The sequence below is a fragment of the Bos mutus genome, chromosome 5 (genome assembly GCF_027580195.1).
Source record: "Bos mutus isolate GX-2022 chromosome 5, NWIPB_WYAK_1.1, whole genome shotgun sequence".
NCBI classification, from domain to species: Eukaryota; Metazoa; Chordata; class Mammalia; order Artiodactyla; family Bovidae; genus Bos; species Bos mutus.
The window spans coordinates 30,472,944-30,761,301 of record NC_091621.1 but is presented as its reverse complement, the minus strand read 5'-3'; the positions used below and the strand labels follow the sequence as shown (position 1 = coordinate 30,761,301).

Here is a 288,358-nt window from a genome sequence, read left to right as displayed (position 1 = left end):
CAAAATCAAATAAGGAATAGGCTATGTGTCTCAGCTCAGGTATTGGTTGTTGGCAGCCTTTTTTTTTTTCTTTTCCCTAAGTTACCCGGACTCCTCTATCAAACCTCATTGGACGAAATGTAGCACGTGACTACTCTCCGACGAATTTCACCTGAGACATAATAATGATACAGCTCTGGCTGTTGTTGTTTGTTGTATGCTTGTCAGTCTTGCCTGACAGAGTTTTCAGGATGCTTGTATGACTTTAGAGGAGAGTGAAAAAGTTGGCTTAAAGCTCAACATTCAGAAAACGAAGATCATGGCATCTGGTCCCATCACTTCATGGCAAATAGACGGGGAAACCGTAGAAATAGTGGCTGACTTTATTTTGTGGGACCCCAAAATAACTGCAGATGGTGACTGCAGCCATGAAATTAAAAGATGCTCACTCCTTGGAAGGAAAGTTATGACCAACCTAGATAGCATATGAAAAAGCGGACATTACTTTGCCAACAAAGGTCCGTCTAGTCAAGCCTATGGTTTTTCCAGTGGTCATATATGGATGTGAGAGTTGGACTGTGAAGAAGGCTGAGTGTCGAAGAACTGATGCTTTTGAACTGTGGTGTTGGAGAAGACTCTTGAGAGTCCCTTGGACTGCAAGCAGATCCAACCAGTCCATCCTAAAGGAGATCAGTCCTGGTTGTTCATTGGAAGGACTGATGTTGAAGCTGAAACTCCAATACTTTGGCCACCTCATGAGAAGGGTTCACTCATTAGAAAAGACTCTGATGCTGGGAGGGATTGGGGGCAGGAGGAGAAGGGGACAGCAGAGAATGAGATGGCTGGATGGCATCACCGACTCAACGGACATGAGTTTGGGTAAACTCCGGGAGTTGGTGATGGACAGGGAGGCCTGGCGTGCTGAGATTCATGGGGTTGCAAAGAGTCAGACACGACTGAGCGACTGAACTGAACTGAACTGTGTGACTTTTTCTTGAATTTTGCATGTGATAGTTCCAGTATAATGTCCATAAAATCTTGTTTAAAACTATAAATATGCTATATGTCAAACTACATATTACAGCCATTACAAAACGAGGAATTTATCTAATTTAGTTTTAAATAATGTCTTGGAAAGTTGTTCATTAAACTAAAAAATCTTGGAAGAGCAATTTTCATGTGAAGAAAAAAAAAATTTTCTTGGAAGTAGATATAAAATTCGTGACTATCCAAAGTCATATTTTTTTTCTTATTGAAGTATAGTTGGCTTGCAATGTTACCTTAATTTTAGGTGTACAACACAGTAATTTGACATTAAAATACATTACATAATATCAATAACCTCAGATATGCAGATGACACCACTCTTATGGCAGAAAGTGAAGAGGAACTAAAAAGCCTCTTGATGAAAGTGGAGAGTGAAAAAGTTGGCTTAAAGCTCAACATTCAGAAAATGAAGATCATGGCATCTGGTCCCATCATTTCACGGCAAATAGATGTGGAAACAGTGTCAGACTTTATTTTTGGGGGCTCCAAAATCACTGCAGATGGTGACTGCAGCCATGAAATTAAAAGACGCTTACTCCTTGGAAGAAAAGTTATGACCAACCTAGATAGAATATTCAAAAGCAAAGACATTACTTTGCCAACTAAGGCCCGTCTAGTCAAGGCTATGGTTTTTCCAGTGGTCATGTATGGATGTGAGAGTTGGACTGTGAAGAAGGCTGAGCATCGAAGAATTGATGCTTTTGAACTGTGGTGTTGGAGAAGACTCTTGAGAGTCCCTTGGACTGCAAGGAGATCCAACCAGTCCATTCTGAAGGAGATCAGCCCTGGGATTTCTTTGGAAGGAATGATGCTAAAGCTGAAAGTCCAGTACTTTGGCCACCTCATGTGATGAGTTGACTCATTGGAAAAGACTCTGATGCTGGGAGCGATTGGGGCAGGAGGAGAAGGAGACGCCAGAGGATGAGATGGCTGGATGGCATCACTGACTCGATGGACGTGAGTCTGAGTGAACTCCGGGAGTTGGTGATGGACAGGGAGGCCTGGCATGCTGCGATTCATGGGGTCGCAAAGAGTCGGACAGGACTGAGCGACTGAACTGAACTGAACTGAACTGAATGTTGTTGTTGCTCAGTTGCTCAGTTGTGTCTGACTCTTTGCAACCCTATGGACTGCAGCATGCCAGTCTTCCCTGTCCTCCACCATCTCCAGGAGTTTGCTCAGACTCATGTCCGTTGAGTCGGTGATGCCATCCAACCATCTCATCCTCTGTTGTCCCCTTCTCCTCCTGCCTTCAATCTTTGCCAGCATCAGAGTCTTTTTCAATGACTCATTTCTTTGCATCAGGTGTCCAAAGTATTGGAGCTTCAGCTTTGGCATCAGTCCTTCCGATGAATATTCATGGCTTTTTCCTTTAGGATTGACTGGTTTGATCTCCTTGCATAATGATGCCCATAATAAGTCTAGCAAACATCTGTTACCATAAAAAGTTATTAATCCCTGTGACATTATAACTAGAAGGTTGCACCTCTTAATTCCCTTCACCCATTTTTCCCAAACCCTAACACCCTTCCCTCTGGCAATCACCTATTTGTTCCTTGTCTCCATGAGTATGTTTCTGACTTGTTTGATTTGTTTCCTAGGTTCCACAAATAAGAGAAATAATATGGTGTTTTTCTTTGACTTATTTCAGTTCGGTTCAATTTAGTCACTCAGCCATGTCCAACTCTTTGCAACCCCATGGACTGCAGCATGCCAGGCCTCCCTGTCCATCACCAACTCCCAGAGCTTTCTCAAACTCATGTCCTTTGAGTCGGAGATGCCATCCAACCATCTCATCTTCTGTTGTCCCCTTCTCCTCTCGCCTTCAGTCTTTTCCAGCATCAGGGTCTTTTCAAATGAGTCAGCTCTTCACATCAGGTAGCCAAAGTATTGGAGTTTCAGCTTCAGCATCAGTCCTTCCAATGAACACCCAGGAATGATCTCCTTTAGGATGGACTGGTTGGACCTCCTTGCAGTCCAAGGGACTCTCAAGAGTCTTCTCCAACACCACAGTTCAAAAGCATCAATTCTTTGGTGCTCAGCTTTCTTCACAGTCCAACTCTCACATCCAGGCAAGACCACTGGAAAAACCCTAACCTTGACTATATGGACCTTTGTTGGCAAAGTAATGTCTGTGCTTTTTAATATGCTGTCTAGGTTGGTCATAATTTCCTTCCAAGGAATAACCATCTTTTATTTTCATTAACTTAGCATAATACTCTTTTGGTCCATCCATGTTGCTGAATATGACAAGATTTCAAACTTTTATGACTTACTGATATTCCATTGTATATACATATATACACATCTTCTTTTTCCATTCATATATCAGTAGCCACTTAGGTTGATACCATATTTTGGTCTTTATAAATAGTGCTGCAATGAACACAATGGTACATTTATCCTTTCTATTTACTGTTTTTGCTTTCTTCAGAAGCAGATTTTCTGGATTATATGATAGTATAGTTCTATTTTTCAGTTTTTGAGGAAACTCCATACTGATTGCCATCATGGCTGTACCAATTAACATTCCCACCAACAGTACTCAATGGTTCCTTTTTCTCCATGTCTTCATCATTCCTGTTATTTTTTGTCTTTTTGATGACAGCCATTCTGACAGGGATGGGTGGTATCTCACTGTGGTTTTCACTTGAACTTCCTTGAAAATTGATTAGTGATGTGAGCTTCTTTTTGTGTGTCTGTTATACAACTGTATGTCTCCTGGAAAAATGTCTACTCAGGCCTTTCACCAGTCTTTAATTGAATTGTTTGTTTGATTGATTTTGAGTTGTATAAATGTTTAAAATAAATTTTAGATATTATTCCTTAACAGATATATCATTTACAAATATCTTCTCCTATTCAGTAGGCTACTTTTTTATTATATTCATGGTTTCCTTCACTGTGTAAAAGCTTTTAAGTTTTTATCATAAGTGGATGTAAGCTTTATAAATACTTCTGTATATCGAGATGATCATGCAATTTGTTATCTTTCATTTTAATGTGGTATATCACAGTGATTGATTCGCATATATTGAACCATCCTTGTGCCACTGGCAGAAATCCCACTTTACCATGGTGTATGCTATCTCTGAAATATTTTTGAGTTTGGTTTGCTATCATTTTCTTGAGAATTTTTGCATCTGTGTTCATCAAGGATCAGTTCAGTTCAGTCGCTCAGTTGTGTCCTGCTCTTTGTGACTCCGTGAATATTAGCCTATAATTTTCCTTTTTCCTTTTGGATTTTGGATTCTGTATTATCTGTATCTACTTTAGATATTATGGGATATTGGCCTCATGGTATTCCCTTATCTTTAACCTAAAAAAAAACCAAAACACTTTTTATTTCACATTGGGGTATAGCTGGTTAACAAAAAAGTTGTGTACAGCAGGTGTACAGCAAAAGGATTCAGGTGTACAGCAAAAGAATTCAGTCATACATATACATGTATTCATTCTCCCCCCAAATCCCGTCTCATTCAAGATACCACATAACATTGAGCAGAGTTCCATGCATTATGCAGTATATCCTTACAGGCTATCCATATTAAATACAGCACCATGTATATGTCTATCCCAAACTCCAAAATTATCCTTTTTCCTATCCTTCTCCTCAGCAATCATAAATTCATTCTCTAAATCTGTGAGTCTTTTTACTTTGTAAATTCATTTGCATCACTTCCTTTGAATTACATATATAAGAGATATCATATGATATTTCTTCTCTATCTGACTTACTTCACACGGTATGACAATATCTAGGTCCATCCATGTCGCTGCAAATGGAATTATTTCATTCTCTTTAATGGCTGAGTAATATATCATTGTACATATGTACTGTTTCTTCTTTATCCATTCCCTTGTCAATGGACATTTAGGTTGCTTCTATGTCTTGGCTATTGTAAACAGTGCTGTAGTGAATATTGGGTGTATGTAAACTTTTGGATCATGCTTTTCTCCAAATATATGACCAGGAGTTGGATCGCAGGGTCATAAAGTAACTCTATTTTTAGCTTTTTAAAGAGCCTCTATACTGTTCACCATAGAGGCTATACCAATTTACATTCCCAATAACAGTGTAGAAGGGTTCTCTTCTCTCCACACCCTCTCCAGCATTTATTGATTGTGAATTCTACAATGATAGCCATTCTGGCTTGTGTGAAGTGATATCTGATTGCAGGTTTGATTTGCATTTCTATAATAATTAGTGAATGGTCTGGTGGTTTTCCTTACTTTCTTCAATTTAAATTTGAATTTTGCAATAAGGAGTTCACGATCTGAGCCACAGTCAGCTCCTGGTCTTGTTTTTGCTGACAGTATAGTTTCTGCATCTTCGGCTGCAAATAATATAATCAATCTGATTTTGTATTGACCATCTGGTGATATCCATGTGTAGAGTTGTATCTTGTGTTGTTGGAAGAGAGTGTTTGCTATGATCAGTGCATTCTTTTGGCAAAACTCTGTTAGCCTTTGCCCTGTTTCATTTTGTACTCCAAGGCCAAATTTACCTGTTACTCCAGGTATCTCTTGACTTCCTACTTTTGGATTCCAGTCCCCTATGATGAAAAGGACACCTTTTTTTTTTTTTTGGTGTTAGTTCTGAAGTCCTTGTAGGTCCTCATAGCATGGTTAAACTTCAGCTTATTTGGCATTAGTGGTTGGGGCATAGACTTGGACTACTGTGATACTGAAAGATTTGCCTTGGAAACAAATGCAGTCAAGTACTGCATTCAGGCTCTTTTGTTGACTATGAGGGCTACTCCATTTCTTCTAATGGATTCTTGCCCACAGTACTAGATATAGAGGAAAACAATAGAATGGGAATGACTAGAGATCTCTTCAAGAAAATTAGAGACCAAGGGAGTATTTCATGCAAAGATGGGCACAATAAAGGACAGAAATGGTATGGACCTAACAGAAGCAGAAGATATTAAGAAGAGGTGGCAAGAATACACAGAAAAACTGTACAAAAAAGATCTTCAAGACTCAGATAATCACGATGGTGTGATCACCCACCTACAACCAGACATCCTCATATGTGAAGTCAAGTGGGCCGTAGGAAGCATCACTATGAACAAAACTAGTGGAGGTGATGGAATACCAGTTGAGCTATTTCAAATCCTGAAAGATGATGCTGTGAAAGTGCTGTACTCAATCCACTAGCAAATTTGGAAAACTCAGCAGCGGCCACAGGACTGGAAAGGTCAGTATTCATTCCAACCCCAAAGAAAGGCAATGCCAAAGAATGCTCAAACTACTGCACAAGTGCACTCATCTCACACGCTAGTAAAGTAATGATCAAAATTCTCCAAGCCAGGCTTCAGCAATACTTAAACTGTGAACTTCCAGATGTTCAAGCTGGTTTTAGAAAAGGCAGAGGAACCAGAGATCAAATTGCCAACATCCACTGGATCATGGAAGAAGCAAGAGAGTTCCAGAAAAAATCTACTTCTTCTTTATTGACTATGCCAAAGCCTTTGACTGTGTGGATGACAATAAACTGTGGCAAATTCTGAAAGAGATGGGAATACTAGACTACCTGACCTGCCTCTTGATAAACCTGTATGCAGGTCAGGAAGCAACAGTTAGAACTGGACGTGGAACAACAGATTGGTTCCAAATAGGAAAAGGATTACGTCAAGGCTGTATCTTGTCACCCTGCTTATTTAACTTATATGCAGAGTACATCATGAGAAACGCTGGGCTGGAAGAAGTACAAGCTGGAATCAAGATTGCCAGGAGAAATATCAATAACCTCAGATATGCAGATGACACGACCCTTATGGCAGAAAGTGAAGAACTAAAGAGCCTTTTGATGAAAGTGAAAGAGGAGAGTGAAAAACTCAACATTCAGTAAACTAAGATCATGGCATCTGGTCCCATCACTTCATGGAAAATAGATGGGAAAACAGTGGAAACAGTGGCTGACTTTATTTTGGGGGGCTCCAAAATCACTGCAGATGGTGATTTCAGCCATGAAATTAAAAGATACTTACTCCTTAGAAGGAAAGTTATGACCAGCCTAGACAACATATTAAAAAGCAGAGACATTACTTTGTCAACAAAGGTCCATCTAGTCAAGGCTATGGTTTTTCCAGTGATCATGTATGGATGTGAGAGTTGGGCCATAAAGAAAGCTGAGCACCAAAGAATTGATGCTTTTGAACTGTGGTGTTGGAGAAGACTCTTGAGAGTCCCTTGGACTGCAAGGAGATCCAACCAGTCCATTCTAAAGGAGATCAGTCCTGGGTGTTTATTGGAGGGACTGATGCTGAAGCTGAAACTCCAATACTTTGGCCACTTGATGCAAAGAGCTGACTCATTTGAAAAGACCCTAATGCTGGGAAAGATTGAGAGCAGGAGGAGAAGGGGACAACAGAGGATAAGATGGTTGCATGGCATCACTGACTCGATGGACATGGGTTTGGGTGAACTCCAGGAGTTGATGATGGACAGGGAGGCCTGACATGCTGTGGTTCATGGGGTAGCAAAGAGTCGGACACGACTGAGTGACTGAACTCAACTGAGTTAAATTCGCCCATTCCAGACCATCTTAGTTCACTGATTCCTAAAATTGTCAATATTCACTCTCGCTATCTCCTGTTTGACCACTTCCAATTTAGCCTGATTCATAGACCAAACATTCCAAGTTCCTATGCAATGATGTTCTTTACAGCATCAGACTTTACTTCCATCATCAGTCACATCCACTCCTGGGTGTTGTTTTCGCTTTCGCTCCATCTCTTCAATGTTTCTGGAGTTATTTTCCACTCTTCTCTAGTAGCATATTGGGCACCTACTGACCTGGGGAGTTCCTCTTTCAGTGTCATATCTTTTTGCCTTTTCATATTGTTCATGGGGTTCCCAAGGCAAGAATACTGAAGTGGTTTGCCATTCCCTTTTCCAATGGAAAACATGTTGTCAGAATTCTCTACCATGCCCCATCCATCTTGAGTTGTTCTACATGGCATGGCTCATAGTTTCATTGAGTTAGACAAGACTGTGGTTCATCATGTTCATGATGAACATGTGGTTCATCAGTGTTTTTCATTCTGTATGCCTTCTGATGAATAAGTATAAGAGGCTTATAGAAGTTTCCTAATGGAAGAGCCTGACTGAGGGGGGGAATTGGCTCTTGTTCTGATGGGCGGGGCCATGTTCAGTAAATCTTTAGTTCAATTTTCTGTTTATGGGTGGGGCTGTGTTCCCTCCCTGTTGTTTGCCCTGAGGCCAAACTGTGGAGGCTCCTGGACACTCACTGGCAAGTCTGACTCAGTCTCTTATGGGGACAATGCTCCTTTCTCCTGGTTTCTGGTGCGCAGAAAGTTTTGTTTGTGACCTCCAAGAGTCTGTTTTCCCAGTCCTGTGGAAGTTCTGTAATCAAATCCCACTGGCCTCCAAAGTCAAATTCCCTAGGGGTTCTCAGTCCCTTTGCTGGGTCTCCAGATTGGGAAATCAGTTGTGGGTCCTAGAACTTTCTTAACAGTGTGAGAACTTCTTTGGTATAATTGTTTTGCAGTTTGTGGGTCATCTGCTCAGTGGTTCTATGGTGGGTAATGCTCCATGACCCAGGTGTGCTGCAACCTGAGCCTCTGTCCCTACAGCAAGCCACTGCTGACCCATGCCTCCACAGGAGACATTCAAACTCTTAAAGGCAGGTCTGTCAGTCTCTGTGGGGCCTCTGGTTCCTGGTAAGCACAAGGCTTTGATTGAGCCCTCCAAGCATCTTTGGTGGGTATGGGGTTGTTTTCTAAATGCCATTTAGAAAAAACCACTAGACAATTAGGGAAAACCTCTAGACCATTCCAGTATGAGCTAAATCTAATCTCTTATGATTATACAGTGGAAGTGACAAATATATTCAAGGGATTCAATCTGATAGACATATTGCCTGAAGAACTATGGACAGAGGTTGGTGACTGTACAGGAGGCAATGATCAAGACCATTACCAAGAAAAAGAAATGCAAAAAGGCAAAATGGTTATCTAAAGAGGCCTTACAAATAGTTGAGAAAAGAAGAGAAGCTAAAGACAAAGGAGAAAAAGAAAGATATACCCATCTAAATGCAGAGTTCCAAAGAACAGCAAGGAGAGACAAGAAATACTTTCTTGGTGATCAATGCAAAGATATTGAGAAAAACACGCAGATCTTCCTGACCCAGGAATCAAACCAGGGTCTCCTGCATTGCTGGTGGATTCTTGAACAACTGAGCTATCAGGGAAGCCCCAGAGGAAAACAACAAAATGGGAAAAATTAGAGATCTCTTCAAGAGGTTATAGTTACTAAAGGAATATTTCATGCAAAGGTGGGCACAATAAAGGACAGAAACAGTATGGACCTAACAGAAACAGAAGACATTAAGAAAAGGTTGCAAGAATACACTGAACTATACAGAAAAGATTTAATGACTCAGATAAACATGAGGTTATGATCACTTACCTAGAGCCAGAGATCTTGGAGTCTGAAGTCAAGTGGGTCTTAGGAAGCATCACTATGAACAAAGCTAGTGGAGGTGATAGAATTCTAGATGAGCTATTTCAAGTCCTAAAGGATGATACTGTTAAAGTGCCATACTCAATATGCCAGCAAACTTAGGAAAGTCAGCAGTGGCCACAAGAGTGGAAAAGGTCAGTTTTCATTCCAATCCCAAAGACGGGCAATGCCAAAGAATTTTCCAACTGCCGCACAATTGCTGCTGCGCCTTCTAGGGGACCTGCATCCCTGTCTGGGATTCGTTTGGCTGCGACAAGGACTGTCTGATTTTCATTCCCTTTAAGCTGCCACAGATCAGCTGCTTCACTCTCAACCTTAAATGTTTCACCTCTGACCCAGACAATTGCCAGATATGGGAATCGGACCCCTGCTTTAGTTCCCTCACCCGCTGAGGGCAGGTCCAGTCCTACTAACACTCCTGTTTTCCCCCTACTCCTGTTTTCCCTTTGTCCTATGGTTTCATCTGGTTCTATATATTCTTTTCCCATGATCAGGTACTCCTGTCTGCTCTCAGCTGGTGCTATGCAAGCATTTCTGTGTCTGAAGGTGTATTCCTGATGTATCCGTTAAGAGAGATGTACTTCACATCCACCTACTCCTCTGCCATCTTGTCCCACCACCCCATTTCCTTTTAGTTAGCAAACCCCTTATCTTTAATTTTTTGAAATAGTTGGAGAAGATAAATAGTAACTTTTACAAATGTTTGGTATATTTCACCTATCTAGCTGTCTGGTCCTGGACTTTTGTTGTTGATAAATTTTAATTACTGATTCAATTTCATTACTAATGATTGGTCTGTTCAGATTTTTTCTTTCTTTCTGATTCAGTCTTCAAAGATTGTATGCTTCTAGGAATTTACCCATTTCTTCAATTTGTTTACATTTGATTATTCATAGCAATCCCTCATTACCTGTTATATTTCTGTGCTGTCAGTTGCAACTTCTCTTTCATTTCTGAATTTATTCATTTGGGCCCTCTCTTTTTTCTTAATGAACATAGCTAAAGGTTTCACAATATAGTTTATATTTTCAAAGAACCAGATCTTAGTTTTATTGATCCTTTCTTTTTTTTAATCTTCCTTATTTCACTCATTTTTAATAATTTCCTTTCTTCTACAAATGTTTAATTTTTAAAAAATTCCTTTATATCTAAGTTTATATTGTTATTGGAGGTGTTTCCTATTTTCTATGTTAGTCCCGTATTACATCAGTTTCTTTCTAGAAAACTAGAAGTAGTGCTTTTGTTACATCCATAGCTTTGGGAACATGGTGTTTCCATTTTAATTTGTCTCAAAGTATTTTTTATTTCCCCAATGATGTGTTTAGTGGCCTATTGGTTGTTTACTAGCAAGTTGTTTATACTCCACATGATTATATTTTATCCTTTCCCCCCTGTATTTGATTTCTAATCTCATACTGTAGTGGTCAGATAAGGTGATTGATATTATTTCAGGTTTTCCAAATGTATTAAGACTAGTTTTGTGACCTAATTTGTGATCTATTCTGAAGAAGGTTCCATATGCACTTGAAAAGAATGTGTATCTTTCTGCTTAGGGATAGAATGTTCTATACATTTAAATTAAGTCCATATGCTCCAATGTGTTATAAAGGCCAATGTTACCTTGTTGATTTTCTGTCTGAATAACCTTTAAATTGATGTAAGTGAGGTGCTAAAGTCTCCTACTATTATTTTATTACTGTCCATTTCTTCCTTATGTCTGTTAGTATTCACTTTATGTATTTAGGTGCTCTTAAGATGGGTGCATATGTATTTATAAGTATTATATCTTACCATTGAATTGATCCTTTTATCATTGGAAAAGGAAAGGACAACCCACTCCAGTATTCTTGCCTGGAGAATTCCATGAACAGAGGAGCTGGCTCAGGATGGGGAACACGTGTATACCTGTGGTGGATTCATGTTGATATATGGCAAAACCAATACAATATTGTAAAGTTAAAAAAAAAAAAAAAACATGTTAGTAGTCTGGAAGACATGGTAATAGAAATTTACTTTTCTCCTAATCTAGCTTGAATTGATTTTTCAAGTGCAACCAAAAGAATCTTCACATAACAGTTGAAGGCATGGAAATACAAAAGATCAAGTATTAGTAGCTTACTATTCATCAACTCATAGTGAAAAGTGAGGAGGAGCAAGGAATTAAGTTGGAAAGGTAGTTAGGCTCCAAATCCTGGTGGTTCTCATATATCTTTTTGTTCATCTCCTCATACATAGCAACCTCAAGTTATAGGAATGCATATGTACATGCTAAACTGCTTCAGTCATGTCCGACTCTTTGCAACTCTATGGACTGCAGCCCGTGAGGCTCCTCTGTCCATGGGATTCTCCAGACAAGAATACTGGAGTTGGTTGCCATGCCCTCCTCCAGGGGATCTTCCTGACCCAGGGATCAAACCCTTGTCTCTTAAGTCTCTTGCATTGTCAGGTGGGTTCTTTACCACTAGCGCCACCTGGAAAGCCCTTTTAGTAATAATGAATGCAAATCATCTTTCCTGTTATACAATTGGGCTTCCCAGGCGACGCTAGTAGTAAAGAACCCACCTGCCAATATAGGAGACATAAGAGTCATGGCTTTGATTCCTGGATCGGGAAGATCCTCTGGAGGAGGGCATGGCAACCCACTCCAGTGTTCTTGCCTGGAGAGTCCCATAGACAGAGGAGCCTGGAAGGCTACAAACCACAGGGTCACCAAGAGTCAGGTTCAACTGAAGAAACTTGGCACACACACACACTGTACAATTATCTTAGGAAGAAGCCTCTAGAGGCTTATGTTATAGCACAAGAAATTGTTTTGAATATAGGAAGTATTTTCAACTGAAAATTTTGAGTCTAATCTGGATTAAGTGGTAGTAGAGTTGTTGTGTTAACTTGTTATTAATTAATGCTTCTATGATCAGTATCAACTTTTAAATTTATTAACACAATTAATCTTTTATTTGACATCTAGAAGAAAGTGACAGCAAGCTCAGTAGAAATATTTAAAACATTTAGAGACTTATAGAATAAAAATATGCCATCCAATTTATGTAAACCTCCAGGGAATAAGAAGTAACGTCTGTTTAGCACCACCGAATCAATGGACATGAGTTTAGGCAAACTCTGGGAGATTGTGAAGGACAGGGAGGCCTGGCACACTGTAGTCCTTGGAAACACAAAGAGCTGGACACAACTTAGCAACTGAAAAAAAACAAGAACCATAATCTACCTCCAACAATGTTTAAATGAAGGATTTCTTCTCATCACTAAAACGTAACACTCTGTAAAATCTGTACATTCCCACATAGAATCCTGCAGTTATAAATAATCCCTCAGTGTATCAGAGAAACCTATTTTTTATCTTTAAAGTAGTAGACAGATTCAACTAACTGTGACAGTGATTTTTAGCCCATTTTATTGCAAAATATAATGCTTTCAAGAGACTTTATAGAAAATCACAGATGTTGCCATCATACAGGTTAGGAAATAGAACAACGCTGACAACTTACAAGCCCACACACATATGCTTTCTAGAGTACATTCTCTTCCCTCTGCCATAGACATAATCATTATTATGAGTTTATAATAATCACTTTCTTATTTTGCTATAGTTGTTTTTACCACCTATGTTTGCATCCCTCTTTCTGAACTTTATATAAATGGTATCTTAAATCTTTTGTTCAATGTTACAGGTTTTATCCATATCTCCCTATTTTTGTGTATCTATAATTAATTCATTTTCATTGGTGGGTGATATTCCAGTGTAAAAACATCAGATTTTTTGTTTTTGTTCTGTTTCTAATAGACAAAAAGTATACATCTTAAGACCTAAGAGAAAATAAAGCTGGTTGTGAATCTAATAATTTTATCCAAAACTCTATTTGAAACTGTATTTTTATAAACTAAGAATCTCTCCAGAGCAATATTGTTCAATAGAACTTTCCATGATGCTTGAAATGGCTCTCTCTGTTTTTCTTTCCATTTTCCTGTAAATTTTTTTTTTCATTCTATAAGATCTTTTATAAGTTATCCTATCTTTGGAAATCAGCTACACTTTATTGCTTTCCACAAATTAAAGACGAAAGATAGGAAAGAATTTCTCTCAGAAAAATTCATAGAGGATATTGTTAGCCTGATTTTTTTTTTGCATATGAATTCTTAAAACAGCCGAGTATTTGCACCTCATGTTGAAGAAATAACTACTGAGCATACTCCTTGAGTGCTTTGTCCCTGTTAGGCTGTCACCACAGCTGTGCAACAGGTATAGAGACTTTTTTTCTTTTTTAAAAGCAATTTCAAATAGCCTTACTGTCTTCAGCCAGTCTGTAGGTGGTCTTGAGCCTTAAACAAAACAAGGAACTGAGCAAATAGTCTTCCTGTCACTGACTTCTACTTATTAGGTAGGAATGATTACTTGCCAGAATGATAGAAATGGTTATAGCCAAATTATTCTATCAATAATATATAGCCAAATTATAGCTATTTTCTATCATTGCAGAGTTGAAGCACATGATCTACCACTTGGCAAAAGTCAATGAATAAATGCTCAAAACTTGGAAAATACTTGCGTATGTGTTATTGAGAGCATTAATCAAACAGTGGAGCAGGAAAACCATACACACTTAGTAGCAGTAAAATAAAGCATGTTGGTTACCTAAAAATGTTAAATCCCATATTAATGTATGGTGGAAATGTAACAATAAGCTACTCTCTAGCTTTTTACGTAAGGAGTAATTTTGTCATCAGTATATTAAAACACTAAATAATAAATGATCACAGTAAGTTCCCAAATTAGTGAATGTATCTAATAAACAAATACCTCCTTATACAAGGTCCCTTTCCTGATTAAATTAGAAAAATCTTAGGTAAATCTTGCTTGTTAGCCTGATTTGGTCCAATCACTACAACTAGAGGTGACTGAGTAGTAATTTCCAACTCCTACCACAAAAGGTGGACAGGGGAAATTTTCTACAGAAAAATATGGTATATTTACTAAAGGAAAGGAGGTTAGAGTGTTGGGTGTACAAAGTAATTTATATAGGAAAATTTGAGAGTAAATAAAATTTACATCAATTACTTAGCTTTTAAAAAACAGATTATACGGAAAACATAATGGGGAAAATGGGTTACTGACTAAAATATAACTTCCAAAACTTTGTGCCTCTATCCTATAACTATAAAATTTTGTTTCATCTTACTGGAAGAGAGTTCATGATTAATAGCATGAATTAAAATTTAAATTCAAAGTCAAAAGTCTTTTGGTATTAAGATACAAAGTATGAAAAAAGTAAAAGAACACAGAACATAAAAATGAAGAGTATCAATTGATAGAAGACTGAAAACTTTTATATTTAGGTATCTAGTGAGTCTTACATCCTAAGCTTCAATTGCACTGAAATATTTGGAAGTCATTCTCACTGAGCTAGCCAATTCCCCTTGTAGAGGATGAATAGAACCATCTCAGCTCTGATTGACTGGGCACAGTGATTTCCAAAACAGCAAACAATCTGCCTGGGACATAACAACCTCTGAAACAGCAATTTCCTTTTCTGAATGCATGTATTTATATTAAACTGGAAAACGTTTCTGAGCATGGCTTACAAGCTAGAAAATCATGCTCTTGGTAAAGTCTCATATAGCATTAAATGAGAGCACATGTAAGTTTTTCAAAATTCTATTTCAGAACAACTTGTGGACACAGTGAGGGAAGGAGAAGGTAGGACAAACTGAAAAAATAGCATTGACGTATACACACTATCATGAGTAAAATAGATAACTAGTGGGAAACTGCTATGTAACACAGGGAACCCAGCCTGGTTATAGGGGTAGGATGGGAGAGGCGAGGGAGCCTCAAGAGGCAGGGGATATACATGTAATTATGACTGTTGTACAGCAGAATTCAACGTAACATTGTAAAGCAATTAAAAAGAAACTCTATCTCAACTAAATCCTTTTTTCTCACTCTCAATATTTATGAATACTCAAGAAAAATGTTTATAATACAATCTATCTTAAATTTTATCACAAAGAATAAAGAGCCACAGGAACTTAGCATATTTGTTGTTAAATATGTATCAATATATGTTCATTGGAAGGACTGATGTTGAAGCTGAAACTCCAATACTTTGGCCACCTGATGCGAAGAGCTGACTCATTTGAAAAGACCCTAATGCTGGAAAAGACTGAGGGCAGAAGGAGAAGGGGACGACAGAGGATAAGATGGTTGGATGGCATCACCGACTCAATGGGCATGGGTTTGGGTGGACTCCAGGAATTGGTGATGAACAGGGAGGGCTGGTGTGCTGTGGTTCATGGGGTCACAAAGAGTCAGACACGATTGAGCGACTGAACTGAACTGAATATTATGAACTGAAATTGATTCTCTATTAGAATAGGTAATTCAGAATCTCCAAATCATTGAGCATGATTTTGAACTGGGCTATTTTCAGATTAAATTTCCTTATTCCAAACCTGAAGATAAACATTTTAAAATGATTGACAAATCATATAAAGCAAAAGTGTTCATCAAGCTGAAGATTTGAGGTAATAAATAGTGCTGGTTGAACAGTACAATCTTTGGTTTATTTTTATATTTATTTCCTCCATTTAAAAAGTACATACTTAACAATAACTGAGTTTATACTGGGATAGAAAATATTTTTGATTATTGAGGAGCCCAGATTCTGAACACCAAGAAAAGGATTTGTCAGTATTGTGTCTTCATAAGCAGTCTATATCATAGTATTAAATTTTGCTTTAATTCAAAATTTACCTCAACAGTATACCTCAACAGTGTATTTTACATACACACACTTAGGTAATAATTATATGTTATATAAATATTACATTTGATAGTTTTGATAATTTTTCTCTATTCTTTCTTTATTACTCCAACTAAATACTTTCAATTATTAAAATATTAAATTCATAATTTTATAGAGTATTTATAAAGAATAATTCATTCTGGGCTTTGGCACAAAACTGTTTTATAAAAGTGAATCATATAAGCAATAATTATTTAAAGGGTATTTTTTTTCTTCCTTTCAACATTCGTGAGGAAACAACAACAAAAAATCACTAAGTACTGAAGATTATGGAAATATTTCTGTTTATGTGCCAAGGGGAAATATATTGAAGTTAGAGCCAGATTATTTATTATGCTGATGATCTTGAAAATTAGACAAAATTACCTTAATTTTGCAATAAAACTAAATTGTAAAAAATAAAACTAAATTGGATTTGATAAATACTAGATAGTTATTTCCAAGCAGAAAAACCCACACCATAAATATTCGGTGGTTAAGTAATATAGACAAAGTGCTATTGCTATAGGAAAGCTAGGAGTAAGTGCAATTTTTCATTAGATTGATTTGCCATTCTTAAGTAGAGTGCATGACTTCCTTTTTCTGCAGTTAAAGTCAATTCAGAATTGTCTGTGAGTGTACAGATGCATCATATCAAAGTACAGGAAGGTGCTCCTGTCTCTAGGCAGTTTCTCACTAAGGTATTGTTGAAACCCCACTGAAGAAGAAATTAGTCAATGGAAGTATTTTTTCAGTGTCACACAGACATGTTACTCTAACTTGTTGGCATCCACATCCAGATTTGCCACAGATTTGCCACTAAAACAGCTCTCAGTTGGGAAATTTAAAATAAAGGCAGCTTTGGTGCAGAAATGGTATCAGGGTTTGTTTGTTTCTGTTTTTTTTTCTAATTGAAATATAGTTGATTTGGGGCTTCCCAGGTGGCAGTAGTGGTAAAGAACCTGCCTGCCAATGCAGGAGACAAGAGATCTGGGTTCGATCCTTGGGTTGGGAAGTCTCCTAGAGGAGGGCATGGCAACCCACTCCAGTATTCTTGCCTGGAAAATCCCATGGATGGAGGAGCCTGGCAGGCTATAGTCCATGAGGTCACTAAGAGTTGGACATGACTGAAGTGACTTAGCAGCAATAGCAAGTAGTCTGCAACTGTTAATCCCCTTTTACTTATTTCACCCAAAGTAAATGGACAGACATCAGTTGCATTTTTATACAGTAATAACTATGAGAAAGAGAAATTAAGAAAAAAAATCCACTTACAATTGCATCAAGAAGAATAAAATACCTAAGGATAGATTCAAACAAGAAGGTGAGAGACCCATATCTTGAAAACTATAAGACATGTATGAGAGAAATTGCAGATGATACAAATAAATGGAAAGATATCCTGTGTTCTTGGATTGTAAGAATTAATATTGGGTAGATAATTTAATTTCTTAATTTTCCAAAGGAATTTACAGATTCATTGCCACTCCTCTCAAAATACCCTTTGGCATTTTCCACAGAACTAGAATAAGCAATTATAAAATTTGTAATGGAACCACAAAATACCTCAAAAGCAATCATGAGAAAGAAGAAAAAAGCTGGAGGTGTCACAATCCCTGACTTCAAGCTATATCACAAAGCTATAGTCATCAGAATAGTATGGTCGTGGCACATAGACCAATGAAAAAGCTCAGAAATAAACCCAAGCCCACATTGTCAATTAATTTATGACAAAGGAAGTAAGTTTAACTAATCTTCTGAAAAAGCTCCAAAATTCTTGGCTAAGGGAAGTGGCTAAGGGAAAAGTACATAGTTTAGGATTTTGGTCTTATAGAGAGAGAAAGCATTAGGCTAAAAACTCTTACCATAATGAGCACATGCCAGAAATGGGATACCTAAGTTTACATACAGAAATTTTAAAAAAGATAAAGTAGCCTAGAAAAAAGTATTGAGAAAATTGAAGAAAAAATAGTTGAGAAAATATGGCCACCTAATTATGATCACATTAGTTTTGGGTCATTTGAAATGTGAGGATCCTTAAGTGCTTCCTTGGTGGCTCAGATGGTAAAGAACCCGCCTGCAGTGTGGGAGGCCTAAGTTCAATCCCTGGGTTGAGAAGATCTCCTGGAGAAGGGAATGGCTACCCAACTCCATTATTCTTGCCTGGAGAATTCCATGGACAGAGGAGCCTGGTGGCATATAGTCCGTAGGTTCACAAAGAGTTGGACACGACTGAGGGACTAAACACTTAAGTAGCTGAAGATTTAGAGTCAGTGATGACTTGTTGTATAAAGGGCAATGATATAAGTAGTACCACTTATTCAGAACTAACTATATTTTAGACATTTTCTGGAGGCAGATAATACATATTACTGTATGTACATACACTCTGAACGGTAGGCATTATTGTCTTCTAAACACATTAGTAAACTGTGGCATTGAAAAATTCCTTAATTTTCTAACAGTGACATAGCTATTTTAAGTGACAAAGTCCACATTTAAACACAGGGCTGTTCTGACTCTGAACCCTAGAGTCATTACTCTGGGTTAAATGGGGTTGATGAAGTCTGGGTCTTGATACTGTTCTAAGAATAGGACATTTTGATAATGATAATAAAGAAAACAAAAATTCCCTGGGTGCTTTAGCCAGTGAGATTTTTGTCTCTTGAGTTAGGACTCAGACACTTTCATAAGGGAAAAGCCCTACGGAATTCTGAGAGAAATAGAGTCATTTCAGGGTCTGTGCTTCCTAATGCAGTTAACAGCATATGACCCTCATGAATTTCATTCTATGAGAGTCACATGGAAAATATTTGACTCTATATGAACAATCTTAAGAATTTTAATGGCTAAGTCTTCACAGACCTGATAAGAGAAATGAAATTATAATCTCAAATTATATTTACATTGCTAGTATAGTCACTGGAAAAGAATGGGGTGTTAGATTACTACACAATGAAATGGTTACGTGCGATGTTGTAAAAACATAGATATTCATCCATGTGCATATGTTTTACGCCTATTGTTGCTGTTCAGTCACTAAGTCACGTCCAACTCTTGGCAACACCATGGACTGCAACACGCCAGGCTCTTCTGTCCTCCACTATCTCCTGGTTGTTGCTGTTGTTCAGTCACTAAGCTGTGTCTGACTCTGCAACCCCGTGAACTACAGCATGCCAGGTTTCTCTGTTCATCACTATCTCCCTGAGTTTGCACAGACTCATGTCCATCGAGTCAGTGATACCATGCAACCATCTCATCCTCTGTCGTCCCCTTCTCCTCCTGCCTTCAGTCTTTCCCAGCATCAGGGTCTTTTCACATGAATCGGCTCTTCACATCAGGTGGTCAAAGTATTGGAGTTTCAGCTTCAGTCCTTCTAATGAATATTCAGGATTGATTTCCTTTAGGATTTACTCATTTGATCTTCTTGCTGTCCAAGGGACTCTCAAGAGTCTTCTCCAACACCACAGTTCAAAAGCGGCAATTCACGCTGCTCAGCCTCCTTAATGGTCCAACACATCCGTGTGTGACTACTGGAAAAACCATAGCTGTGACTTTGGCTGGCAAACCGATGTCTCTGCTTTTTAAAACACTGTCTAGGTTTGACATAGCTATTCTTCCAATAAGGAAATGTCTTTTAATTTCATTGCTGCAGTCACCTCCACAGTGATTTTGGAGCCTAAGTTTTATGCTTAAGTCTTGCTTTAAAATTTGGATCCTAGGCTTCATTCCCCAAACCAATAACTGACATTTCACTGAGTGGCACCATTTTGACTTAGTTTTTGTACTTAAAAAATACTTACATGTAGTAAAATTTTCGGAGAAGGCAATGGCAACCCACTCCAGTACTCTTGCCTGGAAAATCCCATGGACGGAGAAGCCTGGTAGGCTGCAGTCCATGGGGGTCGCTAAGAGTTGGATATAACTAAGAGACTTCACTTTCATGCATTGGAGAAGGAAATGGCAACCCATTCCAGTGTTCTTGCCTGGAGAATCCCAGGAACGAGGGAGCCTGGTCGGCTGCCCCACAACTGAAGCGACTTAGCAGCAGCAGCAGCAATAAATTTTTATCAAATGACAACTTATCTAAAAGAGAAAAATTCTACTATTTTACGTATTTTTAAAACTGAATAGATACTATAACATCAGAATATAAATATGAAATTGAACTTTTCATGTGAAAGCAATTGCTTGAAAAATACATCCCTAATTACTTCACAGAAGGAAAAGAAGTTCCTTATTTATTTAAGGTAAATAAACTCATGTATTTTTATATTAAATAAATAAGAATCAGTATCAGTCCAGTTCTTCCACAAACTAGACCCTGGATAAGTTTCAAACACAAGATGGTTGAATTTGGTGATCTCAAATGTTTTGTGCAACTCAAAGAGTCAATGTATCTCAATTTCCTAAGACCAAGATGAGTAGCTTACAAAATATTTTCTCAGGTAAGAGTAGAATCATTACTACTTGAGTCATTGAAACAAGCTACTCCTGGAGGTACTATCTGGGAAGATCCTTTCTTGGCTCACAGTGTACAGCATGATGTAATGTTTTAACAGGCCCCACCTTAGTCTGGTAGAATCACTTTATCAGTTGAGTTCTGGGTTGACAGCTCTAAGATAAGCTCAAAGTGGACTATATATGAGATTTAAAATTCTTTCATTATGCTTCATAAGGAATTTAGGAAAATCAGTATTCGAATTGTACTGAGAAGTTTAAAATATCACTATTCCCACTTATGACACTGAGTTTGTGCTGTGTAACACATGCAATTGTGCGGCTAAAGGTTTATTTGGCAAGGAGTTAACAATCAGTGAGTGGAGAAGAAGTTCTAATGAAGCTATAACTCTTATTATCATGCATTTACACAGTGAGTTTCTTAAGCTTTTCTTAAGAAAAGCTTTGTGAAACTTCTTCCAAGTAATGTGGAAAGATTGGCATCTAGCCATGGTGAAAGAATCACCATGTGACAGTTTTCTAGGTGGATGGGGAAAGTTGCTTTGCTACAAGGACACCTGGAATATTCCTTCAATGTAATATAGGGTGAAATAAAATAAGTAAATACATTTCTCTAGCACTTCTTCCTCTCTCTTCCTGATCGTCTCTTACTTTATCTTTATTACTTTTAAAATGAGGAAAAAAACATATCTAGACAGGCAAGTATCCTTGCTTGGCTTTTGCTCAAATTTAAGTTTTTTTACTTTGAAATTATAAGCCAATTTCCCCAATTTTAAAGAGTTTGGAATTTAACTTTTAGTTTAGAAATATAGATCAAGTAATAGATTTCAATAGACCAAGTGTATTGTTTCCTCCCTACAGTCCCCCATCTAAGAGATCAGGAAAAATGAAGAGTATTTATTCTCTATATTTCTCTCTGTAGATCATAGACACAGCTCAGTTCAATAAACATGTACCAAAAACTATGCTAGTATGAGGTTGAAAAAATAATGATTGTTGTTATCATGGTGTTTATAGTTAACTAGATATATAATTATAATAGTAGTAATGATAATGTCTAACGTTTATTGAGTGGTTCCTATAGTGTCAAGTTAGACTAAATATTTTAGATGAATTATCTCATTTATCACCCCTTATAGCCTCTGGGATATAAATTACTGTTATCCCCATTTTATAGATGAGAAAGTTAAACATTGGGAGAGGTTTAGTAACATGCTCAAAGTCACACTTGAGGTGAATGAAAAGCTGCCTGCAAACTTTCTTCTATCAACTTTGGAACCTCATCCCCTTAATCAGTAGCTTAAAGCCCTCTAGGAGCACATCTAACAAGAAGGGGAAGAGAAGCAAAGACATTTCACAGAGGGACCCTGCAGTAATCCATGGCTCTGAAGATGTTAAGTTAATTCTATAGAAGAGGTGATGAAAGAAAGTTAAAGGTAGATTATGAATTCTAGGCCTTCACAGAGAATCAGACTGAGTTTTGACCAAAATATAATATGTTCTTTTCCTTCACTTCAATTTCTAATTTAGATATTTACAGAGCTCTGGATGAAATGCTAGAAATTCAACAGGGAAGAATATTTACCCCATCCTCACAGATCTTAATTCTAGCAATTCATACATAATCCAGAAACTTCAGATTTCCAAAATTTGTAAAAGCAAAAACAGACCAACAAAATCCTGTAAATATCCAGGCAAAATAATCACTTTTTAGTGTATACTTTATTTTCTTATTTGAAGTATAATTGATTTATTGAGTTGGGGCTTTTTCTGTATATCATTCATTATTATTATTTTCTGTAACATTATTATTCATTTGGGTTTTTCTATAGCATCTTATATATATTAATATCTTATTTATCTTCTTCAGATTCTTTTCCATTACAGGTTATTACAAAATATTGAGTCTAGTTCCCTGAGCTATACAGTAATTCCTTGTTAGTTATCCATTTTTATTCACAGAATATTATATATATGTTAATCCTAATCTCTTAATTTATTCCCCTCTGCCTTTCTCTTTTGGTTTTCTATGTGTATGGATCTTTGTTTTCTATGTGTACGGATCTATCTCTGTTTTATAAATGAGTTTATCTGTATTTTTATTAGATTCCATATATGTTGGATCATATGAGATTTGTCTTTCTTTGACTTATTTCACTTAGCATGATAATTTTTATGTCCATCCATGTTGCTGTAAATGGCATTATTTAATTGTTTTTTATGGTTAAATAATATTTCATTACATATATATGTGTGTGTGTGTGTGTGTGTGTGTGTGTATTCCACATCTTCTTTATCCTTTCATCTGTTGATGTACACTTAGGTTGCTTCTATGTCTTGGCTATTGTAAATTGTGCTGCAATAAATATTGTGGTGTATATATCTTTTTGAATTATAATTTTCTCCAGATATACACCTGGAGAGTGGGATTGCAGGATCATATGGTAGGTCTATTTTTAGTTTTTGAAGGACCATCTATAATGTTCTCCATAATGGTTATGCCAATGTATGTTCCCACTAAGAGTGTAGGAAGATTTCTTTTTCACTACAACCTCTCCAGTGTTTATTATTTGTAGACTTCTTGATTATGCCCATTCTGACTGGTGTGAGGTGATACCTCATTGTAATTTTCTATTTCTCTAATAATTAGCAATGTTGAGTATTTTTTTCATGCATGGAGGCATAATAATTCTTGTTGCTATCTTTATTGGAGTGTTCAAGCTCTTTGGAGGAAAAAAAAAACAGAGAATGTGGCTACATAGTGAGATGAAGATGTGAATTGCTATGTCTTAATACATCTTAACAGTTTCTATAGCATTTAAAAATAATATGTAATTAAGGTAGGCCTACTGGAATTTAGCCAAAGAATACATATTTTCAAAATTTTTATAGACTATAATTTTAAAAAAAATCTACTTTCTACAAGATTTTAAAGATGTATTAATATTTTACTCAGAAGAATCTATTTTATGGGGAAAATTGATTGAAAAATTGTATTTTTTTATATGAGACACTAACAGGTGTGATAATTCAAGGAAGGATAATTAAAGTTAAGAACCAAAAACAAAGAAAAGACCTATGAAAAATTTTTTTCATTATTGTTTGCAACAGAATAGATAGTTTTATTTTTATGGTAACTGCCAGTTAATTAGTGTTTCATAAAGACTAGAGAAGAAAATTCAATTTTAACTATAGTTGTGAAGTTCACTAAAATATTCTTTAATATTTGCTTTGAATTCAATTTGCTTTAATTTTTTATTATGCCCATAACCAAGTCTAACAGATCAACTGTTCTTTATTGTACACAGACCACTTTGGGATGTATAAACAGAATGCATATTCTTTTAAAATCTGAAAATAATGAGGTATGGCTATAAGGTTGATTTTTTTTAATGACCCTATCAAAACAGAAACATTCTAGGCATCACTGACTCGATGGATGTGAGTCTGAGTGAACTCCGGGAGTTGGTGATGGACAGGGAGGCCTGGCGTGCTGCGATTCATGGGGTCGCAAAGAGTCGGACACGACTGAGTGACTGAACTGAACTGATGATCACTGTATATTATCAAGATTGATTACTTGATCTATTGAGTTTGCTGTGACAAATAATTTTTAGAAATTCTCATTTGAAAACAGCCTTCCAAATCTGAATTGCATTTTTCAAAATTTATTAGTTGTCAAACTTCATATTTTGAAGGTGGGTTTAATTTTGGAGTAAAGCTAAAATCATTGAGCCAAGTCTTATAAACAAGAAGGATTATTTGTAATCCAAAATGAATTACATCTATCTTTAAAGTAATAAGACTAATTCTGATACGAGGCTATGGAAAGAGGAGGAGGATATGGAAAGATAGGAGAAGAATGTCTCAACAATGATTTGCTTGGTTAACAATGTTAAGTCATTGATAAACTAGATTATCAACCAAGAGTATAAGAGATTTGAATAACATGTTCATGGTGAACTCAGCAGAACAAATAGAATACATAGTCGAGCTTTTATTTGAGGATATACTCACCTAGGTGGAGTAATCACTGCTTGTCTGGGCTGGACCAACCAAAATGACAAGTTTTATAGTGGAACAAAGAACAAAGAGAAGTGTAAGGGATTATGATAGTGAAGAGGAAAGTTCTTTGCATTTTTGATTAATGAATACGGTAAATTTCATTGCTGACAAGTATGAGACCAAAAGCTTCCTATTAAAATTTAAATAGACAATTTACTCAACTATATATGTTAAATGATGAGGAGAAGTAAAGGATGGCACTGTTCTTCCTACTCCCTTTTTAACCTTGCCCATTATATTGAAAGTCACAAAATAAGGATCTAAAATAATTGTTCCTAAGCATCATTCTTCTATTTCCCTCATCTTCTCTTTTGAAACTGGAATTTCTGTCCAAAGTACTATTTACAGTGACCTTGACAAGAATTTTAAAGAAATATATATTTTTCATTCATCTATTTAAAATACATATTTGAGATACATTTGGAGTGATAACACCTTGAGTTGGCATAATCATTTTCCTAATTCTGTGGCATATTACCAGAAAAGGTGTATCAGTCAGGGTTCTCCAGAGAAACAGACTAATATAGGGTAGATAGATAGATAGATTTTAAAGACTTGACTTCCACAATTATGGGCATTGTCAAGATTGAAATTTGTAGGACTGGCTTTTCATGTCTTGAGATAAAATTCTTTCTTTTCAAGGAAACCTGGATTTTCACTCTTAAGACTTCTAATTTAAGATTGGATCAGGTCCACCCACATCAATAATGATATCTCCTTTATTTCGGAGAAGGCAATGGCACCCCACTCCAGTACCCTTGCTTGGAAAATCCCATGGACAGAGGAGCCTGGTGGGCTGCAATCCATGGGGTCGCTAAGAGTCAGACACAACTGAGCGACTTCACTTTCACCTTTCACTTTCATGCATGGGAGAAGGAAATGGCAACCCACTCCAGTGTTCTTGCCTGGAGAATCCCAGGGATGGCTGAGCCTGGCGGGCTGCTGTCTATGGGGTCGCACAGAGTCGGACACAACTGAAGCGACTTAGCATTTAAAGACTAATAATTGTAAATGCTGATCACATCTACAAAATACCCTCTTGGGCTTTTTACTCATTTGTTATGTGAGGAAACCAAGGTTTGGTGAAGTTAAGTAACCTGAGTAAATCATACAGGTATTGAGAGAAGCCACATTAGATTTCACGTTCCACCTCCTAGATTAGGATTTCACCACTCCACTCTATTCTGTTCATTCTCTCAGTTGTGTCCGACTCTTACCAGCATACCAGGCCTCCCTGGCCATCACCAACTCCCGGAGTTTACCCAAACTCATGTCCTTTGAGTCAGTGATGCCATCCAGCCACCTCATCCTCTGTTGTCCCCTTCTCCTCCCACCTTAAATCTTTCCCAGCATCAAGGTCTTTTCAAATGAGTCAGTTCTTTGCATCAGGTGGACAAAGTATTGGAGTTTCAGCTTCAGCATCAGTCCTTCCAATGAATATTCAGGACTGATTTCCTTTAGGATGGACTGGTTGGATCTCCTTGCAGTCCAAGGGACTCTCAAGAGTCTTCTCCAAGACCACAGTTCAAAAGCATCAATTCTTCAGCACTCAGCTTTCTTTATATTGCAACTCCCACATCCATATATGACTACTGGAAAAACCATATCCTTGACTAGTCAAGCCTTGACTAGTTTTTCCCGTGGTTATGTATAGATGTGAGAGTTGGACTATAAAGAGGGCTGAGCAAAGAAAAACTGATGCTTTTGAACTGTGGTGTTGGAGAAGTCCCTTGGACTGCAAGGAGATCCAACCAGTCCATCCTAAGGGAAATTGGTTCTGGGTATTCATTGGAAGGACTGATGTTAAAGCTGAAACTCCAGTGTTTTGGCCACCTGATGTGAAGAGCTGACTCATTGGAAAAGACCCCGATGCTGGGAAAGATTGAAGGCAGGAGGAGAAAGGGATGACAGAAGATGACATGGTTAGATGGCATCACCGAGTCAATAGACATGAGTTTGGGTAAACTCTGGAAGTTGGTGATGGACAGGGAGGCCTGGCGTGCTGCAGTTCATGGGATCACAAAGAATAGGACATGACTGAGCAACTGAACTGAACTGAACTGACTAGATGGACCTTTATTGGCAAAGTAATGTCTCTGCTTTTTAATACACTGATAGGTTGTTCATACTTTTCTTCCAAGGAGTAAGTGTCTTTTAATTTCATGGCTGCAGTCACCATCTGCAGTAATTTTGGAGCCCCCCCCCAAAAAGTCTGTCACTGTTTCCACTCTTTTCCCTTCTATTTGCCATGAAGTGATGGGACCAGATGCCATGATCTTAGTTTTCTGAATGTTGAGCTTTATGCCAACTTTTTCACTCTCCTCTTTCACTTTCATCAAGAGGCTCTTTAGTTCTTCTTCGCTTTCTGCCATAAGGGTAGTGTCATCTGCATATCTGAGGTTATTGATATTTCTCCCGGCAATCTTGATTCCAGCATGAGCTTCATACCGCCCAGTGTTTCTCATGATGTACTCTGCATATAAGTTAAATAAGCAGGGTGACAATATACAGCCTTTCCCTATTTGGAACCAGTCTGTTGTTCCATGTCCATTTCTAACTGTTGCTTCTTGACCTGCATACAGATTTCTCAAGAGGCAGGTCAGGTGGTCTGGCATTCCCATCTTTTGAAGAATTTCCCACAGTTTGTTGTGGTCCACACAGTCAAAGGCTTTGGCATAGTCAATAAGCAGAAATAGATGTTTTTTGGAACTCTTTCTTGTTTGATGATCCAACAGATGTTGCCAATTTGATTTCCAGTTTCTCTGCCTTTTCTAAATCCAGCTTGAACATCTGGAAGTTCATGGTTCACATACTGTTGAAGTCTGGCTTGGATAATTTTGAGCATTGCTTTACTAGCATGTGAGATGAGTTCAATTGTGCAGTAGTTTGAGCATTCTTTGGCATTGCTTTTCTTTGGCATTGGGATGAAAACTGACCTTTTCCAGTACTGTGGCCACTTCTGAGTTTTCCAAATTTGCTGGTATATTGAGTGCAGCACTTTCACAGCATCATCTTTTAGGATTTGAAATAGATCAGCTTGAATTCCATCACCTCCACTAGCTTTGTTCATAGTGATACTTCCTAAGGCCCACCTGACTTGCATTCCGGGATGTCTGGCTCTAGGTGAGTGATCACACCATTGTGATTATCTGGGTCAAGAAGATCTTTTTTATATAGTTCTGTGTATTCTTGCCACTTCGTCTTAATATCTTCTGCTTCTGTTAGGTCCATACCATTTCTGTGCTTTACTGTGCCCATTTTTGTATGAAATGTTCCATTGGTATCTCTCACTGTCTTAAAGAGAACTCTAGTCTTTCTCATTCTATTGTTTTCCTCTATTTCTTTGCATTGATCCACTCTATTGCCTCACTTGAATGCCTTCAGCAAAGCTCATATCTAGTATCTAGGAAGGAACTTATTTCCTCCATCACAATGATTTTTTTTTAATTGAAGTGTAGTTGATTTTCAAGGTTGCCTTCATTTCACGTGTACAATTAAGTGATTCAGTCATACTTATTTTTTTTTTCAGATCCTTTTCCTTTACAAATTATTACAAAGTATTGAATATAGTTCCTATGCTATATAGCAAGTTCTTGTTCATTATTTGTTGTATATATAGTAATGTATTTATGTTAATCTGAAACTCCTAAATTATCCCATCCCCCACTTCCGCTTTGGTAATCATAAATTCATTTTCCTAGTCTGTGGGTCTACTTCTGTTTTTTATTTAAGTTCATTTGTATCAGTTTTTTTAGATTCCACATATAAGTGATATCATATGATATTTGTCTTTCGCTGGCTTACTTCACTTGGTGTAGTAAACTTTAGGTCCATCATTTTGGTGTAATGGCATTATTTCTGTCTTTTTATAGCTAAATAATATTCCATTGTGTATATATACCACATCTTCTTTATCTATTCATCTGTCAATGGGTACTTAGGTTGCTTCCATGTCTTGGCTATTATAAAAAAGTGCTACAACAAATATGCACATATCTTTTTGAATTATGGCTTTCTCCAGTTATATTCTCAGGAACAGGATTGAAGAATCATTGTAGCTATATATTTAGCTTTTGAAGGACCTGCTCTACTTTTCTCCACAGTAGTTGTACAAATGTATATTCCCACCAATGTTTAGGAGGGTTCTTTTTCTCCACACCCTCTCCAGCATTCATTATTTGTAAACTTTTTGATGATGGCCATTCTGACTGGTGTGAGGTACCTCACTGTAGTTTTGTTTTGCATTTTTCTGATAATTAGCAATATTCAGCATCTTCTTATGTGCCTTCTGGCCATGTCTATATCCTCTTTGGAGAAACGTCTATTTAGAACTACTACCCACTTTTTTTATTGAGTTGTTTGATTTTTTTGATATTGAGCTGTATAAGCTCTTCATATATTTTGGAGATTAATCCCTCACCAGTTGCATCATCTGCAAATATTTTCTATGATTGTGTAGGCTGTTTTTTCATTCAACTTATAGGCCTTTTTGCTGTACAAAAGCTTTTAAGTTAATTAACTGTCATTTGTTTACTTTTGTTTTTATTTCAATTACTCTAGAAGATGAATTTGTAAAGATATTGCTGCAATTTACGTCAAAGAGAGTTCTGCCTGTATCTTCTTCCAGGAGTTTTATAGTATCCAGTTATACATTTATGTCTTTAACCCATTTCATAAAGATCATCTAAGAGAAATCCATAGCTAACATCATTCTGGATGATGAAAACCTGAAAGCATTTCCTCTAAGATCAGGAACAAAATAAGGATGTTCACTTTCACCACTATTATCCAACACAGTTTTATAAGTCCTAGCTATAGCAATTAGGCTTCCCAGGTGACTCAGTGGGTGAAGAATCTGCCCACAATGTGGGAGACAGTGGAGACATGTGTTCAACTCCTGGGTTGGGAAGACCCCCTGGAGGAGGGCATGGCAACCCACTCCAGTATTCTTGCCTGGAAAATCCCATAGACAGAGGAGCCTGGTAGGCTACAGTCCATAGGATTACAAACAGTTGGACACATATGAGTGACTGAGTATATGCACACACACAGCCACAACAATCAGAAAAGAAAAAGAAATAAAAAGAGTCCAACTTGGAAAGAAAGAAGTAAAACTGTCATGGTTTGTAGGTGACATGATGCTATACATAGAAACATTCTAAAAATGCTGCCTGAAAATAACTGGAGCTCATTGATGAATTTAAAACACAGAATTCTGTTGCACTTTTATACTCTAACAGTGGAAGATCAGAAAGAGAAATTAAGGAGACAATTCCATTTACCATTGTATGAAAAAGGAGAAAATATCTAGGAATAAACTTACTGAAGAAAATAAAAGACATATACACCAAAAACTTTAAGACAGTGATGAAAGAAGTCAAATATGACCCAAATTGATGGAAAGATATCCTTCATTCTTAAATTGATGAAATCAATATTGTCCAAATGACTGTGTTACCCAAGACAGTTACAGATTCAATGCAATACCCATCAAATTGCCAATGGCATTTTTCACAGAATTATAACAAAAAAGTTTTCTAATTTGTATGGAAACACAAAGGACCTCAAAGAGCAAAAGCAGTGTTGAGGGGAAAAAAGAAACAAGCTGGAGGAATCAAGCTTCCTGACTTCCTACTATACTACAAAGCTATAGTAATCAAAACAGTATGGTACTGGCACAAAAACAGAAATAAAGATTAATGGAACAGGGTATAATGGTCAGAAATAAACCCACAATCTCTGACAAAGGAGGCAAGAATGTACAATGGAGAAAAGACAATCTCTTCAATAAGTAGTGCCAGGAAAATTGAACAGCTACACATAAAATAATGAAATTAGAGCATTCCCTAACATCATACACAGTGACTTTTATTTAAAATTTCATGAATATTTAACTAACATAAATGTTTTGTTCTTAATTGAAAAGATTATCTTCTTGGCTCATATATTTCCTCATTTACTCACTTCACCTGAAAAATGTAATCCCAAAGAATCCTGTAGAACCTACAATCTTATTTGTCACAGAGGAACTTGTTGTTGTTGTTCAGTTAATACAGTGAAAGTGAAAACCACTCAGTCATGTCCAACTCTTTGCATCCCCATGGACTATACAGTCCATGGAATTCTCCAGGCTAAAATACTGGAGTGGGTAGCCTTTACCTTCTCCAGGGGATCTTCCCAATCCAGGGGTTGAACCCAGGTCTCCTGCATCGCAGGTGGATTCTTTACTAGCTGAGCCACAAGGGAAGCCCCAATCAATCACTAACTCATGTCCAATTCTTTGTGACCCCATGGACTGCAACATGCCAGGCTTCCCTGTCCTTCACTATCTCATGGAGTTTACTCAAATTCATGTCCATTTAGTTGGTGATGCCATCCAACCATCTCATCCTCTGATGCCCCATTCTACTCCTGTCCTCAGTTTCCCCAGCATCAAAGTATTTTCCAATGAGTTGCTTCTTCACATCAAGTGGTCAAAGTATTGGAGCTTCAGTTTCAGCATCAGTCAGTCCTTCCAATGAATATTCAGGGTTGATTTCCTTTAGAACTGACTGGTTTGATCTCCTAGCTGTCTGAGAGAACTCTCAAGAGTCTTGCCCAGCACCACAACTTGGAAGCATTAATTCTTTAGTGCTCATTCAACAGTGCTGCTGCTGCTAAGTTGCTTCAGTCATGTCCAACTCTGTGCGACCCCATAGACAGAAGCCCACCAGGCTTCCCCGTCCCTGGGATTCTCCAGGCAAGAACACTGGAGTGGGTTGCCATTTCCTTAGCTCCCAAGTATACTACCAGACAAGCTATCTCAGTATTCAGGAGGACCCCTGTGTCCCAGGGAAGAGAAAGAGTCTTAGAAAAAAATAAGAAATAAGTTCAAGTTAAATTTAATTAAATAATTTTAAACTATTAGTGTGAAACCAGATAAAAGAGATGGACTAGATTAGCACACTTAGAAAATGTTACAAGCGGGAATATCACACTACATGAATCCCTTTTGCAGAGTTCTTATGTCTGCTCTCTCTCTCTTTGCTGCAGCATGTCTCCCAGCTTAAGATACAATTATGAGAATCATAGCTGAGGTTTGAATAAAGAGACCCACAGATGAGAAATGTCTGGGGTAATGATACACACTTGCTGTATCAGAAAATGAAGGTCAATTAGCCTGATGAGTCACTACAGTTTTTATTTGTGTTTCTTGGGTTGAGAAGAAAAACAACTTGGGACCAGAATGGGACCATACTGTGTGCTATCATTGCCCAGAGCAGTCATGTTCATTAATTGGTTTTTACACTTATTTCTATCTTTAAGTAACAATTTTTCCATCATCATATTCTCTATTGATTCTACCCATTTTTGGCATGACCTAGATTATTAATTTACTCTTCATAATTCATCTATATATGAGTTTGCCTATATCAACATGCTCTATTTAACATATCCTATACCATACTATCTGAATCTTTTATGCAATCCCTAGGTTCACATTATGTGAGCTTCAACTATATACTGTAAACTAATAATTTATTTACTACCTATGCTTGGCACTTTTCATGAATTTCACCATTTTTCTTATCTTTTATAGAATAATTGCATGTTCTTAAATAGTTTGCACATTATTAGGAGAAATAATCACAACTTTTATAAACCCAAAGATCACGAAGAGCCTTAAAAAAATATTGCTGTAAGAGTGGAGCTTTAATGTTCTCATCATAAAAACAACAACAAAATGGTAATTATATGGGGTGAAGGATATGTTAGGCTGCCCTGGTGACTCAGTGGTAAAGGACCCACCTGTTAATACAGGAGATATGGGTTCAATTCCTGGGCTGGAAAGATGCTCTGGAGAAGGAAATGGCAACCCACTCTAATATTCTTGCTTGGGAAATCCCATGGATAGAGGAGCCTCTCAGGCTATAGTCCATGGGGTTGCCAAACAGTAGGACCCTAAGTGGCTAAACAACAACAACAACAAAAGATGTAACTAACCTGATTGTGGTAAACATTTCACAATATATGTGTATCAATTCATCACATTGTACACATAAAAGTTCTGATGATTCTAACACCCAGTTCCAATGTCTGGGAGGAGGGATCCCACACACCAAATAATTCTTAAACAGCTGGGTGTCCTACAATTTAATGAAATTCAAACACTGTATAGCGTCAGATTCTACAGGTTAAGGGCTCAATCCTTCAACATTTCTCATCCCCTCTTCAAGAATCAGTTGCAAGTCCAGGTTGTCACCTGTGCTTCTGACTAACTAGCTGTAAGATCTGAGGTTCCAAAAACTCCTTCCTTGGGTTTGATTAATTTGTTAGGCTGGTTCACAGAACTCAGAGAAACATTTCAGTTAGCAGACCACCAGTTTATTATAAACAAAGGTTACAACTAAGGAACAGCTAGATGGACGACATGCATACGGCAAAGTATGTGGGAAGAGGTTGTGCCACTTTCCCCAAACATCCACATGTTCATCATTACAAAAACTCTCTGAATTCCATCCTTTCCAGTTTTTCTGGAGGTTTCATTACACAGGCATAATTGATTAAATCATCAGGCCATTGGCTGTTGATTCAACTTCCAGTTCCTCTCCCCTCCCTGAAGTCGGTGGGGTGGGACAGAATGTTCCAGTCCTCTAATTGCAGAGTTGGTTTCCTAACAGTGAGTCTCAATTTTTAACTGTGTTCTGAATTTACCTCATCAACATAACAAATGACGTTTTTATATTCTCGTTGCTTAGACAGTTCCAAGGATTTTATGAACTCTGTTAGAAACATAGACAGAGACCAAATATATATTTCTTATTATAACTCACAATGTCACAAATTCTTAAACATATACAATGCTATATATCAATTATAACTCAATAAAATTTGAACATAGAATAAATACTATAATTCCATTTTAGAATTTTGCCTTTAACATCACATCAAGTTAGATTGTTATATTGAGGAGGGCTTGTACCATTAGACTAGAAGAAGACAGTAGGTCCTGCCTTTGAGACTTACCTTAGGAGAATCCAAGTTATAAATACAGCTTCTCATGGATCCAATTTCTCTGATATTTGTTTTTTTAAAGGGGAATATTATAACTACTAATACAGAGCTCTTTCTAGCATATGACTTGGATCCAAAATCTATACAAATACAAACATGAATATGATGTGGTCTCTGAGTTTGAGTAGCTCTAAGTACATGGGGAGGAAGGTCCATAAAAAGTAATTACTGGGACTTTCAGGGCTTTCTGGAATAATAATCCACTTTGCAATGCAGGGGACACCAGTTCAATCCCTGGTGTGGGAAGATCCCACATGCCTCAGGGAAACTAAGCCTTTGTGCCATGATACTGAGCGCGTTCACTACAGTCCACTAGTTGAAACTACCAAGCCCGGGGGAGGAGGAGTTAAGATGGCGGAGGAGTAGGATGGGGAGAACACTTTCTCCCCCACAAATTCATCAAAAGAACATTTAAACGCCAAGTAGATTCCACAAAACAACTTCTGAATGCCGGCAGAGGACATCAGGCACCCAGAAAAGCAACCCAAGTCTCCGAAAGGAGGTAGGAAAAAATATAAAAGACAAAAAAAGGGACAAAAGAGGGAGGGATGGAGTTCCGTCCTCGGAAGGGAGTCTTAAAAAGAGAGAAGTTTCCAAACACCAGGAAACCTCACTGCCGAATCTGTGCCAAGCCTTGGAAGCACAGAGGGCAACATAACAGGGAGGAAAAATAAATAATTAAAACACGCACATTGCGAGCCCTACGGTAACTCCCCCAGTGGAGAAGCAGCACAGACGCCTGCACCCGCCATTAGCAAGCAGGGGCTGGGCAGGGAGGCGCGGCGCAGGCTGCATCACAAGAATCTGGCCTGAATACCCTGAGCGCTATCTGAGCGAAATAATTTGGGCTAGCAAACCAGACTGTGGGATATCTACCACGCGAAAAGCCAGCCCTAACCTATGACACTGCCAGGCCCGCGCACAGAACAAAAGACTGAACAGAGATAGCCGACGACAGACCATCCCCCTCCGGTGATAGGCAGCCAGAGCCGGAAGGGGGCAATCGCAGCCCCAGAGAGACATTATCTATAAAACTGTAAGCAGGCTTCTTTGCTAACTAAAACTTCTTGGGGGTTTGGACGGTCAACATCTACCTGAGAAGGTGTGCTGGTGCACAACTAGATAACCGAGCGGTGGGGAGACGATAAGTCGCAGCAATCGCGCGCACAAAACATCTCATCACCTGAGCTGCTCGGATCTGGGAAGGGCACAAAACGCAGGCCGAACCGAGAATCTGCGCCTCTGAGAACTACCTGAGTGCCTGAACCTGAGCGGCTTGGACCTGGGAAGTACAGGCAGTCCAGGGCCAGCCGCGGATGGTTCCCGGCGGAGCAACCTAGAGCCTGAGCAGCGTGGGCAGAGAGGCTACACACGCCGTGAATGGGGAGGCAGACCCAATGTGGCTGAGGCACTGCAAGCACACGCCAGTGTTATTTGTTTGCAGCATCCCTCCCTACCTCCCCTCAGCGCGACTGAACAAGTGAGCCCCCCCCCCAAAAAAAAGGGTCCTCCACCGTCCCCTTTGTCTCAGGGCGGAAACCAGACACTGAAGAGACCAGCAAACAGAAGAAGCTATAACAGAGGGAACCGCCTTGGAAGCTACAGGCAATAGATTAAGACCCTGTGGTTACTACCATCTACATAGGAAGGGGCCTATAGATCTTGAGAAATAGAAGTTGGACCAAGGAACTAGCCAAAAATGAATTGAACCCACAATACTCACAACAAAACAGGAGAAAGTCCTAGATATATTTTTACTATTTGTACGATCATTCTTTCTTATTTTTTTAATTAAAAAGATTTTTTAAGTCCTCTATTATTCCTTTAATTTCCACTTTTATAATCGATTACTTTGCAAAAAAAAAAAAAGAAGACCCTATTTTTTAAAGCAAACTTCATATATATATTTTTTTTTTTAATAATTTTTGACCTTTTTTTTCCTTCTTTTCTTTAACATTGTATTTTTGAAATTCCAAACTCTACTCTAGATTTTTAATTTTAGCTTTTTGGTATTTGTTATCAATTTTGTACCTATAGTTTTTTTTTTTTTTTTTTATATAATTTCTGTGACCCTTTTTTTTTTTTTCTTTTTCTCTGTTTCTTTCTTTTCTTCTTTTTTAAATAACATTGTATAGCTGAAATTCCAAACTCTACTCTAGATTTTTAATTTATGCTTTTTGGTATTTGTTATCAATTTTGTACCTGTATTTTTTTTTTTATATAATTTATGCGACTTTGTATGTTCTTGTTTGTTTTTTTTTCTCTCTCTTTCTTTTTCTTCTTCTTTTTTTTAACAGTGTATTTTTGAAATTCCAAACTCTACTCTAGATTTTTTACTTTTGCTTTTTGGTATTAGTTATCAATTTTGCACCTATATTTTCTTTATAATTTTTATGACCTTGTTTGTTTTTTGTTTGTTCGTTTTTCTCTCTTTTTTTCCTTCTTCTTTTTTTAACATAGTATTTTTGAAATTCCAAACTCTACTCTAGATTTTTAATTTTTGCTTTTATGTATTTGTTACCAATTTTGTACCTTTAAGAACCCAATCTTCTGTACCCATTTTTCACTAGGGAGTGAGATTACTGGCTTAACTGCTCTCTCTCCCTTTGGACTCTCCTTTTTCTCCACTAGGTCGCCTGTGTCTCCTCCCTAACCCCTCTCTACTCTACCCAACTCTGTGAATCTCGGTGTGTTCCAGATGGTGGAGAACACTTAGAACTGATTACTGGCTGGATCTGTCTCCCTCCTTTTCATTCCCCCCATTTATCCTCCTGGCCACCTCTGCCACTTTCCTCCTTCTTCTCTTCTCTGTATAACTCTGTGAACAACTCTGAGCAATCCAGTTGTGGAGTGCACATAAGGAAGAGATTACTGAATAGCCCACTCTCTCCTCTATTGATTCCACCTCATCTCATTCGGGTCACCTCTAACTCCCTCCTCACTCTTCTCTTCTCCATATAACGCTGTAAACCTCTCTGGGTGAAACAAGTTTCAGGGCAAGACATACCAAGCAAATTCTCCAGCAGCAAGGAACACAGCCCTGAGCTCCAAGATACAGGCAGCCCAAAGTCACCCCAAAACCATAGACATCCCATAACTCATTACTGGACATTTCATTGCACTCCAGAGAGAAGAAATACAGCTCCACCCACCAGAACACCGACACAAGCTTCCCTAATCAGGAAACCTTGACAAGCCACCTGTACAAACCCACACAGAGCGAGGAAACGCCACAATAAAGAGAGCACCACAAACTGCCAGAATACAGAAAGGACACCCCAAACTCAGCAATTTAAACAAGATGAAGGACAGAGGAATACCCAGCAGATAAAGGAACAGGAAAAATGCCCACCAAACCAAACAAAAGAGGAAGAGTTGGGAATCCACCTGATAAAGAATTCCAAATAATGATAGTGAAATTGATCCAAAATCTTGAAATCAAAATGGAATCACAGATAAATAGCTTGGAGACAAAGATTGAGAAGATGCAAGAAAGGTTTAACAAAGACCTAGAAGAAATAAAAGAGAGTCAATATAAAATGAATAATGCAATAAATGAAATCAAAAACACTCTGGAGGCAACAAATAGTAGAATAACAGAGGCAGAAGATAGGATTAGTGAATTAGAAGATAGAATGGTAGAAATACATGAATCAGAGAGGGTAAAAGAAAAATGAATTAAAAGAAATGAGGACAATCTCAGAGACCTCCAGGACAATATTAAACGCTACAACATTCGAATCATAGGGGTCCCAGAAGAAGAAGACAAAAAGAAAGACCATGAGAAAATACTTGAGGAGATAATAGTTGAAAACTTCCCTAAAATGAGGAAGGAAATAATCACTCAAGTCCAAGAAACCCAGAGAGTCCCAAACAGGATAAACCCAAGGCGAAACACCCCAAGACACATATTAATCAAATTAACAAAGATCAAACACAAAGAACAAATATTAAAAGCAGCAAGGGAAAAACAACAAATAACACACAAGGGAATTCCCATAAGGAAAACAGCTGATCTTTCAATAGAAACTCTTCAAGCCAGGAGGGAATGGCAAGACATACTTAAAGTGATGAAAGAAAATAACCTACAGCCCAGATTATTGTACCCAGCAAGGATCTCATTCAAATATGAAGGAGAAATCAAAAGCTTCTCAGACAAGTAAAAGCTGAGAGAATTCAGCACCACCAAACCAGCTCTCCAACAAATACAAAAGGATATTCTCTAGACAGGAAACACAAAAACGGTGTATAAACTTGAACCCAAAACAATAAAGTAAATGGCAACGGGATCATACTTATCAGTAATTACCTTAAACGTAAATGGGTTGAATGCCCCAAACAAAAGACAAAGACTGGCCGAATTCATACAAAAACAAGACCCCTCCAAATGTTGTCTACAAAAGACCCACCTCAAAACAGGGGACACATACAGACTGAAAGTGAAGGCCCAGAAAAAGATTTTCCATGCAAATAGGGACCAAAAGAAAGCAGGAATAGCAATACTTATATCAGATAAAATAGACTTTAAAACAAAGGCTGTGAAAAGAGACAAAGATGGTCACTACATAATGATCAAAGGATCAATCCAAGAAGAAGATATAACAATTATAAATATATATGCACCCAACATGGGAGCACCGCAATATGTAAGACAAATGCTAACAAGTATGAAAGGAGAAATTAACAATAACAGAATAATAGTGGGAGACTTTAATACCCCACTCACACCTATGGATAGATCAACTAAACAGAAAATTAACAAGGAAACACAAACGTTAAAGGATACAATAGACCAGTTAGACCTAATTGATATCTGTAGGACATTTCATCCCAAAACAATGAATTTCACCTTTTTCTCAAGCGCACATGGAACCTTCTCCAGGATAGATCACATCCTGGGCCATAAAGCTAGCCTTGGTAAATTCAAAAAAATTGAAATCATTCCAAGCATCTTTTCTGACCACAATGCAGTAAGATTAGATCTCAATTACAGGAGAAAAACTATTAAAAATTCCAACATATGGAGGCTGAACAACATGCTGCTGAATAACCAAGAAATCACAGAAGAAATCAAAAAAGAAATCAAAATTTGCATAGAAACTAATGAAAATGAAAACACAACAACTCAAAACCTGTGGGACACTGTAAAAGCAGTGCTAAGGGAAAGTTCATAGCAATACAGGCATACCTCAAGAAACAAGAAAAAAAGTCAAATAAATAACCTAACTCTACACCTAAAGCAACTAGAAAAGGAAGAAATGAAGAACCCCAGGGTTAGTAGAAGGAAAGAAATCTTAAAAATTAGGGCAGAAATAAATGCAAAAGAAACAAAAGAGACCATAGCAAAAATCAACAAAGACAAAAGCTGGTTCTTTGAAAGGATAAATAAAATCGACAAACCATTAGCCAGACTCATCAAGAAACAAAGGGAGAAAAACCAAATCAATAAAATTAGAAATGAAAATGGAGAGATCACAACAGACAACACAGAAATACAAAGGCTCATAAGAGACTACTATCAACAATTATATGCCAATAAATTGGACAACGTGGAAGAAATGAACAAATTCTTAGAAAAGTACAACTTTCCAAAACTGGACCAGGAAGAAACAGAAAATCTTAACAGACCCATCACAAGCATGGAAATTGAAACTGTAATCAAGAATCTTCGAGCAAACAAAAGCCCGGGTCCAGATGGCTTCACAGCTGAATTCTACCAAAAATTTAGCGAAGAGCTAACACCTATCCTGCTCAAACTCTTCCAGAAAATTGCAGAGGAAGGTAAACTTCCAAACGCATTCTATGAGGCCACCATCACCCTAATACCAAAACCTGACAAAGATCCCACAAAAAAAGAAAACTACAGGCCAGTATCACTGATGAACATAGATGCAAAAATCCTTAACAAAATTCTAGCAATCAGAATCCAACAACACATTAAAAAAGATCATACACCATGACCAAGTGGGCTTTATCCCAGGGATGCAAGGATTCTTCAATATCCGCAAATCAATCAATGTTATACACCACATTAACAAATTGAAAAATAAAAAACCATATGATTATCTCAATAGATGCAGAGAAAGCCTTTGACAAAATTCAACATCCATTTCCGATAAAAACTCTCCAGAAAGCAGTAATAGAAGGAACATACCTCAACATACTAAAAGCTATATATGACAAACCCACAGCAAACATTATCCTCAATGGTGAAAAATTGAAAGCATTTCCTCTAAAGTCAGGAACAAGACAAGGGTGCCCACTTTCACCATTACTATTCAACATAGTTTTGGAAGTTTTGGCCACAGCAATCAGAGCAGAAAAAGAAATGAATCCAAATTGGAAAAGAAGAAGTAAAACTCTCACTGTTTGCAGATGACATGATCCTCTACATAGAAAACCCTAAAGACTCCACCAGAAAATTACTAGAAATAATCAATGATTATAGTAAAGTTGCAGGATATAAAATCAACACACAGAAATCCCTTGCATTCCTATACGCAAATAATGAGAAAACAGAAAGAGAAATTAAGGAAACAATTCCATTCACCATTGCAACGGAAAGAATAAAATACTTAGGAATATATCTACCTAAAGAAACTAAAGACCTATATATAGAAAACTATAAAACACTGGTGAAAGAAATCAAAGAGGACACTAATAGATGGAAAAATATACCATGTTCATGGATTAGAAGAATCAATATAGTGAAAATGAGTATACTACCGAAAGCAATTTATAGATTCAATGCAATCCCTATCAAGCTACCAACGGTATTCTTCACAGAGCTAGAACAAATAATTTCACAATTTGTATGGAAATACAAAAAACCTCGAATAGCCAAAGCTATCTTGAGAAAGAAGAATGGAACTGGAGGAATCAACCTACCTGACTTCAGGCTCTATTACAAAGCCACAGTTATCAAGACAGTATGGTATTGGCACAAAGACAGAAATATTGATCAATGGAACAAAACAGAAAGCCCAGAGATAAATCCACGCACATATGGACACCTTATCTTTGACAAAGGAGGCAAGAATATACAATGGATTAAAGACAATCTCTTTAACAAGTGGTGCTGGGAAAACTGGTCAACCACTTGTAAAAGAATGAAACTAGAACACTTTCTAACACCATACACAAAAATAAACTCAAAATGGATTAAAGATCTCAACATAAGACCAGAAACTATAAAACTCCTAGAGGAGAACATAGGCAAAACACTCTCTGACATACATCACAGCAGGATCCTCTATGACCCACCTCCCAGAATATTGGAAATAAAAGCAAAAATAAACAAATGGGACCTAATTAAACTTAAAAGCTTCTGCACAACAAAGGAAACTATTAGCAAGGTGAAAAGGCAGCCTTCAGAATGGGAGAAAAAATAATAGCAAATGAAGCAACCGACAAACAACTAATCTCAAAAATATACAAGCAACTCCTACAGCTCAACTCCAGAAAATAAAATGACCCAATCAAAAAATGGGCCAAAGAACTAAATAGACATTTCTCCAAAGAAGACATACAGATGGCTAACAAACACATGAAAAGATGCTCAACATCACTCATTATCAGAGAAATGCAAATCAAAACCACTATGAGGTACCATTTCACGCCAGTCAGAATGGCTGCGATCCAAAAGTCTACAAGCAATAAATGCTGGAGAGGGTGTGGAGAAAAGGGAACTCTCTTACACTGTTGGTGGGAATGCAAACTAGTACAGCCACTATGGAGAACAGTATGGAGATTCCTTAAAAAACTGGAAATAGAACTGCCTTATGATCCAGCAATCCCACTGCTGGGCATACACACTGAGGAAACCAGAAAGGAAAGAGACACATGTACCCCAATGTTCATCGCAGCACTGTTTATAATAGCCAGGACATGGAAGCAACCTAGATGGCCATCAGCAGATGAATGGATAAGAAAGCTGTGGTACATATACACAATGGAGTATTACTCAGCCATTAAAAAGAATACATTTGAATCAGTTCTAATGAGATGGATGAAACTGGAACCTATTATACAGAGTGAAGTAAGCCAGAAAGAAAAACACCAATACAGTATACTAACGCATATATATGGAATTTAGAAAGATGGTAACAATAACCCTGTGTATGAGACAGCAAAAGAGACACTGATGTATAGATCAGTCTTATGGACTCTGTGGGAGAGGGAGAGGGTGGGGAGATTTGGGAGAACAGCATTGAAACATGTATAATATTATGTATGAAACGAGTCGCCAGTCCAGGTACTGGCATGATACTGGATGCTTGGAACTGGTGCACAGGGACGACCCAGAGGGAGGGTATGGGGAGGGAGGAGGGAGGAGGGTTCAGGATGGGGAACACAGGTATACCTGTGGTGGATTCATTTCGATATTTGGCAAAACTAATACAATATTGTAAAGTTTAAAAAAAATAAAATTTAAAAAAAAAAAAAAAGAAGAAGAAACTACCAAGCCCATGTGCCACAACTACTTAAGTCCACATGCCTGGAGCCTGTACTCTACAATAAAAGAAGCCACTGCATTGAGAAGTTCATGCACCACAATGGAGTGTAGCTTGTACTCACCACAACTAGAGAAAGCCTGCATGCAGCAAGAAGATCTAGGGTAGCCAAAAATAAATGTAAAAAATTTTTAAAAGCATTATTACCAGAATGAACACTGTTACAACATAATGGAAGAGGAAATGCTATCATAATAGCATAAACCTTCTAAGAGGAGCCATTAATGTTGGATTTGATGAATAGAAGGTTGCAAAAATTGCCAAGATAAAAGCAGACATACAAACTATGCAGGAAAAACATGGGGGAATAAAAGAATATAGCATGGACAAGGCATGGAGCAAATATGGAATGAATGGACTACAGGTTTTCTTAGGATTAGAAGATAAATATAGTAAGGTTACTTGTATCCATAGTATGAAGGACCTCATAGGACCTTTTCATGGAGTTTCGAATTCATTATCAGACAGTAAGGAGTTATAAGAGAAGTTTAAACTTGGGTGTGATATAATTGGATTTGTCTTCCCAGATACCATCCAATTTGGGTCAGACAGCTCAGATTCTGATTTTGGTTTTCACTTCAGGGCTTTGAGTAACCACTCTTTGCCTCCAGCCTCTGTAGTTAGGCCTAAGAAAACCTGTACTCCATTCATTCCATATTTGCTCCATGCCTTGTCCATGCTATATTCTTTTATTCCCCCATGTTTTTCCTGCATAGTTTGTATGTCTGCTTTTATCTTGGCAATTTTTGCAACCTTCTGTTCATCAAATCCAACATTAATGGCTCCTCTTAGAAGGTTTATGCTATTATGATAGCGTTTCCTCTTCCATTATGTTGTAACAGTGTTCATTCTGCCAACACCCTCATGTAATCCTTTCAGCCTTCTTCCTCCAAACACACAGAGAAGCACACTTTGTACTTTTTGGTTGTACATTGAACTGAAGCTTTCTCTTGTAGTTTTCCGTGTGTGTAAGTTTCAAGAATCCCTTTACCTATGCTAAATTCTGTTTTTCTATAAACCCTTCTTTTCTGTGCTGGCAGACCTGTGGGATCTTCCCTGACCAGGAATCAATCCTGAACCCCCTGCGGTGGAAGCACGGAGTCTTCCACTTGCCAGGGAAATCCCTATAAAACTCTCTTGAATTAAAAAAAAATTGTACAGCATCAGATTAGAGATCATTCAGTTCAACCTCCTCATTCCATTCTATACTGATTTACTATAAAAAATTTGAAACTGTTTTGCCCTATTTAGCTCTTAGTTGTATAACCCATTATTATGCACAGTTCCTTTATAGATTCATTTCCAAGTCTTATTGCCATGAAGATTTTTTTATAACTATATGTCTTTAATACAGTTATTTAATTTTAGAAGCAAAACTCTGAAAATTGGTATCACTAACTGCCTATGGAGTTTGAAATGGCATTATTAATAACCGAAAGTCAAACTGTATTTTTGTAAGAGTAATTCCAGGGTTTTGGATATATGATTAAGAGTACAGAAAAATGGCTGTTGTTATTTGTGACACAACTTTGCAGATATAAAAGTAAGTCACTCATGTCCAACTTTTTGTGACCCCATGGAATATACAGTCCATTGAATTCTCCTGGCCAGAATCCTGAAGTGGGTAGCCATTCCCTTCTTCCCAATCCAAGGGTTGAACCCAGGTCTTCCACTTGGCAGGTGGATTCTTTTCCAGCTGAGCCACTAGGGAAACCTGCTGTAACAAAAAACAGGAAAGAGACTTAGTACAGTTCCAGTAATAGTTAAATTAATTGAACTCCAAATTGAAGACACTTCTGTTCATTACTAAAAAGTTCTCCAGTTAATTTCTTGCCTGAACATAATGAAACTCTCTTTTTGCTGTGAATGATATATATTCAGGTTTCACTCATTTTTAGGAGACACCCTTTTGACTGATGCCTAGGAACCTTTAAGGACTTCTGGAACTAAAGAGTTCTCTCCAAATATGAAGGTTCAAATGTCTATTGCTAACTCACAGCTGAGTTAAAGAGCCAAAGAATTGATGCTTTTGAACTGTGGTGTTGGAGAAGACCCTTGAGAGTCTCTTGGACTGCAAGGAGATCCAACCAATCAATCTTAAAGGAAATCAGTCCTGAATATTCATTAGAAGGACTGAAGCTGAAGTTCCAATCTACCTCATGTGAAGAGTCGATTCATGCGAAGAGACTCTGATGCTGGAAAGGATTGACGGCAGTAGGAGAAAGGGAGGACAGAGGATGAGATGGTTCAGTGGCATCACTGACTCAATGGACATGAGTTTGAGCAAGCTCTGGGAGTTGGTGATGGACAGGGAATCCCGGCATGCTGCAGTCAATGGGGTCGCAAAGAGCAGGACATGAGAGAGCGACTGAACTGAATTGATACATCAGATCAGATCAATCGCTCAGTCGTGTCCGACTCTTTGTGACCCCATGAATCGCAGCACGCCAGGCCTCCCGGTCCATCACCAACTCCCGGAGTTCACTGAGACTCACGTCCATCGAGTCAGTGATGCTATATATCACCAGAGATAATTTGGTAGTACTTCTCGACATTTTAAGTGCAAACACTCTTTAAGCCAACACTCCTATAATTAGAAATACATTACATGTACACATATGTATATAATAATATACACATTTTTAGGAATGTTTGCTCTAGTGGCAATAAGTTGCAAAAAACTAAAAGTCCATCAATGAAGAAATTGTTAATTACAGCCATAAAATGATAATCGGAAGTCATTAAAAATATATAATATAGGTAAAGAGATAGAGATGACAGAGAGGTAGAGAGATATGAAAAGATGCCCAAGAATTATGGAGACATAATGAGTTGAAGAATTATGAGTATACTATGGTTTTACTTGTGTGGTCTTTTTTTAAAGATAGTGCAAGCAATGAAAGAAAAAAATACAGACACAGAACTTCATCAAAATGAAGATATTTTTGGATCCAAAGGACATCCTAAAGAAAGTAAAAAGGCAACACATAGAATGGGAGAAAAGATGTGAAAACTATCTATATAATAAGGGATTGGCATTCAAAACATTTAAAGAACTCTTACATCAATAATAAAGGCAACCAATTAAAAATGGGCAAAGGATCTAAATAGACATTTCTCCAAAGAAGATACATAAATGTCCAATTAGCACACGAAAAGACATTCAACATCATTAGTCATCAGAGAAATGCAAATAAAAATCATAATGAGATACTATTTTGCCCCCAGTAGAATGCCAAAAATAAAAGATGAACAACAAATATTTGGGAGAATGTGGAGAATTGGAATTCTCAAACACTGCTGATGAGGTTGTAAAATTATGCAGTCACATGAATTGTTAAAAATAGTTTACCATATGTTACAGTAATTCCACTCTTAGGTACATACCAAAGAGTATTAAAAGTAGATGTTCACACAAAACCTTATGAATTGTTGATCATAGTGGCATTATTCATAATGGCCAAAAAGTGGAAACAGAAATGTCTATCAACAATAACTGCATAAGGTATAGCTATACAATGGTATCCTATATAGCCAGAGAAAGGATAAAACATGATGTATATTCTATAACATAGATGAACCTTGAAAACACCTTGCTAAGTAAAAGAAGCTAGACACACAAGGCTGCATATTCCATGATTCCATTTATATGAAATGTTCAGAATAGACATTTTCCATAGAAACAGAATTTTCCATAGAAATAGAAAATAGATTAGTGGTTGTCACAGGTGGAATTGATAATTTTATAATGTCTTTTTTGAGGGTAAGAAAATATTCTGGAATTAGATAATGATTATGACTTTACAACCTTGTGAATGTATTAAAAACCACTGATCTTTTTATACTTTAAAAATTGAATATTAAATTATGTGAATCCTATCTCAGTAAAGCTATTATTTTAATAGGTAATGTGGTAGTGATTTATGTATTATCCAAATATGTTAGTTTATTGAACTTGGTAAAGTGCAAGAAGGAAACAAATTTATTTACTCTCCCCACTAGAATGGCACCCCACTCCAGTACTCTTGCCTGGAAAATCCCATGGACAGAGGAGCCCAGTAGGCTGCAGTCCATGGGGTCACTAAGAGTCAGACATGACTGAGCAACTTCACTTTCACTTTTCACTTTCATGCATTGGAGAAGGAAATGGCAACCCACTCCAGTATTCTTGCCTGGAGAATCCCAGGGATGGGGGAGCCTGGTGGGCTGCCATCTGTGGGGTCGCACAGAGTCGGACACGACTGAAGCAACTTAGCAGCAGCAGCAGCAGCAAACTTCAAACAAGCACTGCAAGATCTTCCATTTTGGACAATATCTCAGACAAAGCCCCTTAACTTTTCCCTGTCATTAGCTTGAATTACCAAAAAGCCTCACTTGTAAGCATCATAAAGTCCAGGCCAATCTAATATCAAGAATAATCTTATCCAGTTCAAAGCTTCTCTCTTCTGACTTCAATTCTTTACTCTTCTGCCTTATGCTTCTACCTTCATCTCTTCTCTCTTTGCTACCTCTGCCACCTGCTTTTGTGATGCAGTTATCGTCTGGCAGAAGTTCAGATGCCACTCTTCTCTCTTGGGCTGTCTTTGTGAGCTCTCTGGGCACCTCTTCCTATTCCCACTGCCTGGTGCCCTCATTACATTGTCTTCCCTCAGACAGGCTACAGCTTCTCAGATCCTACCCACGCACCCTCTTTCTGTTGGGGTTCCCTCACCTAGCATGGCTGTCCTGTTGGGTAGGGTTCTTTCAGGATAATTCAGTCTTCTTTGGCACAGGCTTAACTCACAGAAAAGTTCTGGAAGTACAGATTTCTACTTAACTTCAAGGACCCTCTGTTCAGGGTCAACCTCTCTCTTTTAACCTTTTTTAAAATTGAAAAGTATAACATACTGTGAAATACCATATATAATGTATATTCATAGTTCAGAGAACAGTAATAGTACTAATAAAATTGACAACCGTATATACAACTCCCAGATGCTCTCTTAAGAAACAAAATATTGCTACAAGTTTTCACCACAAGGAAAAAAAATTCTTTTTTCCCCCTTTTTTTGGTATCTGTAAGAGATGATGTGTGTTAACCAAACTTATTGTGGTAATCATTTAAGTAACAAGTCAAGTGATTATACTGTATATCTTAAACATGTTACACTATATATGTTAAACATATTAAACAGTATTATGTCAATTGTACCTCAATAAAACTAGAGGGAGAAAAGGAAAGAGAATATTGACAATTTCCTTGACTCTCTTAATGTTTTGTGTTAATCTTTCTTTTAACATTTTGAAATAGTTATATATATATATATATATATATATATACACACACACATATGTATATATTGTATATATACAATACTCTATTTAGCTGTACCTGCTTTTGAATTTTACATGAATGAAATGATACTCTAGACCCTGGAACCACATTGCCCATTCCCATGACTAGATATGTGCCATTGAATAGTTACTTAACCTTTCTATGCCTCAGTTTCAGCATCTGTAAACTGAAGCCAACAATAAAGGTTATATTGTTGAATTGTTTAGAGGATTAAATGAATCAATCATCATAAAATGCCTAGTCTAACATGGTAATTACATGTTAAAATGTTTGTTAAATAAAATAAAATTGCTTATATTCCACTATATTTAAAAATTTTAATTTGGCATCTTTGCATTGAAACATTTACGTTATATCCAAGGTAAAGGTTAATTTTTATATTTCCCTGTTTAACATCCTAGGGTACCACAATTTATCTATTGTACTCTTCATTGATATTTGAAATGTTTCCAAACTAAGACTATTTCAGACATTCAAATCTTTTGATCATCTTTATATTTACCATGTTCTGGCTTAATATGCCAGCAAATTTGGAAAACCCAGCAGTGGCCACAGGACTGGGAAGGTCAGTTTTCATTCCAAGCCCAAAGAAAGACAATGCCAAAGAATGCTCAAACTACCGCACAGTTGCACTCATCACACACGCTAGTCAAGTAACGCTCAAAATTCTCCAAGCCAGACTTCAGCAATACGTGAACCGTGAACATTCAGATGTTCAAAATGGCTTTAGAAAAGGCAAAGGAACCAGAGATCAAATTGCCAACATCTGTTAGATCATTGAAAAAGCAAGAGAGTTTCAGAAAAACATCTACTTCTGCTTTATTGACTATGCCAAAGCCTTTGACTGTGTGGATCACCACAAACTACGGAAAATTCTTCAAGAGATGGGAATACCAAACCACCTTACTTGCCTCTAGAGAAATCTGTATTCGGATCAAGAAGCAACAGTTAGAACTGGACATGGAACAACAAACTGGTTCCATTTTGGAAAAGGAGTACGTTAAGGCTGTATATTGTCACGCTGCTTATTTAACTTACATTCAGAGTACATCATGAGAAACACTGGGCTGGATGAAGCACACACTGGAATCAAGATTCCCCTGGAGAAATATCAATAACCTCAGATATGCAGATGACACCACCCTTATGGCAGAAAGTGAAGAGGAACTAAAAGCCTCTTGATGAAAGTGAAAGTGGAGAGTGAAAAAGTTGGCTTAAAGCTCAACATTAAGAAAATGAAGATCATGGCATCTGGTCCCATCACTTCATGGGAAATAGATGGGGAAACAGTGGAAACAGTGGCTGACTTTATTTTGGGGGGCTCCAAAATCACTGCAGATGGTGACTGCAGCCATGAAATTAAAAGACGCTTACTCCTTGGAAGGAAAGTTATGACCAACCTAGATAGCATATTGAAAAGCAGAGACATTATTTTGCCAACAAAGTTCCATCTAGTCAAGGCTATGGTTTTTCCTGTGGTCATGTATGGATGTGAGAGTTGGACTGTGAAGACGGCTGAGCGCCGAAGAATTGATGCTTTTGAACTGTGGTGTTGGAGAAGACTCTTGAGAGTCCCTTGGACTGCAAGGAGATCCAACCAGTCCATTCTGAAGGAGATCAGCCCTGGGATTTCTTTGGAAGGAATGATGCTAAAGCTGAAACTCCAGTACTTTGGCCACCTCATGCGAAGAGTTGACTCATTGGAAAAGACTCTGATGCTGGGAGGGATTGGGGGCAGGAGGAGAAGGGGATGACAGAGGATGAGATGGCTGGATGGCATCACTGACTCGATGGCCGTGAGTCTCAGTGAACTCCGGAGTTGGTGATGGACAGGGAGGCCTGGTGTGCTGCGATTCATGGGATCACAAAGAGTCGGACACAACTGAGCGAGTGAACTGAACTGAACTGAATTGTGGGATTTTCTCTGAAATTGGTAATCAAATCATTCTTTCTCTTTAATAAAACTTTATCTGTTACTGGTATGTGGAGATGTGATTGACTTCTCAATGATGATTTCTAGCTGACAGTCATGTTAATACTAATAATTTTTCCAAAGATTATTTTGTTTTCAATAGTGACAGTCATTTTCAAATAATAACATTTTTATTTCTTTCTTGCAAACTTTGATACATTTTATTTATTTTTCTGGCCAGATTGCAGCTGCTAGGATCTTTAGGACAATGTTGAAAAGAAGAATCATTGGGAGAAATGGCCAAGATGGTGGAGTGTGAAGACCCCTTCCATGGGCACACCAAAATTTCACCTCCAGAGCAACTACTGATGAGAAAAACTGGAATACTAGTAGAAAAGGCTTTCTTCAAGTAAAGATTTTTAAAAAGGAACCACAACAAGATGGTAGGAGGTGTGGAGGCATGGTATGGTTAAGATGTATACACTCAAGTGGGCAACGCACAAATAAGAGGATAATTACAACTGCAGAGATTCTCCCCAAAGAGTGAGGAGTTCAAGCCCTATACTGGGCTCCCCAGCCATGGAGTCTTGCGCTGAGGAGATGAAAACCCAGAATGTTTGTCTTTTAAGGCCAGTGGGACTTATTTTTAGAAGAGCCAGAGAGCTTTGGGAAATACAGACTTGGCTCTTAAAGGACACACACAAAATCTCACACACTCCAGGACCCAGGGCAGAAGAAGTAATTTGAAAGAAGTCTGGATCAGACCCACTGCTGATCTTGGAAAGCCTTCTGGAGAGGTAAGAGGCAAAGGATACTGGCAGCAGCCATTTTGGGGAGCTTGTTCTACCACATGAACATTGGTGCTGCCAAGTGCCATTTGTGGAATTATTCCTCTAGTTTACTAGTGCCGGACCCTCTCACTTGCCTGTGGGGCATGAGTGCTGGGACATCTCAGGCTCACCTACCAGACCTGGTACTTTTAAGAGCTGTATTGAGACCCAGCCCTGCATACCAGTGACCTGACACTAGCCCCAAGACCATATTCATCCACCAGTGACCTGGCACTAACCTGTAGACCCTTGGGACTCAGCTCCACCCACCAGTGGGCTAACACCAGTTCTAGGACTCACCAACTCTGGGACACCTGGGGACCCTCAGTCAGCCATGCCAGAATCTAGCCTTATCCACTGGTTGGCTGACACCAGCTCCAGAACTCCCAGAGCCCTGCAGCAAGAGACCCTGGAACAGGGCTCCAATCACCAATGAGCTTACATTGGCTCCAGGACCTGCCAGAACCCAGCCCCACCAAAGAGCAGGCCAACACAAGGGTCAGGACCTTCTGGAGCTCCAGGTCCACCCACCAACAGTCCAACCCCAGCTCTGAGACACCCTGGGTTCTCAGCACCACCCCAGTGTTCAATTTCAAAGGCCAACACCAGCTCTGGGACATAATAGACACCATAACCATAACCAGTGGCCTCAGGAACTAGCCCTAAGCACAAGCAGGCAGACACTATATCTGGGACCCCCAGCATTGCAACCACACCAGAACCTGGGTCTGCCCACCAGTGGGCCAGCAATAACCCTGGGACCCCTGAAACTTCTAAACTAGCAGTCTTGGGATCCTGCCCAACACATCAGTAACCAGCAGCTTTTACACAAGGCAGGGCCTGGCAACCAAAGGGACAAAGCCAGCCATACCTAATGAACTGCCTACAGTAGTCAACTTGCCACGACAGACTCATGCAGCCCCAGTAGGGAGTACCTTTAGAGGTTATAGCTCTGGTGACCAAAAGGGAGTATGCTGTTGGGACACATAGGATGCCTCCTGCAAAAAGCCACTTCCCCAAGGTCAGGAAACATAACCAACCTACCAAATATATAGGGGGAAAACCCAATAAATTAGGCAGAAGGAGGTGACAGAGGAATGTGTCTCAAACGAAGGAACAAGATAAAACCCCAGAAAAAGAACTAATGACATGAAGTTAGGCAGTCTAGAAACCTCGATAGACCAAGGTGGTGATTGTGACGATATTAAAAAAAAAAAATGGCAGAAAATTATAACAGAGTAAGAAATTAGAAACTTTTAACAAAGAGTAAGAAAATATAAAGAACAAACAGATAAAAATACAATAACTGAAGTGGAAAATACAGTAGAAGGAATAAACAGTAGATTAGATGAAACAAAGGATCAAATCAGCCTGGTGGAAGAGAGAGAAGTGAAAATCACTGAAGCTGAAAAGAAAAATGAATAAACAGGGAATATTACTCAAAAAATTAAAAATAGAACTACGTATGATCCAGCATTGCCTTTCTTTGGGATTGGAATGAAAACTGACCTTTTCCAGTTCTGAGGCCACTGCTGAGTTTTCCAAATTTGCTGGCATATTGAGTGCAGCACTTTCACAGCATCATCTTTCAGGATTTGGAATAGCTGAACTGGAATTCTATCACCTCCACTAGCTTTGTTCCTAGTGATGCTTTCTAAGGCCCACTTGACATCACATTCCAGGGTGTCTGGCTCTAGGTCAGTGATCACATCATTGTGATGATCTGGGTCATGAAGATTTTTTGTACAGTTCTTCTGTGTATTCTTGCCATCTCTTCTTAATATCTTCTGCTTCTGTTAGGTCCATACCATTTCTGTCCTTTATCCAGCCCATCTTTGCATGAAATGTTCCTTTGGTATCTCTTATTTTCTTGAAGAGATCTCTAGTCTTTCCCATTCTGTTGTTTTCCTCTATTTCTTTGCATTGATCACTGAAGAAGGCTTTCTTATCTCTTCTTGTTATTCTTTGAAACTCTGCATTCAGATGTTTATATCTTTCCTTTTCTCCTTTGCTTTTCGCTTCTCTTCTTTTCACAGCTATTTGTAAGGCCTCCCCAGACAGCCATTTCGCTTTTTTGCATTTCTTTTCTATGGGAATGGTCTTGATCCCTGTCTCCTGTACAATGTCACGAACCTCATTCCATAGTTCATCAAGCACTCTATCAGATCTAGGCCCTTAAATCTATTTCTCACTTCCACTATATAATCATAAGGAATTTTACTTAGGTCATACCTGAATGGTCTAGTGATTTTCCCTACTGTCTTCAATTTAAGTCTGAATGCTCAAACTACCGCACAATTGCATTCATCTCATACGCTAGTAAAGTAATGCTCAAAATTCTCCAAGCCAGGCTTCAGCAATATGTGAACTATGAACTTCCTGATGTTCAAGCTGGTTTTAGAAAAGGAAGAGGAACCAGAGATCAAATTGCCAACATCCTCAGGATCATAGAAAAAGCAAGAGAGTTCCAGAAAAACATTTATTTCTGCTTTATTGACTATGCCAAAGCCTTTGACTGTGTGGATCACAACAAACTGTGGAAAATTCTGAAAGAGATGGGAATACCAGACCACCTGATCTGCCTCTTGAGAAATTTATATGCAGGTCAGGAAGCAATAGTTAGAACTGGACATGGAACAACAGACTGGTTCCAAATAGGAAAAGGAGTATGTCAAGGCTGTATATTGTCACTCTGTTTAACTTATATGAAGAGTACATCATGAGAAACGCTGGACTGGAAGTAACACAAGCTGGAATCAAGATTGCCAGGAGAAATACCAATAACCTCAGATATTCGGATGACACCACCCTTATGGCAGAAAGTGAAGAAGAACAAAAAGCCTCTTGATGAAAGTGAAAGTGGAGAGTGAAAAAGTTGGCTTAAGCTCAACATTCAGAAAATGAAGATCATGGCATCCAGTCCCATCACTTAATGGGAAATAGATGGGGAAACAGTGGAAACAGTGTCAGACTTTATTTTTCTGGGCTCCAAAATCACTGCAGATGGTGACTGCAGCCATGAAATTAAAAGACGCTTACTCCTTGGAAGGAAAGTTATGACCAACCTAGATAGCATATTCAAAAGCAGAGACATTACTTTGCCAACAAAGGTTCATCTAGTCAAGGCTATGGTTTTTCCTGTGGTCATGTATGGATGTGAGAGGTGGACTGTGAAGAAGGCTGAGCGCCAAAGAACTGATGCTTTTGAACTGTGGTATTGGAGAAGACTCTTGAGAGTCCCTTGGACTGCAAGGAGATCCAACCAGTCCATTCTGAAGGAGATCAGCCCTGGGATTTCTTTGGAAGGAATGATGCTAAAGCTGAAACTCCAGTACTTTGGCTACCTCATGCGAAGAGTTGACTCATTGGAAAAGACTCTGATGCTGGGAGGGATTGGGGGCAGGAGGAGAAGGGGATGACAGAGGATGAGATGGCTGGATGGCATCACTGACTCGATGGCCGTGAGTCTCAGTGAACTCCGGGAGTTGGTGATGGACAGGGAGGCCTGGTGTGCTGCGATTCATGGGATCACAAAGAGTTGGACACGACTGAGCGACTGATCTGATCTGATGTTCCTTCTATTCCTGCTTTCTGGAGAGTTTTTATCGTAAATGGATGCTGAATTTTGTCAAGGATTTCTCTGCATCTATTTAGATAATCATATTGTTTTTATTTTTCAATTTGTTAATGTCGTGTATTGCATTGATTTGCAGATATCGAAGAATCCTTGCATCCCTGGGATAAAGCCCACTTGGTCATGGTGTATGATCTTTTTAATGCGTTGTTGGATTCTGATTGCTAGAATTTGGTTAAGGATTTTTGCATCTATGTTCATCAGTGATATTGGCCTGTAGTTTTCTTTTTTTGTGGGATCTTTGTCAGGTTTTAGTATTAGGGTGGTGGTGGCCTCATAGAATGAGTTTGGAAGTTTACCTTCCTCTGCAATTTTCTGGAAGAGTTTGAGCAGGATAGGTGTTAGCTCTTCGTTAAATTTTTGGTAGAATTCAGCTGTGAAGCCATCTGGACCTGGGCTTTTGTTTGCTGGAAGATTTTTGATTACAGTTTCAATTTCCGTGCTTGTGATGGGTCTGTTAAGATTTTCCATTTCTTCCTGGTCCAGTTTTGGAACGTTGTACTTTTCTAAGAATTTGTCCATTTCTTCCACGTTGTCCATTTTATTGGCATATAATTGTTGATAGTAGTCTCTTATGAGCCTTTGTATTTCTGTGTTGTCTGTTGTGATCTCTCCATTTTCATTTTTAATTTTATTGATTTGGTTTTTCTCCCTTTGTTTCTTCATGAGTCTGGCTAATGGTTTGTCGATTTTATTTATCCTTTCAAAGAACCAGCTTTTGTCTTTGTTGATTTTTGCTATGGTCTCTTTTGTTTCTTTTGCATTTATTTCTGCCCTAATTTTTAAGATTTCTTTCCTTCTACTAACCCTGGGGTTCTTCATTTCTTCCTTTTCTAGTTGCTTTAGGTGTAGAGTTAGGTTATTTATTTGACTTTTTTCTTGTTTCTTGAGGTATGCCTGTATTGCTATGAACTTTCCCCTTAGGACTGCTTTTACAGTGTCCCACAGGTTTTGGGTTGTTGTGTTTTCATTTTCATTCATTTCTATGCAAATTTTGATTTCTTTTTTGATTTCTTCTGTGATTTCTTGGTTATTCAGCAGCATGTTGTTCAGCCTCCATATGTTGGAATTTTTAATAGTTTTTCTCCTGTAATTGAGATCTAATCTTACTGCATTGTGGTCAGAAAAGATGCTTGGAATGATTTCAATTTTTTTGAATTTACCAAGGCTAGCTTTATGGCCCATGATGTGATCTATCCTGGAGAAGGTTCCATGTGCACTTGAGAAAAAGGTGAAATTCCTTGTTTTGGGATGAAATGTCTTATAGATATCAATTAGGTCTAACTGGTCTATTGTATCCTTTAACGTTTGTGTTTCCTTGTTAATTTTCTGTTTAGTTGATCTATCCATAGGTGTGAGTGGGGTATTAAAGTCTCCCACTATTATTGTGTTATTGTTAATTTCTCCTTTCATACTTGTTAGCATTTGTCTTACATATTGCGGTGCTCCCATGTTGGGTGCATATATATTTATAATTGTTATATCTTCTTCTTGGATTGATCCTTTGATCATTATGTAGTGACCATCTTTGTCTCTTTTCACAGCCTTTGTTTTAAAGTCTATTTTATCTGATATGAGTATTGCTACTCCTGCTTTCTTTTGGTCCCTATTTGCATGGAAAATCTTTTTCTGGGCCTTCACTTTCAGTCTGTATGTGTCCCCTGTTTTGAGGTGGATCTCTTGTAGACAGCATATGTAGGGGTCTTGTTTTTGTATCCATTCAGCCAGTCTTTGTCTTTTGGTTGGGGCATTCAACCCATTTACGTTTAAGGTAATTATTAATAAGTATGATCCCATTGCCATTTACTTTATTGTTTTGGGTTCGAGTTTATACACCGTTTTTGTGTTTCCTGTCTAGAGAATATCCTTTAGTATTTGTTGGAGAGCTGGTTTGGTGGTGCTGAATTCTCTCAGCTTTTGCTTGTCTGGGAAGCTTTTGATTTCTCCTTCATATTTGAATGAGATCCTTGCTGGGTACAATAATCTGGGCTGTAGGTTATTTTCTTTCATCACTTTAAGTATGTCTTGCCATTCCCTCCTGGCTTGAAGAGTTTCTATTGAAAGATCAGCTGTTATCCTTATGGGAATTCCCTTGTGTGTTATTTGTTGTCTTTCCCTTGCTGCTTTTAATATTTGTTCTTTGTGTTTGATCTTTGTTAATTTGATTAATATGTGTCTTGGGGTGTTTTGCCTTGGGTTTATCCTGTTTGGGACTCTCTGGGTTTCTTGGACTTGAGTGATTATTTCCTTCCTCATTTTAGGGAAGTTTTCAACTATTATCTCCTCAAGTATTTTCTCATGGTCTTTCTTTGTGTCTTCTTCTTCTGGGACCCCTATGATTCGAATGTTGTAGCGTTTAATATTGTCCTGGAGGTCTCTGAGATTGTCCTCATTTCTTTTAACTCGTTTTTCTTTTTTCCTCTCTGATTCATGTATTTCTACCATTCTATCTTCTAATTCACTAATCCTATCTTCTGCCTCTGTTATTCTACTATTTGTTGCCTCCAGAGTGTTTTTGATTTCATTTATTGCATTATTCATTATATATTGACTCTTTTTTATTTCTTTTAGGTCCTTGTTAAACCTTTCTTGCATCTTCTCAATCCTTGTCTCCAGGCTATTTATCTGTGATTCCATTTTGATTTCAAGATTTTGGATCAATTTCACTATCATTATTTGGAATTCTTTATCAGGTGGATTCCCTATCTCTTCCTCTTTTGTTTGGTTTGGTGGGCATTTTTCCTGTTCCTTTATCTGCTGGGTATTCCTCTGTCTCTTCATCTTGTTTAAATTGCTGAGTTTGGGGTGTCCTTTCTGTATTCTGGCAGTTTGTGGAGTTCTCTTTATTGTGGCATTTCCTTGCTGTGTGTGGGTTTGTACAAGTGGCTTTTCAAGGTTTCTTGGTTAGGGAAGCTTGTGTCAGTGTTCTGGTGGGTGGAGCTGTATTTCTTGTCTCTGGAGTGCAATGAAGTGTCCAGTAATGAGTTGTGAGATGTCTATGGTTTTGGGGTGACTTTGGACAGCCTCTATCTTGGAGCTCAAGGCTGTGTTCCTGTGTTGCTGGAGAATTTGCTTGGTATGTCTTGCCCTGGAACTTGTTGGCCCTTGTGTAGTGCTTGGTTTCAGTGTAAGTATGGAGGCGTTTGATGAGCTCCTATCCATTAATGTTCCCTGGAGTCAGGAGTTCCCTGGAGTCAGGGTTTGGACTTAAGCCTCCTGCTTCCAGTTATTGGTCTTATTTTTACAGTAGTTTCAAAACTTCTCCTTCTATACAGCACCATTGATAAAACATCTAGGTTAAAGATGAAAAGCTTCTCCACTGTAAGGGTCACCCAGAGAGGTTCACAGCATTACATGGAGAAGAGAAGAAGGAGGAGAGAGTTAGAGGTGACCCGAATGAGATGAGGTGGAATCAATAGAGGAGAGAGTGGGCTAGCCAGTAATCACTTCCTTATGTGCACTCTACAACTGGACTGCTCAGAGATGTTCACAGAGTTATACAGAGAAGAGAAGAAGGAGGAAGGAGACAGGTGGCCAGGAGGATAAAAGGGGGGAATGAAAAGGAGGGAGACAGATCCAGCCAGTAATCCGTTTCCTAAGTGTTCTCCACCATCTGGAACACACAGAAATTCACAGAGTTGGGTAGAGTAGAGAGGGGTTAGGGAGGAGACACAGGTGATCTGGTGGAGAAAATGGAGAGTCCAAAGGGAGAGAGAACAGTCAAGCCAGTAATCTCGCTCCCTAGTGAAAAATGGGTACTGATGATTGGGTTCTTAAAGGTACAAAATTGGTAACATACATAAAAGCAAAAATTAAAAATCTAGAGTAGAGTTTGGATTTTCAAAAATACAATGTTAAAAAAAAGAAGAAGAAAAAGAAAGAGAGAAAAACAAACAAAGTCGCAAAAATTATAAAGAAAATATAGGTACAAAATTGATAACAAATACCAAAAAGCGTAAATTAAATATTTAGAGTAGAGTTTGGAATTTCAGATATACAATGTTATTTAAAAGAAGAAGAGAAAGAAAGAGAGAGGGAAAAAAAAGTCACAAAAATTATGAAAAATAAAAATAGAGGTCCAAAATTGATAACAAATACCAAAAAGCTGAAATTAAAAATCTAGAGATTGGAATTTCAAAAATACGATGTTAAAGAAAAGAAGAAAAGAAAAAAAAAGCCAGGTCACAAAAATTATAAAAATATATATATGAAGTTTGCTTTAAAAAAATAGGGTCTTTTTTTTTTTTGCAAAGTAATAGTAGGTTATAAAAGTGAAAATTAAAGGAATAATAGAGGACTTAAAATTTTTTTAAAAAATTAAAAAGAAAGAAAGAATGATCATAAAAATAGTAAAAATATATCTAGGACTTTCTCCGGTTTTGTTGTGGGTATTGTGGGGTCAGTTCATTTTCGGCTAGTTCCTTGCTCCGACTTACATTTCTCAAGATCTATAGGCCCCTTCCTATGTAGTTGGTACTAACCACAGAGTTTTAATCTATTGCCTGTAGCTTCCAAGGCAGTTCCCTCTGTTATAACTTCTTCTGTTTGCTGGTCTCTTCAGTGTCTGGTTTCCACCCTGACACAAAGGGGACAGTGGTGGACACTTTTTTTTTTTTTTTTTTTAGGCTCACTTGTTCAGTCGCACTGTGGAGAGGGAGGGACGCTGCAAACAAATAACACTGGCGTGTGCTCGCAGTGCCTCAGCCACACTGGGTCTGCCCCCACTCACGGCGCATGTAGCCTCCCTGCCCACACTGCTCAGGCTCCAGGTTGCTCCACCAGGAACCATCCTTGGCCGGCCCTGGGCTGCTTGCACCTCCCAGGTCCAAGCCGCTCAGGTTCAGGCACTCGGGTAGTCCTCAGAGGCGCAGACTCGGTTGGGCCTGCGTTTTGTGCCCTTCCCAGGTCCACGCAGCTCAGGTGATGAGGTGTTTGGCGAGCATGATTGCTGCGACTTATCGCCTCTCCCCTCGGTTATCTAGGTGTACAACCGTCGCACCTTCTCAGGCGGATGTTGACCATCCAGACCCCCAAGAAGTTTAGTTAGCAAAGAAGCCTGCTTACAGTTTTATAGATAATGTCTCTCTGGAGCTACGATTTCCCCCTTCCGGCTCTGGCTGCCTGTCACTGGAGGGGGATGGTCTGCAGCCGGCTATCTCTGTTCAGTCCTTTGTTCCATGCACGGGCCTGGCAGTGTCTTAGGTTAGGGCTGGCTTTTTGCGTGGTAGATATCCCACAGTCTGGTTTGCTAGCCCAAATTACTTCGCTCAGATAGAGCTCAGGGTATTCAGGCCAGATCTTTACTCTAAGCGATGCAGCCCGCGCCGCACCTCCCTGCCCAGCCCCCGCTTGCTAGTGGCGTGTGCAGGCGTCTGCGCTGCTTCTCCTCTGGGGGAGTTACCGTAGGGCTCGCAATCTGAGGGTTTTAATTGTTTATTTATTTTTCCTCCCTGTTATGTTGCCCTCTGTGCTTCCAAGGCTCGGCACAGATTCGGCAGTGAGAAGGTTTCCTGGTGTTTGGAAACTTCTTTCTTTTTAAGACTCCCTTCCGAGGATGGAACTCTATCCCTCCCTCTTTTGTCTCTTTTTTTGTCTTTTATATTTTTTCCTACCTTCTTTCGAAGACTTGGGTTGCTTTTCTGGGTGCCTGATGTCCTCTGCCGGCATTCAGAAGTTGTTTTGTGGAATTTACTCAGCGTTTAAATGTTCTTTTGATGAATCTGTGGGGGAGGTGTTCTCCCCGTCCTACTCCTCCGCCATCTTAGCTCCTCCCCTGATGTTTTTATTATTCATTTATTCATTCCTATTATTTTTCAATTGTGATATTTTTTGTTTTTCATTAGAGTTTGTCAATTGTATTAATCACTCCAATCTTTTGTTTATACTCTTTATATTGTTTTCTATTTTTGTGTATGTCTGCTTTTTCCTATATTATATAATTTCTTTCACTTTGAGGTCATTGTGTTGTTCTTTTTCTAATTTGTTAAATAGAAATGCTTATTGAAATGCTTATTTCATCAATTTTCAACTTTATTTTAATAATTTAAGGTTGTAAGTTTACCTCCACAGATTCTGACAGGCAATATTTATATTACTTTTCTGTTTTAAATATATTTCCACATTTTTATAAACCTATCTTTTTCTCTTTCTAAAAGTTTGAAATGATTTTAATTATATTTTACCATTATTTTCAACATAATTGTATCATAATTAGAGAATGGTGTGTAAGAATTTAGTTCTATCTTTGTTTTATGAAATGCCAAAAATTATTTGTTGTTGTTCAGTCACTCAGTCGTGTCTGACACTTTGTGACCCTATGGAGTGCAGCACACCAGGCTTCCTTGTCCTTCACCATCTCCTAGACATTGCTCAAACTCGTGTCCATTGAATCAGAGATACCATTCAACCATCTCATCCTCTGTACTCCCCTCCTCCTCCTGCCTTCAATCTTTCCCAACATCAGGGTCTTTTTGCATGAATCAGCTCCTCACATCAGGTGGTCAAAGTATTGGAGTCTCATCTTCAGTCCTTCTAATGAATATTCAGGACTGATTTCCTTTAGAATTGACTGATTTGATCTCATTGCTGTCCAAGGGACTTTCAAGCGTCTTCTCCAACACCACAGCACAAAGGCATCAATTCATTGGCATTCAACCTTTTTTATTGTCCAACACTCACATTCAAACGTGACTACTGGAAAAAATATAGCTTCGACTAGATGGACCTTTGCAAGCAGAGCATTGTCTCTGCTTTTTTAATACACTGTCTAAGTTTGTCATAGCATTCCTCCAAGGATCAAGCGTCTTTTAATTTCATGGCTGCAGTCGCCATCTGTAGTGATCTTGGAACCCAAAAAAATAGTCTCTCACTGTTTCCATTGTTTCCCCATCTATTTGTCATGAAGTGATGGGACCAGATGCCATGATCTTAGTTTTTCAAATGTTGAATTTTAAGCCAGCTTTTTCACTCTCCTCTTTCCCTTTCATCAAGAAGCTGTTTAGTTCCTCTTTCTTTCTGCCATAAAGGGTGGTATCATCTGCATATCTGAGGTTATTGATATTTCTCCTGGCAATATTGATTCCAGCTTGTGCTTCATCCAGCCTAGCATTCTGCATGATGTGCTCTGCATATAAGCTAAATAAACAGGGTGACAATATACAGCCTTGTTGTACTCCTTTCCCACTTTTGAACCAATCCATTGTTCCATATCTGGTTTCTAACTATTGCTTCTTGACCTGCATATAGGTTTCTCAGGAGGCAGGTAAGGTGGTCTGATATTCCCATCTCTTTAAGGATTTTTTTATGGTTTGTTGTGATCCACAGAGTCAAAGGCTTTAGTGTAATCAATGAAGCAGAAGGAGATGTTTTTCTGGGATTCTTTTGCTTTTTCTATGATCCAACAGATGTTGCCAATTTGATCTCTGATTCCTTTGCTTTTTCTAAATTCAGCTTGAACATCTGGAAGTTCTAGGTTTATGTACTGTTGAAAACTAGCTTGGAGAATTTTGAGCCTTTGCTAGCATGTGAAATGAGTGAAATTTTTTGGCAGTCTGAACATCCTCTGGCATTGCCTTTCTTTAGAATTGGAAGGAAAACTGATCTTTTCCAGTCCTGTAGCCACAGCTGGGTTTTCCAAATGTGCTGGCACATTGAATGCTGTACTTTAGCAGCAGCATCTTTTTGAATTTGAAATAGCTCAGCTGGAATTTCATCACTTCCATGAGCTTTTTTCATAGTGATGCTTCCTAAAGCCACTTGACTTTACACTCCAAGATCTCTGGCTCTAGGTGAGTCATCACACCATCAAGGTTATCTGGGACATTAAGATCTTTTTTGTATAATTCTTCTGTGTATTCTTGCCACCTCTTCTTAATTTCTGCTTCTGTTAGGTCCATACTGTTTCTGTCCTTTATGGTGCCCATCTTTGCATGATATGTTCCCTTGGCATCTCTAATTTTTTTTAGGAGATCTCTAGTCTTTCCCATTCTATTGTTTTCCTCTATTTCTTTGCATTGATCACTGAGGAAGCTTTCTTAACTCTCCTTGCTCTTCTTTGGAACTCTGCATTCAGATGGGTATGTCCTTCTTTTCTCCTTTGTCTTTAGCTTCTCTTCTTTTCTCAACTATTTGTAAGGCCTCCTTAGACAACCATTTTGCCTTTTTTTTTTTTTTTTACCGTGGGGATGGTTTTATTCATGTCCTCTCATACAATGTCACAAACCTCTATCCATAATTCTTCAGACACTCTATCAAATCTAATTCCTTGAATCTATTTGTCACTTCCACTGTATAATCATAAGGGATTTGATTTAGGTCATACATCTATGGTCTAGTGGTTTTTCCCACTTTCTTCAATTTAAGTCTGAATTTTGCAATAAGGAGTTCATGATCTGAGCCCCAGTCAGCTCCCAGCCTTGTTTTTGCTGACTGTATAGAGCTTCTCCATTTCGGCTGCAAAGAATATAATCAAACTGATTTTGAAATTGATTTGATGAGGTCTATGTGTAGAGTCTTCTCGTGTTGTTGGAAGAGGGTGTTTGCTATGACCAGTGCATTCTCTTGGCAAAACTCTGTTAGCTTTTGCCCTTCTTCCTTTTGTACTCCAAGGCCAAACCTGCTTGTTATTCCAGGTATCTCTTGACTTCCTACTTTCACATTCCAGTCCCCTATAATGAAGAGAACATCTTTTTATTTTATTTTATTTTTATTATTTTTTTTGGTACTAGTTTTTTTTTTTGGTGATAGTAGGAGGTCTTGTAGGTCTTCATAGAACCATTCAACTTCAGCTTCTTCAGCATTAGTGATTGGGGAATAGACTTGAATTACTGTGATATTGAATGGTTTGTCTTGGAAATGAACAGAGATCATTCTGTTGTTTTCGAGATTGCACCCAAGTACTGCATTTTGGACTCTTTTGTTTACTATGAGGGCTATTCTATTTCTTCTACAGGATTCTTGTGCACAGTAGTAGATAAAATGTTCATCTGAATTAAATTCACCCATTCTGGCCATTTTAGTTCACTGATTCCTAAAATGTCGATGTTCACTCTTGCCATCTCCTGTTTGACCACTTCCAATTTATCTTGATTCATGTACCTAACATTCCAAGTTCCTATGCAAGCTCTAGCTATGGAGGCATCTGCCAAGCCCTCCTGCAAGAGTGGGGTTTGTAACATCTCCTGCCCTGTCTGCCAATAATTATTTGGTTCCTATGCCAATAATTATACATTTTATATATTTTTAGCTTTAATTATATTTACTTTTTTTCTTTGTTCATCATTCCTCTTGAATCTCTGGGATATGTGGGATTATTTCCCTCCCTCAAATTTCTTTATTGAATTTCTGTAGAATACCAAACAGATGATATTAAACATACAGGAAAGAGAGATGGGTATGGAAGTAACATCACAACGGCTGCCCAAGGAGAACCCCAAGTTCAGCTCAAGCTTGTATTGATTGATGATGGTGGTACTGGAATAACTACATTCATGAAACAGCATCAGACTGGTGAATTTGAGAAAGTGTATGCAATAGCTACCTTGGGTACTGAAGTTCATCTCCTTGTGTTCCATTCCAACAGAGGACCTATTAACTTCAATATATGGGTTACAACTGGTCAGGTGAAATTTGGTGAACTGAGAGATGGCTATTATATCCAAGCTCAGTATTCCATTATAATGTTTGATGTAACATTGAGAGTTACTTGCAAGAATGTGCCTAATTGGCATAGTGATGTGATAAGATTATGTGCAAACATCCTCATTGTGTTGTATGGAAGCAAAGTGGATATTAAGGATGGAAAGATAAAAGCAAAGTCAATTGTCTTCCACTGAAAGAAGAATTTTCAGTACTATGACATTTCTGTCAAAAGTAACTACAACTTTGAAAAACCCTTCCTCGGGCTTGCTAGAAAACTGATCAGAGACACTAACTTGAAGTTCATCTCCAAGTTGCCCCACCAGAGATGGTCATGGCCCCAGTCTTGGCAGCACATGAGCATGAGCTGGAGGTTGCTCAGAAAACAGCTCTCCCAAATGAAGATGATGACTTGTGAGAAAGTGAAGCTGGAGCCCAGAGTTAGAAGTTTAGTTTTATGGGCAGTCCAGCATTTGCCACATTATTGTATAGCTAAATAGAACATGTGCTTAATCTTTGGGATGCTAAAGGAGATGAATGGGCTTCAGAGTGAATGTGACAGCTAAAATACCTTCATTTTTTAGACCTGCTTATTGAGCTACTTTGGAAGAGTTGTTTCCTCCTTGCTACAGTCACATCACAGTATTCAGTGGTGGAGTCTTGTTTGTTACTGTTATTCCCATTCCTTTTCATTTAGAATCAAAATAAAGTTGTGTTTCAAATATCTTTTAAAAAAAACAGAGGAAATAAAATTCAGCACACCTGCAAAGGTATAACCAATTAGATTGACAGCTGCCCCAAGAGCAATACTAGCTATGAAAAAATATTGAAATGACATCTTCAAAATGTTGAGAAGAAATAATTAGCAAATTTAAAATTCTCTAACTCAGTGAAACACTCTTTTAAAAGGAAGGAAAAATAGAAAAACATTTTAAGCAAATAAAAACTGAAAATATTTACTATCATCATAACTGAAATTTGCTCAGTCATGTCTGACTCTTTGCGACACTATGGACTGCCAGGCTCTTCTGTCCATGGAATTCTCCAGGCAAAAATACTGGAGTGGGTAGCTTTTCCCTTCTCCAAGGGATCTTCCCAACCCAAGGATCAAGCTCAGGTCTCTTTCATTGCAGCAGGCAGATTCTTTACCAACTGAGCCACCAGAAAAGACCACTATCAACATAAGAAATATTTTGAAAGATGAAAAACATAATTTTCATGAATTATTGACAGTCATACATTGTAAGATTCAGCAAGCTGAAAGGTTATAAGCAAAATAAGTAAAAGTCAATCCATAACTTTCTCATTCTCTTTAATCATTCTGGGCCTTAGAATGAAACATATAAAAGGTCTTTTCACCATGTCCTTTATATATTTTTAAGATCTCTTTAACTTTATTTCATCTTTCGTCTTTCTGTACTACATTTGTGTTCTTTTTTAGATTTAATTTCCAGGTCCATCCTTTTTTCTTCAGCTAGGCATAATTTACTATTTGATTTATTTATTGAGTTTTCAATTTAAATTATTTCTAGAGCTTCTATTTGGCTCATTTTCAAATCTGATTAGCCAGTTTCTGGCTTTTTCCCTGATCTCTTATTTTCATTTCCATTTACTATTTCTTAAAGTATACCCTAGTTGTTCAAGTATGAAGGTAGTTATTTTCTCTTCTATTTCTCATAATTTCTGTACTGCAATCCTTACATATCTGATTTTATAAATTGTTGATTTGGAGTTTTATGGGCCATACAGGTAAATCTCAGGCTTACGATTAGGGCATTTCAGAGTAGGTGTATTTTTTTCTCTTCTATCTAGATCCAGAAGCAAAACTTGATCATATGGTCACAATCTCATGTTGTGTGGTAGAGTTTTCCCATTTACTCTGTGAGAGTATTTCTCTTTGTAGATCTGGGTTCAATGCGAGTTTTCTTCTCTGTGATATCTTGCTATACATACTCCTATTTTAGACTTTGTCTCTTGTTCCTGATCCACATGACTTATTATTAATAAAACCTAGATTAGATCCACATTGATAAGCAGATCAGCTCACTCAGTCTTGTCTGACTCTTTGCAACCCCATTGACTACAGCACACCAGGCTTCCCTGTTCATCACTAACTCCCAGCACTTGCTCAAACTCATGTCCATCTAGTCGGTGATGCCATCCAACCATCTCATCCTCTGTCGTCCCCTTCTCCTCCTGCCTTCAATCTTTCCCAGCATCAGGGTCTTTTGGAATAAGTCAGTTCTTCACATCAGGTAGCCAAAATAGTGGAACTTCAGCTTCAGCATCAGTTAAGCAGATAGTCCCAGGTCAAATGCTATCTCCAATTATTTTTTACTGCTGTAGATTTACACTTCTTTGTTGTTCCTGAACTCAACTCAGTCATGCATTTAAATTTTTTTATTTTATATATATTTTATTTTATTTTATTCCTCTATTTTTAGAGGAATTTTATATTCACAAATAAATTAAGGTACAGAGTTTTCTCATATACTCCCTGCCTCCATGTATGAATGGTCTCCCCAACCAGAGTGTTGCATTTGTTTCAGTGATGAACTTATACATCATAATCTCCTAAGGGCCATGGTTTACATTAGGGCTCACTCTTGGTGGTATACATTCTATGGGTTTGAACACATATATAAAGTAAAATATATAATGCATAACATACGAAAAGGGTGGTGACATATATCCCCCATTACTGTGTTATACAGGATATCTTCATTGCCCTAAATATTCTCTGTGTTCCTTCTTCTCCATCTTTCATTCACTCACCACACATACACTTAATCCCTGGCAATCACTGATCTTTCTATCATCTCCATACTTTTGCCATCTCCAGAATGTCACATAGTCGGAATCACAGAGTATGTAGCCTTTTCAAATTGAATTCTTCTCTTTAGTTATATGCATTTAAATTTCCTACTTGTCTTTTCATGGCTCACTTCTTTTTGCACTGAATAGTATTCCATCATCTGGCTATACCATAGTTAATTATGCATATACCTACTGAAAAACATCTTGGTTGTTTCCAAGTTTTGGCAATTATGAAGAAAGCTGCTATAAACATCTGTGTACAAATATTTGTGTGCATATAAGTTTTCAATTCCTTTAGTTAAATAACCAGGAGCAAAACTGCTGGATTGCAAAGCTAGAGTATATTTAATTTTGTAACAAAACATCAAGCTGTCTTCCAAAGTGTCTGTTCCATTTAGCATTCCTATCAGCAATGTACAAAAATTCCTGCTGCTCCACATTCTCATTAGCATTTGGTGTTGCCAGTGTTCTGAATTTTGGCATTCTAAAAAGTATGTAGTGGTATCTTACTGTTGTTTTAATTTGTATTTTTCTGATAACATTGATGTGAAGCATCTTTTCATATGTTTATTTTCCACCTGTACATTTTCTTTGGTGATGTGTCTGCTAAAGATCTTGGCTTATCTTTTAATTTTTTTTTCTCATTGTTCAATTTTAATTGTTTTTTGTATATTTTGGATAACTGTTTTTTATCAGATGTGTCTTTTGCTAATAGTTTCTCCTCGTCTGTGGCTTATCTTATCCTTTTTATAGTGTCTTTTGCAGAGCATAAGTTTTTAATTTTAATGAATTCCAGCTTCTCAAAAATTTACTTCCTGCATATGTCTTTGGTATTGTATCTGTATGTTTTTATCCAGAATATTTGATGTATTGTTTCACAAAGTGTTCACTGAACCTCTAGTATATCACACAGTTAGAAGCAGAAATCCTATTCATTGGATTAGTTTAAGTAATAGTTAAGTGCTTGCCTCTGTCTACATCAATTTCAGTGAATATCAGTCAACTTCTCCTATATTCTATCACCAAGTTCCACTCCTGTCCTGCGATACTTGTTCAGCAAGTTTTTGCAGCTCAGAGGAGGTCGGGACGGCGGCCGAGAGGAGCAACCTCAAGTCTAAGGAGCGGCGGCTGTGCGGGCACAGGAGGGCTGAGAGAAGCTACTCCACGTTCAAGGTCAGGAAGGGTGGCCCCGAGGAGATACCCCTCATCCAAGCAAGGAACAGCAGCTGTACTTTGCTGGAGAAGCCGTGAAGTGATACCCCACATCCAAGGTAAGAGAAACCCAAGTAAGACGGTAGGTGTTGCAAGAGGGCATCAGAGGGCAGACACTGAAACCATAAACACAGAAAACTAGCCAATCTGATCACATGGACCACAGCCTTGTCTAACTCAATGAAACTAAGCCATGCAGTGTGGGGCCACCCAAGACGGACGGGTCATGGTGGAGAGGTCTGACAGAATGTGGTCCACTGGAGAAGGGAATGGGAAATCACTTCAGTGTTCTTGCCTTGAGAACCCCATGAACAGTATGAAAAGGCAAAATGATAGGCTACTGAAAGAGGAACTCCTCAGGTCAGTAAGTGCCCGATATGCTACTGGAGATCAGTGGATAAATAAGAAAGAATGAAGGGATGGGTACAAAGCAAAAACAATACCCAGTTGTGGATGTGACTGGTGATAGAAGCAAGGTCCGATGCTGTAAAGAGCAATATTGCATAGGAACCTGGAATGTCAGGTCCATGAATCAAGGCAAATTGGAAGTGGTCAAACAGGAGATGTCAAGAGTGAACATCGACATTCTAGGAATCAGCGAACTAAAATGGACTGCAATGGGTGAATTTAACTCAGATGACCATTATATATACTACTGTAGGCAGGAATCCCTTAGAAGAAATGGAGTAGCCATCATAGTCAACAAAAGAGTCCGAAATGCAGTACTTGGATGAAATCTTAAAAACGACAGAATGACCTCTGTTAGTTTCCAAGGCAAACTATTCAATATCACAGTAATCCAAGCCTATGCCCCAACCAGTAATGCTGAAGAAGCTGAAGTTGAATGGTTCTATGAAGACCTATAAGACCTTTTAAAATTAACACCCAAAAAAGATGTCCTTCTCATTATAGGGGACTGGAATGCAAAAGTAGGAAGTCAAGAAACACCTGGACTAACAGGCAAATTTGGCCTTGGAGTATGGAATGAAGCAGGGCAAAGGCTAATAGAGTTCTGCCAAGAGAACACAGACACCCTCTTCCAACAACACAAGAGAAGACTCTACACATGGACAGATGGTCAACACCGGAATCAGATTGATTATATTCTTTGCAGCCAAAGATGAAGAAGCTCTATACAGTTAGCAAAAACAAGACCGGGAGCTGACTGTGGCTCAGATCATGTACTCCTTATTGCCAAATTCAGACTTAAATTGAAGAAAGAAGGGAAAACCACTAGACCATTCAGGTATGACCTAAATCAAATTCCTTATGAATATACAGTGGAAGTGATAAATAGGTTTAAAGGACTAGATCTGATAGAGTGACTGATGAACTATGGATGGAGGTTCATGACATTGTACAGGAGACAGGGATCAAGAACATCCCAAGAAAAAGAAATGCAAAAAAACCAAAATAGCTGTCTGAGGAGGCCTTACAAATAGCTGTGAAAAGAAGAGAAGTGAAAAGCAAAGGAGAAAAGGGATAGAAGCATCTGAATGCAGAGTTCCAAAGAAGAGCAAGGAGAGATAAGAAAGCCTTCCTCAGCTATCAATGAAAAGAAATAGAGGAAAACAACAGAATGGGAAAGACTAGAGATCTCTTCCAGAAAATTAGAGTTACCAAAGGAAAATTTGATGCAAAGATGGGCTTGATAAAGGACAGAAATGGTATGGACCTAACAGAAGCAGAAGATATTAAGAAGAGGTGGCAAAAATACACAGAAGAACTGTATAAAAAAGATCTTCACGACCAAGATAATGATGACGGTGTGATCACTCACCTAGAGCCAGACATCCTGGAATGTGTAGTCAAGTGGGCCTTAGAAAGCATCCCTGTGAACAAAGCTAGTGGAGGTGATGGCATTCCAGTTGAGCTATTTCAAATCCTGGAAGATGGTGCTGTGAAAGTGCTGCACTCAATATGCCAACAAATTTGGAAAACTCAGCAGTGGCCACAGGACTGGAAAAGGTCAGTTTTCATTCCAATCCCAAAGAAAGGCAATGCCAAAGAATGCTCAAACTACTGCACAATTGCACTCATCTCACATGCTAGTAAAGTAATGCTCAAAATTCTCCAAGCCAGGCTTCAGCAATACGTGAACCGTGAACTTCCAGATGTTCAAGCTGGTTTTAGAAAAGGAAGAGGAACCAGAGATCAAATTGCCAACATCCGTTGGATCATGGAAAAAGCAAGAGAGTTCCAGAAAAACATCTATTTCTGCTTTATTGACTATGCCAATGCCTTTGACTGTGTGGATCACAATAAACTGTGGAAAATTCTGAAAGAGATGGGAATACCAGACCACCTGACCTGCCTCTTGAGAAACCTATATGCAGGCCAGGAAGCAACAGTTAGAACTGGACATGGAACAACAGACTGGTTCCAAATAGAAAAAGGAGTACGCTAAGGCTGTATATTGTCACCCTGCTTATGTAACTTATGTGCAGAGTACATCATGAGGAACGCTGGGCTGGAAGAAGCACAAACTAAAATCAAGATTTCCAGGAGAAATATCAATAACCTCAGATATTCAGATGACACCACCCTTATGGCAGAAAGTGAAGAGGAACTAAAAAGCCTCTTGATGAAAGTGAAAGAGGAGAGTGAAAAAGTTGGCTTAAAGCTCAACATTAAGAAAACGAAGATCATGGCATCCGGCCCATCACTTCATGGGAAATAGATGGGGAAACAGTGGAAATAGTGTCAGACTTTATTTTTCTGGGCTCCAAAATGACTGCAGATGGTGACTGCAGCCATCAAATTAAAAAATGCTTACTCTTGGAAGGAAAGTTATGACCAACCTAGATAGCATATTTAAAAGCAGAGACATTACTTTGCCAACAAAAGTCCATCTAGTCAAGGCTATAGTTTTTCCAGCGGTCAGGTATGGTTCTGAGAGTTGGACTGTGAAGGAAGTTGAGCGCCAAAGAATTGATGCTTTTGAACTATGGTGTTGGAGAAGACTCTTGAGAGTCCCTTGGACTGCAAGGAGATCCAACCAGTCCATTCTAACGGAGATCAGTCCTGGTTGTTCATTGGAAGGACTGATGATGAGGCTGAAACTCCAATACTTTGGCCACCTCATGCGAAGAGTTGACTCATTGGAAAAGACCCTGATGCTGGGAGGGTGGGGGCAGGAGGATAAGGGAACAACAGAGGATGAGATGGCTGGATGGCATCACCGGACTCGATGGACATGAATTTTGGTAAACACCGGGAGTTGGTGATGGACAGGGAGGCCTGGCGTGCTGCGATTCATGGGGTCGCAAAGAGTCGGACACTACTGAGTGACTGAACTGGAACTGGAAGCAGCTCTTCAAAGCAGGTTGGGAAGGAAAACGAAAAGACTCTATAACGTGTAGGTCCCCTTATTAGGGGACCTACATGTTATAAGCATTCTTATTCCAAATAAATAGATTTCTTGATGCTCTTATTCGGGTTGTTATGAGGGAAAAGTATACACAGCAATAATGATCTTAAAGACTCACTTTCCACTTTTTCTAGCCTTTTCATATACAGGTTGGAAATGGGAGATGGCTGTAGGACTATCTTAGCATAATCTGCATAACACATCTCTTTGGATCAAAGGAGTCCTTACACTTTTCACCTATGGTTCTCAGCTTTAACACCTTAGTTGAAACTAGAGATCCTATTTAACTTCTTGTTAAATATATATGTACCCACGTATTAATATAAGTCTATGTGCATAGCAAGTTTCTGAATGACTAAGCACAAATCAGCTAATCTGGAAAATGGAAATCATGAGATGATGAGGAAGGAGTTGTTTTCCTTTATATTGTTTTATATTTTCCTTTTTTTTTTACCATGAAAATATATTTCAAATATATTATTTCAAATATTTGAAAAAGTCTTGGCTTTTCAAAATTAGTGTTTACAAAGAAATGGATCAGTTTTATTCTGGATATAGGAGAAATAAAGGAGCAAAAGTAGATTTTCAATACATGTTTTACTCATGAAAGTACTTAGCAGACATCTGTTGTCTATGTACTAGCATATTAAGCACTGGCAAATGTAAAGATAAATAAACCCTTCAAGGACAACCTGTAATTTGGTAGGAGAAATAAACATGTATGTAAAAAATTGAAGGGAGTCAACCAAGGCACTGAAAATGGAAAAAAATTATGTGTCTGAGATTCTAAATTAGAAAAAAAAAATCTGTTCTGCACTAAAATTCTATTCCACTAGCAAACTTCCTGTATCATAAATGTGTTGAATGACACTTTCCACACCAAAAGGAAAATCTCTCCACTAATGGTATAGGTTTTCCATAACAAAATAAAATTATCAAGCCCTTCTCTCTCATATACATACCACACAGATATCAATATTTGCTTTGTATTCTGCGCATAACTAATTTTACTCAGTTACCCAAATCCATGTTCATTCAGGGCTTCCCTGGTGGCTCAGATAAGAAAGAATCAGCCTGCAATGAGGGAGGCCTGGGTTTGATCCCTGGCTTTGGAAGATCCCCTGGAGAACCTACCTCAGTATTCTTGCCTGGAGAATCCCTTTGGACAGTGGGCTACCGCCCATGCAGTCGCAAAGAGTTGGACATGACTGAGTGGCTAAGCACACATGGCACATGTTCATTCAACTATATATCCTTTTCCTCTGTGATGATATTGATGTTAAGTGACAAGTACCTTTGTTATTCATAAAATAATTTCCCAGTAGTTCAGTGTTTACTGTAGCTAATTTTAGGTTTTTCACCCAAGGTGTGACATAAATATTTTGTTTTAAAAAAGGAAACTTTATGGAAGAGGCAAAACTATGAAGACAGCTGTGAAAAACTAGCCATTCCTATGGGTTTATAAAGGGGAAAGATGAGTATGTGGAGCACAAGAGATTTTGGGGGCAGATAGAGTACTCTGTATGACATTATATGGAGACACACATCATTATACATTTATCAAAATGCATAGAATGTACAATACAGAGAATGAATCTTAATATTGTATAAACTCTGTACTTAATAACAATGTATCAATACTGGCTCATTGATTTTAATAAATGTATCCCACTAATGCAAAATGTTATTAATACAGGAATCGGGAGGATTGAGAAGGTATGTGGGAACTCTGTACTTTTCACTCAATTTCCCTATAAACCTAAAAATGTTAAATAAATAACATCAGTTAATTCAAAAAAAACAAACTGAAACTTTGAATTTAAGTTTCATCTGAAGTTTTGCTTGAATCTTCACTTTTACATACAAATAAATGAAAGACAGGGGCGCCTGGAGTGCAGTGGTTCATGGGGTCACAAACATCCGAACCCAACTTAGGGACTGAACAACAACAACTTCAGTTTAATAGTGGAAGATGTCACTGTTGCCTTTTTTTTTTTCTGTAAAACATGATTTTTTTTTAAATCAGAGAGGTTACTATCCTTTTTCATGAAGTATGACAAATTTTGTGTATCTATTTTTTAATTAGAAATTAGCATTCTATTCATACAAGTCAAAGTAGTGGAATCAAAATGTCATAAAAACTTTAGGCAAAAATTCATAAGTTTTCTTATATATATATATATATTATACCTACTATTTACATATATGAATACAAAAACTTTTCTACTACACTTGATAAAGGCTTGAGAAAGAACATCAAAAACAAAAAAAGAGATGGAGAAATTGGAGAATATAAAGTAAATGAAATGGAAGCAATGAATATAAAATAGAAAAAGTGAAAGAAACCAGATAAAAGTAAAAGATCATCATATAACTCAGTTGTTTTTAAAAGTGGCTGCTTATTAGAAATATATCTGGAACTTTGGAGAAAGAAAACAATACCTGGACATTTGTATTTTTCAGAAAATTCCAAGATAATCTTGATATGAATTTGGATTTTAAAAAGTGATTACAGGCTTTCCTATTAAAGGGTAGTTTTGGTGATATAGAATTCTATTGTTTTTCTGTTGACCAATCATATACAATTGTAATAAATGAATAACAGTTACATAATCACAATAGTTGGAGAAGGCAAGGGTACCCTACTCTAGTACTTTTGCCTAGAAAATCCCGTGGACAGAGCAGCCTGGTAGGCTGCAGTCCATGGGGTCGCGAAGAGTCAGACACGACTGAAGCGACTTAGCAGCAGCAGCAATCACAATAGTAAAAGCTGTTTACCAGTTTTCACAATCAATAGACAAAAAATAAAAGATAATTATAATTGCAAGCCATAATAGAAATATTATTAACCTAACAATACAAAATAATTAAATACAATCTGGGAGATAGTCAAGCAGAGTGATGTGGTAAGTGGAAGTGCATACATGCAGATGTTTTCATTTGCCTAGCCAGTCTATGTCTTTTGGTTGATGCCTTTAATCCATTTATACTTAAGGTAGTTATCCATATGTATGATCTTATTACCATTTTCTTAATTGTTTTGGGTTTATTTTCTGTAGGTCTTTTCCTGCCTAGTGAAGTTCCTTTAGCATGTATTGTAAAGCTGGAGTGGTGGTGCTAAGTTCTCTTAACTTTTGCTTGTTGGGAAAGCTTTTGCTTTCTCCATCAAAAAATTTCTCCTTGGTGTAGGTTCTTTCCTTTCATCACTTTAAATATATTGTGCCATTCCCTTCAGCTGATAACTTTATGAGATTTCCTTTGTATGTTATTTGTCATCTTCCCTTGTTGCTTTTAATACTTTATCTTTGTCTTTAATTTTTGTCAGTTTGATTACTATGTGTTTGATTACTCTGTGTTCCTCCTTGGGTTTATCTGCCTGGGACTCTTTGTGCTTCCTGTACTTGACTATTTTCCTTTCCCATGTTAGGAAAGTTTTCAACTGTTATTTCTTCAAATATTTTCTCAGGTCCTTTCTCTCTCTTCTACTTCTGGGACCCCTATAATGTGAATCTTGGTGCATTTAACGTTGTCCCAGAGGTATCTTAGGCTTCTTTTTTTTCATTCTTTTTTCTATATTTTGTTCTACAGCAGTAATTTCCATCATTCTATCCTCCAGATCATTTATTCATTCTTCTGCCTCAGTTATTCTTCTACTGATTCCTTCTTGTATATTATTCATCTGTGTTCACTTGTTCTTTAGTTCTTCTAGGCCTTTGGTAAACACTTCTTGCATTTTCTTCATTGTTTTTCTGAGTTCCTGGATCATGTTCACTATCATTATTCTGAACTCCTTTTCTGAAAGGTTGCCTCTCTCCATTTCATTTAGTTGTTTTTCTGGGATTTTATCTTGTCCTTTCATTTGGGACATAACTTTCTGCTTTTTCATCCTGTTTAACTTTCTGATGTGGCTTTTGTTCTAACCACGGTGGGACTGTGGTTCTTTTTGCTTCTCTGTGTGCCCTCTGATGGATGAGCCTAAGGGGCTTGTGTAAGCTTCCTGAAGGAGGGACTGGCATTGGGAAAAACTGGGTCTTACTCTGGTGGGCAGGGCCTTGCTCAGTAAAGCTTTAATCCAATTATCTGTTGATGGGTGGGTTGCACTCCCTGTAAATTGTTTCGCCTGAGGTGACCCAGCCTTGGGGTCTACAGGCACTATAGTAGGGTTAATGGTGGCCTCCAAGAGGGCTAACACAAAAGGAGTTCTTCCAGGACTGCTGCTTCTAGTCGCTTTGTTGCTGTGGTGAGCCCCTGCTGACAGATGCTTCCACAGGAGATCCTCCAACACAATTAATTTTTTTTTTTTAAGTCTCCTATGGGGTCATTGCTCCTTTCCTCTGGGTTTTGGTGTGAGCAAGATTTTGTTTGTGTCCTCCAAGACCAGAGTCTTTGTCTATTCCAGTCCTGTGGAAATCCTATAATCAAATCCTACTGGCCTTCAAGGTTAATTCCCTGGGGATTCCCAGTCCCTTAGCCAAATCCACAGGCTTGGAATCTTGATGTGAGGTTCAGGAGCATCACAACTGTGGGAGAACTTCTTTGGTACTATTGTTCTCCAGTTTGTGGGTCACCACCACGTGGGTATGTGATTTGATTTTATCATGACTGCACCCCTCTTACCATCTCACTGCAGCTTCTTCTTTGTCTTTGGACATGAGGGTCTTTTTGTGTGTTTGGCGGATTCTAATGTTGTCCTGTTGATTGTTCAACAGGTAGTTGCAATTTTGGTGTTCTCACAGGAGGATATGAGCACACATCCTTCTACTTTGCCATCTTAAACCAGAAGCCTAAAGTGTGAGAAATTTTATAACAGCTTATGCACTGGAATCTAAATGTGAATGAATCAGAGCAGATCAGATCAGTCGCTTAGTCATGTCCGACTCTCTGCGACCCCATGAATCGCAGCACGCCAGGCCTCCCTGTCCATCACCAACTCCCGGAATTCACTGAGACTCACGGCCATCGAGTCAGTGATGCCATCCAGCCATCTCATCCTCTGTCGTCCCCTTCTCCTCCTGCCCCCAATCCCTCCCAGCATCAGGGTCTTTTCCAATGAATCAACTCTTCGCATGAGGTAGCCAAAGTACTGGAGTTTCAGCTTTAGCATCATTCCTTCCAAAGAAATCCCAGGGCTGATCTCCTTCAGAATGGACTGGTTGGATCTCCTTGCAGTCCAAGGGACTCTCAAGAGTCTTCTCCAACACCACAGTTCAAAAGCATCAATTCTTCGGCACTCAGCCTTCTTCACAGTCCAACTCTCACATCCATACATGACCACAGGAAAAACCATAGCCTTGACTAGATGAACCTTTGTTGGCAAAGTAATGTCTCTGCTTTTGAATATGTAAATGAATAGGTGGAGCAATATAATTTTATTTTTTATATTATTCACCAAAATTCCAATTCTCACATTTAAATTTTGGCTGCTGGTACTGTCATCACATTCTCAAATTCATTTGTTCCAATGTGTAAAAATTCCCATTCTAAATGAGAGTAACATTTTGAAAAATATTTCTACTTTTTCTTTCTTAAAGCATATTTTAAGCACATTTCTTTTAGAACACCTTTTCTGAAAGTACACTTTACTGAATCCCTATTTGATTTTTGAAGAGTGCTCATTCTTCTACTTTTATTTTGACTACTCTTTGAAGCTAGAATTAATAGCATAGACACTTACTTTATGCCAGGGACTGTGTATAATAAGCATTTTACTTATGTTAAATAATCTTCAAGATAACCCTTCTTGTAGGTGGTGAGATTTCTATTTTAAGAAACTGAAGAAAACCAGATATGAATTAGGCCTTGTCTGACACCAAATAACCTTTTACTTTCAAGAACTTTACTATAATTTTGTCTTAATGTTAACTCCAATATTTTGGCCACCTCATGTGAAGAGTTGTCTCATTGGAAAAGACTCTGATGCTGGGAGGGATTGGAGGCAGGAGGAGAAGGGGACGACAGAGGATGAGATGGCTGGATGGCATTACCAACTCGATGGAGATGAGTTTGGGTGAACTCCTGGAGTTGGTGATGGATAGGGAGGCCTGCTGCTGCTGCTAAGTCACTTCAGTCGTGTCTGACTCTGTGCGACCCCATAGACGGCAGCCCACTAGGTTCCTCTGTCCCTAGGATTCTCCAGGCAAGAACACTGGAGTAGGTTGCCATGTCCTCCAATGCATGAAAGTGAAAAGTGAAAGTGAAGTCGCTCAGTCATGTCCAATTCTTAGCGACCCCATGGACTGCAGCCCACCAGGCTCCTCTGTCCATGGGATTTTCCAGGCAAGAGTACTGGAGTGGGGTGCCATTGCCTTCTCCGAGGGAGGCCTGGCATGCTGCAATTCATGGGGTCGCAAAGAGTCGGATACGACTGAGCGACTGAACTGAACTGAACTGAATTAAAGTTAACTCTGTTACATGTTGCTGTACTATTTTGTAAATGTTCATTCACAAAGGTGCATGTTAAGTAATCCTAAGGCAAAGACAAATTCTGAAGGGAAATCATTCTGAGTCCTTTTTCCCTGTTTGCCACTTCTTGTCTCAAGTGAATTCTCATGTTAGTATTTAGTTTTGAAAAAATAATGATGACCAAGTCCAAAAAAATTTTTTTAATTAAAAAAGAAACTATAGGAATCATTAAACAGGGGAAAACTACTACTTTTCCATGAAAATATTTTTATTCAGCAAACTCAAACACTCAAACACCAAGAAGAGATGCTTCCCTAAAGAACAAAAAATCGGTAAAATGATGAGAACATCTTACAATGCTTTCAGTTTGAAAAATGCTTTAATAAACATTATGTACTTTAATTCTCACAACACACTTACATAGGAAAGCTATATAACCATTTTAAAGATAAAAATTCTGGGACTCAGATATGTAAACTGGCTTGTTTAGTAATTAGTGGGGTTCAGATTCCAACCTAAATTGGAATTTAATTTAAGTTGGAATTTAATTTAATTCCAGATCCCAGACTACTCAAGATTCAATAGTTTGTGTGTCCATTTAAAAATTTTCATTACAGCCAAACTGCCATCCAGAGAAACCACTACCAACTTATAGGCAGTCTAGTCTAATGGTTAAAAGTGTTGAATAGAGAGGCACTTATAAACTGTGAGATCTTAGTATATGTCACTAAAACATGTTCCATCAGGTAGATAGCATCACTGACTCAACGGACTTGAATTTGAGCAAACTCTGGGAGATAGGGGAGGACAGAGGAGTCTGGCATGCTACAGTCCATGAGGTCACAAAGAGTCAGATACGATTTAGCAACTGAAAAACAACAACATGCCCCTCAGTTCAATCGTAAAATGAAAATGATGACACTTACCTACAGGGTTGTTATGAGAATTAAATGTGTTGATATATGTAAAATACTAGAAAGAGAGCATGGTACATTGTAAGAAGTCCTTAAGAGCACCAAACCTTTGCTGGCACTGGATATTCCACTAGAATGTCATTATTATTATTATTAACAAACTGAAGGATAAAAAATGCTATTGACTTACTGTTTTACTTTGCATTTTCCTAATTATTAGTAAAGGTATCTTCTTGAGTGTGTGTTTTTTTTGTTGCTGTTGTTGGTAGTGTTGTTGTTTTGTTTGTTTATTTGTTTTTTGGTATTATCTCATGGGTCAGTTCATATCCTTTGATCATTTTATACATTTTCTGGGTGTTTTTATAATGATTTATAGGAGTTTTATAACAACCTGGATACGAACCCTTTGTAATATAGAGCAGTATTTTCCCTTAGTTTTTATTTATCTTTTAAATTTGTTTAAGCTGTCTTTTTGTTCTAGTTTAAAATTTTTATGTACTCGAGTTTGTCAAGATTTTTCTTTATGGCTTTTATGTCACATGTTTTACATTTTCATCTGATATCTATATACTTTTTGTTTTTATATGCAGGTATTTACTAACCTAGAAGTTTATTTTTCTGTGTAGAATGAGAAATGGGTCTCCCTTTTTCTTCCCATAGGAATAGGAATCTTCACATGAATAATCTGGAGTTTGGTCATCTGTCCAGGTTTGAACACTTGCACTTCACATCCCCTCAAATTTACCCCTTACCTATACTGTGGCCTCTTAAAAAAATAAGAGTAGATAATCTGATTAATTCTTTCTCAATCTTAGTTTTCTACCCTGCATATGGAAGCTAACCCTGGGGCAGTACATGGACATCCAGATGAGTACCATTGAGAGGCAGTGTGAGATGGAAGAGTGGTAATCCAGTAGGTAAGCAGGTCACTTTCTTATGAAAGTGGCTCAGCTGCCATAACAAAATGCCACAGACAGGGAGGCTTAAACAACAGCGATTTATATCTCACATTTCTGAAGGCTGCAAAGTCCAAAATCAATGTGCTAGCTGACCTAGCTGACTTATGTGCCTGGTGAAAACTCTTCCTGGCTTCCTGTGGCTGCCTTCTTGCTGCTTGCTCACATGGTCTCTTCATTGTGCACACTGGAAAAGAGACTGCTTTCTCGTGTCTAACTCCAATACTTTGGCCACCTGATGTGAAGACCTGGCTCCTTTGAAAAGACCCTGATGCTGGCAAAGATTGAGGTCAGGAGGAGAAGGGGATGACAGAGGATGAAATGATTGGATGGCATCACCAGCTCAATGGGCATGGGTTTGGGTAGACTCCGGGAGTTGGTGATGGACAGGGAGGCCTGGAGTGCTATGGTTCATGGGGTCGCATAGTCGGACACTACTGAGTGACTGAACTGATGGAACTGAATCTCATCATGGGGGTCTCAACTTTGTGAGCTCATGTAAACCCAAACATCTTTTAAAGCCCCATCTCTGAATACTGACACACTGGGTTCTAGGACTTCAATATATACATTGGAGGGGGACACAATATTCATTCTATAACAGTCATTATTCCTGGGCATTAGGTCATATTTTCATCCTAAATAACCTTCAGGGGTGGGCTGACCAGAGATGGTGTCATCATCTGCCACTCAGAGGTTTGTTGTTTAGTCGCTAAGTAGTATCTGGCCACTCTGAGGTTAGCTCACAATAAAGCAGAAGCTGTGCCACTTCAGTGTGTTCACACTGGTTGGCCCAATGCAGGCAGTAGCAGCCTAGTGTATTGGGGCATACCATTTCCCAACCCTTTCCAGAAAGAATGATACATAGAATAGTGCCAATTATGGCTGGGATGACAAGGAGCCTCATAGCCATTGTCATTCAAGGTTATCAACTGGATTCTTCTCTCAAAGTCTATGTCCTTCAGCATCTGATGCACGCTGGATACCACAACTCTGGTGATGGCAGCAAGGATTTCATGCACATGGTCTTGGTACTGCTGTCCTGGCCTTGGCCTTACCTTAGGCTTGGAGTTCCACATGGGAAGTGCAGAGCCTGTACTTGGAGAAACAAGACACTTTAAAAAGCATTCCACCCACTAGGAAAAACCGAACAAAATAATTTGGTATTTAGATTAACTAAGAAATTAAAATTATTTTAAATAATCAGATAATGTTAGTATGTGTTACCAAATAAAAGCATCAAATATGTATTAATGAGGGGTATAAGAAAATATGAGAAGCAACAAAAATTACTAAATGCACTATGGTACACATGTGAGTGCTTTTTTACTATGAAAACTCATAACATTTTATTTATATTTAGCATCTGAGTCCAAACTCTCAGTTCAGAATATGAGAGATATTTGGCATAATAAAACTTCCCACATCTTTTTTTGTATGTTATCCTGAGCTGTTTTTCAAATTAAAAAATAGCAGGATCAAAATAAAACCCCTGGGCATATCTGCATACCCTGGATGTTCAGTAAAGGTGCTGCAACTTAATTGGTATACCTATGCTTCATGAATAGCAGCTTTTCCTTAACTAAAGTTTGTATCAGTTAATGTTTGGGCTTGAAGAAAGTGGTGTTCATTTATCCTTTTACTGAGTAAATATTTCTTGAACATCTACCTTGTGCTATTGCACCATGGTAGACACTGGATGCAAAGGAGTGAATAAGACACATGATTTGCTGGAAATTACAGTCAAGTGGAAGAATACTGGAGTGGCTATCCGTTCCCTTCTCCAGGGGATCTTCCCAACTCAGGCATTGAACTTGGGTCTCCTGCATTGCAAGCAGATTCTTTACATCTGAGCCACCACGGAAGTCCCAGGTAGAGTTTTCAGTCAAATAATAAGGAACAGAATATATCAAGAAAACAAAGATTTGATAGAGAACAAGTAATAAGGATGTGATCAAGGTGGAAGTTTGAACAGGAGGCTTAAACTGTTAAGAGGATAGAGAACTCTGAAAAAGGCAGAGAAATCTCAGGTATGGAGATAACAAATAATGTGTCTTAGAAACATACATATAAAACTATTCTTTGATTTTATTTTATTTATGCATAATTTTAACTGATTGATTTATTTATATGTCTGCATCAGGTTTTACTTGCAGAATGAGGAGTCTTTGTGGCAACATGTGGCTCTTTTGTTGTGGTGCACAGACTGTTTCTAGTTGTGGCATGCAGGCTTAGTTGCTCCAAAGCATGTGGGATGCTTTGGAGGGGTAGAACCCTGGTCTCCCGTATTGCAAGGCAGAGTCTTAACTGGACCATGAGGAAAGTCCCCCAGACTGTTCTTTGATCTTAATTTGGAAACCACACTATTCTGTCGAATCTTTATCAGGTTCATAGAAATAGTGAAAAATGATTATTTGGGGAAGTATTCTTTTAGAAAAATGCATGTGTATATAGCATGTTACACTATTAATGTTTTGATTTGCTATGTTAATTTTTTTTAACTAAACACTCAAATATTTCCAACATCTTAATGACATAAATTAATTTGAAGATAATTTGACAGCTGTTCTGGTGTTTCAACACTGATATGTGAAATGAATTGCTTGGGGTTGATTTTGTAGATGTTTTTCCTTCTCTTGTATTTCTTGACTGTACAAGTCCCTTTAATATTCATTGTAAAGCTGGTTTGGTGGTACTGAATTCTGTTAACTTTTGCTTGTCGGTAAAGCTTTTTATTTCACCATCAATTTTGAATGAGATCCTTGCTGGGTACAATAATCTTGGCTGTAGATTTTCCCCTTTCAGTACTTTAAATATATCCTGCCATTCCCTTCTGGCCTGCAGTTCCTGCTGAAAGATCAGCTGTTAAATGTATGGGGTTCCCCTTGTATGTTACTTGTTGCTTTTCCCTTGCTGCTTTTAATATTCTTTCTTTGTGTTTAGTCTTTGTTAGTTTGATTAGTATGTGTCTTGGAGTGTTTCTCCTTGGATTTATCCTGTATGGGACTCTTTGCACCTCTTGGACTTGATTTACTATTTTCTTTTCCAAGTTGGGGAAATTTTCAACTACAACCTCTTCAAAAATTTTCTCATATCCTTTCTTTTTCTCTTCTTCTTCTGGGACCCCTATAATTCAAATATTGGTGCATTTGATATTGTCCCAGAGGTTTCTGAGACTATCCTCAGTTCTTTTCATTCTTTTTACTTTATTCTGCTCTTCAGAAGTTATTTCTACCATTTTATCTTCTAACTCACTGATTTGTTCTTCTGCTTCAGACATTCTGCTATTGATTCCTTCTAGAGTGTTTTTAATTTCAGTAATTGTGTTGTTTGTCTCTGTATGTTTACTCTTCAATTCTTCTAGGTCTTTGTCCATTGATTCTTGCATTTTCTCCATTTTGTTTTCAAGGCTTTAGATCATCTTTGCTATCATTATTCTGAATGCTTTTTCAGGTAGTTTGCCTATATCCTTTTCACTTATTTGGACTTCTGTGTTTCCAATTTGTTCCTTCATTTGTGTAGTATTTCTCTGTCTTTTCAGTATTTTTTTTTAAACTTATTGTGTTTGAGGTCTTCTTTTCCCGTACTTCAAGGTTGAATTCTTACTTCCTTTTGGTTTCTTCCCTCCTAAGGTTGGTCCAGTGGTTTGTGAAGGCTTTTTGTGCAAGATTTCTGCTGAGTTTTTGTTTGTTTGTTCATTTGTTTTTCTTCTGATGGGCAAGGCTCAGTGAGGTGCTAATCCTGGCTGCTGATGATTGGGTTTGTATTTTTGTTTTGCTTATTGCTTAGTTGAGGCATCCTGCACAGGGTAATACTGGTAGTTGGGTGATGCTGGGTCTTATATTCAAGTGGTTTCCTTTGTGTGAGTTCTCACTATTTGATACTCCCTAGAGTTAGTTCTCTGGTAGTCTAGGGTCTTGGAGTCAATGCTCCCACTCCAAAGGTTCAGGGCTTGATCTCTGGTCAGGAATGAAGTTTCCACAAGTGGTTTGTTATGGCATTAAGTGAGATTAAAACAAGTACCCAAAAATGAGAAACCAAGATGAACCCCAGACAAATGGCAGTTACAAAATCAGGCAAACAATAATTAAAATGATGGAATATACACATATACATATATACCCATAAGCAAAGTCAAACGGTCCAACAAAAAATGCAGTACATTGACCTGATGAACAAAGGAAATCAAAAATAATATTTACCAGTTAAGAATAAAACTAACTAAAACACAAACTGGAAAACAAAACTAAAGTAAGGTGCCAATTGGGGAATAAATAAAAGAAAACACAACTAACAAATATGTTGAGAGGAAAGGAAAGAAAGAAAAGAAAGCAAGAATAGATATGCAAAGTTAAACAGAGGTAGATGAAGAAGACTTATATACATTAAAGATTAATTGCAAGAGGAAAAGAACAGGAAAGGCAAACAAAGGAATAAATGTAGAAAAAATATAATAGGTTAAAAAATTAAAATTATAAAAAAGAGAGAATAAATAAAAAAGAAGAAGAAAGAAAAAAAGGAAAAAGAAAGGGGAAACTCCACAGAACTGCGAAAGCCCAAAATAGAGGCAGAGGTTTATAACAACAATAAAAAATGTGACCGAATATACACATATACATATACACCCATAAGCAAAATCAAAGCAGTCCAACAAAAATAAAGTACAATAGATTGATCTGGTAACAAAGGATACCAAAAATTATGTCTACCAGTTAAGAACAAAACTAACTAAAGCACAAACTAGAAAACAAAATTAAAGCAAGGTGGCAATTGGTGAATAAACCAATGAAAATAAAACTAACAAATACATTGAGAGGAGAGGAGAGAAAGAAAAGAAAGAAAGAATAGATATGCAAAGTTAAATAGAGGTAGATAAAGAGGATTTATATATACTAAAGGTTAGTTGCAAGGGGAAAAAAGAATAGTAGAAAAAGCAAATATAGGCATAAGTGTAGAAAAAATAATAACAGGTTTTAAAAATTAAAATTAAAAAAAGAGAGGAAAAAAAGGAAAACTCCACAGTACTGCAAAAGCCCAATGTAGAGGCAGAGGTTCATGACAGTACAAAATGTGAGTGGAAAAAAAACAAAAAAAAAAGCTCAAAAGCTTAATTATATTTCATAGTGCCAATAAAGTTGACAACTACAACGGGGGTGGTGGGGTTGGGGGGAGGGAAAAAAATCCAAAAGAATCTACAGAACAAGTGAAAATATGAGAATAATAAATATTTTTCTTGAGTCGCTGCTGTCAGAGTCCTTTCCCTCGCTGAGAGTCACAGTCCACTTCACCTCCTTAGGATGCCCTCCAACACTGTGCTGATCTCTGGACCTGTTGTGGGGGCAGCTCAGATTCTAATCTGGTCCTACTCCTATCTGTTCTTGCCTCCGATGTCCACAGCTAACAGAACTAGTGTGTTTTCTTTTGTGGGAGCTCTCAATGTCCTTTTATATATTCCATAGACGCAGAGTCTGCCTAGTTGATCATGTGGATTTAATCTGCAGCTTGTATAGCTGGTTGGAAGGTTTGGGGTCTTCTTCCTTAGCCACACTGCCCCTGAGTTTCAATTGTGGTTTTATTTTCACCTTCGCATGTGGGGTTTGCACCTGAGGCTGCCTTGGAGGACTTGGGTTTGCCCCCGTAAGGGCCAGGAGTGGAGGTGGTGAGGGTTCTGGGTTGCAGGGGTTCTGGCAGCACCAGGTACTCAGGGGAGTTGGTGGCTAGGGCAGCAGGAAATATAGTGCTCTAGAAGGGTATGGCAACCAGTATTGGCCAATACAGTCTAGTATTCTTGCCTGGAGAACCAACCTGACAGAGTAACCTTGCAGGCCACACTCTACAGGGTCCCATAGAGTTGGACATGACGCAAGTGACCCTGCACATATAGACACAAGATTTCCGCTCCGCCCCCACCCCCCCCTGTGGTAGCTCTGCCCCAGTGAGAGTTGAGAATGAAGGTGGTGTGGCTGCTTGGCTTGTGGGGACCCTGGCAGCGCAAAGTGTGCAGGGACATAGATTGCCTCTGCCCCAGGAGTTATTGCCCTATATAAGTCTTTTTTTCAAGCCTCTTGTATTTGGCGATCAGAAGGCCTCTTTGGCCAGTCTTTCTCTGTAGCTCTGCCCATTCAGGTGGAGCTCCCTTAGAAGATTCCCTTCCCTGGGGTCCTTCTCTGTTGTTCTGTGCATCGGGCACATAGAAGCCCCCCCACCAACTCTCTGACTGGGGTCCTACTCTGTAGACTGGCGCATCAGGCACTTAATGGGGCACCTTGGGTGGGGTCCTACTCTGTAGCTCTGTGCATCAGTTACTTAAAGGAGCACCCTTGGTTGTGTCCTACCCTGTAGTTCAGTGCATCAGGAGTTGATGGGCCAGCCTCTCTATTGTTCAGCTGCCAATGCTGGCATGTGGGGAGAGAGAGGATATAGTGATGGTTCCACCCTCTACATGTGACTCAGCAGTATTACCTTGTGTCTATGGCTCCCCGACTTTCCTCCACAGGCATTTCACACCACAATCTCCTCCCTCACATCCCCTCGATTTGTCTCTCCACAGTCAACAGCAGCCCTCGCCCTGGGATTGCTCCACAATCCCTAAATTCCAGCTCCTAGCTGCTGCGCCTTCCAGAGGACCCGCATGCCTGTTTGGGGTATATATGGCTGTGGCAAGGACTGTCTGATTCTCATTCCATTGAGGCTTACACAGATCAGCTGTTTCACTCCCAGCCTTAAATGTTTCTCCTCTGACTCAGACAATTGCCCCAACGTGAGGATCGGACCCCTGCTTCAGTTCCCCAACCTGCTGAGGGCAGGCCCAGTCCTACCAACACTCCTGTTTCCCCCCTAGTTCCTTCATCCTAATCAGTTTTGCGTGGTTCTATATATTCGTTTCCACTGGTCAGTTACTCCTGTCCATTCTCAGCTGGTGTTCTGCATGCACTTGTGTGTCTGAAGGTGTATTCCTGATATATCCGTGGAGAGAGATGTACTCCATGTCCACCGACTCCTCCGCCATCTTGTTCTCCCTAACTTATTTTAAAAAGAGTATTTCCAGTATGTAATAATGTTAATACTCTGGTTTGATAATTATGGGATATTTATCAGTTAAGTTCAGTTGCTCAGTCGTGTCCAACTCTTTGCAACCCCATGGACTGCAGCACGCCAGGTTTTTCTGTCTATCACCAACTCCCAGAGTTTACTTAAACTCATGTCCATTGAGTCGGGGATGCCATCCAACCATCTCATCCTCCATCGTCCCCTTCTTCTCCTCTTCCTTCTCCTCCTGATCTACAGGGATATTTATATATGTTATTGTATTAAGGGAGCTGAATATAAGGGAACTCTTTGTTCTACTTTTGCAACTATTTTTAGGCCTAAAATTATTTCAAAATGAAAAACTATAAATGAAACACACATTCGTGTGTGTGTGTGTGTGTGTGTGTGTGTGTATCTCCAGAATCTGACCAGTTCTCACTCCCTTTACTGGTACTGGTCAGATCATCTCCTGCTTAGATTACAGCAATAGCTACCTAAACATCTCCCACATTCTATTGCTAGCTTCTCTCAGTTTATTTTCAACCCACTGTTCATAGTGACTCTATTAGAACATAATGAGTTATGTCATCGCTTAGCTCAGTGTGATCCAACGGCATTCTATCCCACTCCTTGATTTCAGTGGCATACATGATGTACCTTGCATGACAATTTGATGACACTTTGGCCTTTCTACCTTGTACTATCACCATCCTCCACTTCTGTAATCTCATTTCCCATTCTTCTTCCCGGCTCCAGTCATATTGCCCACTTCATTGCTCCTTAAACAAACATCAGATGTGTTTTCACTTGCAGGTCTTTGCATTTACTGTTCCCTCTACCAGGGATGTTATTCTAGTTTCCTCATGTCTCATCCTTTCACTTCTTTTCGGGTCTTTACTCAGTGTCATCCTCTTATTGAGATTCTTCCTGATTATTTTCCTTAAAATACAAAACATTACCATCACCCATGCATTCTGTATACTCCTTTATTTTGTATAGCATTAATCATCTTTAAACATGTATTACATTGTGTTTATATTGCTTATTGTCTTTCTCTCTCCTAAAAATGCAAGCTGCATGAAGGCAAAACTTTTGCACATTTTGTTTTCTGTTGTATTTCCAGTGCTTAAAACTGGTTTACACACTATAGACACTGAATAAATGGTTGCATGAATGAGTAGTAATCACCATACAGATTGAATTTAAGCAGTGGAATAAAGTATAAAAAGGAAAGAGAAAAGGGCCCCAGACCAAGACTTGTGAGTTTCAAACCTTACAAACTGAGAAGTGAAGGCCTGCAAAGAAGTCCAAAATAAAGTCACTTGAATTACTGGTTTAAATGTAGCAAGTACCTCAGGAATAAAAGAGCACAGTCAACTATTAATTGCTATTTGGAATTCAAGAACAATAAAGGAGGACTTTTAGTCATCTATGAACATTTACTAAGTATCAAATAATATGTATTGTTTGGAGATATAAATATAGTGAGCTTACAATCTAGTGGGAGAAACACTGTTAAAGAGATAAATTCAAAGAAAATGAAAAACTTTAATAATACCCATGTTCAATGTGAGTATATAAAGGGGGTCTCTTTGATCTAATTTAAGTGTGAGGGTACAAAGAAGAGCCTCAGAACACTTTCAAGATTGGGCAGAATTTGGCCAAAGACATAAGGGTTAAAATGGAGAAAAGTTAATGAAAGTAGTTTTAAATATGATGTCATTTAAGTACTAAAACACTTTTTGAATTGATTTAATGACTTATAAGTAGAAATAAAATTTAGTTCAAATTCTTTTTTATCTTCATTAAAAGCTCCTCAAGAGAATAACTGTCCTCTTGGCTTCCTATCAACAGTCCTTAGCTCCCTGGACAGCTAGCTCTCCATTCCCCTGTAAAGCTACCCTCTATGTTTACAACTAGATGTGTTGATCTGATAGATCCATTGATTTTTCCTCTGTTCTCTTTTCCTTTATATCTCCATTGCTTTTATGCTTGTGTTCCACCCACCATTTGACATTGTCTCTACCTTTATTTTTGTCATATTTCTTCATCCCAAATCTTCGACTATTCACTTTTTCTTTCTGCTTTCTTCTACCAGATGAGCTCTCTCTTCCTTCCACCCAATTATTAATAACACTGTAATTATTATCTCAGCTACCTAGGGTGAAATAAAAACTCAAATATTAAGGCAAGACAAGAAAAATTTAAACATAAAACATTTTCTTTGTCCTTTGTCCTTTCCCTCCCTTCTAATGTGCATTGTGATTCTGTATTATGTGTTAACCAGACTTCACTAATGGCTGAAATACCTTCTCAACCATAAGATCAATTTTTCTACTTCTGGTGCCAGCCATATATTTCCTTAGAAGGTGACGTTCCTTCATAATCTCATAAAGGTAGGAGCCCAGCAGGCTACAGTCCATTGGGTTGCAAAGAATACGCATGCAAAGAACACAACATGACCTAGTCCAGGAATAGAACATTGAGTGTCCTATCAATGAAATTCTTCACTGATTTGAGAATAAGCATTCTTAGTGCCTTGGGACGAATTGTTCATGAGATATGACCAAACTTTAAGATTGATCAAATTTTAGAAGACATCTTATGACCAATGTTTGATCAAAATTAAGATAAAAAGGGAGGGGAATGTAAAATAAAGAATGTTGCCCACCATCCAGTTCTACAAGAATCCAGTCATTCGCCACTGCAGTTGCTGACCTATAATACATCCTGAAAGGAATTCAGAGTGAAGATCAGGATGAGACACTCTGTGCTCTGTGAAAAATGTCAGATCTGGCCCTCAGATAGATATTTTCCAGAGAAAATTTTGATCGTGCCTGTTCCCAATATTTAGAAAAGCACTAAAACCATTACCTAACATGAATGTTCCTTTCAAATAACAGTGACCTTCTAGCAAGATATGTGCTTGATTGCCCGTTCAGTTCAGTTCAGTTGCTCAGTCATGTCTGACTTTTTGTGACTCCATGATTGCACACATTCCCTTCACAAAAATCATATATACACTGGCCTCTGCTTCAGAACAATTCCCAGAGCTCTCTGCGAGACTGTCTCCTGAGTTATAATACTAAGGTTGGCTTAAATAAAATTTTCCATTTCTGTCTAAGACTATTAATTTTTCATAGACACCCAAATTTATTGATATTTTTAAACTACTTTATAAATTCACAGTATTTGATTGAAGGACTCTCTTGTTCAGTCGCTCAGTCTTGTTCGACTCTGTGACTCCATGGACTGCAGCACACCAGGCTTCCCTGTCCATCACCAATTCCCTGAGCTTGCTCAAACTCATGTCCATTGAGTCAATGATGCCATACAACTATCTCATCCTCTGCATCCCCTTCTCCTCCTGCCTTCAATCTTTCCCAGCATCAGGGTCTTTTCCAATGAGTCTGCTCTTTGCATCAGGTGGCCAAAGTACTGGAGCTTCAACTTTAGCATCAGTTCTTCCAATGAATATTTGGGGTGGATTTCTTTTAGGATTTACTGGATTGATCTCCTTGATATCCAAGGGACTCTCAAGAGTATTTTCCAGCACCATAGTTATAGCATCAGTTATTCGGCGCTCAGCCATTTTTATTGTCCAGCTCTTACATCCATACATGACTACTGGAAAATTGACTTATCTCCCTTGTTCTCTCCAGTTGATGCATCTTTTTGGTGGTCTCTTTATCCAGTCTTTTTCTTGCTTATGCTTGATGTTTAATATCAAATCCCCTTTTATTCCTCAATCTTGCTAATTACTATTATTCTTCCATAAGGATGTCTTTCAATTCTAAGTCTTACTTCTGCATTTTCACCATAGTTTATTAAGATGCCTAGTTTAGGCCTTTACCATATCATAATTTATTTAGTATGATATGGTTGCCTGAGTGAGCCTCCCAAATTCATCTCACAGACTTGGATCAGACTCATAATACTTTTAAAATTTTTATTTTACATATTTTAAAATACTGCTTCTGTCTTATTCAGTGCAGTCAGTTCAGTTGCTCAGTCATGTCTGACTCTTTGTGACTGCATGGACTGCAGCACACCAGGCTTCCCTGTCCATCACCAACTCTCTGAGCTTGCACAAACTCATGTCCACTGAGTTGGTGATGTCATCCAACCATCTCATCCTCTGTCATCTCCTTCTCCTCCTGCATTTCAATCTTTTCCAGCATCAGGGTCTTTTCTAATGAGTCAGCTCATCTCATCAGGTGGCCAAACTATTGGAGTTTCAGCTTCATCGTCAGTCCTCCCATTGAATATTCAGGACTGATCTTTAGGATTAACTGGTTTGGTCTCCTTGCAGTCCAAGGGACTCAAGAGTCTTCTCCAACACCACAGTTCAAAAACCTCAATTCTTCAGCGCTCAGATTTCTTTATAGTCCAACTCTCATACATGACTACTGGATAAAGCTTAGCTTTGAGTGGATGAACCATTGTCAGCAAAGTCAGTTCAGTCAGTTCATTTCAGTCGCTCAGTCATGTCCGACTCTTTGCGACCCCATGAATCGTAGCACACCTGGCCTCCCTGTCCATCACCAACTCCCAGAGTTCACTCAGACTCACATCCATTGAGTCAGTGATGCCATCCAGCTATCTCATCCTCTGTCATCCCCTTCTCCTCTTGCCCCCAATCCCTCCCAGCATCTGAGTCTTTTCCAATGAGTCAACTCTTCGCATGAGGTGGACAAAGTACTGGAGTTCAAGCTTCAGCATCAGTCCCTGCAAAGAAATCCCAGGGCTGATCTCCTTCAGAATGGACTGGTTGGATCTCCTTGCAGTCCAAGGGACTCTCAAGAGTCTTCTCCAACACCACAGTTCAAAAGCATCAATTTTTCGGTGCTCAGCTTTCTTCACAGTCCAACTCTCACATCCATACATGACCACTGGAAAAACCATAGCCTTGACTAGATGGACCTTTGTTGGCAAAGTGATGTCTCTGCTTTTGAATATTCTGTCTAGGTTGGTCCTAACTTTCCTTCCAAGGAGTAACCATCTTTTAATTTCATGGCTGCAATCACCATCTGCAGTGATTTTGGAGCCTGAAAAAAAATAAAGTCTGACACTGTTTCCACTGTTTCCCCATCTATTTTCCATGAAGTGGTGGGACCGGATGCCATGATCTTCATTTTCTGAATGTTGAGCTTTAAGCCAACTTTTTCACTCTCCACTTTCACTTTCATCAAGAGGCTTTTTAGTTCCTCTTCACTTTCTGCCATAAGGGTGGTGTCATCTGCATATCTGAAGTTATTGATATTTCTCCTGGCAATCTTGATTTCAGCTTGTGCTTCATCCAGCCCAGCATTTCTCATGATGTACTCTGCATATAAGTTAAATAAGGGTGACAATATACAGCCTAGATGTACTCCTTTTGCTATTTGGAACCAGTCTGTTGTTCCATGTCCAGTTCTAACTGTTGCTTCCTAATGTCTGCTTTTTAACATGCTGTCTAGGTTTCTCATAGCTTTTCTTTCAAAGAGCAAGCATCTGTTAATTTTATGGCTGCAGTCACCATCTGCAGTGATTTTTGAGCCCAAGAAAATAAAGCCTGTTACTTTCCATTGTTTCCCCTTCTATTTACCATGAAGTGATGGGACCAGATGCCATGATATTAGTTTTTGGGGTGCTGAGTTTTAAGCCAACTTTTTCACTCTCCTCTTCACTTTCATCAAGAAGTTCTTTAATTACTCTTTGCCTTCTGCCATAAGGGTGGTGTCATTTGCATATCTTAGGTTATTGATATTTATCCTGGCAATCTTGATTCCAACTTGTGCTTTGTCCAGCCTGGCATTTTTCATGATGTTCTCTGCATATAAGTTAAATAAGCAGGGTGAAAATAAATTATATTAATAAGTATATACTTATATTAAATCTTGTCATACAAATTTAAATGTCATCTTATATTCTACTTTCATCAGTCTAAACTCCTCTGCTTTCCAGATCCTACCCATGTTATTTCTCTTTGATATTGAAACACACCTTTTTATGGTGTATTCATAAGAAAATGTACTTAGGGGCTGCCATTAACTTACTGCTAATTTACTGTCCGTTGACATCTTACTGTGTACATATCTCTGTTGCCAATGTCAGAAGTAGAAAGAAGTTCTTTAAATTCTTATGTTTGGCTAAAAAGAAACTTTCACAACAATTTTCCTAACAGAAATAATTTCTCCCTTTTGCTCTTCTGCAAAAATTGAAGAGGTGGCTTGGGAACATAAAATAAATACAAATGTCACCAGTTTCTCCTGTCTGGGAGACTTTTCTTGCTGGAGTCTACTGTGAAAACTGATCAAATCAAGGAAATAAAAACAGAATTGATACTGATTTAGGTAAAGTTTCATGACATTTAACTTGTGTGTTTTCCCTTAAAAAGCACTGATTCTACCAAATGGATACTTTTATTGAGATAAATCTAAGCATATTTTTGGAGAAGGCAATGGCACCCCACTCCAGTACTCTTGCTTGGAAAATCCCATGGACGGAAGAGCCTGTTAGGCTGCAGTCCATGGGGTCGCTAAGAGTCGGACATGACTGAGCGACTTCACTTTCACTTTTCACTTTCATGCATTGGAGAAGGCAATGGCAGCCCACTCCAGTGTTCTTGCCTGGAGAATCCCAGGAATGGGGGAGCCTGGTGGGCTGCCGTCTATGGGGTCGCACAGAGTCGGATACGACTGAAGTGACTTAGCATAGCATACCATAGCAAGCATATTTTTTTGCAAAAGTTGATAAAATATTTACCATATACCTATAAATTATAATTAACTTTAACTTCATATTTTTAATTGCTTTCAGTTCAGTTCAGTTGCTCAGTCGTGTCCGACTCTTTGCGACCCCATGAATCGCAGCACGCCTGGCCTCCCTGTCCATCACCAACTCCCAGAGTTCACCCAAACTCATGTCCATTGAGTCGGTGATGCCATCCAGCCATCTCATCCTCTTTCGTCCCCTTCTTCTCTTGCCCCCAATCCCTCCCAGCACCACGGTCTTTTCCAATGAGTCAACTCTTTGCATGAGGTGGCCAAAGTATTGGAGTTTCAGCCTCAGCATCAGTCCTTTCAATGAACACCCAGGACTGGTCTTCTTTAGGATGGACTGGTTGGATCTCCTTGCTGTCCAAGGGACTCTCAAGAGTCTTCTCCAATACCGCAGTTCAAAAGCATCAATTCTTCGGCGCTCAGCTTTCTCCGCAGTCTAAATCTTACATCCATACATGACCACTGGAAAAACCATAGCCTTGACCAGATGGACCTTTGTTGGCAAAGTAATGTCTCTGCTTTTAAATATGCTATCTAGGTTGGTCATAACTTTCCTTCCAAGGAGTAAGCGTCTTTTAATTTCATGGCTGCAGTCACCATCTGCAGTGATTTTGGAGCCCCCCAAAATAAAGTCAGCCACTGTTTCCATTGTTTCCCCATCTATTTCCCATGAAGTGATGGGACCAGATGCCATGATCTTCGTTTTCTGAATGTTGAGCTTTAAGTCAACTTTTTCACTCTCCTCTTTCACTTTCATCAAGAGGCTTTTTAGTTCCTCTTCACTGTCTGCCATAAGGGTGGTGTCATCTGCATATCTGAAGTTATTGATATTTCTCCTGGCATTCTTGATTCCAGCTTGTGCTTCTTCCAACCAGTGTTTCTCATAATGTACTCTGCATGTTAGTTAAATAAGCAAGGTGACAATATACAGCCTTGATTAGGTCTTTTAAAAATAGATTAAGGACAAAAACCCAGAACTTCATTAATCTTTTGGTTTCAGGGTATTCTGAACTATGAGAATTTGAAAAATACCCATGTAGAGGTAACAAGAAAAGAAAATGTTTAGAAAACAGAAAATAATCTACACAATAAATGCTGGAGAGGGTATGTAGAAAAGGGAACCCTCCTGCATTGTTGGGAATGTAGATTGATACAGCCACTATGGAGAACAGTATTAGGGTTCCTTAAAAAAAAAAAACAAATTAAAAAGATAAATAAATAAATAAAAATAGAACTACCATTTGACCCATGGAAATACTCTGAGAAAATGCTAATTCAAAAGACACACCACATCATAATGTTCATTGCAGCACTATTTACCATAGCCAGTATGTGGAAAAAATCTAAATGTCCGTTGACAGATGAATGGATGAAGAAGATGTGGTACCTATATACAATGGAATATTACTCAGCTATAAAAAGAACAGAACTGGGTTATTTGCAGAGACATGGATGGATCTATAGTCTGTCATACGGTATGAAGTAAGTCAGAAAAACAAGTATCATATATTAATGCATGTATGTGGAATCTAGAAAAATAATACAGAAGAACCTGTTTGCAGGGCAGGAGGAGAGATGCAATCATAGAGAATAAACCTGTGGACAAGGGGGAAGGTAGGGGGTGATGAACTGGGAGATTTGGGATTGATGTACGTGCCTGCCATGTGTAAAACAGAGCTAGTGGGAACCTGCAGTACTGTGCAGGGAGTTCAGCTTGGTGCTCTGTGGCGACCTAGATGGATGGGATGGGGGTGGTGGAGGGAGGTCCAAGAGGGAGGGAGTATATGAATACGTATAGCTGATTCACTTCACTGTACAGCGGGAACTAACACAACATTGCAAAGCAACTGTACCCCAATAAAAAATAAACGAAGGCAGCAATTTCAATCAACAGATATGGGGTTGGTGGTATTGATGAATAAGTAAAAAGGATGGGCTAGTAAATAGTGGAATGTTTATAATTTAAAAAAAACTAATAAAATGATCTTTCGGTGATTGAGTTCTATATTTCCAAATTAAAAACACACACACACACAAAGAATGAGGTTTTAGTGAATGATGATCCAAATGGCTTATCAAGTTCTGTCCTGCACAGTTAGAAAAAACACACTCCTCTTACTAGCTTGGCACAAGATGTTGGCTCAAGACCAGCATGACTTAATAGCTGTAATTTGCATTTGAATGCAATTAACTGGGCCAGTACTTTGGGGTAATCAAGTTGCATGCAATACACATATGCTGAAAACTCAACAGAAGTCCAAACCCTGGAGAGGCTGGAGAGAAGAGTCTTTATTCTTTGAATTTCTCTTAGATTTGGAATTCAGGTCCAAGACTTTAAATGCAATTTTAGATTTCAAATTCTGATTTTAAGTGTAAATAATGAAATATAACGTCTATTTAATTTTTTATTCTTAATAAAGAGAAGTTTACCTACCTGCCATTTTTTCCTTTTAGAAGAAAAATTCCACTGTTTCTGAAAAAGTGATTTATGTTATTTTTAAATTTTCAAGCAAGATACAAAGAAAGAAAAAAATCACTGAAACCTTTGTTTTCCACCCAGAAATAATTCTCACCAATATTTAAAATAAACATAAATGAAAATAGTGTATAAACTATTAAAAGGTAAAAGTTTGATTTTTTGTAATGTTATGGGTCATAAAATAAATTTACAAGATGTTAAACTGCTTTTATCATGAGAGAAACTACTATGATAAGTATTTAAGCTCTCCTTGTGTCTCTTTTCAGTAATATATTCTTCATATGCAAACACTTGTAGTTTAGGCTGAGATTTTCTAAGTCTCCAAAATAAAACACATAATGAAACCAAGAGTGAAAACCAAAGAGTCCAGAACAGAGAGTTAAGATGCTTGGATTTTTATTTAGCTCTGCTAGTAATTTACCGTGTAATATGTGGTGTGTTGGGAACATGGGAACTGGTGTGGTGATTAGTTCTCTCAAAAACTGTTTCCTTATCTGTAAATGAAAGAGGTGAACTAGAATTGTAAAGTGTCCTCTGTTTCCAAAATTAATGAAATCTTGCTTACATTTTCTTGGCTCAGGTGCTCTGGTTTCCTTCCTGATAGTTTGCATGCCACTTTTTTTTTTTTTAACTTTACATAATTGTATTAGTTTTGTCAAATATCAAAATGATAGACACTATGGTCAGGACACAGTCTCTCTGAGGACCATTACCAATGGGCAGCAGGTGATCTACAGTGAAAACTTGTTCTGTACTGAAAGCATACCATGTCCTTCTGGTAATCACTGATTTATACAAGGAAGCACTGGCTGCACTCTAGAATTTTCCACAAACCCCACCCATTGGGAATTTATGATTTAGTTGAGGAGTTAAAAAGTAATGATTACAACAACAACAAAGACATATATGAAGTACAAAGGAGATCTGGAAGAAGAAAAATAATATACTTCTGGTCCAGAGAAGGAGTGAAATCAGGAAAAGTCTGAAGAAGGAAGTAATTTTTGAGTTGGGCCGACACATGGACAAGATTTTAATAGAGATTTTGGGGGAGGCTTCTGTTTACTCATATGCAAAATGGAAGTGATAATTGTACCCATCTACTAGAATCATTGAATCAAGTGAAATAATGCAGGTCAGTCACTTAACACATAGCACTAGCATGGTGGAAAAGCCCTACACATGTTTAGCATTGTTATTAATAGGGACAATGTATAAAAAAATCTAATCATTGAAGGAAAATTGATATTTCTGATTATGGTATTAAGGATTAGTCTTCTAAAGGTTTTTTCCAAAAATATTTCTGAGGAGATATTTGTCTGGGCATGCTCTTCCAAAGCCAGCTGTTTGCACATAGAGTTGTAATCAGTAGTATTTCTTTTAATCTTTCTGCTGGAAGCAAAAAGGAAGAAGCAAATAACTTTTAATGACTGATTAGAATGTGGAAACCAAAAAAAAAAAATACAGAGTAGATAGTCTAGAAGGAAAAAACTGGTGATGGTTGTTCTCGTGCATGTTGTAGCTTTCTTTTGGATGCTTGTTTAGGGTGTGCTGGGCTTCCTTGACAGCTTAGCTGGTAAAGAATTTGCCTGCAGTATAGGAGACCTGGGTTCAATCCCTGGGTCAGGAAGACCCTCTGGAGAGGTGAATGGCTACCCACTCCAGTATTCTTGCCTGGAGAATTCCATGGACAGAGGAGCCTGGTGAGTTACAGGATAGTGGAATGGGTTGCCATGCCCCCCTCCAGGGGATCTTCCTGACCCATAGTCTCCTGCATCTCCTGCATTGGCAGGCAGATTCTTTACCACTGTGCCATCTGGGAAGCTCGAAGGTATCTTTCATCCAAATACACCTCAGGCGGGTGCAGATAAAGCATCAGTACCTGCTTTGTAAAACAATTTATATTTATAAATATATTTATATTGTATATTAAATATGTATGTAGCTCTTTTTATAGCTAACTTTATTGTGCACTTACTGTGTTAGTGCTGTGATTAACATGTGATAAGCAAAGCTCTTAATCTACAAGACAACTCATAAGGCTGAAAATACACACAAGAAGCATCTTGCCCAAAGTCAAATAGTCACTCAGCTAACATTTAATGACCTGTACTATATGTCAGACACTGTCATAGGAGCTACAGATACATTAGTGAATAAAACAGAAAAGATCTCTGCCATCTTAGAGGAATTGTATAGTTTATAATTCCACAAATGACTTAAGTGCTTTTCTATTCATACTTAAAAGTTGGCATTAAACAATATAAAGATGAATAGTAAATTTTTCCAATAATTAAAATTTTTAATTTTTCTTTATGGAAAATAACATTAAATACTAAATTAAAAAAAAAAAAAAAAGAAACCATGACAAGTTGAGTGGGAAAACTCAGAAGAAAGGAAAAAGCTTTTATTTTTACTAACATTAATAACATTATTACATTGCTTTTTTATTATAAAAAAGATGCTCTGCATTTTCACTTTGCACTGGATCATGCAAATCATGTGAGCTGGCCTTCTGGGAGTGCTACTTTAGACTGTATTATCAGGAGAGGTCCCTCTGAAGAGATTGCATTTAAACTGACATCTAAAAGACCAAAAGAAGCCAACCATGGGAAGATTCAGGGAAAAAACATTCCAGGTAGAGGGATCAGTTAGCACAAATGTCCTAAGGCAAAGAAACTGTTTTCAAGAAACAGAAAAAAGGCTAATTTCACCAAAAAGTAGTTTTTCAAATTTGGAGTGGCATAAGATAAGGTTAGAGTTTGGAGGGGCCAGAGTGTGAAGAGCTTTGAATCTAGAAGAATTCATTCTATTTGTGTTAGTTAGCTATTGGAATGTTTCAGGCAGAGGAATAACATAGATGACTTATGTTTTAAGAGATCATTTTTTTTTTGCAGTGCGGATACAATAGTGGACTCAGGGAGATGATCCTGAGTGGTCTATACCTGAAGAACTCCTCACCCTTCCAGATGGAATTTATCATACTTTTGTCATAATTTCTATTATTGCACTTACAGCTTTTCAAATTTGTCTGTCTGAACTAAACTGTTAGACAGTCTTCTCTCCATATAACTACTGCCCAGCATGGTGTGCATATTGTAGTCACTTATTAAATATTTATTGAATGAATAATTGGGAAAGGAATTTTTACTCCTATGGTAGAAGCTCTTTCCTCAGAATCTTCTTCAACTTAAGATAATTAATTAGAAGATTCAAAAGGAAAGGGGTTACAGCAGACATAAGGAATCTGAAACAAATAAAGAATATATAGTTGATTTTAAAATGTTGAAATTTGGGAGAAAAATACTGATTCAATCACAATAGGAATTTGAATTTTTATGTTACCTCTTCCTGAATCCATATGCAACATGTATCCAAAGACACAGCTATTACTGGTGTTAATATTTTTGCTGCAAGTTCCAAACTGATGTGGCCTTCCCTGATAGCTCAGTTGGTAAAGAATCTGCCTGCAATGCAGGAGACCCTGGTTGGACTCCAGGGTTGGGAAGATCTGCTGGAGAAGGGATAGGCTACCCAGTCCAGTATTCCTGGGCTTCCTTGGGCTCAGCTGGTAAAGAATCTGCCTGCGAAGTGGGAGACCTGGGTTTGATCCCTGGGTTGAGGAGATCCCCTGGAGAAGCGAAAGGCTACCCACTCCAATATTTGGCCTGGAGAATTCCATGGATTCTAGTGACTTTCACTTTCACTTTTCAAAACTGATGGCCTGGGATTGAAGTTGGCCCCAGACCTATTTTGATTGATTTGCACAGTATGCAAATATAGTGCTGAATTAGTTATTGATGTTTAAAACTAAGGAATTTTCACATAAAAGTCTTACTTTTCTCTATCTCTTGAGAAGTAACAAACATATAAGCAAACAAAAAGCTTTGTAGCATTGGGTCTGCATTCCTGTTGACCAGAGTCAAGAAGGGTGGTTCCTTTTTTAAGAAGAAGCGTATGTTCTCTATTTTAGCATAGTTCTCACTCTGCTTGCTCCGCTCACTTAAATTACTTGTCTGGTTCCTGGTGACACTTGTGTATGTGATATGAATGTACTACTGCTATTTTAAATAAGAATTTTTTTAATAAAAGGTTTAAAATTTTATATATATATAAATATAAATATATATATATATATTCAGTTTTCTTGCTATATTTGTTTGGCTTTACTTGCCTACCTTGTAGCTTTTAGAAGCAAGGTGGCCAGACCAGATCCACCCAAATGTGAGACTGCCAGGGAAGGAGGAAACTGTGCTCAGATTTGTTGACAGACAAATCACTGAAGGAAAGAAGGCTCTCCAGAGGGCAGCCATTGGAGAGCTTTGCCACCAATTTGATCTGTACAAGATACTCACCACCTCTGTCCTCTTTACTTCCTACTTATATGTCTGTTAGGACTCAGAAGAGTATTGAGGTTAAGGGACAGAATAAATTTAAAATTTCTATTATTACATATCACATAGGCCTTCACTTAAGATCACTGAACACTTATTGTATGTCCCAATGTGTGCCACTGCCCCTGACCCATGCTGCTGTATCTCTGATATGGATGATTACATGTGCCATCGTTGGTACTTGGGTCAGTGTCTTTATTTGGATGGAGCCATTATTGAAAAAGACTCTGATGCTGGGAGGGATTGGGGGCAAGAGGAGAAGGGGACGACAGAAGATGAGATGGCTGGATGGCATCACTGACTCGATGGACGTCTCAGTGAACTCCGGGAGTTGGTGATGGACAGGGAGGCCTGGCGTGCTGCGATTCATGGGGTCGCAAAGAGTCGGACACGACTGAGCGACTGATCTGATCTGATCTGATCTGATTTAATGTATTATACTGTTTCATATGAAGCCACATACACACACACACACACACATATGGGGCAACCCACAAAAGATACTCTGTGGCAAAGTTAAAAAGGCTGTTTCCACAGAGCTATCTGAAGGCATGGGGAAGAACAATAGCCGCAAGCAGAAATCACAATGGGTCAATGTTGATATAATCACGGGATTTTGAAGGCCAGAAGGGAAAGAAAGTCAATTGAGAAGGATGTACTACATAGCAGGTCTTGGTGGATATACAGTTCTGGGGAGTCTTAGCAGTACCAGGGTGCAGTTCATTTACCAGTATACAAATGATTTAACAGAAAGGCATTCAAGGGTCTTAAGAGTCAATCATTACCACATCCCACAGGCGATGGACTGCAGAACAACCCAGCTGCCCAGAGGCAGTGGCCAAACCAGGGAGCTGGGTTTAGTATGAATGACTGACTCCTGGGAAGGAGGGCGTTCAGAGGGGCTGGGGATAAGGGTCAGAGTCCAAGCTGGAGAGAGGACAATGAGCTAAGGGTGGAAACAAAGGCGAACCAGAACGGCAGCGGGCAGATTGCAAGCTCTGCACTGGGGAATCAAGCTTTGCTTTTAGAAGGCGCAGGCTGCAGCAGGGCGGGCACTAGCCGCGGCGTTCTCACAGCCTGCAAGGGCGCCGGGCTCGTCACCCCGGGGCGTGGGCAACCCGCGGCCGGCATCCCTCCCCCGTGCGCCTCCCGGCAAGCAGCGCCTGGCAGTGCCCACCGAGGGCAGGGCGGGGCGCAGGCCGGGCAGCGCTATAGGTGGGGCCGGCAGCTCGGCCGCCGCTGACGCAGTGCGGGCCAGCAGCGGGAGAGTCCAGGCAGGCGTGGAGGGTTCAGCCCGGCCGCCCGCAGGCCGCGTTCCCATCGGAGGGGGCAGGGCACACTCACCCGGCCAACAGCAGGCCGCCGGCGGCCTGCTGGCTCCGCCGCCGCCGCCGAGCTCGCCATTCAGCGCGCCTCGTCTCCGCCCCAGTCCTGGGGGCTGAGCTGGTGAGAAGGGGCGGGCGCCCGCGAGCAGTGAATCACCGCCACCTCCTCCTCCTGCCTCAGAGCCGCCGCCACCTTTCCATTCAGTCGCCCAACATGGCTGGAGTGCGGCGGAGGTGAGCCGACCGCCCCCTGCAGCTCCAGCCTCCTGAGCGCGAGAGCCGCGGCTCCAGCGGCGCCTCAGTTCTGCGGTGCAGAGGCCCAGGGACCCGGCTGTCGCTCGCCGCCGTCATGTGGGGCGCCCCGGACGAGAGCTCGGTGCGGGTGGCTGTCAGGTAAGGACGGACGCGGCGAAGGGCAGGCTGTAGGCTCCCTGAGAGGATCTGCCCTGAGCTCTGGAAACCGAGCCCGCGGGTCCCCGCCGGCCTGGCGCGCGAGGCCGGGTGCTGGCCGGAAAACCTCGCGCCCTCGGCCTCCTGGTGTTTGCAGGTGACGGGCGGCGCCGGGTCCCTGGGGGCGTCCTGACTCCTCAGCGGGAGAAGCCGTTGCCTTCTGCCCCCTCCAGGTCGCGCACCCGAGGAACAGTTGCCTCAGGTTTGGCCGCCTTGGGCGATCGCCTGTCGGGCTTTGCCCAGAGGACCTGCCTCTCTCCAGAGTTGTGGTGCGCTTCTTGTATTTGTAACTTGACTGTCTTTACGGGTACCTGCAACTCCGGCCTTCGTAGGCAGGAGACAAAGCCTCAGCACAGCGCTGCCAACCGCGGGGGTCTAGATCTCTGTGCAAATAAATGGACATCTTGTTAAGCACTGGCGGGGACTAGATAGCAGCAGCGTGTGGGTGTTGAGGACATTTTGGCGTTGCAAGGGATATTATATTTAAGGGAAAATTCATTGGTGATCAGTCTGTAGAAGCAAGAAGACTCTTCAGTAAGTGGAAGGGTTAAATGAGGGAGTGGTGAAAAAGAAACATCCTGAGGTTCAGCAGGGTGGTTACAATATAAAATTTCACATTCCCGAGTGTAAGTTTTTAAATACTAGATACATCAAAATTGTAATTTGGTCAAGGACAGATACATGAGAATCGAACGTAATTTGGATTGTTTTGATACGTATCGAGAAGCGGAGCTCTGACAGTTGCTCATGGAAAATTGCAACATCATCACTGAAATATTAATGAAGGCTTCATGGTAGAATAAGTGCGTTTCTTTTATAGCTCTGATACTTTACTGTAAGTTCATTTCTCTTTATGTACACGTTATAGGATTATAAAAATAATCTGTTTTCTCTGAGAAATTATTTTTTTTAAAATTCTCCACCCTTGTAGTCTTTCTGAAAAGCTGTTCTTATCCTATCATGTCAGCATTTCAATAGTTATTTTAGTGACAAATCTTGTTAGTTATGGAAATGGTAGTTTTATATATACTTTGTATTTTAATCAATCTAAAGAATAAGATCAATTTCAAAGATATTTGTCATTCCCTTTACAGACCAGGAGATAACCACCCATGGAGGTGACATTTTTATGACTGTTTAGAATCACCTGTTATAAAATTTTTGAAGTTTTAATTTGGCCTCTCTGGGTATTTTAGGGTTATTTATTCAGTTGTTGGATTAGTTGTTTCTCCTGTTTACTGTTTCTACCTCTCTTTTAGCCTTTTAACACTTACTAGTGACTCTACCACCACAAAGGAAGGGGAAGGAAAAGAGAGGAAACTCAGTAAGAAGCAGTTTTGTTAATTAGCAGATCTGGTCAAAGAAAGTGAAGAAGGAGCATAAAATAGTAATGAAAAAAAAATTTGGCTATCAGAGAAAAAAACTGTTGTTACAGAGTTAATATTTTTATCTGTGAATTCTGTAGAATATCATAAGGTAGTTTATTGACCATGCAGTTAAAACTGATGCTGCTTGCAATGGAGATAAACAGAGTAATGAATCACCCCAAAGTGATATTGACAGATAAATAACTTATATTTGCTTTTGATATGCATATTAGCTTTTTAAAAAGGAAATATGTGTGGGTCTGTTTGTTGGAGAAAGGCTTTATAAACACACGTTGTGAAGTAAGCCATATTTTGAAGGTCTATTTTATTTTTATTAAATACATTGAATAGATTCACTGGTTAAACTTATTTTGCATAGGATAAGAATAGCTTAGATAGCACTTCTGTATTTATAAAGTATATGGACGTTTATTTCCATTTACAACAGATATTTATTGAAATTAAGTCCTATCTCTTTTGTCCTAACCTCTGAGCTAAAAAGAGAAATAATTATTGGACACGCAGTATGTGCCAGGATCAGTGCTGTGTGTTAAGATGTTTTATATGCTGTGAAATTGCATTTATTTCTCATAACAATCTTTGACTTAGGTCTGTTATTACTATGGCCATTTTACAGGTGAGACACAGAAGGATTAGGTGATCTTCCCCAAGTTAAACTGGTAGCAAGTGGCAGCAATAGCGTTCTACCTCTAGACAGCTTGATTCTAGAGCTCAAAATCGTAACCATTAAATCTATACATGTGAGAGGCAAGAACATCCTTTGCAAACCTTTACTTAGCTTAAGGTTACTTGCCTCTTCCTGGTTCTGAACTAGTTTAATTAAAAATGAATGACTTTGACAGGATTTTTATGCCTTATATTTCTAGAAAAGATAGAGCTCAGAAAGGGGAAACCTGAACTTACCTAAACTGTTTTCCCAATTTTTAAATCTTTGCAGTGACCTCCAGTCTTACTTTCCAGTTTGTGATAGACTTTATCAGCAGGGTAAATAAATCAACACATAGACACAAATGATCAGAACAATTGATTAACTTTTACCCTTCAATGATTGTAATAACAAGTAATAGAAAGTTGGCTGTACTTGTATAAATGCACGGTGTCCTAGAGGTCTTTGTGTTTTATCAGATATGGAGATTTACCAATGTGTTAAAGTTGATGACTGTATTTTAGGTTTCTCAAAATAAGTGCATGGGTCATATTATATGACCTTTGGAAAAAGAAGTTAATAGAACATTTCTTATTTCGGGAGAACATTTTAAATTCAATTTCTGAAAAATGCCTTTGGGTAGAGTATATCTGAGATGTTGGTGGCGCTGGTGATAAAGAGCCTGCTTGCCAATGCAGGACACCTAAGAAATACAGGTTCAATCCCTGGGTCATTAAGATCCTCTGGAGAAGGAAATGGCAACTCACTCTAGTATGCTTGCCTGGAAAATCCCATGGACAGAGGAGCCTGGCGGGCTATAGTCCATGCAGTTGCACAGAGTCGGATACAACTGAAGCAACTTAGCACTGCAGCGTGGAGGTGTTCTGTAGGGTATCTTTCTTTCATTGTGTAGATGTGGATTTAGGACCCCCCTCCACCACTATGCAACCCCATGTGGCTATTGAGCACTCAAATGATGATTAATGCTGTAACCAAACCAAACTTGGTTTCACTCTCCCATCACACAGCAAAGCCAATCTGTTGACACCAGGTTGTGGTGAAGTAAAGGATAGCTTATTGAAGGGTACCCACTGTAGGGCCAAGCAAGGAGAATGGGCAGTTCATGCTCAAAAGATGCAAATTCCCTGATGGCTTTCAGGGAAGGGTGTTTAAAGGCAAGGTGAGGGACAGGGTCACAGGGTGCCGGATCAGCTTTTGGGTATCTGTCTGATTGGTTGGTGGTGAGGTAACAGGGTGATATTTCAGGAGTTAACATCATCAACCTTCTGGTTCCAACTGGTGTGGGGTCTACCTGCTTGTGGTCAGCATGAGGTTAACTTCTTTCACTTGGTGGGGGCTTTAGTATCTGTAAAACCACTCAGGGATGTGGCTCAGAATATTATCCATAGCCCTTGTGGAGGAACTAATGGCCTTTGACTTAGTTTTAATACAAATAGAACTGTTAGTACTTTGTCTTGCTTGACTGTTTTCCTTTCTATCTGCGTTACTCTGATTAAATATGCTCTTAAGAACTTGGGGACGGCTAAAACTTTGCAAACAGGAGCCTGGTGACATAGGGTGGGGTGTGTCTGTCCCCAGGAAGGCCCTGAAGGGTTGCTTGGTTTCAACACTACTGAGAATCTAAATTTTAAATTTTATTTAATGTTAATTAAATTTAAAAACTGTCCATTTAGTTTTTGGAAAGCTTGTAGTTATGCCTGAAACAATGTAGTTATATGGACCTATTTTTTAACTGTAAAGTTTATCAAATCTAAATACTTATAAAGTATTTCTGATGGAAATTTAGTCTCCAGATTGACATGTATTTTCTGTGTTATATATATATACATATATATATATATATTTGATTTTAAAAACAGTATGAGAAAAAATGAATGTAAATATATCAATGATCTTTATATTGATTACATATTAAAATGATGGTATTTTGATATGTTGAGTTAAATAAAATATTGGAATTATAATAATGTCATCTACTTTTCCTTTTTTAAAACGTGGCTACCAGAAAGTTTAAAATTAAATATAATGTTGTTGCCATGATATTTCTATTGAATAGTGCTGCTCTACAGGTTTTTAAAGATGTGAGAAAACGTATAGAAAAAAATGTTCACAAATGTTACTCAGCCATAAAACGGAATGAAATTGTGTCACTTGCAGAGACATAAATGGATTAGAGGCTGTCATACAGAGTGAAGTAAGTCAGAAAAGAGGAAAACAGATATCATATATTAATGCATATATGTGAAATCCAGAAAAATGGTATAGATAATCTTATTTGTAAAGCAGAAACAGAGACACAGATGTAGAGAACAAGTATATGGATACCAAGGGGGAATTAAGGGGTGGGATGAATTGGGAAATTGGGATTGACACATACACACTGTATGTATAAAATAGATAACTAATGAGAACCTACTCTATAGCATGGGGAACTGTACTCAGTGCTCCGTGGTGACCTAATTAGGGAAGGAAATCCCCGAAAGAGGGGATTTATATGTATGGCTGATTCACTTTGCCGTAGAGCAGAAACTGATACAGCAGTGAAGAGCAGCTAGGCTCCAATAAAAAAGTGAAAAACCAAAAAACTGTTCACAGCCACCACGTCGTAGATCTGGTATTTTCTGTAGATTAAGAAAATACCAAAATATTGGGTGTCTGTTTTAGAGTGGTTGTATATATAAACACACATACATAAGTATCTATGCACGTATATCCATGTAAGATTTGATTTAACAGTAACATTTTTCCCCTCTGGGTTGCATAGGTATAGAAAGTTATGGGTAATAGGTTGATGGTAACTGACTTCCTAGAAAATGTAGTAAGCTGATAGATGCCATCTACAAAAATGAGCAATGAGGTTTAGTGTATATTCTGTTCTTATTACCTAACTAGTGTACTGAATTGAACCATTCAGTTAACATTTTAAACTCAAACATTTCGAATTCTAAATCTGGAACTTTATGAAATGATGTGAAGGAAAGTACAGTGTTTGCTGCAAGGCACCTACTTTGGGGCCAAGCAAGAAGACTGGACAGTTCATACTTTCCACGCCTGATGCTGATATAATATTTGAAACTTTTTCCCCAAGAATTTTAGCTTTCAAAATACGAGAGGAACTGAAGGAAAATGGAGCTACAGAAAGGACCATTGTGTTTTTATGTCATTGTCTATGTGATTGTGAGCTAAGATTTTTTGCTTAGCTTTGGCAGAGAACAGGACATATCCTTGACAGCAAGTTTGGATTAGTGTGTAATGATGTTTAATTTGCTGTGTTTTTTACCTTACTACAGCATTTTTAAGAAGTGACATTGCTCAGGTAGCTTAAGTGCTGATTGGAATGTAAACGCTCTGTTTTGAGTCCTTCACTGGCACTGATTTGCAATGTGATCTCCTCGAAGTTTTCTTTTTCCTCATGCTGAGGTATTAAGGGTTGTAAGAACTTTGCATATGCAGTATATGAAATGTATGTTTTTTTTTGTTGTTAGCCGAACTGTTGGCACTAGTGCTGCCTCTTTATTGATAGGAAGGAACTATTTTAACATTTAAACTTGACTTTCCCACAATAAATTTATTGTAGGTACTGCTGTTACTTAAGAGAAAACTTTTTGGCTTTTGTGGTCTCTTTGTCCAATTCTGGCTGTAATACAAATAGGCAATATTTTATTTAATATACATTAAAACCGTATGAGGTGGGCTGGACAGATATTATCCCTATCTTACAGATGTAAAACTGAGTCTCAAAGATACTAGGTGACCTGTTCAAGGTTTCTCGCCACTAAATACCAGAAATGGAACTCAAACTCAGACTTCTGGTACCTGTTTCTTTATTCTTAAAAATATTTCCAAATGTTTTCAAAATATTTCACATATTAATGTCAATGTAATAAGGATCTTTCCAGCTAAAACACAAATATACATGTGATGTAACTTATTTGAAACAATTTAATGTCTAAAGAATGTAGAGGCAGATAAGCAAGGCTTTTAGAAATATTTTGTGGAAACAGATGGTTACCTGCTGTTCGATCATTTGTTTATTCCTTCCTTCATTCATCAAGTATTTATCATGTGCCTACTATGTGCAGAACACTTTCCTACTACTGAGGATATAGAGCATACATGAGAGACGTGGTTCCCACTTTCATGGAGCTTAGACCTAGCAATGTGAGGCTCTTTTAGTGCACAAACTATGTTGAATCTAACACAAAACATATCAGTAACACAAACTAGAAATTAGAGAAAGTTGTTGCAGTTTAGTTTTTATCTGTCACTTATTTTCTTCAATAGCATTTTTTGGGTTCATACTTTCTTGAAGGACAGTGACTTAAAAAACAGAAATTGCACCCTGCTTACAAGCACATGTCATACAAAGTTTGGACTCCAAAGCCTGTGCATTAGAACGATACTTCCAGTTTTGTATGTGTGGCATGTGTACCCTACATGTATGTCTTTGTATTTGGATCATAAAGTAAAGGAAATGAAACAGAGGAGACTAAAGAGCTTGTGGATGATATGAGTTTAAAGTCAGTGAAGTTATTTATTTAAATATGAGTTAATGCTTTTTCTTCAGATAAGGTTTATTAAGTTTATAGTGTGGGAGGCCTGATTGTTATTTGGAACTCCACAGAAGTTCAGATTTCATGTCTAATTATTACTACCCCTTGAGCTCTTACCCTCTTACCTGCTAATTAGTTAATATTTTGATGCATAATTATGGGTTTGTAAATGATGCACTAGAAATTCCAGTTTAGTGAAGCCATGAAAGCTTTGTAGTTAATTTCATAATGTACCCAATCTTCCAGTTCTCATCCATTTCTCCTCAAAGAAATGAACTTGAAATATCCTTTATTATGGATAGTTTCCCCCAAGACATGTTATAGCTCACCTATGTGACCTTAACTTACAAATTGTTATTTTCTGTCAACATTAGATACGAAACTATCTAAGTTTCAGATTTAGGAAGGAAGACACATCAGTGAAAATGCATGCTAGATAGTATCATTTGTATTCGGTGTGTCATTAAAATGACTTTATTAAAAATAAAATGGATGTTTGTTATTTTTAATGCTTCTCTCTGGAGAGCGGATTTGTGAATTCTGTCTTTGAACTTGGTTTCCCAGTGGATTAAGTATTTAATCTTCTCAGGGTGTTAAAATAGTTTTCTCGTGGCTCAGGCTTTATTTGAAGCAAATGACACAGCCAGTGGGACCATTTTGATGAAATTCTACAATTATTATGAGATAGTTCTTAATGTTTAAGAATTATATTTGAGATTCCTTTGTTTTGAAATTATTAGACATTTATATATTGAACATAACTTTTCAGTTCAGTTCAGTGGCTCAGTCGTACCCGACTCTTTGTGACCCCATGAATCTCAGCACGCCAGGCCTCCCTGTCCATCACCAACTCCCGAAGTTTACCCAAACTCCTGTCCATCGAGTCGGTGATGCCATCCAGCCATCTCATCCTCTGTCGTCCCCTTCTCCTCCTGCCCCCAATCCCTCCCAGCATCAGGGTCTTTTCCAATGAGGTGGCCAAAGTATTGGAGTTTCAGCTTTAGCATCAGTCCTTAGGATTTAGTACCTCTGTAATTATTGGATTTGAAATAGATTTTAAAACTGAAAGGGACCATGAAGGAACTAGCTGGCTGAAGCCCCTTCAAGATAATTGAGGTAACAGAGACCCAGAGCAATTGAGGGAATTGCTTGAGATCCTGCAGCCATCAGCTCAGGTCTTCTGTTGACTGTTGCTTTGGATTTTTTAGGATTTCATGTTTTGCTGTCAAACATCCCAGAAATATAGTAAATTTGTATTTTGTAAACTACAGTTTTAATCCCTCAAGTGCCCTTTTAAAAGTTTAGTTTAACATTTAAAAAAGTGCCCCCAATCTCAGTGCCCTTTATTTTGGCTTTATGATTGCTTCAATTCTAGAAACTAGACCAGTGATTCTAAGAAGGACCTCTCAAGAGAGAGAGAGAGGGATCCCTGGAGTAGAAATCCAGGTTATATTTTAAGGTTCCTATTATATTAAAGTGTGAAAAAATGCCAACACTAGCTTATAAAAATTGTTAAAACAGACTGATTTCAGCATATGCATGTACCACATTAATATTTTAACAACCACAGAAATATAATATCCTGGTAGCTTAATTTGGAAATAGTATTAATCATGTACATAGAATTTGGTGAATGCTAGGCCTGGGACATGTGGCCTTCTCCCTTTGCCGTCACCTTGGTTCTTAAATTTTTTTCCCTACCTCAATAGATTTGACAATTAGAGCACGTTCCATTAATAGTGACAACCTCAATGTCGGGGGGATGATTGGAGAGTGGGGAAAGATGGAGATAGAGTAGGGTCAGTGTGGTATATTTACTGGGATCTGAAATTGGAGCTGGAGGTAGACATCTGAGTGGTTTAAAAATAAAACACTTTGAGAATTACTTCACGAGAAAGGTGGTTCTTAAACTTTAAAATAACATCAGTCCCTTCTATCCTTACTTTAGAAGGATGTAAGGATACAACACATTTTGGCCATACATTTGGCCTTGCATCCAAAAAATACCCTAAATCCCACCTCTGCTTGAAGCCTTTCTAGACTTTATGCAGGGAAATTTCTGCCTTGTGGGGCCTTATTTATTTGTTTATCTGATTCTCTCGCTTTCTCTCTCTAAAATTCCGGTGTGAGAGGTGTACACAATATGATGATTTTCACTGTTTGACTTGAAATGTCCCCCAACCTGAGAGAATATTTGACATTTTTAAAAAAAGATGTTAATATACTGACAGCACTATTAGAACATTTAAAGGACATTGGATATACTGAATTGAAGCAAGGTGGTATTTGCATGTCCAGATTTGAAATGGAGGCCATTCAGGATTTAATCTTAGGGTCAACTTACTTGGGCACTGTACACTTCCATCTACTTCTTCAATAAGAGCAAGAAAACCAAGAAGTTGTTCAAAATTGAGTATAGCAAGGTGGGCATCATGAGCCCACCCAGGGGCTAAATCAAGGATAGTTTAAAGTTTATTCCCTACTCTTTGGATCTCTTAGTGTAGTAAAATTTTAGTTTTTGAGATTGGACTTTACCTTATTCTCAATTTGGGGGAGCTATGTCTGTCACTTAGGCATCACAATGTCAGTTCTTCTGAGTAGGATGAATGAATTATATTTTTCACACATACCGTCACAGAATAGAGACTTTTTCTTTCCACAAACAGGAACAAGGAGCCTTGGAAAGGGTCAAGCTATAGTAACTGTTATGAAGTGGTATGTTGAGCACATGGTGTACTAATAAGGCATGAGGCACCTCTACTCTGTTATATTCTTTATAATCTTACTTTTTTAGATCAAAATTCATTCATTTATTACATAATTATTGAATGTCTGTTGTGCACTAGAATCACATAAGTTACAGGCATTAAAGCTGTTGGAAGCAATATGATGTAAGAGAATGAACTTTGGATATTTAGAAAACTGTTTTGGTCTTCAGTTCAGTTCAATTCAGTCCCTCAGTCGTGTCCGACTCTTTGAGACTCCATGAATCGCAGCACGCCAGGCCTCCCTGTCCATCACCAACTCCTGGAGTTCACTGAGACTCATGTCCATCGAGTCAGTGATGCCATCCAGCCATCTCATCCTCTGTCGTCCCCTTCTCCTCCTGCCCCCAATCCCATCCAGTATCAGGGTCTTTTCCAGTGAGTCAACACTTCGCATGAGGTGGCCAAAGTACTGGAGTTTCAGCTTTAACATCAGTCCTTGCAATGAACACCCAGGACTGATCTCCTTTAGGATGGACTGGTTGGACGTCCTTGCAGTCTAAGGGACTCTCAAGAGTCTTCTCCAACACCACAGTTCAAAAGCATCGATTCTTTGGTGCTCAGCTTTCTTCACAGTTCAACTCTCACATCCATACATGACCACTGTAAAAACCATAGCCTTGACTAGATGGACCTTTGTTGGCAAAGTGCTTTATAATATGCTATCTGCTGTGGCTGCTGCTGCTGCTAAGTTGCTTCAGTCGTGTTCGACTCTGTGCGACCCCACAGTCGGCAGCCCACCAGGCTCCCCTGGCCCTGGGATTCTCCAGACAAGAACACTGGAGTGGGTTGCCATTTCTTTCTCCAATGCATGAAAGTAAAAAGTGAAAGTGAAGTCGCTCAGTCGTGTCCGACTCTTAGCAACCCCATGGATTGCAGCCACCAGGCTCCTCCGTCCATGGGATTTTCCAGGCAAGAGTACTGGAGTGGGGTGCCATTGCCTTCTCCGAATATGCTATCTAGGTTGGTAATAACTTTCCTTCCAAGGAGTAAGCATCTTTTAATTTCATGGCTGCAGTCACCATCTGCAGTGATTTTGGAGCCCAAAAAAGTAAAGTCTGACACTGTTTCCACTGTTTCCCCATCTATTTCCCATGAAGTGATGGGACCAGATGCCATGATCTTCGTTTTCTGAATGTTGAGCTTTAAGCCAACTTTTTCACTCTCCTCTTTCACTTTCATCAAGAGGCTCTTTAGTTCCTCTTCACTTTCTGCCATAAGGGTGGTGTCATCTGCATATCTGAGGTGATTGATATTTCTCCCGGCAATCTTGATTCCAGCTTGTGCTTCTTCCAGCCAGTGTTTCTCATGATGTACTCTGCATATAAGTTAAATAAGCAGGGTGATAATATACAGCCTTTCCCTATTTGGAACCAGTCTATTGTTCCATGTCCAGTTCTAACTGTTGCTTCCTGACCTGCATACAGGTTTCTCAAGAGGCAGGTCAGGTGGTCTGGTATTCCCATCTCTTTCAGAATTTTCCACAGTTGACTGTGATCCACACAGTCAAAGGCTTTGGCATAGTCAATAAAGAAGAAATAGATGTTTTGGTCTTAACCAATGATAAACTTGGCTTTGTGTATACTTCAGTGGACTTGGGAGAAGATCAGCAGAGACAACCATGTGAAAGTACTTGGAAAATAGTTTTTATACAAACACAGGTAATAATGTTTTTAGTGATGAGTTGGATGTATAACCAACAATGAGTATATTGGTTATATTCCAAACTCTAGCAATTAGATTAGTCATTCTGTAATATGTAATCCATAACTTCAATTTGTGAAGTACATTATAGGTGTTGTCTCTGTTCTTTTGCTTTTTGAGTGCCTATTGTATCACTATGAATAGAGCAGAAATGTATATAAATAGTTAAAAACCTTCCATTACAACAGTCGCCTAGTTTTCATTTTGTTTTTAACATGTAAATCACATATCGTCCTTCTCTAGTTTACCAAATTCCTTTTTATATAGTTTAGTATAATCCACCATTTTTAGCCCTGGGTGTTCTTTGGAAGGAATGAGGCTAAAGCTGAAACTTCAGTACTTTGGCCACCTCATGCGAAGAGTTGACTCATTGGAAAAGACTCTCATGCTGGGAGGGATTGGGGGCAGGAGGAAAAGGGGACGACAGAGGATGAGATGGCTGGATGGCATCACCGACTCGATGGACGTGAGTTTGAGTTAACTCCGGGAGTTGGTGATGGACAGGGAGGCCTGGCGTGCTGCGATTCATGGGGTCGCAAAGAGTTGGACACAACTGAGCTACTGAACTGAACTAACTGCACCATTTTTATTCTTTCTTTTCCCACGCAAGACTTTCAGTTGTCATGGTGTTTAGTGTTTGTAAAGTTACAATTAATACAATATACTTTGTGAGATTAATGATAATATTGTTGTATTTGCTGTTAGTTGCTTAACCTGATGTAAGACACTGATGACTAAATTGGTTAATAATAATGTGAATTTTCTTTCTGAACTGGCTTGCAGCAGATTTTTGAAAATGTTGCCAATGCTTGTCTTGCTTTCTCTCATCAACCTTGTCAACAATACACTAAACCAAGCTGTGGATTAAAGAGCATCTTAAGGAGTAAACTAAGTAAAAAGACCTGAGGTAATAATAACATAGAATTTTGAAAATGAGTTTAAATTTTCTATATTTTTTTTCTCGTACCTAGAGCTGATGGGCAATGCTCCTGCAGAGTTCATTGACAGATCTATATCAAAATTTATCTGAGAGCATTTTTTTAAAAGGCTAATACTTAGAAGCAGAAAATAGACCTTGCAGGCATAGTCTATCTTCAAAATCAGATTTTAATTTCATAAGTTATTTTTATTTGATTTCTTTTCCTGTTAATGAAATAATGTAATCAAATTAGAAAAAAAATACCTGAGAAAATATGAGAAAAGCAATCAATTATAGATTACCACCCTGTTATAATTACTACTAGCATTTCGGTATATTTATTTTTAATCTGTTTTCTTATGTGTACTTATACATTTTTAAAAATTGCTGCAATGTGTATAAACTTTTATAGCTTGATATTTACCACTTAATTGAGTAAAACAAGAATTTTTCCACTCAAGTAAGTGAAATTATTGAAAGCCTCCTTTCTGTGATGGGGAAACAACCATTTTTGTTTTCTAACTGTGGTGTCCTTTGACTCAGGTGGGCTGCTTAGAATTGGAAGCCACGACCAGGTTGAATCTAATTTTGTACATATGCTGCCAGTGATCAAGCCTGGGTCACTCTGGACCTTACTTCACTTCCATGTCACCTAGGCCTCTGGCCAGGCTAGATGTCCAACCTTCTTTCACCCTTAATCCATGCCAACCTGGAGGTCCCAGTATGTTTTGAAACAGATTTTACCCGAAATCAACAAACTGTGATTTTGGTAAGGGATTGACATGAAACACATAAACACACATATATACACACCCCTGCCCCCGCTCCAGTGTTCTTGCCTGGAGAATCCCAGGGACAGGGGAGCCTGGTGGGCTTCCGTCTCTGGGGTCACACAGAGACGGACATGTGTGCCCACTAGACTCCCCTGTTCCTGGGATTCTCCAGGCAAGAACACTGGAGTGGGTTGCCATTTCCTTCTCCAATGCATGAAAGTGAAAAGTGAAAGTGCAGTCGCTCAGTCGTGTATGACTCCTAGCGACCCCATGGACTGCAGCCTACCAGGCTCCTCCGTCCATGGGATTTTCCAGGCAAGAGTACTGGAGTGGGGTGCCGTTGCCTTCAGTAGCCCTCCCAAAAGATAAAATCTACTAGAAGTTTATGAATCTGGCCAATATAATATAAAATATATGTATGTTCATAAACAAAATAAATTGATATTTGTTTTTTAATCTCAGTTGATGGAAAAGATTCTCAACTTTTCTTTATGATATTTTGGTCAAAAATGATACACTGGGATTGTTAGGAAACTGAAGTTTTGAGTCATCATTTTTGGTTCTCTTGGCTGTCATTTTGAAATGGAAAATTTTAGTCACGCCTGAACTGTACCTACCTTCACATCAGCATGAAAATGTTGCATGGCTTCTGCTGTGGCCATGTAACATATGTACACTGATGGACTGGCATCTCAATTTGGGTAAAGCTGTCCATAGACTGTGTGCTGAGCTAGGCCAGGCCACTTGTATGCACTCTGCAATTGCTCTGTATGGGACTAGTGAATCTAGGTGAATTGGCCATTGCTTTTTTTCATAGCAGATTTCCTGACAATGAAATAGGGTAGGCAAGAAGAATAATGTTGAAGGGATCAAGGGCACTGACTCTTGAAATCAAATAGCTGTTCTGGCTTCTGACAGCCCTACATTCTAGTTTAAAAACATCATAGCTCTGTGACAGTAGTGCTCTGTCGTATACCAGTATCCATCAAAGAAACTTCTAAAAGCTGGTTTATCTCCAGTCTTTTTTCTGGATTTGCATTCTTTATTATCCCTTTACCCCATCCTTGCCTTAATTTTATTTTCCTTTACTGCATGGCTTATTGAAAAGAGTTTGGATTTTAGTCACAAAGATTGGAGTTCAAAATTTTAGGACAGCCACTTAACCATTATGACCCTTATTTTTTCATCTTTAAAATGGAGCTAATACCTTCTTGATAAGACTATTAAGATTATATGAATGTTATAAATGCCTTGCATTTAGAAGTGCTTGGGAGATGTTAGATTCTTTATTCCTCTTTTAGTTATTGCTCCTTCCTTCACTTCCTGCTGCCTCTCATCTCTCTGTGTGTGTACACACACACACACACACACACACACACACATATCTCTTTAAATCTCGCTTTTTTCTCTTACGGATAAGACTTACAGTGACCAACCACAATTTCTTTCTATTTACCTCAAGATTTGGATAATTTCTTTGGTGAGCTCTTGTTCTCCTTAGTTTCTCTATGAAATGGAGAAATAAGAGTACTAATCTCATAAGATAGTGAGAATTAATTGACATTTATAAAGCACTCAGAATAATGCTTGGCATATAGTCATTTTGTGTGTGTGCTCACTTGAGTCCGACTCTTTGCAAGTAGCCCACTAGGCTCCTCTAACCATGGAATTTTCCAGGCAAGAATACTGGAGTGGGTTGCCACTTCCTTCTCCAGTGGCATATAGTAGGCCTTGATAAATGTCAATTGTAGTCATTAACTTGCAAACATTTATTTCTTTAGCAGGGATTCTTTTGAGTCTTTACTTGAAACCCCTTTTTACAATGTATTATGTCTGTTTCTAAAGACAAAGCAAAGGGATAATGGGGTATGGTATGGAAGAAATAGGAAGAAATTGGTAAAAGGGCACAAACTGAGTTGTAAGAAGAACAAGTCTTGAGACCTTAATATATAACATGGCAACTATAGTTGTTAACATTGTGTTGCATAATTGAAATTTGCTGGGAGAACTTAAATGTTCTTTTTAAAATAATGGCAAATATGTGAGGTAATGATTGTGTGAAGTGAAGGGAGGAACCCTTTCACATGTTTATATCAGGATCATCATAATGTAAACTTTAAATACCTTATGATTTTGTTAAATATATTTTACTGAGGGCTTCCCCATGCCTCAGTGGTAAAGAATGCACCTGTAATGCAGGAGAGACGGAGACTTGGGTTTGATTCCTGGGTTGGGAAGATCTCCAGAGTAGGAAATGGCAAGCCGCTCGAGTAATCTTTCCCAGAAAATCCCATGGACAGAGAAAACCTGGCCGGCTAGTCCAAGGGATCTCAAAAGAGTCAGACATGACCGAGTGACTAAACAAAAGCAACAACAAAATATCTCCATAAAACTGTAAGAAAGGATGGTAAGAGTACATTTATATTAAATAATATATGAGCTCCATGTTATCAGCTGATATTATCAGCATTGTATTTATATGGTAGAATGAATACCATTGTTTATCTTTATGAATGTATTGAGTTGTGAAAGTCAAGGCAGATCATTATGCTTTCTTGACCAGGTTGAATAAAATATTTTCTTAATAATCTTTGTTCTCTTTTGTAAATAAAGAATTACATTTCTTTCCTGTTTATCTTTAAGGACATGGGAATACTAATTGATTTCCAACTGCTCACCTGGTAAGGTGAGCTGACTGACACCTTAATCCTTAAACTCTTAAGTATATTCCTTGCTAAATTGTTAACATGAGCACATTCTACTTATGCCAACAGAAGTTTTACTAAGACCCCAAAAGTGATCAGAAATACACACATGCTCATGTCCTCAGTTCACATGTACATAGGCACACATGCTTATACACATGGACATACACATGCATGCTCATACACGTATACACACGTACATACACACTCACTTTATAAATGATCTCTAGAAAAACATCGCACTATTTCCATGCCTAATGTGAGGTAATTGAAAGATTTGAGGTGACAGAGTTCCCTTGCTAACTTAAAAAGACATTGGCTTAATTTTAGCCTTCCGTTTTTAGTAATTCATATTATGAGATGTTATTTTGCAAATTTTTGGTTTAAGTACTGTGATTAAAGAAGAAATAAAATCAATTTGTGACTCTTTTTTTCTTAGGACCTTATTCAAAAACCAGGTCTTCCTTTTTATATAATAGTAGCCACTGAAACCTTTGACTAGATGGCTAGTTTGGTTTGCATTGAAAAACAGGTTTCTGAGTGATACAGGATCAACAAACCAAGTCAGAAACATAAATGATCTTGAAAACAAGTTTCACTTTTAGAAACAAATTTCACTTTTAGAAAACAAATTTGATTGAACTGGTAAAATAAATACCTTTTGAGTTGGACTGTGAAGAAGGCTGAGTGCCAAAGAATTGATGCTTTTGAACTGTGGTGTTGGAGAAGACTCTTGAGAGTCCCTTGGACTGCAAGGAGATCCAACTAGTCCATTCTGAAGGAGATCAGCCCTGGGATTTCTTTGGAAGGAATGATGCTAAAGCTGAAACTCCAGTACTTTGGCCAACTCATGCGAAGAGTTGACTCATTGGAAAAGGCTCTGATGCTGGGAGGGATTGGGGGCAGGAGGAGAAGGGGACGACAGAGGATGAGATGGCTGGATGGCATCACTGACTTGATAGACGTGAGTTTGAGCGAACTCCGGGAGTTGGTGATGGACAGGGAGGTCTGGCATGCTGCGATTCATGGGGTTGCAAAGAGTCGGACACGACTGAGCAAATGAACTGACTGAACTGAACTGACTATGTCCTTCACACATTGTTTTACTGTGAAATAAAAGCTTCCCTGATAGCACAGTTGGTAAAAAAGATAAAAGTGTGATGACAAATTGAATTTAAAAAATATGGAATAGAAAGTTAAGCAAACCATTGAAGATGACTTAAGACTGCCTTAGCGCTTAAGACTAGTCCCACTTGGTGTCTTTGACAAGCAGAAAAATACTGCAAATATCAGTTATCAAAATAATAAACACAGCAGTAGAGGATGAGTATTCTGCAAAATCATCCAGTAGATTCCCACCCTTGCTTATATGTTTGTTCTCTGTACATTCTGATAAGAACCACTCTCTCTATTTTATGTGAAAAAAGACTGCAGTAACAGGAACTTCTGTTTCTAAAAGCAGTCATCTTTGTGCCTTTTTTGACTATCAAATATGTTTATTTGCATATTACATAATTTTGTTTTTATGACTGAATCTTTTAAGATGAACTTTGGTGAGGAAAGTAATGCTTTTGGAGTTTGAGTTCAGATCCCCTTTGTTCCACTGACTCACTTTTATGTGGCAGTAATATAAAAGTAATCCTGTGGAAAAATAATATGATGTCTGTCTATGACTCAATTTCATCTATGTATAAAGCGGATTGTACTTCTGCTATGTACATTATAGCCTCTTTGTAAAGTATAGGTAATAAAAGTGTAAAAAGAGAGCTATTACTCTAAGCTCATTGTAAGTAGAACAGAAGTTACTTAAGTAAGTATATTTTGGTATCTAAAATGGAGGAATAAAAGTGTATTTGTGAGGGTAATTAATAGTTCCCATTCCTGACCATTCTAATTCAATTTGACCAAGTAAATTCAATGTATCTCAGTTTAGTCATATTCAGTTTTTTAGTTATTGCATCCCTATAATTAAGTACACTCAAAACACTTTGCTAGGCACTGAGAAATGCAAGATGAATCAGATGTGGAATTTGCCCTTGAGAAACTCAGTCCAGTTGGGTTATAAGATGGCTTGCCCATGAACAGTGGCAACAATTAAGTTTAAACACATTACAGGTGAGTTATTAGAGTAGTATACCTCTATAGACATTGTGATCACATTAGCATACTTTCTCACAGAGAAAAATGAATCTTTATTTTCCAAAACAGCAACATAAAATCTTAATAATCTGTCCCATGACATCTAATCTTTCCACTCTCCTAATCTTTAACATAGCCATGTTCATCTATTTGGTTATTTCCCCTCTGTTACTTATCCTTTCTCATCATTCCTAATTCTCATGCTCATTCCATTAAAAAATCCCTTTCCATAAATTTCATCCTATTTTCATCAGATATTAATTGCAAAAATTTATTGACAACAGCTCATTTGCACATAAGAGACTTGAATACATGCGTATCTGTGCACACTCATACATAAACACACATTTTTGTCCTGTATAATTAATAACTAATTCATTCAGAGTGGCTAGCTTGGATCTGAGTGAGGCAGGAACCTTCTATGGAAAGTTTCCTAAAGTGTTTCACTTCTAAGGATAGTTTGAATAAAATTTAAAAATCCCTTCGTTAACTGTTAATCTTTTTACTTCATCAGTCCTAGTGTCCTGTGGGTAATAGGCTCTGTTCTTTTTCAGGGAACTGATAATCTGTTTTATATTTCAAGACTCAAGGACTCAAGCCCTTTGGGAATTTAATATTGGTGTAGTTACAGACTTCCATATGTCTCTGACAGATATTATAGTCTTACTTCTGGTAGATGTATTTTTTGTAATAGCCAGGTCTTTTTATAAGGACCTGACTGAAACAGGTTCCTATGAGGAGAATGGGCTTTGACATCAAGAGGTGTGTTTGAACTTGACTTCTTTCCTAGGTTTTTTTTTTTTTAATTAATTAATTTATGTTAATTGGAGGCTAATTACTTTACAATATTGTAGTGGTAGTGTTGTCTTTCCTAGTTTTTAACTTTGGGTGAATTGTTTGAGCTGCCTGAACCTCAGTTTCCTCATCTGTAAAATGATATATACTCATATTAATAGAATTATTTTTCCCTAAGGATTCTTCTCTTGCCAATTTCTACTGTGTATACATATGTAAGTCTAACATATGGAACATGATAGTTTGCTTTGTAAATACAGTTGATCCTTGAACAACTCTAAGGTTAGAGGTGCCAACCTTCCCCTCTATGCAGTCAGAAATCCTCATATAACTTTACAGTCAGCACTTTCATCTGTAGTTCTGCATCCATGGAGTCAACTGATCTTGCATTGTTTAGTACAGTAGTACATGTTTATTTAAAAAAAAAAAAAAAGTGAGTTGACAGGCATAGTTAAAACCTGTGTTATTCAAGGGTCAAGTGTAGTATTTTAGTGACTTGGGTTAGTAGCTCTTCTTCCTTAAATGGATCTTGAATTATTTAAAAGCATGGGTATTTTTATTTTTACTTTGTCCTTTTCTGTGAAATGCTTAACCCATCAGTAGACATGTCAGTGCATACTCAGTTGTTCAGTATTGTCCGACTTGTGACCGTGTGAACTGTCATCAGACTCCTCTGTCCATGGAATTTTCCAAGCCAGAATACTGGAGTAGGTTGCAGTTCCTACTCCAGGGGATGTTCCTGACCCCAGGCATGTCAGACCTGGCCCTCAATACCAGAGAAGAAAAATATAGTCTACTCCTGATTATTATGGAGATTTTAATCAGTCTGTCAAGAAATATTTGACTGCCCATTGATGTTCCAGAAAGGGTGTCTAGGTGTGGAGAATATAGATATAAGACAAGTGTTTCTACTTTCAAGAACTTAACATTGGGTGAGGACAGAGACAATAAACATTAAAAAAAATAACTTCAGATGTTGATAAGTGCTGTGGAGACGATGAGACAGTATGCTTGAGGGTAGTTAGTCATGACTGGGAAGGAGACATTTGAATTAAATGTGAATATAGAAATGTGAGCCATGAGAAGATCAGAGAGAACATCATTTTATGCCAAAGCAAATGCAGAAGCCATGAAAAATAAGCTGATATAGTTAGTGGGATGGTAAGAAGAGCAGGTCCCATCACTTCATGGCAAATAGATGGGGAAACAGTGGAAACAGTGGCTGACTTTATTTTTCTGGGCTCCAAAATCACTACAGATGGTGATTGCAGTCATGAAATTAAAAGATGCTTACTCCTTGGAAGGAAAGTTATGATCAACCTAGACAACATATTGAAAAGCAGAGACATTATTTTGCCGACAAAGGCAAAGTCAAGTAAAACCTTGACTAGATAGCTAGTCAAGGCTATGGTTTTTCCAGTGGTCATGTATGGATGTGAGAGTTGGACTATAAAGAAAGCTGAGTGCCGAAGAATTGGTACTTTGGAACTGTGGTGTTGAAGACTCTTGAGAGTCCCTTGGACTGCAAGGAGATCCAACCAGTCCATCCTAAAGGAGATCAGTCCTGGGTATTCATTGGAAGGACTGATATTGAAGCTGAAACTCCAATACTTTGGCCACCTGATGCGAAGAGTTGACTCTTTTGAAAAGACCCTGATGTTGGGAAAGATTGAGGGCAGGAGGAGAAGGGGACGACAGGGGATGAGATGGTTGGATGGCATCACCGACTCCATGGACATGGGTTTGGGTAGACTCTGGGAGTTGGTGATGGACACGGAGGCCTGGCGTGCTGCAGTTCATGGGGTCACAAAGAGTCGGACACGAGAGAGACATAGGCAGGAGCCAGACTGTTTAGGGCCTTGTAGTCTAGAATGGAAATTTTGGACTTAATTTTAGTGGGAAGGCTTTAGAAAGCTTTAAGTGGAGATATGATTTACATTTTAGAAAGATAACTTGTTGCTATATAGAAGATGGACTATGTTATAAGAGTTAAAAAAAGAGGTGGGAGACCAGTGAGAATGCTGTTATTTTTTTCCAGGAGACAGATGGAAGCAGCTTGGACTAAACAAGAGCAGTACAGGTGGTAAACAGTAGATCTGAGGTATATTTTGGAGATAGAACTGTTAGGGTTTGCTGATAAAGAGTGCAAGAGAAAGAGAAAAATCAAGTAAATTGTTTAGATGGGTGGTATAAGAAAAAGAGGAGATATTTGTAGGAGTGAAGTCCTTGGGAAGGAGACTAGGGATGAGAATGAGGAGAAAAAGGTGAGAGAGTGGCCTTAACTAGAAGCAGTGACACTTCATTATAACAGAAAAGCCTCCCAGAATTTGTGGATATAGATGAAATATAGTTTGGATTTGGAAGCATGAAGATGAAGATGGAATAGATCTCTTCTGACTGAATCATCATCATCATCTTCTTCTTCTTCTTCTTTTTTTTTTTTTACAAAAATGAAACTGGTTTTAAGGGGGCCAAAGAATTGTGAGAAAATTGTTGGGTGTATTACCTGAGGGATTTGAGGTTACTAAGAATGCTGAAAGAAGTAGTGGTGATAGAAGTAGCTGATAGAGTGGCCCATAAGTGAGATCAGTGGATAAGGCAGTGTGGCAAAGAGCAGCTTGTAGCAAGATCTGACTACAGGTGCTTCAAAGAAGGTGGAATCTTTGGAAGAGGAATGACAGATTGGAAACTGCACTCAGGAGCAAGAAGAAACCTCACCTCCAGGCAGTGTCTTATACATACATGATGTGAAAGAAAAAAAATAGCCTTACTTGGGAGCACTTCAGTAAGAGCCACGTCCTCGGGATGAACATGTAAGGGTTAGGTTGAGAGTACAGGTGCATTTTCTAATAAAAATAAATGAATTATCAAACACTCATTATGTGGCGGAAGCACATGTTCTAAACTCTAAATACACATTAACTCACATAAACCTAATGATAATCTTATCAGATCAGATCAGATCAGTCGCTCAGTCATGTCCGACTCTTCGAGACCCCATGAATCGCAACACACCAGGCCTCCCTGTCCATCACCAACTCCCGGAGTTCACTCAGACTCACGGCCATCGAGTCAGTGATGCCATCCAGCCATCTCATCCTCTGTCGTCCCCTTCTCCTCTTGCCCCCAATCCCTCCCAGCATCAGAGTCTTTTCCAATGAGTCAACTCTTCGCATGAGGTGGCCAAAGTACTGGAGTTTCAGCTTTAGCATCATTCCTTCCAAAGAAATCCCAGGGCTGATCTCCTTCAGAATGGACTGGTTGGATCTCCTTGCAGTCAAGGACTCTCAAGAGTCTTCTCCAACACCACAGTTCAAAAGCATCAATTCTTCGGCTCTCAGCCTTCTTCACAGTCCAACTCTCACATCCATACATGACCACAGGAAAAACCATAGCCTTGACTAGACGGAACTTTGTTGGCAAAATAATGTCTCTGCTTTTGAATATGCTATCTAGATTGGTCATAATTTTCCTTCCAAGGAGTAAGCATCTTTTAATTTCATGGCTGCAGTCACCATCTGCAGTGATTTTGGAGCCCCCCAAAATAAAGTCTGACACTGTTTCCACTGTTTCCCCATCTATTTCCAATGAAGTGGTGGGACCAGATGCCATGATCTTTGTTTTCTGAATGTTGAGCTTTAAGCCAACTTTTTCACTCTCCACTTTCACTTTCATCAAGAGGCTTTTGAGTTCCTCTTCACTTTCTGCCATAAGGGTGGTGTCATCTGCATATCTGAAGTTATTGATATTTCTCCCGGCAATCTTGATTCCAGTTTGTGTTTCTTCCAGTCCAGCGTTTCTCATGATGTACTCTGCATATAAGTTAAATAAACAGGGTGACAATATACAGCCTTGACGAACTCCTTTTCCTATTTGGAACCAGTCTGTTGTTCCATGTCCAGTTCTAACTGTTGCTTCCTGACTTGCATACAAATTTCTCAAGAGGCAGATCAGGTGGTCTGGTATTCCCATCTCTTATGGTACTATTATTAATTCCACTTTATGAATGAGGAAATTGAGAATTTAAGCAATTTGCCTGCGGTCACATAGCTGTAAGTGACAGGGCTGGTGAACTTGTTTCAGCCAGTGAAAATGAAGTGAAAGTGACAGTGAAAGTCACTTAGTGGTGTCCAACTCTGCGACCCTGTGGACTATACAGTCCATGGAATTTTCCAGGCCAGAATACAGAAGAGCGTAGCCTTTCTCTTCTCCAGAGGATCTTCCCAACCCAGGGATCAAACCCAGGCAGATTCTTTACCAGCTGAGCCCCAAGGGAAGCCCAAGAATACTGGAGTGGGTAGCCTATCCCTTCTCCAGCGGGTCTTCCTGACTCAGGAATTGAACCGGGATCTCTGCATTGCAGGCAGATTCTTTACCAGCTGAGCTATCAGGAAAGCCCTTGTTCCAGGCTTAATGACTGGTGTATACTGTTGCTGACGGATTGTAATTTCTAACACACACCATTTAGAAAGGAAGTGAAGGATAGAGGGTGGGACCAAATTAGAAGCTATGCAAGGTAGTATTGAATGAGGATTTTTATAGTGAAGGATGATTTGGAAAGCTTGGACTTCTGATGGCTAGTTTGGTGAACAGGGGTTTGATGAGCTTTTTCTGTATTTTGGACCAAAGAACAATTTGAAGATCTTAGATGGCTGGTGTTCCTGGGGGCTGGTAGAAAGTGAGTAATGAAAATTTTGAGTTAGTCGGTGACACCACTGAGAGGAGGTAGAAGGGCAATTGATTATATTCTGGTAGCAGTGGTCTGCCACGTTATTGTCTTGTAGAGAGCTCATTTGACAATCTTGGATGAACATAATATGGACCAGTTTATCTTCCTGGCCCTGAAATCCAAGCATTGTTGTATTTCTCATCATCTGATATTATTAAAGCAACTGCTTTTGGCTGCAAGATTCAGAACAGTACTAATGGCACTGAAAAGAAGATAGAAGTTGATTTTGATTGTAATAGTAAAAATTTTCACATTTTTCCACAAAGTTACTTGCAAGCATTTTTAATAGTGTATTTTTTCTGATTATAAAAAGTATTTTCTGTCCATTTTAGAAAATTTATAAGAATTTCACTATCCAATAAGAACAAATGTCTACTTATTATATTTTAATATGTGCTGTGCTTAGTCACTTAGTTGTGTCCAATTCTTTGCAACTGCATGGACTGCAGCCCACCAAGTTCCTCTGTTCATTGGATTCTCCAGGCAAGAATACTGGAGTGTGTTGCCATGCCCTCCTCTAAGGAATCTTCCCAACTTGGGCATCCAACCCAGCTCTCCTGCATTACAGGGAGCCACCTTTACCATCTGAGCCACCAGAGAAACCCATATTTTTTTAAATATAGTCTCATTTATATAAAATAATACAATTATATCTTATTGCATATATAGGTTTTCATCTTTTTTTTTTTTTTTTTTTCACTTCACAGTTTTAAATTTCCTGAGTATTTTCCTGGGTCATTAAGTGATATTTGATATTCTCAAATCTGATTCTTAAGGCCCATATAACTGGTTTGTTGAGTGGGCTAAATTTGGTAGCTTATAGCTAGGAAACTTTGCTTTTTATGCTTCACTCAAAACTTGCCTTTCAAGGATGAATGTCAGGATTACCTCTAAAAACTTTGTTACATTTTTTCTTTCCAATCTCCTTATTATTAGATCCCATTACTTTTAGGTTTATTTTCAGTTATAGGAATGGTCTCATTTTCAGGAATTAAAGTACTGCCCAATATAAACTAAAAATATCCAATTCACTGTTCTGTTTTCATCCATCTCAGACCTGAGTGCTTATTTCCCTATAGTTGGAAAGGGGCACTCCCTTTGTTCACCTTCTTTGCCTCAATTTACTCTTCCATTGTTCCTTCCTTTGCCTCTCTCTGCCTCTTCTGGGCCTTCCAAGAGGGACTGGGGAGACATTTAATGAAGAAGAACAGGTTTTTTTTAAACTTCATATTCTTTGTACTTCTCTTCTCAGTGCTCTTTGTAGTTTTTTTTTTTTTTTTTTCCCTGGCTTTTACTAACTGACCATTATGCTCTTGGGTTCTTTGTAGAGCAATCCCTTGAGGACAACCTCCTTGCTACATCTGTAATGAGTGTTGCAACCTCTGCTTGACCTTTGAGGGATGCTCTATCTCCTTTTCCCTTCTATCCTCCTCATACACCTATAGCCTGTTACACTGAATGTCCGTTTGCCTTGGTGATAGTCAACTTTCCTTGGCAGAATTCCTGTGAAATGGCTTATTGTTTGGCTGCTTTTATTTTTGTCCACTTGAACAATGAAAAATATCACGTATCTGTGACTTGTTAAATAGCAGATGTGCAACTTGCATGTTCAATTGCTACCCTCCAATTTTTTTTGACCTCCTATCTTCATACTTTTCCAGGTATCTATCTATAACAGTACCTAGATTCCAAAGAACATACATTAGATTTTCCCAGGAATTCTTTCCCCCCTCCTCTCTGAGTGCTCCTGGACACTCTGAGATGGGCCTGAACTTTATGATATGGGCATTTTAGATGGGACACTCTGCATTCTGAAGAAGTAAAATGCAACAGTCCCTTTCATATAGCTCTGTAAGTAAAGAAAACCTTGGATCACTCACTCACTTGTTTTGATAGAGGAGAAAAATTTGCCTTACTATATTTTGGAAACAAAAAGAGAAAACAGTGTTCTCTATATCTGTGAATTCTCTTCAAAGTATCTCCACCATGGATCTTGAAGCTTATCTTAAATAATCTGAAGATAAGAGGTTAGGACTGATAGTTGCTGGGCTGGTTTGGTCAACTCTTCCTAAATGCTGTAGGGATATGTCTAGAAACTTTTCTTGAGGCTTGTAGTTGAAATTATGAGACAACAAGAAAAATTCCATTCTTTGTTATAACTACTAGCATTTTATTATATGAATTAGTGGAGTATATCATAGTAAGTATTGCTGGTCAGTATGTCTCCTTCACAAAGGAGCTCCATTCAGCTCCCAAGAGAGTGGTAAAAAAGAGAAGCTGTTTATACTACAGGAATCAAAGTTAGAAGACCTAGGGCTCAACCCTGCTTCCCCTAGTAACTAGATGAGTTACATTGGGCAAAACACATATTTTTTTGTTACATTAGGTAAATCACATATTTTCTCTTGGTCTTATATTTAAAATGAAAGTTAGACTAGATTTCCTCCAAGATTCTGTCTGCTTTAAAATTGATGAGTCAGTTTCCAAAACATTCCTACTACTATACCACTCTAGGAACTTGTCAACAGATTATCCATGGATGTGGGACTTTCAGAATAGAGCCATTACCATCCTATCCCAATATTATACCATCTCCAAGACATTTCATACCATCACCATATCATACCGTACCTTCCAATTACCATATCATGCTGTACCATACCATTGGATTACCTTATCATTACCATAATGTGTGAAATACCGGGCTGGATGAATCACAAGCTGAAATCAAGATTGCCAGGAGAAATATCAATAACCTCAGATATGCAGATGACACCATCCTAATGGCATAAAGTGAAGAGGAACTAAAGAGCCTCTTGATGAAGGTGAAAGAGGAGAGTGAAAAAGTTGGTTTAAAACTCACCATTTAAAAAACTAAGATTATGGCATCCCATCCCATCACTTCATGGCAAAAAGATGGGGAAGCAATGGAAACAATGACAGATTTTATTTTCTTGGGCTCTAAAGTCTAAAGTCAGCTGATGGTGACTGCAGCCATGAAATTAAAAGACACTTGCTCCTTAGAAGAAAAACTATGACAAACCTGCTGCTGCTGCTGCTGCTAAGTCACTTCAGTCGTGTCCGACTCTGTGCGACCCCATAGACGGCAGCCCACCAGGCTCCCCTGTGCCTGGGATTCTCCAGGCAAGAATACTGGAGTGGGTTGCCATTTCCTTCCCCAATGCATGAAAGTGAAAAGTCAAAGTGAAGTTGCTCAGTCATGTCCGACTCTTTGCGACCTCATGGACTGCAGCCTACCAGGCTCCTCTGTCCATGGGATTTTCTAGGCAAGAGTACTGGAGTGGGGTGCCATTGCTTTCTCCATGGCAAACCTAGACAGTGTATTAAAAAGCAGAGACATCACTTTGCCAACAAAGGTCTGTATCATCAAAGCTATGGTTTTGTACAGATGTGAGAGTTGGACCATAAAGAAGGATAAACACTGAAGAATTGATGCTTTCGAACTGTGGTGCTGGAGAAGACACTTGAGAGTCCTTTGAACTGCAAGGAGATCAAACCAGTCAGCCCTAAAGGGAATCAACCCTGAATATTTATTGAAAGGACTGATGCTGAAGCTGAAGTTCCAATACTTTGGCCACTGGATGCAAAGAGCCGACTCATTGGAAAAGACCCTGATTCTGAGAAAGATTTAGGGCAGGAGGAGAAGGGGGGTGCAGAGGATGAGATGGGTGGATGGCATCATCGACTCAATGGACATCAGTTTTAGCAAACTCTGGGAGCTGAAGGGCAAGCAAGCCGGGTGTGCTGCATTCCATGGGTCACAAAGAAGCAGACATGACTGAGTGACTGAACAACAACAACCACACCATACTATACCATACTGTAAGATACCATACTGTACCATACCATAGCATACTATATACCATACCATTCTATACGTTCCATATCATTACTATTACCATATCTTACCATTCCTTTTCTTTCTTTTCCTTTTCATTAATTTGTTTTGTAATTAATTGATTCACTTAACAAATACTATTCTATTTACTCATATGAATCCATTCATTGCACTGATTTCGCATACAAGGTAGATAATGTATCTTTTCTCTAAAGAAAGGAGAAAATAATCACAATTTAAAAAGGTAGTTGAGCAAATAGCAAATAAAGTAACAAATAGATTCTAAGTATAGTTTCTGATACATAGTAACTCTTTGAAAAGTATTAAGGGCAATTAAGCCAGTTGAATGTGTCCTTAGTTCCACTGTTTGTACCATATTATTGCTAAATTTTTGGTGATTCCTGGTGATTCCTCAGTACTTTATTTCCTAAAGTACTCAAAGTGCTTTATTAAAATATAATTATGAAGTATCATCATCATAGATACTAAGCAGTTAGTTCTTATTTTAGAACCAGGCCTTTCTTTTACTTATTACTTGTTAATTCTTACTGATGCTACTGTAAATACTTGTAAATATTCACCAGTCATTGAAGAACATTGGCTTTGGTTGAAGCCATTGAAGAATTAAATGGCTATGGTTCATAATTTTTGTTGCTTTTGTAGTTTTCCAGTATTTCCAAATGCCCTCATGTTTATTTGTTCAGGTCAGGTATTATAATAAGATAGGGTCAACAGACAATGAACTTAATAGAATATCCCCAGGAAACCCTATATTGTTTTTATGTATCAGATATCTAAGTTAAGAGAAGAAGAATCAATTGCACTGTTGGAGGAGATTGATCAACATTATATGCTATGCCTCTCATTACTGAATGTGTCACTTCATGTATGTATGTTATTCCTAGAATTACTAACGAGGTGGTCCTCAAAACTATTACTAATCATCTTTATCCAGATATATATTAGACCTTACAAAGCCAGTTTTTCTGGATGCTATTCTGTCTAGTTACACTTAGCTCATTCAAATGATAGAATTAGGCATTGCACAGAAGGGGCACCTAATTGAATTCCCACCAGTGTAATCAAGGTGGTAGAACCCTTGTCATTCCATATTCATGTTTAGATGTGTTGTTTTCACTGTCTTATATCTATACCATTTTTTTCCATCCCTTTGGCACCAACCTAGTGTTCAGGTTTTAAATTATGTAATGCCTGTATGATTTCAGTGGTGTTTTGATTAATGATGTAGACCAGTAGATATAAGCATTCTGAAGAGCAGACCTTCCTTCCATGATGCTCTGACCATCAAATCTAGGGTTATTAAGAATTATTTTGTTGGCTGTAGCCTTTCCAGAACCAAACAGGTGACAAGATGAAGCAAGCAATATCTTTTCCTTGTTCACTGCATTTGTGAAGTAATATGAAGAACTATCACTGCAGTTTCCCTTTATAAGATAAAAAATGACCAGCTGAGGAGGTTAACCAAGATGGTGGAGGAGTAGGAAGTCATGGACTTCATCTCTTTCCACAAATGCATCAAGAATACATTTACAGATGAAACAGTTCTCACAGAACACCAACTGAACACTAGCAGAAGATGTTGGACACTGGAAAGGACAAGAAAGATCCCCACATATCTGAGTAGGATGAAAGAAAGAAGGAAAAGAGGAGAGGAAATGAGATGGGATCTGTGTCCTGTTTAAATTATGTAATGCCTGTATGATTACATTGGTGTTTTGATTAATAATGTGGACCATTATGATATGACCATTCTGAAGAGCAGACCTTCCTTCCAGGATGCTCTGACCATCATGAAAGTTGAAGCAGAGGAGAGGTTCCTGCATCTAGGGAAGCCTTCTCACCAGCAGAGGATTGGTTGGGACAGAAGCGGAGCATCTGAGCCTGTCAGGGGAGTGTGAAACAGCTGGTCTGTGGCAGACAGGACAGAGTAAGACTTGTACAGATGGTCTGTGCTACAGCCCTGCATGTCCCAGACTGGGACATGTGTCTGCCAGTGTACATGGAGGCTGAGAGCTGTAATATGGGGATTGAAGAGTAAACCTGGGAAGAAGACTACTGTTGGGTGTGAGGAGATAGCCAGAGGGGATGGGAGGGAGGAAATCTGCAACCAGGAATGCTTGTGAAGGAAATCCAGACTGCCACAGAAGCAAGGTGCTACTGTTGACACACAGGGATGGAGCACTCATTGTAGACTCTTTCTCCCCACTCATTGGACACCTGCCCTTCCAGGTGCTAAGAAAAGCCCCAGCAAGGGCTGACCTCACTCCTGCTCCCAGGCACTAGGAAAGGCTCCCATTAGTTCTGGATCTCTTGTGCTTGTGACCTGTGGCTTTCCTACACACCTGTCATCACCAGGTCCTTGTGACGCAGGCAGTTGTGCCACATTTGTACCCTGTCCTTACAGGGGAGAGATAAGGTACAAATGCTCCAGGGTAGCCTTGGAAGGAGGCTCCTGTGGGTGGCCTACATACAGAGGTGGGGCTAAAATCACAACTGAGACCCAGGGTGGGGTGACTAAGGAAGAGAAACAAAAATATTTCTGTGCAGCTACACAAACCACTGATTAAATCCCTGCAATTGGCTTGGTAAGCCCTGCATCTATGGAATATCTGAATGGACCATCAGTGTTCTCACAAATGAAACCGGCATAGCTATAGCAGTGGTAGACTTGGGGGTCTAGTACCCATGGGTATTAGGCCAGGTCAGAGTCTGAGCTACCCACCACAGTGCACACAGAGGAACCAGAGAACTGCCTAGAAGTTTTAGAGAGCATCCTGGGGAGGTGGAGGTGACTCACAATGGAGAAAAGGATACTGGCAGCTGAGACCTTAGGAAAATATAATTATTACTATTTTTTGTTTTGTTTTTGTTTGTTGTCTTTCTCTTGTTATTTTTTATTTTTATCTTTTGTGTTTTCATTTAAAAAAATTTAATATATTTTTTATTTTTTGTATTTCTATTTCTACATTAATTTTTGGTTCTGTGTTTTTCCCTTGTTTTTCTCTCTTCTGTGTTCTTACCCTTTCCCCTTTCTTTTATTTGTTCTTTTTTAAAAATCTTTTTAAAATTTAAAAAATCATTTTGTGTGTTTTGTTTGCTTTATCCTTCAGTTTGCATTCTGCTTTTGTTTTTTGGTTTTGTTAATTTTTTTTTTTTTTTTGGTCTTGGGATTCTTTTATTTGTCCAGTTATTCTCCTGTGTTTTTGTTTTCTCTGTTTTTGTTTCTTATTTTGTCTGTGCATGTGCTTCTTTTATTTGGTTTTCTTTGGTCTTTTACCATTTGTCGGGGCTTTTGTTTGTTCATTTGGTTGGTTTTAATTGTTGTTTTTTGCTTGTTTTTGTCTTTGTTATTTGTCTTAGATTTTGTCTGTTTCCATTCTACCTATGTTTTTCCTCCCCATCTTCTTTTATCTTTTCTTTTCCTCTCCCTTTTTTTGCAGAGCCATGTGGCTTATTGGGTTTTGGTTATGAGGCCAGGGTAGGCCTGAACCTGTGCTGTGTGAGCTCTCAGTGCAGAATTCTGGAATGCCAAAGAATTTCCAGCCCTAGGGAATATTAATTGGCAAGAGTTCTCCCAGAGTTTGATCTCAGCTCCAAGACTTGGCTCCACCCAACTGGCTGTAGGCTCCAGTGCTGAACATCCCACACAAAATACCAAGAAAGATAGGAACACAAAGCCATGCTGTTCTAAGATCACAGACACCCCAAAACACACCCGTTGACATTGCCTCTCCATCAAAAGGAAAAGAAATAGCTCAATGCACCAGGATGCAGGCACCAATCTCTCCCTTGAGGATGCTTACCCAAGTCATTGGACCAACCACACCCACCTGGGGAAGACACCAGAAGCAAGTGGAACTATGACCCTGCAACCTGTAGAAGGAAGACCTCAAGACTGAAAGTTAGACAAAACAGGAAGACAAAGAAATATATTGCAGATGAACAAGCAAGGTAAAAATTCTCAAGACCAAATAAATGAAGAGGAAATAGGTAATATACCTGAAAAAGAATTCAGAGTGATGATAGTAAAGATGATTCAAAAGCTTGGAAATAGAATGGAGGAAATACAAGAAATGTTTAGCAATGACCTAGAAGAACTAAAGATGATGACAAACAGTGATGAACAATACAATAACTGAAATTTAAAATACACTAGAAAGAAAAAATTGCAGAATAACAGGCAGAAGAATGGATAAGTGAGCCAGAAGCTAGAATTTGTGCAGAAAAACTGCTCAGAACAGAATAAAGAAAAGAATTCAAGACAGTCTTAAAAACCTCTGGGACAACATTAAACATTGATTATAGGAGTCCCAGAAGAAGAGAAAGAGAAGGGTCTGAGAAAATATTTGAAGAGATTGTAGTTGAAAACTTCCTTAACGTGGAAAAAAAAAAAAGTCAAATCCAAGAAGTGCAGAGAGCCCCATAGGGGATAAAGCCAAGGAGAAACATGCCGAGACACATATTAATCAAACTATCAAGATTAAATACAAAGAAAAAATATTAAAAGCATCAATCAAAAAGCAACAGATAAGATAGAGGGGAATCCCCATAGGGTTATCAACTATCTTTCAGCAGAAACTGCAGGCTGGAAGGGAGTGGCAGGATATATTTAAAATGATGAAAGGGGAAAACCTACAACTAAGATTACTTTACCAGCATTTAGATTTGACAGAAAAGTTAAAAGTCTTACATACATAAAAAAGCTTAAAGAATTCAGCACCATCAGACAAGCTTTGCAAGAAATGCTAAAAGGACTTATCTAGGCAAGAAACACAAGAGAAAAAAATGACCTACAAAAACAAATCAGAAACAATTAATAAAATGGTAACTGGAACACCCCCTTCATGGACTACAGCCTTGTCCTGGTGAAGGGGCTTACATAATTCAGTGAAGCTATAAGCTATTCTCTGCAAGGCCACCCAAGATGGATGGGTCATAGAGAAGAGTTCTGACAAAACGTGGTCCACTGGAGGGGGAAGTGGCAAACCACTCCAGTATTCTTGCCTGGAGACCCCCATGAACAGTATGAAAAGGCAAAAAGATAAGACACTAGAGGATGAGGCCCCCGGTTTGAAGGGGTTCACTGTGTTACTGGGGAATGCTAAGTCACTTCAGTCATGTCAGACTCTCTATGACCCCATAGATGGCAGCCCACCAGGCTCTGCCATCTCTGGGATTCTCCAGGCAAGAACACTGGAGTGGGTTGCCATTTCCTTCTCCAATGCATGAAAGTGAAAAGTGAAAGTGAAGTCGCTCAGTCATGTCCGACCCTTAGCAACCCCATGGACTGCAGCCTACCAGGCTCCTCCGCCCATGGGATTTTCCAGGCAAGAGTACTGGAGTGGGGTGCCATTGCCTTGAATAGTGGAGGGCAATTACTAATAGGTCCAGAAATAATGAAGCAGCTAGGCCAAAGTGGAAATGACACTCAGTTGTGGATGTGTCTGATCTTGAAAGTAAAGTCCAGTGCTGTAAGAACAGTATTGCATAGGAATCTGTAATGTTGTTCCCTGAATCAAGGTAAATTGGACATGGTCAAGCAGAGGGTGACAAGATTGAACGTTGACATCTTAGGAATTAGTAAACCTAAATGGATTGGAATTAATGTTCATCTAATTTAATTCAGATTAACATTACACCTACTACCGTGGGCAAGAATCTCTTAGAAGAAATGGAATAGTCCTTATAGTCAATAAAGAGTCTGAAATGCAGTATGGGGGTGCAACTTCAAAAACAACAGAATTATTTTGGTTCGTTTCCAAGGCAAACCATTCAACACCACAGTAATCCAAGTCTGTGTCCCAACCACTGATGCCGTAGAAGCTGAAGTTGACTGGCTTGATGAAGACAACAAGACATTCTAGAACTAACACGAAAAAAAAGATGTCCTTTTCATCATAGAAGATTGGGATGCAAAAGTAAGAACTCAAGATATCCCTGGAATAACAGGCAAATTTGGCCTTGGAGTACAAAATGAAGCAGGGAAAAAGCTAACAGTTTTGTCAAGAGAACACACTGATCATAGAAAACATCCTCTTCCAACAACACATAAGATGACCACATTGACATCACCAGATGATCAATACCAAAGTCAGATTGATTATATTTTTTTGTTGCCAAGATGGAGAAGCTCTATACAGTAAGCAAAAAAACAAGATAGGGAGGTGACTGTGGCTCAGATCATGAGCTCCTTATTGCAAAATTCAGGCTTATAATGAAGAAAGTAGGGGAAAACCACTAGACCATTCAGGTATGACTTAATCAAATATTTTATAATTATGGAGTGGAGCTGAAGAATAGATTCAAGGGATTAGATCTGGTAGACAGAATGCCTGAAGAACTATGGAAGGAAGATTGTAAAATTGTGGAGAAGGCAGTGACCAAAACCATCCCAAAGAAAAATGCAAAAAGGCAAAGTGGTTGTCTGAGGAGGTTTACAAATAGCTGAGAAAAGAAAACCAATAAAAGGCAAGAAACAAATGGAAAGATGTACTCAACTACACAGTTTCAGAGAATAATAAAGAGAGATAAGAAGGCTTTCTATAATGAACAGTGCATTGAAGTAGAGGAAAACAATAGAATGGGAAAATCTAGAGAGCTTGTCAAGAAAATTGGAGATATCAAGGCAAAATTTCGTGTAAGGTCAGGCATGATGAAGGACAGAAATGGTAAGGACTTAATAGAAGCAGAAGAGATGTCAAGAATACACAGAAGAATATTCAAAAAAGGTCTTAATGACCGAGATAACCACAGTGATATGATCACTCACCTAGATCCAGACATCTTGGAATGTGGAGTCAAGTGGGACTTAGGAAGCATTACTGTGAACAAAGCTAGTAGAGGTGACAAATTCCAGCTGAGCTATTTAAAATCCTAAGAGTTTATGGTGTTAAAGTGCAGCATTCAGTATTTCAGCAAATGGAAAAACTCCTCAGTGGCCACAGGACTGGAAAAGGTCAGTTTTCATTCCAAACTCAAACAAGAGCAATGCTAAGAAATGTTCAAATTGCCATACAGTGGTGCTGATTTCACATGCTATCAAGGTTATGCTCAAAATCCTTCAAGCTAGTTTCAGCAGTACATGAACCAAGAACTTCCAGATGCACAAGCTGGGTTTCAAAGAGGCAGAGGAACCAGAGATCAAATTGCCAGCATTTGTTCAATCATAGATAAAGCAAGAGAGTTCCAGGAAAAAACATCTGCTTCATGACTAAAGTCTTTGACTTGTCGATCATAACAAATTGTGGAAAATCCGTAGAGAGGGGAATACAAGACCACCTTGACTATCTCCTGAGAAACCTGTATGTGAGTTAAGAAGCAACATTCAGAATCAGATGTGGAACAGCTGACTGATTCAAAATTGGGAAAGAAGTAGGACAAGGGTGTATATGTTCACTGTTCTTATTTAACTTCTAAGCATAGTATATCATGTGAAATGCTGGGCTGGATGTCTCACAAGCTGGAATCAAGATTGCTGTGAGAAATACCATCAACTTCAGATATGCAGATGATACCACTCTAATGGCAGAATGTGAAGAGGAACTAAAGAGCCTCTTGATGAGGGTGAAAGAGGAGAGTGAAAAAGCTGGCTTAATACTCAGCATTCAAACAGAAGGGGAAAAGATGGAAGCGGTGACAGATTTTATTTTCTTGGGCTTCAAAATCACTGGATGGTGACTGCAGCCACGAAATTAAAAGACACTTGCTCCTTGGAAGGAAAGCTATGACAAACCTAGACAGAGTATTAGTAAGCAGAGACATCACTTTGCTGACAAAGGTTCATATGATTAAAGCTATGGTTTTTCCAGTTGTCATGTGTGGATATGACAGTCGGACCATAAGGAAGACTAAGTTCCTAATACCTGATGCTTTTGAGTTGTGTTTGGGAAGACTCTTGAATCCCCTGGGCTGTAAGGAGATCAAACTAGTCAATCCTAAAGGAAATCAACCCTGAATGTTCATTGGAAGGACTGTTGCTGAAGCTCCAGTACTTTGGCTACCTGATGCAAAGAGTTTACTCATTGAAAACGATTCTGATGTTGGGAAAGATGGATGCAAAAAGGAAAAGTGGAAGGCAGAGGATGAGATGGTTAGATAGTATTACCAACTCAATGTATATGAATTTGAGCAAACTTTGTGAGACAGTGGAGCACAAAAAGAGCCTGACATGCTGCAGTCTATGGGATTGCAAAGAGTTGGACATAACTTATCAACTAAAAAACAGCAACAAAATAGGAACATACATATCAATAATTACTTTAAATGTAAATTGATTAAATACTTTAACTAAAAGACCTGTACTGGCTGAATGGATACAAAAACAAGACCCAAATATATATATATATATGTACCGGGGTCCAGCCCCGGCAGGATCCAGGGAATCCCTCAGGATGACAGCGTCAGCGAGAGAGAGAGAAAAAGAGAGAGAGAAAGAATGACACGGGGAGACCAAGCTCTGATGAAGCCGGGTCTGCAGCTTTATTTTCAAAAGGAGCTTTTATACCCTAAGTTACACATTTCCAGAAGTGAAAGATACAGAGTCATGCGGAGTCAGCTCAACATTACATCAGTTTGACCTTCATCAGGACCAGGATGTTTTTTGCATACCTTTCCATTTACAAGGCTCTTTGTGTTAAGTACATTATCTTCTGGCCCGGAGGCCTATTAACATTTTATGACCTTTTTCTGATAAAGGTTGGTTAACCAGAAAACTTGTTTTCCCTTAAAGTGTTTCTTCTTTATTTTTCTAATCTGTGTCTCCCTCAGAAAGTATTGAATAAAGTTACATTCTTATGGAGCAAAGGTGCAGTGAGTTACAACAAAGAAAGAACTTATTAACTCAAGGGTCTTATGTTGCTAGTGCCAAGGCTACTGCTTTTTTTCTCACATTTCAACTATATTAACTAATGCACTCCCAAGCGCACATTGGATAAGGGATAAGGAAACTTGGTAGCAAACATTGGCTCAACAATGCAATATTATTCTAATAAAGCTTTTTTATCGCTTGAAGGTTATGCTTGGGGTGTTGTGAACAATCATATGCGTTAGTTGCAAGAGTATGGATAAACCTGCCAAGCAAGCTAAAATGCTAACAGAGGGGTTAGAATTGAAAGCTCCTTTCAAGCCCAGGAGACTTATTAATTAGAAGCCTAAGTTGATTTTCTTCAGAGGAAGGTGGTCGGAGATAGCCCCCTGTTAATGTCAGAAGAGTTGGTGAAAGGCATAATATAGTAAACAGTAGACAGACAGACTTTGGTTTCGGGGTCGATGCTCGAGCATGTCCAGGGAGTCCCTCGAGTCCTGATCCGCCTTGCCTGTAAGGTCTCTTCTGCATGACCTTGTCATGGGTGGGATCTCCTGTGCTGGCTCCCAGCATATATATATATAGTCTATGAGAGACCCAGTTCAGACCCAGGGACACCTACAGACTGAAAGTGAGTGGTTGGCAAAAGATATTCCATGTAAATGGAAATGAAAAGAATGATGTAGTGGCAGTACTGATATCAGTCAGAATAGTCTTTAAAGTAAAGATTGGTAGAAGGGGACAAGGTAGGCCACTACATAATGATTAAGGGATCAATCCAAGAAGAATATATAGCAATGGTAAATATTTATGCACCCTACATAGGAACACCTCAATACATAAGGCAAATGCTAACAGCCATAGAAAGGGAATTCACAGTAACACAATAATAGTGGGGTACTTTAATAATAGTGGGGTACTCCACTTACACCAACATCCAGAGAGAAAATAAGAAGAAAGAAGCTTTAAATTACACACATTAGAACAGGTAGACCTAATTGGTATTTATAGGAAATTCCATTGGAAAGCAGCATAACACACTTTCTTCTGAAGTACATGTGGAACAGTCTCTAGAATAGATCACGTTTTGGGTCACAAATAAAGCCTCAGTAAATTTAGGAAAACTGAAATCATTTCAAGCATCTCTTCTGACCACAGTACTATGAGATTAGAATCAATTACTGGGGAAGAAAGTGTAAAAAAGCACAAATACTTGGAGGCTAAACAATATGCTGCTAAATAAGAAATAACTGAAGAAATCAAAGAGGAAATTAAAAAATACCTAGAAACAAAGGAGAGTGAAAACATGACACTCCAAAACTTACAAAAGGCAGCAAAAGCATTTCTAAATGTGACATTTATAGCAATACAATCTTACCTCAAGAAACAAGAAAAATCACATATAGACAACCTAACCTTACTCCTAAAGCAAGTAGAGAAAGAAGAACAAACAAAACCCAAAGTTGGTGCTCGCTTCGGCAGCACATATACTAAAATTGGAATGATACAGAGAAGATTAGCATGGCCCCTGCGCAAGGATGACACGCAAATTCGTGAAGCATTCCATATTTTTTGAACATAGGCAAAACACTCTCTGACATACATCACAGCAGGATCCTCTATGACCCACCTCCCAGAATATTGGAAATAAAAGCAAAAATAAACAAATGGGACCTAATTAACCTTAAAAGCTTCTGCACATCAAAGGAAACTATTAGCAAGGTGAAAAGACAGCCTTCAGAATGGGAGAAAATAATAGCAAATGAAGCAACTGACAAACAACTAATCTCAAAAATATACAAGCAACTCCTACAGCTCAACTCCAGAAAAATAAATGACCCAATCAAAAAATGGGCCAAAGAACTAAATAGACATTTCTCCAGAGAAGACATACAGATGGCTAACAAACACATGAAAAGATGCTCAACATCACTCATTATCAGAGAAATGCAAATCAAAACCACTATGAGGTACCATTTCACACCAGTCAGAATGGCTGCGATCCAAAAGTCTACAAATAATAAATGTTGGAGAGGGTGTGGAGAAAAGGGAACCCTCTTACACTGTTGGTGGGAATGCAAACTAGTACAGCCACTATGGAGAACTGTGGAGATTCCTTAAAAAACTGGAAATAGAACTGCCTTATGATCCAGCAATCCCACTGCTGGGCGTACACACTGAGGAAACCAGAAGGGAAAGAGACACGTGTACCCCAAAGTTCATTGCAGCACTGTTTATAATAGCCAGGACATGGAAGCAACCTAGATGTCCATCAGCAGATGAATGGATAAGAAAGCAGTGGTACATATACACAATGGAGTATTACTCAGCCATTAAAAAGAATACATTTGAATCAGTTCTAATGAGGTGGATGAAACTGGAGCCTATTATACAGAGTGAAGTAAGCCAGAAGGAAAAACACCAATACAGTATACTAATACATATATATGGAATTTAGAAAGATGGTAACAATAACCCTGTGTACGAGACAGCAAAAGAGACACTGATGTATAGAACAGTCTTATGGACTCTGAGGGAGAGGAAGAGGGTGGGAAGATTTGGGAGAATGGCATTGAAACATGTAAAATATCATGTATGAAGTGAGATGCCAGTCCAGGTTCGATGCATGATACTGGATGCTTGGGGCTGGTGCACTGGGACGACCCAGAGGGATGGTATGGGGAGGGAGGAGGGAGGAGGGTTCAGGATTGGGAACATGTGTATACTTGTGGTGGATTCATTTTGATGTTTGGCAAAACTAATACACTTATGTAAAGTTTAAAAATAAAATAAAATTAAAAACAAACAAACAAACAAACCCAAAGTTAGCAGATGAAAAATAATTATAATGATCATAGCAGAAATAAATGAAATAGAGATGAAGAAAATAATTGTGAACACCAGTGCAACTAAAAGCTGTTTTTTTGAGAAGATAAACACAGTTGATAAGCCTTCAGCCAGACTCATCAAGAAAAAAAGGGAGAGAAATCAAGTTACTAAAATTAGAAATCAAACAGAAGTTACAACTAACACCATAGACATACAAAGGATCATAAAAGACTACTATCAGTAACTATATGCCAATAAATTGGACAACCTATGATAAATGACCTAATTCATAGAAAAGTACAACATTCCAAGACTGAATCAGAAATAGAAAATATGAATAGACAAATTACAAGCAGTGTGATCAAAGTCTTCCAATGAACAAAGGTTAAGAAACAGACGCCTTCACAGGTGAAACATTTAGAGAAGAGTTAACACTTACCCTTTTGAAACTCTTCCAAAAAACTTTAGAGAAAAGAACACTCCCGCTCATTCTAGAAGGCCATCATCATCCTGATACCAAAACACACAATGAAAACACAAAAAAAGAAAATTTCAGGCCAGTATCATTCATGAACATAGATGTTAAAATTCTCAACAAAATATTGCTAAACAGAATCTAACAACACATTAAAAGGATCGTACACCATGATCAAATAGGATTTATCCCAGGGATGCAACGATCAGTATCTGCCAACTAGTCAGTGTGATTGTTGTTGTTGTTCAGTCATGTTCAACTGTTTGTGACCCTGTAGACTGCAGCACACCAGGCTTATAACACATCAACAGACTGAAGAATAAAAACCATATGATTATCTCCATAAATGCAGGAAAAACTCTGGACAAAATTCAACACCAGTTTATGGTAAGAACTCTACAGAAGGTGGACACTGAGGGAACCTATCTCAACATAATAAAAGCCACATGTGACAAACCTATAGCAAACACTAATCTCAGTGGTGAAAAACTGAAAGTAGTTCCTGTAAAATCAAGAACAAGGCAAAGGAGGTTACTCTCATCACTATTATTCAATATAGTTTTGGAAGTCCTAGCCATGACAATCAAAGATAAAGAAATAAAAGGAATACAGGTTGGCAAAGAAGTAAAACTGTCACTGTTTGCAGAGTGCCATGAAACTACGCATAGAAAATCCTAAAGATGCCACCAAGAAAACTACTAAAGCTAATCAAGGAGTTTAGTAAAGTCACAGGATACAAAATTAAAACACAGAAATCTCTTGCATTCATTATACTAACAATGAAAGATCAATTAGTGAAAGTGAAATTAAGGAAATAATCCCTTTTACCATTGCAACAATAAAAATTACATACCTAGGAATAAATCCACTTAAGGAGATGAAAGACCAGTACACAGAAAACTATAAAATTATGCTGAAAGAAATGAAAGATAACACAAAGAGATAGATCTACCATGTTCTTGGAGTAGAAGAATCGATATTGTGTAAATGACAGTAAGGTAATCCCTATGAAATGATCAATGGAATTTTTCACAGAACTACAAAAAAAAAAAATTAGTTAGTGTGGAAACACAAAAGACCTTGAATATCAAGAGCAATCTTGAGGGGGAAAAAACAGAGCTGGAAAAATCAGGCTCCCTCAATTCAGAGTATACTACAGGGTTACCGTAATCAATCCAATATGGTACTGTCACGAAAACAGAAATATAGATCAGTGGTACAATACAGAAATCCCGGAGATAAACCTATGCACCTATGGTCACCTAATCTATGACAAAGGAGTCTAGAATATACAACTGAGTAAAGATATCCTCTTCAATTAGTGGTGCTGGGAAACTGGACAGCTTTATGTAAAAGAATGAAATTTAAACACTCACTAACATCTACATGAAAATAAAGTCAAAATGGATTAAAAACCTAAATGTAAAGGTGGACACTGTAAAACTCTTAGAGGAAAACATAGGCAGAACAGGCTTTGACACAAATTGCAGCAAGATCTTTTTTGATCCTAGAGTAATGAGAATAACCCCCTCCTTCAAAAAAAAATAGGACCCTATTAAACTTAAAAGCTTTTGCACAGCAAAGGAAATCATAAACAAAACAAAAAGACAAACCTCAGAAAGGGAGATGATATTTGCAAACAAAGCAACTGACAAAGGATTAATCTCAAAAATACACAAAGAGCTCAGGCAGCTCTTTCTGTATATAAAATTGAATCCAATCATAAAATGGACAGAAGACCTAAATAGACATTGCTCCAAAGGAGACACACAGATGGCCAAAAAACACATGCAAAGATACTCAGCATCACTAGTCATTAGAGAAGTGTAAATCAAAGCTACAATGAGGTATCACCTCACACCTGTCAGAATGGCCATCATCAGAATCTATAAACAACGAATCCTGGATAGTCTATGGAGAAAAGGGAACCTTCTTACATGGTTGGTGGTACAGCCACTATGGAGAACAGTATGGAGGTTGCTTAAATGGTGAAAAATATATTTTTATATGAAAAAAATTGAAAAAAGATGAAAAATATAAAAAAAGATGAAAAATAGAGCTGCTATTTGACTCAACCATCCTAGTACTGGGTATATACCCAGAGAAAACCATAATTCAGAGAGACACATGCACCTGTGTTCATTGCACCACTATTTATAATAGCCAGAATATGGAAAAACCATATGTGGAGTCACCTATCCAAACCAGGATATGGAAACAGCAGGTCCATCAGCAGAGGAATGGATAAAGAAGATATATGTAGTAGGATAGTACTCAGTCATAAAAAGAAACATTTTTATGTGGAGGTGTGGATGGACCTAGAGTCTGTCATACAGAGTGAAGTAAGTCAGAAAGAGAAAAACAAATAGCATACATTAACTCATATATGTGGATTTGAACAAATTGGTTTATACGATCTTATTTACAAATCAGAAATAGACACACAGACATAAAGAACGGGGTTATGAGATGAATTGTGAGATTGGGATTAAGATAAATACACTATTGATACTATGAATAAAATAGATAACTAATGAGAATCTACTGTATGGCATAGGGAACTCTACTGACTGCTCTGTGGTGACCTAAATGGGAAGAAAATCCAAAAATGACGGGATATATGTATACATAGATTGGAAACAGTGGAAACAGTGTCAGACTTTATTTTTTTCGGCTCCAAAATCACTGCAGATGGTGATTGCAGCCATGAAATTAAAAGATGCCTACTCCTTGGAAGGAAAGTTATGTCCAACCTAGATAGCATAATAAAAAGCAGAGACATTACTTTGCCAACAAAGGTCTGTTTAGTCAAGGCTATGGTTTTTCCAGTGGTTATGTATAGATGTGAGAATTGGACTGTGAAGAAAGCTGAGCACCGAAGAATTGATGCTTTTGAACTGTGGTGTTGGAGAAGACTCTTGAGAGTCCTTGGACTGCAAGGAGATCCAACCAGTCCATTCTAAAGGAGATCAGTCCTGGGTGTTCGTTGGAAAGACTGATGTTGAACCTGAAACTCCAGTACTTTGGCCACCTCATGCAAAGAGTTGACTCATTGGAAAAGACCCTGATGCTGGAAGGGATTGGGGCAGGAGGAGAAGGGGACAACAGAAGATGAGATGGCTGGATGGCATCACCGACTGGATGGACATGAGTTTGGGTGGACTCTGGGAGTTGGTGATGGACAGGGAGGCCTGGTGTGCTGTGATTCATGGGATCAGAAAGCGTCGGACATGACTGAGCAACTGAACTGAACTGAATAGCTGATTCACTCTGCTGTACATTTGAATCTAACACAACATTTTATACTTCAATAAAAAATTTAAAAAGCCAGCTGATTCATTGATTGTTTCAACAAACATTCATTGTTTGTTGTTTTGTAATACCATAAAAATAGGTCAAATTTTAGTAAGATTTGAAAACCTACAGGTACTGCTGCTGCTGCGTCGCTTCAGTCGTGTCTGACTCTATGCGACCCCATAGACGGCAGCCCACCAGGTTCCTCTGTCCCTGGGATTCTCTAGGCAAGAATACTGGAGTGGGTTGCCATTTCCTCCTCCAGTGCATGAAAGTGAAAAGTCAAAGTGAAGTTGCTTAGTCGTGTCCGACTCTTAGTGACCCCATGGACTGCAGCCTACCAGGCTCCTCCATCCATGGGATTTTCCAGACAAGAGTACTGGAGTGGGGTGCCATTGCCTTCTCCAACAGGTGCTAGTATCATATAACAAAGTATAATCATGACTGAACAAAATTGTATCCACTTGAGAATTTTATGCCATCTTAACATGGTTTTGGCCTTCCCAGGTGGCGCTAGTGGTAAAGAACCAGGCTGCCAGTGCTGAAAATGCAGGAGACCTGGAGGAGGAAATGGCAACCCACTTCAGTACTCTTGCCTGGGAAATCCTATGGACAGAGGGACCTGGTGGGCTACAGTCCATGGGGTCACAGAGATTTGAACATGACTGGGCTACTAAACACACACACATGGTTTTAGTATTATTAGATGTTATGTTCATGTTTAATATTTTTTTCCACAATTTAATACTGTAATAGTTTTTCATTACTCTGTCCGTTGTCATTGTGTCTTCTGGTACTTACGTTTTTAAAATTTTTCTTCTTTTCACCTACCTCTGGTTGTGGCCAAATCTTGTTGCTTCTTTCTCATTGGTGTCTCTTATACTTTTTCTCCTTGCCAGTCCTTAGTGATTCACATTGTGATTGCTCTAGTTCTGGTCTTTACTGCTTAATGACTGACCTTTTGCTATGGCTTTTTTCTCTAATGGTTGTAGTAACTAACATTTGTATGACTCTTTGCAGATTGAGAGTAAATCCTCATTGCTGTATGTGCTAAGCTGCTTCAGTCATGTTCAACTCTTTGTGACCCTGTGGACTGGAGTTTGACAGATTCCTCTGTCCATGGGATTTTCCTGGCAAAGAATACTGAAAGTTAAGTTAAGTTGGCTCAGTCGCGTCCTACTCTTTGCGACACTGTGGACTGGAGCCCACCAGGCCCCTCCGTCCATGGGATTCTCCAGGCAAGAATACTGTAGTGGGTTGCCATTTCCTTCTCCAGGGGATCTTCCCGACCCAGGGATCAAACCCAGGTTTCCCACATTGCAGGCAGAAGCTTTAACCTCTGAGCCACCAGGGAAGCCCCTATGACATCTTCCAGGGGATCTTCTCAACCCAGGGATTGAACCAGTGTCTCTTCCATCTCCTGCACTGGCAGGCGGGTTCTTTACCACTAGTGCCACCCAGGAAGCCAATTAGGCACCTTCTAATCAGCTTGTTTTTTTTTTTTTTTCCTCCTGTTTTAAAGATGACAAAACAAAGACTCTGAAAGTGTCAGAATAATAAAGGAACAGGGACTAGAGCCAGGTTTCCTAAGATCAATCACATGCTCTTCCTATTCTGCCCTCTGCCTTATATTACACCCCTCTCTAATCTGTTTCATTGCCATTAGATTCAGTTCAGTTCAGTTCAGTTCAGTCGCTCAGTCGTGTCCGACTCCTTTCGACCCCATGAATCGCGGCACGCCAGGCCTCCCTGTCCATCACCAACTCCCGGAGTTCACTCAGACTCACGTCCATCGAGTCATCGAGTCAGTGATGCCATCCTGCCATCTCATCCTCTGTCGTCCCCTTCTCCTCCTGCCCCCAATCCTTCCCAGCATCAGAGTCTTTTCCAATGAGTCAACTCTTCGCATGAGGTGGCCAAAGTACTGGAGTTTCAGCTTTAGCATCATTCCTTCCAAAGAAATCCCAGGGCTGATCTCCTTCAGAATGGACTGGTTGGATCTCCTTGCAGTCCGAGGGACTCTCAAGAGTCTTGTCCAACACCACAGTTCAAAAGCATCAATTCTTTGGTGCTCAGCTTTCTTCACAGTCCAACTCTCACATCCATACATGACCACAGGAAAAACCATAGCCTTGACTAGACAGACCTTTGTTGGCAACGTAATGTCTCTGCTTTTGAATATGCTATCTAGGTTGGTCATAACTTTCCTTCCAAGGAGTAAGCATCTTTTAATTTCATGGCTGCAGTCACCATCTGCAGTGATTTTGGAGCCCCCCAAAATAAAGACTGCCACTGTTTCCACTATTTCCCCATCTGTTTCCCATGAAGTGATGGGACCAGAGCCATGATCTTCGTTTTCTGAATGTTGAATTTTAAGCCAACTTTTTCACTCTCCTCTTTCACTTTAATCAAGAGGCTTTTTAGTTCTTCTACACTTTCTGCCATAAGAGTGGTGTTATCTGCATATATGAGGTTATTGATATTTCTCCCAGCAATCTTGATTCCAGCTTGTGCTTCTTCCAGCCCAGCATTTCTCATGATGTACTCTGCATATAAGTTAAATAAGCAGAGTGACAAGATACAGCCTTGACGCACTTCTTTTCCTATTTGGAACCAGTCTGTTGTTCCATGTTCAGTTCTAACTGGTGCTTCCTGACCTGCATACAGATTTCTCAAGGGGCAGGTCAGGTGGTCTGGTATTCCCATCTCTTTCAGAATTTTCCAGTTTCTTGTGATCCACAGAGTCAAAGGCTTTGGCATAGTCAATAAAGCAGAAATAGATGTTTTTCTGAAACTCTCTTGCTTTTTCCATGATCCAGTGGATGTTGGCAATTTGGTCTTTGGTTCCTCTGCCTTTTCTAAAACTAGCTTGAACATCCGAAAGTTCACTGTTCAAATATTGCTGAAGCCTGGCTTGGAGAATTTTGAGCATTACTTCACTAGCGTGTGAGATGAGTGCAATTGTGCAGTAGTTTGAGCATTCTTTGGCATTGCCTTTCTTTGGGATTAGAATAAAAACTGACCTTTTCCGGTCCTGTGGCCACTGCTGAGTTTTCCAAATTTGCTGGCATATTGAGTGCAGAACTTTCACAGCATCATCTTTCAGGATTTGAAATAGCTCAACTGGAATCCCATCACCTCCACTAGCTTTGTTCGTAGTGATGCTCTCTAAGTTCCACTTGAATGCACATTCCAGGATGTCTGGCTCTAGGTGAGTGATCACACCATCGTGATTATGTGGGTTGTGAATATCTTTTTTGCACAGTTCTGTATTTTTGCCACCTCTTTTTAATATCTTCTGCTTCTGTTAGGTCTATACCATTTCTGTCCTTTATTGAGCCCATCTTTGCGTGAAAGTTTCCCTTGTTATCTCTAATTTTCTTGAAGAGATCTCTAGTCTTTCCCATTCTGTTGTTTTCCTCTATTTCTTTGCATTGGTCGCTGAGGAAGGCTTTCTTATCACTTTTTGCTAGTCTTTGGAACTCTGCATTCAGATGCTTATATCTTTCCTTTTCTCCTGTGCCTTTCGCTTCTCTTCTTTTCAGAGCTATTTGTAAGGCCTCTTCAGACAGCCATTTTGCTTTTTTGCATTTCTTTTCCATGGGGATGGTCCTGATCCCTGTCTCCTGTACAGTGTCACAAATCTCAATCCATAGTTCATCAGGCACTCTATCTATCAGATCTAGTCCCTTAAATCTATTTCTCACTTCCTCTGTATAATCATAAGGGATTTGATTTAGGTCATACCTGAATGGTCTAGTGGTTTTCCCTACTTTCTTCAATTTAAGTCTGAATTTGGCAATGAGGAGTTCATGATCTGAGCCACATGAGCTCCTGGTCTTGTTTTTTTTTTTTTTTTTGACTGTATAGAGCTTCTCCATCTTTGGCTGCAAAGAATATAATCAATCTGATTTTGGTGTTGACCATCTGGTGATGTCCATGTGTAGAGTCTTCTCTTGTGTTGTTGGAAGAGGATGTTTGCTATGACCAGTGCATTTTCTTGGCAAAACTCTATTAGTCTTTGCCCTGCTTCATTCTATATTCCAAGGCCAAATTTGCCTGTTACTCCAGGTGTTTCTTGACTTCCTGCTTTTGCATTCCAGTCCCTTATAATGTAAAGGACATCTTTTTTGGGTGTTAGCTCTAAAAGGTCTTGTAGGTCTTCATAGAACCCTTCAGCTTCAGCTTCTTCAGCTTTACCGGTTGGGGCATAGACTTGGATTACTGTGATATTGAATGGTTTGCCTTGGAAACGAACAGAGATCATTCTATCATTTATGAGATTGCATCCAAGTACTGCATTTTGAACTCTTCTGTTGACCATGATGGCTACTCCATTTCTTCTGAAGGATTCCTGCCCACAGTAGTAGATATAATGGTCATCTGAATTAAATTCACCCATTCCAGTCCATTTTAGTTCACTGATTCCTAGAATGTCGACATTCACTCTTGCCATCTCTTGTTTGACCACTTCCAATTTGCCTTGATTCATGGACCTGACATTCCAGGTTCCTATGCAATATTGCTCTTTACAGTTCAGACCTTGCTTCTATCACCAGTCACATCCACAGCTGGGTATTGTTTTTGCTTTGGCTCCATCCCTTCATTCTTTCTGGAGTTATTTCTCCACTGATCTCCAGTAGCATATTTGGCCCCTACTGACCTCGAGAGTTCCTCTTTCAGTATCCTATCATTTTGCCTTTTCATACTGTTAATGGGGTTCTCAAGGCAAGAATACTGAAGTGGTTTGCCATTCCCTTCTCCAGTGGACCACATTCTGTCAAACCTCTCCATCATGACCCGCCAGTCTTGGGTGGCCTCAGGGGCATGGCTTAGTTTCATTGATTTAGACAAGGCTGTGGTCCTAGTGTGATTAGATTGACTAGTTTTCTGTGAGTATGGTTTCAGTGTGTGTGCCCTCTGATGCCCTCTTGCAACACTTACCGTCTTACTTGGGTTTCTCTTACCTTGGACGTGGTGTATCTCTTCACGGCTGCTCCAGCAAAGCACAGCCATTGCTCCTTACCTTGGACGAGGGGTATCTCCTCACTGCCACCCCTTCTGACCTTGAACTTGGAATAGCTCCTCCAGGCCCTCCTGTGCCCCAGCAGCCACCGTTGCTTGGAGGTGGGGTTGCTCCTCCCTGCCGCTGCCCCTGGACTCGGACGTGGGGTAGCTCCTCTCGGCCGCCGCTCCTGACCTCGGACGAGGGGTAGCTCCTCCCAGCCGCTCTAAGTGCGCTGGTCGCAGCCTCCTGCTTTGAACACATTTGTAGTTATCTCTGTCTTCTTACTCTTGTATATCTCGACTCATAGAAGTTGTTACTTAACACTTGCACATTATCAATACCTCAAACTCTAGGACAGATCTGTTCTTAAACACTAGGTCATCCTGAGCTCCAGTGGCTCAGAAGGTCAGTTTTGTCTTATCTTTCTAATTTTTAATTTCTAATATTTAGTATAGACATAAATTTTTTTGGTGGATGAATTGAGTCTTTATTACTAGGTTTTCAGTAGCTTGATTCCAGGAATTGAATGCTGCCTTGATCACTGCTTCAGTATTTTGTACTCTGTCTTGTTGATCCATATGTCTTAGTTATTGCCTTTCTTTGCTGCTTGCTGCTGCTGCTGCTGCTGCTAAGTCGCTTCAGTCGTGTCCGACTCTGTGCGACCCCAAAGATGGCAACCCACCAGGCTCTGCCATCCCTGGGAGTCTCCAGGCAAGAACACTGGAGTGGGTTGCCATTTCCTTCTCCAGTGCATGAAAGTGAAAGTGAAGTCGCTCAGTCGTGTCCGACCCTTAGCAATCCCATGGACTGCAGCCTACCAGGCTCCTCCGCCCATGGGATTTTCCAGGCAAGAGTACTGGAGTGGGTTGCCTGTGCCTTCTCCGTTCTTTACTGCTTGCTGCTGCTAAGTCACTTCAGTCGTGTCCGACTCTGTGCGACCCCATAGACGGCAGCCCACCAGGCTCCCCCATCCCTGCTTAGTTCATCATTAAACTGTCTCTTGAAGTAACTTCAACAAAAGCAACACTTCTGTTCACAGAATGTTTAGCACAGACTCCTGTAAGCAGTTGTTTTGTTTTATTCATAACTGGATCACCAGTGTCTAGGTGGTAGTGGTGGTGGTGGTAGTGGTGGTGGAGCATGTTCTGCCGTGTTGGACTCTGTGACTCCACAGACTATAGCTCCTCAGGCTTTTTAGTCCATGGAACAGTGATTAATTCAGAAGAGATATCCAGTATATATTTGTTGACTGACTGTATAACTTTTTGTTATAAAATAAATGTTTGTAATTGAACCTCTGATTCCTGTCAACATATGTGGACTATATCTGCTTAGACTTGTGCCTATTGCTTGCCCTCGTTCTTGCTGTTGTTCTCTGCCTCCTGCTAGGCTTACTTATGTATCTGCCTACATGCAATGAATTTTTTTCCTGTTGTGTGGTGCTGCCGGCACCCCTGATTATCAAGTCTTCATGGATCTATTTTGGTCTTTAGGTCTTATGTTTAGCTGTGTGTGTTAGTGCTCAGTAGTGTCTGACTCTTTGTGACTCCATGGGCGGACTGAAGCCCACCATGCTCCTCTGTCCATGGAATTCTCCAGGCAAGAATACAGGAGTGGGTTGCTATGCCCTTCTCCAGGAGATCTTCCCAACCCAGAGACTGAACCTGGGTCTCCTGCATTGCAGGCAGATTCTTTACCGTTTGAGCTACCTGGGAAGCCCTATGTTTAGCTGGATTAAATGTTTACCAAGCCTGTGTAGAATTCTTTAAGATCTGTTTAAAAGCTTTTTAATTGTTTTTTTTTTTAAAGAATGATTTTCTGTGTTTAGAATATACAGTTGTCAACCAAATATCAGCTAGATCTTTTGATAATAAAGTCACCAGACAGTGTTGTAATAGCAATTAATGGTCTCATAGTGATCATTTTTAGTCTGCATTCTGTACAGCTGTACTTCTCTCATTGAACAAATGTGGGGGAGAAGAGAATTAAAAAGGACAGTTGAGTGAAACATAATCTTTATATTAGTGTCCCTAGCAATAGAAAGAATAATTATGTCTAAATCTTTAATTAAAATATCTTAAGTCTATGGAAAGATTTAGAATTTTTCTGCTATATGTAAAGAAAAAGAAAATATCAATTCAAATATCCCTGCTTTTTATTTTAAAGGAGGTTGAGCCATCAAAACCAGGCCCATAAAGTTTGTGCCAAATTTTAATTTACAGTGATACAAAAGGATAATCTTATAAATTTTAGTCAATCTGTTATATATACCATGTTTTCTTTTAAGGTTCTTATAGAGTAGATATTTAGTTAAACTCGAGTACATTTGAACCCTTTATAAAATCAAGCATACAGTATGTTTAAGCCCAATTTGTAGGTGTTAATGCAATAGTCTTATTAGCTTTAACAAATAGGTTTATTATTTGGTTGTATGACATTTTGTTGATTTTATCTGTCAGGACAATCAAATTTCTTCCTATGGGAAAATGATTTTATGAAATATTTACATTTTAATATAGCCTTAATTCTATATGTTGCACTTAATAGCCTTAATTATTATTATAACAATAAAAAGGAAATGCTGCTGCTAAGTCACTTCAGTCATGTCCGACTCTGTCCGACCCCATAGATGGCAGCTCACCCGGCTCCCCTGTCCCTGGGATTCTCCAGGCAAGAACACTGGAGTGGGTTGCCATTTCCTTCTCCAATGCATGAAAGTGAAAAGTGAAAGTGAAGTCGCTCAGTCATGTCCGACTCTTAGCGACCCCATGGACTGCAGCCTACCACACTCCTCCATCCATGAGATTTCCCAGGCAAGAGTACTGGAGTGGGGTGCCATTGCCTTCTCCAAAAAAGGATATAGTCCACATATATTTTTGTATTCTGTTATGTGTATGATTTTTTTAGTTTTACCACCAGTTTTGAAGTAATCTGAATTAGTTATTCTTTGTAGGACTTCAGAATTATGATCCATCAGAATTGAATTTTTTCTCTTAGATCAAAGAGAGGTATGACCGTGGGCATCTGTCTGGACACACTTCTTCCTTATCCCTGAATAACCTGCCTGGCCAAAGGGACTCTGGGATTAGATGTTGATGTTTTCTTTGAGTGAAATAGCATTGAATAGTGGAGAAGGCAATAGCACCCCACTCCAGACATACAGGCAACAACTCCAGTATTCTTGCCTGTAGAATCCCTTGTACAGAGGAGCCTGGTGGGCTAGAGTCCATGGGGTGGCAAAGAGTTGGACACGACTGAGCAACTAACAACTAAACTAACAACTAAACTGAGCAATTGAATTTCAGTTTCAGCTTTCAAAAAGAGTGACTGTAACGCCTAGGATTTCAAATTTCAGCATTTCAGTCACTTGAGAGTTATTTAAAATGCAGGTTTTAATTTAATAGTGGCATGAAATCTGAGACTCTGCATTTCTAACAAGCTCTCCCAGCTGATGGACATGTTGCTGATGCATGAGTAGCAAGTCAGAAGGTATAGATTATAGCATTAAATAACTGACATTGTTATTGAAAAATTAGTGTTTATACATGTGAAATATTTTTAGAGTACTTCAAGATAAGAGGAAATTGAAGGCTAAAGGAGACATGGACAATATTTAGTTTAAAAGTGAGGGAAAGTTGAGATCATTAGGAACTGCTTCATGGTAAAGACAAGGTTAAAAGCTGGGCCATGAAGGCAGACAGGAATTGGTGAAAAGGCAAAAGGGAAGGCTTTATATAGAACAGAGCAGTGTTAAGGACAAAGATGAGTCTGAATGAGGGCAGTGACATTTGAGCAAGGAGAATCATTGTCCCTCTCTTTCTCTGTCCTTTCAAGCTTCTGATATACAAGAGCTTGTTGCAAGGGGGAGGGGGAGAGGGAGCTTTGTAATTTAATTGTCCATATTTAGGAGTTTTAGAGTTTTGTGTTATTTATTTCTAGTTTAGTTCCACTGTGATCAGAGAATATATAATTTGTGTGATTTCAGTTCTCTGAAATTTGTAGAGACTTGCTTTATGACCCAGCAGATGGCCTGTTTTGGTAAAGGTTACATGCATATGTAAGTGTGTATTCTACAATATTCGCCTTTAGTGTTTTATAAATATCAAATAAGTCAAGATAACTAATAGCATTACTTAAGTCTTCTAATTCTTTGAGTGAGTGAGTGAGTGAGTGACAGTCACTCAGTCGTGTCCAACTCTTTGCAAACCCATGGACTATAGCCTGCCAAGCTCCTCTGTCCATGAAATTCTCCAGGCAAGAATATTGCAGTGGGTTGCCATTTCCTTCTCCGGGATCTTCCTGACCCAGGGATCGAACCGAGGCCTCCTGCATTGTAGGCAGATTCTTTAGCATCTGAGCCACCAGGGAAACCTCTAATTCTTTACTGTTTTTTAAAAATGTGCTTGTTTTACTAGTTACTAAGAAATGTGAACTAAGATTCTTCAATTGTGATAATGAATTTGTTGATTTTGCTTGTTCTGTCAATTTTTGCTTTTTTATAGTTAAAGTCATATTATTGGGTGGAAGCATTCAGGCTTATTTTATTTTCTTGTTTTATAGAGCCTTTTACTAGTTTTCTACTACGGCTGTAACAAGTTGCCACAAACTTAGTAGCTTAAAACAGTGAATTTATTATCTTCCTGTTCTTGGGATCAGAAGTCCAAAATAAGTTTCACTGGGTAGAAACCAAGGTGCTCCAGAGGCACTAGAGGGGAATTCCTTTCCTTGCTTTTCCTAGCTTCTGCTGTTGTAATCCTTATATTCCTTGACTCATTGCCTTTTCTCTATCTCCAAAGCCAGCAGAATAGCATCTTCAGTCTCTTTATATATATATATTTATATATATATATATAAATAGTTATTTTAAGATCCTCCTAGCTAGCTCCAACATCTTGATCATGTGTTGATTTGTTTCCATTATCCATTTTTTCTCTTGATTATTGGCTACATTTTCCTTCTTCTATTCATTTCTTGACATTATTGATTTCATGCTAGGTATCATATGTAAAAGACTAGTAGAAGATTTTTCTTTGAAATGGGCACAGAATTAGGAAAGATTGAAAATCATTGTGAATAGTATAGTGTAGGGACACAAGGACACTGGCTTATTGCTTGTGAAGGACCTGAGTAGGGAATATTTATTAAAATAAATAGTAGAGACAAATTGTGGGATTTTGTCTAAACTTGCTGAGAGACTGAGTAAACCGTGACATTGAGTTAGTTACTCAATTTCATGGTGCTTTGGTTTCTTCATTAAAATGACATAATTATACTATCTGTCTCACAGAGTTATTCTGAGGGTTAAATGAGCATGTCTGCAGGACAGTAAGTGTTCAATTTGTTGTTCATTTGCTAAGTCATGTCTGACTCTTTGCAATCCCATGGACTGCAGCACACCAAGCTTCCCTGTCCTTTACCATCTCCCAGAATTTACTCAAACTTGTGTCCATTGAGTCAGTGGTGCCATCCATCCATCTCATCCTCACCTCATCCCCTTCTCATTTTTCTCAGTCTTTCCCAGCATCAGGGTCTTTTCTAGTGAGTTGGCTCTTCACTTCAGGTGGCCAGGGTATTGAATCTTCAGCTTCAGGATCAGTCCTTCCAGTGAATATTCAGTGTATATTCCCTTTAGGATTTACTGGTTTAATCTCCTTGCTGTCCAAGGGACTCCTAAGAGTCTTCTCCAGCACCACAGTTTGAGAGCATCAGTTTTTTATCACTTAGCCTTCTTTATGGTCCAACTCTCACATCTGTACATGACTACTGGAAAAAGCATAGCTTTGACTATACAGACCTTTGTCACAAAGTGATATCTGTTTTTTAACATGCTGTCTAGGTTTGTCATAATTTTTCTTCTAAAGAGTAAATTCATGGCTATAGTCACCACAGTGATTTTGGAGCCACCCCCCCCCAAATAAAGTCTGTCATTGTTTCCATTTTTTCCATTATGTGTTGGCTATTATTTCCTTGAGAACTGAGGGTGGAGTATTGGATTTGGTTACATGATAGTCATTAGTGTGTTTGTCAAGTGAGTTTTTAGTGCATGATGGTGACAAATGCCTGAATGGAGGAGATTCAAGGGAGAATGAGGAATAAGAAACTAGGAATTGGCCACTGTTTTGAGATTGCTATAATGGGAATTAGAAAAATGTGGTAGGCATAGGAAGGCATGAAGGTAAGGGATGAATTTAAGATATGATAATCATAATTATGCTCATAGTAATCTTCACAGCAACTCTATAAAATAGGTACTATTTTTATTCCCATTTAATCTGAGGCATAAAGATAGGAATGCAATTATAAAATGTTTGTATGCTGAAAGTGACCTCATAGGGAGGGAAGAATGCAGGAGTTGAAGGGATATTTCCAGGAATAAAGTTTTCAAGTAGGTGAGAAATGATGGAATGCAGCCTGTATGTGGAGAAATTGACCTTTGATAGGAACAAGGAATGTGCATTCATTTTAACAGCAAAGTATGTGTGTAGATTTGGGAGTGGAAAAATACTTAAGAAATATTCTGACAGCTTGTGTTTCTCATTGAAATAAGAAACAAAGGGATCAGCTTAGAGTAGGGTTGGATATGTTGGAGAAGAAATGGTTATTTTGTACAGTGCATGAGTGAATTAACTTAGGTATGGATGAACATGCTGATAGTGCTAAGGGTTTAAAGTGGGGATTGTGGATACTGGAGAGAAAAGGGAGATAAGGAACTCAATATCTTTGAGAAGGAATAAAAGGTAAATGAACCTGATGAAGCCAAGAAAAGGGTAAGACAGTCTTTTCCCTTGAAAGCTTAAAGTCTACCTACTAAGTTAAGTGATCCATACCTAAAAGAATACATAAGCAAAAGATAAATGCTAGATAGATTACCTAGATCACAGGCTTTGTCCCTTCAAGGGAGAGAGTGAACACTTTGGGCAACATGGGTAGCTTTAGTGGGAAATGATCATAGGGCATTAAAGTGTGTGTCGATGCCAACAGGATAAACATTTAGCATTTCTGGTTTCAGTGAAAGTGAAAGTTGCTCAGTCCTGTCTGAATCTTTGTGACCCCATGGACTATATACAGTCCATGGAATTCTCCAGGCCAGAATACTGGAGTGGGTAGCCTTTCCCTTTTCCAGGGCATCTTCCAAATCCAGGGATCAAATCCAGGTCTCCCGCATTGCAGGCGGATTCTTTACCAGCTGAATCCCAAGGGAAGCCCAAGAATACTGGATTGGGTAGCCTATCCCTTCTCCAGCGGATCTTCCCAACCGAGAAATTGAACTGAGGTCTCCTGCGTTGCAGGTGGATTCTTTACCAACTGAGCCTATTGGTTTCAGTACTGTGATGTATTCACCGAGTCTTTGAATTCCTTGTCCGTGGATTGTACTTCCTGTGTAGTTGGGTAGATAGAAACATCGATTTGTACATTTTCTTCTGAAGAAAATACATTTCAGTCATGCTTAAAGGAAATATAATCATATTGTAATGACCTTGAATTAAATTATTTTCATGTTATATACCAAATATATTGCTTGGAGATTTGTTGAAATTAGAAAATATTTTTTAGGTTTTTTTTTTTTTTTTTTTAAGAGGGCAGGATGATGTTAGGGAGTAAAGGAATAATTTTTTTAACAGGCTATTTTCTGTAGCTTCAGGTTTCTGTTAGAACTTTCAGGAGTGTTTTTTCAGTATTCTAAGCCTTCTTTGTCACTTGAACAAGAAGAGTGGCCAGGGAAGAAATATTTAGAAATGTACTTTATATATGAAATAAAGAAAATATCTTTGTATACAACATGAAATATTAATTACAAAATTAAAATGATAAGGTTTGTACCTGTCTTGTTACTATTTTGTCCATTATTTGAGTAAATTTATTAGTTTTCTAATTGCACATTTTTTCCCCTTATGGCCTACTTAAGAATGACCAACTCCACGTTGTTAGCCATTTCAGTGAACAGGAGGCCCTCTGTTTCAAACAGAGAAACGTCTGTTAGTGAGAGACATGCAGAAGTAATATAGGGCCTTTCTTCATAGTTTGTTTTGGAACTTTATATACACTTTTATAAAGCAGCTGCAGGGAGAAGTGTGTATAGGTTTTTGTTTCTTAAAAGTTAATGTAAGGAATATCTTAAGAACTGTATGAAGCTTTTTAGCGGTGCTTTTATTCATCTATTTAAATTTTTCTGCATTTCAGTTTTATTAGATGGATACAATTTTACAAAAGATCTTACATAGTTTTACTATATAAATGTTTGTTTTATACTGACATCCTTAAAAATGTTATAATAGTTTTGTTAAAGATGTATTTTTTGGACAACAAATTCTATATATTTTTCTAATTAATCTTTTCACTTTTAGAATAGCATTTAATATTAAGACAATTTAAAAAGTAAATTTACAACTATAATTTTATTGCATAAATAGCTTTAAATTCTCTATTACATATTTGAATAGCATCCAATATGTATTTTTTACTTAAAGAAACATCTTTTGAAAAATCAGTTTACATAAGCAGAATTTCTTCAACATTGGTGCATTTGAAATTTGTGTTGGTTCAGTAAAGAATGTATAATATTTGAAATAGTGAGTTTTCAGTGCATGATGGTGACAAATGCCTGAATGGAGGAGGTTCAAGGGAGAATGAGGAATTAGAGACTAGGAATTTGCCACTGTTTTGAGATTGCTATAATGGGAATTAGAAAAATGTGGTAGGCATAGGAAGGCATGAAGGTAAGGGATGAATTTAAGATATGATAATCATAATTATAATCATAGTAATCTTCACAGCAACTCTTATAAAATAGGTACTATTTTAAGGCAATGGCACCCCACTCCAGTACTCTCGCCTGGAAGATCCCATGGATGGAGGAGCCTGGTGGGCTGCAGTCCATGGGGTTGCTGAGGGTCGGACATGACTGAGCGACTTCACTTTCACTTTTTACTTTCATGCATTGGAGAAGGAAATGGCAACCCACTCCAATGTTCTTGCCTGGAGAATCCCAGGGACGGGGGAGCCTGGTAGGCTGCCATCTATAGGGTCGCACAGAGTTGGACACGACTGAAGCGACTTAGCAACAGCAGCAGCAGCAGTAGGTATTACTAATTTTATATTTAATTTGCCAAGAAGAGCTCTTACAATTCCATTACTTTCTTTGTCTGTACTTATAGAAAATTCAATTTAGAAACATGTAAGAATTCTCATTTATCATTGAAATTATAGAAAGCATACTTGCAGAACTATTGACTATATAATTTTACCTGGTCCTCTATATCATGAACCATGATGGTTAGTGTGACATTGCAAGGAGTTGGTAGCATTTATGCTAAATTGTTTACTTTCAACAGAAAAAAAGACTTTATATTAATGGCCCAAAATTCTTATTGTATATTTCCCAATTGCTTTTGGATGTAGTTTTTATTTTTAGCACTATTTAATTTGTGAAACTAATTTATTCTTAATGTTATTCTTACTTAAGCATATTATTTAACATGTTATTTTTTAAATAAAGTATTTTTAAAGAAGCTGGAAAATGCAGCTGTATTTCTATGTGATGTTTTATTTTCTAATCAAAACACTTTTTTTTCTTAATCTTATTGGCTAGTAAAGGCAGAAGGATAAGATGATCTTTCTCCATAGGTTAGTGGCTCTTATACTTTAATGTATGTAAATAATCTCCTGCGTACTTGATAAACTTATAGATTCCCAAACTCAGCCCTCTAGAAATCAGATTTACAAGTCAATATGTTTAACAGGCTCCTAAGTGATTAGGATATATATGCTTCTTTGAGAAATTTTGGCCAAATGGTTGTTCTGTAGCATTAACTCAAATCTCATTACGTTTTCAGCATTATTCTTCAAAGGAATGAAGACTTTGCTATTAAGTTGATATTGCTTGAAAAACTTACATGGAGGTATTTATCAGTTTTCAAAGCTTTGGAAGTTGAAATAACAAGTTCACATATTTGCATTATAATAAATTTTAAATTTGAATAGAGTTCTACAATTTAATTTGTTGTTCTTGTTCAGTCGCTAAGTCATATGTGACTCTTTGTAACCTCATGGACTGTAGCATGCTAGGCTCCTCTGTCCACCACTGTCTCCCAGAATTTGCTCAGATCCATTGAATTGGTGATGCTATTTAACAATCTCAACCTCTGGGGCCCACTTCTCCTTTTGCCTTCAGTCTTTTCCAGCATCAGGGTCTTTTCCAGTGAGTTGGCTCTTCACATCAGGTGGCCAAAGTATTGGATCTTCAGCTTCAGGATCAGCCATTCCAATGAATATTCAGGGTGAATTTCCTTTAGAATTTACTGGTTTGATCTCCTTACAGTCCAAGAGACTCTCAAGAGTCTTCTCCAGCACCACAGTTCAAAAGCATCATTCTTTGGCCCTCAGCCTTCTTTATGGTCCAACTCTCACATTCATACATGACTATTGAAAACAACAGTAAAACTACAATTGAATATACACTGTTATATTTTTTCCTATTTAATCTTCATAACAAGCCTGTGAAGTAGGTAAAACAAGTATAATTACTTTCATTTTATGTGTTGAGAAACAGGTTGGTAAAAGTTGTGACCTGCCCTAGGTCATGTAGCTAAGAAACAGTTGAGCTGACTAGAATGTAGGTCTTGACTCCTAGAGCAGGGCTGTTTTCATATCATACCATACAAGCTATCTAGAATTAAAGATTTTTTTAAAAAACATATGTTAGTGTATGTGTGTGTGCACACATGTATACATACTTATGTATGCAGCATATAATTTTATTGCACTTTGCTTTATTGCATCTCAGATATTGTATTTTTTATAAACTGAAGATCTGTGGCCACCTTGCATCAAGCAAGTCTATCAGCACCATTTTTCCAACAGCTCACTTTGTGTTCCTGTGTCACATTTTGGTAAATTTTGCAATATTTCAAACTTTTTCATTATTATATTTGTAATAATGGTCTGTGATCAGTCTGTGATCTTTTATGTTACTACTGTAACAGTTGATGGTTAGCATTTTTACCACTAAAATATTTTTTAATTGCGATATTTATATTTTTTGATCATAAATGCTATTGCAAACTTTAATAGACTGTTCAGTTCAGTCGCTCAGTCCTGTCCAACTCTCTGCGACTCCATGAATCACAGCACGCCAGGCCTTCCTGTCCATCACCAACTCCCGGAGTTCACTCAGAGTCACGTCCATCGAGTCAGTGATGCCATCCAGCCATCTCATCCTCTGTCGTCCCCTTCTCCTCCTGCCCCCAATCCCTCCCAGCATCAGAGTCTTTTCCAATGAGTCAACTCTTCACATGAGGTGGTCAAAGTGCTGGAGTTTGAGCTTTAGCATCATTCCTTCCAAAGAAATCCCAGGGCTGATCTCCTTCAGAATGGACTGGTTGGATCTCCTTGCCGTAGTATAGTATAAACATAACTTTTAGATGCACTAGGAAGCAAAAAAATTGTGTGATGTGCTTTATTGACTTTATTCCGGTGGTCTGAAATGAAACCTCCAATATTTCTGAGGTATGGCTGTATATCTACTGCATATACACATACATATACATCATCAAACATGGTTGAAGTTTTCTAATAATTAGAAAAGTTAACATACTGACTAGATTTTAGCACAGTTTTAGACAGTACGTATGCTTTATCTTACAAATTCTAGACTGGGCAGTATAAGGACATGGATTGTATGTATCTTTGTTTATATCTTTGTATTCTAATTGCCTACCTTACTCATTTGCAAAGAGAATCCAGGTGTTCAACAAGTGTTTGATAAGTGAATGGATGGATAAATGAAAGACCTTCAGGCATTTGTGTCAAGAGGGAGTATTTGAAGAATATTGGTGTATATTCTTGTCTTAAAATGAGAAAGGCTCACTATTGGGCTCTTGGTTTTTAATTTCTTATGACACATATTCTTGAGTCATGAATACATATATTAAGCCAGTTCTCACAAGCAGATGCCAAATAGTGCTTAATGAAGAAACACAACAATCATATAATGGTTGGGATTTTATTTTGTAATTCTTCATAGAATGTTTTCTAGATTTCAAGTCATATGCACACTTTTTCAGTAATAAAATGTGTGTTACCAGGGTAGAACTAAATTTACACTAAATATGAAAAAGATTCCATTTATTTAAAAAAATCTAGAACCCCTTAGAGAATATCTGAAGAAAATGTTTCTAAACCTAACAAACCTTTAAATTACTATTATAACTTTGCCTTTCTTTCTAAACAGAAGTGACTGACCTCTTGCTCTATCCAAGTAGTTTTGGTAGTTCAGAAAGATTAGCAATATTCTAGTATATGTCTACTAGAGATTCTTTTGTGTTATATAAAATAAAATGTATTTGGAGTTCCTTCCTAAGTGTGTAAAATTTCCTAAGAGACGTAATTACCTTTCTTTTCCTAGAACCAGATTATTCCTATGTCAATTATTTAGAATGTCCCAATACACAGTTTTTTTTGTGCCACCAGTTTTGTTTGATTTTGTTTTTGTCTTACCAATATACAAATAATTTTCTTTTTATTGCTCAAATATGCTGCCTATTTCTGTGCACGTTTGTGTATTTGCAATTCATAACTAGTTGGCAAGAAAGTGTGTTGACTCAGATGTTTGAAAGATGTTTTGGATCAACTGTGACTGACCCAAATACATTGATTTTCATATGTATATATAATTCTTTTTGTATTACATATAATTGATAAGTACATTCATTATTAATCCTGAAATTCCCTTTCCAAAGGTAAGTGTCTATCAAAATACTTTTTCTTGAAAAAAATTGAGAAGAATTTAAGAAGAGGAAACACTTTATACACTTCTTGTGAAGACATGGTTTTGATTGATATTCTAGGCCCTGATTTTGATTTAGTGTTTGGCACTTAGACAAGTGTTCCTCCACCAAACACTCAAATTCTTTGACTTGTCTTAGTATCTGTAGAATTATGGGAACTTGCCTTTTACCATTGTTGATAAATTTTATTATGAGCATCCTTTTAATCCTTGGAATGCTAAATTTTCATCTGAAGCATTTTTTTTCAGTGTGAAAGTGAAAGTGTTAGTCAGTTGCTCAGTTGTGTCCAACTCTTAGTGACCCATGGATTGTAGCCTGCCAGGCTTCTCTGTCTATGGGATTCTCCAGGCAAGAATACTGGAGTGGGTAGACATTCCCTTCTCCAGGGCATCTTCTTGACTCAGGGATCCAACCCAGGTCTCCTGCATTGCAGGCAGATACTTTACACCTGTGCTCTGGCTATGGTGGTAGTGGTTTAGTCGCTAAGTTGTATCTGACTCTTGTGACCCCATGGACTGTAACCTGCCAGACTCCTCTGTCCCTGGGATTCTCCAGGCAAGAATACTAGAGTGGGTCGTCATTTCCTTCTCCAGGGGATCTTCCTAACATAGGAATCAGATCCGGGTCTCCTGCCTTGAAGGCAGGTTTTCTACCAATTGAGCTACAAGGGAAGCTATCCAGTACAGGCAGTTACTTTACCATCTGTGCTCTGGCTATGTTGCTTTGTAAAAACTCACTGTTTCATTTTATCCTCATAACAAATGCAATAAGTAAGTTACTTTACAAATGAGGTAACTATAGTTCAGAATTTGGGTCACAGTGCTAAATGTTTTTCAAATTTTATAAATAGAGCAACTTGGCAAAAAATTTGAAAATTTTGGTTTTTTAAACACTCTACTTTCCATATAGTCTTATTTGTTTTGACCCAGAAATGAGTTTATTGTCCCATATTATTCTCAGATCTTTTGGCTCTTCTGAAACTACAGCTTCCTTACTGTAGCAAATATTCTTTACAAATGTTCTATTTTTCCTTTTCACTGTACTGTATAGTCTCTGACCTTTTTCTGATTTTCTCCCCCCCTCCAACTTTTATAGTTTAAAACGTTTAGGTTTTTAAAAAGTATTTTTATTTATTTATTTTTTCATGAGATATAGTTGTGCAATATTATATTAGCTTCAGCTATACAACATAGTGATTTAAAAATTTTGTAGATTATACTTCTTTTAAAGTTACTATAAAATATTGGCTCCTGATTTCCTTTTAACAGTAATTCCCCTTGATTCCTAGAACACATTTTTGATTCTCCTTTTCAGTACTTATTTTGTCTTGTTTTTAAATTTTTTTTAAAGGAGGACTGTGTCTATGTTTTCTGAGATGCATCCTCTGTGAGAATGAACTCTTGTCTTACCTTTATTTCTCACCAGTGTCAAACATAGGACTTTTCAAAAGGTGGATGCTCAGTAAATATTTATTCTCTTAGTTTAAATTAATCTTTTAGTTTGGTTTCCATTAATATAATTCTATAAAGCCACTTGTTTCCATGAAACTTGATAAAACTAATACAAAAGATATTTTATTCCTTTGGTATAATTAACCATTTTCTCTTTAGATTATTTTTGGTTCTGGTTTCTGATGTACCGTCTTTATGCATATCTTTGGTGGTACATTTCTCTTTTGTTTTCTTTTAGAGATAAGATATTCTTCAGAATTTTGGAGAATAATTATATTGCAGAGGCACTCCCACAGGAGTGAGAATTCTGAGCCCCACATCAGGCTCTTCTGCCCAAAGGTCTGGCACTGGGAAGAGGAGCCTCTAAAGCATTTGGCTTTGAAATGAGGCTTAATTGCAGGAGTTCCTCAGGACTGGGGAAAGCATGACTTCACTCTTAAAAGGTACACACAAATTATTACATGCACTGGACCCAAGGGCAAAAGCAGTAACTTCATAGGAGCCTGGGTCAGACCTACCTGCTGATCTTGGAGGGTCTGCTGGGGAGCTCTGGGGCAGGGGGTACTGTGGCTCACCCTGGGGTTATAAACACTGGTGGTAGACATATTGGGGAGAATCCATCTGTGTGAATTCTCCCAGAGTTGGATATTTTGCTTGACTTATTAGGACCAAGATGTGGCCCCACCCAACAATTTGTAGGCTCCTGTGTTGGGATTCCTCAGGACAAAAAACTAACCAGGCAGGAACCCAGCCCCCCACACATCAGCTGCCTAAAGACTTCCAGAGCCCACAGCCATCCCTGGACAAACCCCTAGCCATGGCCTTATCTACCAGAGGGCCAGGGCCCAGCTCTGCCCACCTGGGAGCAGACACCAAAGCAAGAAACTGTCAGTCCGACTGGCCTGACACTGTCCTAGGATCAAATAGTCCCTGACCCTTGTATGATGAGAGGGAGGTATACTGCTAGGATGCATAGAACATCACCTACAGAGGGCCACTTCTCCAGGTTGAGAAATGTAACTATCCCCAAAATACAAATAGAAATTTAGACAAAATGAAGTGTTAGATGAATTTATTTCAGATGAAGGAACAAGATAAAACCCCAGAAGAATGGTTTCATACTAAACCATCTTTTCTCTATTTCTATACCCAGTGATAGTATGGGACACAGCAATTGGCTGTAGTTAGCAAGAAATTTTTTGTGGTCTTTTGACACACTGTTTTTATAATTTGCATCATTGGCTAATTAGTTGATATTTAAAATTCTTTGATGATTTCTCTGCGGTTTCATGCTTGATTTCTTTCCCAATATTTGTAAAAGAACTGTTCTGTATGTTTTCCTTGCTGTTGGAGCTCTCTGATGGTGTGTCTGCTTTCATCATTGGTTTTGATTTCCTGTCTCATCCTGTTGTCTGCTTAGTCGTCATCAATCCAGACCCTCCCTCCTGCCCCCGAGGCTGTAGTTTACCCATCCATCTCCCCTCCCCTGTCCCCCCACTTGCTCTGGTCATAGCAATGCTGTGGTCCACAGCGTGTGTCCCTTTAGTCAGGTTCGTGCTTTGTCTTCATGTCTCATTAAATGGTGTTTTTCCCCCATAGCAGTAAATTGAATTGGTGTATCACTATGCAGTTACAGGAGAAGGCAATGGCAACCCACTCCAGTACTCTTGCCTGGAAAATACCATGGACGGAGGAACCTGATAGGCTGCAGTCCATGGGGTTGCACAGAGTCGGATACGACTGAAGCGACTTAGCAGCAGTAGCAGTAGCAGCAAGAAATTAGCAGCAGTTGAAGACCCTCCTGATCCAGTGTTTAAAAGATTCCCAGACTTTATTTTCCTATTCCATTACCTAAAGTAGGTGCTGAACATCCAAAACTGTAAAGACAGTTGTGGATAGAGGAAAACCACAAAATTAAGGCTTAAATTGAAGAAAGTAGGGAAAACCACTAGACCTTTCAGATATGACCTAAAACAAATCCCTTATGATTATACAGTGGAGGTGATGAATAGATTCAAGGGATTAGATTTAGTAGACAGAGTACCTGAAGAGCTATGGACAGAGGTTCGTAACATTGTATAGGAAGTGGTGATCACAACCATCCCCAAGAAAAAGAAATGCAAGAAGGCAAAGTGATTGTCTGAGAAGGACTGAGAAAAGAGAAGTGAAAGGGAAAGATATACCCCACTGAATGCAGAGCTCCAGAGGATAGCAAGGAGAGATAACAAAGCCTTCTTAAGTGAACAATGCAAGGAAATAGAGGTAAACAATAGAATGAGGGAAGACTAGAGATTTCTTCAAGAAAATTGGAGATAACAAGGGAACATTTCATGCAAAGATGGTTGCAATAAAGGACAGAAATGGCAAGGACCTGACAAAAGCAGAAGAAATTAAGAAGTAGTGGCAAGAATACACAAAAGAACTAAACATTAAGGTCTTAATGACCCAGATAATCATGATGATGTGGTCACTCACCTACAGCCAGACATCCTGGAGTGTGAAGTGAAGTGGGCCTTAGGAAGCATTACTATAAACAAAGCTAGTGGAGGTGGTGAAATTCCACCTGAGCTATTTAAAATCATAGCAGATGTTGCTGTTAAGGTGCTGTACTCAATATACCAGCAAATTTGGAAAACTCAGCAGTGGCTGCAGGACTGGAAAAGGTCAATTGTCATTCCAGTCTCAAAGAAGGCAGTGCCAAAAATGTTCAAACTCCCCGATAATTGCACTTATTTCACAGGCTAGCAAGACAATGCTCAAAATCCTTCAGGCTAGTCTCTAGCAATATGTGAACCAAGAAATTCCAGATGTACAAGCTGGATTTAGAAAAGGCAGAGGAAGAGGAACCAGAGATCAAATTGCCAACATCCATTGGATCCTAGAAAAACAAGAGAATTCCAAAACAAACCACATCTACTCTGCTTCATTGACTATGCTAAAGCCTTTGACTGTGTGGATCACAACAAACCATGAAAAACTCTTAATGAGATGGGAATACCAGACCACCTTACCTGCCTCCTGAAACCTGTGCAGGTCAAGAAGCAGCAGTTAAAACAGGACATGCAGCAATGGACTGATTCAAAACTTTGAAAAGAATATGTCAATTCTATATTGTCACCCTGGTTATTTAACTTGTATGCATAGTACAGCATGCAAAATGCAGGGCTGGATGACACAAACTGGAATCAAGATTGCAGGAAGAAATATCAACAACCTCAGATATGCAGATGTCAAAACCCCTATGGCAGAAAGCGAAGAGGAACTAAAGAGCCTCTTGATGAAGGTTAAAGTGGAGAGTGAAAAAGCTGGAGTAAAACTCAACATTCACAAAACAAAAATCATGGCATTCAGTCCCATCATTTCATGGCAAATGGATGGGAAAAAAGTGAAACAGTGACAGACTTTATTTTCTTGGGCTCCAAAATCACTGTGGACAGTGATTGCAGTCACGAAATTGAAAGACACTTGCTCCTTAAAAGAGAAGCTATTACAAACCTAGACAGCATCATTAAAGCAGACACATCACTTTAGTGACAAAGGTCCATGTAGTCAATGCTATGGTTTTTCCAGTAGTCATGTATGGATGTGAGAGTTGGACCATAAGGGAGACTGAGTGCCAAAGAACTGATGCTTTTGAATTGTGATGCTGGAGAAGACTCTTGAGAGTCCCTTGGACAGCAAGGAGGTCAAACCAGTCAATCCTAAAGGATATCAACTCTGAACATTCATTTTAAGGACTGATGTTGAAGCTCCAATACTTTGGCCAGCTGATGCGAGAGCCAACTCATTGGAAAAGGCTGATGCTGGGAAAGATTGAGTGCAAGAGGACAAGAGGGCAGCAGAAGATGAGATGGTTAGGTAACATCATTGACTCAATAGACATGAGTTTTAGCAATCTCTGGGAGATAGTGAAGAACAGAGACGCCTGGCGTGCTGCAGTCCATGGGGTTGCGAGGAGTCAGACATGACTTAGTGACTGAACAACAACAAGAAGGAAGTCTAGGACCACATTTCCCTTAATCTTGAGATACACAGTTTTGTTATGTTTTTTCCTCTCTGCTTTAGCTGCAGAGAGGACCAGAATTGAAGTGAGGGAGAGGCCTAGCCTTGGTAGTACTGGTGCCATATGCTTGCTCTACAAGAGAGCCCCAGGTCTAGTATGCCTGGCCTTAACCGTAGCTTGCCAATTAGGTCACTAAGCAGCTGTTTTCTTTGTATTTTTTGGACAAAGAACATGTGGGATAACCAAATTAAGGCCTTGTACGTAAAGAATACCTCATGTCTTATGATTATTTAGTATTCATGTATACTGTGAATGGATCTGGATCACATTATATCTAGAACCTCTTGAATATTTAGTGCCTCAAGAATTTAGGTTTCCTTCAGTCCTTACATTCCTATCTCTGTTTAGGGACACATGCTTTACTTACTAATTCCATTTGTGTATTCAAGTTGTCTTATGAATTCTAGCTGTGTCTTACAAGCTGTTCATTAATTACTTTTCTTTAAAGGCACACCTTTAAAGTTTACCTATGTCTTACAAACTACACACTTTATTCATCTTTATATATTTTTAAAAGCAAGTGCTTATTAGAGTACCTTTACACTTGGCTGTTCTCTTTTGTCTGTTAATGCTCTTCCTCCAGATATCTACATGACTTCTCTTTCTTCAAGCCTTTGCTCAATTGTTATATCAAATATTATTTCACTAATCATAAGACCCTCTCTCACGACTGTATATAAAAGAGTAACCTGCTTGTTTCCTCAGCCCTGATCCCCTATTCCCTTTTCTGCTTTAGTTTTTTCCTTTTCACTTATCACCATTGGGTATTATATTTGCTGACTTCCTCCTAACTAGAATTTAAGCTACTTGAGATTAGATACTTTAATCTGTTTTATTCAGTGTTCTTTTTCTAGTGGTTGGCACATAGTAGTTATTTAATAAGTATTTGTTTAGTAAATAAATGAATATGGAGCCAGATGATTTTTGGAGCATTCACTTAAAAATAGTGGGATTCTTTTTCTTCTTTAAAAAAATCATATAAGCATAAGGAAAAGTTGTGGTTATAAAGGCCATGAAGCTCCTAACCTGGCTGCCAAGCAACATTTAACAATATGAGAGAGTTTAAAATGTAATAAATATTAACTTTTAAATAATATACAATAACTTTCTTAAATTTATCTGATAGCATAAAGATGATTAACTTTATCATTTTTGAACCTATTTTTTTACACTATAGATCAACTAAAGAATAATTTTTGCAATAGTTACCATGTATTTCAACAAGTACTTATGGAATTTATGCTTTTTCCAAAACAAGTACAAATAGTGGATTTGGAGATTAAAGATTTTATATTCTATATGGGAAAAAATTTATCATTAAAGAAATAGCAAAGGACAGTGTATGACAAGATAGAATTTAGAATAAGATGAATTAGAGAGCCAATAAATTCATGATGTAGGAGTTCAGAGAAGGAAAAATTCAATATGGGCTAGAATGCTAGTGTGGTCACTGTCTGGACTTTGGAGGATGGATTAGATTTGTAGAAGACATGCTGAAGTTGTACATAGCATAATAAAGAGTTTGAATTGAAAGTTTTATAATAAGGAATAATATAATCAGACAAATGTTTTAGAAATACAGTAATGTCTGTTGCATGGGAATGTCTCTGAGGAGAGATGATGGCTCCAGCAAGAAAACAATTAAAGAAAATAGAGAAGGCTATCATAGCAATTTAAGAGAGATAACAGCGTTTTGTACTCAAATAATGTGGGATATTTTTGTTACCTTTCATGACTATTGTCTGTGAAATTTATAACTCTCTTTTTTACCAGGTTTATCATAACCTTCTTATAGGTTTCTGTTATTGCCACCTATTGCACAGTATTGCAATAATTCATTTTTATGCTTCTGTCCTCTACTAGTTTATAGTTATCCTGTGCTCCATGCATCTAAATCAGTGTTCAAAAAATGTAGGACAGATAAATGAGCTTAATGAACTTCTAAGCTGTTTGGTTAACATGGCATGTATCTAAGCTGGTTTCTTTCTGAAATTTATCTCTCAGGTTTTTTGAAGATTTCAGTCTTAAACTGAGGGATCATCAGTGGCTAACATAAATATGTTAAAATATTTCAGATGACTGGCACAAAATAAAAACATTAGCATCTTAATAGTGTCTAAAAAGGCATATTCCCCACATTTCAATTCCCTGAAGCAAGTTCATTCTCCTTCTTTCTCTTATAGTTTATTTATGCATGATTCCATTTCCTTCATCTTGGTTGTGATAATGAGATGAAAACATTCGTATAGAGAGAGTGCTAAAATCTGCAAAACATAAGATTTATTTTTTAAATATAATGGAATAAAGATAAGCATCTTGCACTGAGAAAAAGACTTTTTAATATTTTGTCTTAGAATTCTTATTCTACTAAAAATGTTTCTTTGATGGCACTGATATATGGAGAACCCTTAGGCATTGTAGTTTGGTAAATGCTTAGCATTTCAGGGCAAAGATTAGAGTTGCTGTCTACAAGGAATCTGAGAGGAAGGATAAGAGAACAATGTAAAAAATGTATATTACAAGTACAAAATATATACATATTTCTTTGGGCTCTTAAGTACCTTCTAATTTCATTTTAGTCTCACTGCAATCTGAGTAATAACCAGATTAGATACTACTTATTTTTGTTTGACAGATGAGGAATTGTGATATTGTCTTATATGAGAGGTCTGTTTTTCCTTATTTCTTTGTATTTCTATGCATGGTCTCTTGTAAAAACTTATCCATGAGCTATCATTTGATCTTAAAGATGGCCAGTTCTTGGCTTACAAGAATCAATGACCCTTCCTCCTTAAGATGGTTTCTTTAAACATAGATTGTAAATTTCCCAGAGTCCTCTACAGTGCATATTTTGAATAGTTTGTATTGTTGGCACCATGGATAAATAAGAATCTGTCAGTTACTTTGAGTTTACAGCTAAAATTCCAGTTGGAAGAATTCTTTTTAGTTGTTAATTTGACTTGTGGCTAAATAAAAGCACCTTGGGATACAATTTAAAAATCCATCTAATAGTGTTATGTTAGATTTGTGTGGGTGGCTGCAGGCTGCAGTTGAGGCAGAACTTTGTATGTCATACTCCAAAACTGAGGAATTTCCTCACTTCACCTAACACTGTGTTAAGTCTATAAGCTCAGTCTACAGCTATTTATATCATTGTGGGCAGTGTTTGCCATTAGATTATTTTTCCCACGACTCAAGTTGCTATGGCCATGAGTAAAGGGCTGGGCTACCCATGGGCCAGTAGATCCCAAATGTTAATTTGCCTTTTTTTTTTTTTTTTTTTTTTTGAGAACTAGGGAAGATGTACACTTCAGGGTGGTCTACTTGGCAGATTTGCAGGAACCTAAATTTCATTTATTCAACAAATATTTGAGTGACTATAATATAGATGGTCCCCAACTTACAGTGATTTGAATGATTTTTCTACTTTATGTTGGGGTGAAATCAATATGCAGTCAGCAGAAACTGTACTTTATTTTGATCTTTTCCTGGGCTAATAACATGCAGTAGGGTACACTCTTCTGATGTGAGGCAGTGGCATTGCTGCACAGCTCCCAGTCAACCATTTAATCAGAGGAGGGAGCAGTTGTTATACTTAGAACAATTCTGTTTTTTACTTTCAGTATAGTACTCAATAATTTACATGAGTTTTTCAGTAGTTTTCTATAAAATAGGTTTTGTGTTAGATGCTTTTGCCCAACTGTAGGCCAACATAAGGGCTTCCTAAGGTGGCACAGTGGTAAAGAATCTGCCTGCCAGTACAGAAGATGCAAGAGACGTGGATTTGATTCCTGGGTCAGAAAGATCCCCTGGAGTAGGAAATGGTACCCTACTCCAGTATCCTTGCCTGGGAAATCACATGGTCAGAGGAGCCTGGTGGTCTTTAGTCACTGGGGTCCCAAAGGAGTCAGACATGACTTAACAACCAAACAACACCGTAATATGCTAGAGATTATTAAGTGCTATGAAAAAGAGTTGGTTAAAGTGGATTAGCAGTATTGTTGTTTATTTAGTTGCTGAATCGTGTCTGACTCTTTGTGACTCCACAGACTGTAGCTCCCCTAGCTGTCCATGAGATTTTCTAGGCAAGAATACTGGAGTGGGTTGCCATTTCCTTCTCCAGGGGATCTTCTCGAACTAGGGATGGAACCCGCATCTCCTGCATTGATAGGTGGGTTCTTTACCGCCAAGCCACCAGGGAAGCCTGTCTGTCTATATAGCTTTGCCTTTTCTAGAAACGTTTAATAAAAGGAATCATAACATATTTAGTCTTTTGAGGCTGAGGTGTTTCATTTGTAATATGTTTTTGAGTTTCATCCATTTTGTTGCATGTGTTAATAGTTCCTTCCTTTTCATTACAGACTAATAATGTGTTTGCTGGCTATACTGTACTTTATCTCTTCACAATTTGGTTGGATATTAGGATTGTTCTTAAGTTTTAGGCTATTTTGAATAATCTTGCTGTGTATATTTGCACACGTCTTTGTATGGACATATGTTTTCATTTTTGATGGGTAGGTGTGTAGGAGTAGAATTACTGGATCTATGATTAGTGTTTGTTTAATTTTTAAAGGTATTTCAGTTTTCCAGAGTAGTTTTAATATTTAATATTTCCATGAGCAATATATGAGGATTCTAGTTTTTCCAAATCCTTGTCAACATTTGGTATCCTATCTTATTGTTTTAATCACAACTCATCCTGTTGGATACGTAATGGTATCTGTTTGTGGCTTTAATTTATATTTTCCTAATAACCAAGGAGATGAAGCATCTTTTCATGTGCTTATTGATCATTTGTAGTTCTTTGGAGAAATATCTATTCAGATCCTTTGTCCATTTTTATTTTGGGTTATTTATTTTTGATTTGTAAAAGTTCTTTTTATATTCTGGATATTAGACCCTTATCTGATACATGATTTACAAATATTTTCTCCCTTTCTCAAGGTTGTGTTTTCACCTTCTTGGTAATCTTCTCTGATGCAAAACATTTTAAATTTTGATCAAGCCCACTTTATCTACTCTTTCTTTCACTACTTATGCTTTTGGTGTTGTATCTAGGACTACATTGTCAAATCTGAGGCTGTGTAGATTTACGTCAATGTGTTTATTATTCATTAATATATATTCCCAAAGGATAAACTTCTAGAAAAGAAAAAAGCCAGATGACTAGTCTATATAAACAGTAGTTCCTACTTTTCAGTTATCTGGTATCTCCAGTCTAGGATTGTCTTTCCCTGTCATTGCACCCCTCTATATCCTGAGTTTGAATTGAAAATTTTTTGCAGAACTCCTCTCAAATTTATTTCTTGCAGTTAACCAACTCTTAGGTTGATTTCAGTAGTTAAAATACATTGGTGTTAGATACTTTTCAGACAGCATGTTCTCAACTTTTCAGCTGCTAGACTTTTTGTCTCTTTTGAAGACTCAGCTAACTTTCTACATAGATTGATTTATCTAATGAGGAGAGGTCTTATCCTGTGGTTCCTCTGCTCAGACTTTCCTGCCACTGTATTTACTGATATACATTTAGAAATTATATATACAGACTGAAATCACTTAATATTCTTTTTCACAAATATTGTATCAGTAGAGGGTCTCCATGGTGACTCAGATAGTAAAGAAGCTGCCTGCAATACGGAAGAGCTGGGTTCAATCCCTGGGTTGGGAATATCCCTTGGAAGAGGGCATGGCAACTCACTCCAGTATTCTTGCCTGGAGGATCCCATGGACAGAGGAGCCTGGCAGGCTACAGTCCATGGGATCGCAAAGAGTCAGACACAAATGAGTGACTAAGCACAACACTATCAGTAGATGGTTACTTGATGTGGAGTCATATATCATTTGCCACGTTTCCTTTCCTGGTAAGCAGAATAATATCCAGCCCCCTTCCCCAATCAAATGATTAAGTCTTAATCCCCAGAACTTGTGAATGTTGCATAGCATGGCAAAGGGGAATTAAGGCAGTAGATGGAATATTTAGGTTGCTAATCAGCTAATCTTAAAATGGGCAGGTTAAACTATATTATTTGAATGGGTCCAGTGGGTCTTTAAATAGGGAAAAGAGAAAGAAGTCAGGTGGTATGATAAGAAGAAATTAACCTCTGCTGCTGGCTTTGAGCATGGAGGAAGATGACAATGAGTCAATGAATGTGAGTGGCCCTAGAATTTAAAAAGGCCAAGGTAACAGATTCTCCCCTAGAGCCACGAGAATGCCCTGTCCAGTGATACTGATTTTTGATTTTTGAATGATAAAACTATAAGATTATAATTTTTATGTGCATGAACATGATCTTTTTATTTTTATTTGAACATAGTTAATTTACAATATTTGTTAGTTTAAGGTGTACAGCACAGTAATTCTGTTTTCTTTCACAGATTATATTCCACACAGGTTATTATAAGATATTGAGTATATTTCACTGTATTATATAGTAAATCTTCTTGCTTATCTATTTTATGTATAGTAGTTTGTACCTGTTAATCCCGTATTCCCAATTTGTCCTTTCCCCTCTCCCTTCCCTCTTTGGTAACCGTAAATTTGTTTTCTATGTTTGTGAGTTTATTTCTATTTATATATATATATATATATATATATATATATATAAAAAACTCATTTTTGTTACTTTTTGGATTCCCCATGTAACTGATATCATATAATATTTGTCTTTCTCTAACTTATTTTACTAAGTATTATATTCTCTAGGTCCATCCATATTGCTGCAAATGGCAAAATTTAATTCCTTTTTATGGCTGAGTAATATTCCAGAGCATGTGTGTGAGTGTGTATCACATCTTCTTAAGCATGTAGATTGCTTCCATGTCTTGGTTTTGGAAACTGTGCTGCAGTAACATTGACATGCATTTATCTTTGATCACATGATAGTTCTTTTATTTAATTTTAAATTATGAACATATGATAACACATTTACAGCAGACTTGGAAAATACAGAGCAAACATATAGTTCCACTATATGTTACAATTATTTTTAACATATATTTTTAACATATTTAGATAAACTAATATTTTTAGTCAGAGTTTCATTATCAAACTCTAAAAAATTAATAGAATGAATATACAGAGAAGTAGAAAGATTAAGTAGACCTGAAGATCATTGTGAACTAATTCAACATAATTAAGATTTGTACAGTTTTCACACAACAGTAGGATACAAATTCTATTCAAGTTCCCAAAGACTGTAAACTAGGAGACACTGGAACATATCCAGGGACATAAAAACCAGGTGCAAAAATTTCATGCTCTAAAGGTATTGAAATCATGCAGAGTCTGTTCTGTTATCACTGTGGAATTGTGTCAGAAATCAATATCAAAAGATATTTGAAAATAACCCACATATTTTCAAGTGCAATGTGACATTTACCAATAGAGATCTTCAACTTATCCATCAAAAGCCTCAATAAAGTTAGACTGAAAAAAAGAGGGTGATTTCACAGAAGAAAGAATTTAAATGAGCAATGAGTATCAAACTGAGAAATTAATATTAAAGATATTTTAAACAAAAGCCAGGGATTTGGAAATTAAATGTCCACTGTTAAATGATGGGTGTATCTAAGAAGCCATAACAAGGAAAACTAGAAAATAATTGTAATAGAATAAAAATGAAAAGGATTTACCAGAATTTGTTGCATGCAGCTGAAATTGCTCAGTGCAACTAAACACAATGTGAAGTCCTATGAAAACAAATAATGGACATAGCATAAAACTTTGTGAAGTTTGAATAGTTAATAAATAATACTGTTGTTGCTCAGTTGTGTCTGGCTCTGTGCGATCCCATGGACTGAAGCATGCCAGGCTTCCCTGTCCTTCACTGTCTTCCAGAATTTGCTTAAGCTCATGTCCATTGAGTCAATGATGCCATCCATTTGTCTCATCCTCTGTTGTCCCCTTCTCCTCCTGCCCTCAATCTTTCCCAGCATCAGTCTTTTCCAATGAGTTGGCTTTTCAAATCAGGTGGTCAAAGTATTGGATCTTCAGCATCAGTCCTTCCAATGAATATGCAGCATTGATTTCCTTTAGGATTTATTGGTTTTATCTCCTTGCAGTCCAAGGAATTCTCAAGAGTCTCCTCTAACACCACAGTTCAGAAGCATCATTTCTTTGGTGCTCAGCCTTCTTTATGGTCCAATTCATACATCTGTACATGACTGCTATAAAAACCGTAGCATTGACTATACGGACATTTGTCAGCAAAATGATGTATCTTCTTTTTAATATGCTGTCTAGGTTGGTCATAGCTTTTCTTCCAAGGAGCAAGTGTCTTTTAATTTCACGGCTGCAGTCACCATCTGCAGTGAGTTTGGAGCCCAAGAAAATAAAGTCTGTCACTGTTTCCATTGTTTCCCCATCTGTTTGCCATGAAGTGTTGGGACAAGATGCCACGATCTTTGTTTTTTGAATGTTGAGTTTTAGGCCAGATTTCCCACTCTCTTCTTTCACTTTCATCAAGAGGCTCTTTGGTTTCTCTTCAATTTCTTCCATTAGGGTGTTGTCAACTGCATATCTGAGATTATTGAGATTTCTCCCCACAATGTAGATTCCAGCTTGAGCTTTGTGCAGCCTTGCATTTCACATGATGTACTCTGCATATAAGTTAAATAAGCAGGGTGACAATTACAGCCTTGATGTACTCCTTTCCCAATTTTGAACCAAGTCTCGTTCTAACTGTTGCTTCTTGACCTGCATACAGGTTCCTCAGGAGGTAGTTAAGGTGGTCTGGTATTCCCATCTCTTTAAAAATTTTCCAGTTTGTTGTGTCAGAGGCCTTAGCATAGTCAGTGAAGCAGATGTTTTTCTGGTATTCTCGTGCTTTTTCGACGATCCATTGGGTGTTGGCAATTTGATCTCTGGCTCCTCTGCCTTTTCTAAATCCAGTTTGAACATCTGGAAGTTCTCAGTTCATGTACAGTTGAAGCCTAGCTTGAAGGATTTTGAGTACTACCTTGCTAGCATGTGAAATGAGAGCAATTGTATGGTACTTTGAGCATTCTCTGGCATTGCCTTTCTTTGGGACTGGAATAAAAACTGATCTTTTCAAGCCCCATGGCCACTGCTGAGTTTTCCAAATTTGCTAGCATATTGAGTGTAGCACTTTGACAGCATCATCTTTTAGGATTTGAAATAGCTCAGCTTGAATTCTATCACCTTCACTAACTTTGTTCGTAGTAATACTTCCTAAAGCCCACTTGATTTCACACTCCAGAATGTCTGACTTTAGATGAGTAATCATAGCATTGTTGTTATCCATGTCATTAAGACCTTTTTTGTACAGTTCTTCTGTGTATTCTTATCACCTTTTCTTAATCTCTTTTGTTTCTGTTAGGTTCATACTTTTCTGTCCTTTATTGTGCCCATCTTTGCATAAAATATTCCCTTGATATCTCTAATTTTCTTAAAGAGATCTCTAGATTTTCTCATTCTGTTATTTTCCTCTATTTCTTTGCATTGTTCACTTAAGAAGGCTTTCTTATTTCTCCTTGTTATTCTTTGGAACTCTGCATTCAGATGAGTATGTCTTTCATTTTGTCCTTTGCCTTTTGCTTCCCTTCTTTTCTCAGCTGTTTGTAAGCCTCCTCTGGCAATCATTTTGGTTATTGCATTTCTTTTCTTAGGGATAGTTTTGGTCACTTGTTAATTAATTTTCTGTTTTGTTTTCTTTTTCTTTTTTACAATTTAGTATTTCTTTATAGTCTCAGAATTGGATTAGAAATTTAAACCCTTGTTTATTTATTTATTTTTAATCATGAAGGTAATAAATGTTCTAGTTTCTTAGCAGGTGTGAAAATACATGGAAGTATATCAAATTTTTTAGTGAATATAAATTAGTAGTGTAGCATTCTATTCATACTAACTAAACAGGTAGAATCAAATGTCATAAAGTTTTTTAGCTAGGCAAAAATTTATAATTTTCTTACATATATATATATTCATATATACATAGAATAGCTTTTCTGCAGGTTTGATAAAAGGTTGATTAGGAACAACAACAACAAAACAACAAAAAGAGATGGAGAAGCTGAAAAACATAAAGTAAATGAAATGGGAGTACTGATTATGAAAAAGAAAAAATGAAACAAGCTAGATAAAACTAAAAGATCATCATATAGTTCCATTGTTTTTAAACACGGCTGCTTATTAGAACACATCTGGAACTCTGGAGAATTGTAGCAGTATCTGGGCACTTCTATTTTTCAAAAAATTCCAAGATAATTCTGTTTTGCATCTGGATTTTAAATAGTGATTACAATTTTTAAATTAAATGATAGTTTTAAATAATAGAGTTCTATTATTTTCCATTAATCATTCATGATAGAATGGTATTTAGTGAATAATAATTACATAATCACAGCAGTATATAATGTTTATCAAAAGCCAGACAAAAAATTAAATTTAATTACAATTGCAAGCCATAATGGAAACATGGTTAACCTAACAATATAAAATAATTACATACAATTTGGGGGGTTCAGTAGAAATGCTGTGAGTGGAAGTGCAAACCTGCACATGTTCTCATCCATGCAGCCAGTCTATGTCTTCTGGTTGGTGCATTTAGTTCATTATAGTTAAGGTAATTATTGATATGTATGATCCTGTTACCATTTTCTTAGTTGTTTCCTGTATGTCTTTTCCTTCTCTGTGTTTCCTGCCTAGAGAAATTACTTAAGTATTTATTGTAAAGCTCATTTGGTGGTGCTAAATTCTCTTAACTTTTGCTTGTCTGGATAGCTTTTGATTTCTCCATCAAATCTGAATGAGAATCTTACTGGGTAGAATATTCTTGACTGTACCTTCTTCACTCTCATCACTTTAAATATATCATGCTATTCCCTGCTGCCTTGTAGAGTTTCTGTTGAGAAATCAGCTGATAACCTTATGGGAATTCCCTTATATGTTATTTGTTATTTTTCACTTGTTGCTTTAATATTTTATCTTTAATTTTCATCTTTTTGATTTATTGTGTGTCTTGGTGTCTTCCTCTTTGGGTTTATGCTGCTTGGGACTCTCAGTGCTTCCTGGATTGGTTGAATTTTTCTTTGCCATGTTAGGGAACTTTTCAGCTATTATCTCAGTAAATATTTTCTCAGGTCCTTTCTCTCTGTCTTCTCCTTCTGGGCCTCTGTACTGTGAATGCTGGTGTGTTTAATATTGTCCCAAAGTTCTCTTCATTTTTCTTTTCTTTCTTTTTTCTAAATTCTGTTCTGTGGCAGTGATTTCCACCGTTCTGTCCTCCAGATCACTTTTCCCTTCTTTTGAATCAGTTAATCTTCTATTGTTTCCTTCTAGTGTATTATTCATTTCTGTTTGTTTGTTCTTTAGTTTTTCTAGATCTTTGGTAAATGTTTCTTGTATCTTCTCCATTCTTTTCTGAGATACTGAATCAACTTCACTATCATTATTCTGAATTCTTATTCTGAAAGATTATCTATCTCCACTTCATTTAGTTGTTTTTCTGGGGTTTTATATTGTCCCTTCATCTGGGACATAATTCTCTGCTCTGTCATCCTGATTAACTTTCTGTAATGTAGCTTTTTTTCTAGCCACCGTGGAATTACCATTCTTCTTACTTCTGTCTGCCCTCTGGAAGATGAGGCTGAAAGGCTTGTATAAGCCTCCTAAAGGGATGGGACTGCTGGTAGGAAAAGCTCAGTCTTGTTCTGGTGGGCAGAGCTGTGCTCAGTAAAACTTTAACCCAATTTTCCACTAAAGGATTAGGTTGTGCTCCCTACCTGTTGTTTGGCCTGAGTTGACCCAGCCCTGGGGGCTGCAGGCTCTATGGTAGCATTAATGATGACCTCCAAGAGGATTTATGCCAAGGGGCCCCTTCTAGGACTGATGCTGCCAATGTCTCAATCCCCATGGTGAGCCGTTGGCAACCCACACCTCCACAGGAGAACCTCCAACACTAGTAGGTAGGTCTGGCTCATTCTCCTGTAGGGTCACTCTCCTTTCCCCTGGGTCTTGACACACTCAAGATTTTGTTTTTGCCCTCCAATGGTGTAGTCTCTATTTCACCCAGTCCTGTGTAAGTCCTGTAATCAAATCTCACTGGACTTCAAAGTCAGATTCCTTGGGGATTCCCAGTCCGTTTGTCACATCCCCAGGCTGGGAAGCCTGACGTGAGGTTCAGAACCTTCACAATTATGAGAGAACTTCTTTGATATTATTGTTCTCCAGATCGTGTGTTGCCCACCCTCTGGTTGTGCTTTTTGATTTTATCATGTTTGTGCATCTCCTTCCATCTTGTTGCAGCTTCTTCTTTGTCTTTGGGCTTTGGGTATCTTCTTTTGGTGGGTTCCAGCATCCTGCTGTTAATGATTCTTCAACAGCTAGTTGCAATTTATTGCTCTTGCAGGAGGGGATGAGCATTAGTTTTATTTTTACTTTTTAAAGGAAATTCCCAAGTATATGAGAGTTGTCCTTTTCATCATAGGGGACTGGAATGCAAAAGTAGAAGTCAAGAGATACCTGGAGTAACAGGCAAATTTGGTCTTGAAGTGCAAAATGAAGCAGGGCAAAGGCTAATAGAGTTTTTGCTAAGAGAACGCACTGGTCATAGCAAACATCCTCTTTCAACAACACAAGAGACGATTCTACACATGTATATCACCAGACGGTCAATACCGAAATCAGATTGATTATATTCTTTGCAGCCAAAGATGGGTAACTCTATACAGTCAGCAAAAACAAGACCGGGAGCTGACTGTGGCTCAGATCATGAACTCCTTATTGCCAAATTCAGAGAAACTAGGGAAACCCAAAGTAGGCATTCAGGTGTGACCTAAATCAAATCCTTTTTGATTATACAGTAGAAGTGACAAATAGATTCAAGGGATTAGATCTGATAGATAGAGTGCCTGAAGAACTATGGACAGAGGTTCATAACATTGTACAGGAGGCCATGATCAAAATGATCCCCAAGAAAAAAGAAATGCAAAATGGCAAAATGGTTGTATGAGGAGGCCTTACAAATAGCTGAGAAAAGAAGAGAAGCAAAAGGCAAAGGAGAAAAGGAAAGAGACTGGGAAAGACTAGATATCTCTTCAAGAAAATTAGATACCAAGGGAACATTTCATGTGAAGATGGGCCCAATAGAGGACAGAAGTGGTATGGACCTAACAGAAGCAAAGAATATTAAAAAGAGGTGGCAAGGATACACAGAATGTTAAGTCACTCAGTCGTGTCCAACTCTTTGCAACCCCAAGGACTGTAGCCTGCCAGACTCCTCCGTGCATAGGATTTTCCAGGCAAGAAAATGGAGTAGGTGCCATTTCCTTCTCCAGGATACACAGAAGGACTGTAAAATAATGATTTTAGTGACCCAGATAACCACAATGGTGTGATCACTCACCTAGAGCCAGACATCCTGGAGTGTGAAGTCAAGTGGGCCTTAGGAAGTATTACTACAAACAAGGTTAGTGGAGGTGATGGAATTCCAGCTGACTTATTTCAAATCCTAAAAGATGATGCTATGAAAGTGTTGCAGTCAATATACCAGCAAATACGGAAAACTCAGCAGTGGCCACTGGACAAGAAAAGGTCAGTTTTCATCCCAATCTCAAAGAAAGGCAATGCCAAACAGTGTTCAAACTACCACACAATTGCATTCTTCTCACACTCTAGTACTCTTGCCTGGAGAATCCCATGGACTGAGGAGGCTGGTAGGCTGAAGTCCATGGGGTCACTAAGAGTCGGACACAACTGAGCGACTTCACGACTGAAGCGACTTAGCAGCAGCAGCACATTCTAGCAAAGTAATTTCTCAAAATTCTCCAAGCTATGCTTCAACAGTACATGAACCAAGAACTTCCAGATGTCCAAGCTGGATTTAGAAAAGGCAGAGGAACCAGAGATCAAATTGCCAACATCCATTGGATCATAGAAAAAGCAAGAGACTTCCAGAAAAACATCTACTTCTGCTTCATTGACTATGCTAATGTCTCTTACTGTATGGATCACAACAAACTTTGGAAAATTCTTAAAGAGATATGAATACAAGGCCACCTTATCTACTCCTGAGAAATCTGCATGCAGGTCAAGAAGCAACAGTTAGAACCGGACATGGAACAATGGAATGGTTCAAAGCTGGGAAAAGAGTATGTTAAGGCTGTATATTGTCACTCTGTCATTATTTAGCTTATATGCAGTGTGAAATGCCATGCTGGATGAAGCACAAGCTGGAATCATGACTGCTGAGAAAAACATCAATAATCTCAGATATGCTGATGACAGTACCATTATGGCATGAAGTGAAGAGGAACTATAGAGCCTCTTGATGAAGGGGGAAGAGGAGAGTGAAAAAGTTGGCTTAAAACTCAACATTCAAAACACAAAGGTCATGGCATCCAGTCCAATCCTTTCATGGAAATTAGATGGGAAACAATAGGAACAGTGAGGGATTTTATTTTTAAGGGCTCCAAAAATCACTATACATGGTGACTGCATCCATGAAATTAAATGACATTTGCTCCTTGGAAGAGAAGCTATGACAAACCTAAACAGCATATTAAAAAGCAGAAACATTATTTTGCTAACAAAGGTCTGTATATTCAAAGCTATGGTTTTTCAGTCATGTATGGATATGAGAGTTGTACCATAAAGAAGCCTGAGCACCAAATGGATGCTTTTTAGTGTTGCAGAAGACTCTTGAGAGTTCCTTGGATTGCAAGGAGATCAAACCAGTCGATCCCAAAGAAAATCAATCCTGAATATTCCTTGGAAGGACTGATGCTGAAGCTGAAGCTCCAATATTTTGGCCACCCCATGTGAAGCACAGACTGATTAGAAAAGATCCTGATGCTGAGAAAGATAGAAGGCAGGAGGAAATGGATTGACAGAGGATGAAATGGTTGGATGATATTACCGACTCAATCGACATGAGTTTGAGCAAGCTCCGAGAGACAGTGAGGGACTGGGAAGCCTGGCATGCTGCAATCCATGGGGTCGTGGAGTCAGACGTGGCTGAGTGACTGAACAATAGCCAAGGAAATTCCACACTTTTTCCACAGTGGCTACATAATTTTACCTTCCCACCAACATCCTCTCCAGCACTTATTATTTGTAACTTTTTGATGATAGACCATTCGGACTGTTGTGAAGTAATTTGTGGTTCTGACTTACATTTATCTAGTAAAGGCAATGGCACCCCACTCCAGTATTCTTGCCTGGAAAATCCCATGGGCAGAGGACCCTGGTAGGCTGAAGTCCACGGGGTCGCTAAGAGTCAGACACGACTGAGCGACTTCACTTTCACTTTTCACTTTCATGCATTGGAGAAGGAAATGGCAAGCCACTCCAGTATTCTTGCCTTGAGAATCCCAGGGACGGGGGAGCCTGGTGGGCTGCCATCTATGGGGTCGCACAGAGTTGGACACGACTGAATCGACTTAGCAGCAGCAGCAGCAGTAATAATGATACTGAGCATCTTTTCATATTCTTATTAGCCATCTATATGTCTTCTTTTGTAATATATATAGTCAAAAGTTCTCCCCATTTTTTATTTGTTTTTGGTATTTGTTTTATAAGCTCTTTGAGTATTTTGTATATTAACCACTTGTTTGTTCCATCATTTACAGATATTTTATCCCATTACATAGGTTGTCTGTTTGTTCATTATTTCCTTTGTTGTGTAAAAGTTTTTAAGTTTGACTAGGTCCCATTTGTTTATTTTGCTTTTATTTCTTTTGCCTTGTGAGACTGATTTAAGAAAAATATTGCTACTCTTTATGTCAAAGATTGCTTTACATATGTTCTTTTCTACAATTAGGTCTTTAAACCATTTTACATTTATTGTTGTATTTCATTATTTTATACATAGCTCTCTAAATTTCTCAGCATCACTTATGGAGGAGACTTTTTTTCCCATTGTATATTCTTGCTTCTTTTTTCATAGATTATTTGATCATAGGTATGTGGACTTCTTTCTGGGCTCTTGTCTCTATTCTGTTGGTCTATGTGTCTGTTTTTGTGCCAGTACCACACTGTTTTGATTACTATAGTTTTGTAGTATAATCTTGAGTTCTGGTAATATTATAGTCCAGCTTTGTTCTGTTTTCTCAGGGTTACCTTGACAATTCTGGGTCTTTAATTATTCCATACCAACTTTAGGATTATTTTTTTCTCGTTGTGTGGAAAATGTTATGGGTATTTTGATAGGAATTGCATTACATCTGTTGGTTGCCTTGAATAGTATGGCCATTTTAACCATATTCTAGGCAAGGAGCATGGGGTATGTTTTCAGTTTCTGTTATCTGTCGGAGTCTAGCTCTAGCAGCCAGGGAATCAGCCTGAAGGGATGATTGGTGGCCACGAAGAATGATGTAGCCTCTGACTCCAGGTATGGGACTACATATTTATTTTAAGCATCAGGTCTTCTTTTATACTTTGACAAAAGCATTAGGTCAGAGGTTTGACATTTTCAGTTCCCCCTCACCCAGATTTATTGTCTCATTGTTGCCCTTTAAACAGAGTTCCTGTTTCAGGGATTCTCTCAGAATCCTGTTTACTTGTGATTACATTGTAACTCATGTTTATGTCTGGGCTGCATACCACATTTCTCAGTTTATTTTTTATCTTTTTAAATCCTGCTTGCCCCTAGTATCTTAAGCTCACTATCTCTTAAAAAGGCTTTTAACTATTTTTAATTATTTTTAAATCCTAAACTCAGCAAACTTTCTTTGCCATAAACATTTCCCTCGCAAACAGGTCTCAAATAACAATCATTCCCATGGCCTCCAGCTGTGGCCTAAGTGCTTGTCCTGGAACATTCTTTGTAAAGATCCTTGAACAAATGTCAGTGATTACTTTATAGATTATTTTCTGGGCACAACTGCAGAAAGCTTTGTGTTTTTTCATGTTTCTCTCAAGAACAATAAGCACCTTAACATTCTTTCCAGCCAACTCAACTGAAGAAAGGAAAGAACAAGTCAGAATCACAGGACCTAACTCCTTCATCCCGGGACTGTGCCTGCAGGATGGAGAGGGGGTTGGGGCCATGTCGGTAATGACTAACATGGCTCCCGACAGATATCATCTTCAATTTCCTTTATCAGTATAACTTATAGGATATGGTTCTTTCACTTCCTTTGGTAAATTTATTCCTAGTTATTTTAATTATTTCTATTTTGCTGAAAGTTTAAACTTATTTTTTTACTTTCTGATATTTAATTGTTAATGTATAGAAACACTACAGATTTCTGTATATTAATCTTGCTATTTTGCTGAAATTATTTATTCATTCTAATAGTTTGTGTGTATAGACTTTAAGGTTTTCTATATAAAGTGTCCTGTCATCTACAAGTAGTCACAGATTTACTTCTCTTTCAATTTGGATATATTTTATTTTTCTTGTCTGAGTACTGTGGTCATTCTAGTACTGTGTCAAATAGAAGTGGTTTGAATGGCCATCCTTGTCTTGTTCCTGAATTTAGTGTGAAGGCTTTCAGCTTTTCACCACTGAGAATAATGTTTGCTGTGTGTTTCTTGTAAATGGTGTTTGTCATATTGAGATATGTTCCCCCTGTCCCTGTTTTGAGGAGACTTTTTATCATGAATGAGTATTGAGTTTTGTCAAATGCAGTTTCTACATATATTGAGAAAATCATGTGGTATTTTTTTCTTTCCTTTTGTTAATGTGGTGTCTCACATGGGTTGATTTGCATATTTAGAACCATCTTTGTGACCCTGGAATAAATTCAGCATGATTATAGTGTGTGATGCTTTTTATGTATTGTTGGATAACTTTTGGTAATATTTTGTTGAGGGTTTTTGCATCAATAATCATCAAAGATATTGGTTTGTAATTTTCTCTTTTGTATTGTCGTGGTCTGTTGTTTACATCAGAATCATGCAGGCCTTATCAAATTAATTTGGGTGTGTTCCCTTATTTCATTCTCTGTGATAGTTTGAAAAGACAACTTTATCCTTGTAAATGTGTTGAGGCTTGTATTATGACCTAGGATGTAGTCTCTACTAGAGAATGTTCTGTGTAAGCTTGGAAACAATATGTATTTTCCTTTTGGGGGGATGTAGTGTCCTGTAGGTACCAAGTCAGTCCAGCTGGTCTTGTGTCATTTCAGACCTCTGCTGCCTTATGATTTTCTGTCTGGGTGATACGTCCATTGATGTCACTGGGATGGTAAAGTTTCCTTCTATTATTGTATTATTGTCAATGTCTCTTTATGTTAGTATTTGTTTTACACATTTGGGTGCTCCTGTATTGGATGTATATATGTTTATGAATGCAATACCTACTTTTTGTATTGATTCCTTTATTATTATTATATAATGCCCTTCATTGTCTTTCTTTAAGGCCTGTGTTTTAAAGTATATTTTATCTGATATAGGTATTGCTACCCCCACTTTCTTGTCAATGTCTATTTGCATGGAATATCTTTTTCCATCCCCTCACTTCCAGTGTTGTGTGTGTCTTTCACCCTGAGATAAGTCTCTTATAGGCAACATATTACAGGATCTTTTATTTTTCCATCTAATTTGCCACCCTATGTCTTTTGATCAGAGCATTTAGTCCATTGACAATGATTATTGATAGGTATGTACTTATTGCCATCATTTCCCTTGTTTTCCAGTTGATTTTTGCAGTTCTCCTTTCTTCCTTTCTTCTTTTTGTTTATCCTTTTGCAGTTTGATGATTTTCTTTTGTACTATATTTGAGTTCCTTTCTTTTGGTTTTTGTGAATCTGTTGTAGGTTTTATTTATGGTTACCATGGGGGTTCATGTATAATGGCCCATAACTATATCTACTTGCTTCAAACTGATAATCATTCAAGTTCAAACAAATTCTAAAAGAGCTTCATTTCACCCCTCCCCCACATTTTGTGATTTTGATGTCTTGATTTACTTCTTCATGCCTGTCTTTTTACTGTCTATTGTAGTTATAGTTGCTTTTATATTTTTTTGTTTTCTAATCTACATACTGACTTATGTGATTTCCCATTTCCTATAGATTCTTGCTTCTTTTCCATTTAGGGAAAACCCTTCAACATTTCTTTTAGGGTAGGTTTACTATTGTAGAATTCTTTTTGTTGTCGCTTGTCTGAAAAATCCTTTATCTCTCTTATTCTAAATGATAATCCTGCTGGGTGGAATATCTTAGATTGCATTTTTTTCTTTTTTAGGATTTTGAATATATCATGCCACTGCCATGTGGCCTGCAAATTTTCTGCAGAGAAATATGCTGTTAGCTTTATAGTGGTTCTTTTCTAAATGGGTCTTTGTTTCTTTTCTTGCTGCCTTTAGAATCTTCTCTTTAACTTTTGCCAGTTTAATTATGATAAGTTTTGGTGGGGGTTTGTTTGGTTTTATCTTGTATAGGACCTTCTGTGCTTTGTATACCTAAATCTGTTTCTATCTTTGGTTTTTGAGAAGTTTTCAGCTAAAATTTCTTCAAATTCATTTTTATCTCCTTCTCTCCTCTCCTTCTTCAACCCTTATTATGTATTTATTGAGATTTTTATATTATCCCATAGATTTTGTATACTTGTTTCATTTATCTTCATTCATCTTTCTCTCTGTGGCTCTGAAAAATTGCAAGCTAATAATTTATTTATATCTGATGTTTGCAAATTGGTTTGGCAATAACAGTTATGGAGATTGCTTGGATAGAACCACAGGTTGTTCCTTTAAAGTGATGTGAAGTCGCTCAGTCGAGTCTGACTCTTTGTGACCCCATGGACTGTAGCATACAAGGCTCCTCCGTCCGTTGGTTTTTCCAGGCAAGGGTACTGGAGCGGGTTGCTATTTCCTTCTCCAGAAGATTTTCCCAACTCAGGGATTGAACCTGGGTCTCCCACATTGCAGGCAGATGCTTTACCATCTGAGCCACCAGGGAAGCCTTATACCTTTAAGGACGTTGTTAAAGAAAATAAAGTTGAATTAGAAGAAGCTCAACAGATTCTGTCCTTAACAAAGGCAGGTAGACAAAGACTGTGACATTTGATATGATGATGACATCTGTATTGCATGCTTTGCTGAATTTACAGAATTGGTTTAGTAAAAGTGCTATTTGGCTACCTCATCACAGTAATCCAAGTCTATGCCCCAACCAGTAATGCTGAAGAAGCTGAAGTTGAAAGGTTCTATGAAGACCTAAAAGACCTTTTAGAACTAACACCCAAAAAAGATGTCCTTTTCATTATAGGGGACTGGAATGCAAAAGTAGGAAGTCAAGAAATACCTGGACTAACAGGCAAATTTGGCCTTGGAGTATGGAATGAAGCAGGGCAAAGACTAATAGAGTTTTGCCAAGAAAATGCACTGGTCATAGCAAACACCCTCTTCCAACAACACAAGAGAAGACTCTACACATGGACATCACCAGATGGTCAACACTGAAATCAGATTGATTATATTCTTTGCAGCCAAAGATGGAGAAGCTCTATACAGTCAACAAAAATAAGACCAGGAGCTGACTGTGGCTCAGACCATGAACTCCTCATTGCCAAATTCAGACTTAAATTGAAGAAAGTAGGGAAAACCACTATACCACTCATGTATGACCTAAATCAAATCTCTTATGATTATATAGTGGAAGTGAGAAATAGATTTAAGGGGCTAGATCTGATAGATAGAGTGCCTGATGAACTATGGACTGAGGTTTGTGACATTGTACAGGAGACAGGGATCAAGACCATCCCCATGGAAAAGAAATGCAAAAAAATGGGTGTCTGGGGAGGCCTTACAAATAGCTGTGAAAAGAAGAGAAGTGAAAAGCAAAGGAGAAAAGGAAAGATATAAGCATCTGAATGAAGAGTTCCAAAGAATAGCAAGAAGAGATAAGAAAGACTTCCTCAGCAATCAATGCAAAGAAATAGAAGAAAACAACAGAATGGGAAAGACTAGGGATCTCTTCAAGAAAATTAGAGATACCAAGGGAACACTTCATGCAAAGATGGGCTCGATAAAGGACAGAAATGGTATGGCCCTAACAGAATCAGAAAATATTAAGAAGAGGTGGCAAGAATACACAGAAGAACTCTACAAAAAAGATCTTCACGACCCAGATAATCACGATGGTGTGATCACTGACCTAGAGCCAGATATCCTGGAATATGAAGTCAAGTGGGCCTTAGAAAGCATCACTATGAACAAAGCTAGTGGAGGTGATGGCATTCCAGTTGAGCTATTTCAAATCCTGAAAGATGATGCTGTGAAAGTGCTGCACTCAATATGCCAGCAAATTTGGAAAACTCAGCAGTGGCCACAGGACTGGAAAAGATCAGTTTTCATTCCAATCCCAAAGAAAGGCCATGCCAAAGAATGCTCAAAATACCACACATTTGCACTCATCTCACACACTAGTAAAGTAATGCTCAAAATTCTCCAAGCCAGCCTTCAGTAATACGTGAACTGTAAACTTCCAGTTGTTCAAGCTGATTTTAGAAAAGGCAGAGGAACCAGAGACCAAATTGCCAACATCCGCTGGATCATGGAAAAAGCAAGAGAGTTCCAGAAAAACATCTATTTCTGCTTTATTGACTATGCCAAAGCCTTTGACTGTGTGGATCACAATAAATTGTGGAAAATTCTGAAAGAGATGGGAATACCAGACCACCTGACCTGCCTCTTGAGAAACCTATATGCAGGTCAGGAAGCAACAGTTAGAACTGGACATGGAATAACAGACTGGTTCCAAATAGGAAAAGGAGTACGTCAAGGCTGTATCTTGTCACCCTGCTTATTTAACTTATATGCAGAGTACATCATGAGGAATGCTGGGCTGGAAGAAGCACAAGCTGGAATCAAGATTGCCGGGAGAAATATCAATCACCTCAGATATGCAGATGACACCACCTTATGGCCGAAAGTGAAGAGGAACTAAAAAGCCTCTTGATGCAGGTGAAAGAGGAGACTGAAAAAGTTGGATTAAAACTCAACATTCAGAAAACTAAGATCATGGCATCTGGTCCTATCACTTCATGGGAAATAGATGGGGAAACAGTGGAAACAGTGTCAGACTTTGTTTTTTGGGGCTCCAAAATTACCGCACATGGTGATTGTAGCCATGAAATTAAAAGACGCTTACTCCTTGGAAGAAAAGTTATGACCAAACTAGATAGCATATTGAAAAGCAGAGACATTACGTTGCCAACAAAGGTTCATCTAGTCAAGGCTATGGTTTTTCCTGTGGTCATGTATGGATGTGAAGGTTGGACTGTGAAGAAGGCTGAGCACTGAAGAATTGATGCTTTTGAACTGTGGTGTTGGAGACGACTCTTGATAGTCCCTTGGACAGCAAGGAGATCCAACCAGTCCATTCTGAAGGAGATCAGCCCTGGGATTTCTTTGGAAGGAATGATGCTAAAGCTGAAACTCCAGTACTTTGGCCACCTCATGCGAAGAGTTGACTCATTGGAAAAGACTCTGATGCTGGGAGGGATTGGGGGCAAGAGGAGAAGGGGACGACAGAGGATGAGATGGCTGGATGGCATCACTGACTCGATGGCCGTGAGTCTGAGTGAACTCCGGGAGTTGGTGATGGACAGGGAGGCCTGGCGTGCTGCGATTCATTGGGTTGCAAAGAGTCGGACACAACTGAGCAACTGAACTGAACTGAAGTGAACTGAGCTTTGATTAGCATCTGAATAGTGAAATGAAAATGATGAAACCACACATTCAGTATGAGAGGAAAAAGAGGACTAAAGAATTTCCTGCAGTTTGGTTTAGCATTGCAGATTCTCAACTTCTGGAATACACCTGGACTCATCTGCACACTGAACAGTGTTAGCTGCTCAGTTCTGTCTGACTGTTTGCAACCTCATGAACTGTAGCTTTCCAGGCTCTTCTATCCATGGGATTCTCCATACAAGAACACTGGTGTGGGTAGCCATTCCTTCTTCAGGGGATCTTCCCAACCCAGGGATCAAACTCTTGTCTCCTGCATTGCAGGTGGATTCTTTACTATCTGAGCCACCAGAGCAGCTGACTGACTACTATACTGAATCCAAGCTGTGATGTCTGTACTGCTGTGCTGAACTCAGTATTATATACAAGTTAAAAACTTAATCTCTTTTCTTATATTTCCTTGTTTTCCAGTGATAAAGTTACATGGTATATTGTGAGGATTAAATGAGATTATATGAAATAACTTGAAAATCCATTATCGTTCCAGGTATATTGTGAGTGTTCAACCTGTATTAATTCCTTTTCTCCTTACTCCACTGTATGCACAGTGGTAGTTAAACTGCTATTTCTTCCCTCTTGTTCCTTTGGGGAAAATGTAAAAAAGATGCTGCAGTTAGTTTAATGCTGTTTATTTTACCCTGATTTCCTAGACAACAGAGGTGAGGCAAAGCCTTGTAGCATACTGATTCTTTGCCAGGAGTACAGTCTGAGGGTAACAAAACTGAGGGGAAAATTAAGCAAAACTTTGAAAATGGGATAGTAAATATAAAGTATATATATTGAATTGAAAACATAGGCATGTGTTTAAATGTCTCTGGATAAGCTGTGTGGGAACACTCACAGTAGTCTTTTGGAGGGAAGAAAGTGGAATAATTTATCTGCCTCTTCTTTCTCTCTCTTGTCATTTATTGATCAGTATTTGCCTCCTGTCCTCCTGGGTTCTTCCTCTCAGCCCTTTGGGCACCTGTTGGAAAGCCAGATCCTGCAACCTATGGAGCAGTTCATCTTTTGAGTCTGTAAGCAGTGGTAGGGGCCAGGGCCTCTGAGTTTTGTCAGACTGTGTCTGGTTCCATGCTGCTCCAGTTCCAGGGTAGCACCAAGAGCCCAGTCCTCTTTCCAGGTAAGGCTGGGATAGGTAAAAGTATTAGGAGGTGATGCTAGTGCAGCCAAAACATCTGCAGAAAATAAAAAACAGAGTTTAGTACATAGCAGGTTCTTTATTGCTATTTATTTCTGAAACATTTTCTTTTGAAATGATAATCCTTGCATATATAACATCTAGTATAGTTCCTTTATAGTATATATTTTCTCATGATCTGAATTTTATTTTATGCTCTTTACCGATGAGAGCCAGCCCAACAGATGGTGGTGCATCATTCCTTGAGTATGAGTACACTGTGCTGCAGTTGGTTTCAGCTAATGAGAATACCTTGCCTTCCCTGGTGGCTCAGAGGTTAAAGCGTCTGTCTCCAACGCTGGAGACCCGGATTCAATCCCTGGGTTGGGAAGATCCTCTGGAGAAGGAAATGGTAACCCACTCCAGTATTCTTGCCTGGAGAATCCCATGGACGGAGAAGCCTGGTAGTCTACAGTCCACAGGGTCGCAAAGAGTTGGACACGACTGAGCGACTTCACTCACTCAGTGAGGACACCAGCTGCCTCCTTGAGCTGAGGGAGCTGTGCCAAGTGTCATACACTTTACTTTGGCTGAACACTGCCATTTATTTCACTATCTGGCGAATACAAATGATTGATAAAAGGTGTATAAGTGCTGAGCTTTCCACAAAGAAACAATGGAATAACTGTTGGATTGGAATGCAAGTATTCAGTGAGATTCTTCAAAGAATTGCTGAGCAAAACTAGGGTAACCTTCTTTATGTACAACAAAATGTACATCACTGCAAACTGAGAGGACCGGTCAACAGTTGTATGAACAGAAACTGGGAGAAATGATGGTAGAGGCATGCTGTGGCTGCAGGCACAAAATATTATATGTAAAGTGACTGGCATATATAGTGAACATGATAAATATTATCTCCATCAATATTGTTAATCATCTTACTAAATGCTTACAAATTGTTTTCCCCTTCTTTAAGACAACCAGTCAGCTATTTATTGAATAACTTTCACAAAAATGTAGGAGGAATTAACTGAATACCATACTGTATAAAGGTTGTACCATGGGTGGATTACACAGCTGGGAGAGAGCTCATTTTTTGCCATTTTGAATTATTTCCATAGTCTTCCCCTCTCACCCATCTAAGAAGCTGTACGGTGGAAAGCATAGTTCTAGATGGGAGAAGAGAGACACAACAAGATAAGCGAGAGATATTACAGTTTTTAACATCCCCTAAAGCATAATTGGGCTTCCCTGGTGGCTCAGAGGTTAAAGCGTCTGCCGGCAATGTGGGAGACCTGGGTTCGATCCCTGGGTCGGGAAGATCCTCTGGAGAAGGAAATGGCAACCCACTCCAGTATTCTTGCCTGGAGAATCCCATGGATGGACGAGCTTGGTGGGCTCCAGTCCACGGGTCACAAAAGAGTCGGAAACGACTGAGCGGCTTCACTAAAGCATAATTTGCCCTGGAGAAGAAAATGGCAACCCACTTCAACCCACTCCAACCCACTCCCACTGCCTGGGAAATCCCATGAACCATGGAGCCTGGCTGGCTATAGTCCATGGCATTTCAGAGAATCGGCCACAACTTAGTGACTAAACAGCAGCAGCAAATCATATTTTGAAAAGTATAATTTGAGTGGAAATTTGTGTGGGATAAAGACAGATATACCACATGAAGGTAAGGTGTGTGGGTAGATGGAATAAGGGAAGAAGAAAAGGTTAAGTCTTCAAATCGTAGATTGCATGACATCCCACAAGATCTAGGGACAGAGGGATAGGCTGCATGGTGGAAATTGCTTATAAATCTTTACAACATGTAATAGTCAATTGAAATGGTATTAAATTATTTAAGCTTCTGCGAATTTGTAATTTAAAGGCTTTTCATCTTTGTAAAAGTAAATAGCTCAGAAAAAGTGCCTTGTATTTCAAGAAAGTAATGGTAAGGATGTGCCAGGAGTCATTTGCTCATAGAAGGAGGTTGGTCAGTCTCCCAGTACCCCCAGAATCTCGGCATGCCCTAAAGGCTAATGGGAGATACCCAATTACGGTAAATGTGTCTGCCCTAAAGTTCTTTCATAGTTTAAATGCTTATTGGCTTATTTTTTGTCTTATAAGGGTTCTGTTCAGGGGCTATGGCAAGCAGATCCAGTGAAAATAGATCTGTGGGGAGCATATATTTTAGTTGCCATTTAGGGCAGCCAGCTAGTGCACCATGAAACATAGTATCTGTCAATTTATATCACATGTTGCTCTTCTGAAAGCTGTGTTATAGAGGATACAGTATGTTTTTGTTGTTATATAACACTCAAATGCACAAATCAAATTTCTATATTTAAAAGATATAAGAAAAGCATAATTTGTGCTGTGACACATAAACACATATATGTTATTTTCCTAACTATTTTTCTTTGTTTCTGGACTTTTAGGCAATATGAATATGTATATAAGCTTTTATTGAATACATATTGTGATTATATATAAGTAAATAATAAGCTAATATTAAATTTATATTACAGATATTTTTATTTTAAAGTTATTTTTTAATTGAGGAGATGAACTGATGAAAAATTTCAGTTCTAATGACTCTAAAACATGTATGTACTAATACAAAAATTATATATTAAGAAATGTCACCTTGACAAGTTATTTCCTAAATTTTATAATTCAGGGCATTCTTATTGTGCTTACCAATTTCTATTATAGAATGTATTTCATTTCAGTGAGATTTTAGACTGTTTAGTTTTCTTAAATTTTTAAAGCAAATGGTAATTTATCACTGTATTTTAGTCACTATTATTATTTTGTAGCAAATGGTTTTAGAAAATACAGAATTACCATAGTGATAGCTTAAAGTGAACAATGTCAGATTCGTGTTCTCTGAAGAAGAAGATTTAGCTTCAGGACCAGGGACCAGGCTTGATCATTCAGAGCTTTTGTGTGGCAGAAGTTTTATTACAGTGAAAAAGGACAGGGAAAGCTTCTGAAATAGACAGAGAGGAGACAGAGAGTGCCCCACTCACTAGTCTTATCAAGCATTATATACTTTTACCAGACCCACTCCCACAACATACATCTTAAATCTTAAATTAACAAGATTAGAACTAACAATAGAAAGGTCTTACTAGACACACTCCCACAACATACATCTTAATATAACAAGATTTGTCAGAAGTTTCTTGTTAAGAAGACGAAACATGTCCTTGAGCAAGATATATTGCTATTATATAATCATTAGTACAGAGCTTAAGGAAAAACACCCTTGAGCAAGATGAGTTATTTTGTTGAGTAATTGTTAGCTCTGGGCTTAAAGAAAGTTAGTCTTAAAGATTGTTGTCATAACAACTCAGAGTTTGAGGAAAAAATGTCTATGTTACTAAGATAAAGCAATATAGAAAAAAAAGTTTGTCCTTTTCTCCTCGTTTCCTGGACCCCTTTCTCCTCCTTGAGGGCCCTGGACACCTTCCTCCTTGAAGGCCCCAGACTTCATATTAATCTACAGAGTTAACTCTTTCAGTAGTGAGTCATGATCTAAATTACCCAACAGTTTAGCTGGAATAGGCTTTTAAATCTATTCTATGTGTCTCTACATATATCTATACAATGTGTTGAAAAGTTTCATGGTATAGTTTCATAAGCAAGTATAAGGATACAGGCTTGGCTGTTAACACGGAGATCCAAAACCTCAGTTGTTTAGATATGATAAAAATTATTACGCTACTCCAAAATTAGCAAGGAATCTGCAGTAGCAGTCCCCAACCTTTTTGACACCAGAGACAGGTTTTGTGGAAGACAGTTTTTCCATGGACTGGGGAGGGTGGGATGGTTTGGGGATGATTCAAGTGTATTACATTTATTGTGTATTTTATTTCTATTATTATTACATCAGTTCCTCCTCAGATCATCAGGCATTAATTCCCAGAGGTTGGAACCCCTGGAGAAGACCCAGTCACCTACCATATTTTCACTTTGCTGTCCCTTGGATGTTGATCTTGTTTATGGATGGAGACCACCATGGTTACCTCCCATCAAGAAACTAAAAAGGGAGGACTTTATCCTTTCTTCAAAGTATTGAGCTGGAAGTAGCACACATCAATTTTCTTGCATTGTATTAGGCAGAATTCAGTCATATCACCATGTGTAGCAGCAAAGGAAGCTAGACAGTGAAGAATACTATATACCTAGCTAAAATTCTCATTACTGTGAAAAAAGAACATGGATTTGGGGAGACATCTAATAGTTTCTGCTATGTGCACTCTTATCTTCTGAGCATGAAACTTATCTACTCCATCTCTAAGTCTCATTCTTCTCATAATTCATTATATCTGTGTAATGTGAGGTCTGTTCTTTTTCTCAATCCCTGATATTACTTATTATGTTTGGCACATCTGATCTGAAAGTCAATTTATGTGCTATCTGCTCCCCCCACCCCAAACATAGACATCCAATATACAGTGGTAAATACGAGGCAAGGTAATACATACAAAAGACAGAAGTAGAAGAGAAGCAGAATAAGACACTCCCATTTGGAAAAGGAGAAGATAGGAAACCTAAAAGTCCCTTGCTGCTGCTGCTAAGTCACTTCAGTCGTGTCCGACTCTGTGCGACCCCATAGACGGCAGCCCACCAGGCTCCCCCGTCTCTGGGATTCTCCAGGCAAGAACACTGGAGTGGGTTGCCATTTCCTTCTCCAATGCATGAAAGTGAAAGTGAAAGTGAAGTCGCTCAGTCGTGTCCAACTTTTCTCGACCAGGCTCCTCCGTCCATGGGATTTTCCAGGCAAGAGTACTGGAGTGGGTTGCAGCAGTGGTCAAATCCTGTGTGTAGGAATTATGAAGAATTTTATCCTTGTAGTAGAAAAGTTTCTTTGTTAGTCCTCTTGGCAAGCTTGTCCCTCTGCCTTGGGGGGGAATCATTTTTCTCCATGGTTCCTGACCTTGTCCTTTGGGAAATTCTTTATTGTCTGTTATTCTCCAAGTGTAGATCTAAAGTGGTCCTTAAAAAAGTATACCTTTTGTAGGGATTAGATGGCTTTCAAAGTTGACTTCCTGCTAGTGCAGGTAAGAGAGCCTAAAGGGTTGTCTTTGTGTTGAACAATTATAAGCTTTTATCGTCTGTGTGTGTGTGTGTGTGTGTGTGTGTGCTCAGTTGCTCAGTCATATCTGACTCTTTGAGACCCCATGGACTTGAGACTGCCAGGTATCTCTGTCCATGGGATTTCTCAGGCAAGAATACTGGAGTGGGTTGCCATGCCCTCCTCCAGAGGATCTTCCCAACCCAGGGATGGAACTCACGTCTCCAGCATTGGCAGGTGAATTCTTTACCACTGAGCCAACTGGGAAGCCAGTATGTGTAGTACATCCCCTCAAAACCTTACTGCATTTTCTGCCTATTTATACTGATTAATTTCAAGGGCAAGTAAACGTAGCCAAACATTAATCAATTCAATTTTGTTTCCTAGACAAATAACTGTATTTTAATTGTTGGCCTTTGTGTTCAGCAAATCCCTCAGTTTCTAAATTAAGGTCAGTTATCTTGAGGCTTACATGAGAGGCAAGTTCTCTTAATATCTTCCTGATTGCTGGGCTGAATCTCATTGTTGAACTCTGTTGAACTCTTGGAATCTCAGGTTCATATCAGCTTAAGTAATACCTTCTGAACCTCTTGTTTTAACTACGTGTGACTGGAATATAGAAGAATTAGGTAGCAACACACTCACTAGACACTCAGAAAGTTTAGGTTTCAAACTACAGGTGGGATGAGCAGTACTGAATTCTCTTCTGTATCTGCTTAAGACTTCCTTATTTAGGCTGCATTTTATCTTTTAAAACCTGTTGTTGGAAGAATAAAAAAGGTAGCCATGCATACTACCATTCATACTTTTTCCATTCACTTATTCTCAAGCTGGAGGCTTAGTTATTACTTTTGAAGTACTAACTTTCAAGATGACAGTTCTACTAAACATTTTGCTGTGGCATAGCAAGAGTCAGCAAATTTATCATCTTGCTTTCTGTTCATCATCACCTACCATTCAATCTCCAAGTCAGTACCACATATTGTAGGTTCGGATAGCATGTGTGTGCACGTTCAGTTGTGTCTGACCTTTTATGATCCTATGGACTGTAGCCTACCAGGCTCCTCTATCCATGGGATTCTCCAGGCAAGAACACTTGAGTGGGTTGTCATTTCTGCCTTCTGGGGATCTCCTAAACCCAGGGCTCAAACCCATGTCTCCTGCATTGGCAGGCAATTCTTTATTGTTTAGCCACCTGGAAAGCCCAGGTTCTGATAGGGCAGCTATCAGATTCTGTGTTAGTTAGGAAATGGGTTCAGCTGCTCTAACAATGACCCTAAATTACAAAGGCTTAGTCAGAATAGAGCCTTCCACCTTACAGCCCGGGCATACACAGCCCAGAGCTATATTCCATTGTATTGGAGATCCAGTATACTTGTTTTGTTGCACCACCATCCTTTGAGTGTTGCTCTTGTCCACATGAGTCAAGATGAGACACCACCATCACTTCTACATTTCAGGCACTGGGAAGAGGAAAAAAAAAAAAAAAAAGAGAGAAGGACATCTCTTCTATTTAACTGTTCACATTAACCCAAACTTAACCATATAGCCACATCTAGCTGCAAGGAGGCTTGAAATATGCAGGGTATTCAGATTAAAATGTTATTAATAGCAAAATGTTTTTAAAGAAAAATGAAAGAATAGACTTTGGACTATTGTTAAAAATTTACGCCACAAAACATAGGATATGCCTTTGGATCTTCAAGAACAAAAACAAAACCAACCAACCAGTGAACAAAAAGCCTTTAGTACAATGCTCAACATGGAACAATAGACTGGTTCCACATCAGAAAAGGAATGTGTCAATGCTGTATGTTGTCACCCTGCTTCAGTTCAGTTCAGTTCAGTCACTCAGTCATGTCCAACTCTTTGTGACCCCATGGACTGCAGCACGCCAGGCCTCCCTGTCCATCACCAACTCCTGGAGTTTACCCAAACTCATGTCCCTTGAATTGGTGATGCCATCCAACCATCTCATCCTCTGTCGTCCCCTTCTCCTCCTGCCCTCCAGCATCAAGGTCTTTTCAAATGAGTCAGCTCTTCGCATCAGGTGGGCAAAGTATTAGAGTTTCAGCTTCAACATCAGTCCTTCCAATGAACACCCAGGACTGATCTCCTTTAGGATGGACTGGTTGGATCTCCTTGCAGTCCAAGGGACTCGAAAGAGTCTTCTCCAGCACCACAGTTCAAAAGCATCAGTTCTTCCATGGTCTTTCTTTATAGTCCAACTCTCACATCCATACATGACCACTGGAAAACCCATAGCCTTGACTAGATGGACCTTTGTTGGCAAAGTAATGTCTCTGCTTTTTAAGTAGTCACCCTGCTTATTTAACTTATATGCAGAATACATCAGGTGAAGTGCCATGCTGGATGAAGCACAAGCTGGAATCAAGATTGCTGGGAGAAATATCAATAACCTCAGATATGCAGATGACACCACTCTTATGGCAGAAAGCAAAGAACTAAAGAGCCTCTTGATGAAAGTGAAAGAGGAGAGTGAAAAAGCTGGCTTAAAACTCAGCATTCAGAAAACTAAAATCATGGCATCTGGTCCCATCACTTCATGGCAAGTAGATGGGGAAACAATGGAAACAGGGAGAGACTTTATTTTCTTTGGCTCCAAAATCATTGCAGACAGTTGCAGCCATGAAATTAAAAGACACTTGCTCCTTGGAAGAAAAGCTATGACCAAACTAAACAGCATATTAAAAAACAGAGACATTACTTTACCAACAGATGTCCATCTAGTCAAAGCTATGGTTTTTCCAGTAGTCATGTATGGATATACGAGTTGGACTATAAAGAAAGCTGAGCACCAAACAATTGATGTTTTTGAACTATGTTGTTGGAGAAGACTCTTGAGAGTCCATGGACTGCAAGGAGATCCAATCAGTCAATCCTCAAGGAAATCAATCCTGAATATTCATTGGAAGGACTGATGCTGCAGCTAAAACTCCAATACTTTGGCCCCCTGATGTGAAGAACCAACTCATTGGAAAAGATCCTGATGCTGGGAAAGATTGAAGGCAGGAGGAGATGGGGATGACAGAGGATGAGATGGTAGGATGGCATCACCGACTCAATAGATGAGTTTGAGCAACTCTGGGAGCTGGTGATGGACAGAGAAGCCTGGCATACTGCAGTCCATGGGGTCGCAAAGAGTCGGACACGACTGAGAGACTGAACTGAGCTGAACAATGCTCAAGACTCCAGTGTGGGATGACTGCATGATATATGCATTTAAATGTCTTTTTAACAATTTAGTCTGTAGCTTGCCCTGTAAAGACTGCAGTAAATATGATCATGTGTATTACATTTGAGATTATGTGCTGAAAATTTTATTTCTTAAGATTTGTTATTTCCCTTTGTTAATATTTAATGAGGTTTGAAGTAGAGACTAGAAGCAAAATAGCATTGAGTGTCAAGCACTTCCACCAAAGTTCCCCTAATTGCAGAGAGAGAAAATGTGTAATACCCTCTCAAATTGGAAATTTCTTGGTGGGAGGCCTCAAGTTTTATCTGAAAAATTAGGTTGTACTCCATTTCATATACTCATTCTATAAATATGTTTGTTTTTTAACAAGAATACATTACTTTTTTATAAAATTGCCACTCCAGGAAGACATACATCACTTTTTCTGTGTCTCTTACCTTAATGCAGGGGCTTCCCTGGTGGCTCAGACGGTAAAGCGTCTGCCTGCAATGTGGGAGACCCGGGTTCGATTCCTGGGTCGGGAAGATCCCCTGGAGAAGGAAATGGCAACCCACTCCAGCACTCTTGCCTGAAATATTCCATGGACAGAAGAGTCTGATAGGCTACAGTCCATGGGGTCACAAAGAGTCGGACACGACTGAGCGACTTCACTACCTTAATGCATACCTCTTGGGGTATGAAATTGTTGAGAACTTGGATAGTTGGATTTATAAAACTCACACTGTATCTTTATTTGCATTCATTAGCACCAAGTGATGAAATGAAAAGATAACTAATATGGCCATGGCTAGGAGTCATTTTCAGTTCTGTCTCCTTCCTTATCCCATTTCCCCTTCCCTGTATTCCCAGTGGATGCCTCTTTAGCCCATTGCTTTCACATAGTTGATTCCTCATTCTTAAAGTATCTAATCAAATATCATATTTTCTGAGAAAGAACTTTCTGACTATGGCAGAGAAACTCTAAGGTGACATTCAGTGATCCTTGCCTGGATCATTGGATCAACAGTAAAGGGATGGTGTTCTTGTCGTTCTGAAATCTCCTCTGCTTCAGTGTGGGCATAATCTGTGACTTGCTTCTAATCAGTAGAATTTGTCAAGAGTGATGAGAAGTCACTCCCATAATTGCGTTATGTTATATAAGACAGCTTCAGACTGGAGTAGGAATATTTTCTTGGTAGTTTTGAAGTCATAAGATGTTCTAAGAGGGCCATACAGCTAGAACCTGAGAGTGGAATGCGGGAGTTGAGAGTTCCTCATGTGGCAGCAGGGAAAAAAGAACCTTAGTCCTACAACTGCAAGCAAATGAATTTTTTCACCAACTTGAATGCACTTGGAAGAGAATCCTGAAACTCTAAGAATGCTGCCCAGCTGATGGCTTGATTTGAGCCTGATGTAATTTTGGCCTGAGGTCTCAGCCTGAATTTCTTATCTATAGAAAATGTGAGGTAATATATCTGGATTGTCTTAGGCCCTATGCTAATAGAAATTTGATACATAGCAATAGAAAATGAATTTAGATGTTAGGAATCCAGTGTTATTTGAAGGGAAAAAACCCACGTTCCACATCCTACCTCCCTTCCTCCTGGTTGTGCCTGTCCATGTTTGAGGTAGTCTTGTCCAACAAGAGTGGAGTGGGGAATGCAATCCAAAATCAGGTTTATAAACTTCAACTTCTGTCAACTTCTGTTGAGCTTTGTTGTCTGAACACATCCTGTGAACCACTGATTATACTGCTATAGTGTGAGTAAGCTTAACTGCAATGACTAGAAACTAAAGTTACTTGGAATGGCACTTTAGTAGAGTTCTGTCTAGTATATCTCTACATGTAATATAAGATAGTTATAATAGATCTAATACTCATTATTAGGCTTTATTTTAAGTGGAAAACACTATTAGCAAAAAAGCAGCTTTCTGTTTTTGTATGTGAAGTATAGTTAGCTAGTTGGCATACAATAGTATACTAGTTTCAGGTATACAGCATACTGATTCAACATTTGAATGCATTATAAAATGATCACTATGATAAGCCTAGTTTGTTTGTCCTCAGACAAAGTTTGTCCTCAAACAAAGTTATTATAGTATTATTGACTATGTTTTTTATGCTGTATACCCTTGTGATTTATTTATTTTATAATTGTAAGTTTGTTCCTCTTAATACCCTTCATCTATTTTGCCCAGTCTCACTCTCCCTTCTGTCTAACAACTGCCAGTTTATTCCCTGTATCTATGAATATCTTTTCATTTTGTTTTCTTTGTTTAGATACCACATGTATGTGAAATCATATGGAATTTATCCTTTTCTGTCCAATTTATTTCATTTCGCATAATGCCCTCTAGATCCATCCATGTTGTTGCACATGGCAAGATTTTATTCATTTTTATGGCTAAAGAATTTTTTTTTTCTTTTAGGTGATTTCTAGTCACATACCATTGTGTCTGGAAAAGACACTTGATATGATTTCAGTCTTCTTAAAGTTATTGAGACTTGTTTTGTGGCCTAGCTTGAGATCTATCCTGGATATTGCTCAATATGCTCTTGAAAAGAATGTATTCTGATATTTTAGGATGAAATATTTTTTGTATATCTATTAATTCCCAGGCTGATCTAATGTGGAATTTAAGGCCAGTGTTTCCTTGTTGATTTTCGGTCTGGGTGATCTGTCCATTGATGTAAGTGGGGTGCTAAAGTCCCCTACTTTTATTGTGTTACTGTGAATTTCCACTTTATACTTGTTAACATTTGTTGTATGTAGTTAGGTGTTCCTATGTTGAGTGCATATGTATTTGTCATTGTTATATCTTTTAGTTGGATTGATACCTTTATTTTATAATATCTTTGTCTCTTATAGTCTGATATCAGTGTTGCTACCTTCATTCCTTCATTTTCTTTTGATTTCTATTTGTATGGGATACCTTTTTCTATCCCCTCACTTTCAGTTTCTGTATGCCTTTATATCTGACGTGAGTCTTTTGTAGGCAGCATATAGGTCTTTTTTAAAAAAATCAAACTAGCCACTCTGTCTCTTGATTGGAGCATTTAGTCCACTTACATATAAAGTAATTATTATGAGATATGTTACTTATTGACACTTTTAAACTTGTTTTCTGGTTATTTTTGTAGTTATCCTCTGTTCCTTTCCTCTTCTTTTGCTCTTTTCCCCTGTGATTTGATGGCTGCCTTTAGAGTTTTGTTTAGATTTTTTTCTCTTTATTTTTGTGTATCTTTATAGGTTTTTAATTTGTGGTTACCCTATATATTACAACCTATGTATATAGTTGTATATTTTAAGTTGATAATCTCTTGGTTTGACACATTATAACAGGTCTTCATTTTTACTATCCCCTACCCATTTCAACATTTTATGTTTTTGACATCATACTTTATATCTTTTTGTTTTGTGAATCCGTTAACTACTGATTGTAGGTATTAATGATTTTACTTTTCAAGGTAGTACTTTTACTTCTTTTGTCTTTTAGCCTTCCTACTAGCTTTATGTTTGCCTTTACCATTAGATTTTTCCTTTCATAACTGCTTTATTTCTAGTTGTGACTTTTTCTACTTAGAGAAGTTTCTTCAATATTTCTTATAAGACCAGTTTATTGGTGACACAGTCTTATATTTTTGCTTGTCTGTAAAATCTTTATTTTCTTCAATTTTGAACGATAATCTTATCAGGTAGAATATTCTTATAATCTTGGTTGTATGTTTTTTTTCTTTCATTACTTTGAATATATTGGGCCATTCTCTCCTGGCCTGAAAAATTTCTGCTGAAAATTCAAGTATCATATAGGAATTTCCTTGTTTATAATGACTTGCTTTTTCTTGTTGCTTTGCAGATTCTCTGTTTATCTTTAATTTTTGCCATTTACTTGTATCTTGGTGTGGACTTCTTTGGGTCCATCTTGTTTAGGACTCTGTGCTTCCTGGACCTGAATGTATGTTTCTTCCCCCAAGTCAGGAAAGTTTTCACCTATTATTTCTTCAAATAGAAATTCTCTACCCCTTTTTCTTTATTCTCCTTCTGGGACCTTAATAATGCAAATGTTAGTATTCTTGATGCTTCCACAGAGGTTCCTTAAAGTGTCCCTCATTTTTAAAGTCCCCCTTTTTACCCTTTCAGCTTGGCTGACTTTCACTACTTTGTCTTCAAGATTGCTGATCTGGTGTGTGTGTGTGTGTTTTTAAGAATCAAATGGGAGACATTTCTTTCCCTACATTAAAGCTTATTTTCAATATGTAATATAATAGATTTAATAAGGAACCTCTAGCATAACCACACTTAATGACATTCTTGATCCAGTGATTTTCTCAAAAATAGGCAAAGAATTTTTTCAAAATTAATCTCTTTAGTGGAATTACTGAGGTGTGCTTCTTTCGTGAATGTCTTGAAGAAATATGTTTCTTTCCATCAACCATCATTGTAATTAAAGATCCACTTGGGGGAAGATTTTTGTGGATTTGTATTAATTATGATTAAGGCAGTGCCTGTTCTTTTAGAAAAATAAATCAGCAAGGCCACAAATGTTATAGCAAGTTCCTCTTGTGTGTCAGAATGTCTCTTCTAGAATAGAAGGTAGAGGGTTAAAGTAGTGAAAATTCTTAGTGGTGTCTAATAACTGGAATGAACTAGGAGAGAATCAAACAAGGGACAAAAAGTTCAGTCACTTAGTTGTGGTGACAGAATGCCCTAATGCCCTAACTTTTAAGAAATAGAATGGAGGAAATTAGTAGGGTATAATTCACATTAAGGTATCATATTGAATACTAATAAGTATTGTTCACTAATAATGATCATCTACTGACAAATGAGATTTTAAAAAAGGCAAAAGATCTGTTCAGGGAACAGATTTATTGGTGTCCTTTAAGAAGAACGAAGGTGTTCACAAGGTGCCAAATGGGCTAGTTACAGATAGCTGCAAGTAAAAGAGCCATACAAAATAGGAATCAGGTCAGATTATTGAGTAAACTAGACAACTACCAAAATCACATGGGGATGAGATCAGAATAACTCAAGCAAAAAAAGAAGGGACAGTTTATAAAGACATTTAGGTAATGGAAAATTCTGTCATGATTATGAAACAGTAGATTAAGGACTATGGTGTTTTCTAACAGGACAAGAGATTAGCAATGGCCTACGGCAAAAAAGATGACATTTTGTGTGTTATTCCTTTTCTATTTGTAGGGAAAAGTGAAAATAACTTGACCCACATGCTGCAACTAAGATCCAATGCTGCCAAATAAATAAAATAAAAATTTTAAAAAGACCTGTACACAGTCTGGGATTTTATCCTATTTACAAGTAAACAAGCTAGTCTTTTCACTGCTTCATATGTCATGGCAGAAGATAGAGGATTCCTGAGTTGGAGACAAAGAATTTTTATTATTCACAACACACTAAGCATCATGAGTTTCCTAGTGATTGGAACTGATTCCCCATCCCTGAACCCCTAATCCAAAAGAGGCAATGCAGGTAGACCTGTTACATGGATGCTGTGCCAACAGTGGGATATCAAGAAACAGCAACCTCTCATCACAAGGAAAAAACATATATTTCTATTTCTTTAATATGTGTATCTTTAGTACCTATAATGAGATGATGAAAGTTCACTGAACCATTGTGGTAAACATTTCATGGTGTATGTAAGTCAAATCATTATACTGTATACCTTAAATTTATATACAATGTATGTGTTCAGTGTGTCCAACTCTTTGCAACTCCATGTACTGTAGCCCACCAGGCTCCTCTGTCCATGGGATTTTCCAGGCAAGGCTACTGGAGTGGGTTGCCATTTCCTCCTCCAGGGGCTCTTCCCAACCTAGGGATTGAACTGGCATCTTTTGCATCTCCTGCATTGACAGGCAGATTCTTTACCATTAGCACCACCTGGAAACTCTCAGATACAATGCTGTATATCAGTTACCGTGCTTCCCAGGTGGCATTAGTGCTAAAGAACCTGCCTACCAATGCAGAAGGCACAAGAGAAACAGGTTCAATCCCTGGGAGAAAGGCATGGCAACCCCTTCCAGTATTCATGCCTGGAGAATCCCATGGACAGAGGAGCTTGGCTGGCTGCAGTCCATAAGGTCGCAAAGAGTTGGACACAACTGAAGCAACTTGCATGTCGATTATATCTCAATGAAATAGGAAGGAAAAGAAACACTGAACTTGGGAATTCACTGTTTTTATTATTTATTCATTGTTTCCATTGTTTTGCTGAAGCAAGCCAACGCTTTGTCAGGAGGAAGACATTATCCCTAAAGGTTGCTTGCTGCAAATGCAACCTTGAGAAGTGATCCATGAGAAGAGCTGCTAGGATTTTGCATTCTTGGCATATTGAGCAAGAATTTTCAGGGATTTAAGAGGGAGGGGACATATGTATACTTATGACTGATTTATGTTGTTGTATGGAGAAACCAGCACAACATTGTAAAGCAACTATCCCTCAATTAAAAATTAAAAAAAGAGAATGTGTAGATATGCTAAGGTCTCATGATAGGATGCTTCTTCCAAGAATATGTGGCAGAATTAGACCTTAAATATTACTAGGCTTCCCTGGTGGCTCAGGTGGTAAAGAATCTGCCTGCAATGTGGGAGACCCAGGTTTGATCCCTGGATCAGAAAGATCCAGTGGAGAAAGGAGAGGCTATCCACTCCATTATTCTTGCCTGGAGAATGCAGTGGGCAGAGGAGCCTGGCAGGCTACAATCCATGTGGCCACAAAAAATCAAATGTGACTGAGCCCATTGTGTGCAATTCTGCCAAATATGCTTGTCTTATTTTTCGGTCTTATCTAAGACATCTTGAACTAGTCCTCTTAGCTTATTTGATAAATCCAGTTATGATTATTATTTGGGCAGAGAACAGAAAACAAGGCCCAATTTAAGGAAACTTACTGGTCTTATTCTCAGATTCTCTTCTAGTCTTCACTAGATGCTGCCACTGCAAAGAGCCATCATAATGTTTTTATGAAGGAAGTTCTTTGTCCCTATGGCCACAGTAGTAATTGCTATAAAAACTGGAGAGAATAATAGGAACTATAAAGAATATGGAATGAGTAATGTGACTAATGGTGGATATAAGGTGTGGCAGAAGAAAATGGTTGTTTGTTGATACCTTTTAAAGTCAGCATTTTGCTTTTCATAAGGGAATAATTAAAGTAGAACTTGAAGTTAGAACTTCAGGAGTATTAAATACAGGCTCCTATATTCATCTTATAGATTAGAAAATTAATACATAAATTTGTTAAATGTTAAACTCAAGATCAAGTTTCTAGTAACAGAGTAGAGTAATGGGGAAAAAGTTAAGTTACTGTGATAATCACATGCCCAGTATTGAAATATTCCTCCCCTGTAACTAGAACAGTTTATAGGAGTCAGTCAATCAACATTTATTAAATTAATTTTATGATTGAATAAGATATATTCTCAGTTCTTAAATAATTCATTTGCTAGTGATCAATAAGAATTCAATTTGATATCTGTTATTCTAAAATCTCTTCCCAGTTGGCTGAGTGGTAAAGAACTTGCCTGCCAATGCAGGAGACGCAGGGGATACAGGTTAGATCCCTGGGTTGGGAAGATGCCCTGGAGAAGGGAACAGCAGCCCACTCCAGTATTCTTGCCTGGAGAATCCCAAGGACAGAGGAGCCTGGCAGGCTACAGCCCATGGGGTCACAAAGAGAGACGACTGAAGCAATTTGGCACATTCTAAAATCTTGTATAAACTGCATAGATTAATTCAAGTTTGGGAGGAAGGGGAAAGCTTTATAAATGTACTGATATTTGAGTTAGGTCTTAAAGAATTGCAAAAAAGTTGCTATGCGGAGACATAGAAGTCCAGCGTTCTAGGTAGAGAGAAAAGCATGTAGGTTGGCACAGTGACTGAAAGTATGTAGTTAGTTGATCAAAAAATGATCAGTGGTTTGATGTAGCTGAGTAGTGTAACTAGATTTGAGAGTGGGATTGTAGGCAGAATTCAGATTAGGAAAATCTTAGAATAGATACCATGCTAAATAATTGGGACACTTTGGTGGCAGGGAAAACACTGATATTTTAAGGCAACTTGGTATATGAGATACAAGAGGAAAAGATAAGTTCAGAAGGAATGTCACAAAAGCCAACTGCTAAGGAATGTGTTTGTAGGGGAGCAGAAAATGCCACCCCATTGTATACCAATTTGACATAAGAATTGTTTTGGGCTGAAGGCAATGAAAAGAAACAGATATTTGCCAAAAAGCAGGACCTAGCTTTTAAAAGGTTTTCTTCCTCTGCTCTGCTCCAAGAAGGACAGAAGTTAATTACCAGAGACTGCACCAAAGTATCCTACATAATAAAGTTTACTTAATTAGCCTTTATCTTACACTAGCTCCTACACATATTTATATGCTGACAGTTTGTTGTACAAGAAACTCAAAGTCCTTTTTCTTTTTGTTAAGATGCTATATAAATTCAAGTTGCAACCACTCTTTGATTTACTCATAACTGAATATTTCCATGTATATGCATGATACAAAAGTTAATAAACTTGTTTGTTTTTATGTTGTTAATCTGTCTTGTCAAAAAGGTCCTAGTTAGGAGAATCTAGAAGGGTAGAGGAAAAAAGATTTTTTCTCCCCTACTGGTTGTGAATAGGATCAAATGTGTCAGGTAAGACGAAGACTAAAAAGGATCCATTGTATTTGGAAATAAAAAGGTCATTGGTGCCTTCTGTCTAAGCAGTTTAAATAGAGTGTGAGAACAGAAACTAAAAAGCTGCTATTAGCTGATGGAAAGATTCAGAACATGGATACATTTGTTCATGTCCTTTTATCTTAAAACAGAATAATTGACAGCTTGTATCATATTTTGTTTCAAACCTTCAACCTTCAAAAACTAGTTATAACAAAGCACATTTATTTCAGTATGGCTCTTCATGGATTTTCCCCTCTCAGATCCCACCCTATTGGTCAATAGCCCACAAAAGATAAAATGTTCCATACCTCATGCTAAGAAACAGGGCATATTCTCTAGTGAAACTGTCACTATTTTCCATAATGGCCCCACCTTGCCTATATTCATGTCCACTGTAACATTTGAAAAAATCCATTTCTATTAGCAAATTAATTTTAGATAGAACCCACATTGTTGTTGGTTTTTTAAATATTGCTGTGGAGTATTAAAATATCTTAAATATTTATGACATAAGTTTTATGCATAATTGTTTTTCTTTAAGAAGCAGTTTCAAATATTAAGATATCTAGCTGTTTGATTATAAACATTTAAAAAAGCCTGCAAGGCTTTTTATTATTTCTTAGTGTTGGGATTAGATAAGTATATTTAATGTTCTTATTTTTATATAAAAAAACTAAGAAAGAAGGTATTTCAAAATATATAAAGTAATAAATATCAGATTTTAGTTTTAGTCTTGTTTTTCCCAGAAGGGTGGTGTATTTTGTCTATATATAACATCAAATTATAGTTTCTAAATGGAAGCTTGTTGCCATGTACATTTCAGACTCTACATTATTAAAGTAGGTTAATTGGTTTGGGTTAAGACTATCTGAGAATTCCTGACTTAGTATAAATTTAGGGATTTGGAAAGTTTATAATCTGAATTTTCAGAAGGAAATTGAGAAGGTGAATGTATCTCTGAACTTTGAAATGTAGTCAGCTTCCAATTACCTGCTTGTGCCAGAGATCTTCCCCTTATAGATCGGAATTTCTCAGACTGCTGGGAAGCTGCCATTGCCTGTTTTGGGTTGAAAAGGGTTCCACCCATCTTTTTGGTTTTTAAAGTCACTCTCCCCACCCATGCAGATGGTATGATTGCATATTATCCATCTTTCAAATGCATTCCTCCTTGCCATTAGCAAGGATAATAAGCAGGTGAGTAGAGGTTCGGTAAATTCTGGGTGACACTGGCATTCTAAAATTGGCTGTAGTATCTGCAATTCAAATAGTGCTTATTCTTTATGTTGAAACTAAATTAAAAGTATTTTAATAGCCAAATAAGATGGCCTGTGGTCATAGTCATTTACTTAAAATTAATGAGGCACTGATTTCAAACAGTAGCCTAGTGCTGATTTTCATTTAGTTGTTTTTATGTTTATCTGTTATATTACATGGAGATTATTAAATTTCACAGTGCAGCTATAAATCAGCGAGAGAGCAGAATTTGGGGATAAATGGGGTAGCTCTCAGGAGACACAGCCTCGGCTCAGATACAACTTTATGGTGGAATGCAGAATTAGGTGAGTGCTTCTGAAAGAAGTGAAATCTAAACAGAGATTGAAAACAAGATGTTCAGGCTGGAAAAGGAGTTGGGAATTGAAAAGGAAGAATGTCCAGGAGAGAAAATCATATTTGAAAGCATAGATGCTAGAGAGAGCATAATTTGTTAGTGAAACTAGCTAAAAATAAACCGTCACCACAATGACCATCACTAACCAAAGTCCTTTGATGGGAAGATTAACCATGGCAAGAGGAGACTACAGATTGACTTAAGGGTATATTAGAGGGTCTTGGCTGGATGGCATCACTGACTCGATGGACATGAGTTTGAGTGAATTCCAGGAGTTGGTGATGGACAGGGAGGCCTGGCGTGCTGTGATTCATGGGGTTGCAAAAAGTTGGACACGACTGAGCGACTGAACGGAAATGAGAGGGTCTTTGGGCTTCCTAGATGGGGCGAGTGGTAAAAAAAAAAAAAAAAAAACCTGCCTGCAAATGCAGGAGACATAAGAGATGTGGGTTCGATCCCTGGGTCTGGAAGATCCCCTGGAGGAGGACATGGCATCCCACTCCATTATTCTTGCCTGGAGAATCCTATGGACAGAGTAGCCTGGTGTGCTGTAGTCCACACGGTTGCAAAGAGTCGGACACAACTGAAGCAACTTAGCACGCACACAAAGAGTTTTAGGCAAGGCAGTGATCAACTATATTTTACAAATATCATATCAACTTCATATTTCACAAATATATCAACTTCATATTTTATAAATATCAGTACCAATCTGTGGAACAGATTGATAGGGAGCAAAATTTGACACAGGCTCTCTGGTGAGAAGACTTTTGCAGTAATCCAAGTAAGAGATAATGGTGGCTTGATTAGATGAGGAAGGGAAGAAAATGGATGAGCTATTTCTGAGATAATTAATAGTTCTTAGAGATAGGTTAGATAGATGGAATAGGGAATAATTGAAGTTGACTCTTCCAACTGGCCAACAGACAGAATGGTGATTCTTCCAAGGAGGATGGTGGATTTGTTTTTCTCCTCTTGACTCTCCTGAGGAGGATTGTATTTATCATTTTTATCCCCATGAATGGATGGAGTGTGACAGGAAAAGGGGAGTTTGGAAAAAGGGAATATTAACTTTGAGAAAGACAACTCATCATGAAAATGTGGAACCAGAAAGTCAAAGCTGCTTACTACAATGTAAGCTGTAGTAAGTTTTTATAGTCTATTTTTATAGTCCATGGATATAGTTTTTTGTAAGAAACATTTGTTTTATTTCTTATAATATAATTTTATAATAGTATATAAATATTATTAGTCAGTGTTCTTCAGACAAATAATGTTAGATCTGAAGGGAATCTTGAAAATGATAGTTTCTGTCAACTGGTGAGGAAATTGGAGCTCAAAGAGAAGACCACATGAGTGGTCACCTATAGAGTGAGAAAAGTATTAGAATCCAAGTCTCCTATGGACCACTTCATTACTCTTTCCACAGTACCTAGCCAGCTCCCCATTGATTATTGCATGCTATTAAAACAAATCATTGAAGTTGAAGACTTTATGGAAGAAAAACATCATTATTACAGAAGAAGGGGAAATTGCATAAATAAATAAGATTCTTTACTTAACACTTTTATGCTAGAACAGAATTCTGTTTAAGATAACCAGGGTTACAGAAATTCAGTGCCTTCTCAGTATTGCCAAGGATTAAAACTCAGATGATCTAGACTTAGGCTTGGCTTTATTTCTAACAAATAGATGAACTCATTCCACTTTTATAGATCTCTATTTCTGAAAATGAGATTTCTTTAAAATCCTTTCTATTTTCTGTCTGTATCATTTTATATTTTCTATTACTGGTTGTCTTTACTTTCTTCCTCAAATTGCTTCTCTTTCTCCATGGCAAATAGGAACCTCTTAAAAACCCAAGTAGAATAAATCAGTGACATATATGTCCTGATGGTCCTGTTTATGGAGTGAATAAAATAGGGCCAGATTTTGCTTTGTTCTGTTAGTATCATATCACCATATTTACTTTCCTTCTTTGAAAAATAGGCCTTGAAATCTGGATGCTAATGCATAAGAGGAAGGTCCTAGAATCTGAAGTATGAGAGTTGGGTGTAGGTCAAGTATAATGCTGTGATGTAAAGGATGATTCAATAGTTTTGAAGAGAAAATATTTAGAACCTTTTTGTGTTTTTATTTTTAAATTCTTTTCAAAATTCTGCTTTTGTGTATATCATATAACAAATCAATATGGTACATGCATATATTTATAAGTGAATATACAATGTGGGATTATATATTCTGGGGTTATGCTTAAATATGTTAAGCTAACAAAAGGTTATGGTCAAATAAGTTTGGGAACCATTACTGAAGAGTTTGCAAAAAATGGTGAGTCATGGGTATCAAAATAAATGCTATGTTCTTAATTTCTCACTTTTGGATATCATCCTCTTTGGAAATAAATAAAAGAAATCTAAAACGAAGATAACAATAAATAGCGCTTTGGTAGTTTACTTATTTAACTGAGTCTTTACTTCTTACGGAGTTGAGAAAAGATATTCACTCACAAAAGTGGCAGAAAGTGAAGAGGAACTAAAAGCCTCTTGATGAAAGTGAAAGTGGAGAGTGAAAAAGTTGGCTTAAAGCTCAACATTCAGAAAACGAAGATCGTGGCATCCGGTCCCATCACTTCATGGGAAATAGATGGGGAAACAGGGGAAACAGTGTCAGACTTTATTTTTCTGGGCTCCAAAATCACTACAGATGGTGACTGCAGCCATGAAATTAAAAGACGCTTACTCCTTGGAAGGAAAGTTATGACCAACCTAGATAGCATATTCAAAAGCAGAGACATTACTTTGCCAACAAAGGTCTGTCTAGTCAAGGCTATGGTTTTTCCTGTGGTCATGTATGGATGTGAAAGTTGGACTGTGAAGAAGGCTGAGCACCGAAGAATTGATGCTTTTGAACTGTGGTGTTGGAGAAGACTCTTGAGAGTCCCTTGGACAGCAAGGAGATCCAACCAGTCCATTCTGAAGGAGATCAGCCCTGGGATTTCTTTGGAAGGAATGATGCTAAAGCTGAAACTCCAGTACTTTGGCTACCTCATGCAAAGAGTTGACTCATTGGAAAAGACTCTGATGCTGGGAGGGATTGGGAGCAGGAGGAGAAGGGGATGATGGAGGATGAGATGACTGGATGGCATCACTGACTCGATGGACATGAGTCTGAGTGATGGACAGGGAGGCCTGGCGTGCTGTGATTCATGGGGTCGCAAAGAGTCAGACACAACTGAGTGACTGAACTGAACTGATTCTTAGTCATGATTTTTTTGGATTAAGTAACTCATATTGAAATTAACTCAGTATTATTTAAGTTAAACTTTTCAGCTCAAGGTGTAAATACTAGATTACATTTGTGATTTAAAAAGATTTGGCTAGGATTTTCAAAATCCTACTTCTTCAGTTTTTTTCCATTTATTGTATCTTATTTTATTTCTTCCTGTTTTTTACCTCACAGAATAAGACCACAGCTTGCCAAAGAAAGGATTGAAGGATGCCATATTTGTACATCTGTAACACCTGGAGAACCTCAAGTCTTCCTAGGCAAAGATAAAGCTTTCACTTTTGATTATGTGTTTGACATTGACTCCCAGCAAGAGCAGATCTACATTCAATGCATAGAAAAACTAATTGAGGGCTGTTTTGAAGGATATAATGCTACAGTTTTTGCCTATGGACAAGTAAGTACCAAATTATTTTCATAGAAGCTGTAACTTTTCAGAAGTGTTAGTTCAGTTCCACTTTCATTTTTGTTGCTTGAGATTATGTTATTAAGATCAAGCATCCATTTTTCTCCATTCTTTTATTCAGACTGGAGCTGGCAAAACATACACAATGGGAACAGGATTTGATGTTAACATCATTGAGGAAGAACAGGGTATTATTTCTCGCGCTGTTAAACATCTTTTCAAGAGTATTGAAGAAAAAAAACATACTTCCATTAAAAATGGACTTCCTCCTCCAGATTTTAAAGTGAATGCCCAGTTCTTAGAGGTAATGGTCTAACTGTGTCATTAGTTTCCTTTAAATCTTATTCTTAAGACCATAGTCCTATGACTTTATAGTCCAGCTTCCATTTTAGTGCTTGGCGTATGGTATTCAATAAATGTTGTTTGAGTAAATTAACATAGGCACTAATAACAAAAGATAATAGGTAATAAGTATTCCTTGTTTACTGGCATTTAAGATTATAGATATTTGACCAGCATCCATAGAGTAAAACAATTAATATTGTTTATTTCAGATTTTTTTTCTTTTCTGAGAATTACTTTTGTAATGTAGTCAGGTTCACAAAGTGCTGGGAATTCAGTAACTAAGACCAAAAGAGAGGGAAAGAATATGAGGAAAATACAATTGATGCTGCAACACTAGTCTAGATGCAAAAGCTGGTATTACTACATGGATGTGCAGATATTTTAATGAAGTATCTAAAGATTAGGGCAGGTTTGGATTAATTTAGGACTCCAGTACTCTTGCCTGGAAAATCCCATGGACAGAGGAGCCTGGTAGGCTGCAGTCCATGGGTCGCTAAGAGTCGGACACAACTGAGTGACTTCACTTTCACTTTTCACTTTCATGCATTGAAGGAGGAAATGGCAACCCACTCCAGTGTTCTTGCCTAGAGAATCCCAGGGATGGCAGGGCCTGGTGGGCTGCCGTCTATGGGGTCGCAGAGTCGGACATGACTGAAGCGACTTAACAGCAGCAGGCTGGTAGGAAGGTCACGCTAGTAAAAAGACATTTAAGATTTGAGCAGTATTGCAATTGTGTGGACAGTGCCATTATAATTCTGTATGCTTGGGCCAACTAGCATTCTAGTCTGATTATAGTCTACATCACCTAAGCAAATCATTTTGACAAATGATGAAACATTTTATTCAGCATTATATAGCACAAAATAGAAAACAATTCAAATTAACATTAGTTATCTTACTGCTAGTTTTAATGGACATTTCAATTTAATAAAAACCAAGAAGAATATAATTATGTGTTTCTACCATACCAAACACCTTGGTAAGGTGTTTCTACCTTACCAAGAAAGGTAACTAATGATGGAAAAAGAAAAGAAACAGTGTTCTTTTATCTTCCCTTTCACCCTGTAAGCATTATTAGGCATTGTGACTTTAAGCATTTTGATAGGAAAATTGGTGTATAGATCCTCTTATAAGGTGGTAGCACAATCTCATCAGAGTCTATTGATATATTGCTCATCTTGCAAAAATACTAAGTATTAATTTTTAGATACATTAAGAAGGGCTGTAGGGCCAAAGAAAATATACTTTTAGTTCAAACACTAAAAATTCTTAAAACCTTCCCTAAACTTTCAAGCTTAGGATTTGTCTACATTTGATACATATTTTTTTATAATTTACTTGTATTTATAAATATTTATCTCTTGCACAGGGCTAGTGGATCATTTTATCTAGTCCTTAACTCATTAGTCATAATTAAGTCTTTTACTCTTCTTACCCTTCTAAAGAAATCTGGCATTTATTTTTATTTGTGGTCATTTTTATGTGTTATTTTGAATAAATATGTCATTTAGAAGAACTTTTAAGGTATATTTCAAAGATAACATGCAATATGTGTTATTACAGCCATGAGGCAATTTTGGCTAACGTTAAACTTACTTATTTTGATAGCTATATAATGAAGAGGTTCTTGACTTATTTGATACTACTCGTGATATTGATGCAAAAACTAAAAAATCAAATATAAGGATTCATGAAGATTCAGCTGGAGGAATTTATACTGTGGGCGTCACAACACGTACAGTGAATACGGAATCCGAGGTGACATTTATGTTATAGTTAAAATAGAGCATGTTTGGGGGAATTCCCTGGTGGTGCAAGGGTTAGGGCTCTGCACTCCCAATGCAGAAGGCATGGGTTCCATCCCTGCAAGCTTCGAGGCACGGCCAAAGGAAAAAATTAGAGCATATTTGGCTTTATTTAACAGCTTTGCTGCTCACCATATGAAATTTGTATCCTAAAGAGTAGCATTGAGGTAAAATTTTATCTTCATCATTTTTACAGGATTTTATTAAAAATGTCACAGTTGTGATAAAGTCAGTGCATTTATCATAACAACTAAAGAATGTAAAGCATTGTATGTATAGTTTTCTTTCACACCTAGAAAAAGAGGGTTAGATAATTTAAAGTGAAGGATGAGACCACAGTCCTTTGTGCTTTTTGCTATAACACATGGAGGCTGTGGGGCTTCCCTGGTGGCTCAGTGGTAAAGAATCTACCTGCAATGCAAGAGATGCCGATTCAGTCCCTGGGTCAGGAAGATCCCCTGGAGAAGGAAATGGCAACCGGCTCCAGTATTCTTGTTTGGGAAATTCCGTGGACAGAGGAGCAGCCTGGCAGGCTACATTCATGGTCGCAGAAGAGTCAGACATGACAGTGACTAAACAACAACATCATGTAGTCCTGTATTATGGCTCCTAAAGAGAGACTGTTAAGAAAACTTACACTGGGGAGTTCTGTGTCAGTCCAGTGTTTCGGACTCAGTGCTTTCAGTACCTTGGCCCTGAGTTCATTTCCTGGTGGGGAACAAAGATCTGCAAGTCACATGGAGTGTTCAAAAAGAAAAAACGTTACAAATAAGAAAATACGGAAGAGCCTGAGTAATTGCGGTTATTGCTTAGTTTGTTCCAAAGTGTTCTACTGTTATAGTTTTGATAGAAGCTGCAGACATCAGCAAATGGCAAACAATGGAATCTCAGTGTTTTCTCCTATTTACAAAAACAAACACTTATACTTTCTGGTCAAAAAGTGCCTGTAAATAAAATAATAAAACAGTCTACCTCTTGTACATCTTTTAATATGATGAATTTTAACCAGTAGCTCAGACTTATGATTATGTAGATTTAGTTTAAGTATTGTTCAAGTAAAACCTCTCTTTCTTTCCCTTTTCTAGATGATGCAGTGTTTGAAGCTGGGTGCTTTATCTCGGACAACTGCTAGTACCCAAATGAATGTTCAGAGCTCTCGTTCACATGCCATTTTTACCATTCACTTGTGTCAAACCAGAATGTGTCCCCAGATAGATGCTGTGAGTTAGTACTAATGTCTTAAACTTTCAGATTTCATTTCTATAAAATCACATGAGTATCAAAGAGAATATTTGCGTCAAGTTTAGTTTGTTTAATTATTCCTTTCCCTAATGAGATGTCCCTGGATTTATTTAAGCTAAAGCTGGCCAGCCATATAAAATTTTGAAATTAAAAATGGACTGTATTTCTGCAGTAGCCAGAAAGTATGGTGATGGATTAGTTACTTGAGACCCTTCGTTTTTGAGGGCTGTATGGTACAAATTTCTCTTCAATATAAGCAAAGCCTCAGTTGATAGCTCTCTTTGATCTAACTTTGTCTAAGCTTCTAGTTGCAACAGGCGTTTTTGTGCTTATATTTATTTGACTACAGGCCTATACTTGGCTATATGAATAATGAAGGCAAGATGGGGTTGAAGGATATTTAGTGTCACATTAATAAGGTATTTTCAATTATTTTCCTCAATTACAGGAAAGTGCAACTGATAATAAAGTGATTTCTGAATCATCACAGATGAATGAATTTGAAACTCTGACTGCAAAGTTCCATTTTGTTGATCTGGCAGGTTCAGAAAGACTGAAGCGTACTGGAGCTACAGGCGAGAGAGCAAAAGAAGGCATTTCCATCAACTGTGGACTTGTAAGACTAAGACTTTGTGCTGGGAATATATCAGAGTTATTTTATTATCCTTTTCCATTTTATAATATATAATACCCAAGTGGAAATCCTTCATACACTGAGCTGAGAAATGAAAGTTACTGTAAACTTATAGTAATGCATTGAATTTTGATGTCAGGCTGTCAACTTTTTTCTCCTTTTCACATTGTAAGTTTTCTTCAAGTGTAAAAAATTAATTGGATTAAGTTTTATGATGTGTATAAGATATGTATATATATAATAGAAATGATTTTAAAATTCTTCTCAAATTTAAAAATATACTCAATATTAAATATTATATGGGATGACCTTTAGTTTTATGCTAACATTTTTATGACAGGCTTTATTTTGGAAATTATAATAACATGTTATTTAATAACAATTAATAACAATTATTTCAAAATGATAACTTTTTTCATTTTAGGAATTAACTTTAATACCCTGTTTTTGATTGATTGGAAAACATTTTGTGTTGGAGTTAGCCTAAAGTGGTGTTTTTGATTGAATGGAAAACATCTTGTGTTGGAGTTAGCCTAAAGTTTCTACTATCTGAAAGAAAATGTTTTGAACCAAATTTTTATGTAATCTTTTTTTCTTATTGATTTCATTATAAAAGTGGTTCTTTGTTCCTGCTTAGAAGTAATGGCATTGTAAATTTGTGTGATGCTGACAGCATCAGAATAGATGTTTTCTGCTTTGCCTCTCTCCCTTTCTTCCTAGAGCAGGGGATCCAAGCATATGGTCCTTTTTTTTGGTCATTGCCCAATATTTGCTGTTACATGATTATAACTCTTCTGTGGGGGAATTATCAACTGAGACTGATTAGAGAGAGTCAGTCTTCCCAACCATGCATCTTGATGCTTCTACCATATGGTTGAATATTGTGGTCAGAGGAGTGAGTGAGCAGGATCCTGGACTTTGTGTATTGTTTTGAATTTCTTGAGATATAAAATCATGGTATGGTATTTACATTTGTGCTGTTTGGAAAAAACAAAAGCCATTGCTCAGTTTTCTTGTTCAGGCTATTGAAACATGTTCAGATGTGTGGTAGAGGTTCAGAGTGATCAGTGGCTAAAATTGCAGACTGTAGAAAAGGGGGACTAAGACACAGTGTGATGCTGATGCACTCTCTGCAGCATCCATTGGCTCTAACAAAAATATAGTTATAGGCGAGTATGGCAAGCATTTAGGAAAACGCTTAGGCTGTAGGTGCTAGTTCAGTGACTAGGAAAAGTAGAAGCATGTGGCAGGAGGAGGGACTAAAGAGTTCTACAATTTGACTTAATTTCTTAAATATTGGATGCTTAGTACATAGATTCATTGAATTTCTAAGTGCTGCTGTACTTAATAATACTTTATTCAGAGATACCATACTGATATGTTTATTGTGGTTAAAAGAAATTTTGTTTTCATATAAGGAAGCTATAGTACCAGAAAGTTCCATGAAATTGTTAAACTAGCAATTTATTTCTTCATTGAGCTGAAGAGAAGAATTTGCACCATGAATTGGCAGTTTTGTGAGAGATACTTCATGATGCTCTGATAATTCTAAGAATGGTTTAGAAGTCATCAATCTTACAACATTCCTATTTCTAAAGAAAATCTCTTCAGATGTTTTAGTATTTGTGAGTTATAGATATTTATATAGCACTAAATTTTGATTGGTGTCAGTTTTTTAGTAGTTATATGGAAAGCTTCAAGTTTACTTCATATTTCAAAATACAAATGTAAAGTAAAACCAAACAGAAGTGGTCTCAATTCTGCCATGTCTTTGTATTATTTTCTATAAGATTTCATTATTTTAAAATGTTATAATTAGTACATTTTTATCATTTTCCTCTCTCTCTTTCTACCTTTTAGTTGGCACTTGGCAATGTAATAAGTGCATTGGGAGACAAGAGCAAGAGGGCCACTCATGTTCCCTATAGAGATTCTAAGCTGACAAGACTACTACAGGATTCTCTTGGGGGCAATAGGTATGTAGAAGTGTTTATCCTCCATATTCCTGGATTTTAATTATTCATTATTTTTAAAATGTTTGAAAACTGATTTATAAGAATTGTTTATTATAAAATAAATTAATGAAGAACTAGTAGTTATTAAGTGCCTCGAGTGCATGAGTGCTTTTGCATGTCATTTCACATATTTCTTGTAACAGCTCTTGAGGTAGGTATTGTTATTCCTATTTTATAGATAAGAAAATTCAGAGAGATTAAGTAGTTTATTCAGTCACTTGGTGTATGAAATCCTTGACATACATTCTCTCTACTGTACAGAGTTTCAGTTTTGAGTGCTTGGCACATACTTGATGCTTAGAAAAATTTTGTTGAAAAATGCTATCTTCTATGAAATTAAAAAATAAGTTAAATATAATTAATTTTTTTACAAGTCTCCTAAAAATTAAACATTTCTTTACATTTTTAGAAAACTTTAAAAATATTAATTGAATGAAATATAGGGTGTTTGCTGGTTATTAACTTTTCCAGAATCGCTGATATTCCTCGTCTTCTGTACTTTGCATCATCCTGATACATTTCATTAGCTAAATGTATTCTTTGGTAATGCATTCCTCTTATAAACATCAGCATGTTGGCTTTAAAAGTGAAAACATTTTTGGCATTTAAATTCAGTCTTGGCATAGTTCAACATTACATACAAACTGATCCTGTAAAACAATCCAGTAATTAAATTTGTTGATTTTCTCTTTGAACAACTATTATTCAAAGAATTTTGATAATGTTGAATTTATTTGGGGTGAGGTTGGATGGATTTGGAAATAATGTTTTGTTTTATAGAATTTAACAGTATCATTTTTATATTGCTTGTTTTGTAATGTTGGCATTGTCTTGACTCATCTCTCTTCTAGCATATCCTTTGTATTGCTTCCATTTGTCCATATTTCTTCTGTTCTATATTTTCATTCGACTTTCAATATCAATCTGAATCTTATTGTAACTGGACAAAAATTTTTGTTTTTTAAGCCAAATATAAATTATTAAAGTTTGCTAAATTGTAACCTTTTACTGTGTTTATTTCTTTACTTTATAGTATAGCTTTGTTTTGTAACAAAAAAGAGATAGTAAACATCTTCCCCTTACCAGTGTCAATACTTTTGAATACTTCAGTACTTCTGAGAGTTTGCTTGCCCTGTAGTAATCTAAGATATTTGCACTAGGGATTTTTAATTCCTCTTGAGGTTTATCTAAGCTACAGCTAAAGAATCTCAGATGTTCCTCACCCATTTCCTAGGTAAAGTAAAGTGAAGTCGCTCAGTCGTGTCTGACTCTTTGCGACCCCACAGACTGTAGCTTACCAGGCTCCTCCATCCATGGGATTTTCCAGGCGAGAATACTGGAGAGGGTTGGCATTTTCTTCTCCAGAGGATCTTCCCGACCCAGCGATCGAACCCAGGTCTCCTGCATTGTAGGCAGACACTTTATCATCTGAGCCAACTGTGTGGGTGGTAACTCCTTTCTTCTAATCCCATTCTCCTCTGTTCATGGAATTCTCCAGGCAAGAATACTGCAGTGGGTAGCCGTTCCCTTCTCTAGGGGATCTTCCCGACCCAGGGATTGAATCCAGGTCTGCTAGATTGCAGGCAGATTCTTTACCATCTGACCACCAGGGAAGCCCAGTCCCATTGCAGACCAGCCTGGGTAAATTACATCCTTAATTGTTAGTATGTAAGTGCCTATTACACCAGTGACTTCCCTGGTGGCTCAGACAGTAAAGCGTCTGTCTACAATGCAGGAGACCTGGGTTTGATCCCTGGGTTGGGAAGATCCCCTGGAGAAGGAAATGGCAATCCACTCCAGGACTATTGCCTGGAAAATCCCATGGACAGAGGAGCCTGGTAGGCTACAGTCCATGGGGTTGCAAAGAGTTGGACACGGCTAAGCGACTTCACTATCACTAAGTGCCTATTAGAATTTCCACGTCTGATTCATTGACAGAAATTTCTTAGCCATAAGGATTTTATTATCCTATTCTTTGACTGATAAAGCAATTCATCATGACTGTAAAATAATCTTTCACATTTTTCCTGTGTAATCTAACCAGAAATTCTGGAACTTTGACCACTCAATCACAAATGATATTTCATATTGTGAAACATATGGGTATACTAAGTACTTTTCTTCAGCAGGTGATAGAATTTTGTGTGAAATATTTTGCTAAGAAAAAGATCAGGATGCAAGTTATTAAAAAAAATTTAAATCCTGAAATATTAAGCACATAATGAAAGCAATGGGTTTTGAATTTCAACATTTCATAGGTAGATTAAATTTTAGAATTATTCTGTGTATATTGCTTCAAAATTTTTTTGTAAAGAGGTGAGAAATAAATGTATGCACTTTTGCTTTCTCAAGGTATTAGGTGTCAAAAAGGGACAATATAAAAACATCTTTTTCCTTAAGGTAGCATTGAGGCTTTAAAATTTGCCTTTATTTTTATGTTTGGTAATATCAATCTTTTGGTATCTTGAAAAGTAGATATTATTCAAAAGACAGGTATTTAAAATGATTATTTCAGCATTTTATTTGCTTTTATCTGTAAACGTAATTTTTGTGTGTGTGTCTTTCAGCCAAACAATCATGATAGCATGTGTCAGCCCTTCAGACAGAGATTTTATGGAAACTTTAAATACCCTGAAATATGCCAATCGAGCTAGAAATATCAAGAACAAAGTGATGGTCAATCAGGACAGAGCTAGTCAGCAGATCAATGCACTCCGTAGTGAGATCACACGACTTCAGATGGAACTTATGGAGTATAAAACAGTAAGTTCATGATTTTGATTTTGCATTTTATGTACTCAGTGATACCTTTTTGTGATGGCTCTCACGTATGTCTCTGGAGTCTCTTGTCATAATGGTGACATCTTTCCTTTTAGGGGTAGAATTCTATAGTTTTCTTTGTGGGTAGCCTTTAATAATGTTCAGTCTAACAACTTGATCAGCCTCTTGTTTCAAAAGACTACTTTCTCAATCAAATTCTTTAGTGACATGCTCAATGAAGTGATGTAGTAGAGGGAAAAGGAACTCTTGCCTTGAGGCTGTTAAGGCAAAAGGGCTCTTGGTTGTAGAATTACACAATCCTGCATATCCTTTAACAAGACTCTTGTGTAGTTAGAACATCTCAACCAACAAGGAAATAACTTTTCTTTTCTAGGGCAAAAGAATAATTGATGAAGAGGGTGTGGAAAGCATCAATGACATGTTTCATGAGAATGCAATGCTACAGACTGAAAATAACAACTTGCGTGTAAGAATTAAAGCCATGCAAGAGACAGTTGATGCTCTGAGGACCAGAATCACACAGCTTGTTAGTGATCAGGCCAACCAAGTTCTTGTCAAAGCAGGTATGTGTGTGGGCTGTGGAATGAGTGAGGGATTACTTTTGGAGGGCAGAAAATATTCTTCATGTTTTTTAATTTCATGAAATAGTTGAAGTTAAAATGTCAGTTTCTGTAATTTAAAGTTAATGTTTAATTTGTAAATAATACATTCTTATAGAAATGAAATGTGTCTTTGCTTCATCATATTATCTTTCTGCTCATGGAATTAAGGGCAGGAAATTTGCTGTTTAAATTATGTTTCAGAGCATTATTGTTTGTTTCCATAACCTTGTTTTTCTCTTACTCTCTGTTGAATTTTAAAGGAAATTCTTTTTTTTTTAATTAACTTTTATTGGAGCATATAGTTGGTTTACAATGTTGTGTTTCTGCTGTACAGAAAAGTGAATGTTACACATATACATATATTCACTTATTTTCAGATTTTTTTCCTGTATAGGTCATTACAGAGAACTGAGTAGAATTCCTTGTGCTATACAGTAGGTTCTTATTATCTGTTTTTAAATATAGCAGTGTATGTATATATGTCAATGTCAATCTCCAAGTTTATTCTTTCCCCCTTATTTTTTCTTGCAGGTGAAGGGAATGAGGAGATTAGTAATATGATTCATAATTATATTAAAGAAATTGAAGATCTCAGGTATAGTTTATATTCTGCAATATATAATGCACATATTTGGGTTTTGCAGTAAAGTATTATTGCTACTATTTATTTGTTGGGTTTATTTTATGTAGGGCTTCCCAGGTGGTGCTAGTAATAACCCACCTGCCACTGCAGGAGACATGAAATGTGGGTTTGATCCCTGGATCGGGAAGATCCTTTGGAGGAGGGCATGGCAACCCACTCTAGTATTCTTGCCTGGAGAATCCCATGGACAGAGGAGGCTGGCTGGCTACAGTCCATAGGGTTGTAACTATTCACAGTGATAGTTCAGCTCTTTGGTCAGGTTAACTTTAGGGGAATAGGTACTTGCCTATAATGAAACATATGGGAACATAATGTCACAAACTACTTTCTTCTCACATTATCTTCCTGTGTTCTACTGCTCTAGTTGTTGTACCCTTAATTGGAAACATACCAAACCTTATATAAGGATAGGCGTAATTGATGTCAATGGAGTTGGCTCCTTGTGCTCCTCACCCTCCATTTGGGAATGCTCATTATCAATAAGTCATCCCTAATTTTTAAAATCTCCCATTACTCCTGTTCCTTATACTTCCCCAGCTGTCTTTTATGAGTGAGTTATTGTATTCCTATAAATTGCCTGCCCCTGGTACATATAAAGTTCATTCGTCACTCACATTTCACACATGTACAGCAAATACTCACTGTAGGCCAAGCATCATGCCATGGATTGAACAAGTATGACATAAACAAGGAATTCACAGCCTAGGTGGGTAAACTTACATAAATAGTCACATGCAGTAAATGGGCTGACCAGAACTGGTAAAGGGAACACCCACACCTGTTGTGGGAATGTGGAGGGGATCACTGAGCACAGATTGTGAGAATAAAGGTCAGAAAGATGATCAAGAACACTAATTATTTCTGTAATATTTTCAGGTTCCATGATTTGCCTTGTTGGCTGAGCTGCTTTCTCTTGAAGTAAAACTACAGTCAGCTCCATCAGGAGCATCTAAATAACTCAGAACTCACTTCTGCTATGCATATGCAGAAAATAATCAAGTGAAAGATCGTCTTTCACAACTACCCTAACAATTCTCTATCTTGTGTTTGTCTTCTCTTTCCCTTTCTCTTCCTGTGGCTATTTTAGAGATACTTAAACAGAGATGAGTAGTTTTTCTACTATTTCTGCCTCCATAAGGCAGAAATCCCTTCAATGCTTCAAAAAGTAAAAACTGATGAGAAAACATCTGATGTAGCAATAAAGATACTCAAATTGTTGTTGTTGTTCACTCAGTTATGTCTGACTCTTTGCGACCCTGTGGACTGCAGCATGCCAGGCTTTCCCATGTCTTCACTATCTCTTGGAGTTTGCTCAGACTCATATCCATTGAGGTGATGATGCCATCCAACCATCTCTTCCTCTGTCGCCACCTTCTCTTCTTGCCTTCAATCTTCCCAGCATCAGGGGCGTTTGCAGTTTGTTGACTCTTTGCATCAGTTGGCCAAAGCATTGGAGCTTCAGCATCAATCCTTCCAATGAATATTCAGCATTGGTTTCCTTTCGGATTGACTGGTTTGATCTCCTTGCTGTCCAAGGGACTCTCAAGAGTCTTCTCCAGCACCACAATTGGAAAGCATCAGTTCCTTGGTGCCCAGCTTTCTTTATGGTTAGACCCTCACATTGATACATGACTACTAGAAAAACTGTAACATTGATTACATGGACTTTTGTCAGCAAAGTCATGTCTCTGCTAAATTTTAATAACACTGCCTCGGTTTGTCACAGCTTTTCTTCCAAGGAGCAAGCATCTTTTAATTTCATGGCTGCAGTCACTGTCCGCAGTGATTTTGGAACCCAAGAAAATAAAGTCTGTCACTGTTTCCATATTTTCCCCATCCATTTGCCATGAAGTGATGGGACTAGATGCCATAATCTTAGTTTTCTGAATGTTGAGTTTGAATTTATTCTGTTTGTATATTTCCAAACTTTACCTTTTTGATGGAGAACGTTGGGGCCTTAGGTTATAGTTCTGGTCAGCAACCCAACCTGGGCTTGTAATTTCCATCTTGTATTGGCAATGATCTTTCCTGCCCACTGCTAAAAACTTGTTCTCTGACCAGTCCCCAGTCCTTCCTGACTCTTTAGAGTCCATCTTTACCATTCCTTCTGACAAAACTAATCTCTTTTAGTTCCTAAAGATTCTTTTTCTGCTCCTATTTGCTTCCTTTTATCTTTTTTTATTTTCTTGGCATTGATCAGTTGTTAGGCTGATCCATACTCTGGTTCTTGGGCTACATTTCCTCTCTTCCATCCTGCTATTCTAAGCCTGGACCTAAGCTTGATCTCACTATTTGATGAATGGCTTGACTAGTGTCACTATTTCCTAGAAAACTGACTAAATCATTTCTGTTCCTTTTCCCTCTACTACATCACTTCATTGAGCATGTCACTAAAGAATTTGATTGAGAAAGTAGTCTTTCTTTTTCCCTCAATATTATGGAGTGTTGGAGAAGGCAATGGCAACCCACTCCAGTACTCTTGCCTGGAAAATCCCATGGACGGAGGAGCCTGGTAGGCTGCAGTCCATGGGGTCGCTAAGAGTCGGACACGACTGAGCGACTTCACTTTCACTTTTCGCTTTCCTGCATTGGAGAAGGAAATGGCAACCCACTCCAGTGTTCTTGCCTGGAGAATCCCAGGGATGGGGAAGCCTGGTAGGCTACCGTCTATGGGGTCACACAGAGTCGGACACGACTGAAGTGACTTAGCATAGCATAGCATAGCATGTGTAGAGTTGTCTCTTGTGTTGTTGGAAGAGGATGTTTGCTATGACTAGCATGTTATCTTAACAAAACTCTGTTAGCCTTTGCCCTGCTTCATTTTGTACTCCAAGGCCAGACTTGCCTGTTACTTCATTAGTCATCTCTTGACTGCTTACATTTGCATTCCAATCCTGTTTGATGAAAAGGACATCTCTTTTTTGTTTTAGTTATAGAAGGTCTTCTAGGTTTTCATAGAACCATTCAACTGCTGCTTCTTCAGCATCAGTGGTTGGATCATAGACTTGGATTATTGTGATTTTAAATGATTTGTGCTGGAAATGAACTGAGATCATTCTGTCATTTTTGAAACTGCACCCAAGTACTGCATTTCAGATGCTTATGTTGACTATGAGGGGAAATCTATTTCTTCTGAAGAATTCTTGCCCGCAGTATAAAGATAATGGTCATCTAAATTAAATTCATCCATTCCCATCCATATTAGTTCACTGATTCCTAAGATATTGATGTTCACTCTTCCCATCTCCTGCTTGACCACATCCAATTTACCTTGATTGATAGACCTAACATTCCTGGTTCCTATGCAATATTGTTCTTTATAGCATTGGACTTTACTTTCACCACCAGACATATTCACAACTGTGCATCATTTCTACTTTGGCCCTGCCTCTTCATTCTTTCTGGAGCTATTAGTAATTGCCCTTTGCCCTTCCCTAGTAGTTCACTGGACACCTTCTGACCTGGGAGGCTCATCCTCCAGTGTGGTATCTTTTTGCCTTATCACACTGTTTGTGGGGTTCCTGTGGCAAGAATACTAGAGTGGTCTGCCATTTTCTGGTGGCTCAGTTGGTAGAGAATCTCCCTGCAGTGTGGGAGACCCAGGTTTGATCCCTAGGTGGAGAAGACTCCTTGGAGAGGGAAATGGCAATCCACTCCAATATTCTTGAGTGGAAAATCTGATGGACAGGGTGGCCTGGTGAGCTACAGTCAATGGGGTCCAAAAGAGTCAGACACGACTTAGTGACTAAACCACCACTTGTCATTCCTTATCCATTGACCACATTGACCATGAACTATGAACCATGCCTCTTGGGTGGCCCTGCACAGCATGGCTCATTGCTTCATTGAGTTACACAAGCCATGACAAAACTGTGATTCATGAAGAGGAAAGAATTATTATGGGGCTCCAATAAAAGGACAGGATGTATACAATCTTAAATTGAAAAGGTCTAATGTGTTATTACTATTTAGTTATAAGTTCTCACATTGTGTTTTTATCTACTAAATTCTACTCTAATCCATATTTTAATCAATAATTTCTCTTAGGAAGGCATTCATTCACAGCTTCTTAATGCAAATCATGTCAATGTATTGCCTCACATGGGAATGTTTATATTTTGTCTTATCATTTTAATTATAAAATAATAACTAGTTATCTTTTAATAAACTTATACATCACATTATTTGTTGTGAAATGATAACAGTCACTAATTAATCCTAGTTTTCTGAGGTTTAAAGTTTTTGTACAAATTTCTGAAAATGTAGGAAAGTATATCCAGAGTCATCATTCTAAGAACTGATGTTTCATTTTTGTATATCACAAAAAAATATTTATTTTTTCAATGCATACTTTTGTAAAATTTTTATCACATTGTATATATTTTTTGCTATCTATTCTTTGAAATATAATAAGATATTAGGAGCATTTTAAAACGCTATTAAATATTTTTTATAACATGAGTCTTGCAGGGCTCCATGAGTACTATCTCATGATTGTAATTGATTTAACTAAACACCTACGATTAGATAATTATATTTTTTCAACTTTTTAATGAGAATAGTTACTATTTTTTAAAATATTCCTTGATAAATTTTGAATTCATTGTGTATCATCCTCATAACTGTGCTAGAGAAATATATATTTTCATCTCTTCTATGGAAGAAAAAGTGAAAGCTTTAACAGCATCATCTTTTAGGGTTCAGTGAGTGATAAAGCTGAGATGGAACTGTCAGTTTTCCTGTGTACTTCTCCTTATGCCTCACTGATTGGTCTCCAATTTAATTAAATGCAGACAGCAACAAATATGTGGGTGGGTGAGTGGAAAGAGAAGAAATTGCAAAGAGAGAGATGTTATCTCTATAGCCCTCACAGAAAGCAGGAGTGTGGTGTGGGGTTAGTGGAGTTGGAAGTGAGCCCTAAGGGTTTCAGCCTTTATTAGCACCAGGACTGAAGCATTAATAATATGCCCTTACCAAATGCAACTGTTAAAATCTGGTACTAATAAACACAGATTATCTGATTATTATATAAATAAGCCAATTAAAAACAGATCATTATTGATACCTAATTTGTATTTTCAGTCATTCTTAGCATTCATTATTATGTACTCAGGCTCTAGCTAGATATTGAAAATATGAAAAAGTGTAAATTTTGACTTTGAGTTTTTATCATTAAGCTGAGTTTTTATACTTAGGTTGACTTCTTATTAAAAATAACAGCATTATATTCAGAATTTTCTTTACATTGATTTTGAAATCATTTAACTTAGAAGTGTGTACATTTAACACTTTTAAACATTTAAACTGTAAACAATTGTGAACATTTAAATTTTAAACTATTTAACAATTTTAAAACATTGTAGCTGTTGTGACACTTAATATAAAGTAAAACAATTTCATTAAAGAATGTATAGAACACATAAAATATATTCCCTGATTTGTGTATATTCTGTCTCTAGCTGATTTCAGCAGTGTCAGGAATAATTTTGGTAGACAGTGAAAAAACACAGAGCTGACTGTCTTCTAGAGCTCAGTAGCTGCAAATAATCTAGCATCTTCCTCTGAAACATTTGAACTTATGCTAAAGTACATAGTAATATAGTTTTGAGACAGAGATGAGTGCATGCTAGTAGTAATAGGTAGTACTAGTAGGTTGCATTTTCTCCTTATAGCTCTGCCTCAATCACTCTTGGCCTTCCCAGGTGGGGCTAGGTGGTAAAGAACCTGCCTGGCAATGCCGGAAATGTAAGAGATATGGGTTCTATCCCTGGACTGGAAAGATCCCCTGGAGAAGGGCATGGCACCCACTCCAATATTCTTGCCTGAAGAATCCCCTGGACAGAGGAGCCTGATGGGCTATAGTCCATAAGGTTGCACAGTGTTGGACACCACCGAAGTGACTTAGCATGCGTGCAGTCACCCTTGCGCCAAATTGACATGGGAAATGTATTATATTGAGGTAGATAATCGTGTTCATGATGGTTTAAATTAAATGGACTTAAGGAACTGGCCTAGAGTAGTCTCTGAATCTCTTGTAATCTCAAGAATCAAGGCTGTTTTATGATCTCATCATTCATTGTTTTTGCATTTTACTAACAGCACATGCATTATTCTCCTGTCATTGTGAGGACCACTTGAGCAAACAAAAGAATGTTTTCAATTATCAGACTCAGGTTTCCTTGGTGATTTTTGTCTTTTTCCTTACCATATTCAGGAACCAGATATCTTTCAGCCAGTTAGGAGTATGTTTGACTATTTGGAAATGTTATTATAGCATGATCAATAAGGATGGAAGGAAGGGAGCCATGCTGCTTGTACATTTTAAGTTTAAATAATGGGTTTACAAAGCCAGAATAACAAGTGTCTATTGGCCAGAATGCAAGTAATCTAATTATCACTGGCACTTTTGAGCACAGAATATTACTTCAAATTTATAATTATTTAATCAGGAAATTTTAAAAAATATCTCAAACACTAATGTTTAGGAACACTTTTGTTAAAAAAGCTGTACCTTGTAGCATTGTTGAAATATGTTTTGGGAAATGTTTTAGCTTGCAAAACAACTCATTTAATGTGTTCTCCATTTATTCCTAGAATTGTCCAGTTTGCAAAGATAAAAGGTAGAATAGTAGTTGCTGGGGACTGGGAGGAGAGGGGAATGAGAAGTTATAGTGTATTTTATAAAATGGGTACAGAGTTTCAGTTGGACAAGATGGAAAAGTCTGAAGGTAGATGGTAGCAGTCGTTGTACAACTGTATGGATGTACTTTGTGCTATAGAACTGTACACTTAAGAGACAGTTAGGGAGGTAAATTTTATGTTATGTATTATGTACCACAGTAATAAAATGTTTACAACTGAAATATATTTTTATTCATTAGGGCAAAATTATTAGAAAGTGAAGCAGTGAATGAGAATCTTCGAAAAAACTTGACAAGAGCCACATCAAGATCACCATATTTCAGCGGATCATCAGCTTTCTCCCCTAATATAGTATCCTCAGATAAAGAGACCATTGAGATTATAGACCTAGCTAAGAAAGATTTAGAGAAGCTGAAAAGAAAAGAAAAGAAGAAGAAAAAAAGGTAGTGTTATAAAATCACTTTTATATGAATCTCTATTCTTCTCACTTTTAAGGATATTTTAATTTGCAGTTGCAATGAGTATATATAACCTCATTTTTAAAAATGAAATGTCATTTAACATAGATTATAATTATATATTTTTAAAGATTTATCTCTTCCTTATATGTAAAAAATTAAATTAATTACAATAATACGGTAGTGAATTTTATTTAGACTATGATAAGGTAAAATTACTATTAGAAATTATTTTATTATTTCTTCAACTAGCTGCCTTTGCATTCCATTCATCTTTTCTGCAAAGCTTGTTCTATCATTACTTAGTATTTTCATTTTTTTCCATTTTCTAATGCAGTTAAATAGTCTCATTGATATATTCTGCTTCCTGTCTAGATTAGTTCAACTAAAGGCTAAATTTATTCATCAGGCTGTCATTTAATGTCATTTGGTCTCTTAAGTATTTTCAGCAGGACTTCTAATTTGACTATGTCAAAATTATTTATGTTATTTCAGACTTTCTGACTCTTCCAACAAGGAGTTACTCAGCTTTTCACCACTGTTCTAAGCTTCCTTTTCCTTGCATCCTGGTAGTATCTCCCTCTGAAATCAACTGGATGCAAAGAAGAGGAGGAAAATTAAAATATAACCACTTGTAATGTGCAAGTGGTTAAGACCTCGTAAATTGTGTACATGTTTACATATTGATTCTATGGTGCAGTCAAATAACTTACATAGAATATATTTTAAACATGCTGGTCAAATTAATTTTAAGCATTTTTGGCTAGATATTCCAAAGGGGAATAGGATATCTTATTCGTTAAATAGCTTGTTACAGAGGTGCACTTTGTAGAATTATTATTCACATTTAATCTAGTGCTGCTTTGCTCTGTTTATTTAGACATTTATTTTGGCAACCAGGCATATCTTCCTTGAATAGTCTGTTGACTAAAGTTGTTAAAGGTTCAAACTCTCAGAATTAATTCTGCTTTGTGTCCTTGAGTTAAGGGATTATTAGAATAATTAAAACCAGGAACTGCACATCTATGGTCTTAGGAGCATTGTAATTGCAATTGCATCCTTAAGATACTAATGTCTTAATAGGTATTGCTCATGAGTGGTTGATTATGGCAGCATTAGAAATATATAATGATTAGTTTTTTTTGTAGGGCACTTAAAACTGTAATAGTGTTCACAGAATTATCAAAACTGGTGTGACTCAACATACTGTGGAAATGAAAATGAGACCTTTGCATATAACTTATTTATTTGTAAAATTCAGTTGTGTAGTTGATCAAAATGTGAAATGGTATGACTTGTGTTTAAAGGTGTGGGTAGTTTGGGTTCATGAACAGTAAGCAAGAATATATTTCTCAAGGTCATGAGTTGATTCTGCTCTTTCCTGTTGAGGTAAATTTAGAGATGTTACCATGATCACCTGTTGGGTATGAATAATAAATAATAGGGATCCCATTAGAAACCTAGGCTCTTTTGACATTTTTATAATGATCATAGATACCATAAATTAATACCTCTGACACAGGTTATTTTTGTAACAATGCAAAGCTGTAAGCTTTTTGATTGATAAATATTATTATTTTAGTCAGTTTGATAAAACACTTCATTTATCACCAATAACTTTTAGCTGTATGTATATGTAATATAAATTCTTATTTTAAAAATGTTAGTAAGCTCTCATTTTAGCTAATGGGTCTTTTGTTACTGTTGAAACAAAAATAATAGACAAAGAGGTCCAGAAATGTTTAGAATGATAGCAACTTTATTGAAGTTAGTGATTAGTCTCTGTAGGAACTCTTTGGAGGCAGTAAGTCCTGTTTAGATATTGATTCTGGTTGAGTTGTCTTACATGTTGCATATTTATTTATTTATCAAATAGAGCATTGCAAGATTTGGTGCTACCTCAACTTTGCATATACAGTGAGTTCCATTTAAAATTGTTTGCAACTTGGAACTAATTTTTCTCTAGAAATTGTTGCAAATGTATAATGTCCAGATTTCCTAACTCACACACATAAAACGATATTTATTCATTTTATAGTATAATATGAACAATTCAAAAGGGAATAGGAAAAGGAAAGCAGAGGGAAAAAATGAATTTCTGCCTTAGCCAGCCAGTCTCTCTTATTCCTACTTACTGACCTCCTGTGTCCCAATGGTGCCTTGATTCATTCTTCCCTTAGGAGGTCAGTTCTCATGTAATTCTTCCCTAGCCCAAAGCACTCCCAATTTCAAAATCATCTACTTCTCTCATCTCCTTAAATTCAAAGTTGGAAACAAAGCCATCTGACTAAAGGAACTCATGCCAGTGGAAATGACTTATAACTAATAAGATTCCTCTAGGGAGATTTGTAATTTTGAAAGAGAAAGCATTAATCCAACTATTGAAAATGTGGGCAGCAATCTCACGAGGGAAAAAAAATTAAATGGTGTAGGGAAGATTTTTTTTATACCCCTTTTTGGCTGAGAGTTTCCAAAACCTATCTGGAGTTTGGCCTTTGGGTTCAGTTTTGCTCAGCTGTCCCAGTTCTCATAGCTGCTTTCGTTTCTCCCACTGAATCTGCAAATTTTTTAGAAGCTCCATGTCTTTTAATTTACTTTGTTTTGTGTTGTTAGCATTTGGTTGTAGTTACTACAGGGCCTCTGACAACTGTAAGTGTTGGTTGGAAGAATGGTAACTATACCATTTTTAAGTCAGAAACTATGTTTGTTTTCAAGGAGTATGCCTTAAATCATGTTTTATGTGAACCTTTCACCCTCTTCTGCATCAAAGTTTTTATCTAAGCTACAACCAATTGTTAATATGTGTGGTTTAAAGGTTGGCTCTTCTGCCTTTCTGTGCTTATTTTCTGTTGAACTGTAAAATAATCCAAGTCTAGATAGTAAGCAAGTAAGGAAGAATAATTGAATAGGCAACATTGCCTATTTTTATTGTTTAGTTATTATACAAATGTTAGAATGGTTAGCAAGATTTGTCACAGGTCCCCCACCCCATTTAACTTTGGAAGAAACATAATAATGGAACTAAATGAAATAAAGACCATACTCCTTTAAATTATGGAGAATTATCAGATTATTAGTTTATATCTCTGTCCCTCTAATGTCTTTTGGAACTATTGATTGCAGTTTTTTTTAAGGAAGCAATTGGAAAGGCATCTAAAGTTTACCTGTTTATTAGCTCACATCATCCATATGTTTTAATATAGCTCTCTTATGTAAGGTAAAGAAAATTTCTTCCTGTTGAAAATAGAAAATTAGGGCTGTTTGCCAGGGAACCATATTCTTTGAGCCATTATAGCTCATTATAGTCAGTATAAGCCTAAATTAGATTTTTTTTTGCTTTTTTTGTGTATATGGATAAATAAAATTTGCCTTTCACACAGTAATCCCCATATTTTGGATATCTAGCTTTAAATGATTTGCATTATATCAATAAAAAATTCACTCATTCATCAGACTGCATTATGTTTGTATTTAGTGGTGTCAGGTTGAAACTCTAGAAATTCTAGAGATTTCTTAAGCAATGGCTTTTCTTTCCCTTTTTTAGCCATTATACTGGACATTTTGATCCCTGATGAATATCACTATGCAAATTTTTTTTCTCAGATTGCTAGTCTCTTCTTGCAATAGCAGTTTATAAGTTGATTGTGAAAACAATCACAGACCTGTAATTAAAATCACATTATAAAATTAAAATGAGAAGTGCCTTGATGAAATGATGCATTACTAAGACTCCATCTCTTTATTTAAAAATATTGATGATTCTTAAAAGTATATTTGGAATTGCAGGCAGAAGTATACTGTGTAAAGATTGCTATATGCTTAATCAGAGCCTAGCACATCTATCTCTCTTTTTGCCAACATGAGAGACAATGAGTATCCAGTACATTCCACTGAGTAAAGATTCCCAATTCTGTGTACTGAATATTCTTTAAACTTCAAACTTCTAAATACATATTTATAGTTTTTCTCATAGTTTACTGGTTAAAAAATAATCTTACTAATGAAAAGTACTGCATTTCCCATTTTACTGCTGCCTTTGCCTTAGATATAACCTTTTGATAGTCTAGTAATTAGTACAGTGATATTAATTTCAGTTAATAAAATTACAATTTTCCACTGATATCGTAACAAACATATTCATTTGACCATAATACCATTTCATATATAATTCTGGAATAGAATTTTTAGTGATGTTCATGTGTAGTATATTAAAATATAAAACAAGTTTAAAAATTAGTATCCTAGTATATAGTATTAATGGTATTTTCATATTATGGTATAAAGGCATTACTTTTTGAAGCTCTTTAAATGATGCCATAAAAAAGTCTTTTGTAAAGGTTTAAAAGGAAGACAGTATCATTGAAAGTGAGCTTTTTTTTTTTTGGAAGCTGAGAAAAATGATCCATTTCAGGTTAAGAAAAGCAATGGCATCCAAATGCTCATACTATTTATCAGCTTCATAAATTGAGAATGTACATTTTACTGCTGAGTAATTTCAACTGATAGTCTATATACTCTTCTTAGATATAATGCTGCTTGTTTTTCTACTTACTTTTTATTTATACAAAATGTATTGCCTTTTTACTGTGTATTGTCCTTTGATGATATCTTTTAAAATTTATTTTAAAGTCTTCAAGCTCATGTATCATTTTTACCTTCTTATCACTTTCGCTTTTTACTGTCTGGTTTGTCCTTCATTGGCTTGGCCTTCCAATACTGTGCCTCGTGATTTTGAAGGCTACAGAAACTTGAGGAAAGCAATCGAGAAGAAAGAAGGTTGGAATATTTCCCAGGTTTTTTATTAAAATGTCATTTAAATACTTAGTTGCCATTCACAAGGTTATGTGTTGTAGAATTATATTTCAGACTATATTAGCTTGGTGTTCCTAAAAATAACAATGATCTTATAAAATTAACAAAAACACTGAAAATATGAAAACTACTTTTTGAGGAAAAAACCCACACCAGTTATGTGAATTAAAATTCAGGCAATTTCATGTGAATTTGGTATAGACTATTATAATTTTTGTGGCTAAAAATGACCCAAGAACCCCACCATTAGACTTTTAGAACATATCTTTTGGAAACCTGTGAATAGACAGAGAATTGTTAATTTGGTGGGAACTGGCATTTTATTGCAGCACATGCTAAGTTATGGGTGGACTCTTTCTCTTCACTTCTTTATTTTATGTATCTTTGTTGGGAAAACAACATTAAAATGGCAACAGGCAAAAGGAAACTGTGGCCTTGCTACAGACAAGATTTATAAGGCATATTTAAGGTTGAATAAGAGAAACTTATTTAAATGTATCTAAAGTGAACATCAAAAGCAGGATCTTTTCCTTTTTTTTCCATTTGATATTTGAGCAAAATTTAGAAGCACACTTCTGAACTCTCAATATAATAAAAATTTGCAGTTTACTCATTTAGTACTATGATTATTTAACCATATGTCAAGTACTATTTTACTTATTAGAAATTCTCTCTATTGATTTTACTAAACATCTCCTGATTACATAATCAAAATGATTAACATAAACTGATTTCAAAATAATATTAAATATTTTAGAAGCACCACTTTATAAATTTTCTTACTTAAAATAAGCTTTTTGAGAACTTTTATTTTGTAACAATTAAACTAGTCTCTTAATTTAAATAGCTGAAACCTTAAAATTATATTTTCTTTAAGTTATTTAATAATCTACATTCCACAATTATATTCTACATATTGTATTCTAGTGAAAGTCGCTCAGTTGTGTCCAACTCTTTGCGATCCCATGGGCTATACAGTCCATGGAATTTTCCAGGCCAGAATACAGGAGTGGCTAGCCTTTCCCTTCTCCAGGGCATCTTCCCAACCCAGGGATCAAACCCAGATCTCCTGCATTGCAGGCAGATTCTTTACCAGCTGAGCCACAAGGGAAGCTTGTATTCTAAAGTTTCTATAATTTATTCTAAACTTATTTAGTATATTCTATAGTTAGAATATAATTCTATCTATAAGTTATCTTAGGACTCACCTAATTAGTTTATGTTTAGGATATTATGTTTATCATTGGGATTAAATTAGGACAATAAAATGTGAAATTTTTTCTATTTTGAAAGGTCAAAATAAAATGTATAGTTAAAGTAGTGTAATAGAAACATTTTCCCAACCTTCAGTAGTTAAGTCCTTTAAATGTACTTAATGAACATAGTTCGCTTCTAATATTTATATGATCCCTAATGGATAACAAAAGCAGAATTATTTGGTGTTTTAGGACAAGGCTTCTTAGACATGAATGTGCATGTAAATAGCCTGGGGAGTTTGATAAAATGAAGATTCTGACACAGTAGGACTGAGATGGAGCCTGAGATTCTACATATCTTACAAGCTCCTGGATGATGCTGATGCTTCTCTCTCTGTGAACCGAACTTTGAGGCAATATTCTAGAATACTGGCCTTGGAGTCATGACACCTGGTTTTAAGTCCCCTTGAGTTGATAAACTTTCCCAGGGCAAAGTTTCTTTTTTTCGTTGTCAACAGAGATGTTGACGTTGGTGGTCAAGATGTCAAAGGTTTTAAGTCATTTGATCACTAGTCTTCCAGATCAAAGATTCTGATTCTATGTAAAGTGCAAACTTACATATTTTTCATTGCTGCTTAGACAGTTATTTTAGATATAAAATTTCTCCAGTTTATTGAGGAAAGTGTGACTATTTGCTGTATAATAATCATTAAGTATCAAATTGTACTTTAAAAGCTGAAGCTTTAAGTGATATAGGGTGAATTAATAACGTAAACTTACTGCTGATTTTTCTGCATCAGAATTGGCACAAACAGCTTATAATGTATGAATTAATTTCATATGTAAGAGGAAGTAACATTTGTTGAGCTGGACTCTGGTGACTTGGAGGAAGTAGGAGGGTATGTTAGGTCAAGTATCTGGAACAAGGTGGTTGTATGGCTATAAACCTGAATAAGAGGAAATTTGTGCTGGAACCTGAAGTAATGAAGGAACTGATAATAACAAAAATTGTATGTTGCAACAGTTGCAGGTGAGGAAGGGAAACTGCATAGAAGTGGGAGTAAGAAATATCTCCATACACATGTTCTTTTCCTAGCTCTCAGCCTTAGGTCTATCTCAAATACAGGACTGCTTGAGTACGTGGTGTTGGCCTTTGAGTCAGATGACTGGATGAAGGGGAATTTCTTTCTAAATTTCCATCTTGAAATCCATGATGATGGAAAATCAATATCCTAAGTGATGTATGATAAGCATTCAAATATGTTCAGCATTTTTCTCTAACAAGTGATTTAACAAACTCATGGAACCTTGCTGTAGTTTACTTGGTTCCTCTCCAGTTAATTGATGTTCTTGCTAGTAGTTTCTACTCACTCTAGAGACGTGCTGTACTCCATGCGTCTTTATGCCTCTTTCAATTTGTACAATTTTACTCCAACATAATTAGTATGTGAGACTCAGGCAGAGGTGCCAAACAGAGATGCTCATGCACAGTCATAGGGATGAATATGTTTAATAAATCTTTCATGTGCATTTATTATGCACATACCGTGGGTACTGGGCATATAATTCTGAGCCAAACACACATGATCCCTACCTTCATGAGACTTAAACAGTCTAGTGGGGGAAGATAGAAATTAAAGAAATAACTACCTAAATAAACATAAATTAAGAATTATGAAAATTTTGAAAATTAAGAATTTTCAAAGGAAAAGTATTTATATTCATCTTGTTCTGAGTTCAAAAATGTCTCTGAGAATTGGGACCTAGAGTTAAACATTACAGATTAATAATAATAGCAGGGCCTACATAAGATTAATTTTTTAGCCCAGAAGCTAAAAATAAGTCCATGTATTAGGGCAGTTATTTAATGTAGCAGAATATCTGAAAGAAATGATAGCTGTTATAAAGATATTCTGATAAAATTTTTAAACTACTTCTAAGGAAATTTTATTTCAAGAATATTGCTTTATTCAAGTGTTCTTTTTATTCTTAATGATTTAAAAAGTTTACTAAAGCACAAGAAGAAAATATTCACATATAGATTCATTTGAAATTCATTTTCTTAATACTATCTAGCTTGATAAAAATACATGAGTCTGACGAACAAAAGTATAACTTCTGTGCGTGATTGATCATGGTTGCTAAACCAAGAAGGGTCAGAGTGATGTAACTATTTAAATTTTTTTCTTGTTGTGGACTCTTCTTTTTCTCATGGCCACTAGGGCTGAAGTAGCTTAGCTTTAACACTATTTGACATCAGTTCGGAGAAGGCAGTGGCAACCCACTCCAGTATTCTTGCCTGGAAAATCCCATGGGTGGAGGAGCCTGGTAGGCTGCAGTCCATGGGGACGCTAAGAGTTGGACACGACTGAGCGACTTCACTTTCACTTTTCACTTTCCTGCATTAGAGAAGGAAATGGCAACCCACTCCAGTGTTCTTGCCTGGAGAATCCCAGGGACAGGGGAGCCTGGTGGGCTGCCTGTCTGTGGGGTCGCAGAGAGTCAGACACGACTGAAGCGACTTAGCAGCAGTAGCAGCAGCAGCATGCAGTTAGAGCTGTTGTACTGATACCCGAGAACGAGACTTTTGTTTGGTTGGTGAATCTTGTGGCTGATCCTGAAATTTCCTATTAAATCAGTGGTCAGGCTGAACTTCAGACAGTTTTGATGTGTGGAGATCCATTTCTGTGAGAACATTATGAAAAACAGACCTGTGCTACAGGGATGACCTAGGAGAAAAGAGCCGGTGCTATTACCAGGAGAAATCTGAACACAATGACAGATGCAACCAGTGGAGACAAACCTACCGTGGGCAGATTGATCCTTAAATGTATTAGGACATCAATAAAAATGAAGTTTCTATATCTTTGTATTAAGATGAGAAAAAATTTAGATATTTAGATGAGAAAACAAAACTATTTTTAATTTCCATTGAAATTAGTTTGCCTGCATTCTAGCTTATTGAATGTTACTCTGAGTAGTTCTTAGATATCGTATCAGGTGTCATGCTCCAGGGTATAATCTATTCCTCACTGTTTCTAGAAAATAAGATTTTCTCCAATTATATAAATTCATTACACTATGAGTTGAATGGCAGTTTCTATTTTCCTCTGAAGCATCAGACATGATAACTTTGCTCTTTGTTAAATGATGAACTCTTCTCATTTGTTTTCAGAAATAATTGATGGTTTTTAAAAATCTATAAGGAGAAAAGTGAACAATTTTCCTCTTTAATACTATACATTTTGTTTCTTTTTTTTTTTGAAGTGTGGCTGGTAAAGAGGATAATACAGACACTGACCAAGAGAAAAAAGAAGAAAAGAATATTTCAGAAAGAGAAAACATTGAATTAGAAGTTGTAAGTATGAAAACATGAACCTGGAGCTTTGAGTCCCTAGATTAGGTTATTCTTGGTTGCTGATAACTATGCTAACCTGTATGTAGAAAAGAGAATCAATTATCATGCATCCATTTTAAACTGTTTTCTTGAGGATTTCTTTTCTTCAGAAATGTGAGCTATGAAATATTAGTAACTTATAGTCTTATGCATTTTGAAAACATTTTCTAAGGGATGATAGAGTACTAAGAGATAAAGTACTCTTTGATTTAAGACAAAGTTATTATAAAATAACCTTAAAATTGTATATTGATTTATTTTAACAAGAAGTGAAATTTTTATGCTCTTATACTTCATAATCACACAGTCTCTCTTTTTTATATTTATTCAGTGAGACTTTATTGCAAATTTTAATATGTGAAGTATTATAATAGAGGCGGGGCAAAATTAAACCATACTGCTAGGCACACTCCATAATGCTGCTGCTAAGTTACTTCAGTCGTGTCCGACTCTGTGTGACCCCATAGACGGCAGCCCACCAGGCTTCCCCGTCCCTGGGATTCTTCAGGCAAGAACACTGGAGTGGGTTGCCATTTCCTTCTCCAATGCAGGAAAGTAAAAAGTGAAAGTGAAGTCTCTCAGTCGTGTCCGACTCTTAGTGACCCCATGGACTGCAGCCTACCATGCTCCTCCGTCCATGGGATTTTCCAGGCAAGAGTACTGGAGTGGGGTACCATTGCCTTCTCTAACACTCCATAATATTGAGGGAAAAAGAAATATTCTAACTGACTTTTATTTTTTTGTTTTTTCTTTATTTTATTTTATTTATTTTTTACTGAAATGTGGTTGCTTTACAATATTGTTCATTTCTGCTGTACAGCAGAGTGAGTTAGTTATATGTATCCATATATCCACTCTTTTTTAGATATCTTTCCCATTTAGGTCACCATAGATCATTGAGTAGACTTCCATTTGGTATACAGTAGGTTCTCATTAGTTATCTGTAATATATATATGTCTATCCCTATCTTCCAAATCATCCCACCTCTCCTCACCTCCTCGGTAACCATACATTTGTTCTCTTCATCTATGATTCTATATCTGCTTTACAAATAAATTCATCTATATCATTTTTCTAAATTCCATATATGTGTATTAATATACTATATTTTTTCTTTCTAACTTACTTCACTCTATATGACATTCTCTAGACCACCCATATCTCTGCAAATGGTACTATTTTGTTCTTTTTTTATGACTGAGTAATATTCCATTGTATATATGTACCACATTTTTTTATCCATTCCTCTGCCAATGGACATTTAGATTGTCTCCATGTCCTGGCTATTACATATAGTGCTACAATGAATAGGGAGCCTGAATCTTTTTGAATTATGGTTTTCTCCAGATATATGCTTAGGAGTGGGATTGGTAGGTCATATGATAGCTCTATTGTTAGTTTTTTAAGGAACCTCCATTCTGCTGTCTATAGTGCCTATACCTATTTACATTCCCACCAATAGCATAAGCGAGTTCCCTTTCCTCTATACCTTCTCCAGCATTATTGTTTGTAGATTTTTTTCATGATAGCCACTCTGACCAGTGTGAGATTTTGCATTTCTCTGATAATTAGTGAAGTTGAGCATCTTTTCATGTGTTTGTTGACCTGTATGTCTTCTTTGGTGAAATTTCTATTTAAGTCTTCCAACCATTTTTGATTGGATGGTTCATTTTTTTATATTAATATTTACCTTAATGAGCTCTTTGTATATTTTGGAGATTAATCCTTTATCAATAGCTTCATTTGCAAATATTTTATCCCATTCTTAAGGCTGTCTTTTTGTTTATGGTTTCCTTTGCTGTGCAAAAGTTTTTAAGTTTAGTTAGGTTTCATTTGTTTATTTTTGTTTTTGTCTTCATTAGTCTAGGCAGTTGATTGAAAAAGATCTTGCTGTGATTTATGTCAAAGAGTGTTTTGCCTATATTTTCCTCTAAGTGTTTTATAGTATCTTGCCCTATATTTAGGTTTTTAATACATTTTGAATTTATATTTCTGTATAGTGACAGAGAGTGTTCTAGTTTCATTCTTTTACATGCAGCAGTCCAGTTTTCCCAGCACCATTTATTGAAGAAATTGTCTTTTCCCACTGTATATTCTTGCCTCCTTTGTCATAGATTAAGTGGCTGTAGGTCTGTGGGTTTATTTCTGAACTTCCTATCCTGTTCCATTGATCTATATGTCTGTTTCTATGCCAGTACCATACTGTTTTGATGACTGTAGCTGTGTAGTATAGTCTGAAGTCAGGAAGCCTGATTCTTCCAGCTCTGTTCTTTCTCAAGATTACTTTGGGTATTCGAGGTCTTATATTGTGCTATTAATAGACACTTTTTACATCACATTTTAGGAAGAAAGTCAAGAAGTGAGTGATCATGAAGATGAGGAAGAGGAAGAGGAGGAGGAAGAAGATGACATTGAAGGGGGTGAAAGCTCTGATGAATCAGATTCTGAATCAGATGAAAAAGGTATTTGTCCTTTGGTGCAAGGACAAAAATTTATTTTGGGAAATTGTTTAAAACATGACAGAAAGATCTTAGCACTCTCCATCTCATCCTTGTATGCCCTCCAAGACTCATGTTCATCTCTTATTGTAGTTAGTCATTATATGACTTCCATTTTTATTTGGAACCAGTGGTATTTCTTGTCCTTGACCAATGTGAACACTCTTTATCTTGTTGCCACTTTTTTAGTTTTGGGTATATTCAGGATATTTTCCTTACAGCTGCCAGGTGAATACTTGAATGTAGAGATGATTTTCATGCTTTGATTACAGCCTATCCAGTATTTTTATTTTTTTCTTTTATACTAGCCAATTATCAAGCAGACTTAGCAAACATTACTTGTGAAATTGCAATCAAGCAAAAGCTGATTGATGAACTAGAAAATAGCCAGAAAAGACTGCAGACGCTGAAAAAACAGTATGAAGAGAAGCTAATGATGCTACAACATAAAATTCGGGACACACAGCTTGAAAGAGACCAAGTGCTTCAAAACTTAGGTAAGAATTATATTTAATTCAAATTAAAGTTCAGAGTAAATTGTCACATTGGATTTTTATCTTCTCTTCCTTTACAGGAAAAAAAGTTATATTAGAAGTCACATTAAATGCTAATTTATCTGATTATGTTAAATATTACTGTTCATTTTTGTTTTTTCATGCTGGTATATGTCTAGGCTATTTTTTTTCCCCAAAGTTGTGGCTTTAATGCCTTGATTTATGCTGGGAACTTTTTTTAAATTAGAAAAATAAAAATTCAATGGCTGTTAAGTAAGAATCAATATTAAAAGAGAGAGTAATTAAAAGACACCCTGGCCTCCTGAGGTTTGTATTTGGGAGGTAGTTCTTCTCTAAGGTCATGAATTATAAATCTGTAAAATAAATATCTGTATCTCACAAAAACAAATGCAAATATTGTTTGGTTGTTTAGGCTCAATGGAATCTTACTCAGAAGAAAAGGCAAAAAAAGTGAGGTCTGAATATGAAAAGAAACTACAAGCCATGAATAAAGAACTGCAGAGACTTCAGGCAGCTCAGAAAGAGCATGCAAGGTTGCTTAAAAATCAGTCCCAATATGAAAAACAATTGAAGAAATTACAGCAGGATGTGATGGAAATGAAGAAAACTAAGGTATTGATTATATTTTCAATTAATGTTTGATGGTAATACTTGTGTCATTTGGGACCAAAAAAATTATTGTGGTTCTTTCTGTATTCTGTATTCTTTCTGTAACCTAGAAATGATGCACTTCCTTTTGGCAGTTAGTCGTTGTTTCCTATAGTTATCCATTATCAGAGTCTTTCTTTGAAATGGCTGAAAATCATGTGGTCAGTAGGACTTCTCTGACTTTAATGGATATTTATCTTTATTTTCTTAAAACTCTTACAGATTAGCAAAAGTAAAAATATTTCAAGCATGCAAAAAGTCAGAGATAAAAACAATGAACAATATATTCAGTGTCTAGTTTAAGGTATTAAATATTACAGATATATACAAAACCTCCTATATATCCATTCCTGATCATAGTCTCCTTTCTCTTAGAGGTGGCTATCTTGAATTTGGTGGTTATTGTTCCCATGCATAAAAAACTGCAAGTTTTTTTCCCTTCACCAAAGAGAGTATGTGAATTCTTATCTGTTATTGTTTTTGTTTTAGAATAGATTATTCTTAACATTTTGCCATGAAAATCAATGTAGTTTCCTCAGGAAGTGTGGAAATGATTGAAAAAGTAGTTAGGTTATTATGTTGTATAGTTGCTGATGACAACAAAAATACCAAAAATAACAAGTGCTTACTATAATGCCAGGCACTGTTATAGGCACAATGTGGGTATAAACTCATTGAATTCTCAAAGAAATCCAATCCCATAGAAATATTCAGTTCAGTTCAGTCACTCAGTCGTGTCCGACTCTTTGAGACCCCATGAATCACAGCACGCCAGGCCTCCCTGTCCATCACCAACTCCTGGAGTTCACTCAAACTCATGTCCATCAAGTCAGTGATGCCATTCAGCCATTTCATTCTCTATCATCCCCATCTCCTCCTGCCCCCAATCCCTCCAAGCATCAGGGTCTTTTCCAATGAGTCAACTCTTTGCATCAGATGTCCAAAGTATTAAAGTTTCAGCTTTAGCGTCAGTCCTGCCAATGAACACCCAGGACTGATCTCCTTTAGGATGGACTGGTTGGATCTCCTTGCAGTCCAAGGGACTCTCAAGAGTCTTCTCCAACACCACAGTTCAAAAGCATCAATTCTTTGGTGCTCAGCTTTCTTCATAGTCCAACTCTCACATTCATACATGACCACTGGAAAAACCATAGCCTTGAATAGACGGACCTTTGTTGGCAAAGTAATATCTCTGCTTTTCAATATGCTATCTAGGTTGGTCATACCTTTCCTTCCAAGGAGTAAGTGTCTTTTAATTTCATGGCTGCAGTCAACATCTGCAGTGATTTTGGAGCCCAAAAAAATAAAGTCTGACACTGTTTCCACTGTTTCCCCATCTATCTGCCATGAAGTGATGGGACCAGATGCCATGATCTTATACATTAGAAAACCAAAGCCTGGAGTGGTTAAGTAACTAGTTCAAGGTCACACAGCTACTGATAATAAGTTAAATACCAAAAACTTATTCTAGTAATAAAACCCCTGGATTGAATATAAAAAGCTTAGAACAGTAAGTAATTTGATAGAAGTATTCATATGTTAAAAAGGGCTTCCCTGGTAGCTCAGAGAGTAAAGTGTCTACCTGCATTGTGGGAGACCTGGGTTCTATCCCTGGGTCAGGAAGATCCCCTGGAGAAGGAAATGGCAACCTACTCCAGTACTCTTGCCTGAAAAATTCTGTGGATGAAGGAGCCTAGTAGGCTACAGTCCATGGGATCCCAAAGAGTCGGACACGACTGAGTAACTTCACTGGTTCACTGGATTAATATGTTAGAAGTGTTTTCAAAATATAAATACATTAATCTTATGAAAATAAGAACTGACCATTTAACATGTTGCAAAACTCCACATTTTTTCTTGTTCAGTATTCAGAATCCTGAGTATACTTCCATACGTATGATTTATTTAATGAATATTGGAAAAGGGTAATCACAGTAGATATATTTACCTAATACTTTAGGTTCGCTTAATGAAACAAATGAAAGAAGAACAAGAAAAAGCCCGATTGACAGAATCTAGAAGAAACAGAGAGATTGCTCAACTGAAAAAGGATCAACGTAAAAGAGATGTGAGTGGACCCACTTATGTAAAAATACTGTATGTCAATAATATTGTTTAATAAATGGAAGATATTTTTTGATAACTTTATTAAAAAAGGGACAATAAAGCATTTTTATATATGGAATTTATTATAGTATGTAGATTATAGTAATTCAACATAAAAGTTTATGAAAAACAGTATAATATTACTATAAGTTTTATTGAAGGCTTATCCTAGATGATCAGATGGAAGAAAGTGGCAAATAATAATTGATTATTTCTAGGGAGACCAAGGAAGTAGTTACAGTAAAATAGTGATTTTTAATGTGTTTCCAAAGACAGAGATTCTTATGAATGTTCCTTAACTAATAACCAGACTTCACTAGAAGAGACTTTACTAAGGGCTATACAAATTTTTGTATTCTTTGACCCAAGAATTATGTTTCCATGAACTCAGACTAAGCAAATAATTTAAACTAAGAAAAATTACATTACAGTATGTTAAAATCTTCACTTTAGGTTATTTGTAGTAATGAAAAATGTAAAACCAACTAAGATGTGTGACAGTAGAGGTGACAGTTAAATAAATCATAATTCATTCCATTTAAGGGTATTTATTCATCTGTTAACAATTAGAATTTGGAAACTGCATAGTAAAATGAAAAATGACTATGCTTTAACATTAAGTGTAAAGTAACATTTTATATATGAATGCTTATTTACAATGACAGAAAAATTTTAAAGATGCATATCAATATGCTAAATTTTATTGTATTAAAATTATAGGTTCTAGTTGATTGGATTTTTTCTTTCCAAATTTTTGACAATATAGTTATTTATAACTTTTTTTTTTTAAAGGAGCCATCATCTTCTTTACCACAATATCAATTAGGTTCCAGCCTTTGTTCCATTTTTCTCACCCAACTTTTTCTAAATTCTTCCTGAATAAAACATGAATATACAAGATATTTTAGAAAATAGAAATCTGTTTTGTGAGCTAAAGATGAAATTAGGGAGCTAGAGAATGACTAATAAGATAGAAAAATAAATATGTTAGTCAGATGACTCCCATATTTATAACTATATATATGTATTAATTTTCCCAAGATATTAATGTATTTTAATAATCAGTCTATTTTATCATTTTTAATACCTGGTGATTTTAGATTTTGTTTATGTCAGTACATTGTTACTGAAATCAGGTAGAATCATACTCTAGCATATGGTCTATTCTTTTTTTCCTGCTTTTTAAAAAATTGATAAAACTCATATGCCATAAAACTCAGTTTTAACCTATAAAATTCAAATATTTAGTATGTTCACAAATTTGTACAACAATCACCATTCCATAACATTTTCATCACTCTGAAAAGAAACCCCAGACCAATTAGCAATTACTCCCAGTCCTCTGGCTCCTGACAGCAACTAATCTACTTCCTGCCTATGTATTTGCCTATTCTAGACATTTTGTATACGTGGAATCATACAATATGTAGCCTTTTGTGTCTGGCTTCTTTCATTTAGTATATTTTGAAGGTTTATCCATGTTATAGCATATATCAGTAGTACATTTTTTTTTTAATGACTATATGTACCAAGCACATTTTGCTAATCCATTCTTCAATTGCTGGGCATTTTGGTTGTTTTGACTTTTAGGCTATTTATTTCATTTTTAATGAAATTTTTTAGTGACAGGCATGATTTCCTTACAGTGTATGCTACCTACTTCTTTATTACTAAGTTGGACACAACGATTAAACAACAACAGCATATGATGTATAGAGAGATCAATATTGAACAATTAATTCCCAAGACTGAACTTTTGAATTTTATCCACACATATGATGTCTCTTTTCTGGCTAATCATATAAAAAGCTACCATTTCAGACTTTTTCCTCTCTTTAAATATGCCTTGTGTGCATATTCTACTCCTGTCTAAAGTGTTTCTTGTAATATTCAATTTGAACCCTTAGAGAACCAAATATGTTGTGTATGTCGTACAAAAATTATGAGTGAGCTTGAGATTTGATTTTTAATATGAAGAAATTAAATTTAGTAACAAGCTTGAAACTATAGGTTAATTTTAACTTTGGATAGTTCATTAATTTAAAAAGATTTATTAGTTTTTCTTCCCTGTCTATTATTGTATAGGCAAGGTGTCACAGTGATAAGACAGAGTCCTTTTCTCAACGAATTCCTATCTGATAAGAATATATATAAACTTGGAATGAATCATCTGTTTGAATTTGGGATGCACAACATAGAGAGCTATTTGTTACATCACAGAGTTGAAGTCCTAGAAGAGATGTTTGTGATCAAGTCCAAGTCCAAAGCTTTGCCCATGATCACAGAGTTAAATAAATGACAGAACCAGAACATGTTTTATTTTTAGTCCAAAACTATTTCCTAAATTATGTCCCTGTAAAATGGCTTAAAGTAATTAATAATTTTCTTTATCATAAAGACTACCTAGAAACAAATTGGTAGCCAGTTAATTTTATTGACCAATATAGTATTTTCAAAGTTATTATAAAGTGCTAATACAATTAATATATGTTCTCTCTATATTTAAACCAGAGTTTATAATTATTGTATACCTTGTATTACAAGGTCGTGTATTGAAAATATCTATTGAAAATATTCTAAACTGTGTTTCTTCCTGGTTGCCTCAGCCAGCAACCAAAACAAAAATGAGATATTTGTGAAGTGTTTAGGAAGATACTTGCATATAGTAAGCCCTTTATTGCTGCTGTGTTGTGTTTAGTCACTCAGTTGTGTCCTGCTCTTTGTGACCCCGTGGACTGTAGCCCACCAGCCTCCTCTGTCCATGGGATTCTCCAAGCAAGAACACTAGAGTGTGTTGCCATGCCCTCTTCCAGGGGATCTTCCTGACCCAAGGATAGAACTTGTGTCTCTTTATGTCTCCTGCAGCGGGAGATGGGTTCTTTAACTCTAGTGCCACCTGCGAAGTCCATAGTAATGGATGCAAGGTGATTATTAGCTCAGATGCTACTGAGAATTCTTACAGTTCCCAGTGAAATGGGACAGTGAAAATAAAGAAGTAAGAAGTATTTTATCTTTCAGTTTACTATTTTAACTTATTCAATATTATTTTATAGCATCAACTTAGACTTCTAGAAGCCCAAAAAAGAAACCAAGAAGTGGTTCTTCGTCGCAAAACAGAAGAGGCAAGTAGACCATTTGGAGGAAACATTCTGGCTTTGAAATAAATTATGTATTTCTATAGACTGAGAATGAGTCAGTCTCCATTGCTATTTCAGGTTACAGCTCTTCGTCGGCAAGTAAGGCCCATGTCAGATAAAGTGGCTGGGAAAGTCACTCGGAAGTTGAGCTCATCTGATACTCCTGTTCAGGACACAGGTTCCAGTACAGCTGCTGTAGAAACAGATGCATTAAGAGCTGGAGCCCAGCAAAAAATGAGAATTCCTGTGGCCAGAGTTCAGGCCTTACCTACACCCACGGCAAATGGAACCAGGTAAGCATGTTCTTCTGTTCCTACTGATGTAATCTTTACATCACTGAATGTTGGACTTAAATGAAAAACAGCTCATCATTTGGCATCACATAATCAAACAAGCACATAAGTAACTATGTTTGTATGTTTTTATATGATTATAGAAAAAAATATCAAAGGAAAGGATTGACTGGCCGAGTGTTTACTTCTAAAACAGCTCGCATGAAGTGGCAGCTTCTTGAACGCAGGGTCACAGACATCATCATGCAGAAAATGACTATTTCCAATATGGAGGCTGATATGAATAGGCTGCTCAAGGTGTGAAAAGTAGAGAGTAGATTTGCACTCTCTCAGCTGTTAATTTTTGTTTTCTACATTTGTTTGTTGGGTAAATTGAATACTTGCCAAGCTGTGTTTTTTGGGGGTGGTGGTGATTGCATTGTGTATGAATAGATGAACATCTTTTTTTTTTTAATTGTAGTAAGAACAGATGCCATGAGCTCTACCCTCTTGATATACATTTTAAAATGTATAGCACAGTGTTGTCAACTATAAGCACAGTGTTGTAAATAATTCTATAACTTACTCATCTTATATAACTGAAACTTTATATCCACTGAACAGTAACTCCCCATTTCCTCTTCCTCAATCCCCGGTAACCATCATTCTTTTTACTGCTTCTATGAGTTTGACTATTTAGATGCTTCTCAGAAGTGGGATCCTGTAGGATTTACCCCTTCTGTAACTCACTTATTTCATTTGGCATAAAGTTCTCAAGATCCGAGATGAACATAATTTCTTAAAGTCTAATCTGTTTTCTCAATAGCAACGGGAAGAACTCACAAAAAGACGAGAGAAACTTTCAAAGAAAAGGGAAAAGATAGTCAAGGAGAATGGAGAAGGAGATAAAAATGTGATTAACATCAATGAAGAGATGGAGTCATTAACTGCTAATATAGATTATATCAATGACAGTATTTCTGATTGTCAAGCCAATATCATGCAGATGGAAGAAGCAAAGGTTTGTAACTAAGAAAAATGTTTAATGAGAAGTATTTTTGTCATTAAAAGCACTTTAAATTTTTATATAAAGGGAATTTTTAATCTACAGTTTAATATAATTCTCAGGTTTTGCATGTATACCCTTCCTGCCTACTTTGTAGCTTTCTCTGCTGATTGTGTGATGTTATTTATCATTGATAAAACGTATATATCATTTATTAATCCATCTTGAATTCTTAACTGCTTAAATGTTTTATCTTTTAAACTAGACCATATGTTTCTTAGAGTAGGGATTTTTTTATGCTTTTCTGAGAAGTCTCATTAGCTAATCCAATAATATCAAATAAATGCATGAAGCAATAGGGTTTGTCTTCTGTTAAATACATTCAGCTCAAGGTAATGATACATCATATGCTGGTTTGATGCAGGAAGAAGGAGAAACATTGGATGTCACTGCAGTCATTAATGCTTGCACACTTACAGAAGCCCGATACCTTCTAGATCACTTCCTGTCAATGGGCATCAATAAGGTAAGATCTAACTACACTCTTACTGAAAAACCTAAGCCTTCGTTAATTCATTACAGTTTTGTTTATCTTTTTCTAATGACCCTTTCCTTTGTAATGAGGAAGAGTATTTTACAATGGAAAGTGTTCCTTTTATCTTTCTTTAGAGTTAAGAAAAGACAGGAGTATTTACATCAATTCCATTAGCTTCTCATCTATTGCGCTTGTGTATTAGAACAGGTAAACAACTTAATCATTTCTTTTTTGCTTTAACAAAGGAAAAGGTAAAAGAAAAATCTCTTAGTGTGCAAACAAACTCAGTGTTATAATTTTGATTTAATAATGATTCTTTACAACTCAAAAAGTCAGGAAAAAATACATTTGCACTCTCCTTATCTTAAGCAATTTCTGCTTAAATGTTAAAGATGATAATGATTTCTGACTCACCTTTTTTCTTCACATTGAGACTGTGCTATACCTTTAGTTTTGTTCTCTTGCTTAATCCTTACAGTGTATATGGAATAAATATTATTTGTATTATTTTGAATGTGAGGAAACTGAGGATCAGGAAGATTCTGATACTAGTCAGGAAGATTCCTCTGATACTAATAGCTAGCCAACATTTGCTCAGGGTCACTGAGTTTGCAAGCAGAAGAGCTAGGATGAATCAAGATCTATCTAATGTCAAATCTGACTCATATGCATTTGTCATTTGATACAGATCTTCATGTAGTTGATTCTGTTTTGTGTCATCTAAGATACATTTTTTTTTTATTGGGGGGAATGTTATAGGGTCTTCAGGCTGCCCAGAAAGAGGCTCAAATTAAAGTACTTGAAGGTCGGCTTAAACAAACTGAAATAACCAGTGCTACACAAAACCAGCTCTTATTCCATATGTTGAAAGAGAAAGCAGAATTAAATCCTGAGCTAGATGCTTTACTAGGCCATGCTTTACAAGGTAATTTGGATTGAATTTTAGTTAAATACATTGCATGGTAACTTTGCTCTTTGAGTATGCTATACTCTACTTCTTTCCTCTATAGCTTGACTGAATAGATGCTGTATTTACTTATGCTTTTAATAATTATTCCTTTTTTAATTTGCATGTATAAATTTTGGGGGATATAATTATTGTCACTACAAGAAATGATTAGTAACTTAAAAATACTCACTTAGCATTATTAAGCAAACAATTTTTATGAATTAAAAAAGATCAACAATGTTTCTGAGTTGGTTGTTTAAATTATTAACCAAGCTTCATTACTTTATTCTGCATATCTAACTGTCTTAAAAATAAATGTATAAGTGTTTGCTATGGCATCTATTCTGCATATCTTATAAATGGTACATAATCTTGTTTTATGTGAGAGTTCTTAACATTGGATCTGTTTTGATTGGAGTATTGCTTTTTGTTTCCTTTTTGCTGTTATTTATACAGATCTAGATAGCGTACCATTAGGTAAGTATGTTTAGCTTTCTGTGTACCCTACAGCTGCATGAATTACTAATTGTTCATGTACACTAATTGTGGTACATCTTATTTAAAACATTTTTATTGACAGCCAGCTGGTTTTTGCATGATCTTTTTTGAAATGTATCTGTGACCACAAACATACTAAGTCTTTTGTCTTACACATTTCTTGATTTTTAAATTCTTAGATGTTTAAAGAAGTATAGTTTTCTTTTTTATTATTTGAACTTCAGTTTTGGCTCTAGTTTCATAAGCCCTTCTTTCTATTTCTTGTAGGAAAAAATGGGATATATATTCCTATTTAGTTTTTAAATCTATCTATGCATTTGTTATTTTACCCTCATAAATATCTTTCTGTGTTATATATCTTTTATATATAATGTCTTTGGTTTATTTTTGATAGATTCTCAGCTATTCTTAAATTTTATAGAATTAAGTACATATATTTTAATATTGTAAGTTGAATAAAGCTGCTGCTGCTGCTGCTGCTGCTAAGTCGCTTCAGTCGTGTCCGACTCTGTGCGACCCCATAGACGGCAGCCCACCAGGCTTCCCGTCCCTGGGATTCTCCAGGCAAGAACACTGGAGTGGGTTGCCATTTCCTTCTCCAATGCATGAAAGTGAAAAGTGAAAGTGAAGTCGCTCAGTCATGTCCGACTCTAGCGACCCCATGGACTGCAGCCTACCAGGCTCCTCCGTCCATGGGATTTTCTAGGCAAAAGTACTGGAGTGCGGTGCCATTGCCTTCTCCGTGAATAAAGCTATCCAAAGAATTTTACATGAATGGATTAAAATAATATTTATAATTATAATATGTTCAAGTTAGAAACAGCTTAAGAGATATTTGAGTGTTGAGATTTTCTAGCTCTTGCATCTATAATATTCATGTGAACTATGCTCACCCATGAATAATATCTGAGCTTCTCCTGGTAGTTATATATATATATGAAAGATCAGGAGTATCAGGGTGATTTTGCAATTCTCCCGAATGATTATTTTTGAACAGTTTTTATTTAAAATTATTTCAAAATCTGATCCTAACTTTTTTTCCTAATCACACAGCTGTCAAAAGTTTTGTAAAATATTTTTCTTGAAGGAGAGGAATGTAGCTAAAAGATTAATGCAATTACCTCTCTGGGTCATTAAACAGTCTATGGATCTGAATTTATTTTAAATGGTAGAATGTTACACAAATAAAATACTTGAGCTGTTTGATATTATTAGATCTTTCTTAGTTTGTCCTGTGTGTTAAATCTCAAAATAATATTTCCTTGAGATCAACTCAGTAATATAGATGTGGACTTTTAACCTGCTCAAGCTATAACAAAGACAGGTAGAAAAAATTTTGATTATATTAAAGAACCATGTTAAGGCTGCCAAAATTCCTGGAATATAATGAGAATTTTTGCCATTCCATATGTTATTAAGCATATTTCCTCTCCTCTTCCTCTTCACTCTCCTTCTTTTTTTTCTTCCCACCCCCTCCTCTGCCTTTTCTTTGTTCTTCTTCATCTTAGTGGCTCAACTTGCAGTAATAAGTTAATTCTTATTTAAGTCTATTATCTCTTTTAACTTGGAAGAAAAAAAATCAATGCCCTCTTTGATGTCATTTTGTGCAGAAAATATTAAACTGTTATTTGATGAATGTTGTTGCTTTTTCACGACTTTCAATTATCTGTAGCTTAAAGAAGGGTCAAAACACAGAAGAGGAATACATTCAACTGATAACAACCTGTTACTCATGGCATAAATTTTCCCTAAGGCCATAATCTAGACCCAGAAGTGCTTGGAAGAAAGGCATAGAAGGAGAAAAACATGGAAGTAAATACAGACAAACTAGATGGTCATATGTACATTGCTTTAAAAAATTTTTTTGTTTAATTTCAATTTATCTCGAGCTTCGGGCTGAGTGCTGGGATTCAAACATAAGATACAGAATCTTGCTCTCATGGACTATACCTTACTGAGAGTGACAGGGAAGAGACTTGAGATATGTACAGGGAGTTATGGGATCACAGAATGGGGCTACCTAACAAAAGTGGAGGAGTTGATGAAGGCTTTCTGGAGCTGGTAAAATCTGAGCTGAAACATAAAGGAAGAAAAAGATTTAGCTAGGCAAGAGACAAGGTAGAAGGGGGCTAGGCAGAAGAGTCACTCTTGGCAGGGAGTAAGGTAAAGCATGGACATTTAGCCACAACATTATATTTATGAAGACTTCAAGCAGGTTGTTGCCCTAGAGCAACAAGTATGTGGCTTGGGATGATGAACATAAGGTTAGAGGCCAGTACTCCATGCTAATAGGTGTGTCTTGTTGTAGCCATTGAAAAACATCTTTATTTTCCCCTTCTTATTCCTCCACCTGTGTTTATGTTGTTGTTCCTAGGATCTTTCTCTACCTTTAGGAGTTTGCTAGAAGATTCAAGGGGCTCAGTATACAATTATATTCATGGCAAAGATTAATGAGAGCAATGTAAGAAGGATACACAATAGTATTATAAAGGAAAAGATGCAGATGGAGTAAGGAAGAATCCATATCCAGGCTTTCTTATGCTCTTTTCCTTCCAGGAAGCATCACACAGAGTATACATTTCTCTCTGGAATGAAAGTGCAGCAGCATGAGTGCATTGTTCACATCCAGGGAATTCCATTAGACACTCAGCACCTGAGGTTTTTACTGGGTACTAGTCACATACATTCCTTTTATATAGTAGTACCAGAATTCCAGATTCTGGAAGGAAAGCAGGAATTCTCAGCATAAGCAATATTGTTTGCACAAATATTCTAGGTGTAATGAACTATATTAGTTAACTGGTGACTAGAGAAATTCTGAGAGCCAAGTTTCCAGATAACAAAGTCCAACTTTGCAAGAACGCCTTTCTAAGGATAGTAGTCTTGGGCTGCTATTGTTACCCAGTCCAGACTCCTTCTGATCGCTGCACAACAGACCATTTAACTAAGAGATGAGATGTTGAGGCAAGGAATATGACTTTATCAGAAATCTGGCTGACTGAGAAGATGGCAGACTAACTTCTCAAAATAATCATCTTATCAGGATCTGCATGCCAGGTTCTTTTATAGAACAGAAATGGGGAAAGGTGAGGAAATAAAGCAAAAAGACCATTAACCTTGCAAACATCACCTGGAATGGCCAGTCTTGGAGAGGGGATATGTCAATTTCTTGCTTTCTGTAGTCATCCATAGGTGGACAGGATCCTGAATAAAGGCGTTTTGGTTTAACATTCAAACAGAGGGGCAGGATTCCCTGAGACAGGCCATTATGTATGGACAGTATACTTCTAGTGAAAAAAATCAACAGTAAGCAAAGGTTAAGGTAAAATAAACAGATCTAATGTGGAGTCATAATTGACTCTTCCCTGCAACACTATGTTAACTCTTCTCCATACGTATTTATATTAATATAAGACTTTAATAATAACTGTTTGGTTAGCTTCTAGTGACATGAGATTATGCAACTATGTACTGATATGGATGACTTTAAGACATTTTGGAGTTTTAAATCTCACTGCTTTTAGTTTTAATGCTTAACAATGAGAAAAGAAGCTGACACTGGGCTGGAATTATATTCTTAAGAGTTGAAAGTAGAGCAGTGAGATGATGGCATATCCTGCTGCCCAGACGGATATAGTGCCACAGGCAAAGCTCAGGCCTGAAGTGGTGTGTGGTTTGGTGAACGTCTCGGTGAAGGGCTGTATCTTCTGGCTAGGTTAGTTATGCCAAACTGTAATCATCTCTGAATAAAGCATACATGCATATGCAGGAGCTAAGTAGTTTTTACTAAGCACTTACATGATGTTTGATATTCTACCTGGTTTCATCATTCCTTACAGGAAAATTACTAGTTAATCTTAGCCTGCTTTTATGTATGGGAAAATAAAGACTAGATTTGTCATTTCTTTCCATTTTCTGTGTTATTAACTAATTCAGTTACATTAGCACTCAATATCCTGTCTGTGAAGCACATCCCCCAGCCTCTAAGTATGGGCTTGAGATACATATTGCCCTGAAGACCACCATTTTCCTCATTTCAGAAAGTAAACTCCTTTTTTGTGGGTCCTATTAGATGGGCTCCATTTTAGATAATGCTATCATTTATTACTGAATTTCTATCCAGTTGTCTGCTAAACAGTGTGGAAGAATGGGAGCATCTGAGAAAGGAATTAAGAATATGATTTATGAGCATAATACACCTGTATGATATAAAAGTAAAAGTTAAAGGAGAGTAATTCTACATATTTTAATTAACATATATTACTGAAAATATTGCCTTTAGTTTTGTGATGTGGCTTTATAATAAATTGTATAAGTTTTGGAAATTTGCACCTGTGTTAGGGGCTCACTGACATTTTAAATTATTTACTTTAAGTGGATGTTTTATTTACTGACTTCCTACTAGTTTTATATGTTTGCCTTTTTCTCTCTTTTCATCAGTGTGCTACTGTTCTGAAATAGCAGTGGTTTGTTTGTATTTATTTATAAAACTATTGCATGGAAACCTATAGTTTTAGTCTTTTATGTACATGTGAATGAGCTGCATGCTGATGTGTAACTTCTGAATACCTTCACACACACATACTCTCGTTCTACTTGAAAACAAAAATAAAAATAGAAGACAATCTATAAGTACATTGGAATACTAATAAAATACAACATATATGTTTACACTTATGTATTTTTTGATGTTGCCTCAGTAGATTAAAGGGAGCTTGTGCAGCATTTACTTTAATCTTTCATGTTTTACTCAATGGTTTTTCATACGTGGAATAAATGGATGGTGTGGGATAAATACATACTCTGAAAATATATTTAAATAATTACACATACTCAGATAAATACATGATCTCATTTCCATCCTGTGAACACTGTTCTTCTTTATTTTATCGTTCAACTCATGGTTTTCCTATCTTGAACACATTTTTCTCATCCTAGGACATATAATAAAAAGAGTTTCCTAGAAATTTTTTTTACTTTTCTATTTTGACTCAGTAACTGAAACCAAAGTGCCCATGTTGAAAGACCTCAGGCTGATGTTTATTATAGCATAGGCATTACAGTCATTCAAAGTGTGACATGGAGAATACTTACATTTTGGACCATTTTTTTTTTAGAAAATGTAGAGGACAGCACTGATGAGGATGTACCTTTACACAGTCCAGGATCAGAAGGAAGGTAGGAGAACCTTTAGAAACTTAATGAGTTGACTTCTGTAATATTTTTTTTATTTTATTTTAATTTTTAAACTTTATACAATTGTATTAGTTTCGCCAAACATCAAAATGAATCCATCACAGGCACACATGTTTTTTAATACTTTTATCTTGTTGAATCAATTAACATGAAACAAATAATTTTAGATTTTATGGCTAAGTGAAGAACAGTAGAAATAATAATATGGAAGCCAAACTAAGTAATGCTTAACCATCAAAAATTTTAAAATAAAATACTGAGATATTTAAGGAAGGAAAATGAACTATTTTGATTAGTTTATTTTTATTTTAAATATTGTCTTTCTGTGTTTTCCATAGGCTTATAAATTTTTTTCTATACTTAAACTCATTAGAGGTCATATAGTTTTCTATATTGTTTCCTTTTATTCATTTGATTAATTATTTATTTGCACACAGCTCACTGTCTTCAGACCTTATGAAGCTTTGTGGTGAAGTGAAACCAAAAAGCAAGGTAAGAATAGAAAATACCAGGTAAACATTTTTTCTGATGTTCTTTATTATCACTATTAAATGCATAGGCCTTGGGCACAGGCAAAGATTTCATATGATAGAAATTTAGTTCTTTATCATATTCTCCCTTGAAAAAAATTTATATTGACAAATTTCTCCTCTGTGGAATTGTTATTTACTGTTTTCTTGTACTTTTTCTGCTGGGTAAGATATGATTATGGAGAACAATGCTTAAAATAATTTAGAATGACCGGAGATTTTTGAAATTTTAACATTCTAATACATTCCTAAGTTTCTTATTTATTTTAACATATCTTGAGATGGTTTGAATAGGCCAACTCTTAATCATCATATTGTATTAAAAATTGAGACTATAATGCATATTTGTAAAACTTAAAAAAAAAGTGTACATGCTATTACAGGTGTGAGAAACAACATGGTATATTTCAGATTGCATGTTGGTAGCATTTGTTACTAGATGAGTTAACTATCCATTTTAAGATGTTTGAAAACAAAGAATTCTTGCAGTGCTTAGTAAATATTTGTTGGATGAATAGATGAAATCAAGACCTGAAAGAATAGTACTATACTAATGCACAGGATGGATATAAGGCCCACAGTGGTTAGCCAGGTAATATAGATAAATAATTTGGCTAGATATAAGATAATTAACAGGAATCATTATGATTAACTGAGGTGGACATGGCCCATCTAAAGCAAATAGGCATCACTAACTAATGCTTATTTTTGCCATCAAGGAATATGGGCCTAAGACTACCAGATCCTCAACTCTTTAAAGAGTAGCTTTAAATATGGATTTTAATGGAGAATTTCCTTCTCTTTAAAATACTGAGCTAGCCAATTGAAAAACATCTCCAGGCTTTGTGTATGGTCCTTGAACTACCAGTTTGGTGATATGTGGTTTGAGTTTGATTATTCTAAGTGACCAGAAATTACCCAATCTCAAAGAAAACATTCTAATATAGTTTGGATTGAGTCTTAACGTGGAGGAGAGAATCTCTTAAGGTAACTTGGTCTTTCAGGCCCTGTGAAATCCAGAGAGAGACGTGAAGTGGTAACCTGAAGGTCATCTCCTTAAAAAACCACTGTGATTAGGAATTCCATGAAAATGATTCAGTTGGCAATAGGGAAAACTGATACGGTGAAAAGCTGGCCTGCAGGGCTTCCTTTTTCCAAAAGTTTTCTGGTAATATCTATCACTCCTTTGGTACTGCATGGATGCCTAGTGTTAGTCGCTTAGTCATGTCTGACTCTTTGTGACCCCATGGACTATAGCCTTCCAGGCTTCTCTGTCCATGAAAGTCTCCAGGCAAGAACACTGGAGTGAGTAACCATTTCCTTCTCCAGAGGATCTTCCTGACCCAGGGATCAAACCCCCGTCTCCTGCATTGCAGGCAGATTCTTTACTGTCTGAGCCACCAGGCAAGCCCATAGACACCTAAAGGATCTAATATTTTTTATTTTTCACTCATTGAAGACATGAAATTGATTATATATCTTAAATAGACTTGTACCAGCACTACATTAAATGCAAGCCATATAAAGTTGAATAAAACAGGGTGTCTACCATTTAGAGGTTTATAATCTGGTAAACACTTTGATTATCTTTTAATATATTAGTGATAATAGCCAGCTGTAAGTATTAACAACAAGGTAGTCTCTTTGTTTTTTTAGGAATATGGAAGGGAGTGCTTAAATAAATAAAATAACCTTCACCTGCCTTACCATGCTGCTAAAAACATATGGACTGGTGTTGGATATCCATCAGGGAGATTAAACAGCCAGTTAGGGCATCAGGGGAGCAGGGTCATAAAAATGGAGAAACGGATTTAAAAATTGATATGTAAAATTTAAATTTATATTAAATAATTTTATATATTATACAATATATATTAAAATGTATATTAAATAAGTCATCTAAGCCTGGGAAAGATCAGAATTTAGTTGAATGCCACTGCAACTATCTTTCGGTTTAATTTATTTATTCCTTCTTTTTTTTTCTAAAATGATATATCGAGAAAGCTGGCCATTAGTATCAGGATAGCATAATAATAATGGAGGCAGATTGTCTGGTTTTGAATCTGACTTTGCCACTTACTAGATGTTTGACTTTGGACTGTTAGCTATCCTGTACTTTAGTTCTCTCATTTTGTGAATTGGGATAATAGTATATACTAATAGAGTAAATTATTTAGAATTTCTGGCATACAATAAGTATAATACAAGCATTGGCTATTATTATGACCTCTAAAGTTCTCAGCTGGCTGTATCTCTGGCTTGTCACTATCTTACATGTTGTGTCCGACACACTTGCTAGGAAAGACACGCTGAATGTTTTACCTATTTCAAACTAATATTAAATCTCTATTGCCTAATCATCTTCTCTGCAGAAGTTTGCATATGATTGCTTTTCCTTCCATTCTCTGACTAGGCCCGAAGGAGAACCACCACTCAAATGGAATTGCTGTATGCAGATAGCAGTGAACTAGCTTCAGACACTAGTACAGGAGATGCCTCCTTACCTGGCCCTCTTACACCTGTTGCAGAAGGGCAAGAGATTGGAATGAATACAGAGACAAGTACTTCTGCTAGGGAAAAAGAGCTCCCTCCCCCATCTGGCTTCCCTTCTAAGATAGGCAGCATGTAAGTCTGGCCCAGCTACACTAACTTCCTTTCTTTTGCCTTTTCTTTAAAAAAAAAAAAAAAATATATATATATATATGCATGTTACTAATTTCTTATTTCTATTTTTAAAAATATATGTAAATAAGATCTCTAGTTTTCCAAGTAATTTCTGTTAGGTGTTGTATCCCTAATTTTTGCACATTCAAAATAATTTAAATGAGATGTTCTTTGTTGAATTGCTTTGTCTGATATTTAACTTTTAGAGTCTTAAAGATTATAATTTTTATAAAGGCTGAGTTATAAATTACAGGCAAAATTTATTTAGAAACACCTAAATTAAAGTTGTAACTATAAAACCACAATATAAAAACAGAAGCTTTAAAAAACTCTTAAATTTGCTCTTAATTATGTTAAACCCTAGTTCTAAGAGCCTGGTCAGGATAATAAACCTTGGCTGAAACTCTTGAAGAAAAGTACAAATACCAGTTAAAAACAACACATTTTGAAGCTTCCTAATTCTTTGCCTTGAAGTACATTGCATGTCTGGGATGAGTGTACACACAAAGTGTAAATACTGTATTATTAAAGATGTGAAGGAGGGACTGTTTCCTCTCTCCTCTATGATAATCTTAACAAAAAACATTCAAGACAAATCTTATTTAGAAATTTTTCATTATTATCTTGAGAACAAAGATTTCCCTACACAGGCCAGCATGTGTTTGTCTTAGTTATATTAAAGTTATATCAATCGTTCACTTGGTAAAGATTTTTAATGCCTTATTTCAAACTAATTCTCACATATGATCTTGCAAATGATCTATTGGATGAGTGCATCACTGCATTGAGAAATATTGCCAAAAAGTGTTACACATTATATGACTCTAAATAATAAAATATAACAAACTCCCCACCCCAACCTGAATATCTGTTTCCCATAACTTTCTTCATCCTATGAAGATATTTTCATTTCTTCCATTCAGTAAGCCCATCTGCTATCTTTAGTTCCAAAATTAATGATGACAGAGCTATCCTGCATGTGCTTGAGGTGACTTATGTAATTAATAATTGGATTTGCTATTAGAGATTGCTAACCAGTATAGCTTATGGCTTCAGTGCTTTTTTGATAACAGTAGAAAAAATGCTTTCGGTGAAGGTAGTGATATAGAGCTGAGAACAGATTTTAGAGACTCCTATGTGTTCAGCATTTAGTCTATCAGATGAATAGAGACTTTTGGAACTTCAAGACTAAATCTATGACCTGGATTCCAGAATGCAGGTAATACCTCCTTGTTGCCTTTTTTTCCCCCCCCGTTTTAAAAATGTATCATTCATGACAGGTTGTAGAAAATATCTTTAGACACTGTCTCTTCACATGATTTATTATCAAGTTAACATAAATTAAGATGCTTATATAGTTCTATACAAATTCAACAGTTGGTCATATGCTTGGTACAGTGATTCTTATAACTCATTAGTACATGACTTCCATTGCATGAAGTAAAATGATTTACTCAAGTGGGCCTTATGATTTAAATAATACAGAACTTCTAAAATATGTTTTCCTCTAATTAAAAAAATCAGGCACATAAAGTTTAATTATATTTAGTTTTCACTTTCAAATAGGAATCATTGTAAGCCCATTCTAGTGATCCCACTTGTTAATTCCTTAGTGGTTTTTTTTTTCTCTTTTCTTACTAATGTAACTAGTCAAAGATAGCAAAAGTTCATTTTTTCACTTAAAATTCATTACCACTATGCACAGAAATCCTAGTCTTAAATTATTAATTACATGGCCACTACTCAACTACTAGTTAACTAAAATAATTGTGGGTTCTTTGTGATTACCTGTAGTATTCTTTTGTGAGTGTGTAAATATTAATTCATTAAATCTCATTGTTTCTCATACTCTGATATTCTAATATTTTTGTTCTTGCAAAACTGTAAAGACAATTTTCCCTCAACTGAAGCAATTCTAATCAAACTTATACACATGTTTTTAAACACTTGTATTTAAAGTAAAAAATATTATTTTAGCTATTTGGCAATATAGCATTGATGTTTACATTCAAAGATAATGGTTGTGTATATTTGACAAGATTACAAATTTAAAAATTAAAATATACAGCTGTCAAGATCCCATTAATTAAAAATAATTTGTGATATTTTCCTCTCCTAGTTCTGTTTCATTTCCAAATAATCTTTCTCAAATTCCAGGTGTTAATCTACTGAAAATTGAATATCTGCCAAAATTATGTGTATGTATTTAAAATTAGATAATTGAAGAATCTTCTCTCTCAGTTCCAGGCAGTCATCCATGTCAGAAAAAAAGCTACCAGAGCCTTCCCCTGTAACAAGGAGAAAGGCATATGAGAAAGCAGAAAAATCAAAGGCAAAGGAACAAAAACAGTAAGCTATTCATGCTCTTTATCTAGTAGATTGTGTGAAATGTCTGATGCCCTTAGATGCTAAGGGACAATGGTGAAATTATTTTCCATATTCAGGCTTACTCTGGGATTGTGACTTGGTCTTATAGAAAATTTTGAAATTAATTTTGACTGTTATTTGATAAAACTGACATTGATTTCACCTCTTAAAAGTGATTAACAAAAATCTAGTATTAGAAGATATGTGCCATTGTCCGTTTTATTTCTGTTCTTTTATGTTTAAATTGATAACCTCAATTTTTTTTGTTAAACTATTTTAATAACTATTTGTATGTTTTGTAAGGGTTAGCTTACTTAACAGTACACAATATAATCTGATGATCCACTTACCTGGGCATTTGTAAATCACAATAACACAACAGACGGAAAGTTTGAAATGGGTTAGAACCACTGTCACTTTTCTACTCTATGGCATAGTGAGAGCTCCCTTAGGCCACCTCAGGAGCTACATATGGCAGGTAGATCCCTGACATGGTCTTGAGTAGGAATATCAATGCGAATCTATATTTAAGTACTGGTAAAGCAAATTTCTTTAACATAAAAATAATTATAAAAAGAAGCTTTCATATATTTTCTGTACCTGCGAAGATGATCTTACACTTCCTCCTCCCTTGTACCAAGATGCGCACTCTCTACTTTGACCACTGGTTTAGCTGACTTGAATATCATGGCAATTACTCTTCTAATTAACCTTCTTCCTGTATTTAGAGATGAAATTTACCTGTTTCTACAGAATTGAATGTCATAATTATAAGCAGGAGGTAGGGGATAGGACAAATATGTAATTTAAAAATAAATGAATAAATCAGCTAAATAGATAAATTCTTCTTAAACTCTCAGGGTCTGTTTCCCCATCTGTAAAGTGAACAACTTGGTCTCAACTCTCAAATAGTATAATTTTAAATTTGGTTTGCTTTATTTATACTGACTTAGATTTTAGCAGACATTTTCTTTAGTGCCATCTTGTGGCCAATGTGACAAAATTCAGTGGAAAAAAATTTCAATGAAATTGTTTGGAGTACATTTTATCTTATATAAAAGGAAGAGAGGATGAAAGGAAGGAATTCTATAATGAAAAGCTTTTTTAAAAAATAAAAGCATGTTTCTTATAACATTTCTAACAAATTAAAGCCAATTAAAGCCACCTATGTAATGTTCTTTTTTTCTTGTAGCTCAGATTCTGGAACCTCAGAGGCTAGTCTTTCACCTCCTCCTTCCCCACCAAGCCGGCCCCGTAATGAGCTGAATGTTTTTAATCGTCTTACTGTTTCTCAGGGAAACACATCAGTTCAGCAGGATAAGTAAGTCATTAAGTAAAAGAGCCCCAATTATTCGTTATAATATTCTGAACCTTTCAATACAGTCTGTAGAAAACATTTAGCTTCTCTGTGTGGGAGATGGAGTCTGACTTGTAAACTCTTCCCATATTTCATGTATTTTTCCAATGGAAAATGAACCATACAGACAAAATTAGAGAAATTTATTTTCCTGCTGAACATTATTCCCTGCTATGGATTTGCATTGCTGTACTTCCACACTTGTCTTGCCTTTTTTTTTTTTGCAAGTAAATTAGAATTGAAAATCTTTGAGATCACTTGAAGTTTAAATTTCTTGGGATTCTTCAGCTTTATTGAGCCCATAAAAGCCTCTAACCCAGATAGTCTGCACTGAAAAGAGGCAAATTATTTTACTTTTGGTGCATGTATCATCTTCTAAAACCATTGTCATATATGTATGGGTAAAAGAGTACTTTGATGGGTGGACAACATAGAACTCTGGGTTGTTGGGGAAGAGAAGTTGGAGAGGGATGGAAAATATAATTTTCATTAAATTTGAAGTGAAAAAATATTCCCACACTGAGCCAGAATCTCTTTTGCAAGAATTTCCTACTAACAGTGTTGCCATAAGGTATTTATTAACTGACTTCTCTGCTTTGAGTTTGAATGATAACACTGTGGATAATATACATACTTGATATTCAGTATCCCACACCAGTTCTTTGTTTTTTATGCTATAATCTCCCTGTATATATAAGTTTCTGAAATTTATAAGATATTGTTTAAGATCCATCTGGCATGTTTAGGTCATGCTAAATGGCTCTATGTACATAGGCACATCATCATTTTGAAAGATTGTTTAATCTACTTAATTTATGGATACACTTTTTATTAGATTTTAATATAGTTTTAGCAGTAGATACAGACATGTCCTTTAAAATGATCTAGATAGGTTTTCTAAAAAAATATTTAAAAGAGAACATTGTTAAATCCTCTTATTTAGTTGAGAAAGAGTAGAACATAAAATTGAAAAAAAAAAAAAAAGAATGTCTTTAGGAAGTCCATTTTCATAAACAATATGAAGAATTACTAAATTTTGTCTCCCTTGCATTCACAGTCATAAAATTTTTGTGTCAGTCTTTTGATAATCTTGACAATCTAATCATAGTTCCATATTTTCTGAAATTGTTTATGAGCTACCAATCATTTGACTCTGTTGTCATCTCTATAAAGTAAAATTTAGAATAACTGACTACACTTTCAAAATCTCACCTAACTTTTGAATCACTTTCTTTGGGCTCCTTTTTGAGACTAGCATATTTTACCAAATAGAATTAGGTCCTACACATTGTTTCTGATTACATAATATGCCAGTATTATGTAATCACTTTATCACCATTCTTCCCAAGTATTAGAATGACCAAAAAGTTTGTTTGGGAATTTTTCATAAGACATTATGGGAAAGCCCAAATCAACTTGGTGGTCAACCCAAGATATTATATAATAATACAAGCTAAAGAGATTTTCATAGTAACTAGACTTATTGTCAGTCCTGGAGGTTTCAGATTAAGGCTGATGAGAGTAGCTCATCTATTTTTAAATTCCAGTAAAACCTCCTAACTATTACTAAGGGACGGCCTAGTCAGAAGAACTCCATGTTTTTGAGATGAATTAAAATCCAAGGTTATTAAATTTTGAATGATTTGCTTTCCATGTATACATATGGTATATTTGTGCAACTTCTGCATGAAGAGTTTAAATATAAAGAAATTATCAAGAGGAATAAAATTCATTAATGACTATTGAGACAGAAAAATGTTTCTAGTACTAGTCAAATTAGAGTCTTGAGGTGATGTATTTCACTAGCTTGATGCTGTTCCTCTTCAGGGCCTGTGTTTCAGAAAGTGAGAGTAGATTAGATTCTGTGGATGAGTAATAGAAAGTTTCCCACCCCCCACCCCCCAAAATTTTGGAAGAAAACATAAGCACAAAATTTTAACTAATTTGGCTATCAATGAATTTGCTGACATTCTGCACAAATAGAAAAGGAATGCACTATAAAGGAAATGTTTGCTGTATTTCTGTTATTCATAGTACTGAATCTGTTCAGTCTCAGTGTCTTTACCTGTTGACATCTGTTTTCTTTTTCCTCATAATTCTAACTCTTTCACTGTAGGTCTGATGAAAGTGATTCCTCTCTGTCGGAGGTACACAGGTACTTTCTATCTTTCCTACGTTCTGGCATTTCATTGATGTTCTAAAATGCCTTCCAAGAAACTTTAAACAAGTCTCATTTTTGTTGCACTCATAACTTGTAAGCCATATAAATGCACTAATATTTTTAAACATTAATTTTAATATGCTTTTGTGAAGTCATAGCTTTCAAGGTAATGGCAAACTTTTTTAATATAATAGTATAAAAACTTGTGCCATTTGTATTCTGCCTATAATCTAAAACTTTTATTTAAAAGAGATTAAGTTTTATGAAAATTAATGTCAAGGTTTGCTCTTCATCAGGCATTTTTTCCATCTCAAAGTGTAGGAAGTGAATAAGGTATTTTTTTCATGTTGATTTATTGATTTTAAATAAAACTTTATGGCAGGCTCTGTGATTTTAAAACAAAAGGTATGCTAGGGGAAAAAAGTATACTGTGGTACATAAAATATCGAAAGAAATGAATTTTTAAAACATAATATTTTAAGCATTTTAAATGCTGTTTTTAAAATAATGTTGCATTTTTTCATGTTATGGATTTTTTGGACCCTTAATTTCTCTTTTTTTCCTTTCATTTCCTATTCTTACTAATCAATTTGTCTCCTTCTTTCTCTTTGCACTACTTTCCCATGTTTCATGACCATTTTCCTGATCATCAGTAGATCCTCCAGAAGGTAGGCAGGGGAAGGGAGAGGAAATTAATATCATTCACAGTATTACAAAACTTTACTGGTTTTTCATGGACCAAAAAGCATTTTTTTCCCTTTCATATCAGATCTGTTGTATAAGTTTGCAATATTAAAGTTGAGTTATATATTTCATAATGTAAATAGATTTTTAATAGAGAAAGAAATACCTTTGACTTATGTTTCCAATTTCTATATTTTTTTCTATTAATATTATCTTTTGAATCAGGTAATGGCTATAAAAATTAACCCCAATATTCTGAATATATGAGAGTATTTTTCAGTATATAATGAATATAATATTATATTTAATGTTGAAATTATTTTCTTCAGAAGTCTGAATGAATAAAATACATAAGAATGAAAAAGAGACATCTTGTTCTCTAAGACATGCCATACATAAGTTATTGAAAGCAGATATTTACCTCTGTAATTTTACAACCTTTCATATGGCAGAATTGTGTTGAACGTTATGTCATCAAGGGAACATTAGTAGATTCTTAGGATAAAGACAGTAATTTGAAGGAAGGAAATCTTAGGAGTCATAGTGTTAAATAACCAAGGGTACTGTTTTAACTTTTTCCTTAGGATGATTTGTGTCATTTAATCTGCATTTGTGCAGATCAAAGCAGCTCTAAGCTTGTTAAAATGAATTCTTTTATTTATAATCAGCTTGTTAAAATATACATACATATATATGTAGTGTTTTGGAAGTAAGTATTATAGCAATAGACTATGCATTAGATCATAACTTTTCAACATCTGAAGCAGCAGTTAAAATTTGATGGCTTCAGTTCATAACTATAAACTCCACATAATAGGATTTCAAATTGGCAATTTTAGACTTTTGAGGAGGTTTTGCTACCATTTCTATTTCAATCTGTTAAATTTTTAGATAACCCAAAATTACTGAGCCTTAATTTCAAGGATCTCAAATTAATGTGTATATACAAATAATACTTTGGATTTTGTAGTTATTCATCCATGTGATGGATGATCCATGTGATCCATCCATGTTCCTGGTCTTATTTCTGCTGATGAGAAACTCCCTTTACTTTTTGAAATCATTATAACTAAATCCTAAAAATAAATATGTCTTAATCCTGATCCTAATTTATTACCTCTTTAAATTTTTGTTCATTGGTCTGTCATCAGCCCTCTTGAGCTATACTAGCATTAATCCAGTACATCTATTTTGCATGCATATGACAGCTCTTTAAATATTTAGTACTTTTGTATGGTCTCTCCAATGAAGGTTCTTTTATCAGCTCAATAGATTTAATCTGTTTCTAATGTGGTATAGTCTGCAGATCCTTCTTTTTGCTTCTACTGTTCTGGAAAATCTCCAGGTTTTCAAAGCTCTTTTTAAAATGTGGCCTCTAGAATTCCACTTCATTCTAGATGTAGCCTTGGCAGAGTATAGTAGTTCTATTGCTTTCTTTCTCCTGAAATATTTATTTATATTTCAGAAGTTATAGTGTTAGAGGAATCATACATTGTTGATCCATTGATCTTGTATTCAATAAACAAATTTCTTTAGCTTTTAAAATCTAATTAAGCCCCTTTCCTATTTGGAGCATTCTGTTCTATCTTCAACTTAAATTTTATGTTTAAATTTTATCCAGTGAATATTTTAGTGCTAAGTACATACTTAAACAGATTTGGGGAATAATTTTCTAGACAATATAGCTCTTTAATATGTCAATTTAGGAAGCATGCCATATCTGTCTTCAGTTCAGTGGAAAGACTGACTAGATATTGAAGACCTTTTTCCAGATTGAGAGGAACGTTGATTCTAGGGGTACTTTTCCGCCACTGATGGAACTACCTTACTACAACAATTTCAAACTCACCCACCATGTATGTAGGGATATTATTTGAAAAGCTTTTTGTATGGACTTTATTGAGTCAATATACACTATGAATATGATATTACCCTAGTTTGCTGCCTATTAATTTTACAAAAAACTCCCCATGAGATGTTATCGCTTACTCATGAGCAGTTAGGTGTTTGTAATTTTTGTAATTATTTATTTAATAGTTCCCTCTATGAAACTAAACAAGTTTTACCCATTTGTAATTTCTGAAATCCACTTTTTTTTCCCCCTTTCTGGAATATGGGATCTACACATTTTATCCCCTTTATTGATTCTCTTAGCATACCAACAATGATTTTGCCTCCACAATGGTATATACTTTCAAAATCTTGTGATATAATAATTTAAAAATAGAAATACTTGAACTCATTGAATGTCCATTGTCAGTTCTAACTTATGTTGGGCTCACATTTCTTCTGAATTATTTCTGTCCCTGGCATCTTAAAAGTTGTTCTCATTCATCAAGAATGTGGATACAGACAGCTTTATCTCTGAATCTGTCCTAATATTAAGCCATCTCTCTTTTATAATGGACACATGTGCATGTGTGCTAAGTCACTTCAGTCATGTCCGACTCTTTTTGACCTTATGGACTGTAGCCTTCCAGGCTCCTCTGTCCGTGGGATTATCCAGGCAAGAATACTGGAGTGGGTTGTCATGCCCTCCTCCAGAGGATCTTCCTGACCCAAGGGTTGAACTCGCATCTCTCATATATCCTGCATTGGTAGGTTCTTTACTGCTGATGCCTCCTGGGAAGCCCATAAAATGTACATATTTCAGCATAACTTTTCTTCCTGCTCTGAGCAAAGATATTTTTTTTTTCTTAGTCTTCCTTCCCAGTACAATTACTTCAATTCAGATTCTGTCTTAAACTCCTTTAGGATAGGGACAGTGTTTGGATAAACTTTACATTTCCACAGTTCATAATCCAGTGGCATAAAGCAGAAATTCAAAAAATATTAAACTTAGGAGAAAGATCCAAAGAGCATCACTATTCTATTAATATTTTATGCTTTTTAAAAAAATCTTCTTTGAGATTGTTAGAATTTTTAAAGCTTTTGTTATTTTTGAGCCATTCTCCCTTTAGATTTCAATTTATGCAATCATTCTTGTATTTCTTTAAATTTGTTTGAAATCTGCTTTCTTAGTATTTTAGGTAGTATGTATTATACCATCTTTAAAATGTCTTTTTTTGACATAGACTTCCAGTCTGATAGTTACATCTTCCAGTTTTCCATCATTAATACTTCTTATTTTTCATAATTTACTATATTTGAATAGCTCCCAATATTACTTCATTAAACTTTGAGGAGATAAAATTGTTAGTGAGAAAATTCAAATGTATTGTTGACTTTGCTTTTTGCAGAATACAGCTGCTAGAAGATTCCTAAATAGTTGATGCACTTCATCACTACTATTATAATTTCACACTTTGTCCCTTTGCTTTAAATAAAGACAAGGAGCAATCTGGTTTTTCAGTTCAATTCAGTTGTTCAGTCGTGTCCGACTCTGGTTTTTATGTAGTACCAATTATTTAGAACAACTTCTTAAAGTCAGAGAAATAAAAAAAAAATCCAGGTTCAATGCACAATACTGGATGCTTGGGGCTAGTGCACTGGGACGACCCAGAGGGATGGTATGGGGAGGGAGGAGGGAGGAGGGTTCAGGATGGGGAGCACATGTATACCTGTGATGGATTCATTTTGATATTTGGCAAAACTAATACAATTATGTAAAGTTTAAAAATAAAATAAAATTAAAAAAACAACAACAACAACAAAAAATAGTTTCATGATATAGCTACTGAAAAAAATCTTATTTTTCCCCCCACCTCAGGGGCATAATCAACCCGTTTCCAGCTTCAAAAGGAATCAGAACTTCTCCACTTCAGTGTATTCATATAGCTGAAGGGCATACAAAAGCTGTGCTCTGTGTGGATTCTACTGATGATCTTCTTTTCACTGGATCAAAAGGTGCTAATAGTTGTGTCATATGAATATTTAGCAGATCTTTTTAATGATTACGTTTTAACAGGTTTTGAAACATTTCAAGCTGCTTAAGACTCATAAGAATCTGAAAGATGATATTGTTCAACTGCTAAATTATATAAAATATAAAATCATTACATAGTTGAGAAAAAAATACAATCTCTGTTGATGTTATGTGAATAGAATGGTGAAGAAATACATTCCGATTTGGTAATTGAGCACCTAATGCATGCAAAGCCCTGAGCTTAGTAACGCAGGCTATATAAAAATCCATAAAAGGCCATTACAGTGTGTGGTAAAAGAATAAGATGGGTAGCAACCACCATTTCTTGAGCATTTAATAAGTGTCTGAAACTATACTAGCCACTGTGCAAATTTTATCTCATTTAATTCTCACAACAATGCCAAAGTTGCATCCTCATATTACAGATCAAGAAGCTGAAGATTCCAAGAATTAAATGATTTTTCCACATAAGTTTAGCTAGTAAGTGGAAGAGCCAGGATTAGAAACCTAGGTCTGTGCATCACCAAACCTGCAGTTGCAGGCAACTAGAAATTAACTATAAATGATTTAAAGAGTTATACATGAATATTTGGGGTTTCAGAAGAGAAAGAGATTATGCTAAAATTGTGAAAAATAAGGAAGGCTTTGATGAGGAGGCACTTAGGGTGAACCTTACTGGATTGTTTGGATATTGGCAAATAAAAATTGACAACCAAGATTAGAGAGCAGTGTAAGCAGAGACATGGAGGTAGATGGTTTTGGAAACAAAATCCATTTGGCTTGAAAAGTAGAATATATGTAGAAGTGGTGGATAATGAGGCTGAAAAGATGAGAAGGAAGCATGTGCAGGAATTTGGAAAGCTGGTTAAAGCCTTTTAGCATTTAAGGATATTACAAGATAAAGGGAAGAATCCTGCCAGCACTTGTAAATAATAGCAAGCAGTTCCCCAATTAAAAAAAAAAAATTGCTCTGTAAAAGTATAATTTTCTAATAACTCAAATTTATTTCTCTGGGATAATTAGATGCTTATGTCAGAAACTCAAAGTCTTGAATAGAATAGTTTAGTGATCATGTGTATGATTATGTTAATGACGTCAATTAGTGACCTCTGGAAAAGAAATGTGTATGTAGTTCTGCATGTGGAGTGTTGTGAGAAGGTAAGAGAGTATCAAAACAAAATATTTTGAAGAGGCTGATTTGGAATGGCCATTTTAAATTCAGGGGCAATTTGAAATAAGACTATCAATATGTCTATTTTAAAATTTTGTATAATTATTCTTTAATACCACTTGATGCATACACCAGATATCCTAGCTTTCATCTAATCCTTATACCTACTTTGCCCTTGAACCTGCTGCAAAATGTCAAGGATAGAATTAGGATGCTATTGCAAGTTAATTAAATAATTACCATTTTCTTATCTCATTTTTTCTCATAGGAGAGAAATTGTTATTGCTAAGAGAATCTAATTTAGTTCTTATCGACAATATTTCCTCTTTTTTATTTGCTTTTAGATCGTACTTGTAAAGTATGGAATCTGGTGACTGGGCAGGAGATAATGTCACTGGGAGGTCATCCCAACAATGTAGTATCTGTAAAATATTGTAATTATACAAGTTTGGTCTTCACTGTGTCAACATCTTATATTAAGGTGTGGGATATCAGAGATTCAGCAAAGTGTGTTCGAACGCTAACGTAAGTAACTTAGAGACAAATAGCATAAGGGGCAAATAGTTCCTGTTTATAAAATATAAGAAAAGATAGGTCTATATATGCATTTTTGTTTATTTATACCTGTCCGCTTGCAAAGAATATTAAAATGTTTACAATAAGAATGTATATAACATAAGGTGAAAAAATATTGAGAAAATAAAATACAGTAGTTTAATATTAAACAGAAAAGGAGAAGGAAAAGTCATATTTAATCTGTGACTCAATACACATTTCATGTTTCCTTCCTCCCCAAAACTAAGGAGTTGAATTTTCAGTATTACTTGATGTAGTGAAATGATTTACATTACTTTTTTCAAATGAATGCCACTCCTTGGAAAATGGCTGAAATCACCATTATAGACCATTAAGAAGTACTTGCAAAATTCTGTTAGCATCTATTGAATAATTGAATAATTGAGGAGTGTTTATCTTAAGACTTACACTGCTTTGATGTTAGCCTGTGTTTCATAATTGTAGATTGGACAATTGGAGAATGAATTTGTTTTCTGCATCTGTTATTATATATGTCTTTAAAATGTACAGCAAATAATGATTCTTTTTCCCATAAGATTAATGAACTGTTTCACATAATTAAAATTTTAATTAAAAAATGAATTCTATCGGTTTAAATAAGAGAAAGGAACATAAGGATGGTTAATTTTTACTAATTTGTAGAGTGAAGATTATTAACACTTAAGTGCTATTTTATATGTTGAGACTACTAAGTATTTACTATGCTGAATACAGGTCTCTTGAGGGAAATTTTATAGGGAAAAACACTATCTTAGAAATTTGCCAATCCAGTTGACTCATTAAAATCATTTGAAAATGTTGATTGTAACTTGATTTTTTAGAAGTTAGCTAATAAAATGATTCAAAATTGAAAAATATATTTGCTATTTAGAATTTAGCTGAGGAAATAAATCATGTTGAAGTCTTTTCCACATAGTAAACAGCCCATATATGATTGGGTTAAAGTATACAAAAACTTTTACTCAAAGGGTCATATCTTATATATGAAAGAAATATTGGTTTCTTCCTCAGTGGACTTCTGCAAGCTGCAGGAAAATGAATTAACTTTGTGGCACTGTATCATTTGTTGAGCCTGGCGGGCTACAGTCTGTGGGGTCACAGAGTTGGACACAACTGAGTGACTGAGCACATGCACACATCATTTGTTGAGTTTTGTTATCTTTGTCATCTAGTCTTTTCTGAATCATATTTAAGTCATTTCTAATAGGGCCCAGAGCCTGGATACCCAGGTGGCTTTGTGGTTAAGAGTCTGTCTTTCAGTGCAGGAGATGCAGGAGACGTGGGTTCAATCCCTGGGTTGGGAAGATCCCCTGGAGTAGGAAATGGCAACCCACTCCAATATTCTTGCCTGGAAAATTCCATGGATAGAGGAACCTGGCGGGCTACCGTCCATAGGGTAGCAAAGAGTCGGACATGACTGAGCATGACACAGTGACTAATAGAGCCCCAAACTCCTAGTGTTATAACTTGCAAAGTAAGAGTTTTAAGCCGTGTCATCTTATTTTCTGCATTCATTTTTTTCCATTTATCTGTCAATGAAGATAAATGAAAGGTGGCACAAAGGTGGCGCTTTCATCTACTAGTGCCACCTATGTGCGTGTGAAGTGCTGTGCTAGGTGTAGTGCACACAGTGACCAGAGAACACGGATGTTGCCTACAGCATTTCCTGGGAACTTAAGGAATTCTATGACTAACTCTTGTCCAGAATTGTGACTTATTTTGTTTTGTCTCTGTTAAGGTCCTCAGGTCTGGTTACTGTTGGAGATGCTTGTTCTGCAAGTACTAGCCGAACAGTTGCTATTCCTTCTGGAGAAAACCAGATCAATCAAATTTCGCTGAACCCAACTGGGACTTTCCTCTATGCAGCCTCTGGAAATGCTGTCAGAATGTGGGATCTTAAAAGGTAGAATTTTAAAGAAAACGTACTTCCTGTATATGGCAAATGCAATTTTCACACATTAATATTACTGCCGGTGCAATCTAATTTGTATAAAGAAGTTAATATAAAATCCTAGATTTTTCTGTTTGATTCAGCATCCCTAAATGTCTCGTCTATCCTCATTAGCACACTCAAAATTTTTCTTTCTTTTAATCTCCATTGCTGGGGAAAAAAGTATATGAAAGAAAATAGACTTTATTAATATTTGTCAATAAGTTGTATTGTTTACTAGGAAAAGAACAAGATTCTCATGCTAGTTGCATTAGTACCTTTGAAAGAATTATTTTTTTGTAACATCACTTATACATCTTATATTTCAAAATTTTCAATTTATAAACCTTATAAATGTGATCATAAATCTTCACAGGATTTTTATGAATATAAAATTATACATCTATATATGATGAAGTATTAAGAAGATGAAGTGAGTAAAAAGAGAATACCATGCATTACATCTTTGATTTGATTTTTATTTGCCATGAAGTAGGAGATTTCATCCTTCATTTGAGTGTTTATTTTAGAATCTTTTCTAGTTCATAAAATGTTGGCAGCAAGGGAATATTTATTTATTAGTTAACAAATATTTATTCAGCATCAACTGTGGCAGGCTTTATACCAACACTATGGTAGGTACTGGAGATATAGAATGCGCAAGACAAATTTGATGTCCACCTTCTTAGAACTCATCTTGTAATGGAGAATAAAGGCCACTAAATAGGCAATTACAAGATCCTTAGTAAAGTTGGTAATTCAGGTAATAATCCCATTTAGAAGGGTTTTGTCAGTGGTAAATCAAAGGGACATTTATTTTAGAAATTTGAGGGTAACTATTTATTACTTGTAACATTTTAATGGTTGGCTGAAAAAGTATAATAAGCATAATTTATAAATAAATAAATGAGAAGAGAAAGAAGAAACAGTCATGAGGACCGTTTTAGAAATAAAAAGTAGAAAATTGAAAACAGTGCTTGTTTAAGAAAATTTGGAATGTGATAAGAACAAGGTTTATTCTTAAAGATATTAAACTTGAGTTGTATTCAGAGTACCATGGAGGAAGATACTCAGCATCATGACATGAGGCAGAAAAGATACCAGCTTCTAAAAATTTTTACACTTTCTGGTCTGCTGAAAAGTTAGATCCTTTGAAACTTGCTTGATTTTAGTAACATAATTAAATACAGATTCATTTTAACAAATTAACTATAAAAAAAAGCTACAAGAAATAGTAATATTCTAGAAGCCAGATATATCTCTGTATTCCAGCAGCTTGATTTGAGGTAGGATTATGAAACAAAGGTTCATTGCCACCTCCTGACAATGGATATCACACGTTTTTCTACGTCATGTATATTCCTGGCCATTTTCATATCTTTGTAATAATTGATGAAATGGACTATATTTTCTGATGTACACCTTTGTAATAATTGATGAAATGGACTATATTTTCTGATGTACACATATGCACAAATATGTGTGCATATGTGTATGTGTATAATACATGTGTACATATGGATGTACATATATGTGTATATATGAAAATATATGTGAGTGTAATAAAATAATCTTACTTTCTCCAAATTGTTATTTTCTAATTATATCAGTGACATAGTTGTTTTAGTCAAATTTAAAATTGACCCTAATAAATCAATCATATGTCTATAACATGTTGAGACATTTAACAGATTAAGGTTTATCTGGACTTAGGTTGGAGTTAAAATTAGCCCTAGGCAAGTTTTTGGACTTTTGAGGCTTTTTTTTACTATCTGAATGACATCAGTTACTTTGGAATAACTTATTTAGGATTCCTAAACTTCCATCAGAGAATCAATTAGTTTGGCTATTTTTTGACTCTTAATTTGAGGAGCGTTTCATAGAGATGGAGTTAAATAAAAAAAAAAACAGTTTTAGCAAACACTTAGCCTCAGCATACTAAGAAATATTTTCAAACAAAATTATTTTTCTTTCTTTTTAAAGGTTTCAGTCCACAGGAAAGTTAACAGGACATCTAGGCCCTGTTATGTGTCTTACTGTAGACCGGATTTCTAATGGACAAGATCTAATCATCACTGGCTCCAAGGATCATTACATCAAAGTGTGTATAATAAGGCTATTGAATTATATTCTCCTATTAAATGATAAGTTTGAAGTACTCAGATGTACATAGGATGCTTTTCTCTTAATCAGTCCTTTTTTCTCATTTCTAGACTTTACTTTTTCTTCCTGATCTTTTCCTCACTCAGTTCCTGATTTTGTTGTCTTATTAAAAATGTATTCTCACTTTTTCATAGAGGATATGTTGGGAGGGATTTTAAAGACTTTTTTTACCTCAGTCATCCAACTAATGCTTAAATCTCGTTGTCACCATCTTTTATACTGAGCATGTTATGGTCTTCATGTTTGTTTTATGCCAGTAGCAGATAAGATGAGGAGAGATGAAAAGTTTGATTCTGGAGATGTTAAATTTGAAATACTAGTAGAGGACCTCTTCATGTAAGCCAATATGCCATTTGAAAGGCAAGTACAAAGTCCATGATAAGTTATGAGTAGACACATATGTTTCAGAACCATTCAAATAGAAGCAGATGTTTAAGGAGTAGTTGACATGGCCAAAGGAGAGAGGTTGATATGACTCAGCCTTGGGGAATCCTGTAAGGACCAACAGGAACAAAAAGAAAATATAGTAATAAAGAGAGACAGAAAGAGTGTAAGTAATCTTTTTTTAGAAACTTTTGTTACGAGATGAGAAGTGGGTTAATGACTTGAAAATAGAATGGTTAATGCAAGAGGATTTTGTATTGGTAGACTTGAGCATGTTGATATGGTTAGAAAATGGGCTTAATGGAGAGGGAAAGTGTGAAGAGTGAAGTAGTGATTGGTGAATCAGATCAAAAAAGAATCAGATCAGATCAAAGATGTGAACCTTGAGAAAAAGTAAGTACACTTTAGTATCTTGGAAAGAAGGGAAGGATAAGAGAATGCTTGAGAATAAAAGGAAACTTTTGTAACTGTGAGGGGAAGGGGTGGTCCAGAAAGTCTATTTTTGGTTATACTAGACTTTTTAGGAACTCACAAGTTCAGTAGTTAAGAGAAATGAGGGCAACTGAAGGGAGTGAAATTGAATAGCAGCTTTGGAGAATTTGTGATGACCACCAAGATTGCAGAGCTGCCTGGTTGTGTTTAAATAACAATCATATCATTTATTTGAGTTTCAACTGGATTGTTATATGTAACATTTTTATTATTTAACATATCATTTGTACACTTACACATGAAAAAATTGGTTGTCTTTCTTAAGAGCTTACAAACATGTAAGCATGTGACATGTGAAAATGAGGGCTCAGGTTCATCCTGAGTCACTCAAAGGAAGTCATTTTTATTAATATTTTTGTTAGTAAAATATTTATAACAAGTCACATTCAGTTAATATACATGTGTACGTGTTTCTATGAATGAATACCTAAGGTGCTTATTTGTAAGTTAAAGAGGATGACTACTTTCATTTTGCTTTTATTTAGATGTTTGATGTAACTGAAGGGGCTCTTGGAACTGTGACTCCCACCCACAATTTTGAGCCCCCTCATTATGATGGCATTGAAGCATTAACCATACATGGGGATAACCTATTTAGTGGGTCCAGAGATAATGGAATCAAGAAATGGGATTTAGCTCAAAAAGATCTTCTACAGGTAATTCAAAACCTTTTCATGGGATGGAGTGGGTACTTCAAAGTCATCAGTATTCTAATAAGAACACAAAGAGTCTCTATGTAGATTTTCATCATTTAGTGATGGTATCAATCAGGGCTTTCTCTTAAAAAGTGTTTCATTATCACCTACCAGAGTTACTAATTATGAAAACGGCTACATTAGACATTTAATGATATCTCGTAGATAAGAGAAGAATAGACTCTGATAAGAATTGGATGCTCTGGGATTACCCTGTGCATGTGTTTACTAAATACAGGCTTGGAGTGAAGAACTCAGTTTCTCATTTTGTTTTGTTTTTATGTACACATATTCCAAGAGCTTCCCTGGTGGCTCAGATGGTAAAGAATCTGCCTGCAATGCAGGAGATCCAAGTTTGATCCCTGGGTTGTGAAGATCCCCTGGAGAAGGGAATGGCAACCCACACCAGTATTCTTGCCTGAAGAATTCCATGGATGGAGGAGCCTGGTGGGCTACTGTCCATGGGATTGCAAAGAGTCAGACATGACTGAGCAACTAATAATTTCAATACTTTCACACATATTCCACAGAGTACCAAGTTTTGCTAAGGTCAAAGCAGTCTAAATAATTCTTCATCTCATTTTCATACATCCAAGAATGGTGGTTCTCTCATTTCCTATAGAATGATAGTTGGGTTGAAGTGTTTTGTCAGTATAATTAAATATCAGTAGCTTTTCCCAATTCCCAGAGGAATTGTTCTCAATTTCAGGCTTTTTCTTATACATATATGAGTGTGTATGTAGGTATTGCAATTGCTCACACTTTCCTGCTTACAATCAGATGAAAAAAAAAAATGAATAAGTAGCATGACTGTTAATAGAAAAAACTGGCAACAGGCACATATATTGCACTCAAAAGCTTTTCTTTTATAGATATACATTCTAGGATGTCTTTTATATTATATATATGAATATATATATGCATAAAATGTGGTCATATAGTCCGAGCTTATAATTATTGTTTGTTGTTGTTGTTGTGCTAAGTTGTGTCTGACTCTTTTGCAACCCTGTGGACTAAAGCCTGCCAGGCTTCTCTGTCCATGGGATTTCCCAGGCAAGAATACTGGAGTGGGTTGCCATTTCCTTCTCCAGAGGGTCTCCCTAACCCAGGAATCAAACCTGAGTCTCCTGGATTGGCATATGGATTCTTTACCACTGAGCTACCAGGGAAGCCCATATACACATTGTGAAACATGTAGGTTAGCTCCAGCCGTCTTCAAAAAGCTTTAGGCCTCTATGTTCTCTTCCAAAATCTAAGGCAGTGATTTTAGGAGACAGTCCCTATAGTCTACATACCAGGTGTAGTTTTCAAACTTGTTGTGTGAGATACATTTTCTAGAAAGGTGAGATATTTACTCCTTTGACAAGGAAGTGATGTTTGAAAAATTCAGTATACTTTCCATGTATTTTAGAGTCTATAGATTTTTTAACATTGTAGGCCTTTAATACTGATAACACTGATGACAACTAGTGAATTAAATTGAGGAGCAAATTACAGATTTATCTGTTTAACTCATTAAGAGTTACTTAATAGAAAATAATTTTTATGGTTTCCAGACCAATTCAGTGTTCCAAAATTTGACTTTGTCAATAAAAACTTTGGTAACTTATTTTGGTGTGAAAATGTCAGTTTGAAAGGCTTCCCTTAAGTTGCTAATTTTTCTTTTTTCTTTCAGCAAGTTCCAAATGCACATAAGGATTGGGTCTGTGCCCTGGAAGTGGTACCAGGCCACCCAGTTTTGCTCAGTGGCTGCAGAGGGGGCATTTTGAAACTCTGGAACATAGATACCTTTGTGCCAGTTGGAGAGATGAAGGGTCATGAGAGTCCTATCAATGCCATATGTGTTAATTCCACCCACATTTTTACTGCAGCTGAGTAAGTTTTTCCTATTGGTTACTTGTGTTCAGATTTAATAAATACTATAGGTTGTAAATATTTGGAAATGTAGAACATATGAAATCTTTCTTTTATTACAGCTATTCCAATGTCTATTTATGATGTTTTATTTATATTTTATGAGATGCACTGTGGTCACTGAGTTTGGGCTCCCCAGGTTATATGATAATAGTGTTACTGCTATATCAGCTCTCTGCTTAGACTAGGAAGTCTGCTACCAGATCTTCCTGTAGCAGTTTTAATTTTTTTTTAAAATCATTCAGAAGTGATTAATTTCTAAATTGTCTTTCCAGAAAAGGCATCAAACTGGCCTCATTCTTCACATTTAGACCAAATCATTAAAAAAAAAAACAAAACTCTTTTATGCCTCTTCCGCCTCCTTTAAAATCTAAGTTACATAGTAATAATATATACCCCCTCCCTCTTAGAATGGCTGAATTGATTAATTTATTTGCTCATTTGCTCATTCATTATGAATCTCCTGTGTGCCAGGCACTAATTTCAAAATCTTGGGAATAGAGAATTGAACAAAACACATATAAATCCTAATTTCATTCTGAGAAGAAAAAATGAATAAGTAAAATATGTTACATGGTAAGAGATACTATGGAGAAAAAGCAAGCAGGGAAGGGAGATGAGAGCATCACTAGGGAACAGGGGTTGCACAACAGAGTGGACAATGAAAATCATACTAAGAAAGTGGCATTTAGGAAGATGCTTGAAGAAGGTGTAGAGATGTGACCATAAAAATGACATAATATGTATTATATCATAATACATTATGTGTAAGTACTTTTGGAAAGGAAATCATACATACTATAATGTGAGGCGTTCATCTCATTCAAATAAAGTGTAATTTCTCATGAAAATCTCCTTATGTCATTTGTGTACCAATTGTGTTACTTAATTTATTGAGCCATTTCTTGATTCATCTGTCCTAAATACACAATTACCCTGATTTTATTTTGAAACTTCTGCTAAATTTCTGTGGTGTATCTTTTTATTTGTGCTGTTTCCACTGAATCCCTCATCTCATTTAAATTTACTTTCTGTCATCTCTAAAATACATCAAATACATCTCTAAATACATTTGTGTTTTTCTAAGATGCTTACCTTAAATGCTTCATTAATGCTATTTCCGAGATACATTACTTTCTTAGTTTCATCACTTTTGTTTATTCCCTTACAAACTTGTTTGTCCTTGACAATTTATGGGAAATAATACCCCTCATAGCCATGGGACACTATAAAATTATTATGACTCACTGAGGTCTGATCACTGAGGTATGATGTAATGATACAGTTTTATTTTTAAGAAACTGAAAATGTCCTCAGTTTACCCACAGTGCATCAGATACAGATGTATTTACCATGTAACATAAAATCAGGAAAATAACCAAGAAAATCAGAAGGCCTATTTTCAAATTAGTTCTACTTATTCATTACCTAACAAACCTTTATATAGGGCTTAGTATCTACCAGACATTGTTCTAAGTGTTTTTAGGCATTAACTCATTTAGTCTTCATAATAACTCTAGAAAGTGAGTATTATTGTAATTCCTATTTTATAGGTGGGAAAACTGAGGTACTTTATAATTCACAGTCCATGTGTAAGTAATTCTGTCATATATGATTTCTGGATCTGTTGCATTGATTGATTTTTCTTATGATATAGGTCTTATTTTTTCTGATTTTATGTCATATAATATTTTATTGAATGCCAAACACTGTTGTGTTGTGTTTTGAGTATCTGGATTCTGTTTTATTCCTTTAAAGACAGTGGGTTTTACTTAAAGTTATGTAAGTTACTTGTGGTTCAGCTCATCTTTTTGAGACTTCAACTCTTGTGTTTTTACTGAATGTCTTGAATGTTTGATGCTGTTCTCTACTTTACTGGTCAGAACTTGACTCTCACAGCTGTGTTTTGGTCTGGCCGTATATCTGACTCTACTCATGTGCAGCTTAGCCTTCAGTCAAAGACGTTAGGGGACCCCTATGTATGTAGATTGATGGAATGTTTTTCCCTATAACTCCATAGTCCTTTTAGCGTAGCTCTCCCCTCTTCTCTATTTGGTTTTACAAATTACAGCTATTTCACACTTCCCAGATTTTTATTACTGTCTTTTCAACTCTGATTCTGTGGTCTTCTGTTTATTTCCCCTCTTCCTTGCTGCAGTGCGGCAAGAGCTTCCAGACTGCAAGCCAGGGCTGTCACAGAGCTCACCTTCTCTTGTTTCCCTTTTCTCAGGAATTACAGGCCTAAAGTACCCATCCCCCAGGTTCTGAAAATAGTTGTTCCATGTATTTTGTCAAGTTTTCACGTTGTGTTAACTCACAGAAGTGTTAACCTGGCACAGGTTACTCTGTCATGAGTAGTAGTGGAGGTTTGCTCGTCTTAGATTTTGTATGTCTAAAACTGAACCCCCAGCCTTCCTGAGAAGCCTGCTCATCCTATGTCCTTCTCCATGTCAGCTGATGGCTTCTCTTTTATTTCTGTTGCTCAGTACAGAAACCTTCATTCCTCCCTTTCTTTCATACTCCATATCCAATTCGTAAGCAAACTATGTTGGTATTCTACCTTTACATTATATCTAGAATCTGACTACTTCTCACCCTGCCTTTTGTTACCTCACTGACCCTAGTTACCATCAGCTCTTGGATTACTACAATAGACTCCTAAACAAACAAGGTCCCTTGCCCATATGTAGTCTATTCTCAACACAGACACCAGAGTAATTTTTAAAAATTATGATCATCTTGTTCTTTCTCTGCTCAAAAACTTGTACTGGTCATCCATTTTATCTAAAGTAGAGGCTGTACTTGATCTAAACCGCTTGAGCATTTGTCATCTCTCATCTTAACCTTCTAATACCCTCTGGCATGTTCCTTTTCTTACAGCATTGATAATATCTTTGCTGGTCTTGAACATATCAGGCTTATTCCAGCCTTAAGACATTTGTCCAAAGTGCCTTCAGAGATCCTGATCTTCTAACATTTTTCTTTCTCAGTAAGAATAACCCTGTGATTTTATTTAAAATTGTAATCTCTCCTATCACCTACCACTCTTGATCTTGATCCCCTTTGCCGTACTCTTTAATTTTTCTGTCACATTTATTACTTTCTAATAAACTATATAATTTTTATCGTGTTTTATTGTCTGTCTCCTTTCGCTAGAATATATGATCTACAAAGGCATAGGATTCTGTTATTTTTTATTTTTAATTGATCCCAAACACCTAGAATTATGCCTGGGACACTGCAAGTTCCCAATAAACATTTGTTGAATGGATGGTTGAATGAATAAATGGAATGGATAAATGGGTGGACAAGTGAACATATCCCCTTGCTGTTTTCAATTATCTGTGCTGTGTGGGCTGGTGAAAGATTATTATTTCCCCCAGTTTTATTGAGAGATAATTGACATATAACCCTGTTTAAGGTATAACAGTAGAATGACTTGACTTACACATATAATGAAATGATTACTGTGGTAAGCTTAGTTAATATCCATCATCTCATGTAGATTTGAAAAGTAGAAAAAAATGTGATTTTTTCCCCCCATGTGTTAAGAATTAGGGGTGAGGAGATTATTGATTACAAACTAGAAAGCCTGGATTCTAGGCTCAACTCTGTCTTCTGTAATGTTACAATGACAAGTCACTAAACTTTCTATATCCTCAAAATATGCTACATAATCTTTGAAATGCTTTTAAACTATACAGTTTCATGGCAATTCTTTCTTTTGGCTTTCGGTTTATTAAGAAATTGGAAAAAAGCAACACTGTCTTTCTAGAGCCAGGAGAAATGTAACTGTCTAATGACTAGTACCCAGAACCTACATGTTAGGTGAATAAAAGTAAGTTTTCTTAGAAATGCATTGAATCGTCTATGTTCTATGACAGGTAGAGTGTTTGTCTAATTCCTAGTAGCTGCCTGCTTTTTCTGTGGGCTTATGCTGATTTCACCTGAACATAATTCTTCCTGAGTATTGACAGATTCACCAACTCTCTGGAATCCCTGCCCTGGCCTCCTCACTGTGATCTTACTCTGGGCTCTTATGCTTGAAGACCTCTGACCATATGTACTGACTATATCAGTATAGCCTTAAGAGATGGGGCCTTGGAGCCAATCTGCCTGGTTTCAAATCTTGGTGCTGTCACTTTGTGATCTTGGGCAGATTTTTTTTTTTTGGCTGCACTGTGCAGCATACACAGTGGAAGGGTGAAGTCTTAACTACTGGACCACCAGGGAAGCTTGATCTCGGGAAAATTAGTTAACTTCTTTGGACCCCAATTTGCTCATCATAAATAGAGTATAATGGCATTATCTATATCTTATGGTAGGTAAAGAGAATAAAATGCACCAATGTGTGTGAGGGGAACAAGTAGCAATACCTGGCACATAGTAACCCTTTGATAAGATAAGCTATTTTTAATTTCATTATATGGGTACCTATTTGATATACCTATGGGAAAATGTATATTTTTATCTATATCTATTAAAGACCTTTTCTGTAAATGTTTCTTGATAAGTATTTCTAAGAACTGTATCTTTCCACCTGTTTTCACATGTTCATTTTAATTTATTATTTTGTAGTGATCGAACTGTGAGAATTTGGAAGACTCGAAATTTGCAAGATGGTCAAATCTCTGACACAGGAGATTTGGGGGAAGACATTGCCAGTAATTAAACATGAATGAAGATAGTCAGAAACTGAATACTGTGATAATACTTTATCTTCTTTATGGAAAATGTTGTCCTGCATTTATTAGGCAAAAACTTGTGAATGGAGTTAACTGGAAAATATATATGAATCCAACTACTGAATATAAATGGTATTATAATAAAAGTGTGTCGTCTATGTGCTAAATGTCAATATCTACCAATGCATATATAACCTATAGTTGATACACTGATTGATTCACACTTTGATCGTGGCTGGATTTTTGTTCCTATCTATAAAAAAAATCTTCAAATTATCTGAAATGCAAAATGTCTGCTTTTGTGACAGAAAATACACTTAGAATACAATGCCACCCACTGTTATCTCATTCATGTGGTCTGTTCAGCTGATTTACATATTTAAAGCATATGGGAATGTTAGTCAAACATTGGTTTGTCTGGTATTTATGTCAGTCTACAGAGGGTTCGCAAATTTAAAAGCTCTTTTAATGTAATGAAAAAGATGTGAGAATATTATTGATGGTAATTTTTCATAAAATGGATTTGACTTTAATCTACTAACAAAGAATGTTAAACAGATTGTGTTGGATGTTGACATTTACTTGTATTGACCAAAGTTTTGCAGTGCTATTTGTGTGCGCAGGACTAAAATGCTGTTAAATTATTTTATTAGTGCTGTGCATACATTCTGTGATGGGAAACATTTTTGATGTCCTAACAGAAATATATTTTGATCTATTTTCCTATGGAGTTGTTTCTATTATCCACCTTTTAATTTCATTTTTATTTAATAGTAGTATTTCTTTCCCTTTTAGTCTAATTTTTATATGCTGCTAAATATATTTTAATTATACTGTGTTTGCAAACCTTAGTAGCTATGATGAGAACTGTATCATCTGCAGTGGGAAAAGGTATGTAAATAGGTAGACTGTAAAGAGAAAATGTCTTATGTTGTAACTATGAATTTTAAATGCTGTAGATTGGATTTTGCAAAAGGATGTATAATTTATGCCTGCTCAGAATATTAATTTGTAAATTCCTCAAGTTTAATTTTTATGTGAGTGACATGACACTTGAAAATACTGTCTTGTGATCTTTTCCTCCCAAAATATTTGCTTGTAAATGAAAGCTTTGCTAGGGCTTAAATAAACATGTTGCTATGAATAATTTTTATTCTTTTTTTCTTTTCCTAATAGTATGAAAATCGGCAGTGTTTGTAAAAGTTTACTTTATCTGTGTGATTTAAAGAAAGGCATCTTTTTGTTATCCAGCATTATATATGCATTCCTTTTTTTTTTTTTTTGCTCACTATCAGAGAATCCGCCTGAAGTACAGGAGACTCGGGTTTGATCCTTAGGTCAGGAAGATCCCCTGGAGAAGGGAATGGTTACCCACTCTAGTATTCTTGCCTGGAGAATTCCATGGACAGAGGAGCCTCATGAGCTACAGTCCATGGGGTCACAAAGTGTCAGAGATGATTGAATGACTAACACACACAAGATGTGAAATATTCTTGAAAAGTGTAAACCATAACCTAATCTTGGAGGAACAAAGAAACTTACTATTTAAAGGAATTAAACTATATAGTTCAGGGATTTGAACATAGATGATTAAACAAATAAAAAATATTCCCATAATGATTAGGATAATAGCAACCTTGGTTACTTGCAGAGGAAATGGAAGGCAGGTATTGCAGGAGGTGAGCTGGGAGTGTAGAGGGATATGGTGATGGTGGTTCAGGTGTTAAATTATGTCCAATTTAATGGATAGTTACCCACTACCAGTTATTGCCTCTCTTACTTTTTACTAATAGAAGTCTGAGGATTTTTGCTGAGCACATGGCTGGGCAGACAGATTACATTTGCCCCTAACCTTGTAGTTCACCATGGCAATATGCCATGTTTCTGGCCATGTGATTCAAGGGGGTGTGATACATGAAATGTCTGGTCTTATTTTTAAAAACGAAGTCCTTGACATTTACTTTAACTGTACCCTTTGCAATGAGTAGGATGTGGAAATAGTGGTAATGTACCAACCTTGACCATATAGATGAAGATGACATCCTGGGTGAGGAATAGTAGAACAATATGATAGAATAAATCTGAGGAGTGACCTTGTGGCACAGAGCTTCTTTCTTTTTTGGAACATCCAACAGCCTTTATGCTAGGGGTCAGCAAATTTTTTTCTGTAAAAGACCAGATAATAAATATTTCAGGTTTTGTAGGTCATATGTTTCTCCTGTCATACATTTGATTTTTTATTATTTGTTTCCTTATCAGTCATTTAAATATGTAAAATTCTTAGCTTGTGGACCATGCAAAAAGAGGCTGGGCACCAAATTTGGTTCATAGGCTATAATTTGCTAAACTGTTATATCAGAGAAAGATAACATATCTTTTTAGAGTCACTGAATTTTAAGATCCTTTGTTAAAGCAGTCCAACCAATAACACATATAGCTACACATAAAGTTACATAGAGCTTTAAAAAAATATGCTCAAGAAAAGGTTTTCTGCACAGAGGGCGTGTCTCAGGGCTACCAAACATGGTTGCACAGATTGTGCACTGCACAACTAAAGAGATACCATTCACTTTTAGACATGATCAATTTATACATTTGTTAAAAGCTTAGATGACATTAAGTCACTTGTTATTAAAAGTAAAAGAATACAATGATAATTTCAGCATATGGAAGAAAAACTATGTTAAGAAAGGCATCTTTTTCTAATTTGAACAAGGGGTGCCTATGGCCTAGTGCCCTTTGATGTGAAGGGGATAAGCTCAGGAACCCCTGGCTTCATGTAATTTTTCATTAAAAATTCAAAATTTTAAGTACCACAATATTTTCTTTCACACACCTTTTTTAAAAATGTGATAAAAATAGCTGTTTGAATGGAAAGATTTGGATGAGATGGCATATTAAAATTTTATCTATGACTAGTACCCAAATGTTCTGTGAATAATTGAAATTTTTGATCAGAATTTTATTTAATACAGATTTTATGTTGTCTCTGGATCCCACATGGTGGCATGGAAGCCACTGGGCAGGACACTGTTGCTGCACTTGCTTTCTGTCATCTCCACTAAGACGCTAAAAAGTCTGCAGATGTGCACTTGAACAGTGTGTAACTTTTGCACTTGCCTCCTCCATACATACATGAAGGCCAAAAGGAAAGTGAAAG

The 288,358-nt window shown here is 37.2% G+C and overlaps 1 protein-coding gene, 1 non-coding gene and 1 pseudogene across 11 annotated transcripts; all 3 read left to right on the top strand.

Moving 5' to 3' along the window:
- The first annotated feature begins 63,800 nt into the window (after positions 1 to 63,800).
- On the top strand, positions 63,801 to 64,177 carry LOC102267078 (GTP-binding nuclear protein Ran-like; annotated as a pseudogene).
- Positions 64,178 to 101,563: 37,386 nt separating this feature from the next.
- Positions 101,564 to 286,339, top strand: KIF21A (kinesin family member 21A). 10 transcript variants are annotated; one of them, XM_070370606.1, is made up of 38 exons: positions 101,564 to 101,811; positions 213,396 to 213,618; positions 213,749 to 213,931; positions 215,581 to 215,730; positions 216,863 to 216,997; positions 217,468 to 217,635; positions 219,514 to 219,629; positions 222,236 to 222,431; positions 222,823 to 223,012; positions 223,583 to 223,646; positions 230,576 to 230,779; positions 235,532 to 235,570; positions 240,070 to 240,160; positions 242,545 to 242,662; positions 243,007 to 243,195; positions 243,626 to 243,825; positions 245,822 to 245,929; positions 249,021 to 249,089; positions 249,183 to 249,397; positions 249,541 to 249,694; positions 250,203 to 250,397; positions 250,807 to 250,908; positions 251,677 to 251,842; positions 252,323 to 252,343; positions 257,482 to 257,542; positions 257,998 to 258,052; positions 260,504 to 260,715; positions 262,996 to 263,103; positions 264,314 to 264,442; positions 266,595 to 266,633; positions 267,293 to 267,307; positions 271,033 to 271,169; positions 272,704 to 272,884; positions 274,674 to 274,838; positions 276,849 to 276,966; positions 278,390 to 278,560; positions 280,275 to 280,474; positions 285,092 to 286,339. In XM_070370606.1, exons 1-38 carry the CDS (start codon positions 101,768 to 101,770, stop codon positions 285,183 to 285,185), a joined length of 5,025 nt encoding a protein of 1,674 aa, XP_070226707.1. In that variant the 5' UTR covers positions 101,564 to 101,767; the 3' UTR covers positions 285,186 to 286,339. The 10 variants fall into 10 exon arrangements, with proteins under 10 accessions (XP_070226707.1, XP_070226714.1, XP_070226708.1 ...); XM_070370613.1 differs by lacking the exon at positions 264,314 to 264,442; XM_070370607.1 differs by lacking the exon at positions 267,293 to 267,307.
- Positions 139,155 to 139,261, top strand: LOC138988076 (U6 spliceosomal RNA). Its single transcript, XR_011464412.1, has one exon. It is a non-coding gene; the product is annotated as a U6 spliceosomal RNA (small nuclear RNA).
- Positions 286,340 to 288,358: the final 2,019 nt, after the last annotated feature.

Excerpts from the sequence above, each read along its gene's own strand:
- KIF21A (XM_070370606.1), top strand. The coding sequence starts at position 101,768 with ATGTGGGGCGCCCCGGACGAGAGCTCGGTGCGGGTGGCTGTCAG. Across the intron at positions 240,161-242,544 it reads AAAACATTGAATTAGAAGTT|GAAGAAAGTCAAGAAGTGAG; the intron begins GTAAGTATGAAA and ends ATCACATTTTAG. Across the intron at positions 243,826-245,821 it reads TGGAAATGAAGAAAACTAAG|GTTCGCTTAATGAAACAAAT; the intron begins GTATTGATTATA and ends CTAATACTTTAG.